This window comes from Scyliorhinus torazame, chromosome 7, assembly GCF_047496885.1.
Source record: "Scyliorhinus torazame isolate Kashiwa2021f chromosome 7, sScyTor2.1, whole genome shotgun sequence".
NCBI lineage: Eukaryota > Metazoa > Chordata > Chondrichthyes > Carcharhiniformes > Scyliorhinidae > Scyliorhinus > Scyliorhinus torazame.
Genome location: NC_092713.1, coordinates 119,958,295 through 120,246,652, shown reverse-complemented (window position 1 = coordinate 120,246,652; position 288,358 = coordinate 119,958,295). Strand labels below are relative to the sequence as shown.

Sequence of the window (288,358 nt, the reverse complement as noted above, 5' to 3'; positions counted from 1 at the left end):
ATGAGGTTGAGGCAGGGTCATTGACAACATTTAAAAGGCATTTGGACAGATACATGGCTAGGAAAGGTTTAGAGGATATGGGCCAAATGCACGCAAATGAGGTTAGCTTAGATGCGTTTTTTGGTTGGCATGGACCAGATTGGGCCAAAGGGCCTGAGTCCGTGCCGTAGATTCTATGACTACAGGAGTTCCTCTAGGTAGGTTCGTAGGCACAACAATCTTCAGCTGCTTCATCAATTACATTTCTTCCACCAGGAGATTATTAGTGGGGATGTTTGCTGATGGATGTTCACTGATGATTGCACATTGCACAATGTTCAGACATTCAGAACCATTCATGACTCCTCAGATATTGAAGTAATCCATGTCCAAATGCAGCAAGACCTGGCTGACAAGTGGCAAGCAACATTTATGCTGTACAAGTGCCACGCAATACCATCTCCATCAAGAGAGAATCTAACCATTATCCCTTGAAATTCAATCACATTACTATCAATGATCTGGTTTTTTTTTAAAATATATTTTATTCAAAATTTTTGGCCAACCATAACAGTACATTGTGTATCTTTTACACAGTAATATAACAATATAGATAGCAATGGCCAGTTTTTTAAACAAGAAATAAATAATATATAAACAACATCAAAATTAAAAAACAAAACTAAATGGCAACTGCCTTGTCCCAAATAAATACTCTCCAAAAATACAATTCAGCAGTCCAGTATACAATTACCTATAACAACAACCTATACATATTATACTTATACACTAACATCCCTGAGAGTCCTTCTGGTTCCTCCCCCCCCTGGGTTGCTGCTGCTGTCTTCTTCTTTTCCATTCCCTCTATCTTTCTGTGAGGTATTCGACGAACGGTTGCCACCGCCTGGTGAACCCTTGAGCCGATCCCCTTAGGACGAACTTAATCCGTTCCAGCTTTATAAACCCTGCCATGTCATTTATCCAGGTCTCCACACCCGGGGGCTTGGCTTCCTTCCACGTCAACAGTATCCTGCGCCAGGCTACTAGGGACGCAAAGGCCAAAACATCAGCCTCTTTCGCCTCCTGCACTCCCGGCTCTTCTGCAACCCCAAATATAGCCAACCCCCAGCTTGGTTCGACCTGGACCCCCACCACCTTCGAAAGCACCTTTGTCACCCCCACCCAAAACCCCTGTAGTGCCGGACATGACCAGAACATGTGGGTGTGATTCGCTGGGCTTCTCGAGCATCTCGCACACCTATCCTCTACTCCAAAAAATTTACTGAGCCGTGCTCCAGTCATATGCGCCCTGTGTAACACCTTAAATTGTATCAGGCTTAGCCTGGCACACGAGGACGATGAGTTTACCCTACTTATGGCATCAGCCCACAGCCCCTCCTCAATCTCCTCCCCCAGTTCTTCTTCCCATTTCCCTTTCAGCTCATCTACCATAATCTCCCCCTCGTCCCTCATTTCCCTATATATGTCTGGTACCTTACCGTCCCCCACCCATGTCTTTGAGATCACTCTGTCCTGCACCTCCTGCGTCGGGAGCTGCGGGAATTCCTTCACCTGTTGCCTCGCAAAAGCCCTCAGTTGCATATACCTGAATGCATTCCCTTGGGGCAACCCATATTTTTCGATCAGCGCTCCCAGACTTGCAAACGTCCCATCTACAAACAGATCTCTCAATTGTGTTACTCCTGCTCTTTGCCATGTTCCAAATCCCCCATCCATTCTCCCCGGAGCAAACCTATGGTTATTTCTTATCGGGGACCACACCGAGGCTCCCGTCTTTCCCCTATGCCGTCTCCACTGCCCCCAAATTTTCAGAGTAGCCACCACCACCGGGCTTGTGGTGTATTTCTTCGGTGAGAACGGCAACGGCGCCGTCACCATAGCTTGTAGGCTAGTCCCCCTGCAGGACGCCCTCTCCAATCTCTTCCACGCCGCTCCCTCCTCTTCTCCCATCCACTTACATACCATTGAGATATTGGCGGCCCAGTAGTACTCACTTAGGCTCGGTAGTGCCAGCCCCCCCCTATCCCTACTACACTGCAAAAATCCCCTCCTCACTCTCGGGGTCTTCCCGGCCCACACAAAACTCATGATATTCTTCTCAATCCTTTTGAAAAAAGCCTTCGTGATCACCACCAGGAGGCACTGAAACACAAAGAGGAATCTCGGGAGGACCACCATTTTAACCGCCTGCACCCTCCCTGCCAGTGACAGGGATACCATGTCCCATCTCTTGAAGTCCTCCTCCATCTGTTCCACCAACCGCGTTAAATTTAACCTATGCAATGTACCCCAATTCTTGGCTATCTGGATCCCCAAGTAGCGAAAGTCCCTTGTTACCTTCCTCAGCGGTAAGTCCTCTATTTCTCTGCTCTGCTCCCCTGGATGCACCACAAACAACTCACTTTTCCCCATGTTCAGTTTATATCCTGAAAATTCTCCAAACTCCCCAAGTATCCGCATTATCTCTGGCATCCCCTCCGCCGGGTCCGCCACATACAACAACACATCTTCCGCATACAGAGATACCCGGTGTTCTTCTCCTCCCCTGAGTACTCCCCTCCACTTCCTGGAACTCCTCAATGCTATTGCCAGGAGCTCAATCGCCAGTGCAAACAATAATGGGGACAGAGGACATCCCTGCCTCTTCCCTCTAGGGAGCCGAAAATACGCAGACCCCTGTCCATTCGTGACCACGCTCGCCATCGGGGCCCTATACAGCAGCTGTACCCATCTAATATACTCATCTCCAAAGCCAAATCTCCTCAACACTTCCCACAAATAATCCCACTCCACTCTATCAAATGCTTTCTCGGCATCCATCGCCACCACTATCTCCGCTTCCCCCTCTGGTGGGAGCATCATCATTACCCCTAGCAGCCTCCGTATATTCGTATTCAGCTGTCTCCCCTTCACAAACCCAGTTTGGTCCTCATGGACCACCCCCGGGACACAATCCTCTATCCTCATTGCCATTACCTTGGCCAGAATCTTAGCGTCTACGTTCAGGAGGGAAATAGGCCTATAGGACCCGCATTGCAGCGGGTCTTTTTCCTTCTTTAGGAGAAGCGATATCGTTGTCTCTGACATAGTCGGGGGCAGCTGTCCCCTTTCCCTTGCCTCATTAAAGGTTCTCATCAGTAGCGGGGCGAGCAAGTCCACATATTTCCTGTAAAATTCAACTGGGAATCCATCCGGTCCCGGGGCCTTCCCCGCCTGCATGCTCCTAATTCCTTTCACTACTTCCTCCATTTCGATCTGTGCTCCCAGTCCCACCCTCTCCTGCTCCTCCACCTTAGGAAATTCCAGCTGGTCCAGAAAACACATCATTCTCTCCTTCCCATCCGGGGGCTGAGCTTCATATAATCTTTCATAGAATGCCTTGAACACTCCATTCACTCTTTCCGCTCCCCGCTCCATCTCTCCCTCCTCATCCCTCACTCCCCCTATTTCCCTCGCTGCTCCCCTTTTCCTCAATTGGTGGGCCAGCAACCTGCTCGCCTTCTCCCCATATTCGTACTGTACACCCTGTGCCTTCCTCCACTGTGCCTCTGCAGTACCCATTGTCAGCAAATCAAATTCTACATGTAGCCTTTGCCTTTCCCTGTACAGTCCCTCCTCCGGTGCCTCCGCATATTGCCTGTCCACCCTCAGAAGTTCTTGCAGCAACCGCTCCCGTTCCCTACACTCCTGCTTTCCTTTATGTGCCCTGATTGATATCAGCTCCCCTCTAACCACTGCCTTCAGCGCCTCCCAGACCACTCCAACCTGGACCTCCCCATTATCATTGAGTTCCAAGTACTTTTCAATACACCCCCTCACCCTTAGACACCCCCCCTCATCCGCCATTAGTCCCATGTCCATTCTCCAGGGTGGACGCCGTTCTTTTTCCTCCCCTATCTCCAAGTCCACCCAGTGTGGAGCGTGATCCAAAATAGCTATAGCCGTATACTCCGTCCCCCTCACCTTCGGGATCAACGCCCTTCCCAAAACAAAAAAGTCTATTCGCGAATAAACTTTGTGGACATAGGAGAAAAACGAAAACTCCTTACTCCTAGGTCTGCTAAATCTCCATGGGTCTACTCCTCCCATCTGCTCCATAAAGTCTTTAAGCACCTTGGCTGCTGCCGGCCTCCTTCCAGTCCTGGACCTCGATCTGTCCAGCCCTGGTTCCAGCACCGTGTTAAAATCTCCACCCATTACCAACTTCCCCACCTCTAGGTCCGGGATACGTCCTAACATGCGCCTCATAAAGTTGGCATCATCCCAGTTCGGGGCATATACGTTCACTAAGACCACCGCCTCCCCCTGTAATTTGCCACTCATCATCACGTATCTGCCCCCACTATCCGCCACTATGGTCTTTGCCTCAAACATTACCCGCTTCCCCACTAGTATAGCCACCCCCTGTTTTTCGCATCTAGCCCCGAATGAAACACCTGCCCCACCCATCCTTTGCGTAGTCTAACCTGGTCTATCAGTTTCAAATGCGTCTCCTGTAACATAACCACATCTGCCTTAAGTTTCTTAAGGTGTGCGAGTACCCGTGCCCTCTTTATCGGCCCGTTCAGCCCTCTCACATTCCACGTGATCAGCCGGGTTGGGGGGCTCTTTACCCCCCCCCCCTTGTCGATTAGCCATCCCTTTATCCAGCTCCTCACCCGGTTCCCACGCAGCTGTGTCCCCCCCAGGTGGTGCCCTCCCGCCCCGCCCACCCCACCCCATACCAGCTCCCCCTTCTCCCCAGCAGCAGCAACCCAGTAAATCCCCCCTCCCATCCCCCCCGCTAGATCCCCCACTAGCGTAGTTACACCCCCATGTTGCTCCCAGAAGTCAGCAAACTCTGGCCGACCTCGGCTTCCCCCCGTGACCTCGGCTCGCACCGTGCGACGCCCCCTCCTTCCTGCTTCCCTATTCCCGCCATAATTATCATAACACGGGAACAAAGCCCGCGCTTCCCTTTTGGCCCCGCCCCCAATGGCCAACGCCCCCAGCTCCTCCACCTCCCTTCCTCCCTCCCCCACAACCTGTGGAAGAGAGAAAAGTTACCGGGTCGCAGGATTAACAACATAAAAATCATCTCTCCCTCCTTTTTCCCCCCTCTTCGCCCCCCATATTCGCCCCACCACTTTGTCTCAAACGTTCTTTTTTAATAACCCGCTTATTCCAATTTCTCTTCAACAATAAATGTCCACGCCTCATCCGCCATTTCAAAGTAGTGGTGCTTCCCTTGATATGTGACCCACAGTCTTGCCGGCTGCAGCATTCCAAATTTAATCTTCTTTTTATGAAGCACCGCCTTGGCCCGATTAAAGCTCACCCTCCTTCTCGCCACCTCCGCACTCCAGTCTTGATATACGCGGATCACCGCGTTTTCCCACCTACTGCTCCGAGTTTTCTTTGCCCATCTGAGGACCACCTCTCTGTCCTTAAAACGGAGGAATCTCACCACTATGGCTCTGGGAATTTCTCCTGCTCTCGGTCTTCGCGCCATAACTCGATAGGCTCCCTCCACCTCCAACGGACCCGTCGGGGCCTCCGCTCCCATTAACGAGTGCAGCATCGTGCTCACATATGCCCCGACGTCCGCCCGTTCTGCACCTTCAGGAAGACCAAGAATCCTTAATTTCTTCCTCCTCGCATTATTCTCCAGTACCTCCAGCCTTTCCACACATCGTTTATGGTGTGCCTTGTGCATCTCCGTCTTCACCACCAGGCCCTGTATATCGTCCTCGTTCTCGGCAGCCTTTGCCTTCACGACCCGAATCTCCCGCTCCTGGGTCTTTTGCTCATCTTTTAGCCCTTCAATCGCCTGTAATATCGGGGCCAACAGCTCCTTCATCTCCTTTTTAAGCTCTTCCACGCAGCGTTTCAAAAACTCGTGTTGTTCAGGGCCCCATATTAAACTGCCACCTTCCGACGCCATCTTGGTTTTTGCTTGCCTTCCTTGCCGCTGCTCTAAAGGATCCACCGCAATCCTGCCACTTTCCTCTCCTTTTTCCATCCGTATCCAGGGGGGATTCCCTTCTGGTTTACCGCACAGTACTTTTAGCCGTTAAAATTGCCGTTGGGGCTCTTATTAAGAGCCCAAAAGTCAGTTCCACCGGGAGCTGCCGAAACGTGCGACTTAGCTGGTCATCGCCGCACCCGGAAGTCCCTATCAATGATCTGTTAAGATTTTATGCAGATTTTCATCTATCACCATGCTTTTCCTTTCAGAGTCCATTGCTAAAACGAGACACTGAGATGTGAATCCCGGCCATTATGGGTGCGATAACGTTTTGGCAAATCTGCATATTAGAGCGAGGCCTCACATGTGTAGATCCACGAGGTACATGAAACTTTGGGATTCACCCCCTTTGCCTCAGAGACCTTGGGCGAGCGCTGTTCGGCACTAGTCCCCACAAACAGGGACTAGACGGAACGGCACTCGTGGGGGTCTCCCAGGGGATCTGAGGCCCCCAGGTGCCAGCTTGGCACTGCCAAGATGCTGGAGATGCACTGCCAGGGTGCCAGGTTAGCACTGCCAACTGCCAAGCTGGAATTTTTTTCATGCGTGTGATTGGGCAAGGGGTGCTGAGGGTGTTGGTCAGGTGGGTGTGGGACCCTCCCATAGTTCGTTTGGGCTTTGGGGAGGGTGGGGATCATTTCAGGGGCCTCGGAGATTGGGATGCCATTTAAAAATGGGCAGCACGGTGGGACAATGGTTAGCACAGCTGTCTCACAGCGCCAGGAATCTGGTTGAATTCCAACCTTGGCTCACTGTCTGTATGGAGTACATGATGTGGAGAAGCCGGCGTTGGACTGGGGTGAGCACAGTAAGAAGTCTTACAACACCAGGTTAAAGTCCAACAGGTTTGTTTCAAATCACTAGCTTTCGGAACACTGCTCCTTCCTCAGGTGCATGGAGAGGTATGTTCCAGAAACGTGTGGAGTACGTTCTCTTTGTGTCTGCGTGTGTTTCCGTCAGGTGATTTGGTTTCCTCCCACAGTCCAAAGATGTATTGGGTAGGTGGATTGGCCATGATAAATTGCCCCTCAGTGGTCAGGCATGTGCAGGTTAGGACATGGGTGGAGTGCTCATTTGAAGGATTGGTGCAGACTCGATGCACTGAATGGCCTCCTGCTCTGTAGATTCTACGATTTCTGATCTCTCGCTACACTGGGGAGTTCCGGCGAGCGGAACTTTATACAATGCGAGTTGCATTGAATAGCCATGTTTTTCTTGGCACTGCGAGCGTCGGGAACTATGCGGCTAATCGTGCTCACTAGGGGACTTTGTTCCCTTTTGGGAGAATCGTGCCCTTTATCTACAGTCTGTTCAGACTTGGTAAGCGGGGCTGAATGGCTCCCCTCTTTTCCATCTTCTCATTTTTACAGCAGCAAATCTTTTTGTTTGGAAAAGGATAGACTTGCCAATTTAATGAGTATTTAACTATTTATACGCTCTTTATAGCACGGTAGCATAGCAGTTGCTTCACAGCGCCAGGGTCCCAGGTTCCTGGCTTGGGTCACTGTCTGTGCCGAGTCTGCACTTTCTCCCTGTGTCTGCGTGGGTTTCCTCCCACAGACCAAAGCTGTGCAGGTTAGATGGATTGACCATGATAAATTGCCCTTAGTGTCCAAAAGGATGGGTGGAGTTACTGGGTTATGGGGATAGGGTGGAGGCGTGGGCTGGGGTGCTCCTTCCAAGAGCTGGTGCAGACTCGATGGGCAAAATGGCCAACTTCTGCACTGTAAATTCTATGATTCTAATCATAAAATAACCAATTGGACAGATTTTCTTGAGTTTAACGGAAAGAGGTTAGCTTTATTACGCTTAAACTGATCTAAGTAAAATAATGAAATACTTTCGCTCACACGCACATCAAGTTCACAGTCACACAAATACAGATTACAGAGTGAGGAAAGATAGGTTGACGAAGTTAGAGTCCATTAAAAATAAAAACAATATTTAGCCTGTAGTTTGCTGACTTAGCTGGTGGTCTCAATACTTCTAATTTAAAGATGTAGATGACTAAGTTAGTGGCATGTTCTTCACAGAGTCCCAGGTTCGATTCCCGGCTGGATCACTGTCTGTGCGGAGTCTGCACGTTCTCCCCGTGTCTGCGTGGGTTTCCTCTGGGTGCTCCGGTTTCCTCCCACAGTCCAAAGATGTGCAGGTTAGGTGGATTGACCATGATAAATTGCCCTTAGTGTCCAAAAAGGTTAGGAGGGGTTATTGGGTTACAGAGATAGAACATAGAACATAGAAAATACAGCACAGAACAGGCCCTTCGGCCCAGGGCTTAAGTGGGTCAGTGCAGACTCGATGGGCTGAATGGCCTTCTGCACTGTATGTTCTATGTAACTTGAATAGCTCAAGTCAGGAAAGCTATTTTAGACAGAGTTCCGTAGAGTTAATGGTCTGTCTCCAAGTTAAATACCTCAGGTGAATGCCTTAATGCCTTATAATAGGACAGTAGATGTGGGGTATTTTCACATCCCAGGGGTTCATTGTCTTTGATTGGTTTTGCAGCCTTACCTGCGCTGCGTAGTTCGCGCACGAAAGACTCCCGAGCAATTCTCCGGGAACAGGGGGCCCATTTTCCACCCCCACGCCGATCGCGATTTCAGTGCGGAGGTTCGGAGAATCCAGCCCAGAGATTTTGAATATTTGCAACTTACTTCCCTGAATAGTCAGCAAGGAAATGGTAAACAGAAAAATCCTAGTCTAACTCCTGGGTAACTATACAAGTGATCCCCCGACTTTCCCCTCGACCTCCTGACTAGGCCCCTGACTCGCCCCAGCTGGACCTGATAACCCACCGCCACCAAACTCATCCCCGGCCCTCAACTCGCTCCTCAATCCTGAGGCCCTCTGACGCAACCTGGCCCTCAACAACCACATTTGTGTGTGATAGTTTGCTTAATTACTTTTGCCTGTTGAAGGTTATACGTGGTGCATTGGTAGTGACAAAGATTTCTTCTCAATTCCTGGATCTAGCAATTGAGTCGAGGTATTAAGCGGGTTTCCGTGTGCTGAATCCAAGTAGAATACCTAACATAACAGTATAAAATATAAGAGGGCAGTCTGCCCTGGTCTTGACATTGGTGCTGGTACAATTTTTCTGACTTGACATTCTTCTAAGCACTGAATTATATTAAATATAAAACATGCTGTTGAAATACTTTTTTCTGGATAGTGTTTGATAAATTACATCTACAAATCAAATTTGGAACATCCTTGTGATAGCAACACTCTAAGTTTTCTGCATGTAACTCATGTAAAAATAAACAAAAGACAAAATAGATTGCAAAATAATGTTTTGATTAAATTGTCATATCACATGATGTCAGAGCTGGAGAATAGAATACCTTTTTTCCCCCCCCATGCCGACCCCACCCCCCCTCTCTCCGACCCCACCCCCTCATTCCGACCCCACCCCCTCTCCGACCCCACCCCCTCTTTCGCCGACCCCACCCCCTCTCGCTGACCCCACCCCCTCTCTCACCGACCCCACCCTCTCTGACCCCACCGCCTCTCGCCGACCCCACCGCCTCTCTGACCCTCTTTCACCGACCCCACACCCCCCCTCTCGCCGACCCTACACCCCCTCTCGCCGACCCCACCCACCCTCTCGCCGACCCCACCCTCCCTCTCGCCGACCCCACCCCCCCTCTCGCCGACCCCACCCCCCCTCTCTGACCTGAGCCCCTCTGTCGCCGACCCCACACCCCCCTCTCGCCGACCCGGCCCCTCCCCTCGCCGACCCGACCCCCCTCGCCGACCCAACCACCCCCCACCGCCTCCATCGTGGGCCCTCCCCTCCCTCGTGGGCCCTCCCCTCCCTCGTGGGCCCTCCCCCTCCCACATGGGCCCTCCCCCTCCCACGTGGGCCCTCCCCCTCCCACGTGGTTCTGCCCCCCCCCCTCGTGGGCCCGCCCCCTCCCCCTCCCTTGTGGGCCCGCCCCTCTCGTGGGCCCTGACCTCACCCCCCCTCATGGGCTCTGCCCTCGCCGCCCCCCCGCTCGTGGGCCCTGCCCTCACCACCCCCCCCTCGTGGGCCCTGCCCTCGCCACCCCCCCCCTCGTGGGCCCTGCCCTCGCCCCCCCTCGTGTGGCCCCCCCCTCGTGGGGCATGCCCTCTGCCCTCCTCGAGGGCCCTGCCCTCTGCCCCCCCTCCTCGTGGGCCCTGCCCTCTGCCCCCCCTCCTCGTGGGCCCTGCCCTCTGCCCCCCCTCCCCCGTGGGCCCTGCCCTCTGCCCCCCCTCCCCCGTGGGCCCTGCCCTCGCCCCCCCCTCGTGGGCCCTGCCCTCTGCCCCCCCCCTTCGTGGGCCCTGCCCTCTGCCCCCCCTTTGTGGGCCCTGCCCCCTGCCCGCCCCCCTCCTCGTGGGCCCTGCCCTCCCCCTCCTCGTGGGCCCTGCCCTCCCCCCTCCTCGTGGGCCCTGCCCTCCCCCCACCTCGTGGGCCCTGCCCTCCCCCCTCCTCGTGGGCCCTGCCCTCTGCCCTCCCCCCTCCTCGTGGGCCCTGCCCTCCGCCCTCCTCGTGGGTCCTGCCCTCTGCCCTCCCCCCTCCTCGTGGGCCCTGCCCCCTGCTCCTCCTTGTGGGACTGGCCCACCTTCCCCTCGCGGGGTCCGTCCTTGCTCCGCCTTATGGGACTCGCCTTCGCGGGACTCGCCCTTCCCTTCCTTCCCAGGCCACGTGTGCCCCCTCCCCTCAGGCGCCTTCGCACCCTCTTGCCTCGCCCGCTACGTTCTCATTTTTGCTCCATTGTCCACACTTGAATTTTGTGCTGCTTCCAGCTTGTCCAATCAGCAGATGGATTCTGCAGAAGCCAACCTCTGATTGGATGAGTTGAGAACAGCACAAAACCCAAATGATATCGATCTGCCTGAAGTGGAACCTGTAAGGCTCCTGCAGAACTCCGGAGTTCTGCTGGACACTGCTGTAATCTATTGAAACAGATTGCAGCATAGTTTATGGTATGATTATTATTAATATTTTGTTTTAATAAAGCAATCTAGCTAAATTTTTGTATCAACAGATTTATACTCATCAACAAATGGACTGAATTTGCATGCACGGAGAATGAATAGTTGTGTTTTGTGCAGCAAGGACGCATCTCACAGTGAGTATAAGAATAATCTTTCTAATATGTGTACTAAGTATAATTTGAGGTGTTGCAACTCTGTGGTTATTTAGTAACAAAAGTGGGTATATTGCTTTTTAACAAAATAACCTGAATTTGAGGAGGACTGGTGTGATCAGATTTTCGAAACATTTGTTTCAGGGATGGCACAGTAGTTAGCACTGCTCCTCACAGCGCTAGGGACTCGAGTTCAATTCCGGCCTTGGGTGACTGTGGAGTTTGCACTTTTGCGCTGTGTCTGTGTGGCTTTCCTCCCACAGGTTAAGTGCAGGTTAAGTGGATTGACCATGCTAAATTGCCCCTTAGTGTGTCCAAAGGTTGGGTGAAAATAAAAATGAAATGAAAAATGAAAATCGCTTATTGTCACAAGTAGGCTTCAAATGAAGTTACTGTGAAAAGCCCCTAGTCGCCACATTCCGGCACCTGTTCGGGGAGGCTGGTACGGGAATTGAACCGTGCTGCTGGCCTGCCTTAGTCTGCTTTAAAAGCCAGCACTTTAGCCCTGTGCTAAACCAGCCCCTATTGCAGGGGGGTGGGATTGCAGGGATGGAGTAGGGTAGTGGGCCTGGGAAGGGAGCTCTTTTGGAGGGTCGGTGCAGACTCGAATGGTCAAATGACCTCCTTCTGCATTGTAGAGGTTCTATTAAATACACAACTAGGATATTTATTAATTCTTTAAATTTGTAACTACCTTTGTTCTAGATGATTTATCGCATACCCTTGCTACTCTACTCTATGCTTGCTTGAAATATGTCACTTGCAATGTTTTAGCCCCTCTCGGGGAAAAAAACAAAGGCGAGTAGATGTGGAATTTTGTGCTGCCAGCCTGCATACTGGTCCCCCATAGTCATTCCAGGCCATTTTCCTGGAGACCTTGTTAAGGCCAGTTATCCGAGGCCAGCTGGATTTTACAGTCAGTCTCTAAGTCCCAACAGGGAGTACCGCTGCTTGGAGGCAGCTTCTTGATAGCAGACTAAATGGACCATCTCTCCAGGCTTGCAGGTCTCCTGCCATGCCTGAGTGCAGTGACAGCTGCAAGCCACCATATGGATGGGCGGCTTCTTCAGAGTGGTGCCCTGGCTGCAAAGGCCTTTTTTTTTAAATTGAGATTTATAAATGTTGGAGAGAGGATGCCTTCTCCCTCACTTACCAGTAATGGTATCCTGCTACTGCCATAAGGCTCTGCTATGGATTATGGAGCAGAGGGCAGTGACCTTATCTTTTTCTAATTCCAATTAACTGTTACCTTCCATTTATTCAACATAATGAACAGATTTTTGGGGTTGATGGTGGTGATAATGGTGTGTGTGTGTAGGGACTGGACTACAACAGAAGTGCAAAGTGAGCGATAATGAATGAACAGCTTCTTTTTTTTCAGTCCACCATTCCACCTTTATTTTCTATTGAAATCAATGGAAAACAGACAGGCCGCCAATTTACCAGTCTGTTTTACATTACTACTCAAGACCAATTTCACTTCACCAGTCACACGACACAATCTTAGTGTTAAGGAAATATACCTTAGTGTGCAGTAGAAGGTGTTGGGACACGAAAGAGAAAATGCTGGAAAATCTCAGCAGGTCTGGCAGCATCTGTAGGGAGAAAAAAGAGCTAATGTTTTGTGTCCAGATGACCCTTTATCAAAGCTCAGGTGTTGGGGCACAGTGGGTAGGTTCCCTGACTCTGAATCAGAAACCCTGAATTCAGGACCCAGTACAGGGCTGAATTTCACACCTTCTGTCGGGGGCCTTTTAGGTAGGATAGAAGGAGCATGAAATAGAAGGAGCTGGGTTTTCGCCTGCCTCTGAAGGGCCCTTTCCTGCCCAGCCTGGTGAGAGGATTTCCCGGGCATGGGGGAAGCTCTAAAATGATCGGGCTTAGGCCTCAGATGGGAATTAGGGGGTCGGAGTACTTCTGTTAGAAGCCCCCTTCTAACTTCAGGCACCCCCCCTCCCCCAAGTTAAAGTTAATTGGCCGCTGAGCCTCCACCCCCTGCCCCCGCCCCTTCCCCCTGGCCTCTTCCTCTCTTTTTTCACCCCCCCCCCTTCCCCCACCCCCTCTTACCCCCTCAGGCCTTCCATACACTACCCGCCCTGGTACTGTAAAACCCTACGTTTTAGCACAGTGGGCTAAACAGCAAAGTTCCACAAACAGTAATTTAGTAAATAACCTGATCAACTGTTTTAGGTGATAGCTGAGAGATAAATGTTCCCAGTCTACCAAGAAAACACCCCTGCTTTTCTTCAATTAGTGCTTGTGATCATTTACAATCATCTGAGAGGCAACATAGAGCCTCTGTTTAACATCTGTTTAACATCTCATCTGAAACATGACAATTCCACTATCACTCCCTTAGCACTGTACTGAAATGTCAGCTTACATTATGTACTACAATCTCTGGAATAGAACTGTCTTTTAAAATTCATTTATGGGATGTGGGTGTCGCAGGCTTTGCCAGCATTTATTGCCCATCCCGAATTACCCTTAAGAGCAACCACATTTCTGGGGTCTGGAATCACATATAGGCCAGACCAGGCAAGGACGGTAGATTTCCTTCCCTAAAGGACATAGTGAACCAGATGCGTTTTTACAACAATCAACAATGGTTTCATGGTCATCATTAGACTTTTAATTCCAGGTTTTTATTGAGTTCAAATTTCACCATCTGCAGTGGCAGGATTTGAACCTGGGACCCCAGAGCAGTACTCCGGGTCTCTGGATTACTAGTCCAGTGACAATACCACTTTGCCACTGTCTCCCCAATTGGAACCAAAGTGGAACCATCAATTTAAAATTCTAATTGTGAGATGAGCGGCTAGAAGACACTTTTTTATCATTAGAATCTGGAACGACTTGCCACAGGGAATATAGTTAATGCAGAGACCAGTGCATCTTTAAAGAGGAGAAGAGGAAAATATAGCACTATGGGAAAATCAAGAAGTTTTGGATTACTCTAGTAAAGAGGTGGCATAGGCACAATTGGCCATGCAGCTTTCTTCTCGACCACTAATATCTATGGTTCTTCCACTGATTGCCATGGCTTCAGGTATTTCATAGAATCCCTACGATGCAGAAGGAGGACATTCGGCCAACCCAGTCTGCACCGACCCAGCACCGGGTTCATTGTACATGGACAGCCTGCTGTTGTTTGTGTCTCACCCTCTGGGGAGTATGGGTAGGTTCATGGGAATATTAGAGATTTGGGGCCTTCTCTGGGTATAAGTTAAATGTCGGGAACAGTGAGGTATTTCCGGTGAATGCGGCAGACGGGCGACCAACTTGGGGTGTTGACATTCAAGGTAGCTAGGGAAAGGTTCAGGTATTTGGGGGTTCAGGTGATGAGGGAATGGGCTACGATGCACAGGTGGAATTTGACAAAGCTGGTGGAGGAGATTAGGGAGGATTTTAAGAGATGGGATACATTGCACCTGGCACTGGCAGGGAGGGTGCAGGTGGTAAAGATGAATGTGCTGCCAAGGATCCTGTTTGTTTTCCAGACCATCTCGATCTTTCTTCCTAATGCCTTCTTCTGGAAATTGGAAATTGGATACAGTATTTTTGGAGTTTATATGGGCAGGGAAGGTGCTGAGGGTAAAGGAGGCCCTGCTACAGAGGCTTAAAGGGGAATTGGTGCTCCCGACCCTGTTGTACTATTACTGGCGGCGTATGTGGAGAAGGTGAAGCGTTGGTTGGGGGAGGGGTGTGTGAGTCAAGATGGAGGAGGAGTCCTGTAGGGCTTCCATTCTGAGGGCTATGGTGCCACGTATTCCAGGGAAGTGTATGGGGAGCCCAGTGGCACAGTCGACAGTCAGGGCGTGAAATCAGCTGCAGAGACACTTTTAAGTTGGAGGGGATGCCGATGTTGACACTGCTGTGTGGGAACCATGGGCAGTATTCTCCTAACCCTCGCAAGGTCGAAGAATCGGTGTTGATGCCGAAAATTCCCGCCACGCCGCTCCAACGGCAGGAAACGATTCTCCGGTGACTGGAGAATCGGCACCAGTCGCGTGCATGAGTCGACGCGGTGCCGGTCGGGGGCCGTTGAAAGAGGCCCCCGCAGCGATTCTCCGTGGTCGACCGGCCGAGTTCCACCGGCGTGGTTCACATATGGTATCATCCGGCAGGAGCTTGGAGCTGCAGTAGCCGTCCTGGTGGGGGGACGGGGGGATCAGACTTCGGGGGGCCTCCACGACGGCCTAGCCCACGATCGAGGGCTACCCATCGGCGGGTGCACGTGATCTATGGGAGGCCTACCTTCTTCTGTGCCGGCCCCCTGTGTCGCTACACCATGTTGCGCGGTGCGGGCGCGGAATCAGCCACCATGTGCTGGCCCGGAAACGGCCGACCGTGCTGCAGTGCAGGGCCGCGTATCAGCGGCAGAGCTGTGTGGAGCACTCTGGCATCATGCTGGCCCCCTGTGGGCCACTGAATCGCTGGGCCAAGGGGCTCGTTGATGCCAACGTGAAACACTCTGGGGTTTACGCCGACGTCAACACTTAGCTGGGATTTTGGAGAATCCCAGCCCATATGTTTAAGCTGGGGGAGATGGATGGGATGTATGGGAAGTGGAGAGAGACAGGGCTGGTGAGGGTGAGGGCCTTGTACTTGGAAGCGAAGTTTGCAGGTGTGGATGAGTTGCCGAGGGGGAGTGAATGTAGATGTACACATGTGAGGGACTTGCGCGAAAGGAGTGGCGGACGTTTCCCAGGTTGCCAGAGTACACCTTATTGGAGCAACTGCTGCTCCCGGATGAGTTGGGAGAGGGTAGAATTCGGGAAAAATGCAGGGAGTGAGGATCAAGGACAAATGGGAGAAGTTGGGGGGGTGATAGGCTGGGGACTGTGGTGCGAGGCGATGCGTAGGGTAAATTCTACCTCCTCCTGCGCGAGGATGAGCTTGATTCAGTTCAAGGTGGTGCACAAGGTACGTATGACCCGGGCGAGGATGAGTGGGTTCTTTCAAGAGGTGGCCAATGAGTGTGAGAAGTATAGATGAGGTCCGGCGAATCATGTGCATATGTTTGGGCTTGCAAGAAACTGGAGAGATACTGGGAAGCGGTGTTTGGAACGTTATCTAAAATTGTGGGGGTGGAGGTCAGGTCGGACCCAATGGTGGCGATCATTGGGGTATCGTTAGTGCTGGGGCTGCTGGAGGGCAAGTTGGCCGATGTTGTGGCCTTCGCCGCTCTAATTGCCCGGCAAAGCATCTTGCTAAATTGGAGGTCGGATATGCTACTGGAGTGGCGGCCTGGCTGGGCGACTTATATAATTTTCTCCAGCTGGAAAAGATTAAATTTGAGTTGAGGGATCAGTGAAACAGGCTTCGAAACATGGCACAAGTTGTTCATGATGAAGTTTGAGGAACTGTTCGTCGCAACGGAGAGGGGGTAAAAAGGGGAAAAATTGTACAAACTGTGGACTGAGAGTTTGTGGAGTGTGTTTATGTATTGCTGCTGTTTTTTTATACATGTTTGGAATAAAATACATTTAATTAAAAAAAAGAGCCTGTACTGACCCTCTGAAAGTGCAGCTTATCTAGGCCTACTCCTCTGCCCTATTCCCACAACGCAGTAACTCCATCTAACCATTGGACACAATGGGGCAATTTAGGATGGCCAATCCACCTAACCTGCATATGTTTGGACTGTGGGAGGAAACCTGAGCACCCGGAAGAAACCCACGTAGACACGGGGAGAATGTGCAAACTCCACACAGTCACCTAATATCGGAATCGAACCTGGGTCCCTGGTGCTGTGAGGCAGCAATACTAACCACTGTGGCACTGTGCAGCCCTTTCAGAAATAATACTCAGATTAAAAAATAATTGGTTGTCATACATGTTACTGAACAAAATAAGTTTGTGTTTACCTGAAAGTAGCTTTGTTCTTCCTTTAAGCCCATAATTTAAACAACCTTGCCATGCTGCATTGAATTCAGTTGTGACCACGATGTTTTTAAAACTGCAGCTCTTTTAAATCCCAGTGTATTGTGACTGGACTTAAATTGACCTTCACCAACTCAAACATGTACTAGATAGATATTGCACATTTAACACATTGGCACCCACAGAAGCATTTAGGTGGGGTTACAGGGATAGGGTGGAGGTGTGGACTTAGGTAGGGTGCACTTTCTAAGGGCCGGTGCAGACACGATGGGCCGAATGGCCTGCTTCTGCACTATATATTCCATGATTTAAAAAATAGACCAGTTTTGAAAATGATTTTCCCCATGAAGGTGCATTTCTCTGGACTTGATTAAATCAATTATCTAATTACAAAAAATTAAATTAAAACAGAAATAACTAAAAATACCCTTCATGGCTGCCATCAACCTTCCCAATATAGTACGCTTCAGGGGCATTTGTCTCTCTTTAGGAGCTTAAAATGTTTTAGTTCTAAACAAGGGATTTTCTGTTTATGGATGCTGTGTAAGTCCAGTATTTTCAAATTCCATCATTGACAATGAAGCCTTATATATTCAGTTATGTTCAAAAAGTTTTCTATATCAAAATATTAATTCGCAATTGTGAAAATTTTCACATCAACATAACGAAGAAACAAACCAAATGTCAGATATAAATATAATTGGACGATAATGCTGCAGTCTGATGGGTTCAATTAAATGATGGCTCAGATAAATATATAACCCAACATGTTCTTAAATGTAACAATTTTGATACTTACAATATTTGCACTGCAGTGGGAATGATGATTACAAATCCACAAACCGACATGGCCATGAAATTAAGTAAATTTTGAAAGTTGATTTACATTAATGTTTGTCCAGTTCCCTGTGTTTGTGCTACCAAAGCCATTCTGTAGAACCATGAATAATGTGGTGTACAATTCAGTCCGTGAGAAACAATAAATATAAGGGATCAGATTTTCCCAACCCAAATTGGGATGGAACACATGCATTGGAAAAAAATGGCTCCAGTGGTGTGCCATCTTTGTCCCCAACTCTGAAGATTTTCTCAAGAACAGGAGGAAAGCGGAAAGGTGTTAGTTGGATAGCTTGAAATCATTAGGGAACTCATTAACAGTTCACCTTCTGACCTCCTGAGATTTTTATGGAGACAGGAGCCATTAGGGGTTCTCTGTAGCTGCCAGACTGGAACCGAGTGGGAGCAAGGGTAGCAATATTGCAACAATTGTATTTAGTGCAAAAAAGTGGAAGATTCTGAACTAAGCAGTAATAAAATTTACTAACCAACTTTTTCCTACTCTGTCCCATGTTCCAGCTCTCCATTTGGCCTAGCCAATTTAAGGATGAAGATTCTCTCATATTTTAACTCCACGCACAAAACGTGGCCAACCCCACTGTTGTCCCACCTCCATTTCCATACCCCCTCAGCCATCAATTGGGCAGCAGGCCCGTCTCTAAAACCATTAGGGCTCTAACCCTGTGAAAATCATGTTTCAGGGCATGTTGGAGATGGAACCTGCCTCCCGATTCCCAACAGGACAATCCGCTCAATGAATTAATGAATAATCAGCAGTTAATTTATGTTCAGACAAATTCAAGTTAGAGCTATTTTATTCTACTGGAATATTCTATTGAATAATACGAGGATTATTCAAAAAGATAACCTGGAGATACCAACTATTCATTCTATTAAATTTATTCTTCACTACACAGAAATCTCTGAAAGATCACCAGGACGTAGACATGGACTCACTTCCAACAATGGAATTTCAGCTGCTGCAGTAAATAAATGTACTGAAATGTTAGCATCCATTTCACCATTAAGGTGAGTGTTATTGGATGGTGCACAAACAATATGATATTTTCATAAATGCATTCCTAATTGAAAAGTCAAATGTAAATGGCAGAAGTAACAAAATTTGCATTTTGATTGGTCAATTATATTCCTTCATCTCATTTCAAAATTTATTTTCCTCCGTGAGCAAACCATTCTCCCCGACTTTTATAAACCTTACAACTGGAATCTTTGTTTTTTATAGGTATGATGCCATTGAGTATCCACTAATATCTAGTGCCTCCAGGATTTACTATTCACCTACATATGAAATGGACAAAATAGGATCACCGTGTCTACCAAACCAATTCTATAGTACAAAGTCGTTCCTAAGAAGCAAGGTTAATAAAAGCACCTGTAATCCACAGGTAAGCACCCTACTGAACTAGAATGGAATACAAGATATGAATGTGCCGTCGTTGTAATGTATTGCTTCCACCTATTATTTGCTTGGAGACTCCGTGTTGAATTAGGAGTGGGGCAGGAAGACTGACTTAGTTGGCAGTATGCATTTGCGAAAGGCCTGTGGTTCCTGTGAAACACCGTTTCCCATCTTTCATCAGTTTGACAAATTCAAATTGGATTATGAACATACCCAATAATCAGTTTGTGATTTCACATGTGCAGTGTGGCTACAGTCATTGACATTCCCTGATGTAGTTGCTGATCCAGTTTACCCATACCTCTGACAATGCTACCACTAATGCTGGGGTCAAAAATCGTAGGAATGACAAACCAGTGAAAGGATTGGTTCAAAAGTATATAAACGGGTAGGATAATGAGGAGCGGGCAATATGGGTAACAACCCCTTATCAAATTTAATCTTTACACCTTTACTCCCCCTATAGGAAGAATCTTGCGAAGGCGAAGAGGTCTCAGCCATTGGCTGCAGATCCAGCAAGAGATCCATGTCACCTCTTTTCAGAAAGGCCCACATCTGTGTCACTCAGGCACTTGGCAGGTCAGCCGCAGATCTTTCCCCAGGATCAACAACGCCAGGGGCAATGCCCTGCCCACCGAGAGCCGATGGCCAATTAGCAGCTGTCAGCTGTTCTGTACTCAGCAGCGCTACTGGGTAGGCAGTAGCTTCTGATGGCATGGCACCCGCCAAAGGCCTTGGATCAAAGAGGCACCCAGGGCAGATGAGTGGTGATGGAAAGGGTCATGGGAAGGCAAGGCAGGGTGGAAGAGGGTTGGTTGCAAGCACTGGGGTTCGCTCACAGTGAACACCCTTTCCCAATGCTGGGTCCCTCGGTCAGACACTATGTACCTTTAAATGAGGGGCCCCCTTCTCCCAGAGAGTCCAAATGCAAACCTTGTTATGCGCCCCACATGGTGAGACCCTTACCTGCCAATCCAGGTAACTAATGAGGAAGTAGGCTACTTATCTTCATTCTTCAAAATATCTATCATATACCAAATAAACTTCTACATTTTTGTTATATTTAAGGAAACATGGGACGAAATTCTCCTACCCGCCCCGCCACATTTCTGCCCCGACCGGCCGGCGGGAGTCTCCGTAACACCGGCCGATCAATGGGGTTTCCCATTGTGGGGCAGCCCCACGCCGTCGGGAAACCCCCGGGCGCCGGCAAAACGGAGACTCCCGCTGGCGGAGAATGACACCCATGATTTGTGCTGCTATTGCAAAGGACCAAATATATATATGTGTATAAAACCAGTGCCACCTTGATGTCAAAGATGTCTTAAAAGGGATTATACCTTCACCGGTCTATTTTGATGACTTGAAGAATGAAGATGACTCTAAAAGAGAAGTTATATTTTAAAGTATGATAATTAATTTTCAAAAATAGCTGGTGATATCATGCAGAAGGTTTTTCAAAGTATGTGGACAGAATCAGGAACTAGAGAAACCATTTATTGAGTACTGATTTGTGAATGTGTAACTAAATTTTGAAATATGATTATTTCAAACTATTTATTTGTGTTTCTGCCTCTTAACTGGGAATATTTTCTAAACACAGATTTCACATTTAAGTGCAAGTCTGGACAAAGCAATTGAGGCTGCAAACAGCATGAAGAAAACCACCAGAAGGATGATCAAGATCTTGTCTGCTGGCTTGACCAAAGCTGAGTACTATAAATATTTGTATGATTTCTAATATTTTTCTAATACTGTAGATGAACCTAGTTTGATGGTGTGCAATATTAAACATAATCTTGTAAATTCTAGAAGAAGAATATGGTGCTTTGTATTAACTGATGCACTGATTTGTAATATTAAAGGCTATAATTAGACAATTGTTTCGGACATTTTCATCACTGTTCAAGTACTTCCCAATAATATATTGGGCCTTAGTACAAAACGTCTCAACTTGTGTATGCGATTTTATTAGCACTACCTGCCTCATCTAGATTTTCAGTGAGGAAGTTTTGCTTGTGTCTAAGGTATGACTGATTGTTTTCCATTTTGATGATTGAGTGACTTCTGACACATTTTTTTAGAGTTTCATCACAAACCTGGTTGAAAATGACAAGATTGTGACACAGACGTATATGCAAAATACCCATTCCTATGGCAACAAATTGATGTGATTGCATATTCACAGATTATGACTCACCTGTCAAGTCAAAAAAAGTCACCAGCCACCTTTCCAGTAATGAAGAAGACAATGCTTAATCATACCCATGCCAATGATTATTATTACCTTACCTGGCAGTAGGACTCCCCAGTTACCTCTTCAACTAATGCCTCATCTTTTAAACTCATTCCCTCGCAAAGATCCTCAGATACATGATTGCCACCTGGCTCTGTGCCCACCTCTTCAGCACTCTTGACCAAATGCACAGTCAGATTTCTGCCATGGTTGACTACCCTCTGTAATTGTAATTGGAGAATATATCCCTTCTTGTCCTTTTCAGCCTCTCTGCTTAACACGGTCGACCGTTTATCCTTCTCCACCATCGCTTTACATTGCATCTCTATTGTATCCCCTCACTTGATTCTACTCCTCCTTGCCTGAACATCTCCTTCAATGGCTCCTCACATAGACTCTTTGAGAGTATATTCAGCTCAGTCTTAGGTGTTTTCTTATTCCTCTTCTGCATCACACCATCTCTGACTCCAAGATCACGAGTACTGAAGCACCAGTGTAAAATAGATGAAAAGATTTTTCAGGAAGAAGGAAATCATGGACGTTTGTGCAAAAGCTGTACTGGGCTTCCTTATTTTAATCTGTACTGCACTCGCATTCAGTAATACTCTACATTTGGTTTTCAGTGAGGCAAAATATATTGAAGCACTGTTACAAAACTTCGATGTGCATATTTCCCATCTCCCTTGATAAAAACAAAAGATTAGGTGTATTTGCTGTAAAACAATTGGCTTGGCATTTTCATTCATGAATGTTATATATTACTTTTCAGGATTTCAAATTTGTTGTGGAATAAACAAATTGATATTTAAACAATATCTCCAGTCTGTTTCTTTTTTCTGTGTCATCTTGTAAAAACTGTGGATAGAACTATTAAGCTTAAAATGGATGACAACATTAAAATGGAGAGAATAGGTGAGGTGTGATGACTATCCTTGACATCAAAGCAGCATTTCACTGAGTGTGGCATTGAGGAGCCCTAGCAACTTTTTTCTAAAAAGAGGAGAATAAATAGTTCTCTTAACGTTAAATTTAACATGCTCCGGAGGGCCTCCACCTCGTGTGCGAGGTTGGGGCTGAGACAGCTGAAGGTGGTGTAAAGAGCGCACCTTACAAGGGCGAGGATGAGTCGGCTCTTTGAGGGGGTAGAACATGTGTGTGAACATTGCGGGGGAGGCCCCGCAAACCACGTTCATATGTTTTGGTCCTGCCCAAAGCTGGAGGATTACTGGAAGGAGGTGTTTAGGGTAATCTCTAAAGTGGTGCACATGAAACTGGACCCGGGCGCTCGGGAGGCCATATTCAGGGTGTCGGACCAGCCGGGGCTGGAAACGGGCGCGGAGGCAGATGTTGTAGCCTTCGCCTCGTTGATCACCCGAAGGCGGATCCTGTTAGGGTAGAGATCAACCTCTCTACCTTGTGCCCTGGCGTGGCGGGGGGAATTCTTAACGCTTGAAAAGGTCAAATTTGAACTAAGGGGAAGGTTGGAGGGGTTCTACAATTCATGGGTGTTATTCATTATGCACTTTCGAGAATTGGATCACATCGAACATTAGGGGGGTTGGGGGACTGTATGTATTAATGGTGATTGTAGTGATCTCTGTATGTGCATGTACATAAGGGGTTAATGTGTAATCAGTAGCACCAGATGATCACTAGAGGGCCGGACCAACAGGGGTACAAAAGCAACCACATTGTGTGTGTCTCTCTCTCTTTTGGATGTACTGTGACCAGCACAGTATTAGATTAACTCAGATGGTTAGCGTAGTTAAGCATAGTTACTGTAGTTAGATCTTTTAACCTTATCACTAGTATCAATGTTAAAGTAAAGAACTCACGCAATTATTGTTATAGTCACTCAATAAACCTTTTGTTACTACTGGACGAGTTCGAGTTTTCTTCATCGAGATTCAGAAGACCTCATCAGTAACCAAGGTTTGAGTAACACATATTACACTCCGTAGTATATCAAAATACACGAAGAAGTGTAATAAAAGATAATACAGGAGCGTAATAAAAGAGTGACTTTGGGTGATTCCTGATTCCTTTTTGTCATTTGTTTATGTTAACATGCGGGCCAATGTCTGGGGTTTGTTGGGAGGATGGGATCGTTGTTATTAATATGGGGATTGACATTACATTCGTTACTGATTATTGTTTATTGTTGGGGATAAATTTGGGAGAAAATGTGAAAAAGGAGAATAAAAAATATTTTAAAAACATAAGCGCCTGGTAAGGATAGTAACATGGAACGTGGGAGGGTTGAATGATCCGGTTAAACGGTCATGAGTGTTTACGCACCTAAAACGTTTAGGGGCAGATATGGTTATCCTTCAGGATACACATCTACGGATAAAAGACCAGACACGGTTAAGGGATGGGTGGGGCAAACGTTCCATTGGGGTTTGACTTCAAGTCAAGGGGGGTTGAGATACTGTTTAGTAAAAAGATGCCATTTGTGGTTGCCAGGGAGGTGCGGGACCCAGAGGCAGGGGGGGAGGGGGGGGGGGGGGGGGCAGGCAGGCTCATGATGGTGAGTGGCATCCTGGCGGGGATGTCAGTTTTCTTAGTTAATGTATACGTGCCCAATTCGGACAATGTGGACTTTGTTAAGAAGCTGTTAGCATCCATCCTGTACTTGGATTCACATCCGCTGATAATGGGGGGGGGATTTTAATTGTGTGTTGGACCCTAGGGTGGATAGATCAAGCCCCAAATCAATGGCCAGGTCAGGGGTGGCAAAGCAGCTGGGGGTATTTATGGATCAGATGGGGGGGGGGGGGGTGGATTCGTGGACATTTACGCATCCGGAAGGGAGGGAGTATTCCTTCTTTTTCTCCCATGTACATCGGATGTGCTCCCTTATTGATTTTATTTTGGGGTGGGGAAGTCAGTGCTGTCGGGTGTCATGGGCGGGAATACGCAAGGATAGTAATTTCAGACCATGCGCCACATTATGTGGACCTGATGTTCAAAATGGGCCGAACACAGAGACCAGGGTGGAAGTTTGATTAAGTGCTCCTGGCAGATATAAATTCTGTGAGAAGGTGGCATTGGCAAGAAAGAACAATGTGGAACTTAATCAGAACGGGCAGATTTCCTCCTCCACGTTATGCGAGACATTGAAGGCAACGGTCCGGGGGGAGGTTTTTGTATATAAAGCCCACAGAGATAAAGTTGGGATGGAAGAGACGCAGAGGTTGGTGGATGCTATTATAGAGGTGAATCGGCAGTACTCGGTGGTCCCGACTAGGGAGCTGTTGGCTGAAAGGAAGAAACTTTTGACAACAAGGAAGGCGGTGGGTCAACTTTGCCGCTCAGGGGATTTTGTGTGAGTGGGGAGAAGGCTAGCCAGCTGTTAGCCCATAATTTGAGGCGGCAGGCGGCTGCAGGGGTGATCGCGCAGGAAGTGAGAGAGGAGGAGGGTTGGTGACGACGCTGGAAAAATCAATGAGGCATTTGAGACCTATCGGGAGATGTATAGGTCTGAGCCTGGGGTGAGGACGTGAATAAGGGGTGTTGGATGGGTTGGTGTTTCCAGAGGTGGAAATTGGGAAGAGACAGCGATTGGAGGCACCACTGGGGTTTCAGAAGATAATAGGGTGTGTGGGGTTGATGCAATCAGGGAAGGCACTGGGGCCGGATGGCTTTCCGATAAAATTTCATAAACAGTTTTTTGACCGAGTTAGTGCCCCATCTCCTGGATATGTAAAATGAATCATTGGCGAGGGGGGAGTTGCCGGCCACACTTGCGCAAGCTTCCATTTTGTTAATCCCAAAGAAAGATAAGGACCAGACAGAGCGTGGGACCCTTCTGAATTGAGATGTGATGGTATTGGCTACAGTGTTGGCTAGGCGGTTGGAAGGGTGTGTGCTAGATGCGGTCTTGAAAGACCAGATGGATTTAAGGGCCGGCAGTTTTCAAGCAACCCCAGGAGGCTGTTGAATGTGATAATGACCCTTTCAAGGGGTAGAGCGCAGAAAGTTATCATACCAAAGGATGCGGAGAAGGCCTTTAACCGGGTAGAATGGAGGTACCTGTTTGAGATCCTGCGGGGGTTTGGGTTTGGACCCACGTTCGTTTCATGCGTGCAGTTGCTGTATACATTCCCCACAGCGAGTGTGAGGATGAAAGTGACGAATTTGGGATATTTTAGGGTGCATAGGGGAACAAGGCAGGGATGGCCAATGTCTCCGTTGTTGTTTGCATTGGCTATCCAGCCCTTGGCGATTGCACTTCAGGCTTCAAGAGAGTGTAAGGGCATTGTGAAGGGAGGTAGGGAGAAGAGGGTGTCATTGTATGCAAATGATTTATTGTCATATGTTTCAAAATTGTGGAGTGCATGGGGAAAATAATGGACCTACCAGAGAATTTCAGAGCATTTTCTGGGTATGAACTGAGCAGTGGCGAAAAGAGAGGTGAATGCCCAGTCGAGTGCAAATCTGGGAGCTCTGCCATTCTTGGGCCACAATCCAAAAAAGGAACCTGGTCAGTCTGGTAGAGGGAGTCAAAGGGGATATGAAGAGGTGGGATTCCCTACCGCTGTCTCTAGCAGGGTCGGTACAGACCGTGAAGATGAACGTTTTGCTGAGGTTTTTATTTATTTTTCAGTCCCTTCCAATATTCCTTCCTAAGGTGTTTTTCCAGAGAGTGGATAAATTCATTTTGGAATTTGTTTGGACACGCAAGATGCCTGGATTCAATGGACCTTTTTGCAGAGAGGGCGGTTGGTGCACCCAAACCTGTTGTACTATTATTGGGTGGCAAACGTGGAGAAGATGAGACGCTGGTGGGGAGGGGTTCAGAATGGGTGCAGTTGGAGAAGGCCTCATGTGGGGGGGGCTTGAGGGCCCCGTCAATGGCCTCGCTCCCGTTTTCTCCAGGTATGCACACTAGCAGTCCTTGTGTCACCTCTCAAAATGTGGAATCAGTTGAGGCGGCACTTTGATATTGGAACTATGTTGGTCTTGGCCTCAGTATGTGGAACCAAGGTTTATATCAGGAGGGATGGATGCAATGTACAGGAGTTGGTATAGGGAAGGGGGAGAGTGGGTTAGGGACCTGTTCGTCGATGGAAGGATCGCAGGGCTAGAGGATTTGCAGGAGAAGTTTGAGTTGCCAAGGGGGAGTGAATTCAGATGCTTCAAGTCTGGGATTTTGCACATAAGGAGCTGCCCTCATTCCCTCAGCTGCCAAAGCATACACTGTTCAATAAGGTGTTAACTCAGGATGAGCTTGGGGGGGGGGGGGGGGGGGGGGGTGCAAGATTGGGGATGTTTACAGGTGGTTTGTGGAGACAGAGAAGGTGCCAGTCGAGGGGACTTTGGGAGCAACTCCCTTAAAGAATTATCCCCTTGGCTCACCGCGTCAGGGGTACATTTGTCAGGACCAGTAGTGAATCTCGCCCACATGATTCTGAGCCCAGAGTACTGGAGAATCACGCAGACCCAGAGAATATGGTGCCCTGCCCATTAAATGGATACAAATTGGTCTTTTTTGTGGAAATGTTTTACTAAATTTTTAACAAAACACCAACCCCATACAAATCCTCCCCACAATCTTCCAAAACAACAAAAAGCTACTCCAGCTACTCACCCCCCCAAACCTTGTGCTCTTCAACCCCCTCCCAAACACCCAACCCCCCGCCCAACTCTCCCCAACAGTTAAAAGTGACCAATTCTCTGAAATATAATCTATATGACTGCCATCTCCGGTAGAAACCTTCAATCAATCCCCTCACATTGTATTTAACCTTCTTGAGGTGCAAAGACGCCATCAAATCCCCTAGCCACACCAAAGCACTTGGTGATGTCGCCAAGCTCCAGCTCAACGGGATATGCCTCCGCGCCACCAACAAGGTGAAGGCAAGGGCCCGGCCCCCGTGCAAAGCTCCAGCACATCTGAAACCCCCAAAATAGCTACCGGAAGCAGGGCTCTAACTCAATATTTAGGATCACTGACCTGGTGTCAAAAGAAGGACCTCTAGAAACCCACCAGCTTAGACCAGGACCAAAATGTGTGTGTGTTGTGCGGGGCCCCCCTGAGGAGCGTCACATCCATTTTCCACCCCCTCAAAAAAACAACTCATCCTCGCCTTAGTGAGGCACTTGGAACACTACCTTTAGCTGGATAAGGCCCATTCTCGCACACAATGATGTAGCATTCACCCTCTGCAGTGCCTCACTCCACACCCCCTCCTTCAGTATTGACCCCAACTCCTCCACCCATTTCATATTCACCCCTTCCACCAAACTCAACTCATCCCCAGCTATACAAAAGTGTCTTAATAACCCTGCTGGCGTGGGGCATGGACCTCAATCCCACTGCCAGTGGTGGGCTGGAGCATTGGGAATGGGCACCGATCCCGTTTTCCTTAATGATGCTGGACTCTCCGCCTCATCGGTAACTCCGCTACCAGCGGCTCGAAGCAGCGAATTTCTCCCATTATGTCCAACTCTAGCCAGCAGACTTTTGGAAGGGTGCAAAGGTTTTGGTGAGATACAAAAGAGATTCACTAGTGTGGTCCAAGGTATAAAGGATTATGGTTACATGTTTAAACTAGAGAAGTTGGATTTGTTCTCCCTAGAGCAGAGAAGATGAAGAGGAGATTTGATGGAGGTGTTTAAAATTATGAAACTGTTCCCAATAGCTGAAGGGTCAACAAATAGAGGGAATAGATTTAACGTGAAGAAACAGAGCCAACTTGAAAAAACCTTTTTCAGACAATGAGTGGTTAGGATTTGGAATGTACTGTTTGATGAGGTGGTGGATATATATTCAATTGTAGTTTTAGAAGGGGAATTGGATAAATACTTGGAGAAAACAATTGCAGGGATTCGGGGATAGAGGGGGAAGTGGGACAAACTGGACTGCTCTGTAAGAGAGCTGGTGAAGACTCGATGGGCCAAATGGCTTCCTTATGCACAAGATGTGAATCACCACTCATACTTGCTTGAAAAATGTACTGCAGTTACTAAGACTGAACAGTGGATGGTGCAGCAATTCTTCTTAAGACCCATAAAACATCAGGGGCGGGATTCTCCCTCCAGCGACACCGGAATCGAGGAATTAGATGGAGAATCATCCGTGAGCCGAAAATCGTGGCCAGCGCCGGGCGCCTGACAACAGCATCAATGCATTCTACTCCCCATGTTCAAAAAACGCCATTGGCATATCATTAATGGGCCTGACCCCGGTATTCTCCAGGGTTCTCGCGATGCTCCGGCTCCACCAGGAGGAATTACTAACGGTGGAGTGGTTCACATGTGGTTTTAAAAATTGGGAAACAAGTGTCGTGGCTGCTGACGGAGAGAAAATTTAGGGCAGGTTCCCAGAGGCGTGACCGTGGGCTGCTGGTCCTGCTGCTGGCAGGGCGTGGGGTCTGCCAGTGCCTAGGGGTGGGGGGAGTAGCGGGGGCTGACCAGGGAATGGGCCATGGGGTTGGGGTGAACCCCCCGGATCGGTGTCCAGGCATGGATCGCAATTTCCGCAACCTGCAAGGCAACCCACTGACCGCCCACCGTAGCTATGGTTGAGCAGAGTGACTGCAGTCGTATGGGTGCCTCTACCACACCACCCACGCACTTCACAACCCCCTCCACCCCACCACCCGCTGGCAGGGCATCACACGGCCCACCCAATGACAATGCCCACAGTAGCCCCTGCAGAATGGTGCTGGACGGAAGCTGCAGAGTGTACTTCTGGTACGCCAGCCACTGGTACCCCTGCCGGCAGGGATGGGTGCTGGGGCCCGACGGGGCCAGGAGTGCGGTGCGGAGGGTTGAGTGCCGGGCGAACGGCCAGGTGTGTATGAGGGGATGGGGGAGGAGGACATGCGGGAGCAGAGACTGAAGTGCAGGCCAGAGCCACCGTGTAATCCGTTGGACCTGCTTGGACACGGGAATGCGTACCATGCTAACATGTCTGCCTTTCACCCCTGCAGGCAATGGATGTAGGAATTCAACAGGAATGGTGGCCTTCATCCTAACCGCTATAGCCCTGGGGGATGCATTGAGGCTGTGTGAGTAGGAGCTGCTTCGGGAGAACTCTGTGGTAACGGGGACCTGCCCCAGAGGAACAAGAGCCAGTCAGTGAGATGGAGAGCTGTCTGCCCAACAGGTTGAGGAGGAGGTGGGAAGGAGGCACCGCATCAGGCCACGTGTGTACCGGCAGTGCCTGTCATTCGAGGACCTGCCGGACCGGGCATGCCGTCGATGATTCTGACTGAGCAGGAGGACTGTGCGACATATCTGCCGGATCATGGTGCCCCTGACTTGGTGGAGGTATGGGGGAGGACACCCGCTCCCGGTGGTCGTCAAGGTGACGGTCGTCCTGAACTTCTTCGCCACAGGGTCTTTCAAGTGCCAATCTCGACTCCAGCGAATCGAAGACCAGTTTTCATTAGAACGAGTTCCACGTGGTGCCGGTGTGAGTCCATTAACGGATCCTGAATTGCTCTAGGACCAGCGCAATTTAGTTGTCATAGAAGTCCACTTGTTCAGTCCTGGCATTAACACTTGTTTCTGAAATGGAGAACCCCCGCTGATATGTAATAAGTCCTGCTGAAAACATCTTCCAATTTACAACACAACCCTTAGAGTGGGCCAATGGTATAAAATGAGAAAAAAGTTTTGTTACTTTTTAAAAAGGCGTACAAATCATTCTTAAAGGTTTCAAAATTATCCTTAGCTAAACCGAACCTATTATTTTAAACAAGGAAAGTATCAGAATTCAGACGAATTAAGTTACAGATCATCTCAACCCAAAAAGCCCTGAGGAACTTTAGTAACCAAGTCTTCTTGATTTCCAACAATAGTGGATGAAAATAATAGTACCTGTAATTACATTACATTTAAGTACTTCAGTCAAATCAAGACAATAATTTTTTGTGCTCTAATATGTCTCAATACTTATCAGATTACTGTAAATTTTAAGATTTCTATCATTAAATGAATACATTTATTCATGGGACTAATAATTCTGTTGTCAATTGTTGCAATACTGATCTAGGCAATCTGCTCAATGGATTTTGTGACAATTAGGTCAGCAGTTGAGTTCCGGTTATCGTTCCTGAATTCTGATATTTCATCTCCAAGTGAACAAGACCTGTGGAGCAGGATTTGTAATGTTCTTGTCGGACGGCCTGATTTAAATGACAAGACACTTGTAGCTAAAGCTATTAACGATTCACCAACATTAACTGTGGGCCAAATATATATAAACAACAGATGAATAACAGTATGAACATGCACAAGCAACCTCTCTCTCAACTCCCTCGTCAGTCTGAGGTCACCTGACTCTAACATTCACTTTTATACTAATGAGACTCCTATTGGTCAGTCGGTGAATTGCAACACAATCATGATATCACTATTTCCCTTTCCTTTGAAGGAATAAATTAATACATTATCATCAGTATATTTACATGTGATATAATATCATTAGCCTGTGAGTCTAACAGTATTATTTTTTTTCTTTCAAATTTTTAAATCTGGTTTAACAAATATATATATATATATACACACACACACACAAGTACAGCAAGCATAGTATGTAGAAATAGTCCAAATTGAGTCGGTCAGGTTTTCTTCTGACTCTGGTTGATCTTCTCAAAGTTTCGCTTCAGCAGTCAAGGGCATTCAGCCTCTGATCTCCGGGGAAGCGTTCTCCAAGGCGGCCTTCAGGACGCGCGACAACGCAGAATCGCCGAGCAGAAGCTTATAGCCAAGTTCCGCACACATGAGTGCGGCCTCAACCGGGACCTGGGATTCATGTCGCATTACATTCATCCCCCACCATCTGGCCTGCGAAATCCTACCAACTGTCCTGGCTTGACACAATTCACACCTCTTTAACCTGGGGTTACCCCATCTCTGGATCTGTAAAGATATAATCACCAGCTAATGCTCGCATTCCAAGCATTGTTTGGCATCTTTGAATCTGTCTATATATATGTTTCTGGAACATACCTCTTCATTCACCTGAGGAAGGAGCAGCGCTCCGAAAGCTAGTGACATTGAAACAAACCTGTTGGACTTTAACCTGGTGTTGTAAGACTTCTTACTGTTCTCAAAGTTTGACCTTGCTGCTCAGAACTTGTAGATTCAATGTTCTCCAAGACATTCTCATGCTCAGGAACTGCTGAACTATCTCATACTGCAGCTGACTTTGATTCTGACATAGATTCATCATCCACCATGTTGTTGTGAATGTCTTCTCTGGTTTTCAAGAACACTCGACAATTTCTTCTTAAACAAGGTGCTACTTCTTCAAGTACAATAGCTTTTCTCGACCAATTGCCTGAATCTTCTATTCTCACAATGTCATCACTGATCAGAGGTGGTAAAGTTCTCAACACTCTATCATAGAACTGTTTTTATTTTGCATTTCCTGCAGCATGCTGTATTCTCCTGCTTTTCCAAGTGTGGAACTTTGGAACGCAACTTTCTATTCATAAGTAACTGTGGTGGCGATCTACCATGTGACAATGGTGACGCTCTGTAACTCAATAGTGTGAGATATGGATCAGATTGGCTGCCATTGCCTTCTTCAACAATTGCTTGACAATATGTACACCTTTTTCGGCTTTGCCACTGGCTTATGGGTACAACGCACTTGACCTGACGTGATTGAAATCATACGTGATTGCAAAGTGCTGCCACACTTTACAGCAAAAACAAGGACCATTGTCACTCACGACGACTTGAGGAATTCCGTGTCAAGCAAAAGTTGACCTGGTATGCAGTATTACACTGCTTGCCATTATGCTTGACAGTAGAGCTATCTCGGGATGGTTTGAAAAATAGTCTATAATAATTAAATAATCTTTCCCTCGTAGGTGAAAGAGATCCATAGGTACCGTAGGTAAATCAGATATTTGCATAGGTTCTCTCGTTTACTTGCAACGATGCGTCAGGCATGTATCACAACAACTGACCATCCTGTCAATATCCTGGTTTATACCTGGCCTGTAAACAGAGTCACGAGCTCTCCGTTTACACTTCTCAACCCCGAGATGTCCTTCATGTATCCTCTTAAGTACATCCTTGCGAAGAGATTGAGGTATAACTATAGTGTTCAAATGAAGTACCACTCCATTAATGATACTGAAGAGATTGATGCTTCCTGGTCTCTTCTTGGATCTCAAGTAGTGTCATATCTGATACTGGTAGTCATGTGGAAATAAGATTGACATGCAGATGTACATCTTCAGCAATTTCACTACTAATATTTTATATCAATGCTCTCGATAATGCATCTGCTAAAAACAAATGATTGCCTGGTGCGTAGATAAGATTGAAGTCATAGCATTGTAACTTCATCATCAACCTCTGAATGCGCGGAGGCATTTGGTTGAGATTCTTAATGAAAGGACGATGATCTGTCTCAAGTGTGAAAGTTGGAAGCCCATACACGTAGGTATGGAATTTCTCCAAGCCTACAACTAAATCTAGGCATTCTTTTTCAATTTGAGCGTACCTCTGTTCTATTGTCAGTATGGTTCGCAATTCCTACGCGACTGGTTTCCAATCATTGCAGAAGAACTGCTCTGAGACCATTTTTCGATGCATCTGTTGACACTTTAATCTTAGATGGATCAAAAAATGTGAGAACTGGCGTGGTGGTTAGTGAAGTCTTGAGCTTCTTCCACTCTTGCTCATGTTGCTCAGTCCAAGTGAAATCCATTGTCTTGTGCAGGAGATCACGTAGATGTGTTGTTATTGCTGACAGGTTTGGAATGAATTTCCTTCGTGGTTTTGGCTTGTTGAAAATTGCTTGGAATTTGTCCTCATCAGGTTCAATGCCATGCGATGAGAGCATGTCACCTAGGAATGTGACCTCAAGTTACTCCAAATTGGCACTTTTGCTTGTCGAGCGTCAGCCCATTTCTCCTGACGCTCGTTAGAACTTTAAGCAACCTCGTATTGTGCTCTTCTATGGTTGAGCCCCAAACGATGATATCATCCACGTACACACATACACCTTTGATGCCTTTGATTATGTGCACAGTAAGAATCTTACTACACCAGGTTAAAGGCCAACAGGTTTGTTTCGAATCACTAGCTTTCGGAACGCAACTCCTTCATCACCTCCTTTAACCTGGTGTTGTAAGACTTTTTACTGTACCCACCCCAGTCCAACACCGGCATCTCCACATCATTTTGATTAAGTGCTCCATGGCACAGTGACAAATTTCTGATGCTGAAATTATGCCAAACGGCATTCTCAGAAATCAATACCATCCAAATGGCTTATTAAAAATGCAGTACTTTATACTTTGTTCCTCTAGCTTTGGCTGCCAGAAACCTTGTGATGCTTCAAGTTTCACAAAATAATTGTGCACCACCCATCTCAGATGTGATTTCCTCACTCTTTGGTATTTGATGGTGATCTCTTTTGATATTCTTGTTAAGATCTTTGAGATCAATACATATGCAAATATGCCATTCTTTTTCTTTACACATATCATGGAATTTACCCAATCGGCAGACTCTTCTAACTTTCTGATTACTTTTAATTTTGTCATTCTGCCTAACTCCTTTTTGAGGCGATCCCGAAGAGGTTCAGGTACTCTTCTTGGTGCACGTATCTCAGGTTTAGCATCCTCTTTGAGTTGTATCTTGTAATGGTAGTGCACCAAAACCTGTGAACACATCACTGTAATTGTAGACAATTTGCTCAAAATCATTTGAGTACTGCTCCAATCCTGTGTGAATGCTGTATACGAACTGCACTGGACCTAATTCTTCATAGGACTGACTACCTAATAATGAATCCAAGTCCTAGGATACAATACAGAATGGGACGGAATAAACTGTGTTCTTCACCACCACACTCAGGTCACAAGCACCATAACATTTAATGTTTGAACTATTATAATCTCTCAGAGATATTTTGTGAGTTCTTATAATTGGCTGAATTTAAAAAATTTTGGTGGCAGGATCGGGACTCATGCCTGCACGCCAGCGGGAGGATGCTAATGGATGCAAATAGGTCCTAATGATTCTCCACATTCTCCGGACCCCTGTTATTCTCCGGTCCTCTGGGCCAGAAAGTACGTGGGTGGAGATTACTACAGGTATCACCAAACATGAACCTGATGTGGTGGACCTCGTGGTGGGCCAAGGGAGTAACCCTGTACTCCAAAATCCATCCCGTGGGCTCTCCCTCACACAATGCATGACCTCTACCAGACTCTCATTGCCCCCCTTAGAGACCCCCTAAATAGGGAGACCACCCACAGGAACCCACTAACTGAAGGGATCCACCCCATAGGGACCACCTAACCAAAGGGACACCCGACAAGGACCCCCCAAACTAAAGGGACCCTCCAAAGATCTCCCCAGAAAGGACACCCCTATCTGGCAGCCAAAGAGCAATCCAGATAGTGACAGCGAAAGAAAATACAGTTGTGACACTTCCCTGGACGCACCATGTGTCCATTCCTGGACCCGTGTTTGAACCCCTCAGGTCCTTTAGCTGCAGGCTAGTCATTCATTTCTCCATGTGGGCTGTGATTGACAGCTTCCACAAAAAACTTTGAGCTTGCTTCATTCATCTTCTTCATAGATATGTAACCTTAAGTGATGTAACCACAATGTTTACAAACAGAATAATCAACCACATCAAAGAGAGTTAAGTGCTATCAATTTCCAGCTCAGCACTTCAAAATCATTCAAGCATGAAAGGGCATGATTGGAATACACTTAACTGTCTTTGATGTGATTGATATTTGTAAACATTGTGGTTACAGCACTTAGCGTTATTTATCCATGAAAAAGATGTATGAAGCAAGGCTCACAGTTGTTTTGTCTGTCAATCACAGCCCACCAGGAGAAATTAATGAATGGCTTGCAGCTAAAGGACCTGAGTGGTTTAAACACAGGTCACAGCTGTTCTCTTTCCAGGAATGGACATGCTATGCTTCCAGGTGAGTGTTACAACTGTAATTTCTTTCCCCTGCCCCTGTCTGGATTGCTCTCTAGCTTCCAGGCAGGGGTCACATTTCTGCGGGGCAGTCATTGGGGGAGGGGTCCCTTTAGTTAGAGAATCCCCGTGGGGTTCCCTTTAGTTGGGGAGGATCTGGAGATGTCCCTTTGGTTAGGGGGTCCCTGTGGGGTCGGCCTCCCTGTTTAGGGGGTCTCTGTTGGGGGTTCCTTTAGTTCGGGTAACCCTCTGGGGGCCTCCGTACTTAGGGGGTCCCTGTGGGGTGGGTCTCCCTTTTTCGGGCTCCGGGGGGGGTGATTTGTGGTGCGGAGGGGAGGGGTGGACTTCACTATCAGGCCGCCCGCTCAAAATGGAGGCTCAATAGCAGGATTCTCTTGGGAATCCCTTGTATTTCTCGCCATGCATAAATCTGCTTGGTGATTATCAATTCTCCTCCGGCGGGAGAAAATAGTCTCCCAAACGGAGAATCCCGGCCGCTGTTTCATTCAATTTTTTAAAATATAAAAATGAATGAAATTCATCTAACTGTTTTATTGCAACATTTCAGTGTATTACACATAATTAATTGAACAGAATAATTAATTATTTTTAAAAAAAATAATTTTTATTAAAGTTTTCACAAAACATCAACAACAAAATGTCAAAGGAACCCAATAGAATTAAATACCAAACAAAACAAAACAACCCTGTGCCCCCCTCCCCTATACATAAATAATAAATTAACACCCACCGAAACACATAGCAAATATAGCAAATATATGCACCCCCTCAGATCCCCCAGTATAGACAAACAAAAATAAAATAGAACCCCCCCCGCCCCCCGCTACCCTGGCTTCTGCTGACCATTGTCTACTGTTCTGCCAGGAAGTCTAAGAACGGTTGCCACCGCCTGAAAAACCCTTTCACCGATCCCCTTAAGGCAAATTTCACCCTCTCCAATTTTATAAACCCCGCCATATCGTTGATCCAGGATTCCACGCTTGGGGGCCTCGCATCGTTCCACTGAAGAAGAATCCTTCGCCGGGCTACCAGGGACGCAAAGGCCAAAATACTGGCCTCTTTCGCCTCCTGCACTCCCGGCTCCTCTGCACCCCCAAATATTGCGAGCCCCCAGCCCGGTTTGACCCTGGATCCTACCACCCTCGACACCGTCATCGCTATGCCCTTCCAAAATTCCTCCAGTGCTGGGCATGCCCAGAAGATATGGGTGTGGTTTGCTGGGCTCCCTGAGCACCTAACACACCTGTCCTCACCCACCAAAAAACGGCTCATCCTTGTCCCAGTCATGTGTGCCCTGTGCAGCACCTTAAACTGTATGAGGCTGAGCCTCGCGCACGAAGAGGAAGAGTTCACCTTTCCTAGGGCATCTGCCCACGTCCCCTCCTCGACCTCCTCCCCCAACTCCTCCTCCCACTTACCTTTCAGCTCCTCCACCAAGGCCTCCTCCTCCTCCTACATCACCTGGTATGTTGCCGAGATCTTGCCCTCTCCAACCCACACCCCCGAGAGCACCCTGTCCTGTGCCGTGCGTGGCGGCAGCAGCGGGAATTTCACCACTTGCCGCCTGGCAAGCGCCCTTACCTGTAGATACCTAAAGGTGTTTCCAGGGGGAGCCCGTACTTCTCCAGCTCACCCAGGCTCGCAAACTTCCCGTTCACAAACAGATCCCCCAACCTTCTTATCCCTGCCCTGTGCCACCCCAAAAACCCTCCATCTATTCGCCCTGGGAAAACCGGTGGTTGCCCCGTATTGGGGTCCACACCGAGGCCCCCACTTCCCCCCTGTGCCCCCTCCATTGCCCCCAAATTCTGAGGGTAGCCGCCACCACCGGGCTCGTGGTATACCTCATTGGAGGGAGCGGCAGCGGCGCCGTTGCCAGCGCCTCCAGACTCGTTCCTTCACAAGACGCCGTCACCAGCCTCTTCCATGCCGCCCCCTCCCCCTCCATCACCCACTTGCGCACTATCGCCGCATTAGCGGCCCAGTAGTACCCGCAGAGGTTGGGCAGCGCCAGCCCCCCCCCCATCCCTACTCCGCTCCAGGAACACCCTTCTCACCCTCGGAGTCCCTCGCGCCCACACAAACCCCGTTATGCTCCTGTTGACCCGCCTAAAGAAGGCCTTCGGGATAAGAATGGGGAGGCACTGGAACAGGAACAAAAACCTAGGGAGCACCGTCATCTTGACTGACTGCACCCTACCTGCCAGGGACAACGGCGACGCGTCCCACCTCTTGAACTCCTCCTCCATTTGTTCCACCAGCCTCGTGAAATTAAGCCTATGCAGGGCCCCCTAGCTCCTTGCCACCTGGACCCGCAAATACCTGAAGCACCTCCCCACCCTTTTTAGTGGGAGCTCGCCAATCCCCCTCTCCTGGTCCCCTGGGTGAACCACGAACAACTCGCTCTTCCCCATGTTGAGCTTGTACCCTGAGAAATCCCCGAACTCCCTGAGGATCCTCATTACCTCCGGCATTCCCCCCACCAGGTCAGAATAGTTAATTATTATAATATAAATTGTTCCTCCTTGACCTTCTTTTTAAAAAAAATATATTTATTAAAGTTTTTTAACACAATTTTTCTCCCTTACAAACAATAACCCCCCCCCCCTCCCCGTAACAAAAAAAATGAGAAATCGCGCAGAGCAAGATATATACATGGCAAAATGATATATTTACACGGCTTTGTACACTGGCCCTCACCCGTACGTGCCAGTTTCCCCAACCCTTCATGTTATCTCTTGCTCATCCACCCTCCCAGGCAGTCCCCCCTTTCCCACCCCCCTCCCACGACGCCCCCCCCCCCCTCAAGGTTGCTGCTGCTGCTGACCGACCTTAGAGATAGTCTAGGAACGTTTGCCACCGCCTGTAGAACCCCTGCGCAGACCCTCTCAAGGCGAACTTAATCCTCTCCAACTTTATGAACCCAGCCATATCATTTATCCAGGCCTCCAGGCTGGGGGGCTTCGCCTCCTTCCACATTAGCAAGATCCTTCGCCGGGCTACTAGGGACGCAAAGGCCAGAATGCCGGCCTCTTTCGCCTCCTGCGCTCCCGGTTCATCCACTACTCCAAATATTGCTAGCCCCCAGCTTGGCTTGACCCGGACTTTCACCACCTGAGATATTGCTCCCGCCACTCCTCTCCAGAACCCCTCCAGTGCCGAGCATGACCAAAACATATGGACATGGTTCGCCGGGCTCCCTGAGCACCTTCCACATCTGTCCTCTACCCCAAAGAACCTACTCAACCTCGCCCCCGTCAAGTGCGCTCTGTGGACCACCTTAAATTGTATCAGGCTGAGCCTGGCACACGAGGAGGAGGAATTAACCCTACCTAGGGCATCAGCCCACGGACCTTCCTCGATCTCCACCCCCAGCTCCTCCTCCCATTTACGCTTCAACTCTTCTACCAGCGCTTCCCCCTCTTCTTTCAACTCCTGGTGTATTTCCGACACCTTGCCCTCCCTGACCCATACACCCGAGATCACCCTATCTTGAACTTCTTGTGCCGGGAGCAACGGGAATTCCCTCACCTGTCGCCTCACAAAAGCCCTCACCTGCATATATCTAAAGGCATTTCCTGGGGGTAACTCGAACTTCTCCTCCTGTGCCCCTAGGCTCGCAAACGTCCCGTCAATGAACAGGTCCCCCATTCTTCCAATCCCCGCCCAATGCCAGCTCTGGAACCCCCCGTCCATCTTCCCCGGGACAAACCGGTGGTCACCCCTGATCGGGGACCACACCGATGCTCCCATTGCACCCCGATGCCGTCTCCACTGGCCCCAGATCCTTAGCGTTGCCGCCACCACCGGGCTCGTGGTATACTTTGTCGGCGAGAGCGGCAGTGGTGCCGTCACCAACGCCCCCAGGCTCATTCCTTTACAGGACGCCATCTCCATCCTCTTCCATGCCGCCCCCTCTCCCTCCATAACACACTTGCGGATCATCGCCACATTTGCTGCCCAGTAGTAGCTACCCAGGTTTGGCAGCGCCAACCCTCCTCGGTCCCTACTGCGTTCCAGGAACCCTCTCCTTACTCTCGGGGTCTTATTCGCCCACACAAACCCCATAATACTCCTGCCTACTCTCTTAAAAAAGGCTTTAGTGATCACGATGGGAAGGCACTGAAACACAAACAGAAACCTCGGAAGGACCACCATTTTGACCGACTGCACTCTACCCGCCAGCGAGAGCGGTAACATGTCCCATCTTTTGAAATCCTCCTCCATTTGCTCCACCAACCTCGTCAGATTCAGTTTATGTAGGGTCCCCCAACTCCTGGCTATCTGGATCCCCAGATACCGAAAGCTCCCCTCCGCCCTCCTCAGCGGTAGGTCCCCTATCCCTCTTTCTTGGTCCCCCGCCTGTAATACAAAGAGCTCACTCTTCCCTACATTGAGCTTATAGCCCAAAAACTCCCCAAACTCCCTTAGAGTCTGCATGACCTCCACCATCCCCTCCATTGGATCCGTCACGTACAGCAACAGGTTATCCGCATAGAGCGACACCCGATGCTCTTCTCCCCCTCAGACCACCCCCCTCCATTTATTAGACTCCCTCAATGACATGGCCAATGGTTCGATCGCCAATGCGAAAAACAGTGGGGACAGGGGGCACCCCTGCCTCGTCCCTCGGTACAGCCGAAAGTACTCCGACCTCCGCCGGTTCATCACTACACTCGCCACCGCGGCTCTGTAAAGGAGCTTAACCCAATTGATAAACCCTACCCCGAACCCAAACCTACGCAGCACCTCCCAGAGGTACTCCCACTCTACTCGGTCAAAGGCCTTCTCCGCGTCCATAGCTGCCACTATCTCCGCCTCTCCCTCCTCCGATGGCATCATTATCACATTTAAAAGCCGCCGCACATTGGTGTTTAGTTGCCTGCCCTTTACAAATCCCGCCTGGTCCTCGTGGATTACCCCCGGGACACAGTCCTCGATCCTCGTGGCAGCACTTTTGCCAGCAACTTTGCATCCACATTGAGGAGCGAGATCGGCCTGTACGATCCACATTGCAGTGGGTCCTTGTCCCGCTTTAGGATCAAAGAAATTGTCACTTCCGACATTGTCGGGGGCAGGGTCCCCTCCTCTCTTGCCTCATTAAAGGTCCTCACCAGTAGCGGGGCCAACAGGTCTGCGTACTTCCTGTAGAACTCCACCGGGAATCCGTCCGGTCCCGGGGCCTTCCCCGCCTGCATGTTCCCCAAACCCTTGCTCAGCTCCTCCAACCCAATTGGTGCCCCCAAACCAGCCACCTCTTGCTCCTCCACCCTCGGGAATCTCAGCTGATCTAGGAATCGTCTCATCCCCTCTTCCCCCGCTGGGGGCTGGGATCTGTACAGCTCTTCATAAAAGGCCTTGAATACCTCGTTTATTTTTGTCGCACTCCGAACCGTGGCTCCCCTTCCATCTTTGACTCCCCCTATTTCCCTCGCTGCCATCCTCTTACGGAGCTGGTGTGCCAGCATCCGACTAGCCTTTTCCCCATACTCGTAGGTCGCCCCCTGCGCTTTCCTCCACTGTGCCACCGCCTTCCCTGTGGTCAACAGGTCAAACTCCGTCTGGAGCAATCGTCTTTCCCCAAGTAATCTTTCCTCCAGGGCCTCTGCGTATCTCCTGTCCACTCTCAAAATCTCCCCCACTAACCTCTCCCTTTCCATACCCTCTGTCTTCTCCCTATGAGCCCTAATGGAAATTAGCTCTCCCCGATCACCGCCTTCAACGCCTCTCATACCACCCCCACCCGCACCTCCCCGTTGTCGTTGGCCTCCAAGTACCTTTCGATTCACCCCCTCACCTTCCCACACACCACCTCGTCCGCCAGCAGTCCCACATCCAGCCGCCACAACGGGCGTTGGTCCCTCTCCTCTCCCAGCTCCAGTTCCACCCAGTGCGGGGCATGGTCCGAAACGGCTATAGCCGAATACTCCGTCCCCTCCACCCTCGGGATGAGCGCCCTATCCAGAACAAAGAAATCTATCCGGGAGTAGGCTTTGTGTACATGGGAGAAGAAAGAAAATTCCCTGGCCTGCGGCCTTGCAAACTGCCATGGGTCCACTCCCCCCATCTGATCCATAAACCCCCTAAGTACCTTGGCCGCCGCCGGCCTCTTTCCAGTCCTTGATTTGGAGCGGTCCAGTGCTGGATCCAACACTGTATTGAAGTCCCCTCCCATTATCAGGCCTCCTATCTCCAGGTCCGGAATGCGCCCCAACATGCGCTTCATGAATCCCGCATCATCCCAGTTCGGGGCGTATACGTTTACCAACACCACCCACGTCCCTTGCAGCCTACCGCTCACCATTACATATCGCCCTCCATTGTCCGCTACAATAGTCTTGGCCTCAAATGACACCCGCTTTCCCACCAATATTGCCACCCCTCTATTCTTTACATCCAGTCCCGAGTGGAATACCTGTCCTACCCATCCCTTTCTTAGCCTGACCTGGTCCGCCACCTTCAGGTGTGTCTCTTGGAGCATGACCACGTCCGCCTTCAGTCCCTTTAAGTGCGCGAACACTCAAGCCCTCTTCACCGGCCCATTCAGGCCCCTCACATTCCACGTTATCAGCCGAATTGGAGGGGCTCTCACCCCCCGCCGACTAGCCATCTCCTTTTCTGGGCCAGTCTCGTGTCCACCCTTCAGTCCCCCAGAGGGGGGACCCCCGTCCCGACCACCTCTTCTGTGTCCCATTCCCTTTCGGCCAGTGCAGCAGCAAACCTTTTCTCCCCCCCCTCACCCCCTCCCCTCCCCCTGCTAGACCCCTGTCTAGCTTTTTTGCTCCCCCCATGTCACTCCCGCAAGTCAGCTGACGCCTGCTGACCGCGGATTCCCCGCCGTCCCATTGACCTCCCGCGTGGGAGTGTCCCAATCCATATGCATTCCTTCGTTCCCCTTCCCGCCTTTCTTCCCGCGCGCGGGAAAACACCCCGCGCTTTCCAAAGCTCGCTCCGCCCCCTCTGGCGCAGCTCCTGTCGCGGCCTTGTCTCTCTCCCCCAGCCCATGTAACATTTCCTGCGCGTGATTGACCCCCTATATACAACAACCATCACACATCAAGCCCCAAAACATCCCCCCCACCCTCACAAACCCTCAGTTAGAGTCCAACTTTTCGGCTTGTACAAAGGTCCACGCCTCTTCAGACGTTTCAAAGTAATAGTGTTGGCCCTTGTATGTGACCCACAGTCGCGCTGGCTGCAGCATTCCGAATTTCACTTCTTTCCGGTACAACGCCGCTTTGGCCCGGTTGAAACCCGCTCTCCGCTTTGCAACCTCCGTGCTCCAGTCCGGGTATATTCGGATCTCTGCATTGTCCCACTTACTGCTCCGCTCCTTCTTGGCCCAAGTCAGGACCCACTCTCTGTCCGTGAACCGGTGGAACCTCACCACCATCGCCCTTGGCGGCTCATTTGCCTGGGGCTTCTTCACCAGCACCCGATGTGCCCTGTCCAACTCCAGCGGCCTCGAAGGGGCCTTCGTGCCCATCATCGCCTCAAGCATCGTGCTCGCGTATGCCCTGGCATCAGCCCCCTCCACTCCCTCATGGAGACCCAGGATTCGCAGATTCTTTCTCCTCGACCTGTTCTCCAGGTCTTCGAGCCTTCCCGCCCACCTCTTGTGTAGTGCCTCGTTCTGCTCCACTCTCACCGCCAGGCCCACGAGCTCGTCCTCGTTCTGACTGACTCCTTTCTGTACCTCCTGGATCTTAGCTTCGTGGGCCTACTGGGTGATCCCGAGTCCTTCAATTGCCGAAAGCATAGGCGCCAACATCTCCTTGCGCATCTCCTCGCGCTACTCCTCGAAGCAGCGCTTGATGAACTCCTGCAGCTCCCCTTTGTCCTTGGCCACCGCCATTTTGTTTTCTTTCCCTCGCTTCTCCCGTTGCTCCAGTGCCGCTCCTTTGGCCGTTACACTTCTGGTCCGTTTCATAGAAGTTGGAGGGGGACCTCTCTCTTCCCTTCCCCATGGGTTGTGTCAAAAAAAAAAAGAGAAGCCCGAAAGTCCGTGGTAGCGGGAGCTGCCAAATCGTGCGGCTTAGCTCCGCATAGCCTCAACTGGAAGTCGAGAGGGAATCCTTTTGGCAGTGTTCGCTTCACCAGTCTGCCCCAAAAAGTCTATGGAAACTCCTGAAAAAGGTCTGAGAGTCGGTTCCAGACGGGAGCTGCCGAATGCGGGACCTACTCCTCCATGGCCGCCACCGGAAGCCTCGTCCCTGCTTCTTCAATGGCCTTGGTAGATCTTTTCACAGTTGTTCCCTCTGCTGCTAGTATTCACCTTTGATAGAGTCAAGTCAGATTGCAGCTCTACGCTTGCCCTTCCCCCGCCGGCATGCTGGAAGAGGCTTTTGTCTATTCCTGCAGCTCAAGCCAAATCTTTTACTGTTTCTGCCGGGTCTGGTAGCCAAAAGACGTAACATTCCTTGGGGACACTGTCAGGGGAATGTTGCAGTCTTCTTGCCACACCGGGAAATGTCAAACAAATGCCGTGGGGGCCCTGTAAAAGAGCCCAAAAGTCCGTTCCAAGCGGGAGCTACCGAATATGCGACCTAGCTCTGCATAGCCACACCCGGAAGTTCTCCTTGACCTTCTTAACTTGCTTTGATATGGTTAACCATTTTCCTCCAGCATCTCTACACTGTCAACCATCTAGGTGGGACTGCTCTTGCCTGGCTGCATTCTTATTCTATCTAATTGTTGCTAGATTATCACATTCAACAGCTTCTCTTCCCTCTCCTACACCATTACCTCAAGTGTCCCCCAAAGATCTATTCTTGGTCCCCTCCTATTTCTCATCTACATTCTACCCCTTGGCAGCATCATCCAAGTGTTTTTCAGACACATCTGATTTCCAACTCTTTCTAACCTCAAACCTATATTTGACACACTCCGTACAGAAGGAAAATATGAAAATAAGATTCATTCTTTGTTGACAGCTTCTACAAAGTCCTGGGGGTATATTGTATGCGTGGATTCCTTGACTGGATTAGTTACTGTATTTACCCAATATGTCATACACTAACATTGATTCAATTATTGATTTATTTGATATTTTATATGCTGAACCAATGGGTATATTTGCTCAATTTCAAACAATGATCTGGAGTTCAATTCCTGTATTGTGATATATTGCGTACAGTAAATCATATTCTTACCATATATTTAATTTGGTAACCTAGTGAATTAATGACTATATTCAACAGTTCTATACAGTACTAAGGAAATGCTGCATTGTAAGAGATGAAGTCAAATATTAATGATAGGACCTGTCAGACCTGTGCTATTAGAATAAGAACAGAAAGGTTCTCTCAGTGTCCCAGCCAATATTTATACCTCAACCAATACCAACAAAGCAGACTGGCCTAGAGTTTCTTGGAATTTTGACAGAACAATGGAACAAAAATGTTTTTTATTGTGTTTTCCCCAGGAAATTTGCATGTTATCATTTACACCAGTTTTATACTGAAACATTATTAGGAATGATTTCCTTAATCATTTGTGCTGCTTCTGAGACACATCCATTGACACTATCTAATACTCTCTTGCACCATCCATACAAGGTGAGTTTCTAGTGTTTATGTCAGTAATATGTTAGCATAGATTTGGGCCCAAAGGTGAAATGCTGCCTGGAGTTACTGACAATGGTGCAACTGAGGTTTCATGTTAGATGTTTAGCTGCTGTTGTATAAAGAGCCAAAGGTTCTGCTTTTCCACAAACACCTTTAATTTACTTCAACAGACTTTGCACAAAACTCTAACATCACATCACCTGACACAAAGGCCACCTGAAGTCCCTTTACATATCAGTGTCAATTATTGGATACTTAACATAAATGAGACAACTAATTGGATGAACTAGAACAGGCCATTTTTCCGAAAGGACAACTGCAAAAGTTGGTACAATTTGCGCATCCGGCTCCTCGGAGGCTGAAAAATGTATTAAAGGATGCAGGGGTAAGGGATGAAGACTATACTAAACTGATAGAACAGGTTAGTGATCGCTGTGAAGTTTGTAGGAAGTACAGAAGGGCACCAGCATGACCGATAGTAACCCTATCTTTGGCCAAGGATTTTAATGACATTGTGGTCATGGACCTTAAGATCTGTGATAAAGCCAACAATATATTTATTTTGCATTTTGTAGATTTAGCAACCAGATTTAGTCAATCAATGATTGTACGAAGTAAAGAAAAGAGAGTAATTCTGGATCTAATCGTGGAAAAATGGATAGGGACAGGAATGGGCCCACCGGCAAAATTCCTTACAGACAAGGGGGAGAATTTGCTAATAATGAGTTTAGGGATATGTGTGAAAACGTGAATATCACAGTTATGAATATGGCTGCGGAAAGCCCATTTAGTAATAAGAACAAAGGACAAAGAAATGTACAGCAGAGGAACAGGCCCTTCGGCCCTCCAAGCCCGTGCCAACCATGCTGCCCGACTAAACTACAATCTTCTACACTTCCTGGGTCCGTATCCGTCTATTCCCATCCTATTCATGTATTTGTCAAGATGCCCCTTAAATGTCACTATCGTCCCTGCTTCCACCACCTCCTCCGGCAGCGAGTTCCAGGCACCCATTACCCTCTGTGTAAAAAACTTGCCTCGTACATCTACTCTAAACCTTGCCCCTCTCACCTTAAATCTATGCCCCCTAGTAATTGACCCCTCTACCCCGGGGAAAAGCCTCTGACTATCCACTCTGTCTATGCCCCTCATCATTTTGTAGACCTCTATCAGGTCGCCCCTCAACCTCCTTCGTTCCAGTGAGAACAAACCGAGTTTATTCAACAGCTCCTCACAGCTAATGCCCTCCATACCAGGCAATATTCTGGTAAATCTCTTCTGCACCCTCTCTAAAGCCTCCACATCCTTCTGGTAGTGTGGCGACCAGAATTGAACACTATACTCCAAGTGTGGCCTAACTAAGGTTCTAATGATGTGTGTGAAATAAACCATGCGGTAATAGACGACATGCTCCGGAAAATTTTGGCAGATAGACCAAACTGCAAGTTAAATTCAGCTTTAGCATGGGCAGTACATGTAAAGAATTCATTGCAGATGGTTGGGGGCTATAGTCCCTATCAATTAGTGTTTGGTAGAAATCCTAAAATTCCGTCCATCTTAGATGACCAGCCTCCAGCTTGGGAGGGGACTACAATTAGCTCTGCTTTTGCTGAGCATTTAAATGCATTACATAGCAGTAGAAAAGCTTTTTTGGAAGCAGACGTCTCTGAAAGAATTCGCAGAGCTTCAAGACATAACGTACAGTCATCAGATGCCGTTTTTCAGCAAGGAGACATAATATACTATAAGAGAGACCATTCTAATGAATGGAAAGGCCCAGGGAAGATCATAGGCATAGGTGGCAAAACAATTATTTTGCAACATGGCAATCAAACTGTGAGGGTACATTTATCAAGGATAATGGGTACAGATTACAAATTTTCAAATTAGACAGAGCAGACAGACATGACGAGGAACCAGAGTCATCTGGTACGCACGTGTTACAGAACTATGAGGACCAGTTAACTGATATAGACAGGGTTTCTGTAGAGGAACACAACACTTCTGATGAATTAGAACAGCCATTTTTCCGAAAGGACAACTGCCAAAAGTTGGTACAAAAGTGACATACTTGCCTGAAGGGTCTAGTCAATGGAAGGATGCAACTGTTATTAGTAGCGCAGGGAAGGCCACTGGAAAGTATAAACATTGGTTGAATGTACAGCATTCGGGGAGGGAGTTAACATAAATGAGACAACTAATTGGAATGTCTCTTAACCCATTACTTAACAGTCTCCCCTTCCTGGGAGGAAAAAAATAATTAGGTGAAAACAAAATTACAAGAAACTCAAAAACACACACATGCAATTTCCCCCCCCCTTTTTTTTTCATTTTTGGAAGAAAAAAAACAGTCACAGAAACAGGTGCCCTTCATTAATAATATCCAAAAGTTTCTGTGAGCTAGCCCCTCTTTTTGTAAAACAGTCTGACAATTGACAGCTATTGTCAACCCATTTAATTTTTGCTATCTCCCCTCTGTCCAACATCTGCTTCAAACTTGCGATGTCTATCATTAACATTTTTTCATTGACACTTTTTGTAGAGTGCACACTTTTCCCACAGGAATTTATTGTCAATGTGACATTCAATAGGTATATTACCCAAATCGCCTAATCCCAAAATTTCTGTCAATATCTGAGATATATAAACGGCCATATTGTAGCCACCTGGGTTGGCCACTTCCCGACTTAAAATGGAGAACCGCAAAGACTAAAGGGAAATTCAGCCAACACAGGCAAAAATGAGCAAGTGCAGAAATCCTGTGTATTGGACCTTGCAAAAAACCAGACAGCACTGAAACCAGCAGTCATCTGCATAGTAATGAGCGATTCCAAGGCACAATTGAAACACTTAAGGTGAATAAAGCCAAGCCAGACACCTCGGCGCCAGCATGAGCCAAGAAAAAGGAAGGCCAACGGACATTTAGGGACCGCCCAGCGATCAGGGAACAACTCCAGTATTGGAGAAATCAATCCAAGTGATCGGAACGCAGTCCAATCATTTGGAACCAGGTACGGGGTCTGCCCAAAGGGGCGGGAAGCCCCTGGGGACTATAAAATAGAGTCCCCAAGTTCAATTCGTCCTTCTTGGCAGGGTCACTCAACAACGTGAATCAACCCCTGAGAGTGAACTGCCCAGCTGCCGCACCAACCAAGTAAGTCTCCAGTCAATGCTCGCTACAAGATAGGCGCTCCTAGCTACAAGTCCATACCAGCTTTTGAATCCTGCAGACTCAGGACCTGAACGAAAGGCCATTTTTTCCCCTGACCTGGTGGGCCAATTCCGAAGTTAAGTATAGGCCTTTTAGTGATAGAAATAGTCTAGAAAGTAGAGTTATATGCATAAGTAGTGACTTACTGTATATAATAAATGTGTTTTGATTTGAATCTTACTAATTGGTGTGTTGAGTTATTGATCATTACTTGAACTTGAACCTCATGGCGGTATCATAAAGATACCTGGCGACTCTAGAGCAAAGGTTAAACAAACAGAGCAAATTACGAATTAAGAGCCAACCAAAAGTTAGCAACATATTACTGGCGACTCCGCCGGGACCTGACTTAGAAGTGGCTTAACCACTCCGGGAGAACCCAAAATTTGAATTAGAAATCCAATTGGGAACAGGAAAACCACAAGTGTTCAAGCAGTTCTGATCAATCCTCATAATTCGGAAGTGTGTTAATGCATGCGTAACTAACAGGGCTATAAGGTAAAACTGATAGATTTTTGTCGGGAGTTTGTATTCCGGAAAATAGCGAAAGCCGTACCCGTAATTACAGCACCGCCTTAGTACCCCTCGTTCCAAATTTTAAGAGAGTATTTAGAGAGGAAAGATGGCAATGCAGGCAATGCAACGCCTCATGAACCCTGAAGAATTTGTGGTCGCAGCGACCAGCAGTAGAGAAGGACAGTGTCCTGTTTGGGAAGAGGAAATCAGGAAGTACCTCAAAGGGAAAGGATGGCCCCTTTGGAATGAATTCTGAGAGAATAAGGAAACAGGATCCGGGAGTATAGGACATACTTGGTGGGAGAACCTGTCAGAGATTCATAAGAAAAGCTTGGGAAAAGCTCGCAAGCCGATGGCAATCGTGTCCCGTTTGGCACAATTGCGAGGCACAGAGGAGGTGGTTCAGACGCTCCATAAAGAGATAGAAGGAGTACATCGAATGAGCAAGGGGCTGTTTACTAGGGGCTGTTTAGCACAGGGCTAAATCGCTGGCTTTGAAAGCAGACAGAGGCAGGCCAGTAGTACGGTTCAATTCCCGTAACAGCCTCCCCGAACAGGCGCTGGAATGTGGCGACTAGGGGCTTTTCACAGTAACTTCATTTGAAGCCTACTTGTGACAATAAGTGATTTTCATTTCATTTCATTTCAAGGTCGATGTAAGTGAGGTTGAGAAAGAGAACATAGAGTTGAGAAGGAAGTTAGCAGCAAAGGACGGAGAGGTGGATGATGCCAAGTGGGCACACCAGTCTTGTCTGGCGCACCTAAGCAGCTTCCAGACACAGTACGAAAAGGCCTATCAGGACACGCAACGTGCAGTCCTGGTAAGAGAGGAAACAGAGAAACAGGTAGAGGCATTGCAAAGGCAGTGTAGCGACCTGAAAGCAGAATTACGAGCACTCCATGATACCACCACGGAGCACAGACAGAGCTCATTAGATCATGCGAAGTGCCGGAAGCAGATTGCAGAACTGCAGTCTTTGCTTTCAGTTCAGAATGGATTCCAGAGCACCTTTGGATCCCAGTTAGATGCAGAAGACGGATTGGGAAGAATTAAATGAGACCGTGCATAGATATGTTCAGGGAACATGTGCGCAAGGAAAGCCCCAGAAAAGAAAAGCGCCCCAACCCCCCACAGAGCACATAGTTCAGGCACCAATTAACCCAGTAACCACCCACCGCACAGTCACCTTGGAAGGAGACACGGAATTCCTGTACACGACCCCCTTAACCGTGACCCAATTACGGGACGCGTGCGAAAAGATCACACCGTTCCTCCCCACCTCAGACCCCCACCACTTCTTTGCCAGAGTAAAGCAGCAGGCGACCATGTACGGCCTGGACGAGCGTGAGCACGTGAAGCTCACAGTTTTGAATTTAGACCCTTCGGTCGTAGCAGCCCTTCCCGACCCACAGAATGTAGGAGGAGGCACCCTTGCAGAAATTAATGAGAAATGGGCTTTAAAGAGATTGTCCCGCTTCCTGGGAGCAATCTGTCCAAAACAAACCCGCAGTTAGGAAACCCGAGGAACAGCAGGCAGAAGCAGACATCCAAGCGGTGAAAACGCACCAGAACCCCGCATGGGTAAACGAAGGCAGGAACAGCCCCCCACAAAAGCCACAGGAGTGTTACAACTGTGGACAGTTAGGACACTTTGCACGAGAATGCAATGCCCCACGAAAGCCACAGAGAGCCCAGCAGGCAGGCACTCTGAATAAGAATAGGACAGAGCCCATACATAGTGTGAGCACCCGTTCAGACCAGACGGACCTGAACGGAACTGACTGACGGTGTTCGGGCTCCCCCAGTTGACTCTGCGACACCCTTTGGGATAGGTCCGGCCGACCAGTAGTTGCAGCAAAGATACGGGGACAGCCCATCAAATTTCTCTGGGGCACAGGAGGGAATACGCAAACAAGATTAGCGCAGTCGGCGATTTCTGGTTTGACCCGACCACAATTAGCACCGACAAGCAGGTTAGGGCAGTTCTGCAGAAGCACAGGACAGCATTCGCGACCCACAAACACGACTGTGGCTGGATGACTGGTTCCGTTCAAATCACAGGACCTGACCCTAGACCCAAAAGCAATACGGAGTTCCCCAAGAGGCAGAGGGAGAAATCGCAAAAGTTATCGACAGCTTATTAGAGCAGGGCGTACTCAGATCAGTAGCCTCCACTAATAATGCCCCGATTTGGCCAGTGAGAAAGCCCGATGGATCATGGCGACTGACCATCGATTACCGGGAACTCAACAAAGTCACCCCCGCAGCAGCCCCAACGGTAGCCACAAGTCCCAAGACCATGCTCAAACAGGGACTCAACTCACAATACTTTACGGTTTTGGACATCAGTAACGGTTTCTGGTCCATTCCATTGGCAAAAGCGTGCCAGTACAAATTTGCCTTCACTTTTAAAGGTCAGCAGTACACGTGGACATGCCTTCCATAAAGATTCCACAACTCCCCCTCCATTTTCCACCGACAGCTGGCAAATGGTTTGTCAACATTTTCTCGCCCCGAATGTCTGGTCCAGTATGTGGACGACCTATTACTGCAGACAGACACCAAGGCAGAGCACATCGAGCTTCTGTCCGAACTCCTGGAACTCCTACAGCAGATTGGTTGTAAAGTAAACCCCAAAAAGGCCCAAATTTTGGAAAACAAAGTGATATATTTGGGTACGATTATCACGCACGGTAAACGCGAGATCGAGCACAAAAGAATTGACTCGATTGCCAAATTGCCCCTTCCTCAGAATGTTTCAGCCCTCCGGTCGTTTTTAGGACTGGTTGGCTACTGCCAGAACCATACTGACGGTTTCACCAGCAAGGCAGCGCCCCTCTCAGACCTCCTAAAGAAAGGAGCCCCTTGGGAATGGCTTCCGCAGCATACGGATGCTGTGGATGCTTTGAAAAGAGCCCTCATTGCAGCCCCCGCACTACAAGTTCCAGCCCCACTTTCCCCCTACGCTATAGAGATAGCTAGCACAGACCGCACCCTTTCGGCCGTGCTCCTCCAGGAACGGCACGAACAGTTAAGGCCCGTAGCTTACGCCTCCAGAATTTTAGATCCTGTGGAGCAGGGATTTTCGGCCTGTGAAAGGCACCTGCTCGCAGTTTTCTGGGCGGTTCAGTATTTTTCCTACATAACCGGACTAAACCCCATCACAATCCTCACGGAACACCCCCCCACCCAACTTTACTTGACGGATGACATAAGGACGGTACAGTTAGCCAAATTAGAGCAGCAAGATGGACCCTTCTTTTGCAGGGATGGGACATCACCGTTAAACGGACCAAGACCCACAATTTCTTAGCCGATAACCTTCAGTACCCAGGCACCCCCCATGAATGTGAAATCATCTCACCGCACCACAACACAGGCCCCTTTAATGCGAAAACACCCCCCAGAAAGATAGGTAGTTCAACCCAGAGCCCCAAGCACACAGACACGTGCAAACCTTTAAGGATATATGTGGATGGTTCTTCCACAGTATTAGAAGGGAAGCACATTACAGGATGCGGCATTTAGGTCCAGGACGCGCAGGGACGCGCCCTAGAAGAAATCTTACTAAAACTACCAGGACACTTAGGCGCGCAGGCGGCAGAACTAGCAGCCGTGGCGTACATTGTTGATCACCCAGATTCCTTCCCCAGCCCAGCAGACATATACTCGGACAGCCTCTATGTCTGCAACAGCCTTACAGAATTCCTACCCCTGTGGAAAGCAAGAGGATTTGTTTCCGCAGACGGAAAACCCCTCCCTTCAACCCCATTGCTCCGCCACATTTTAGAGAAAGCACAGGACAGGATCTTTGGTATTGTTAAAGTTCGAAGTCACCACCGTTCCTCTCCCCCTGGAAATGTAAAAGCCGACGCACTGGCTAAGGCAGGCTCCAGGCACGGATATTTTTGGACACCCCCCGAAAGCACACCAGTGAATGCAGTTCAGGTCTCGCAGACTAATATCGAGGATTTAGTACAGGCCCAGAAGCAGGATAGCAATTTCAGGGAGATTTTAAAAGGACAATTTACAGCACCCTATGATAGATTTAAAATTGCACTGACCATACATGATGGTGTGGTGTTAAAAGACACCCTTTATGTGGTTCCTGAACAGGACAGGAATCAACTTATTTGTTTATTCCGTGACAGTCATGGACATCAGGGAATTGATCCCACTACAGCCCACCTCAGGCAGCTCTGTTGGTGGCCAAGTTTAAAAGAAGGCGTAACGCACTATGTTGAGAATTGCCTTATCTGTGCCCAGAACAATCCAGACAGGTACGCAAAGAAGGCTCAGCTTAGTCACACCCGCCCCGGACTAACCTCCAGATCGATTTTATAGGACCATTGCCCCCTTGCAGGAATGGCTACAAGTACGTATTAGCTGTCATAGACACTTTTACGAAATGGGTAGAGGCATTCCCATCCAGAACGAACACGGCAAATACCGCCGCAAAGATCTTAATCCACCACATCTTTACGAGATGGGGACTCCCCCGCAGCATTGAATCCGACCAAGGTTCCCATTTTACGGGACGTGTCATGAAGAACGTCCTCACGATATTTGGCATTACCCAAAAATTCCACATCGCATACCACCCCCAGTCAAGTGGTATCGTGGAGCGCATGAATCGGACCCTAAAATCAACCCTCAGGAAAATGGTCCAACAAAACAACACCACTTGGGATTCAGTCCTCCTCTTTGCGCTGATGTTTTTGAGAAATACTATTTCAACATCCACAGGTTACACCCCACACACTCTCATGACCGGACGCCCCATGAAAGGCACAGAATTTTTATTAGGGTTGGGCTTGACCAGCCCTGAAGTGAAGGCCCTCACACACGAGAACGCAGTCAAACAGTTAGTTGAAAATGTGAAAACGGCTCAGCTAGCAGCCGCAGTAAGATTAGGCACAAGGAAGAAACAGAGCAAGGCCTGTTTCGACAAGGCAGTGCATGCGACTGAGTTTGAGGTAGGACAGCAGGTCATGCTCTCAATTTACAACCCCAGCACATTCCTGTCACCAAAGTATTCGGGTCCGTACTCCATTGCGGACAAAGTAAGCCCCTCCGTCTATAAAATTAAGTACCCCAACAGAAAGACTGCGTGGTTCCATATTAACCAGCTTAAGACATATGGCCCACAGTCCAATCACGCACAACACGTCATGCTCGACGCAGCAGACCACACCCCGCCCACACCCAACGTATCCCGACCCTCCCACCAACACACCCACCACATCCAAGGACTCACCCTCGACTCCACCCCCGAACTCTAGACTCCGCCCCGGAATGCCCACAGACAGCAGCAGCAGAGACAGCGACTGTGACTCGGACAATAGCCACAGCACGCCTCCCTACTATCCCCATGCAACAGGCCCCACACCCAGCGAATCTGAACACGATTTGAGTGATCCCTTCCTGATCACATTCCTCAACAAACCCCACCAAAGCCCACCACCCTACGATGATGACCCAACTCCGTCCCCACAGAACTAGACACCACCTTTTGGCACCGCGATAATTCATACAGGCTCGTCCGGAACGATGAGTTGAACCCCAAATCGCACCATGCAGCCCTATCAGCCCTGATACATTCGAGAGTATGGCATCCGGGAGAAGATGACGACTTTGAGTCTGACTCCCAAAGCGAGAACTCCTTTGCGACCCTGTTAGTGACTGATAACTGAGGTGTCCAGATGATGTTTTAAAAAGGAACCGCTTGGGAGAAACAATGTCCTTTCTGATGGAACCTGCAGCATGTTGTTCAATGTTTGTTTGTTACTGTTATTGTTATGTGTTGTACGTAAGATCGGAAAAAAATTTCCACGGCCCCACGCCATATTTGTCGGCCGAAACCTGTGAAAACTTGCCAGCACGCTCATCGGCAGAAACCGCTGAGAGCTTGCCAGACCCCCGTTCATAACTGCTCTTCTGGATCGAATGAAGAACCAATACGGCAACCCCCCCACGATGACTACATTTTTGCCCGTTCTTGTCGGTTGCTCAGGCAGTGGAGAAACGGCATTGCTCTCTGCCCTGCCTGAGAACCCCCCCTCTGGTCAGCTACGCTCGGGTAGAGCACACACTGTATTGGTCGCCGTCCTACCCGGGGATTCCATCCAATTCTTACCCGTCGCGACCCATACGCACCTCATTTCGGCACTTTTGGTTCAAAAAGTTTTGTTTTGTTTTCCGGCAACCCTTAGGTTGCCATCCCTATGCTATTTACATCCTAAAACATTTGGATGGTAAATCGCACAGCCTGCGAGACGGCTCGCACTGTTTCAGGATTTTTAAGTGTGTCTTGTCCTGAATATTTGGTTTTTTTAAAAATGAGGGAGTCACATATGGTGACAAATTATAAAGGAAAATTGGCACCACAGACAGACATACTAACAGATGAGATATTAACCAAAATAGTAACAGAAACTATGCTTGATCCCACAGAACTCCAGAAGCCCCAAGGAAAGAAAAGAAGAGAAGAGAAAGAAGAAGAACAATGAGGACATCCTCCGTGTTGATCACCACCATTATAATGTGTATTCGGGTGCGCGCGAACATGAACCCCCTGACCCCAATCCCCCCCGGCCGTTAATGATTCACTTCCCCATAGCACCCAGAGCCCAGTAACAGGCAACACCCCTCCATCATGGTGTGATAAGCTCATAACGTGGAACTCCCTTTCCTACGTAGTCGAATCCCTATTAGTGTTGGCGATACTCTGCAGCATCGTGCACACTATCCGCATGAGGATATGGAGAAGGAGAGCCTACCGCTCTCGCACCCCGGTATACAGGATAAGATCCCCTATTTTTGGTGTAGAGGCCGTGGAAGAGTGCTTGCTGGGTCAGGGAATGAAGACAACGCAGTTACGTGATCCTTCACGCTTCGCGTTAGGGATCACAAGGAGGATCTGTCGCCACCTGGGTTGGCCACTTCCCGACTTAAAATGGAGAACCGCAAAGACTAAAGGGAAATTCAGCCAACACAGGCAAAAACCAGCAAGTGCAGAAATCCTGTGTATTGGAACTTGCAAAAACCAGACAGCGCTGAAACCAGCAGCCATCTGCATAGTAATGAGCGATTCCAAGGCACAATTGAAACACTTAAGGTGAATAAAGCCAAGCCAGACTCCTCGGCGCCAGCATGAGCCAAGACAAAGGAAGGCCAACGGACATTTAAGGACCGCCCAGCGATCAGGGAACAACTCCAGTATTGGAGAAATCAATCCAAGTGATCGGAAGGCAGTCCAATCATTTGGAACCAGGTATGGGGTCCGCCCAAAGGTGCGGGAAGCCCCTGGGGACTATAAAATAGAGTCCCCAAGTTCAATTCGTCCCTCTTGGCAGGGTCCACTCAACAACGCGAATCAACCCTTGAGAGTGAACTGCCCAGCTGCCGCACCAACCAAGTAAGTCTCCAGTCAATGCTCGCTACGAGATAGGCGCTCCTAGCTACCAGTCCATACCAGCTTTTGAATCCTGCAGACTCAGGACCTGAACGAAAGGCCATTTTTCCCCCTGACCTGGTGGGCCAATTCCGAAGCTAAGTATAGGCCTTTTAGTGATAGAAATAGTCTAGAAAGTAGAGTTATATCCATAAGTAGTGACTTGCTGTATATAATAAATGTGTTTTGCTTTGAATCTTACTAATTGGTGTGTTGAGTTATTGATCAGTACTTGAACTTGAACCTCGTGACGGTACCATAAAGATACCTGGCGACTCTAGAGCAAAGGTTAAACAAACAGAGCAATTTTCGAATTAAGAGCCACCCAAAAGTTAGCAACAATATCCACCGCCTCTACAAGTCTTAACATCTCAGCAGCCAAAGTGCTTTTGACCGCTCTCCTTGTTTTCTTTGTTTTCCACTCAAGAGGGCAACATTTACCATTCTTCCCCAAAGGGAAAATTATAAAACCTCCTGCGCTTGAAACCCCATCGCATAAATTTGCATAGGACTATAAATGCATAAATTTGCATAGGGCAGCACGGTAGCATTGTGGATAGCACAATTGCTTCACAGCTCCAGGGTCCCAGGTTCGATTCCAGCTTGGGTCACTGTCTGTGCGGAGTCTGCACATCCTCCCCGTATGTGCGTGGGTTTCCTCCGGGTGCTCCGGTTTCCTCCCACAGTCCAAAGATGTGCAGGTTAGGTGGATTGGCCATGATAAATTGCCCTTAGTGTCCAATATTGCCCTTAGTGTTGGGTGGGGTTACTGGGTTATGGGGATAGGGTGGAGGTATGGACCTTGGGTTGGGTGCTCTTTCCAAGAGCCGGTGCAGACTCGATGGGTCGAATGGCCTCCTTCTGCACTGTAAATTCTATGAAAATAAACTATGAGTTTCAAGTGCCTAAGGTCACCTAAAACCGGGAACCTCAAAACACACTCCTGCATTTTTAGGTTGACCAACGCTTTATTTGCTCTTATTATGTCTTCCACTTTGGGATCATTCATTTTTGTACTCAACTCTAAGACATCAAAACTCACGTCCGGTCTAGTCTGTCTATCTAACCAATTCAGTTGCCCAATTAAACTTCGCAGTTGCTCTTTTTCCATCTTTGAAACCATTGCGTCTTTTTGTGAAACCCGGCCACGGCTAATTGCTATTGGGCTGATGCTTTTCAAATAAGATTGCTGATGTAAAGTTGCCCCTAACTTAGTCTGTCTGATTTCCAGTCCAATATATTTAAATGCACCGGAAGCCTGACTTCCAACCCTGAATTCTTTCCTCAAACCAGAGATTACAATAGCTTCGAAATCACTAGTCCCACCACACAAAAATCATCGACATGCATCATAAAGATGCCAGAAAGATTTCCTTTATAGTGCCAGTAAAACATTGCCGGATCTGCTTTCAACTGGCAACAGCCTAACTTTAACAAAACTGACCTTACCAAAAAGTACCAGACTCTAGACACATCATTCAATCCATATACACATTTGTTCAACTTCCAAAGTACCCCTTCTGTGTTAGCTGCCTCTCTAGGAGGACAGAGGAAAATGTCTCTCTGGAGCTGATGCCCCTGCAAGAAGACAGCTTTTATATCTATAGATTTGCATTCCCATGCCTTTGTGGCTAATAGAGCCAAGAAGATCTTTAAAATAATCTTTCCTGCCGTAGGTGAATCTACCCTTAAATCCAGATCTTCTAAGTTTTCTTCAAATCCTCTTGCCACAAGCCTGGCCTTGCCTTATAAGTTCCATCCGGAAGAACATTTTCCATGCAAATCCATCTGTGTGGTAGAGCTCTTTGTCCCCTATCCGGTACTTCCGTGTATACCCCAAATTCACTCCAACTATGCAGTTCTTGCTGTTTGGCATCTTTGATAACTTTTTCATCTAATTTATTGGAAGCCACCAAAATCTCATGTGCATGTGGGCTTCTACTCCTATTAGTATTAGTAGTCTTACTCATGTTCCGAGATCTTGATAAACTATGTCCCCTCTCCTGCCTGGTATCTCGTTCTGTACTGCTACTGCTTGATCTTTCCCTTCTGCTGTGGGATGTTCTTTCAATAGTTCTCAACCTTTTCCTGCGGACCTGTTCACTATCCGATGTACTATCTGAACTGGCATTGCGTTTCTGTGCCCTCCATTTTTGAACTTCGTGTTCCCAATCCATTGTCTTGACTCCCTTCCCTGAATGCTGTACATTCAATCAATGTTTATACTTTCCAGTGGTCTTTCCTGCTCTACTAATAACAGTTGCATCCTTCCATTGACTAGACCCTTCAGGCAAGTATGTCACTTTTGTACCAACTTTTGGCAGTTGTCCTTTCGGAAAAATGGCTGTTCTAATTCATCAGAAGTGTTGTGTTCCTCTACAGAAACCCTGTCTATATCAGTTAACTGGTCCTCATAGTTCTGTAACGCGTGCGTACCAGATGACTCTGGTTCCTCGTCATGTCTGTCTGCTCTGTCTAATTTGAAAATTTGCAATCTGTACCCATTATCCTTGATAAATGTACCCTCACAGTTTGATTGCCATGTTGCAAAATAATTGTTTTGCCACCTATGCCTATGATCTTCCCTGGGCCTTTCCATTCATTAGAATGGTCCCTCTTGTAGTATATTATGTCTCCTTGCTGAAAAACAGCATCTGATGACCGTACATTATGTCTTAAAGCTCTGCGAATTCTTTCAGAGATGTCTGCTTCCAACAAAGCTTTTCTACTGCTATGTAATGCATTTAAATGCTCAGCAAAAGCAGAGCTAATTGTAGTCCCCTCCCAAGCTGAAGGCTGGTCATCTAAGATGGACGGAATTTTAGGATTTCTACCAAACACTAATTGATAGGGACTATAGCCCCAACCATCTGCAATGAATTCTTTGCATGTACCGCCCATGCTAAAGCTGAATTTAACTTGCAGTTTGGTCTATCTGCCAAAATTTTCCAGAGCATGTCATCTATTACCGCATGGTTTCTTTCACACACACCATTAGAACCTTAGTTAGGCCACACTTGGAGTATAGTGTTCAATTCTGGTCGCCACACTACCAGAAGGATGTGGAGGCTTTAGAGAGGGTGCAGAAGAGATTTACCAGAATGTTGCCTGGTATGGAGGGCATTAGCTATGAGGAGCGGTTGAATAAACTCGGTCTGTTCTCACTGGAACGAAGAAGGTTGAGGGGCGACCTGATAGAGGTCTACAAAATGATGAGGGGCATAGACAGAGTGGATAGTCAGAGGCTTTTCCCCGGGGTAGAGGGGTCAATTACTAGGGGGCATAGGTTTAAGGTGAGAGGGGCAAGGTTTAGAGTAGATGTACGAGGCAATTTTTTTACACAGAGGGTAGTGGGTGCCTGGAACTCGCTGCCAGAGGAGGTGGTGGAAGCAGGGACGATAGTGACATTTAAGGGGCATCTTGACAAATACATGAATAGGATGGGAATAGACGGATACGGACCCAGGAAGTGTAGAAGATTGTAGTTTAGTCGGGCAGCATGGTCGGCACGGGCTTGGAGGGCCGAAGGGCCTGTTCCTGTGCTGTACTTTTCTTTGTTCTTTGTTCTTTGTTTCATGGTTCATTTACACTTTTCTTTTCATTCTTTTCTTTCCAAGTATATACTTTATTTATAACATTTGTAGAAGTACATTACATAACTGTTCAAATTTGACATTACATAAAGTCCCATTTCTTCCAGTACAATATGTGGCACTCTCACTACATTTGCAATTAAGGGTTGTATTTACAATATACATTTCATATCAAACTTGCAGCCTGAGAGGTTTTACACAGGTTTCAGCCCCTCGATGTACTATGGTGGGAGGGCCATAGACTGTGGCCTTTGAGACTTTGTGACGGCTGCCCCAGCTTCAGTATCCACCTCAGCAGATAATCCTGGACCTTGGAATGTGCTAATCTGCATCACTTGGCTGAGGACAGCTCTGTGTGGAGGAAGATGGTCAACTATATTGAAGGTTTCAGGCAGATCAAGAAGGACAAGGAGGGACAGTTTATATCAGTGACCTAATTAATTATTCTGTTCAATTAACTATTTATAATACACTGAAATGTTGCAATAAAATATTTAGATGAAGTTCATTCATTTTTCATATTAAAAAAATTGTGAGAAAACTTACAGGTTTCGAGCAGACCAAAGAGCACCTTTCACCAAGTTGATGTTCTTCGAACAACAGTTGATGTTTGTTTCTGGGAACAGGTAGAACATCGCTCGGAACAGTTCACAGAGTGCAGAGTTCTCAGTTAGGGTGCTGTTCAGGATGAACCTCAGCTAAAACCACATCATCTACGGCCAGGACTTCTTTGCAAAAGCACATCCTGGAAGGAGGTGGGGGACAGCATCTTCCCCATTGCAACTGCCTCAAGGACAGCATCAGGTGGCACTAAGATTCCTGGTATGCAGGAAGGATCTGACGAGGTGTACCTTTAATTCTTACTACCAGCTAAGCTACATTTTGATGCTTGTTTGAAAGTTCTAGTGATGAGGCATTCTGCCAAATGATGTTGACAGTCTGCTCAGGAAACCATCTGACGAATCTACCGTCTCTTTTACCCACAGAGCCCTGAGATATTTATGTACAGACCACTGCCTGATGAGCTTCTGGTCAAAGGTATTTTCCTGCACAAACTTTTTCACAAAAGACGAGTGGTATGACACAAACAACTGAATAATGCATTCTGCACCAATGTGGCCAGAACCATCCTTCATAACATTGGAGGCAGATCGAACTTCAGCACCTAAAAATACTGGTGTTTGCATCGGCAGATCTATACAGAGCTTGATGCAGCCACACACAAATGTGCCCATCAGGTTGAGGCTAATTTTGGATAAATTTCCCCCCTTTATCCGTGCTGCAAAATAATAGAAGTGGGAGAGGTGCAGCAGAGACAAGAGATTTAGAGAGTAATGAACCATAACAGATGACAGCAGCCCATTCATTATTCAACTTTAGAATCTAGGAGAGAGACTGTGCAGGGAATTTTGTGTGTTACTGTTAATAAAATGGGCATGGAAAATGTCAGACATTTGGCATCATTTCTATTAAGTGAGTTCCATACATGTATCCTCAATGTTGGGTGAAAATATTTACAAATAGATCTTAACGTGAGCAAAAGAAGCAATTTATTGTTGCAGAACTCTGGGAAAAGGCTTAGACCCCGCAGTCTTGCCAGCACACTTTCTCTCTGAGCTGAGGCTTAAATTGGCTTAATATACACTTTCAAAGCAGAATTAGTTTGCGTTCTCATTTACATACAGCAAATCAATTCTCTTAGTATTACAGGTCATACCGTATTTAGTTATCAATCCTTATTCTCTTAGTATCTCAGTTCATGCCATATATGGCTATCAATTCTTTACACAGAAGCTTATTTTTTGTCCAATCTATATGTTGTGCGCGTGATTACATAAGGTCATAAGGTTATGGGTTGCCAGTCCTAAGGCCATGAGTTGCCAGTCCTGGATGTGGTTACAGCTGTTTTGACAGCTTAGAATAACCGGTCATCATTGACCCATTGTTTTTGGAAGGTATCTCTGTTAGAGTCACTCTTAGTCCAAAGTTCACTGTCTCAGCAGGAAAACACCATGTAGCAAAAAGCAATCATTAATTCATATTCCATCAGAAAGTTTACACCAACATCATCCTCTGGCTTCACCCACAGATTGCCCCTTGGTCCGTACTCTTTCTCTGGTTCCACTCTTCTCATTGATATACTTTAGAATATCTTGGGATATTCCCTACTTTTAGCAGCCAGATATTTCTCATATTGCCTCTTACCCTCCCCCCCTCCCCCACCCCCACTGCACTTCTGTCGGTTTCCCCACAAGTAACTCTTCCCAGTCTACTATGGCCAGATCTTGCCTTATTTTACTAAAATCCGCTCTCCCCCAATCCAAAGCCTTTTTTTGCAACTTGTCTATTTCCTTGTCCATAACAAGCTTAAATTGTAACCATGTCGCTATCACTAAATGTTCCTCCGCCAACGCCTCACCCACTTGTCTAGCATCATTCCCCAGTACTAGATCCAGCACTGTGCTGTCTCTTGTTGGATTGTGGTAGTCACTACTGATGTATTACACCGTATATATATGGGTTTTTACGGTAAGGCCCCTGTACTACAGGTACGGGGGTAGATCCCTGCCTGCTGGCTCCGCCCAGTAGGCGGAGTATAAATATGTGTGCTCTCCGTACAGCAGCCATTTCGTCAACTGCTGTAGGAGGCCACACATCTCTGTGTAATAAAGCCTCGATTACATTCTACACTCGTCTCGTCGTAATTTATAGTACATCATGGATCCTCTACATATTGTCCTAAAAAAGCTCTCCTGTATACATTTTAAGATCCACTCCATCTAAGCCTATGACTATCCCAATTAATGTTGGGAAAGTTGAAATCACCAAATATTATTACCCTATTGTTATTATCTTAGAATACCTCTGCAAATTGCGCATATATTTGCTCCTCAATTTCCTGCTGGCTACCTGGGGGTCTATAATAAACACCTAGCAATGTGGCTGTCCCTTTTGTATTCCTAAACTCTACCTACAAAGCTTCATTTGATGCCCCCTCCAAGAAATCATCTCTCCTTACTGCAGGAAGTGACTCCTTAACTAATAGCACAATTCCTCCTCCTCTTTTACAGCCTCCCATGTTCGTCCTGAAGATTTTGTATCCCGGGATGTAAAGCTGTCAATCCTGTCCCTCCCTCAACTACATCTCCATGATGGCTACGATATCATTATTCCACGTGTCAATCCTCACCCTTAACTCATCCGTTTTACCTGTAATATTTCTGGCAATAACGAAGATACTAGCCATCCTTGCCTTACTCCCTTGAAACTTAATGTTGCTCTATTCCCTCTGACTTGATTGCTTTTCTGTATTATGATGTGTCCCTATTCTGCTAACAGTCTGCACCCCCTTCCCCTGACAAATTAGTTTAAACTCCTCCCAACAGCACTGGCAAGATTGTTAGTCCCGCTCTGGTTCAGATGTAGACCGTCCTATTTGTCGAGGTCCCACCTTTCCCAGAAACAGTCCCAGTCATCCAGGAATCTAAAAACTCTTCTCCTGCACCAACTCTTAAGCCATGCATTCACCTGCATTTTGAGAGTTGGCTGCCGTGCTTTGTAGGCTGGCTTTTTAGTTTTGACAATGAATCCGGGGCAGGATTCTCCGATCCTGAGGCTAAGTGTTGACGGCGTTGTAAACGCCGGAGCGTTTTACGACGGTGTCAGCGGGCCACTGGGAGCAGCGATTCTGCGCCGCACAAAGGGCCAACACGGGTGCCGCGAGAAGCGCGGGTGGAGCGGCCCCAGGCCGGCGTCGGCTAAGCGGGCCTCGTCATTTGCGGTACACACGGTGCCTCATCGGGCGCCTCTTGCGCCGTGGCACCACCTCCTCATCCTCATCGATATCATCCTGTGCCTCACCCTCGCTCCCTCGTCGTTGTCCTCCTCCTCCTCCTCCTGTGCCTGTCGGGTGGGCCGCCCTCCAGCCTGAGCGGGTGCCACCTGGCCCTCTGCAGCCCTTCCCTTGCTGCAGCCTCCGCCGCCTCTCTGAGCTGCCTGCACTGACGCTGCCACAGAGCTGCATGCAGGGCTACAGCCCCCGCCATGGTGGCCAACATTGCTGGTTGGTGCCCAAACATTATGATCTGCAGGGGATGTGGGGTTAGACAACAGGTTTAACCATGCCGCATGACCCCCTCAACAACCAGATGCCATGGGCTACATGGCTGCCTTGGTTGGCTGCTTGCGCCCCAGCCACACATGCCCACATGGGGGGGCAGGCAGGGGCTGGCAGGCACACCCCTGCCTGCCCCCCCACCCCTGCCCTGCCCGCCCTGACTCCTGTTGCCCGTACCTCCTGCTAGCACCACCGTTGAATGGCACTGCCCACACTGGGGGCTGCCGTGGGTGCGGTCCTGGACCTATCCACTGGTGGGTGCTGCCGGCTGGGACGACCGCCCCCTGGGGGGTCCGGCAGCCATCCGCACGGCCGTGAGGCTTGTGCTCAGCCAGCGCCCGGTGTCGGTGCCCATCAGCCTGGCTGCCGTATTGGTGCCCGTGGCTTTGGCACTGCCCTGCCATGGCGGGCCGTCCCCGATCGACGGGGCTATCCTCCCGACACCCCCCACCCCCCGAACCTGGAGGGCTGTGGTAGTATGTATTGGGGGTCATGTGGGACTGGAAGCCCTAATGTCATTGGCTGACAGATCCCGGGTCCTGGTTGGCCGTTGACCTCAAGCTCCGCCCTGAAGGCGAAGTATAAGAAGCCGGTGTCTTCCCCTGCAGGCCAGTTTACTATCGAGCTGCTGGGGAACAGACACGCTTAATAAAGCCTCATCGACTTCACTATATTCGTCTCATGGAGTCTTTGTGCGCTACAAGGGCCTCCCCCCCTCTCCCCCCCACCCACCATTCACAGCCGTGCCCGTCCCGCCAGCCCTAGGTCCCACTCACGCCGACCCCTACCTCCTGCTGCCGCATCATCAGCCAGCACGACTGGCCCATCCGGACCGCAATATCACCGGGAGCCGGAGAATTGCTCAGCGGACCCCCTCAGGCGATTCTCCGGGCCGCGCGGCGCCGTTCACGACCACGCCATTTCTGCTTCGTCGGAGAATTGCAAAAAAGCATCGGACCGGCGTCGCGCGACTTTCCGTCCTGAACAGTGATTCTCCGGACCGGCGTGGGGGCGGTGAATCCCGCCCATGATCTTTAAGGCCTTGATTGGGGCCCTCAACTACTGGTCTTATGTTGTCTTGGCATCGGTGCTCGCCGTGAGGGGTTGGAGGCGGCTCAATGTGTCAAGCTGTCCCTTCCTGCCTGGCCCTAGGTTCCTTGCTGCCTTGGTGACGACGTGGCGGAGGTGTAGGCGCTTTATTCTGTGGAACTTTGGAGGGATCCTGAATGTTGCTCGGTGATCTTATCATAGCTTTGGCTATGATAAAATCACCGAGATGGTGTTATTATGCTGCAGTTCATTAATAATCCTGAATTTTATTCCCTTGTGATTGTGCTGTTGATTTCACGTCATTGTTTTTTTGTGTGACTAGGCTGTGCGATATATGGGCACGGGGCAAGGGTCATCTGTTATCCTGTTTTGACAAAAGCCATACTGAGTTGGTAATGTGACATGTGGGCGGAATTCTCCAGCCATTCGCTGACGGTGGGATTCTCTGGTTCCATACACCCAGCGTGGGGTAACTCCAATGGGAATTTCCATTGATGCGGCAGGAGTACAGAAACATGTGGCTGGGAGGCTAGAGAATCCCGCCCATGGTCTGTGCGTAGTCTTGCATTTTTCAAATGTGCTGTCATCCTTGCGTTTACAAAGAGAGAGTGCATTTAGACACCCCTCATCTTGTTTATAGTAAAGATGAGTAGAGCTATGCCAGGATGGTGGGTTAAGTAAGTCCTCACTTGGATTGAGGAAAGCCCCCAGTCAAAACTATCTGTATCGGGTTTTTATTTTGTATTGTTGTTACTTTGAGTCTTGAGAATCCATGCTTATTTTACAATAGCCCGGACAGATCATGTATCCGAGGAAGGACTGGGTTCCTTGAGATTCCTCTTTATGGCTGGCATCTCTGGAGTTGTGGGAGGTGGTACGTGCCTGGGTGTGGTTGGCTATCCCTTGCTCGATTTATTAGAGTCTGTATGCTGTGGATCTAAGTTGCTGGAGCCCTTCCTCGGTTTGAAGTTAGGCTTGGTGGGGGAGATAGGTGCCCTCCTCCAAGTGGTCTTATATGGTGGCTTCCTGAGTGCCCTCCTCGTTGTACTTGGGTTTTCCATGGGGAGGCAGTGTTTTTGGCTCTGTTGAGGTAGCGCTGCTCTGTCCCCTAGAATCCTCTTTGCAATTACGTACAGTGGTGGTCTGCGTTTGATGTTCCTTGGTTAACCTGGGCGTTCCTCCCTTATGGTGGTTTCTTCTCCTTATCTAGGTGGGCAGCGTGCTGTTGCGGATCCTGATTTGGTCTGTAGGGAGTTTCCCTTGTTATGTCAGGGGGAGAGGGGGATGGGAAGAGGATTAGACTCCTCCCTAGACACCCAAATGACAGGTGCCTTGAAAATTCTTCTTCTCAGTTGCCTTGGTTGAAGATGATGTGACTTTTCTAGTGTCGATGGGCTGGTGCGCTGTATTGGGTGCGGTTAGTGAGGAATGAGACCAGTTCAGTGATGAGTCTTGGCATATGCTGGGTAGCTTGGGGGCTCTGACGCCTATGTCTTGAGAGCGTGCCAGACTAGGGGAGGTCCGGTACAGTGGCTTGTATCCTGCTGCCCCTTTATGCTTGGGATTTCTTTCTCCAAGGCACTTAGTAGGAATATCCTGAAAGGCTGAGTCTTGATATCCTTCGTTTAATGACTCCAAAGAACGTGAGGGTGTGGGACTGGTCCTGTACTATGGTTGGTATCCTGTTGCCCCCTTATGGCCGGGATGTTTTGTCTTAGCCGGGATGTTATGAGGCAGAGTGAGGCTTGAACGAGAAGCCTTTTCTCTTCTTTTGTCTTCTGATGAGGATCATGGGCTTAGGGCTGTATCCTGGTCCTTTTTATCCTGAGAGCCTCGACTCCTGGTAGTTTTGCTTGTCTATGCTGTCTTACTTAGTTCGTTGGGAGGCGCTGACTACACTGACAATTCAAACCTATTATGTGAATTTTTGCTGGTCCTCTCTGTATAAATGTGAAATGACGGTTGTTCTGTACTGTGTATGAGTTGGAGGTCTATTGCATCCTGCGGTGTATGTAAAATATCCTTTTAGAACTTGTGCTCTCGCAAACTTTTATTTTTCTGTAATTCTTTTGTTCTGTACTGTGGGTTAAAGAATCTGTGATTGGTTCCTGCAAGAGTACAGACAGGTCTGATATCCGAGAGGAGGATGTCACAGTGTGTAATGTAAGAATCCTTCCTGTGTATATCCTATGTTCCCTGTTCTATTATGTTATTAATTTAAAGTGCCTAATTATTATTTTTTTCCAAAGGGCAATTTACCGTGGCAATCCACCTACGCTGCACATCATTGGGTTGTGGGAGTGAGACCCACGCAGGCATGGGGAAAATGTGCAAACTCCACATGTACAGTGACCCAGGGCTGGGATCGAACCTGGGTCCTCGACCCCCGTGAGGCAGCAGTGCTAACCACTGTGTTTTATTATTTTGGTTTGTGGACCCATAGTCAGAGTGTGCCTTTCAGCAGAAGATTCAAAAGTTAAAACAGCCTGCTTGTCAGGACAACGTGTAACAGATTGTGTGTTTTGAAGAGAAGCCAGATTCCTCGGCCCCAGATGGATCTTAGGAACTGGTTGTGAAGGGTGTCGGTTCAATTGGTTAACTGGCAACTGGTGGGTTCTGCCTGACAACGATCCGTGATTTGTCTTGCTTGATGTTTTTGAGAGAACTGGGCAGAAGTGTTTCGACCTGGGTAGTGAAAGGAAGAGTCTCCTTTTCTCTCTCCTGGGGCGAAATTCTCCGGAAACGGCGCGATGTCCGCCGACTGGCGCCCAAAACGGCACCAATCAGACAGGCATTGCGCCGCCCCAAAGGTGCGGAATGCTCCGCATCTTTGGGGGCCGAGCCCCAACATTGAGGGGCTAGGCCGACGCTGGAGGAATTTCCGCCCCGCCAGCTGGCGGAAACGGCCTTTAGTGCCCCGCCAGCTGGCGCAGAAATGACATCCCCGGGCGGCGCATACGCGGGAGCGTCAGCGGCCGATGAGTTTCCCACGCATGCGCAGTGGAGGGAGTCTCTTCCGCCTCCGCCATGGTGGAGACCGTGACGGAGGCGGAAGGGAAAGAGTGCCCCCACGGCACAGGCCCGCCCGCGGATCGGTGGGCCCCGATCGCGGGCCAGGCCACCGTGGGGGCACCCCCCGGGGCCAGATCGCCCCGCGCCCCCCCCAGGACCCCGCCTTGTCCCGCCGTTCAAAAGGTGGTTTAATCCACGCCGGCGGGACAGGCAATTTATCGGCGGGACTTCGGCCCATCCGGGCCGGAGAATCCAGCGGGAGGGTACCGCCAACCAGCGCGGCTCGATTCCCGCCCCCGCCGAATATCCGGTACCGGAGACTTCGGCAACCGGCGGGGGCGGGATTCACGCCAGCCCCCGCCGATTCTCCAACCCGGTGGGGGGTCGGAGAATGACGCCCCTGTTTGCTGAAGTGAAAGAACTACTCTACTGTTCTGAAAGCAGTGTGCCCAGCAAATCCTTTGCGATGAAACTGAAGTGATGCTGAGTCTGCAGAGAAGGTAGACAACTTTGCCAGAGAAAACCATCTCAAGCCTAGAAAGACTACTAAAACGAATACCTGAATCCAGAAAGACATTGACTGGAAGTCATCCCAGCTCATCAAAGATCCTTGTCCTTTTATTTAATATTTTCTTTTCCTTTCCACCACCCATTGCCCTCAGTGTTGTTCGTCTCTGTGTATATATATATATATATATATATATATATAGGTGAGAGAGGAAGAAGGGTTGGGAAAAGTGTAATAGTCAGTTACATTATCTGTCTGGTTAATTGTAACACTGTGCAATAGAAAGTTACTTGTGTTTAAAGTTACAAACCTGGGGCGAAATTCTCTGGAAACGGCGCGATGTCCGCCGACTGGCACCCAAAACGGCGCAAATCAGTCGGGCATCGCGCCGCCCCAAAGGTGCGGAATGCTCCGCATCTTTGGGGGCCGAGCCCCAACCTTAAGGGGCTAGGCCCGCGCCGGACTAATTTCCGCCCCACCAGCTGGCGGAAAAGGCCTTTGGTGCCCCACCAGCTGGCGCTGAAATGACATCCCCGGGCGGCGCATGCGCGGGAGTGTCAGCGGCCGCTGACAGTTTCCCGCGCATGCGCAGTGGAGGGAGTCTCTTCCGCCTCCGCCATGGTGGAGACCGTGGCGAAGGCGGAAGGAAAAGAGTGCCCCCACGGCACAGGCCCACCCGCGGATCGGTGGGCCCTGATCGCGGGCCAGGCCACCGTGGGGGCACTCCCCGGAGCCAGATCGCCCCGTACCGCCCCCCAGGACCGTGGAGCCCGCCCGCGCTGCCTTGTCCCGCCGGTAAGGTAGGTGGTTTAATCTACGCCGGCGGGACAGGCATTTTAGCGGAGGGACTTCGGCCCATCTGGGCCGGAGAATCGCTGGGGTGGGGGGGGGGGGAAGATTCACACCAGCCCCCGGCGATTCTCCAACCCGACGGGGGGGGGGGGGTCGGAGAATCTCGCCCCTGGTGACTGTAGTTTATTGGGCTAGACCAGGGACCTTGGGTATTTACAGAAAATCTAATTTCACCCGGGTTGTGACTCTGGGTCAAGTGGGGCTGGAATTGGCTGCACACTAGCCCAGGGTATTGTGACAGTTGCTGGAGGCGAGGGAGATATGCTCTGGTGCCCACCAGAACATGCCACAAAGATCTGATCCTGCATTCTCGTGGTCATTGCAAGCAATTGCCACTTGGGAAGATGTACACCATTTCACCATGTCTTCATGGCGTTAACCTCCTCTCCCTGGTTCTCTTATACAAACCAGAAAGGTGCAAAGTAAAGATTAGTGACTGTATTGGGCCAACTGTATTACTGTTCTCCTGTCCTCCTCTATTGGACCAACTATATTGCTATGCTCCTGCCCTCCTCTGTACCTATATGTTGGGACATTTTTACTATGCTGTACCATTCCTATGGTATTGTTGCATTGTTTGATAAAATTGAAAAAAGTCAATAAAAATACTTTTTAAAAAAAGGGATTTCCCATTTAAGATAGAGATGAGAATTATTTTCTCTTACCACCCAGGATAAAGCAGCCCGTTTGATTGACAACCCACCCACAAAAATATTCACTCTCTCCATCACCGATGCAGAGAAGCAGCCGTGTGTACCATCGACAAGTTGCCCTGCAGGAACTCACCAATGTCCCTTAGTCAGCAGGTTCCAAACCCCTGATCTCTACCATCTGGAAGGACAAGGGCAGCAGACACAGGGGAGCACTATCTCTGCAAGTTCCCCATCAAGTCACTCAGCATCCTGACGTGGAAACGTATTGCGGTTCCTTCATTGTCACTGGGTCAAATTCCTGGAACTCCATCCCCAACAGCACTGTGGGTACACCTACACCATGTGGACTACAGTAGTTCAAGGTGGCAGCTCATCAAAGCACCTTCTCGGGAGAAATTAGGATGGGCCATAAATCCTGAGCCAGCGATGCTCATGGCTCATAAATGAATAAAATATGACCACCAGATATCTCAAACTCTTTACAGACAATGAAATTCTTTTGCTGCCTCATAATACAGGAAAACGGTGACTAGTTTGCAAATAATAAACCTCTACAAACAGCAATGTGATAACAACCAAATAATTTCTTCTTCAAAATAGCCCACTTGAAAGGTAGCACATCCAATCGCGCAGCACTCCCACAGTACTGCACTGGAGTGTCAATTAAAACTTGGCTGGCAGGTTATGCTGCTAAAATACAGGTCTAACATTAAAAACGGGCCTCACAGTACATGCAATAGTTTTCAATGAAACAAATAATGCTTTTTCCCCCTCAAACTAAGAGAAAACAGATGCGTCCTTTTAAAGAGCCTGCGTTGATCTGTCTTTAAACTTCTCCATCTTTGAAACGATTCATCCATTTCGCAACTTTCCCAAACCTTAGATAAAGAACTCTAGTGCGCAGGGATTAAAATTATAAACCCATGTCACATCACTCTTTGAACAGTGGGCTCGATTTTACAGTCCTCCGGCCACGTGTCTCTCGGCCGTGGGCCATTCACTGCCAGTGGAATTCAAGCTTCCCATCGCTTGTCAATGGGATTTCCCATTGTAACCACCCCGCGTTGCCAGGAAACCTGCAGGCACGGCTGGTGGGAAAAGTGAATCTCAACGACTGGAGAATTCTGGCTAGCATGTGAGTTCACTGGTTTGCTCAGTTGAATTATTCCAATAAGATTCCCAGTCAACAGAAATGTACCCTTCCTAAACATCTCATTAGTTAGTTGAAAGTGGACAAAACAGATTCTATTTGTTTGAAAAAAGGTGTTCATGCCATAACAATAACACACTTCTTTATAGTTTTTAGTTTATTAACAAATCAGAAGACATGCTGAATTCAAAACATTTTATTACTTTGCTCGGCATTCAGTATTTGCATAACAAATGTCGATACTCTTTCCCCTGCCTAACATTTAATTGTTAAACAAAAAAAAAAAGCAGTTGGAATAGGACAATGCAAATAGTTTCAAGACTTGCATGAATAATCCACACCACCCACCCTTCACCTTTACTTTGTATGTACAATAAAGTCAAATTGGCACAGCTGAGAAAGAAAACAACTGCATTTTCTGGGTAGAACATAATTGTATTAATGCCTAAAGGAGGAGATACGCTTTGTATTTTGCCTATACATGTGGGGATAACTGTATAGTTTCCAGGAACATTTGTAGCTGATGGGTATTCCCATTGTTCTGGTGCAGTGCTGAAATAGCATTTTGGATTGCAACTGAGCCTAAAATTGTTTACTTGGCAGGGTTGCACACTTTAAACTGTTTTAGAAAAAATGCGATCTATTCCAAAAAAAAGTCATTGTTTGACAAAGCTTCAGGGCATATGCAAAAGCATTTACATTGCAACAAACAATACACAGAATATGTTTTCTTTTACAACTGGAAGTTGCAAATTTAACAATTTTATTTAAGATCCATATTAGACATAAATATATACTTTAGACAATATTTTCAAAACATTGCTATAAAATGTACAAGAGCTATAATTAACACAAATCTCTGAAAATACTCCCATATAGTTATCACGTTAAAAATACACATGCATTATGAGTGATACCAAAGTTATCCTTTTGTGTACAATCCAGTAGATCTAAAGTAGAAATACTTTGTCAGTATTGACTCGTCCAGAGTCTTAATTTACAGTATTTGAATTACATTGTTAGGAACTGTGCCCTGGTCATTAATATGCGTGTTCCACCTATCAAAATATCTTCGTAAAGCAAGATTAATCCCACAGATTCTCATGTTAAATCTTTGTCTTTCATATTAACTGAAATCTATACATGTGGCTAGTTTTAATTCAAACGTGGCACTTTCATTGGTTCAGTTTCTTCAGATCATCTAGTAGTCTTCTGGGGGTAAGAATATGAGTTGACCCTAAGAGACAAATATACAAGTCAATTTGCATGTGGTAGGATGTAATTTGGCTTAAAACTTGATTTTTTTCCCCTCCCCAGATAGAGAGAGAGAGTAAACCCCGGATAGAGAGAGAGAGAAAACCCCGGATAGAGAGAGAGAAAACACCGGATAGAGAGAGAGAGAGAGAGAGAGAGAAAACCCCGGATAGAGAGAGAGAGAAAAATCCCCGGATAGAGAGAGAGTAAACCCGGATAGAGAGAGAGAGAAAATCCCGGATAGAGAGAGAGAGAAAACCCCGGATAGAGAGAGAGAGAAAACCCCGGATAGAGAGAGGGAGAAAACCCCGGATAGAGAGAGAGAAAACCCCGGATAGAGAGAGAGAGAAAGAGAGAGAGAAAACCCCAGAGAGAGAGAGAGAGAGAGAGAAAACCCCGGATAGAGAGAGAGAGAAAACTCCGGAGAGAGAGAGAAATCCCCGGATAGAGAGAGAGAGAAAACCCCGGATAGAGAGAGAGAACCCCGGATAGAGAGAGAGAGAAAAAACTTGATTATTTTTTACCCATTCCCAGATTAGCTTCCTACTCTTGCATAATACTCACCAGGTACCTTCTTTATGTTTAAATTAAATCACAATGGATCAAACATAAGAGCCAAAATCTTACTATTAATACTAGAATATAAGCCAAAGGTCATGATTTTAAAAGTACTTACCAACAATCACTTCACAAGACTTACTGGTCCGAGAAACTTCATATGCACAACGAATCTCCGAGTAAGTTAGACCTCCTATTATGAATACAATTAGTTTAACACTTCTGCGGTCGTCTTGAAGATTGCTTTTGTTCCCCTGACGAGCACTAAGTTGGAAGAATATATTTAGTTACCATCAGACACATGGTTACATGATTTATTTTGTCGAAAACCGAACAGTTTGAAGAAATTAGCAAGTTCATATATAAACAAGAGAAAACAGAAATGGGGTTCAATACTGGATGGAGAAAAATTGCATAGATATGGGAAAGGAGTGGAGGAGTGGAATTAATTGGATTGCTCTTTGAAGCAGCACATGCAAACTGGATGGACCATATAGCTTTTTTTTCTGCTGTACTATTCTATGACTATGGAGTATAGCATTCTGAATGCAAAATACTTGAAGGTATTCATTATTAAATATCGGTTGACCTATGGAGGTCACGCAAGTCCAGAATACACATTTCTCCTTTTAACAGGAAAAAATTCATAGAACATAGAAAAATACAGCACAGAACAGGCCCTTCGGCCCACGATGTTGTGCCGAACCTTTGTCCTAGATTAAACATAGATTATCATTGAATTTACAGTGCAGAAGGAGGCCATTCGGCCCTTTGAGTCTGCACCGGCTCTTGGAAAGAGCACCCTACCCAAAGTCAACACCTCCACCCAACACTAAGGGCAATTTTGGACACTAAGGGCAATTTATCATGGCCAATCCACCTAACCTGCACATCTTTGGACTGTGGGAAGAAACCGGAGCACCCGGAGTAAACCCACGCAGACACGGGGAGGATGTGCAGACTCCGCACAGACAGTGATCCAAGCCGGAATCGAACCTGGGACCCTGGAGCTGTGAAGCAATTGTGCTATCCACAATGCTACCGGCTGCCCTTAAGAACAAATAAATCTACACTATATCATTTTACCGTAATCCATGTACCTATCCAATAGCTGCTTGAAGGTCCCTAATGTTTCCGACTCAACTACTTCCACAGGCAGTGCATTCCATGCCCCCACTACTCTCTGGGTAAAGAACCTACCTCTGACATCCCCCCTATATCTTCCACCATTCACCTTAAATTTATGTCCCCTTGTAATGGTTTGTTCCACCCGGGGGAAAAGTCTCTGACTGTCTACTCTATCTATTCCCCTGATCATCTTATAAACCTCTATCAAGTCGCCCCTCATCCTTCTCCGTTCTAATGAGAAAAGGCCTAGCACCCTCAACCTTTCCTCGTAAGACCTACTCTCCATTCCAGGCAACATCCTGGTAAATCTTCTTTGCACCTTTTCCAAAGCTTCCACATCCTTCCTAAAATGAGGCGACCAGAACTGTACACAGTACTCCAAATGTGGCCTTACCAAAGTTTTGTACAGCTGCATCATCCCCTCACGGCTCTTAAATTCAATCCCTCTGTTAATGAACGGTAGCAAACCATAGGCCTTCTTCACAGCTCTATCCACTTGAGTGGCAACTTTCAAAGATGTATGAACATAGACCCCAAGATCTCTCTGCTCCTCCACATTGCCAAGAACTCTACCGTTAACCCTGTATTCCGCATTCATATTTGTCCTTCCAAAATGGACAACCTCGCACTTTTCAGGGTTAAACTCCATCTGCCACTTCTCAGCCCAGCTCTGCATCCTATCTATGTCTCTTTGCAGCCGACAACAGCCCTCCTCACTATCCACAACTCCACCAATCTTCGTATCGTCTGCAAATTTACTGACCCACCCTTCCAACTCCCTCATCCAAGTCATTAATGAAAATCACAAACAGCAGAGGACCCAGAACTGATCCCTGCGGTACGCCACTGGTAACTGGGATCCAGGCTGAATATTTGCCATCCACCACCACTCTGACTTCTATCGGTTAGCCAGTTCGTTATCCAACTAGCCAAATTTCCCACTATCCCATGCCTCCTTACTTTCTTCAGAAGCCTACCATGGGGAACCTTATCAAATGCCTTACTAAAATCCATGTACACTACATCCACTGCTTTACCTTTATCCACATGCTTGGTCACCTCCTCAAAGAATTCAATAAGACTTGTAAGGCAAGACCTACCCCTCACAAATCTGTGCTGACTATCCCTAATCAAGCAGTGTCTTTCCAGATGCTCAGAAATCCTATCCTTCAGTACCCTTTCCATTACTTTGCCTACCACCGAAGTAAGACTAACTGGCCTGTAATTCCCAGGGTTATCCCTAGTCCCTTTTTTGAACAGGGGCACGACATTCGCCACTCTCCAATCCCCTGGTACCACCCCTGTTGACAGTGAGGACGAAAAGATCATTGCCAACGGCTCTGCAATTTCATCTCTTGCTTCCCATAGAATCCTTGGATATATCCCGTCAGGCCCGGGGGACTTGTCTATCCTCAAGTTTTTCAAAATGCCCAACACATCTTCCTTCCTAACAAGTATTTCCTCGAGCTTACCAGTCTGTTTCACACTGTCCTCTCCAACAATATGGCCCCTCTCATTTGTAAATACAGAAGAAAAGTACTCGTTCAAGACCTCTCCTATCTCTTCAGACTCAATACACAATATCTCGATACTGTCCTTGATCGGACCTACCCTCGCTCTAGTCATTCTCATATTTCTCATCTATCTGAATTTTTCTTTGTCAAGTACAACATAAGATGGAGGGCATTACAAACAGCAAAGTAGATAAAAGATGTCCAACTTCACTAAGAAGAGGCCATGCAACCAATTCTTTACCAATGAGCTCAACACTATACTTTTAGAACATTTCTACCCCAGCCCATTACAGCACATGGAGACATTCTGTCAATAAGAACCATATAAGTTTCACTTGCATGCGACACTCCATCTAAAATATTGAGAGTTTTATTTTACCTACATATTACTGTTTCATTAGATATATTGCATTGCTGAATTACAAACTTTCACCTTTTAATCCAAATATTTTTTTATAAATCTGTCCGAGGTTCTATGGCAAAAGTTTGAATTCATCTTTTATTCAAAAGATGTCTAACTGAATCACCATAACTATTTTAAAACAGCACAGCTATTGAATTCCTATAGGTACATCTGAAACAATAACATCATCTAATGAAATAGGTCAGACACAAAACATTTTAGGACATTTTATTTGTACTAAAGTTAGTCACTAAAAGGTAAAAACTGACATTAAAGGAATATTTGATAAATGATCAACAATTGTCCTTTTCAGATTTTCTGCTGAAAAAGATTCATAACAACTTCATTGTCAAAGAAAATGCATACCTTACAGCTCCTGAGCCATTCCAAGCAGCACTACATCCTGAGCAATGAGGCCATTCCTGGGAATCAAGCTTGTTTGCAATGGTATCCTGTACAAAAGACAACAATTCAAATGCACGAATTATAAAATAGTCTTCAATGCGCTTACATTCCAAACAGACAGCAAAATGTGCACTTCAAGCAATGGGAAAGGCTATAGTAACAATTAGGACTGCTATTAATAGGTCAGCCGAAATAGCTCAGTTGGGAGAGTGTTAGACTGAAAATCTAAAGGTCCCTGGTTCAATCCTGGGTTTTGACATCAGGCCGAGTGCTGCTGGCCTTCCTCACTATCTGTCAAGTTGCCCCCCTTTAGGGCAGCATGGTAGACAGTGGTTAGCACTACTGCCTCACAGCACCAGGGTCCCAGGTTCGATTCCTGGCTTGGATCACTGTCTGTGTTGGGTCTGCGTGGGTTTCCTCCGGGTGCTCCGGTTTCCTCCCACAAGTCCTGAAAGGCGTGCTGTTAGGTAATTTGGACATTCCGAATTCTCCCTCGGTGTACCCAAGCTGGCGCCGGAATGTGGTGACTAGGGGCTTTTCACCGTAACTTCATTGTTAATGTAAGCCTACTTGTGACAATAAAGATTATTAATTATTTGAAATACACATACGCTGAGTTACTAACTGAAAACTAGCAAAGGACCAGGGGTAGTCTATTTTACCTGAAATGCCTTTTCGTTATCTCATTTCTTTGCCGTTCTCCATACCCTTTAAAACCCTCACTTCCCAAAGAATCCCTTTCAAATCCAATGTGTATTCTGCACCTATGATCTTTTGGTTAGTGTTGGTCTGATTTTCTTTCAATCTGGATTTGCTTTGTTTTCTGTATCAGAAGTTAGAGTAGTTTCCCATCTGGTTATTCAATTCTCCTTCAGGATTTTAAACAACCTAATAGGATCACTATGTAATCTCCTCTTTTCCAGATAGTTTAACACAAGTTCATCCAGATCCCATTGAATGCAAATCCTCTGATCTTGGTGAATTGATACTGGATTCCCTCCAGGCCAGTACAAAAAATATCAATTGAAAGAAACACTGTTTACAAGAAAAACTTGGACATTTATGTATCTATTTCTGTTGCTATCTCCCTTGGACCGAGGTGACATTCTTGCAGCTGAGCAAAAAAAATCAAAACTATTACAAATTCCGTCTAGCACCATGTTACAATTAATAGTATTACTGTACTGGTCGTTTGGAAAATTTCAAGTCTACATGAAACTGATTTGTGGTAACTGAAATATCTCGATTCCAGACAGACTAAAAACTGATGTGCAATTTCACCCCTCAGACATTAACTCTCTGTGATCGGGGCGAGATTCTCCGACCCTCCGCCGGGTCGGAGAATCGCCGGGGGCTGGCGTGAATCCCGCCCCCGCTGGTTGCCGAATTCTCCACCACCGGAGATTCGGCGGGGGCGGGAATCGCGCCATGCCAATTGGCGGGCCCCCCCCTGCGATTCTCCGGCCCGGATGGGCCGAAGTCCCGCCGCTAAAATACCTGTCCCGCCGGCGTAGATTAAACCACCTACCTTACCGGCGGGACAAGGCGGCGCGGGCTCCGGGGTCCTGGGGGGGGGGGGGGGGGGCACGGGGCGATCTGGCCCCGGGGGGTGCCCCCACGGTGGCCTGGCCCGCGATCGGGGCCCACCGATCCGCGGGCGGGCCTGTGCCATGGGGGCACTCTTTCCCTTCCGCCTTCGCCACGGTCTCCACCATGGCGGAGGCGGAAGAGACTCCCCCCACTGCTCATGCGCGGGAATGCAGTCAGCGGCCGCTGACGCTCCCGCGCCGCCCGGAGAGGTCATTTCCGCGCCAGCTGGCGGGGCACCAAAGGTCTTTTCCGCCAGCTGGCGGGGCGGAAATTCGTCCGGCGCGGGCCTAGCCCCTTAAGGTTGGGACTCGGCCCCCAAAGATACGGAGCATTCCGCACCTTTGGGGCGGCGCGATGCCCGACTGATTTGCGCCGTTTTGGGCGCCAGTCGCCGGACATCGTGCCGTTTCCGGAGAATTTCGCCCCTGATCACTATTTTTGGCTGCTTGGCTTGCAGATACATTACAAAGCCTCACCCTTGATGTCCATCCCACTTCTTTATTTTTTATAAACATTATATTGAGGTATTTTTTGGTATTATAACAACACAATGAACAAGATACATGAAACTATAAACATAGTGCAAAAGCCGTCGCCCTCCCTTACAGGTCCCACCTTTATTAACCCCCTACTCTAAGCTAAACTAACCCCCCACCCCCTTCTGCTGACAATTAATTTTCCCCAAAGAAGTCGACGAACTGTTGCCACCTCCGGGCGAACCCTAACATTGACCCTCTCAAGGCGAACTTGATTTTCTCCACACAAAGAAAGCTAGCCATGTCCGATAGCCAGGTCTCCAACTTCGGGGGCTTTGAGTCCCTCCAAGCTAATAGTATCCGTCTCCAGGCTACCAGGGAAGCAAAGACCAGAACGTCTGCTTCTTTCTCCTCCTGGATTCCCGGGTCTTCCGATGCCCCGAAAATCGCCACCTCTGGACTCAGCGCCACCCTTGTTTTTAACACTGTGGACGTGACATCTGCAAACCCCTGCCAAAATCCCCTAACCTTCGGACATGCCCAGAACATGTGGACATGGTTCGCTGGTCCTCCCGCACATTTTGCACACCCGTCTTCCACCCCAAAGAATCTGCTCATCCGGGCCACTGTCACGTGAGCCCAGTGAACAACCTTAAATTGTATCAGGCTGAGCCTGGCACATATTGTGGACACGTTGGCTCTACTCAATGCGTCCGCCCATAGACCATCCTCTATCTCTCCCAGCTCCTCCTCCTGCTTGCGCTTCAGCTCCTCGGTCTGCGTCTCCTCTGACCCCATAAGTGCCTTTTAAATGTCCGAGACGCTCCCTTCTCCTACCCACCCTCTGGAAACTACCCTGTCCTGAATCCCCCTTAGCGGTAGGAGCAGGAAGGTTGACACCTGTTTACGTAGGAAGTCCCGCACCTGCAGATACCTGAATTTGACTCCCCTCGCCAACCCAAACTTCTCCTCCAGCGCCCTCATACTCGGAATGCTCCCCTCTGTAAACATATCTCCCATCCTCTCAATCCCTGCTCGCCGCCATATCCGGAGGCCCCCATCCACACTTCCCGGGGCAAACCGGTGATTATTACAGATTGGAGACCAGACCGATGCTCCCTCCACTCCCATATGTCTCCTCCATTGCCCCCAGACTCTCAGGGCCGCCACCACCACGGGGCTGGTGGAGTACCGTGCCGGTGGGAACGGCAGAGGCGCAGTTACCAACGCTCCCGCCTCCATACTCTCCCATGCCGACCCCTCCCTCACCACCCACTTCCTGATCATGGCTATATTCGCCGCCCAGTAATAGTTACTAAAATTTGGCAGCGCCAGCCTGCCCTCTCCCCGACTCCGCTCAATCATTACCTTCCTTACCCGTGGGGTCTTGCCCGCCCAAACAAAGCCAGCGATCACTTTGTTGACCCATTTAAAAAAGGACCACGGAATAAAGATGGGGAGACATTGAAACACGAGCAGGAATCTCGGGAAGACCGTCATCTTCACCGTCTGCACCCTCCCAGCTAATGACAACAGGAGCGCGTCCCATCTCCGAAAATCGGCCTTAATTTGATCTACTAGTCGGGCCAGATTTAATTTACGCAGCCGGCCCTATTCCCGCGCCACTTGAATGCCTAAGTACCTAAAGCTTCCCCCTACTAATCTAAATGGCAGCTCCCCCAATCGCCTCTCCTGTCCCCTCGCCTGGATCGCAAACATCACTTTTCCCCATATTTAGCTTATACCCCGAAAACCGGCAAATTCCCCTAGAATCCTCATTATTTCTTCCATCCCCTCTAATGGGTCCGATACATACATAAGCAGGCTGTCTGCATAGAGCGAGACTCTGTACTCCAGCCCCCCCTGGACCAGCCCCTTGAGGCTCTCAGAGCAATTGCCAATGGCTCTATAGCTAGCACGAACAGTGGGGAGAGGGGGCATCCCTGTCTCGACCCCAGTGCAGTCTAAAATATTCCGATCTTGTCCTATTCATCCGTTCGCTTGCCACAGGAGCCTGATACAGCAACCTGACCCAGTCAATAAAGCCCCGCCCAAATCTGAACCGTCCCAGTATCTCCCACAGATAATCCCATTCTACCTGATCAAAAGCCTTTTCTGCATCCATTGTGATCAGTACCTCCACCTCCCTACCTTCCGGGGGCATCATGATCACATTTGACAGCCTTCTTACATTGGCCACCAACTGCCTACCCTTATCAAACCCCATCTGGTCCTCCCCAATAACGTCTGGAACACCATCCTCAATCCTGGAGGACAAAGTTTTGGCCAGCCGTTTGGCATCCACATTCAACAGGGATATCGGCCTGTAGGACCCACATAGCTCTGGGTCCTTGTTCCGCTTCAGAATCAGTGAAATCGTGGCCTGTGACATCGTCGGGGGCAGCACCCCTCTTTCCCTTGCCTCACTGAACATCCTCACACCTGCCCCAATATCCCAGAGAACTTTTTATAAAACTGCACTGGGTACCGGTCTGGCCCCGGGGCTTTACCCGCCCGCATGGCCTTCAGACCCTCCACTATGTCCATCCCACTTCTGAGAAAGGTAGGAAATCTACACCAAAACTGGACTGTCCAGTTCAAAATCCAGAAGGCAACTCTAAGTATTCTACACATAGATACAGTCCGATTTAAATTATGGATTACATCGAAGTTTAAGCAGGGACTTCTTGGATATAATCAATAAATTGTTGATGACACTGACCATTAACAGAGTTAACTGATTAAATCTACTTTCAAGATTTGAATCACATCCACTTGGCTACACATGGTGGTTCTGCCACACCCCATCCACAGCTCAAAGAAATCGGGGGCAAACCGGTCTCTGCATGGCCTGGATGCCCAAAACTAATTTTAGCGTTGTTAAATTTACTCTCCATCTGGGGGGGAAAGTCCCACCGAGAGTTGCTGGCTACTTCACTGGCTGGCAGCGCTCCAGTCTCAGCAGCACCACTGGGAGAAGTGACCACTGATGGAACTGCAGTCAATCCACAACAAAGAGCATCAATGAACTGGATAACAGGTTGAGTTGGGAAGAGGGGGGGGGGGGCACAAGTAGCTTCGCCAGGACCAGTGTGGCAGATTCTGGCAAGGGAGGAAGTCAGGGAGCACCATAAGGAGGGTGGGGTGATAAGCAAAAGCAGGGAGCATCGTGGAGTGTGCCGACCAGGAGGGAACATTCCCGGAATCCATAACAAAGAAACCAGGGCTCATTTGGCAATCTTGCCACGTACCAACAGTAGTGGGAGAAGGCCCTTGAATGACCACTAAAGGGCCTCTTGGGTATCAAATTCTGACCCTCATTTCTGTGTACTTACTCACTGCCTCTGTTAAAAATATATATATTTTAGATTGTCCTAATAACTCAAGTGGGTAAAAGTACACACAGGAAGAATGGAGTCTTTCAGATCAGAAAGCTCCCACTTCCGGTCTTCAGTCTGGACCGACTTAGCCAATCTCTAATGGGAAGTATTACTGATGTTAAAGTTGGGCTCATGGTTTTCTGTCCAAGAAGAGAAGCAACAGCATTTATCACAGTTCCCATTTCTTAATACCTGTCCAGTGAACACAACTGGCAAATGGTGGCCTGGTGAGGATCAGTCTGAGCTGTGAAGACCCTACCTTGTCTTACACTTAGTTCACTCCTTAGCTTTTTATAGTACCTGATCATACTTCTCAGAACATCTTAAAAGTGTTTAATATGCTTCAAACAGTAGTTCACTGAAAGTAGGTCAACATAACAGCCTTTTAGCCCATTAACAATAGGCAAACAACAAATTAGTAGAAAGACTGGTTCAACAGTCTTGGTTATGTCGATTTAGGAAGAGAAAAAAAAAAACTTAGGTCAGAGTCAGCTCCCTGCTCTTCCTCGTACATTGGAACAGGATTAACAGCCATTCAGACCATGGTTTAATTGATGGATAGCACCTATTTTTAAGGCGCTATTTCTTCAGTATTGCACAGGGGCACTGATCTAGGCCAGGAGTGAAGCTCAAACCCCAACTAACCTAATCCATATGAAAGAAAATAGCAATCTAAAAACCTCCAGCAATGAAATCTAATTGCATGCATAAATAAATAATATACCCAACAAATGACACGGTATATACTCAAAATATTCAGTACTTTTTTCATAGATTACTGCTCTCAAAAGCTATTGCTCAAGCATGTTAAGTTGACAAAACTATTGGCTGCAGTTCTAAAGATACAAATCCATGATAATGTATAAATGTCATCCGAAGCACTTCAGAGAAAGAGTTTCAATTAGCTCTATTTGAGTGCGTGTGCCAGCCCAATGCTTAATGACATTAATCCGAGAATTAAGTCAAAACCCTTTTAGAAACTGCATTCAACTGTGTCATGACATAAGCTGAAAGATAATCACCTATCAAGGATCATCAATTTTATTTCCTGTAAGTATTTTCCCAAATTGCAACTGCACAGATTAAATTGACGTAAGTGACAGATTGAGTCTACAGTAAACATTACTGCAGGATTATGTGCCTTAAATTTCAAGGTATAATATTGCATAAGGTCATGTTTTTACCACCAATATTTTGAAAGGACTTGAGCAGAATGGTAACTTTGAATTGTCAAGCTAACTGTAACATTAATTATATGAAATTCCTTGATTTCTAAAGGAAAACTTCATGCTAAAGGGCGTAGAGCCAAATACTTGCTCCGAAAGACAGAATTGCAGATCACCTCATGTCCAGTTACAAGGCACCACAGAAATAAGACACCTACCTATTTCCTTGGCAGAGGAATTGTGTGTGATACAAATGGAGAAGCAGATTTAAAAAAGCAAATATTTGAGAAAAGGTAATATTACCTCCATGATATCTTTAATGAATGGAGTCCACCTGGAAAGCTGATAGCTCTCGTCATCACTGCGATCTTTCCGGAAAGGTTTACGGTGCTGGACATTTGACTGGAAATATGTATGCATTAGCAGTACAACATTTTAAGCAAATTTTAATAGCATCATAATGCAGTTTTTATTGTAAACCATTTTTAAGCATGCTAATAGTAAACGTTTCTGTTATTTTAGGGCAGCAAGGTAGCACAAGTGGACAGCATGGTGCCGTCTCAGCACCAGGGTCCCAGGTTTGATTCCCCGCTGGGTCACTGTCTGTGCGGAGTCTGCACGTTCTCCCAGTGTCTGCGTGGGTTTCCTCCGGGTGTCCGCTTTCCTCCCACAGTCCAAAGACGTGCAGGTTAGGTGGTTTGGCCATGATAAATTGCCCTTAGTGACCAAAAAGGTTAGGAGGGGTTATTGGGTTACGGGAATAGGGTGGAAGTGTCAGCTTAAGTGGGTCGGTGCAGACTCGATGGGCCGAATGGCCTCCTTCTGCACTGTATATTCTATTAAAGTAGTTATTGGCACATCTGTGTAAAGGGAAAATATTTAAAAGGTTCAAGAATATTAATGGCAGCAAAATGCATCTATTAATTTAAAGTTGTCAAACAAAACACAAGAAAACAGTTCTATAGTTTTAAAAAAAAATTACAGTAGTGACAGGACCCGTGAGTTCAAGACTGAAGACCAGCTAAAACAAAATATAGAAATATGAAGCAATTTAAAAACTGTACTGATAGTTTAACTTACAGACAGGATAGGAACATCAAGATATTTCCAATTTTCAATGATGTCACGGTCATCTGTAATCTTGCCATGCTGGATAAGCTTGCTAAGATTTTCTTCTGTAGTACCTTTAGCAAAACAAAAATATAAAAAGGAAAAGCACCGTGGATACGGTGGACTTCTTCTGTGATTTTTGAAATATTATCAGTGGTGTCAATTTTAAAAATATATTACCCAGTACCAGTGATCATCTCATATTGGAATCCCATCAATTTTATTTTCCAAACACATGACATATATCACACTTGCATGCACTATTTTCTCCAACTTCCTGTAAGCTTGAATGTGCACGATATACCATTAAAAAGGTTTTAGTATGCTCCTAGCCAAGCTGCTGGATGAATAGAAGCACATAAGCTGCCGTTGGAAGTTCCGAGGAGGGGGTCAAGTTAAGAGTAAGAATGGATCTACAACATTAATAACAATAGCCTTCACCTTAATTCAGGCTTACAGTTAACTGATCAAAAATATCACTTTGTTTAACTCAATAGGGTAAAGGGGATAGGGTATGGTACACAATTTACTTGGCATTCCAGACATGTAAAAAGGGGAAAATCTATTGAAATTTGGAACTTCAATGACCCAAGACTCGAATCACAAGGGCAGAGCATGAAAACTGAAGATCTTTGGAGAGCAATATTCAACAAACATTGCAAGATCACACTATTATTGTATTAAGTTATACGTTCAGGTCAGGTTCAAACCCGTTTACAAATATTGTTTCAGTAAATGAGCTACATGTGACTACACATATTTAAAAAAACATAAAGGACTACGGTCAATAATAATCTTACAATTTCTTTGTGTCTGGCTATAGACTACAACGAAGCACAATCACCTTATTCTACTAGATCAGTTGAATTTTTTTAAACTCAGCAGTGAAAAATCTACAGGAAATCTTGTGTTTTTACAGTGGAAATTGCCTCTAAAAATGGCACAGGAAAACAAAGCTCAAGAAAGCTGTTAGAAACTTTAGGTTTGTCTCAATTCAAAATGCAGAACACTTGAGAAGTCCAAACTTTCCGACTTTCCCATCCCTACTTAACTTTATTTGTAATGATTCCAGTTATGTCCCTTAAACCGGGAGCTCTCGGGAAGGTTTTCTTGCAAAACCAAGAAACGTTCAGGCAGCACGGTAAATGTGTGTTTTATTCCACTAATATTGCAGTTTTAAATAAACTCACATTTGAAAATTATTGTAGCACCAGCTGCCAGGAACAATAAATTAAATTACTGCAAGACAAATCATATAATTGTATTTTGCTTCGCGGCAAACAAAGGCAAATTTTTCCCTTTGAATAAGGCTCATTACTTGGTACCATTGATACAAAACCATTTGTGAAAGTATTTTAACTTGTAAAACCATTAATTTTTCACATCACTGGATTCATATGAAAGAAACAAAATGAGCACCAGATGCTGAACAAATGTCTTTTACTGTACCATTTACATGGAAGATATAGAGTAAGATGATCCTTAATTTGTCGTAATTGTTGATTGATTTATCCAGCATAATAGGCAGAATGATTCTCATGGGATCCTTAATTTTTTGCCTTTGTGCATCAGCTCCAATAGCTAGGTCCTGAAGAAAACAGAAATTTTCCTTACGAATAGCAGAAGTCAAGGCACAATAAATCCTTGAGCCAGTCGCTTATTTTGATCATTCATGCCAAAAACATGTCTCAATCTTTTAATTGACAAAAAAAACATTTTTGCTAAACTATAATTTACTTTACAATATTGTAACATCTAGCGTATGGAAGCTCAAAAATACTGTTTACCTGTTCAGCCTTGCATAGTTTTTCTACGGTCCCATTGAAAAGCTTCAAACAGTCTTCAGCTAAACTCAGGTGGACTGTTTGCTATGGAATTGGAGGGAAGAGACAAGTTAAAGAAAACACCTTCAATCTAAATCCCAGTAACTCACACTCCAAACTTCATGCTCAGATGTATGTAGGCCTGTCCCTTTCACTGTAGGCTAGCGCACTGTACAAAAGACCCAGCTACTACTTTTTTTCTCCTTTGTGCCATTAAATTAATAGGACAATAGTTTTTTTTTTTAAATTTTATTTTATTCAAGTTTTTTGGCCAAACATAACAATACGTAGTGTTTCTTTTACACTACAATATAGCAATATAAATAACCGTGGCCAGTTTTAAACAAATAAATAATATATAAACAAAAACAAAAAACAAAACTAAATGGCAACTGCCTTGTCCAAAATAAATGCTCTCCAAGAATACAATCCAACAAACCAATGTACAACTACCTATACCAAATACCTATACATATACAATAACGTCCCTGAGAGTCCGTCCGATTCCTCCTCCTCCCCCCCCCCCCCCCCGGGTTGCTGCTGTTATCTACTTCTTTTCCATTCCCTCTATCTTTCTGTGAGGTAGTCGACGAACGGTTGCCACCGCCTGGTGAACCCCTGAGCCGAACCCCTTAACACGAACTTAATCCGTTCTAACTTTATCAACCCTGCCATATCGTTTATCCAGGTCTCCACACCCGGGGGTTTGGCTTCCTTCCACATTAACAATATCCTGCGCCGGGCTACAAGGGACGCAAAGGCCAACACGTCAGCCTCTCTCGCCTCCTGCACTCCCGGCTCTTCTGCAACCCCAAATATAGCCAACCCCCAGCTTGGTTCGACCCGGACCCCCACCACCTTCGAAAGCACCTTTGCCACCCCCACCCAGAACCCCTGTAGTGTGGGCATGACCAGAACATGTGGGTGTGATTCGCTGGGCCTCTCGAGCATCTCGCACACCTATCCTCTACCCCCCAAAATTTACTAAGCCGTGCTCCAGTCATATGCGCCCTATGTAGCACCTTAAATTGTATCAGGCTTAGCCTGGCACACGAGGACGATGAGTTTACCCTACGTAGGGCATCAGCCCACAGCCCCTCCTCAATCTCCTCCCCCAGTTCTTCTTCCCATTTCCCTTTCAGCTCATCTACCATGATCTCCCCCTCGTCCCTCATCTCCCTGTATATGTCCGCCACCTTACCGTCCCCCACCCATGTTTCTGAGATCACTCTATCCTGCACTTCCTGTGTCGGGAGCTGCGGGAATTCCCTCACCTGTTGCCTCGCAAAAGCCCTCAATTGCATATACCGAAATGCATTCCCTTGGTGCAACCCATATTTCTCCGTCAGCGCTCCCAGACTCGCAAACGTTCCATTTACAAATAGATCTCTTAATTGTACTACCCCAGCTCTTTGCCATGCTACAAATCCCCCATCCATTCTCCCCGGAACGAACCTATGATTGTTTCTTATCGGGGACCGCACCGAAGCTCCCGTCCCTCCCCTATGCCGTCTCCACTGCCCCCAAATTTTCAATGTAGCCACCACCACCGGGCTTGTGGTGTATTTCTTTGGTGAGAACGGCAACGTCACCATTGCTTGCAGGCTAGTCCCCCTGCAGGACGCCCTCTCCAATCTCTTCCACGCCTTCTCCCATCCACTTACACACCATTGAAACATTGGCGGCCCAGTAGTACTCACTTAGGCTCGGTAGTGCCAGCCCCCCCCCGTCCCTACTACGCTGCAAGAATCCCCGCCTCACTCTCGGGGTCTTCCCAGCCCACACAAAACTCATAATGCTCTTCTCAATTCTTTAAAAAAAAGCCTTTGTGATCACCACCGGGAGGCACTGGAACACAAAAAGGAATCTCGGGAGGACCACCATTTTAACCGCCTGCACCCTACCTGCCAATGACAGGGACACCATGTCCCATCTCTTGAAATCCTCCTCCATCTCTTCCACCAACCGTGTTAAATTAAGCCTATGTAATGTACCCCAATTGGATCCCCAGGTACCGGAAGTCCCTTGTTACCGTCCTCAACGGTAAATCCTCTATCTCTCTGCTCTGCTCCCCCGGATGCACCACAAATAACTCACTTTTCCCCATGTTCAGTTTATACCCTGAAAAATCCCCAAACTCCCCAAGTATCCGCATTATCTCTGGCATCCCCTCCGCCGGGTCCGCCACATATCATCCGCATACAGAGATACCCGGTGTTCTTTCCCCCCCCCCCCCCAGTACTCCCCTCCACTTCCTGGAATCCCTCAGTGCCATGGCCAGGGGTTCAATCGCCAATGCAAACAATAACGGGGACAGAGGACATCCCTGCCTCGTCCCTCTATGGAGCCGAAAATAGTCAGACCCCCGTCCATTTGTGACCACGCTCGCCATCGGGGCCCTATACAGCAACTGTACCCACCTGATATACCCGTCCCCAAAGCCAAATCTCCTCAACACCTCCCACAAATAATCCCACTCCATTCTATCAAATGCTTTCTCGGCATCCATCGCCACCACTATCTCCGCTTCCCCCTCTGGTGGGGGCATCATCATTACCCCTAGCAGCCTCCGTATATTTGTATTTAGCTGTCTCCCCTTCACAAACCCAGTTTGGTCCTCATGGACCACCCCCGGGACACAATCCTCTATCCTCATTGCCATTACCTTGGCCAGAATCTTAGCATCCACATTCAGGAGGGAAATGGGCCTGTATGACCCGCATTGCAGCGGGTCTTTTTCCTTCTTTAGGAGGAGCGATATCGTTGCCTCTGACATAGTCGAGGGCAGCTGCCCCCTTTCCCTCGCCTCATTAAAGGTTCTCATCAGTAGCGGGGCCAGCAAGTCCAAATATTTCTTATAGAATTCAACTGGGAATCCGTCTGGTCCCGGGGCCTTCCCCGCCTGCATGCTTCCAATCCCTTTCACTACTTCCTCCGTCTCAATCTGTGCTCCCAGCCCCACTCTCTCCTGTTCCTCCACCTTAGGAAATTCCAGCTGATCCAGAAAGCACATCATTCGCTCCTTCCCATCCGGGGGCTGCGCTTCATATAATCTTTCATAAAATGCCTTGAACACTCCATTCACTCTCTCCGCTCCCCGCTCCATCTCTCCCTCCTCATCTCTCACCCCCCCATCTCCCTCGCTGCTCCCCTTTTCCTCAGTTGGTGGGCCAACAACCTACTTGCCTTCTCCCCATATTCGTACTGTACACCCTGTGCCTTCCTCCATTGTGCCTCTGCCGTACCCGTAGTCAACAAGTCAAATTCTACATTTAGCCTTTGCCTTTCCCTGTATAGTCCCTCCTCCGGTGCCTCCGCGTATTGTCTGTCCACCCTCAGAAGTTCTTTCAACAACCGCTCCCTTTCCCTACCCCCCTGCTTTCCTTTATGTGCCCTAATAGATATCAGCTCCCCTCTAACCACTGCCTTCAGTGCCTCCCAGACCACTCCCACCTGTACCTCCCCATTATCATTAAATTCCAAGTACCTTTCAATACACCCCCTCACCCTTAAACACACCCCCTCATCTGCCAATAATCCCATGTCCATTCTCCAGGGTGGAAGCTGTTGTTTTTCTTCCCCTATCTCCAGGTCCACCCAGTGTGGAGCATGATCCGAGATGGCTATAGCCGTGTACTCCGTCCCCTTTGGGATCAGTGCCCTTCCCAAAACAAAAAAAATCCATTCGTGAAAATACTTTATGTACATAGGAGAAAAATGAAAACTCCTTACTCCTAGGTCTACTAAATCTCCAGGGATCTACTCCTCCCATCTGCACCATAAAATCCTTAAGCACCCTAGCTGCAGCCGGCCTCCTTCCGGTCCTGGACCTCAATCTGTCCAGCCCTGGGTCCAGCACAGTATTAAAGTCTCCACCCATTACCAACTTCCCCACTTCTCGGTCCGGGATTCATCCTAACATTCGCCTCATAAAATTGGCATCATCCCAGTTCGGGGCATACACGTTCACTAATACCACCGCCTCCCCTTGCAGTTTGCCACTCACCATCACGTATCTGCCCCCACTATCCGCCACTATAGTCTTTGCCTCAAACATTACCTGCTTCCCTGCTAGTATGGCCACCCCCCTGTTTTTTGCATCTAGCCCCGAATGAAACACCTGCCCCACCCATCCTTTGCGAAGTCTAACCTGGGGCGTCATTCTCCGCCGGCGGGAGTCTCCGTTCTGCTGGCGCCCAGGGGTTTCCCGACGGCGTGGGGCTGCCCCACAATGGGAAACCCCATTGACCGGCCGGTGTTACGGAGACTCCCGCCGGCCGGTCGGCGCAGAAATGTGGCGGGGCGGGTAGGAGAATTTCGCCCCAGGTCTGTCAGCTTCAGATGCGTCTCCTGAAGCATAACCACATCTTCCTTAAGTTTCTTTAGGTGTGCGAGTACCCGTGCCCTCTTACCCGTGCCCTCTTAATCGGCCCGTTCAGCCCTCTCACATTCCACGTGATCAACCGGGTTGGGGGGCTCTTTACCCCTACCCCCCCCCCTGACGACTAGCCATTTCCTTTTTCAATCCAGCTCCTCACCCGGTTCCCACGTAGCTGTATCCCCCCCAGGCGGCGCCCCCCGCCCCGATCCCCCCCCTCCCATACCAGCTCCCTCTTCTCCCCAGCAGCAGCAACCCAGTTAACCCCCCCCCCCCCACGCTAGATCCCAAGCTAGCGTAATTGCACCCCCCATGTTGCTCCCAGAAGTCAGCAAACTCTGGCCGACCTCGGCTTCCCCCCGTGACCTCGGCTCACACTGAGCGAGGCCCCCTCCTTCCTGCTTCCCTGTTCCCGCCATGATTACCATAGCGCAGGAACAAAGCCCCCGCTTCCCCTTTTGGCCCCGCCCCCAATGGCCGGCGCCCACAGCTCCTCATCCTCCCTCACCCCCTCCCCCACGACATGGGGAAGAGAGAGAAGTTACAGGGTCGCAGGTTAACAACCTGGGAAGTCCTCTCTTCCCCCTTTTCCCTCCTTCATCCCACAAATTCACCCCCCCACTTTTGTCCCAAACGTTCTTTTTCTGGCCCGCTCACTCCAGCTTCTCCTCGACAATAAATGTCCACGCCTCGTCTGCCGGTTCGAAATAGTGGTGTTTCCCTAGATGTGTGACCCACAGTCTTGCCGGTTGCAACATTCCGAATTTGACCTTCCTTTTATGCAACACCGCCTTGGCCCGATTGAAGCTTGCCCTCCTTCTCGCCACCTCCGCACTCCAATCTTGATACACGCGGATCACCGCATTCTCCCACCTACTGCTCCGAGTTTTCTTGGCCCATCTGAGGACCATCTCTCTGTCCTTGTATCGGAGAAATCTCACAACTATTGCTCGAGGAATTTCTCCAGCCCTCGGTCTTCGCGCCATAAACCGATAGGCTCCCTCCACCTCCAGCGGACCCGTCGGAGCCTCCGATCCCATTAACGAATGCAGCACCGTGCTCACATATGCCCCAACGTCCGCCCCTTCTGGAAGACCAAGAATCCTTAAGTTCTTACTCCTCGCATTGTTCTCCAGCACCTCCAGCCTTTCCACACATCTTTTGTGTTGTGCCTCGTGGATCTCCGTTTTCACCACCAGGCCCTGTACGTCATCCTCATTCTCAGCAGCCTTTGCCTTCACGACCCGAAGCTCCTGTTCCTGGGTCTTTTGCTCCTCCTTTAGCCCCTCAATCGCTTGTAATATCGGGGCCAACAGCTCCTTCTTCATCTCCTTTTTGAGTTCATCTACGCAACGCCGCAGGAACTCTTGTTGGTCAGGGCCCCATATTAAACTGCCTCCTTCCGACGCCATCTTGCTTTGTGCCTGCCTTCCTGGCCGCTGCTCTTGAGGATCCACCGCAATCCGGCTACATTCCTCTCTTTTTTCCATCCGTGTCCAGGGGGGATTCCCTTCTGGATTTCCGCACAGTGTTATTTGCCGTTAAAATTGCCGATGGGGCTCCTATTAAGAGCCCAAAAGTCCGTTCCACCGGGAGCTGCCGAAACGTGCGACTTAGCTGGTCATCGCCGCACCCGGAAGTGATAGGACAATAGTTAATACACAGTGTATTTAGACATTTGTATGCAATAGGAATGCCAAAACTGCTAACATGTACACATGACAACTGTAGACAGCTTGCTAGGATTTACATTCCTATTATAACAGCATGACCTCATTGCGCTACCGTAATTTCATTGAATTTACAGTGTAGAAGGAGGCAATTCAGCCCATCGAGTCTGCACCGGCCCTTGGAAAGAGCACCCCACTTAAGCCCCACGCCTCCACCCCATCCTCTTTATCCCCATAACCCAACCCAACCTTTTTGGACACTAAGGGCAATTTATCATGGCCAATCCACCTAACCTGCACATCTTTGGACTGTGGGAGGAAACCAGAGCACCTGGAGGAAATCCACGCACACACGGGGAGAACGTGCAGACTCCACAGACAGCGACCCAAGCCGGGAATCGAACCTGGGACCTGGAGCTGTGAAGCAACTGTGCTAACCACTATGCAACCATGCTGCCCTCCCACCATTACCCTCTCACCTCCCACCATTACCCTCCCCTAACCGCATCCCTCCTGGAACCCAGAATCCTGGAAAATCACCACTTTAACCGTTGCTATCAGCTCCCAATCACTGGTAGCTGACCTTTGGTTGTAAAACATTTGGGATATTTCAGTGGAAACAATTCAAAATGTCCCCCTAAACATCAACATATAGAATTTATCACACAGGGAAAGATTACTTATTTTCAGTCCCCTGCTATTTTTAGGTAACGTTATTCTACATATACTGTATACTTGCTGCAAATAAAATTAAAGCATGAATTAAAAACATCACACACATTATAATGAATTAAAAACAGATAACAGCTACAAACATTGAGGAAACATTCCATGCAAATAGATATCTCTCTGAAGCATTGGGCGGGATTCTCCGGCCTCCCAGCCATGTGTTTCGCGGTGGCGTGGCGTTCGCTGGTGGTGGGGTTCCCTGGTCCCGCCGCTTTCAATGGGATTTCCCATTGAAGCCACCTCACCCTGCCGGCAGGATCAGAGAATCCCGCCAGCCTGAACGGCCAGAGGATTCTGGCGTTTATCTCACCATAATATATTGTACAAGACATGGAATTCAAAGCAGCTTTCTTTTACAAATACCTTGGTCTTTTGCTTTCGAAAGTTAGGCAACTTTTTCATCAATTGAGATAAAGCGCTTAGGGTAGGCTGGAAGATAAAAACAGTTCGAGAAAAAATCAAAAGCAAGAATTATGTAAGGAGGTTCAATTCGAGGACCAGAAACTATAGCCACCTACATTCAGTTTGGCTGCAGTTTTGGGGGGTTTTATGATGAGAATAAAATTAAGCAGTTGAATAAAAGCATCATTATTTCAAAAGAGAATTATCGATGAGGACAGTGATTTAGCAATCTTAGTTAATCCATTTATATTAATTTTTTTCTTGATATATTCCAGGATTTTCACTTGTATTTCCACACCTGTAAAACTATCAAATACTTCAGATCCAATTTTCCATTCCCTTAGCTATCTTATATATCACAAAGATCATCTTTCAAATGCCTCCTTTCCAGGCTGAAAGGTTTTTCTGGTCTTTCATTCAGTTTAAGATGCAAACAATGAATAATCAGCTTTGCGGTTCTTCAATGTGTTATTTCCAGTCCTTCCAATTTCTGCTTCATGTCTTGGCAACCAGGAACTTGGCATGTTACTCAAGATGTATTCTGATTAGACACAAATGTCCAAACCTTTCATTAGCTTGCATTCTACAGTTTGATTGACTGTTACTTTGCTTTAATTGGATTTGTTGAGTGTAGAGTCACCCAAGATTCTTGGGACTCTTTCATACTCAGCTTTATTTCTTTCGCATTTCACTAACCTATTACTGGTCGACCCGAGTTACTTATTTTATCTAGATCATACTGAAATTCTTCCATCAACCCTCACACTTGCAAATTTGCCTGTTTTTGCTGGCTATCTAGATTGTAGTTACTTATTGTCCATATCCACATCTCACTAAGAACTAGTGCACAGGTAACAAACAGTAATCAAAAGGCAAATGGAATGGTAGTCTTTATCTGAGGGGGCTACGGGAATGCAAAAATAAGGAAGTGACGCCTCAATTGTATAGAACCTTGATCAGACCCAATCAGGTGTACTTTTTCATTTTGGGCCCCAGGTCTCCAGAAAGACATAGTGGCTTTGAACAGGTTCAGCACAGATTCACCAGAATGACACTAGTGATTAAGGGCTAAAGTACGGCAGCAGGCTGCAGAAACTTGGCTTGTACACCTTTGAGTTTGGAAGATTAAGTGACCAAATCGAGGCATTTGAAATGATAAAGTGAAACAAAAGGTTAAATATGGAGAAACTATTTTTTATTGGTTGAAGGAAATCCAGAACAAGAGGTGATAATTTTAAGCAATGATGGAATCTATAAAAGGTGTTGAGGTATTTCCTTCCCTCTTCTTTGCTCAGAAAGCAGCTGAGCCTTTGCTCAGAAAGTGGAGGGATAATGGTTTGGAAATAGATGCAGAAATTGTCAGATGGTATTGTAAACTTCAAACTTCTAACCTTGATTGAGGGATAGCAGACCTGATCGCACACTTGCCCGAATTACCACGGCTCGAACTGCTTTGCCAGTCAAGTTGGCAATAGTGGAGCAATTAGAGTGGCAGCCCGTGACCGGCCCTGGATACCGCTTCTCCTGTCGGTCAAACTCTCTTGGGAGTCTTCTTGTAAAACTTAGAGAATGCTCATTATAGAAACCATGCAGAAATACTTACCTTTCCTTCTGTTGTCTGCTGGCTTTTGGAAAGCTCCTTTACCAACTTGGGTATTTTTCTATTTCAAAAAAAGTTAAAATAATTGATGTCTTTAGCATTTGCCCCGGCTACACCTAGAATTAATGTAATCAAACTACAGGCTAATCTTACAGAGATCAGAGAGAGCATTTTCAGATTTAAATGGTAATAACTTGATTGCCAATTAATAAATAACTGCTAAAGGAAGCACCATCTTCATCCAACACTGTGAACAACTGTGATACACTTTTTTCTCACAAACCATAAAAGGTCTTCACTGCTTTAGCTTGAAATTTTTAATCAAGTGGTTTGTTGCGATGGTTACTGTATTTCATATTATTAGCTGTGATTGTGAAATATTGATTGATATCTTTAATAAATACCTAATCACCTCAATCTTTCTTTCCATGTTCTAGTATAACTTCAGCATGAAGTTCAACAGTTCTAGTCAAATCCCTGCACACCTCAGGTCAGCAGTTGTCAGGAATCTGTGCCACAACAACAATGGTAGCTGCTTCAACATTTTGGCAGCGAACAGTGATTACAGTAACGAACCAGAACAAACTTACTGCAGCTAACTGTGCTGTATGTTAACTCATTAATCAGTGAACTAAATACCCTCAATTAAAGTGATCTTGAATGTGCACTAACTGCAACATTACATTAGCAGTTGTAGACTTTACAATTTTACAAAAGATATTAAAGCAGATTTCTTCTCCACTTGGACCATTTATGGTGGAGAGATACCCAGTGAAAACAAGCTCCGTGGATTCTCTTCTCCCAGAGAGACAATCACGCTCTTGTGGCCAAGACCAAGAGGTCAGAAATGGAGGGCAAAGAGAGGACGAAATTAAACTTGTGTTTCTCTCTCTCCCTCCCTGACAACTGCTGACCTGAGGTGTGCAGAGATTTTGACTTGAACTGTTGAATTTCATGCTGAAGTTATATTAGAACATGGAAAGAAAAATTGAGGTGATTAGGTATTTATTAAAGGTATCAATCAATATTTCACAATCACAGCTAATAATATGCTGTACTGCATCATTTCGCAGTTTTCAACTGCAAAAGTAGTCTTTGTGTTACTAAACCATTCAGGATAATATTTACAATCCACTTCCGTCCACAAAGGCAACCTGCTGCAGGTCCTTCACCAATTGCAGGTTTAATTTACCCTTATACACAGCTTTTTTTTAATATCTCTTGGGAAAGTGTCTACTTTCCACCTGGTTAACAACAGTAATTGGGAAGTCACAATGTGACCAACCCAGGCAGAAAACCAGCCGAACAGTGTTGGTGCTCCAGCACCTTTGTATGGGGTGTGGGTCTCGAAGGAACATTGGAGTTCCTGTGGTACTGCTCATAGTGAGTCAGGTGATATACTATTTAAAAACAGAATACTACAGATGCTGAAAATTGGAAATAAATACAGAAAATACCGGAAGCGTGCAGATAATCAGGTAGCATCTGTAGAGAGAGAGAAGCAGTCAACAGACAGCACTGTCACAGACCCGGGGCTCCGGGGACCTTTAAAAATAGCGGATAGGACCGGATCCGGAGGTCCTGCCCCTATTTCCAGCACGTACATTTTACAAATAGGGGAGAGGTGAAGGCTAGAGGTCTGGATATTGAAAGCAACTGGGACAAAGACCCAGAGAACTTGGAAAAAAAAGTTATTGCAAATTTTCATTTATAACAAACAGGACATCAATAACATAGCCAATGTTACACAGTATAACGTAACAACAAAAGCACACAGAAAAAAACAAGACTAACACAATCCATCGTATAATCTTTTCACGACAATACTAACTATCCTCAGCCACCCCCCCCTAACAGCTGATGATGACTAATTATTTAAAGTAGGAAATGAATGGCTGCCACCTCAGGTAGAACGCCTCCACCGATCCACTAACAGTGTACTTGACTTTTTCCAGATACAGAAACTCCACAAGGTCACCCAACCAGGCCAAAGCACTGGGCAGAGTAGAGGGTCTCCATCCCAGCAAAACTCACCTCCAAGCTATTAGTGAGGCAAAGGACAGAACGTCCACCTTCTCCCTGGTCTGCAGTCCTGCCGAGTCCATCACCCAGAACATGGCCCTCAAAGGACAAGGCTCTACATCCATATTGAGAGTCGCTGACAGGTTATTAAAGAAGGAGACCAAAAAGGTTACCATCAAAGGGCACAACCTAAAAGGTGGGTGCGGTGAGCAGGCCCCCAAGAGCACCGGCCACATGTGTCCTCCACTCCCACGAAGAACCCACTCATCCTTGCCTTGGTTAGGTGAGCTCTATGCACCACCTTGAGCTGAATCAGGCTAAGCCACGCATAGGAGGAAGTGGAGTTCATCCTGCAAAGGGCCTCACATCACACCTCTTCATCCAGAATTTGACCTAGCACACCCCCCCCCCCCCCTCCCCCCTCAGACCCCACCAGCAATAAGATTTGCCTGAGCAGGGTGGGTTGTGGGGTTAAAGGAAAGGTACAGCAGGCCTTCTGGATTAAATTGCATAGCTGGAAGTAGTGTGTCCCTGATAGTTGAAATTTCATAGAGAGCTCATCCAAACTGGCAAATTGTCCATCCATGAACAGATCCCCAAAGCTTTTAAAGGCCCTTTCCCCTCCATGACTCAAACACCACATCCAGACTGGGCGACACAAACAAATGATTGCCACAGATGGGGGCCAATAATGACATAGAGTTCAGTTTGTAGGCTGTCTAGACTGCCTCCATATCCTTAAAGTAGAGATCACTATTAGGTTCGAGGAATACTTCACCAGGGAGAACGGGAGCCAGGCCACCTTCAAAGCCCACAAACTCGAGCCCCCACATGAACCTCCTCCTTCTGACCTCATATTGAATTTGGCTGCCTCAACCATCCCAGCCCCTTTTCAACATTGACCGTCCAATAATAAAAGAGCAAGTTGGGTAATGCCAGGCCCCCCGACTGCTGGTCCTTCTGAAGGAATACCCTACGGATTCTTGGTGTCTTACCCACCCAAATAAAAGAGGTCTAAAACCTGCTAATCCTGGGAAAAAAATATATAGGGAAGAAAACAGAGAGACATTGAAACAAAAACAAAAACCTTTGGAGAATGTTCGTCTAAACGGTCTGGTCTCGGTCTGCTAGGGACTGCGAAAGGTTATTCCACTTTTGCAGATCTGTCTTCACTCTACTCACCAGACTTGTATAATTTAACACATGAAGCGTAGGCCAATCATGGGACACCCGGACACCCAGATAACAAAAGCTACCTCTGGCAAGACGAAAAGGCAACACCCCAAAATTGGTTCCCCTCCCCAGGGGGATTAACTTGCCTTGGGTGATCTATACCCATGAAATAAAGTTCTGCTCAAATCCAAATCTCATAAGCACCTCAATGAGGTACTCCCATTCTACACTGTCAAAGCCTTCTCCACATCCAATAAGATAATCATCTGGTTCACAAGCTGAGGAGGAGGGGATAACATTCAAAACCCACTGTATATTAGCAGATAATTGTCACCCCTTGATAAAACCAGCCTGGTTCTCTGCAATTACCTCCAATCTCAGCGCCAGTATCTTGGCCAGTAGCTTGGCGTCCAAATTCAAAAGGGAAATGGACCTATATGATCCACATTGTGTTGGCTCTTTATCCTTTTTCAAATGGGGGAGATAGAGGCTGGCATAGCAATGGCCCCCAAGTCAAAGAAGCATTGAACATGACTACTTTTAGTGGAACCAGTTGACCCACAAACGTCTTTTAAAATTCAGCAGGAAACCAGTCAGGACCGAGGGCTTTGCCCGACTGCATCAGCCCAATGCTCCTCAACACCTCCTCAAGGCTGAACGGCCTCTCCAATTCCTCCCTTCTCTCTCTCCACCGCCGGGGTGGACAACCCATCTAGGAACTCAGACATGCTCGACCCATTCCCTGGGGGCTCTGACCTGTAAAGATCCCTACAAAATATCTCAAATGCTGCATTAATCTCTCTCAGGACAGAGACCAAACTGCCACTCGAGTCTCTGATCTGAATAATATCCCTGGAAGCTGCCTACCGCCTCAGCTGATGAGCCAAAAGACAACCTACCTTCTCCTTGTCCTCATAAACCACTCACCTCGCGTGCCACAGCTGGCCCACCACCTTCCCCGTGGACACCAGATCGAACTGTGTTTGCAGCTGCTCCCCAGTTGCTAGCAACTCAGGGTCAGGGTTATCCGAATACCGGCGATCCACCTCCAAAATCGCACTCACCAGTCACTGCTGCTCTGTCTTCACAGCTCTATCTAGATGAGCCTTATAGATTATGTCCCCGCGTACCACTGGCTTAAGGGCTTCCCATAGTGTTGGGGGAGAGACGGAGTTGTTCCTACTAATCTTGATATACTCATCATTGGTCAAAGCGGTGATTACAAAATCCCTTCTCTGCTAATTGCGCCACATCTAACCCCCACGGCAGGCGCTGAATGGGATCCATCTCCAAGGCCAAATCCACAAAAGTGTGGAGCATGGTCAGAAAATATTATTGCCAAGTATTCTACTCTTTTTACCCAAGAGAGCAAGGACCTACCAATTAGAAATCAATCAATCCTGGAGTACACTCCATGTACATGTGAAAAGAATGAGAACACCTTATTCCTTGGGTTCAGAAATCTCCATGATCTGCCCCTCCATTTGCTCTATAAAGGCCCAAAGTACCTTCGCCACCCCCAACAGAGCCAACGATTTAGGTCTGAACCAGGCTATTATAGGATCCAGCACACTTTTGAAGTCTCCTCCAAGAATCAGTTGTTGCGTATCCAGGTCAGAGATGGATCCCAACAGATTTCTTACAGATCCACATCATCCCAGTTAGGGGGCATAGACATTCACCAGCACCACATTATCTCCGCCAATGGCCCACCTTTTAAAAAATTCGTTCATGGGCATCACAGGCTCTTGCCAGCATTTATTACCCACCCTTAATTGCCCTTAAGGGGGCAGTTAAGAGTCAACCACATTGCCGTGGGTCTGGAGTCACATGTAGGCCAGACCAGGTAAGGATGGCAGATTTCCTTCCCTAAAGGACATTAGTGAACCGGGTGGGTTTTTACGGCAATATGTGTCGTTTCATGGTCATCATAAGTCTTTTTATTCCAGATTGTTAATGAATACAAATGTCATCATCTGCAGTGGTGGGATTTGAACCCGGGTCTCCAGAGCATTTCTGGTTTACTAATCCAGCGATAATACCACTATGCCACCGCCTCGCTGACTGACCACCATGCATCTCCCTTTAGTGTCCGATCCTAGTGACCTACAGCGGGACCCGTTTATTGATCAGAATTGTAGCTCCTCAAGCCCTTCCATCAAAGCCCGAGTGAAACACCTGGTTCACCCATTCCCTCCGCAGTCTGGTCTGATCTCGAACCTGCAAGTGAGCCTCCTGCAAGAACACCACATCAGCATTTAGATTCTTCAGGTGAGCGAAAACGCTCGACCTCTTCACCCGGCCACCCAATCCCCTTACGTTCCAGGTGACCGACCGAATCTGGGGTATCCCCCCACCCCCCCCTTACAGAATCGGACACTTCCACCGCAAGGGACTACCCAGTAAATATTTTTTTTAAACATAGCTCAAGGACCTACCCAAGATGGCCTCCATGCATCCCCTCAGAGTAAAACAAAAACAGTTCTATAGTCATCATCAGCAAGCTGATCCCTCCTCCTTCATTGCCACCAACTCCCCACCTAGACACACAAATTGAAACCAAATCCAAGATCCAAACCCCCTCCCACCAGGCTCCGATCCAGGCGCTAAGCACATCGAACCAGCCAAAACTGGTTCAACATCTGGAGTTTTACCCCCCCCCCCCCCCCCCCCCCCCAGGACCTTCGCTACTCCCTCAATCACCCCACCATGTTTCCTTACTACTTCTGCGGTTTGTCAAGTTTCTTCCGAGTGGGGCCTAGTGCCTCCTCAATCAACTGCAGCAGCCTCTGACATCAACTCTCAATGACTTTCAAAGTGCTTCTCAAACTCCTTTCAAACACCCCAGAAAGCCGTCGTCGAAAAAATCTCACTCCCATTTACCAGCTTTCTTTATTGATGGTGGGGCAGTCCTTCTCAGGACAAAAAGAAAAGAAAAAAGGGACGATATCCCCCAGCTCGAGGATAAAGCATTTTTCTCAATACAGTCCCTTACCAGACTAGATTTTCAACGAGGACCATATTCCCGCCCGCGCACACACACGCGCGCACACACACACACACACAAAGAAAAACAGTAAACTGGACCAGAGTCCATGCTTTCCAATAAAGACTTCTGCCTCCTCCAATATCTCCACATGAAAGTCTTTGGACTCATACTTTACTGGGTATATCACCCCGAATCAAACTCTATTCTCTTTATGGCAGCCTTCACCTCATTAAAGGCCGCTCGCTTCCTCGCCAGCTCAGTTCCCACATCTTGATAAATCCTCCTGCGGTTACCCCCCCATTTCAACTCACGGTTTTCTTTAGCCCACTCCAAGACCCTCTCCTTCTTCCGAAAGCTGTGAAAACCAAGAATAAGTGTTTGAGGTGGCTCGTTTGGTCGAGGCTTCTGTCGTAGTGTTCGTTGGGCCATGTCCAGCTCCAATAGGGACACAGATCCAACCTCATCCATCATCTTCTGAAATGTCTGCGACAGGTATTCAGTGGACTTCGGGCCCTTCATTCCCTCTGGCAATCCCACGATTCAGAGATACTGCCTACTTGACTGATTTTTTGATCGTCGACCTTAGCCTTCAATCGTTTTGTTTAGATTGACCACTACCGCCATCTCAGCCTCCAACAACGCAAGGTACTCAACTTGCGTGGTCGGGTCCTTCGCTACTCCCTCAATCACCCCACCATGTTTCCTTACTACTTCTGCGGTTTGTCAAGTTTCTTCCGAATGGGGCCTAGTGCCTCCTCAATCAACTGCAGCAGCCTCTGACATCAACTCTCAATGCCTTTCAAATTGCTTCTCAAACACCCAGAAAGCCGTCGTCGACAAAGCTGCCTCCGCCATTTTGTTTGTCGAAAGACTGCATGAGGCCTCAGAGTCCATCGAAGAATTGTATTTTGCATCTTTTTCCCCTCCTTTTTTCCCCATTTAATCATTGTTGGAATCCAATGCCAATGATCCGAAGCGTTGTTCTGTAAGAGAAATCGGGCAAAAGGGCCTAGAAAAGGTTGGGTCCTGACCAGAGCTGCCGGGTGTGTGACCTCCTCTCACATGCTGCCACCGAGAGTTCAAAGTCCCAGAGAACTGGGGCCACCTCACAACAGCTTCTGGAGTCATTGGCTCTGGCTCCAGTATACACCCAGCCACCCAGAATGAAAACTGCACCTTTCAAGGCACTTCCTCCACATCCACCCCATACCTAACCTCCCAAGGCAGGCATCCGAGCCGGGAACTAACAAAAATCTAGCCCGACATTTCAGGTCGATAATCTTTCATCAGAATTGGGAAAGGTTGAGACTTTTGGTAGCGGCTATGTCCGAATAGGTCGCATACACGGCAGCTCCCGCCGGGATCGGGGTTTCCAAGAAGCATGGGCCCAGTGGTCGAGAGAGCAGCAAGACTTTCTGAGGAGCTGCTTTGCAGAGCTGAAGACGGAGATGCAGGCCCCTATTAAGGCTCCATGGAAAAGATGGTGGAGGTTCAGAAGGTACAGGAGAAGGCGATCAAAGAGGTGGAGAGGATAGTATTTGAGAATGAGGACGAGATCCTGGGCCTGGCGGTCAGGGTGGAGGCGCACGAGGCCCTACACAAGAGATGGCAGGAGAGGCTCGATGATCTCGAATATAGGTCTCGGAGTCACAACCTGCGGATCCTGTGCTTCCCTGAAGGTGCGGAGGGGGCAGACGCGAGCACGTATGTGACTACAATGCTGGGGACGCTGATGGGCGCGGGGGCCTTCCCGCGGCCCTTGGAACTCGACGGGGCGCATAGAGTCCTCGCGAGGAAGCCGAGGGCGAACGAACCACCGAGGTTCCACCGCTTTACAGACGGGGAGCGTGTCCTGTGTTGGGCAAAGAAGGAGCAGAGCAGTAAGGGGGAGAATGACGAGATTCGCATATACCAGGACTTGGGAGCTGAACTGGCGAGGAGGCTGGCAGGTTTCAACCGGGCTAAGGTGGTCCTTCACAGCAAAGGGGTGAAGTTCGGGCTCCTGCACCCGGCGAGACTTTGGGTAATGCACCAGGGCAAGGCACCATTATTTTGATACGCCGGATGAGACATTCATTAAGCACGAAAAGCTGGACTTGAACTAAGGGGCAGCTGCACGTGGGTGAAACGCGCTGGCGGAGATGTGTAACCGGGTGTCGGCCTGGTGTAAGATTGTTAGTAGAATTTAAGCTTGTTTGCTTTTCTTTTCCTGTTTTTTTGTTTCAGGGGGCGGGGTAACGCCCGGGTTATGGTGTCCGGAGCACGGGATGGATCCGGATGGCACTTGCCCTCTTACCCTGTAGGGGAGAGGGGGGTTGGGGGCCCGAAGGAGGAGACAATAGTAAGTTTGGAGATAGAGGTGGGGGTGGCCGGGGTCAGCATGGGTCAGCTGACGTACGGAAGCGCAATGGAGGGGAAATCAGTGCTAAGCAGGTGCTTGGCAGCGGGGGGTGGGAGCGGGGCCTGGGGAGGGGGAGCGGTGCTGCTCTGCTGACTGAAGGGGAGCCAACTGTTGGGGATAGATGGAGAGTCGGGTTGGTGGGTCTCCGGCGGGAAGGCTGGAGCGAGGGGGGGGGGGGGTGAGGGGGCGCGGGCACTTGGCTGGCCAAAAAAGGGAGATGGCTAGTCGGCGGGGGGGGGGGGGTCCGGCGCTAGACCGGTCTAAGTCCAGGTCGGGAAAGAGACCGGTGGTGGCCAGGGCCCTGTGGGAGTTCATGGATCAGATGTGGGCGTGGACCCGTGGAGATTCACGCGGCAAAGGGCGAAGGAGTTCTCCTTTTCCTCCCACGTCCATAAAGTCTACTCGCGGATTGACTTTTTTGTGTTGAGCAGGGCGTTAATCCAGAGGGTGGAGGGGGTTGAGTATTCGGCCATTGCGGTCTCGGACCATGCCCCGCACTGGGTGGACCTGCGACTGGGGGCGGAGCGAGGCAGCGCCCTCTCTGGAGACTGGATGTGGGGCTGCTGGCAGATGAAGAGGTGTGTGGGCGGATAAGGAGGAGCATTCAGAACTATGTGATAACGAATGACACAGGGGAGGAAACATCAGCAGCGGTTTGGGAGGTTATGAAGGCGGTCATCAGAGGGGAGTTAATCTCTATTATGTCCCACAGAGAGAAGAGGGAGAGGGCGGAGAGGGAGAGGCTGGTGGGAGAGATGCTTCGGGTAGACAGGAAGTACGCGGAGGTCCCCCGAGGGGGGGCTGCTAAAGGAGTGCTGGAGATTACAGGCAGAGTTCGATTTGCTGACCACAGGGAAGGCGAGGCACAGTTGAGGAAAGTGAAAGGGGCAGTCTACGAGTATGGGGAGAAAGCAAGTAGTTTGCTGGCGCACCAACTTCGCAGGAGAGAGGCGGCCAGGGAGATCGGGGGAGTGAGGGATAAGGAAGGTAATATGGTGTTGAGCCCAGAGAGGATCAATGAAGTCTTCAAGGAGCTTTATGGGAAGCTGTACGAGTCAGAACCCCCGAGGGGTGGGGAAGGGATGAAGCAATTTATGGGTAGATTGAGGTTCCCAAGGGTGGACGAGGATCGGGTGGAGGGACTGGGGGCCCCGATGGAGTTGGAGGAGATAGTTAAGGGACTGGCAAGTATGCAGTCGGGCAAGGCCCCGGGTCCGGACGGCTTCCCTGTAGAATTTTATAAGAAGTTCTCGGAGCTACTGAGCCCGCTCCTGCTAAGAACCTTTAATGAGGCAAAGGAGAGAGGAACCCTCCCCCCGACGATATCGCAGGCATTGATCTCGCTCATTTTGAAGAGGGAGAAGGATCCGCTCCAATGTGGATCCGACAGGCCGATATCGCTCCCGAATGTAGATGCCAAATTGCTGGCAATAATTCTGGCTACCAGAATAGAGGACTGCGTCCCGGGAGTGATCGAGGAGGACCAGACGGGTTTCGTCAAGGGCAGGCAACTGAACACAAATGTGAGGAGGCTCCTGAATATTATTATGATGCGGAGGCGGGGGATGCAGAAGTAGTGGCTACAATGGATGCGGAGAAGGCCTTTGACAGGGTGGAGTGGGAGTACCTGTGGGAAGTGTTAGGTAGGTTTGGATTTGGGGAGGGATTCATAGAGTGGGTCAAGTTCCTGTATCAGGCCCCCGTAGCGAGTGTGTCCACCGGGGAGGGGGGGGAGCACCGGGTTTCCCTCTATGCGGATGACCTGGTATTGTTTATTTCGGACCCGCTAGAGGGGATGGGAGAGGTCATGCGGATACTGGGGGACTTTGGGAGCTTCTCGGGATGCAAGTTGAACGTGGGGAAAAGTGAGCCGTTTGAAATCCACGCTAGGGGTCAGGAGGAGAGACTGGGGGAGCTCCCGCTCAAGATGGTCGTTATTTAGGTATACAGGCGGCTAGGAACTGGGATGCCCTACACAGGCTCAATTTATCTAGGCTTGTAGAGCAGATGGAGGGAGACTTTAAAAGGTGGGACATGCTCCCGCTTTCCCTGGCGGAAAGAATGCAGACTGTGAAAATGACGTTTCTTCCCAGATTCCTGTTTGTTTTTCGGTGCCTCCCCATTTTCATCCCCAAATCCTTCTTCAAGCGGGTGAACAGGATTATCACAGGATTTGTGTGGGCAAACAAGACCTCGCGAGTCCAAAGACTGTTCGTGACGGTGGCACTGAGGGTCTGGTGTCAGTGGAAGAGGCATATGAAGGAGGAGGGGGGTCTCAGTTTGGACCCCGATACGGAACAACCATAGATTTGCTCTGGGTAGGATAGACGGGGGGTTTCAAGGCTGGTATAGGGCAGGCATTAGAAGGATGGGAGACCTATTTATAGAGGGGACTTTCCCTAGCTTGAAGGCGCTGGAGGAGAAGTTCGGCCTGCCCCCGGGAAATGCTTTCAGATACCTCCAGGACTTTCTCAAAAAACAGGTGGGGACATTTCCGCTGCTACCCCCTCGAAGGATACAGGAGAGGGTCGTGTCTGGCATCTGGGTAGAAGAGGGGAAGGTGTCGGACATATATCAGGAGTTGCAGGAGGCGGAGGAAGCCTCAGTGGAGGAGCTGAAGGGCAAGTGGGAGGAGGAGCTAGGTGAGGTGCTAGAGGAGGGCCTGTGGGCTGATGCCCTGGGCAGGGTGAATTCGTCTGCATCATGTGCCAGGTTCAGTTTAATTCAGTTTAAGATGGTGCACCGGGCTCACATGATGACGGCGAGAATGAGCAAGTTCTTTGGGGTGGAGGACAGGTGCGCGAGATGTGCAGGGAGTCCGGCGAACCATGTCCATATGTTTTGGGCATGCCTGGCGCTTAAAGAATTCTGGCAGGGCTTTGCGAGGTCTATGTCCAGGATTTTGGACACGCGGGTGAAGTAGAGTCCAACAATAGCGATACTTGGGGTGTCGGAGGATCCGGGAGTGCAGGAAGCGAAAGAGGCCGAGGTGTTGGCCTTTGCCTCCCTGGTAGCCCGGAGATGGATCTTGCTAATGTGGAGGGACTCGAAACCACCAAGCGTGGAGACCTGGGTTAGTGATATGGCTGGGTTCCTCAGCCTGGAGCGAATAAAATTTGCCTTGAGAGGGTCCTTGATGGGGTTCTCCAGGCAGTGGCAACCTTTCCTTGACTTTCTAGGGAAGTGGTAAAATGTCAGCAGCAGCAGCAACTTGAAGGGGGGGGGGGTGGAATTGTCTATTTAATGTATATTTGCGTTTTGTATAATGATAACAGCCAACCAGTTTTGTTAAATATTTTTCGTTTATTTTTCTGTTATGTAAAAATTCTGGTTGAAAAAAGCTTTAATAAAAACAATTTAAAAAAAAGATTTGGAAAAAGTTGAGAGATATAATTGGATTTGAGCAAGGGATGGAAAAAAAATGCAAGTCTCTGATGGGGTGGAAGACAGGAGAGATACGGGTTCGATTCTCCGGCCCTGTGCGCTCATATGCAGATCGCACCGCGGTGGGAGAATCGCGTTTAGTCCTTGTAGAATATGAAGAGCACACCAAAGAAAGTGATCTCCTTACAAAAGAGGTTACCTGGCACTGAGGAAATGCCAACAATGGGAAAGGCCAGATATTGTGGTGCACTAAACTGCAATTGGGTGAGTCACACCAGAACACTATTTGTATTACACAAGCAGCCCAAACTGCAACATAGGGAATCACTGCTGGATGCAGTTTATTTAACTTGCATCCTGTAACTATCAAGTATCTTTTACCCAAAACCACATTTGTGAATAATGTTTTGATATATGTACTTCTTTCACAAATTATAAACAGCACGGGAAGAAGAGCTCTGTTTAAATTGTACCTGGGGCTTGGTGGCCCACAGCTTCAACACATCAATGGTGACAAATAGCTGCCAATAGGTACTGATATTCATACTATCTTTGCGTTTTGCAGGCCGTGTACAGAGAAGACACGTTTAAGGTTAAAAATTCAAAACAGGAGGAGCTTATACATACTCGACAACTTCGGCAATATGCAAATGTCGCAGTTTTATCCAGAGTTCGTCATCCTCACCCAAAAGAGCCTCTTTGGATGCAGGGTCATCCTTCGTTTGATACCTATTAAAAACATTTTTAAAATGCAGGATTTAATGTAATGTAAATAATTGCATTGTCATTCAGAGAACATTTTCCCCCACAGATCAAACAGCAAGTTTACCCCCCACTCTGTAGTTGCAGGTGAGGAGAAAATCAGTTTCCGTTCCAGACCCACATGATCACTTAACTACCAACCCTCATGACCAAGGATAGCACACAAATACACCTTGTGACTTTATGCCTTAAACCTTTTAATTACTGTCCACATTACCCCACAAAATTCAGATTAAAACCAGAAAAATATCAATATTGACACTCTGCAACTTTTCACAGATGCAAGAAACACCTCATCTCTCTGAGCCAACAGGCAATACAGCACTGGCTTTTAACCTGGTTTTATTGCACGTGTTATCATATCATAGAATTTACAGTGCCGAAGGAGGCCATTCGGCCCATCGAGTCTGCACCGGCTCTTGGAAAAAGCACCCTACCCAAGGTCAACACCGCCACCCTATCCCCATAACCCAGTAACCCCATAACCCAACCCAACACTAAGGGCAATTTTGGACACGAAGGGCAATTTATCATGGCCAATCCACCTAACCTGTACATCTTTGGACTGTGGGAGGAAACCGGAGCACCCGGAGGAAACCCACGCACACACGGGGAGGATGTGCAGACTCCGCACAGACAGTGACCCAAGCTGGAATCGAACCTGGGATCCTGGAGCTGTGAAGCAATTGTGCTATCCACAAGGCTACCGTGTTACATTCTGACATGAAACAATATTTTACGGAAGAGGAGATGCGAAGAGACCAGTGCCAGTTCCTTTCAGCATTGTTCTCAGTGAGGATGGTTTATTTACTTTAAAATGTTGCATTTGTTTTCATATTTTTCCTTGAATAAATCCGAGTCTAACAACAAAAACATGCAATCAGGCAGATTATGAATTGAAATGATGATATAATCAAATATAAAACCATGTGCAACATTTGGACAAAAGCACAAAAGAGATGTAACTATCCTAGAGATCATGGTTCTGCAAGAGTCAACACAGGGCTGTTTAGCACAGGGCTAAATTGCTGGCTTTGAAAGCAGACCAAGGCAGGCCAGCAGCACGGTTCAATTCCCGTAACAGCCTCCCTGAACAGGTGCCAGAATGTGGCGACTAGGGGCTTTTCACAGTAACTTCATTGAAGCCTACTTGTGACAATAAGCGATTTTCATTTCATTTCATTTAGCAGAAAATTTGTTGGTTTGGAATTTCTGCAAGTTTTCTGCCAAGATGCCATCCAATCTGTTGAATTGACTGAACTAGAACCATAGAATTTCTACCGTGCAGAAGGACCCTACCTAGGCCCCTTCCCCTGCCACATCCCCGTAGCCCAACCTAACCTCCACATTTTTGGACACCAAGGGGCAATTTAGCATGCCAATCCATGTAACCTAAACATCTTTGGTCCAAGGGAGGAAACCGGAGCACCCGGAGGTAACCCACGCAGACACGGGGAGAAAGTGCAAACTCCACAGTCACCCAAGGCCAGAATTGAACCTGAATCCTGGCGCTGTTAGGCAGCAGTGCTAACCACTAGACCAAACGTTTGTGAAAATCTAAAACATGATTTATGCCCATAATCACTGCGAGTAGTTTTTGTGACCTTTTACGTTGCTTCAAAAGTCAATTTGCCTAAAACAGTCTTTTATGTACAAAACTGGCTGCGCCCCAGATCAGCAATGCATGTTTCCATACATTGCATCTGTTCATGGGTGTTCAATACATTGCTCCAAATTGTGAACACGCAGACATCTGTGGTTACATCAGGTCATTGGTAATAGCATGCAACTGCAGTGAGCGGCAGTCAATTGAAACCCGTTAAAGGCTTGGTTTGCATTTTTATATCACAATCATTTTAAATTCAGTTTAAACAAATTCAATTTCAGTTCATTTATCTTCCTTTTTTCCCCCAGAAGACCTATGCAAAGTCATGGTAAACAGACTGATATGTTTCTTCAGCTGCAGCAATAATCTGAGCAAACCTTCAGTGAAAAATCCTTAAGCTCAGTAATCTTAATGCCATGATTCAATCAATAAAGGGTGAATTTTCCCAATTGCGGCTCATGCGGAAACTCCATAATATTTTCCAAACAGTTGTGTGGTTCCCCCATCCCCACCCCATCAAGATGTTGGCATCAGAGCAGTACTAATTTAAAATGCTTCTCCAATTCTTACCTATAAATATCATTCTCAATTGAAACTAGGTCGTGTGCCATGGACTGAAAAGTTAGCTCATGTAATATCGTCGACACTGGATCAAAGCCACGGTCAACTATCAAAAGTTGAGATGGTGTTTTTCCCTGGAATGTTACACACCACAAATTAGTTATCAACATACAATATAAATGCACAGACAGGAAATTATCACCACCCTCCCTCACACACTTGAAATCAAATCACCGTTGTACAGGATTCATTGTGCCATCCAGTCTAATGTCATGGTCAGCTTTTTACATTGTGTCCTGTATCACAGCAGCATAATAACATTTGACAAAGAACAAATGGCACCTAGAGAGCACAGCAACTTGCATTCACATTTTCCAGATAATTTTGAATACGGCAAGCCAAAATACAATGGGAGTGTAACTTTTGATAAGGTGCGAAACAAGCAGACACGGTTACACTTATAACATTTGTGGTTCTGTTGGGACGAGACCTGAACGATGGGAGGCATCAGGGCTCATCTACAAAACAAAATAGAGTTTCTTTCGGCAATAGTTATGGAGCGAAGCCACAATGAAGCGGTGATAGCCCCCAAGTGGTGAGCTCAGCCCACATACCATCAAATGCTCATCTGACCCCAATCTGCTGTAGTGACACCACGCTGCACAACTGCATGCTGGGGAGCTGATGGGTTGCAAGAGATAATCATGAAACAAGCTTGCTTGTCTTACGCCAATCCGGGCATTGAAAATGTTTAAACTGAATCAGAATTTATTAAGTTCTACATATTTCCTACCTTTATAATTTGTTGTTCATCCATTTTGTAATGTACTGCCAGCTTTTCTTCTACCATATTTGCAAGACACTCTGCATTATTTTCAGTTGCCCTGGATACAATGATAAAAACATCAGAATGGAGGAAAAAGAAAATTCTGATCCAATTCATCATCCTACCGGAGAGAAATTAAAAGTCAGGAATTAAAAGTCACCAACGAAGCTTTTGCATCGTTAAAACAAATTAATAAACTTTTTTATTTTTTAAACAAACTTTTATTGAGGTATTGTTTGGCATTGTAAACAGTTACAGATTACAGAAATATGCAAACATCAACAGAAAACCAACATTTCAACCAAACCATACCCGCTCCTCTCCCACCTACACTCCCCGCCTGTTTATCCCTCCTACTCTACCCTAATCCCCCCCCCCCCCCGCTGACGCTCACTCTCCTGCGAAGAAGTCGATGAATTGTTGCCACCTTCGGGTGAACCCCAATACAGATCCCCTCAAGGCGAACTCGATTTTTTCCATATCCAGAAAACTTGACATGTCCGAAAGCCATAGTCCGGTCTTTGGGGGTTTTGAGTTCCTCCATGCCAGCAGTATTCGCCGCCGGGCTACCAGGGAAGCAAAGGCCAGAACATCGGCCTCTTTCTCCCCCTGGACTCCCGGGTCCTCAGAAACCCCGAAAATTGCCACCTCTGGACTCATCACCACCCTTGTTCTCAGCACCCAGGACATGACATCCGCAAAACCCTCCCAGTACCACCTAAGCCTAGGGCATGCCCAAAACATGTGGACGTGGTTCGCTGGTCCTCCCGCGCATCTAGCGCACTTGTCCTCTACCCCAAAGAATTTGCTCATCCGAGCCACCGTCATGTGAACCCGGTGAACGATCTTAAACCGAATCAGGCCGAGCCTGGCACACGTTGCGGTTGAGTTTACCCTACTCAGGGCTTCCGCCCATACCCCATCCTCCATCTCCCCGCCAAGTTCCTCCTCCCATTTGAGTTCCAGCTCCTCCGTCTGGGACTCTTCCCCCTTCATGAGCACCTTGTAAATATCTGGGACTCTATCCTCTCCTCCTTCTCCTCCAGAGACTATTCTGTCCTGAATCCCTATTGGTGGGTGGCATGGGAAGGATGGAACCTGTCTGCGTACAAAGTCCCGCACCTGTAAGTACCTAAAGTGATTTCCTCTTTCCAGCCCAGTTTTCTCCTCCAAATCCCTCAAACTCGCAAAGTTCCCCTCCAGGAACATATCGCCCACCCTCCTCACGCCCGCCCGCCGCCATGCTTGAAACCCTCCATCCATGTTCCCGGGGCGAATCGATAGTTATCACAAATTGGAGCCCAGACCGAAGCCATTCATCCCCTGCATGCTTTCTCACACTGGCCCCAAATCCGCAGGGCCGCCCCCACTACCGGGCTGGTGGAGTACCTGGCCGGCGCAAGCGGTAGATAAGAGCCGTGACCAGGGCTGCCAAACTGGTGCCCCTGCACGAAGCCGCCTCCGCTCGCTCCCAGATAGACCCCGTACCCACCATCCACTTCCTTATCATGGCTATGTTCGCCGCCCAGTAGTAGTTGATCAGGCTCGGCAATGCCAGTCCCCCCTCGCTGCAGCTCCTTTCAAGCATCGCCTTCCTCACCCGCGGGGATTTTCCCGCCCAGACAAAGCTCATGATGATTTTGCCGGTCCTTTTGAAGAAGGACCATGGGATAAAGATCGGGAGTGTTATAACCTGCCTACTTACCATTGGCTGGGGACTAATGACTATCCCACAATCCTGTGGGAGTATGAGCTTCCCCAATGAGGGGGACGGAGAAACCACTAGTAAACTCCTAGTATAAATAAAGCTGGCCAGTTCAGGAACCAGCAGGAAGGAGTATGTAGCAAGGAAAGTTACTGCTACTATTATGTATACATGTTATAGTAAATAAATGTTATTACTTTGTTTCCTTAAAACTCATGCTGGATTCTTCGTGGCGACGAAGGTTAAAGTGAATAGCTGTCTACACTGCTGTAGCCACCTCCCTGGATTTTTGTTGGATACAGGTTGGAAGTTGTTTTCTATTGTACCATGCCTCTGTACGGACGTTTGGATGTTTTTGATGCTGCGCTGGAAAGCTGGAACCAGTACACACAACGGATGCGTTACTATTTCCGGGCAAACAATATCACCGAAAACGAGCGCCAGGTGGTCATATTGCTCACCGCCTGCGGCCCGCATACGTTTGGGGTGATTAGGAGCCTTACGTACCCAGCTGCGCCGGACACCAAAACGTTTGATGAACTTGTGAATATAGTGGGGCAACATTTTAACCCAACCCCGTCCACGATAGTCCAGCGTTACCGGTTTAATACCGCTGAGAGGACTCCTGGAGAATCCCTTGCCGATTTTCTATCCAGGCTACGCAGGATTGCGGAGTACTGTGACTATGGTGAGACCTTGTCAGAAATGTTACGCGACCGTTTGGTTTGCGGTATTAACAATGCGGCCACATAGAGAAAGTGGTTAGCGGAGCCAACATTGACTTTTCAACAGGCCATTCAAATAGTATTGTCCCGAGAGAGCGCAGAGCGAGGAGTACAGGAGCTACAGGGAATGGAAGTGCATGCCTTGGGGCGCAACCCCTTCCGTCCGAAAACGTCCCCCCGCACTCCTGCGGTACCTTGGGCGAGGCAACGTCCGGACCGACGCCAGTGGCCGTCGGACATTCCTCCCCGAAGGGAGCCTTCTCCAGAGCCAATGGATGAGGAGCCATGTCCGTGTCAGACTTGTAGGCGCCGACCCCGTCGCGGACGGCGGTCCTGGGGGCGCCAGAGGCGCCGTCGTTCCGACCGAAACTGGGACCAGCCCAGGGGCCTTAACTGGGACCAGCCCAGAGGCTGTACCTTCCATGTGGATGAACCTGCGGCGACTACTCCTGAGGACGTGGAGACGGAAGACGACTGCCTGCAGCTGCATTGAGTGGCAGCTCTCCGTGTGGCCCCCATTAAGGTGACAGTACGGGTCAATGGCCACCCGCTTGAGATGGAGTTGGATACTGGCGCAGCGGTCTCCGTGATCGCCCAGAGGACATTCGACCGCATCAAGCAGGGTATACAGGCCCTTACATTAACTGACTCACAGGCCAGGTTGGCCACCTACACGGGGGAACCACTGGACATTTCAGGAACTACAATGACCCCTGTTGTCTATGGACGCCAGGAGGGGCGTTTCCCACTTATCGTGGTGCGCGGCCATGGGCCCAGCCTGTTGGGTCGGGACTGGTTGCGCCATTTGCGGTTGCAATGGCAGCACATCCTCCAAACAGTTTCTGAAGGGTTGACTGAGGTGTTAGGACGATACCCAGATGTATTCCAGCCTGGTTTGGGGAAAATAAAAGGGGCCGTAGCCTGTATCCAAGTTGAACCAGGAGCCACGCCGCGCTATTTCTGGGCGCGCCCAGTGCCTTACGCTTTGCTCGAGAAGGTAGAAGGGGAGCTCACTCGTTTGGAGAGTTTGGGTATTATCAGGCCCGTCCGTTTTGCTGACTGGGCAGCACCAATTGTACATAGAACATAGAAAATACAGCACAGAACAGGCCCTTCGGCCCACGATGTTGTGCCGAACCTTTGTCCTAGATTAATCATAGATTATCATTGAATTTACAGTGCAGAAGGAGGCCATTCGGCCCTTTGAGTCTGCACCGGCTCCTGGAAAGAGCACCCTACCCAAACGCAACACCTCCACCCAACACCAAGGGCAATTTTGGACATTAAGGGCAATTTATCATGGCCAATCCACCTAACCTGCACATCTTTGGACTGTGGGAGGAAACCGGAGCACCCGGGGGAAACCCACGCAGACACGGGGAGGACGTGCAGACTCCGCACAGACAGTGACCCAAGCCGGAATCGAACCTGGGACCCTGGAGCTGTGAAGCAATTGTGCTATCCACAATGCTACTGTGCTGCCCTTAAGAACAAATAAATCTACACTATGTAATTTTACCGTAATCCATGTACCTATCCAATAGCTGCTTGAAGGTCCCTAATGTTTCCGACTCAACTACTTCCACAGGCAGTGCGTTCCATGCCCCCACTACTCTCTGGGTAAAGAACCTACCTCTGATATCCCTCCTATATCTTCCACCTTTCACCTTAAATTTATGTCCCCTTGTAATAGTTTGTTCCGCCTGGGGAAAAAGTCTCTGACTGTCTACTCTATCTATTCCCCTGATCATCTTATAAACCTCTATCAAGTCTCCCCTCATCCTTCTCCGTTCTAATGAGAAAAGGCCTAGCACCCTCAACCTTTCCTCGTAAGACCTACTCTCCATTCCAGGCAACATCCTGGTAAATCTTCTTTGCACCTTTTCCAAAGCTTCCACATCCTTCCTAAAATGAGGCGACCAGAACTGTACACAGTACTCCAAATGTGGCCTTACCAAAGTTTTGTACAGCTGCATCATCCCCTCACGGCTCTTAAATTCAATCCCTCTGTTAATGAACGCGAGCACACCATAGGCCTTCTTCACAGCTCTATCCACTTGAGTGGCAACTTTCAAAGATGTATGAACATAGACCCCAAGACCTCTCTGCTCCTCCACATTGCCAAGAACTCTACCGTTAACCCTGTATTCCGCATTCATATTTGTCCTTCCAAAATGGACAAACTCACACTTTTCAGGGTTAAACTCCATCTGCCACTTCTCAGCCCAGCTCTGCATCCTATCTATGTCTCTTTGCAGCCGACTACAGCCCTCCTTACTATCCACAACTCCACCAATCTTCGTATCGTCTGCAAATTTACTGACCCACCCTTCAACTCCCTCATCCAAGTCATTAATGAAAATCACAAACAGCAGAGGACCCAGAACTGATCCCTGCGGTACGCCACTGGTAACTGGGATCCAGGCTGAATATTTGCCATCCACCACCACTCTCTGACTTCTATCGGTTAGCCAGTTCGTTATCCAACTGGCCAAATTTCCCACTATCCCATGCCTCCTTACTTTCTGCAGAAGCCTACCATGGGGAACCTTATCAAATGCCTTACTAAAATCCATGTACACTACATCCACTGCTTTACCTTCATCCACATGCTTGGGCACCTCCTCAAATAATTCAATAAGACTTTTAAGGCAAGACCTGCCCCTCACAAATCCGCCCTGACTATCCCTCATCAAGCAGTGTCTTTCCAGATGCTCAGAAATCCTATCCTTCAGTACCCTTTCCATTACTTTGCCTACCACCGAAGTAAGACTAACTGGCCTGTAATTCCCAGGGTTATCCCTAGTCCCTTTTTTGAACAGGGGCACGACGTTTGCCACTCTCCAATCCCCTGGTACCACCCCTGTTGACAGTGATGACGAAAAGATCATTGCCAACGGCGCTGCAATTTCATCTCTTGCTTCCCATAGAATCCTTGGATATATCCCGTCAGGCCCGGGGGACTTGTCTATCCTCAAGTTTTTCAAAATGCCCAACACATCTTCCTTCCTAACAAGTATTTCCTCGAGCTTAACAATCCGTTTCACACTGTCCTCTCCAACAATATCACCCCTCTCATTTGTAAATACAGAAGAAAAGTACTCGTTCAAGACCTCTCCTATCGCTTCAGACTCAATACACAATCTCCCGCTACTGTCCTTGATCAGACCTACCCTCGCTCTAGTCATTCTCATATTTCTCACATATGTGTAAAAGGCCTTGGGGTTTTCCTTGATCCTACCCGCCAAAGACGGTTCATGCCCTCTCTTAGCTCTCCTAATCCCTTTCTTCAATTCCCTCCTGGCTATCTTGTATCCCTCAAATGCCCTGTCTGAACCTTGTTTCCTCAGCCTTACATAAGTCTCCATTTTCCTCTTAACAAGACATTCAACCTCTCTTGTCAACCATGGTTCCCTCACTCGACCATCTCTTCCCTGCCTGACAGGGACATACATATCAAGGACACGTAGTACCTGTTCTTTGAACAAGTTCCACATTTCACTTGTGTCCTTCCCTGACAGCCTATGTTCCCAACTTATGCACTTCAATTCTTGTCTGTACCTGTAATGAAGCCAGATGCCACAGTTCGCTTGTGTGGCGACTATAAACTTACAGTGAATACGGTTTCCCGACTCGACCGATATCCAATGCCTCGCATAGAGGATCTCTACGCGAAATTTGCAGGTGGACTCTCGTTCACAAAATTAGATATGAGTCACGCCTACCTGCAGTTGGAGCTGGACCCTGCCTCCCGACCATATGTAACGATTAATACACACCGGGGCCTGTATGAATATACACGGTTGCCCTTTGGAGTATCCTCTGCCTGCGCAATTTTTCAACGTGTTATGGAGGGCATTTTGAGGGGTTTACCACGTGTGGCTGTCTACCTAGATGACGTTTTGATTACAGGGACGTCGGAGCAGGAACATTTGGACAATCTGGAGGCTGTCCTTAGACGCCTTTCGGAGGCTGGAGTCCGTTTACGTCGCACAACGTGCGTATTTCAGGCAAAGGAGGTAGTCTACCTAGGTTATCGGGTGGACCGCGAAGGTCTGCACCCCGTCGCAGAGAAGGTGCGTGCAATTCAACATGCCCCCGCCCCGACTGACACTTCGCATCTTCGTTCTTTTCTCGGTCTCGTAAACTATTATGGGAAGTTCCTCCCCAATCTGGCAACTACGCTGGCCCCTTTGCACCTTCTGCTAAAGAAAAATCACACCTGGGTTTGGGGTCAGCCGCAAGAAACCGCTTCCCGGAGGGTAGAGCAACAATTGTCGTCGTCTGGGTTACTAACCCACTGTGATCCTGGAAAGCGTTTGCTCGTCACATGTGATGCATCCCCGTATGGTATTGGGGCCGTCCTGTCCCACAAGATGGAGAACGGGGCCGAACGACCGATAGTTTTCGCCTCCCGCACATTGACTGCAGCGGAGAAAAAGTACACGCAGATCGAGAAGGAGGGCCTGGCAGTGGTTTTTGCGGTGAAACGCTTCCACCAGTATGTGTACGGCCGCCATTTCACTATCGTGACTGATCAGAAGCCCCTGCTGGGACTTTTCAGAGAGGATAAGCCAATACCGCCCATTGCTTCTGCACGGATCCAGCGCTGGGCTTTGTTGCTTGCTGCATACGAGTATTCTCTGGAGCACAAACCAGGTACGCAGATAGCAAATGCCGACGCACTGAGCCGATTGCCTTTAATCGACCGGCCCCATGTCGACCCCCACGACCGGTGAGGTGGTTGCAACCCTAAGTTTTATGGACACCTTGCCTGTCACGGCATCACAGATCCGTGAGTGGACCTAGACGGAGTCAGTCCTGTCAAAGGCTCGGCACATAGTCCTGGATGGTGGGCAGGCAGCTCCCAGGCGAGTTGCGGGCATTTTCCTCCAAGCTGTCAGAATTCAGCGTGGAAGACGGCATCCTCTTGTGGGGGACGTGTGTGATTGTCCCGGAAAAAGGCCAGGAGCTGATACTAACAGACTTGCACAATGGGCATCCAGGCGTGACCAAAATGAAAATGTTGGCCCGGAGTTATGTCTGGTGGCCAGGCCTCGACACCGACATTGAGAAGGTGGCCCAAAACTGCTCCATTTGCCAGGAGCATCAGAAGCTTCCGCCGGCCGCGCCCCTACATCACTGGGAATGGCCAGGGCGGCCTTGGGCACGCTAGCATGCAGATTTCGCAGGCCCTTTTCAAGGATCCATGTTCCTTCTACTAATTGACACCCAGTCCAAATGGCGAGAGGTGCATAAGATGCAGGGGACAATGTCCTGCGCAACAATAGAAAAGATGCGTTTATCGTTTAGTACGCATGGCCTCCCCGAGGTGCTGGTCACGGATAACGGCACTCCATTCACGAGTGAGGAGTTTCACGAAGATGAACGGCATCCGCCATATCCGCACTGCCCCTTACCACCCGGCTTCAAATGGGTTGGCAGAGCGCGCAGTGCAGACATTCAAAAGAGGCCTAAAGAAGCAGTCTTCCGGATCAATGGACACGAGACTGGCTCGCTTTTTGTTTACGTACAGGACCACCCCCCATGCAGTGACTGGGGTAGCTCCCGCAGAACTCCTAATGGGCCGGAGACTTTGCATCTGCCTTAGTATGGTTTTCCCGGACATTGGCGCAAAAGTACGCTGCACACAAGAACGGCAGGGACAGGGATTTTCTCGGCATCGGCCGATTCGGCAGTTTGCGCCCGGTGACCCAGTGTTCGTTCGGAATTTTGCTGGTGGTGCCCAATGGATTCCTGGTGTAATCTTTCGCCAAACGGGCCCTATATCTTACCAAGTGCAAGCCCAAGGTCGTCTCCAGCAGAAACATGTAGCCCACGTTCGGTCCAGAAGACCATCCCCTCAAAAGATTCCCCGCCCCCGGAGCTCATTTCAACAGCCGCAGAGACCAGAGACAAGGGAAGGTAGTCCTCACAATCTTCCACTGGTGCCTCACTCGAAGCCTGCGCAGGTCGTTACGGGACCGAATGGAGATAGAGACGCTGACATGACGGAGGCAGCAGACTCTGACTCCGAGATGGAGACACAGGATGCATCAGAGGGGGAATCCTCGGGTCCACGATCCGTGGATGTACAACCGTTGCGCCGTTCATCACGGAAGAGCCGGTCTCCATCTCGTTACACGCCGCCTGATCCAGCGTGCAAATGGTGTCCGGCCTGCGGCCAAACGAGTCCGATGCCCTCCTTCGCCAGGGCCTACGGTGGATTCCTTAGACTTTGGGGGGGGAGGGATGTTATAACCTGCCTACTTACCATTGGCTGGGTACTAATGACTATCCCACAATCCTGTGGGAGTATGAGCTTCCCCACTGAGGGGGGGGGGGGGGGGGGGGGGGGCGGAGAAACCACTAGTAAACTCTTAGTATAAATAAAGCTGGCCAGTTCAGGAACCAGCAGGAAGGAGTATGTAGTAAGGGAAGTTACTGCTACGGTTATGTATATATGTTATAGTAAATAAATGTTATTACTTTGTATCCTTAAAACTCGTGCTGGATTCTTCGTGGCCCTTACAAAAGGGAGGCACTGGAAGATGAACAGGAATCTAGGGAGAATTGTCATCTTTACCGTCTGCACCCTCCCCGCAAGTGACAGCGGGAGTGCATCCCATCTCCGAAACTCCCTCTTCATTTGTTCCACCACTCTAGTCAAATTTATCTTATATAACCTGCCCCAGTCTCGTGCCACCTGTATCCCCAAGTACCAAAAGCTTTCCCCAACCAGCCTAAATGGCAGCTCCTTCAGTCTATTCTCCTGGCCCCTTGCCTGCACCACAAACATCTCACTCTTGGCCATATTTAATTTGTACCCTGAGAACGGGCCGAACTTCCTCAATGTTTCCAGTATATTTTCCATCCCGGCCAGTGGGTCCGACATGTACAGGAGCAGGTCATCCGCATAGAGAGAGACCCTGTGCTCCACCACCCCCCCCTAGTCATTCCCTTCCACCCTTTTGCAGCTCTCAGCGCAATCGCTAACGGTTCTATGGCCAGCACGAACAGCAACGGGGAGAGTGGGCATCCCTGTCTGGTCCCGCGATGTAGCCCGAAAAAATCTGACATTATCCTGTTCGTCCTTACGCTAGCTTTTGGGGCCTGGTTCAATAGTCTGACTCAATTAACCAATCCCTCCCCGAACCCGAACCGTCTGAGTACCTCCCACAAATAGCCCCACTCCACCCGGTCGAAGGCCTTCTCAGCGTCCATTGCCACCACCACCTCCAGCTCCTTGCCCGTTGGGGGCATCATGATCACATTAAGCAATCTTCTCAAGTTAGCTGTCAGCTGCCTGCCTTTCACAAACCCTGTCTGATCGTCCCCAATCACCTCCGGTACGCAGTCCTCAATTCTAATCGCCAGGACCTTGGCCAGGAGCTTGGCATCTACATTGATCAGGGAGATTGGCCTTGTTGACCCACAGGATATGAACTTTTATATTTCATTAATCAGTTTTCGCTAGGCAAACAACTACAAACTACATCTTGTTCCAATGGCCTGCAACATCTTAATAACAAAATAACACCAACACATATCACAAAACCGCAGAACAAAACATTTGTAGATGAAACAACAAACGAAGGAGTGAAACAATGCTGAAAATTTAAATTAAAATAGAATTGACCTAGCGATGGACAAATCAGTCAGCATCAGAAAGAGAATGAGAAGGACAATATTTTGGGTGTGAGTCTTCATAAGTAATGTTTCTGCCCATTATAACTAAGCTATAATTTAAATGAACCAGCACCCACTTCCCCCCACTACAAACCAACCTGCATTGTGATTTTAATTCCTTTTTCCAGTATCGCTGGGGCCAATTTTCATTTTCAATGATGGCAGAAGCCAACCTCTAACAGACTTGCTGCCCGTGCTATTTCCTGCCTGATTCTCGCTTCCACTAAAGTCAACTGGAAGGAAAATCAGACTGGGTGTGTAATGTAATGTAATGGATGGCACATCCACAACCACCTCTTCTCATCACTGCTGAAACCCATTTTGCAGTTACACAGCATCTGGGAGAAGAAGCTCATTAACGATTAGTGATCAACAACTGAGGGACTATCATTTAAAAACCAACAGGACATTTTGATAAAAGCAAATTACAGCGGATGCTGGAATCTGAAACGAAAGAGAAAATGCTGGAAAATCTCATCAAGTCTGGCAGCATCTGTAGGGAGAGAAAAGAGCTAACCTGAATGCGCATCTTCGGTCTGTGTGCATTCGGGACCCTGACCTTCCTGTTGCCTGCCATTTTAACAAAAGACCCTGCTCCCATGCCCACATGTCTGTTCTTGGCCTGCTGCAATGTTCCAGTGAAGCGCAACACAAACTGGATGAACAACATCTCATCTTCCGGTTAGGCACACTACAACCTTCCAGTCTCAACTTCGAATTCAACAACTTCAGGTGATCAGCTCTACCCCAACTCGACCCATTTGTTTTCATTTCATTTTAACTGTCTTTTACCATTTCTTTCTTTCTTAATATACATTTAATTCCTTCCCCCCCCCCCCAATCTTATCCGCCTTTCCTTCACCTTTCTCCTCTTTGCTTCCCCCCCCCGCCCCCCCACATCTACAGTTCATCCTCTGATGTCAGTTTCTCTGCTTTTGACCTTTCACACCTTTTGTTCTCCCTGGGGGCTGCCATTAGCACTATTTCCCCTTGGTTTCTGTGGCCATTAGCACCCGGTTTCCCTGGGTTTCTGTGGCTATGACTCATCTTTCATTCTCACTCCACAGTATAAATATGTCCCACTTTCTCTGTCTGTTAGCTTTGACAAAGGGTCATCTGGACTCGAAACGTTAGCTCTTTTCTCTCTCTACAGATGCTGCCAGACCTGCTGAGATTTTCCAGCATTTTCTCAGGACATTCTGATAGGAACATTTCCAGTTATTTTTAATGGATGAATGTGGGTTCCCAGTCTGAAATTCTCTTGTGAAATAACAACCTGCCATCACCAAATAGGAACCAAGTCAAACAGATTAAAATCGGTGTTTGATTAAACTGCAAAAGCAATATGTACAAAATATGTTTTCATATTCAATAATTTATTAAGAAAGTTATTAACGGCTTTTAATGAAACTGTTAAACGAAACTAAGTTAAATCTGCAATCCTGGGGGGACAATCTGCAATCCTGGGGACAAACATGCAAATTAACAGCTACATTAGATCTGTGAACAATGATAAACCACAAGCAAAATGCCATACCCAAACGTATTCTGTGGAAAGTAGGCATCCAATTTATTGGAATTGATGTATCTCCTAATTAGCTATCGACTTGAAAAATAATTTTTTTTCTAGCTCCTCTACATGGTTAAATGGCAGTTTGGTTCCCAATGGCTGCTCGCAAATTTGTTGCCCTATGTGCAGTTGTGCCATATACACCAAGGTGGACCAAGGTCCAGTTTGTACAGGTCACAAAGCAGTATGTGTACTTAACAACAGAGCTATACATTATTTCAGTAGCGGGGAATATGGAGTTTGCTCTTTTTAATGAAAGAATTGCATTTATTATAGCACTGTTCAGAACCTTAGGATGTCCCAAAGCACTTTTCAGCTAATGAACCATTTTGAAGTGTAGTCATTGTTCTTATGTAGGAAATGTCAATTTGCACACAGCACACAAACAGCATAGAACATAGAACAATACAGCGCAGTACAGGCCCTTCGGCCCACGATGTTGCACCGAAACAAAAGCCATCTAACCTACACTATGCCATTATCATCCATATGTTTATCCAATAAACTTTTAAATGCCCTCAATGTTGGCGAGTTCACTACTGTAGCAGGTAGGGCATTCCACGGCCTCACTACTCTTTGCGTAAAGAACCTACCTCTGACCTCTGTGCTATATCAATGCAGTGACAAGATAATTTGATATTGTAATGTTGACTGAGGGACCAAACATCTGGCAATAGCTTCTCTGCTCTTCTTTAAGGGTGCCATGGGATCTTTAATGTCCATCTTAGAGGACAAATGGAGCCATGATTTAGTGCCAATGCAGCATATCCTCAGTACTATAGTGGGTGTGTCAGCCACGATTTTGCATTTGAGTCTCTGGTCTGAGACTTGAACCCACAACCTTCTGGTTCAGTGTTAAGACTGGTACCAGCTAAGTCACGGCTAACACCTTTTAGTAGTTATCTTCACCAGGAAATTCCGACTGACAACATTAGAAATCTGCTGCCAAGTCCCTGTGGTGCTAGTCATAAGCCATCTGCCTGTGTTATACAAGCAGCGTTTGTGTGTGTGTGTGTGGGGGGGGGGGGGGGGGGTAATTTGTCCTCCAATTTTCCCCCTTTCGAAAGGGTAGGTATCAACAGGAGAGAGAGAAATTTTTTGTTCAGTGCATTATAAGGACACGCCCACATCCAGTACCCAGCAACGCTTCTGAAGATGGTTTTTGGATGCCAATATGATGAAAGGATTAAATAATCTCCTCCCTTACCACCCACATATCTTCGCGCCTGAAGGTGCAGGCTCGTTTTGGGATGTTGGGCAAGCTTCTACTGAACCAGGACATATACTGTATCTGGCACAAGTAGCTATTCTTCATGTGAACCTAGACAGTGAGTGACTGTTGGCAGACCGTTCATTCATGTGAGGGAGCATCCATAGGGAACCTGATCCTGGTCTTTATCCACACATGCAAACTTCCCAACACGAAAACAATTCGGAGCAGGTACTCCTGCTGATTTCTCCCTCCTACACCAGGGATTCTGAAGCCAATACAGCAATTGCCCTATTTGAGGAGAACATCTTTGTATGACCCAGCTGCTCTCAGTCCAGACAAATCTATTATAATCAGAGATTACGTGGCACCCAATTAAATAAAACATAATTTGAATCAAATTGTTGCTATTGGACCCTGTTGGATTTAGGTCTTCCAAATTAAATATGTAGCTCTAGAAATATTATGGAAAACTAAACATTGATGATGCAATTCATTCACTGACTATTCAATCAAGAAAATCAAAGAGCAGATCTACACTCTAAAAATAGCAAAATGGACCTGTATTCATTTCCACGCTCATTTCTGTATCGCACTCCAGGATTTTCATCCAAAGTTGCACACAGTGTCACAATTTTTTCAGCCACCATCTCCATTGTAGTCATTTTATCCGTTGATACTGGACTATAAATAGATTGGAATGCATCAGGAATATCAAAGGTGAACACCTGGTTGAGGAGAGAAGGAAATTTTAACAGGCAAGCCTAATGATTTTGATGTCGCATGCATGGATGACTAAGAGCAAGAATGCAAAAAAATCAATGCATATCCAAAGTTGGGTGTTATATACCAGGGCTGCAACATGTGACTAGATAAGAATCCAGTGAAATGCTAACAGTCAGCATGAAGGACTCGGTAAATACGTATTGGAGATGTCCCATTTGTTTGGAATCTCGGCAATCTGGAACTTATTTTCAAGAAAGACAAAAAAGTCCAAAACAGTAATTACAGACCAATTAAGCTATCATCAATAAATGGCAGAATCAGTAACTGGAAACATAACTGAACTGATCACTAGAAATAAATGTAGTGAATAAACACATAGACATAGCACATAAGTGGCAATCAGCAGTTTCAGAAGTGGCTAATCTGGATTTATTTGACGTCCGTCTTTTTGATTTTTTTCAACGGTGAGTCCCAACTCCCAATGACGTGAATGTAGTTTCACTAATCCCAATATCCAGGGATTATTAGACAATATGCCTAGGACAATGTACAGGGTCTTTATTATTTCAGTTACTGGAGTTGACCTATGCCCCTAAAGGATCTTTCTCTCATCTGCAAAAGTAGCAGAGCAGGACATCAGACCTTATTTCGACCTCTTGTCTAAACACAAAAGATCACAAGAAATAGGAGCAGGAGAAGACCACATAGCACATCGAGCCTGCACAGCCATTCATGGCTAATCTTGGGCTTCAACTCCACATTCCTGCGCGCTTCTAATATCCTTTATTCCCTGAGAAACCAAATATCTGTCTAAATATATTCAATGATGTTATATCCACAACCCTCTGGGGTAGAATGAAAGAAATTTCTTCTCATTTCACTCTAAACAGCGGTCCCTTATCCTGATACTGTCCTGCCAGTTCTAGATCTCCAAACCAGGGGGAAGAGTGTGTCCGTATCTACCCTGTCAAACCCATTCATAATCTTGAAGGTTTCAATGAGATCACCTCTTATTCTTCTAAACTCCAGAGAATATAAACCCCCAACTCTACACGGGCTACTGATTCCCCTTTATCTACTTTACTAGGTACTTCCTCAAAAAATACTAATAAATTTGCCAAGCATGATTTTCCTTTTGTAAAATCATGTCGGCACATTCTAATCAATCATACTATCTTTTTCTAAGTTCATTGTTAAGACTGCCTTAAAGATAGATTTGCCAATGGATAAATGAATAAATAAATAACAATTATCCAGCATATTTAGAAATGATGTCAGCTCTTGTAGCAACATAGAAGTCAAGGAATATGGGGCGGGATTCTCCACTCCCGCGCCGGTTGGGAGAATCGCCTGGGTCGCCGAATTTTCCCGCGACGCCGGTACGACACCCGCCCGCGATTCTCCCAAGTGGCGAGAACGGCCCCATCGAGTTCCGCACTGTGCAGGCCGGAGAATCGCCCGAGACACCCAAAATGGCGATTCTCCGGCACCCCTGCTATTCTCAGGCCCGGATGGGCCGAGCGGCCAGGCCAAAAAGGCGGGTTCCCCCCGGCGCCGTCCACACCTGGTCGCTGCCGGCGGGAACAGCGCGGGAACGCTGGGGGGGGGGGGATCCCGCACCGGGGTGGGGGGGGGGGCTCAAATGGGGTCTGGCCCGCGATCGGTGCCCACCGATCGTCGGGCCGTCCTCTCTGAAGGAGGACCTCCTTTCTTCCGCAGCCCCACAAGATCCGTCTGACATCTTCTTGCGGGGCGGACTCAGAGAGGACGGCAACCACGCATGCGAGGGTTGGCGCCGGCCAACCCGCGCATGCGCGAGTGACGCCAGTTATGCGGCGCCTGCCGCATCATGTATGCAGCGCCCGCCGCGTCATGTATGCGGCGCCGCCTTTATGTGGCGACAAGGCTTGGCGCGTGTAAATGACGCGGCCCTGCTCCTAGCCCATTATCGGGCCCTGAATCGGTCGGGATAGGGGCCGTTTCGCGCCGTCGTGAACCTCGACGGCGTGGGCACTTCGGCGCGGGAGTGGAGAATCCCGCCCATGATGCAGTGGCAAGCTTTCCAACAGGAAAACAATCAGGAGCAGGTACCCTTGCTGAATTCCCCCCTCCGAGACCAGGGATTTTGAAGCCAATTACAGCCATTGTCCACAGCATAAAGGCTAACTGAACCTTGGACCTTCTTTGTAGGACCCAGCAGTTCACAGTCCAAAGAAATCTATTAAGAATCTTTGGGAATTGGAGAGAATGGACTCTTAACGGACAAGGTTCAGATGCTTAATATTCAGGGAAGATGAGGAAAGAGAAAAAGGAGGTGGGGTAGCAGTTTTGATAATGGAAAATATTACAGTCTTAGAAAGAGAAAATGTCCTTTTGGGGTAAAATGAAGAATCTATTTGGTTAGAGTTTAGGAGCAATAAAGGAGCTACTACCCTACTTGTATTTTATAGGCAGCAAAATGTGGAAAGGAGTTAGTTGGTGACTGTATAAACTACAGAGTAATGATAGTAGAAGACATCAACTGTCCCAATATTGAATGGAACATTTATTGTACTAAGGGCAGAGAAGGGAGGAATTTCTGAAGAATGCTCAGGAGAATTTATTCTTACTCAGTTTGTTTCCTGCCAAATTTGGGAGGAGACATTGCTGGATCTAGTCCTGGAAAATAAAATCACAGTCTGAGAGCATCTTGGGAATAGCGATCGTACTATCCGAAGGGTTGCATTAGGAATGGAGAAGGCCAAGCAACCTAGAACAAAACTAGGTAACTACAGTCAAAAGCTAGGAAATGTCATCCAGCAAAAGGCAGCCTTTGAAGAGGAGATGATTTAAGTACATCCCAAGTACATTCTCACAAGCGAGTAAGTAATGACAGCTAAGCCGGAGCTCCCTGGATGTTGAAGAACTTAAGAGAATGCAATCAAGCAGAAAAAGGGGCACTTGACAGATAATACTGTGGAAAAATAGGCTGAACGCAAGCATAGAAAAGTGAAAGAGGAAATGGGGAAAGGGCGGGAAAGAGCCAATCAAAAATAGATTGATGGTGAACATAAAAGGGAACTCATAGGTCTTCTATACACATAGCAATTGTAAAAGGGTTGACAGAAGAATGGCGGAACTGACTAAAAATCAAACTGGAGATATATTAATGGAGGCACAATGCATTGCTCAAGTAATAAATGAGTACCCTGCAACAGTGGCATTCCCAAGGCAATGAGGAAGTTAGGATACAGGAGGAGACAAAAATAGATCAAGAGGAGGTACTGGAAAGGTTAACACTACATATGGTAGATAAGTCACCTGATCCAGATGGAATGTATCCTAGGTTGTTGAGGGAAGAGCAAAAATTGCAGAGATGCTAGCCACAATCATCCAGTCCTCCTTAGATACAAGGGCAGTGCTAAAGGGCTGGGAAATTGCAAATGGCAATTACAGGCCGGTAATTGTGATGGGGACACATTCAGAGACAATGGCCAGGATTTTCCAGTCCCAAAATTCATGCCCTCAAATTTCTGGTCTTGCTATTATTGTTTCCCGCTCTGGGCGGGAATGGAAAATCTGCCAAATAATCAAGGAAATTAACAGCCACCTGGATAAGCAAGGACTAATAAAAGAAAATCAGCATAAATTTCTTAATGGCAGATTATGTTTGTTGAACTTGGGCTAAATTGTTTGGTGAGGTAACAGCAAGGGTGGATAAAGCAGTGCAGTTAACACGGTGTGCATGGACTTTCTAAAGACATTTGATAAAGTATGAAATCTTGGTTTATCAGCAAAACTGAAGCCTATGGGTTAAAAGGGGTTGCAGGAGTCTGGATATAAAACTGGCTACGGATAAGAAACAATGTGGTGACTGGCTTGCTGTTTTTTAGATTGGAGCGAGGTATACTGTGGAGTTTTCCCCAAGGTTTTTACGTATGTCAATAACGATGTGTCCGAATACAGGAGGGAGATAGAGAACCTAGTGGAGTGGTGTAGCGACAACAATCTCTCCCTCAATGCCAGCAAAACTAAAGAGCTGGTAATTGACTTCAGGAAGCAAAGTACTGTACACACCCCTGCCAGCATCAACGGGGCCGAGATGGAGATGGTTAGCAGTTTCAAATTCCATGGGGTGCACATCTCCAAAAATCTGTCCTGGTCCACTCACGTCGACGCTACCACCAAGAAAGCACAACAGCACCAATACTTCCTCAGGAAACTAAGGAAATTCGGCATGTCCACATTAACCCATACCAACTTTTACAGATGCACCATAAAAAGCATCCTATCGGGCTGCATCACAGCCTGGTATGGCAACTGCTCGGCCCAGGACCGCAAGAAATTTCAGAGAGTCGTGAACACCGCCCAGTCCATCACACGAACCTGCCTCCCATCCATTGACTCCATCTACACCTCCCGCTGCCTGGGGAAAGCGGGCAGTATAATCAAAGATCCCTCCCACCCGGCTTACTCACTCTTCCAACTTCTTCCATCGGGCAGGAGATACAGAAGTTTGAGAACACGCACGAACAGACTCAAAAACAGCTTCTTCCCCACTGTCACCAGACTCCTAAATTACCCTCTTATGGACTGACCTCATTAACGCTACACCCTGTATGCTTCATCCGATGCCAGTGCTTATGTAGTTACATTGTATATGTTGTGTTGCCCTATTATGTATTTTCTTTTATTCCCTTTTCTTCTCATGTACTTAATGATCTGTTGAGCTGCTTGCAGAAAAATACTTTTCACTGTACCTCGGTACACGTGACAATAAACAAATCCAATCCAATTCAATGTTAATGATATGGACATGGGAGGCAGGGACAGGGCCCAATCTTAAAACTTCTAGATGGCACAAACCTCGCAACGTGTAATAAACAGTGAGGAATACAGTAGCAGCCTTCAAGAGGACATTAACAGGCTGGTGGAATGGGCAGGTACAATGCAGATGAAATTTAATCAAGAGAAGTGCAAAGTGATACATTTTGGGAGGAAGATGGGGAGAGGCAATACAAGCTAAATTATATAATTTTAAAGGGGGCATAAAGGAGAGGGAGAGAGAGAGACCTGGTTGTGCTTGAGCACAAATCTTTGAATGTGGCAAATTAACAAAGCTGTTAATAAAGGATATGGGAGCCTAGGCTTGATAAATAGAGACATGGGGCCAGATTTCCGCTACCAAGGCTAGTTCGAGTTGGGAAATTAAAACTTAGCAGACCCGCCTCAGTTTATAATAATAATAATCTTTATTGTCACAAGTCTTACATTAACACTGCAATGAAGTTACTGTGATAAAAGAACTCCATTAGACTCAGTTTTCACGCCGCAGGGGTGGAGACAGGATAGAGTCTGGCACGTCAACCACAAAAGCAGATCCTAGGTACATATGGGGACAGGCGAGTGCCAAGGCCCGCCTTGGTACTCTGGCATTTTAGACACTGTTTAGGTACTCAAGCCCTCATTCCCCAGACTCCCTGACCCTTCTACGCACCCACTACGTCCCCTATTAATCGCAAGGCCACCTTCATTACAACTCATGACCCCACTCACCTCCCATGCCCCCTCATATCTCCATGCCAAAGTCAGGCCCCCACCCAACCCCCATTCATAGCTACTCACCCAGTATCTACCATGGGCAGACCTCAGGAGCCATGCAGAGATGACCAAAATAAACTTTTAACATTCTAATACAGTTCTCACATACATATACTTGATAGTGAAAAAAATCTCCCATTCAGAAGCCAATTCAAAACACTTAAATTTCCTTAAGTGGTTAATCTGAGATGAAAACAAACTTCAACTGAGACCAGACATCAAAGATGGCTAATTCTTTAGTAGCCTCTTTAAACTGACATTCAAACCTTGAACTCAGAAACCTATCTGCTAAGATAATGAAAATCAGCCACCCAATCAAAATAACAGAATAAAAGCCCTTGGAGAAATGTCAACAAAGACCTCTACTGAAACTACTACATGTCCAGATGGTAATTTTTCTCTAATTTACACAAGATGTATCCTGTTAACCAAACCAGTAGACCGTTTTCTTTTTAAATTCTCACTGACAGCTTTAGCCTGTTTTTTTCTGTTTAAAGAGGAGTATAACACTTAAATAGATGTTATCCACCCTTCTAGAATGTTCACATCTACTCCATTAATTTGTGACTACCACACTGCAGATTAACGCCCTTTCAACAGCCAAAATGGGATCTGTTTACACTCAACACCAAGATCAAATGGCCCTGCTGTGGGAGTCATCCCTTTCCCACCACCGGTAACAATTGGAGCTGTTGGAAATGGAGGCAGGACATCCTGATGCCACAAAAATCTAGCCCATAGAGTAAATACTTTGGGAAATAATGCTAGATCCTATATGAATCAGCCCCTGCTGGAGAGTTGTAGCCAATTTGCAAGACCACACTTTAGGCAAGGCGTGAATTCCTCGGAAAGGGTGCAGACGAGATTCACTAGAATGATTCCAGGAATGAAGGGTTACAGTTTTGTGGATATACTGCAGAAGTTGAAGTTGCTCTCCTTAGAACAGAAAGGACCAAGAGGAGACTTGATGGAGGTGTTTAAAAGTATGAAGGATTAAGATAGTCACTACTCAACCATTCTTTAGGTTTTATAATTTAGTAGAATTTTCTTTCAGGAATCATACATTTGGGCAAAAGAGCAGTTGGTTACTCACGCCTGTCCATTTTTAGTAGCGCCCACATCCTACCTTTTGAGTTTTGATGGTTAATAATAATAATCTTCATTGTCACAAGTAGGCTTACATTAAACAGTGCAATGATGTTACTGTGAAAAGCCCATAGTCGCCACGCTCTGGCGCCTGTTCGGGAGGGAGAATTCAGAATGCCCAAATTACCTAACAGCACGTCTTTCAGGATTTGTGGGGAGGTTCGCATTGGGGGTAGGTGGAGGGCATAAGTTGATGGGGAGTATGAGGAAGCATGAGATAGCATTGGGGTGCTGTGGGTGGGATAGTGAGGGAGTATGATGGGTGAGGACTAGAAGGCCTAACTTCCAATTGTGAAGCAACTCATGTATTAAAAAATATTGTTTTTACTCACCCCATTATGTGCCATAGAGTCACAGTTTTTACAGCACAGAAAGAGGCCTTTTTGGCCCATTGTGTCCGTTCCAGCCATCAAGCACCAATTTACTCTCCTATTTTACAGCATTGGTCTGTAGCCTTGTATGCTATGGTGTTTAAAGTGGTCATTTAAATGCTTAACTATTGTGAGGGTTGCTGCCTCTAACACCTTTTCAGGCAGTGAGTTCCAGATTCCCACCACCGTCTGGGTGAAAACGTTTTTCCTCACAGCTCCTGTAAACCACCTGATCATTACCATAAGTCTATGCCCCCTGGTTAGATTTATTGTCACGTGTACTGAGGTACAGTGAAATGTATTGTTCTGCGTACAGATCGATCATTCCATACATGAGAATACACAATACAAGGGTTTCCGGTGGCGGCTATAGAGTGAGCGGTCGCACTTTTGGTGGCGGTATGTTTTTGATCTTTTCCCCCAAACTGTGGGAAAGGCGAAGTATCCCCTCCCCCGGGCCGAGGAGGAGAGAATGTGGCAGTTTCTGGACGGGCTGCAGTCTCCCCAAGGTAGAGGAGGAGTTAGTACAGGGATTGGGGGCCCCAACTGGGTTGGTTGTGTGAAATGGAAGCAGCTGTCGGCAAATATGAGGAGGCTACTCAATGTAATTATGATGCCTTTGGAAGGGTAAGAAGTGGAGGTGGTGGTGCGATGGACGCGGAGAAGGCGTTTGGACGGGTGGAGTGGGAATATCTGTGGGAGATGCTGGGGCGGTTTGGGTTCAGGCAGGGGTTTGTGAATTGAGTCCGGTTGCTATACAAGTTACCGGTTGCAAGCGTGCGGAAGAACCGAGTGAGCTCGGGATATTTTGGGTTGCACCGGAGGACAAGGCAGGGATGCCCGCTCTCCCCATTGCTCTTTGCTTTGGCGATAGAGCCACTGGCAATGGCGATTAGGGCGTCGGGGAACTGGAGAAGGATTGTGCGTGGGGCCGCCGAGCATAGGGTCTTGCTGTATGCGGACGACCTGCTGATATACATTTCAGACCAATTGGGCAATTCAGGGATTTTGGAGGGATTTGGCCCGTTCTCTGAGTACAAGTTGAATATGGGAAAGGGCGCGGTGTTTCCAATTGAGACTAGAGGGCAGGAGAGGAGATATGGGGAGCTGTTATTCAAGGTAGTGGGGGCGAGTTTTAGATACTTGGGCACTCAGGTGACACGGCTTTGGGCGCAGCTGCACAAGCTGAACTTGACTCAGTTGGTGAAGCAGATGAAGGGGGACTTTAAGAGGTGGGATGTGCTGCCATTGTCGCTGGCAGAACAGGTGCAGACAGTAAAGATGATGGTGCTGCCAAGGTTTCTGTTCGTGCTTCAGAACCTTCCAATCTTCGTCCCGAAGGCGTTCTTCAAAATGATCAATGCGCTGATCACTGGGTTTGTGTGGGCGGGAAAGACCCCGCAGGCTTTCTAGAGGGGAGTGGGGGACTATTACTGGGTGGGAAACATTGTCATGGTCAGAAAATGGGTCGTGGGGGAGGGATTATCGTGGGGGAGCTGGAGGCGGCATCGTGTAGGGGAACGGGCTTAAGGGTTATGCTGTCAACGCCTCTACCATTCTCGCCAGTCAAGCGCTCCATGAGCTCAGTGGTGGTTCGGCCTTATGGTGTGGGGGCAGTGAAGGCAGCATTTGGGACTGGAGGGTGTCTCGGTGTTGGCACCGATCTGTGACAATCATAGGTTTGCATTGGGGGTGGGGGGGCTGGAGGTTTCGGGGGTGGCGGCAGGCAGGGATTGAGCAGTTTGGGGCGATTCGTTTATGTGGGGGGGTAGATTTGCTTAGCTGGAGGACGAGTACAAGTTGCCCAGGGGGAATGGTTTCAGATACCTGCAAGTCCGGAATTTTGTAAAGCGAGAGGTGCCATCCTTCCCTGGGCTGCTGCACATGTGGTTGCAAGATAACGTACTGTAGAAGGAGGAGATACGAGAAGGGAAGTTGCCCGAGGTCTACAAGGAATTGATGGACTGGATGGGTGCTCTGGTGGGGGACATAAAGCGCAAGTGGGAGGAGGAGCTGGGAGGGGAGGTGGAAGCTGGAACGTGGGCTAAGGCCTGCAGAGGGTGAATGCGTCCTGATCGTGTGCGAGGCTAAGTTGAAGTAGGTCACAAGGCACACATGATGGTTACATGGATGAGTAGGTTTTTCGGGGGGTAGAGGATAGGTGTGGGTGGTGTGGGCGGAGGCCCAGGGAATCACGTCCACATGTTTTAGGCATGTCCGAAGCTGAAGGGGTTCTGGCAGAGGTTTGCGGACGTAATGTCCGAGGTGCTGGAGGTGAAGGTGGCCCGGAGTACAGAGGGAGCGGTACTCGGGGTATCGGAAGACCCGAGAGTCCAGGGGGTGAGAGAGACCGATGTTTTGGCCTTTGCCTCTCTGATAGTCTGGAGACGGAGGGACCCGGAGTTGCCGAAAGCAGGGGTGTGGGTGAGGGACCTGGCGTCATTCCGGAGGCTGGAGAAGGTCAAGTTCATCCTGAGGGGGTCGGTCGATGGGTTCATTCGAAGGTGGAAGTTGTTTATTGATTTCTTTAAGTATGATTGAGGGGTCAGAAAAAAAAAAAGGAAGGGTGTGTAAGAGGGTTATAAGAGGGTTGAAATGGGGCAGGCAGGAAAAGAGAAGGGGGTGATATTGGGGGAGCTGGGTGGGAGTGGGTGTTGATTATAATGTATGACTTTTCTTCTGCTTTTGTTTGTTTAACACACAAATACATGGACATCGGGTGAAGCATATGGAGTGTAGTGTTACTCAGCAGAGAAGATGCTTGGGGAGATCAGTTCTGTCCATAAAGGGGTAATTGAGGAGTCTGGTAACAGCGGGGAAGAAGCTGTTTTTGAATCTGTTAGTGTGTGTTCTCAGACTTTTGTATCTTCTGCCTGATGGAAAAGGTTGGAAGGGAGAATAACCCTAGTGGGAGAGGTCTTTGATTAATGCTGCCCACTTTCCCAAGGCAGCAGGAGGTGTAGTCAAGGTCAATGGATGGGAGGCAGGTTTGCGTGATGGACTGGGCAGTGTTCGCGACTCTCTGTAGTTTCTGACTATTATTTATTGACCCCTCCACTAAGAGGAAATGTTCCTTCCTATCTATGACCCTCATAATTTTGTACACCTCCATCAAGTCCCCCCTCAGCCTCCTCTTCTCCAAGGAAAACAACCCCAGCCTATCCAGCCTCTCTCCATAGCTGAAGCACTCCAGCCCAGGCATCATCCATTGCACCCTTTCTTGTGCAATCACTTCCTTCCTATATTGTGGCGACCACAATTGCAATTTGTCTTTGCAGATATAATTATCCTGCTCAACAGCCCTCAAGAATACTGCTGAACAGAAACTTAGAAGAGAAAAATAATAGGTCACTTCCTTTTCTCAAGCTGAGGATGGTCTGTGGCAAAGTACGTCTTGAAAATCCATTGAATGTTTCATTTGAGGAAACAAGTTGACAGACAGATGGATGAGACAACAAAGATCTGCCTGCCCCCATCTAAATGTCTCATGAGGTTAAAGTCAAAAGAGCATTTATTGGATTAATGTAACTGAGATCCCTGTGAAACATGGGACTCCCACCCACCACTTCTTCACAATCTGATTGTGTAATGTTCAACTTCTGCCAGCATTTCAGTTCACTGGCAGTGTAAAGAATCCACAGCACAACAGGAAATATTTTTTAAAATCATGAATAAACAGCAAAAGTATTAAAGTTGATATAAATGCAGATTTGCGGCTGGCATTTCACAACAAAGAAGATACCGTTAATGATGAGATTTATGTTCCTACTAAACCAGAGGTCTAGAAAGGAGGAAACAATTTATACTGTGGAGTGTCATTCCTGCAGATAACAAATTGATTCTGAAATTTTTTTTCATTCAAATTTTAAACTTTTTTTTTTTTTAAACTCTTCTTCCCTATTGTTCCATCATTCTTTCTTTTCCGTTATTTCTCTTTCTGTGTCAAATTTGGCTCTAATCCACCCTATTTCTTTCTCTTCCTTTGCTTGTTTTTTTTTTCTTAAATTGACTTTAAGAAGGCAGATTACTAGTATTTTACCATATCCTTTACGGAGGTGCCAAATTCACCATTATTAAACCGCATTTCCAGCCATTTATGGACTGAAATTAATTGGCACTGACCAGCACCACCCCAGCACATTCTGGGTCATTAACTGCAGCTTATCATAAAAGAATGGCTCCAGTATGACCTCAATGTGAAAAATACACTGCTCTATTGTTGAATTTAGAAAGGATATTGTCGTCCACCCTGCCATATTCCTTTCACAATTTAGACTGTCAATACTTCTAAACATCTGCACTTCTTACATCGCATCCCAGCACTGTCATTGCCCCAAGGGAACAGCTGCTTCCTCACTCCAATACTTCCACTTAAATCACCACTTCCTTCCCATCCAAATCAACTTGGTGCCAATCAGACATATACTTTATAGCTCTGGATCCCAAATGCCAGAAACTCGCCTTTTCATCTAGAACGCACACCTAGCCTGAATGGCTAAGGTACATACTTCTGCCTCTTGCACTAAGCAACTTTGCCAGACCGTACCAGCTTGGCTATAGAAGGGAAAAATGAAGTCACCTCCTCAGTGATATCCTCCGTGACCTGAGATGAGAATATTGTGCTATGATGAGAGATTACATAGAATGAGCCTATACTCTCTGGGGTCTAGAAGATGGAGGGAAGATATCATTAAAATGGGAGATTATGGGAGGGCTTGACAGGGTAGAGTCTGCTTCCCAGAGCTAGGGAAAATATTCTCAGGATAACAGTTCGGCCATTTAGGACTGAGATGAGGAGAAATATATTCATCTTGAGGGCAGTTGTTATTTAGTCATTGAGTATATTACAGCAGAAATCAATAGATTTTTGAATGCAAAGGAACACAAAGGTGGAAAGGTGATGTTCAGGTCAATGATCTTATTTAATAGCAGAGAACCTGGAGGGGTCTTATGGCCGACTCCTGCCCAGATTTTTAACGTAATATTCTGTTTGGCAAATGTTTGGAAAATTAGGTGATCATGGAATATCAAAAGGAAAACTGATTCTTCGGAAAATCAACCAATGGGTTTGGGGTATTTTTTGGTTTAATTGATCACTTCTGAAGAGACTGGAGAGGAATTTCAAACAGAGAATTCCTGTATTAATTAGGAGTCTCGTGTTTTTTCTTATCCCTCCTAAGGAGTACCAGGACGGGAAAGTTCTTGGGCATAAGATACAACAAAAACAATGGGGCCTATATACCGATACCTGACCACTGGCATCATGGACACACAAAGAAGCAAGAGTCAGATCTATCCTACTCGACGGTAGCTGGAGCGGTTCATAGATTTGAATACACTTTATGTGCACAGGAAGCAAATAGCATGGCAAAATGACATAGCCTTATAAAGCAGAAATGTTTGTGGAATTATCTTAACAAGGTTCAAGGACTTAAATGATAAATGAATGATGCACAAAGTCTTGCTTGCAACATTGTTCAAATTAGAGCTCAAATGATTCTCTGCATAACTACAGCTAATTAATGATTTGCTGAATATGGTTGTGCTTCTAAGTGCATGCTCAATATCAATAATCAGCTACACATAAACAAATATTCAATAAGTCTGAAAGGTGTTAATTGAAGGAAAAACATGCAAATTAATGTAAGGGAAGTTTATTTTACAGTGCACGACTAAAGTATGAAATGTTGCTATCTGCCTTGGGTAAAAAGTGAAAGGTTATTAAAACTGCCCCCATCATTCAGCAACAACAGATTTATTTAGTGATCTGCAATAAGTGCCACAACATTTGAGTACTTAAGCTATTTAGCAGAGAAATTATTTTTAACAGTAAAATACTTGTAAAAGTACCTTAGATTCATATGAAAGAAAGGAAATGTTAACTTCTTTGCAACGTTTTATGACTTTTGAGCACGTCGTCTTTAACTGACTAAAGAGGTTATCAGGACAATCTAGAATTTCAAAAAAAAGGTTATTTCAACAAAACTGTAAATCTGCCATTCTGCACTTCAAAGTTCAATAAATGTATTCCTTAATACAAACATGATTAAACTGGGAATGTCAATATATTGAGGAAGTGACATATGCATTTATTCCCATAATTATAGAGCTTTCAGAGGAAAATTCAGATAGTCTTCAAGCATCCTGCATCAACATATTTTGATCCATTGATATCCAGGAGAAAAAAATATATATTCAAGGTACGGTGCAGTGCAAACTCTGGGATTGACTATCAACCTGCAGCTAAGTGGCCGACTCATCTTTTTGCTAAGCTGTTGTTACAAAACACTTGATAGATATGCTCATCCTTCAAATAACTGCCTCGATTGATGATGGCACCCTGAAGCGTAGATTAAATGTGTTTCAGACCAAACCATGGTGCCTTGATCACCGTCTGACATTAGCACCCACATCAACAATGTCCTGCAGGCTAGTCAGAAGACAGGCATTCCTGGCTCTTAAGTTGATCCAGTGTAGAGACCTTCTGCACAAGCTGTCAGTGGTCCTACTGCAGTGGGTTATTTGCTGATGGGACTTTGGTTTCAGGTTTCACGCAAACAAAAAAAAAAACGTCCATTGTTTGGAGTCCCAAAATAACAGGCTACCTCCAGGCTCTGTGCTAGCACTGACACTTTTCAACATTGTAACATATATTCATCCCAACACCACCTACAAGCAATTTATTTATAGAATTTACAGTGCAGAAGCAGGCCATTCAGCCCATCAAGTCAGCACCTGCCCTTGGAAAGAGCACCCCACTTAAGCCCAACCCCCCACCCCATCCCCGTAAGTCAGTAACCCCACCTAACCTTTTTGGACACCAAGGGCAATTTATCATGGACAATCCACCTAACCTACACATCTTTGGACTGTGGGAGGAAACCGGAGCACCCGGAGGAAACCCACGTACACACGGGAAGAACGTGCAGACTTCGCATAGAGAGTGACCCAAGCTGGAAATCGAATCTGGGACCATGGAGCTGTGAAGCAATTGTGCTAACCACTGTGCTACCGTGCTGCCTGTGTTATGGAGGCAACATCTGTCTGGCAGTACATGGCCAAGGTTTCCATCACCCACAATCAAGTCCTAACTGCTGACCTGTTACAGATAGCCCGTTACCACAAATGGTGGTGTATTATAAACAAGTGCCAGAAGACAGTTTCCAGCTGTTTGCACATAGACCACACAAAGACCAACAAACAGCTCAACATGTTCTTGAATGGACAAGGCTGGATTTTGACTTGTGTATCTGACTGAAACATTGGACCATAGCTTTATTTTTGAGGAACGCTTTACCAAGTCTTCACCAGAGGTAAAGACAAGAATAACTTGAGCAGCTAACTAGTTGTCTCGTCTGTAGAAACAAACGTGCAGTCACTAAGAAATTCTGACAACCCAAAGATGTGCAGGGTAGGTGGAATGGCCATGCTAAATTGCCCTTTAATTGGAGGCAGTAACATAAAGAGCGGCCCTTTCCACGCTTCCAGACCCACAAAATTCAACCAATAAACTGCAACTGACTTGCACAAGCATTGAAGGCCATGCTGTTTCTGTGTGGTGGGTTTGGGCACGCCTGGGCTAAATCACAGACAATACAGTGTAGTGCTGCAATTATTTTCGAAGAGAAGCACAGTGGACAACAATAAAGCTACTTACAATCAGTGAAGTAAACGTAGGCTGCCTTATACTTGTAGGACTGCTTTTTTTTGAAGTCATTTATCAGTGCACTCACTGACTGAAAAGTAAAAGAATAAATGGTGTAGCAAACATTGCCTTTCGAGTACAAATAGTTTCTTAAATACATTTTCCCTTCATTGTTAATTGAATGTCTCAGGGGACTATTTTTTTTTTTTCATTTTTGGGGTTGGAACAAGCTTTTAGAAAGTTACACATTTTTCTCATGTGTTCAAGCAATTAGGATGGTCTCCACATAAATAAATGTTACATCAGGCATACATCCACAGTGAATCACACCACAAATATGTCACATGAATGTAGGACAGAAAACCAACACTACTCATTTGAACTAATCTGTTAATCGATATTAATGGCCTAGATGAAAAGACATAGAGTAATGTAACTAGATTTGCTGACAATACAAAGCTAGATGAGAATGCAAGCTCCGAGGAGGACATACACAAGTTGCAAAGAGATACAGCCAGATTATTTAAGTGGACAACAAATTGGCAGATGGAGCATAATACTTAACTGTGTGAGATTATTCATATTAGTTGTAAGAATAGAAAAACAGAATATTCTTTAAAAAGAAATGAAACTTGTAAATGTCAATGTGTAGAGAGACTTGGATGCACGCGCAAAGGAACACAAAGAGCCAGCAAGAAATTAGGATAGTAAATGGCAGGTCGGCCTGAGTACAGTCATAAAGAAGTCTTGCTACAATTGATCTGGATTTTGGTGCGAATCCCGCCCCATACCTAGAACACAGTGTGCAGTTTTGGTTTCCATATTTAAGGAAGGGTATACTTACACTGGAGGAAGAACAGTAAACGTTCATTAGATTAGTCCCTGGGATTGGTGGGCTATCCGATGATGACAGGCTGAGTAAATTGGGTCTATAGTATCTCGAGTTTGAGAATCAGAGGTGCTCTCAAGATTATGAAAGGACTTCACAGAGTAAACTCAGAGGTTGGTCAGGATCTTCTAGGATTTCTGCTGTGAGGATGCAAGGTGGCTGACCTTACATGATCTACTGCTGTTCAGCTCATTAAATATGCATTGATGAGGAGCTTGTCAAAACTTGTAGTGGAGGCAACAGGAAGTCAGCGTCCCCGCCATTACTGCTGGGGGTCAACGGTCCGGGTGCCATATTGTTCCTCCTCCCTCTCCCGCTAACCCTTCCCTGGTCATCCTCCATGTAACTTGCACTGTCAGCACCCAGTCTGCAGCATAGGCTGGCATTTAGACATTCCTCAACGAGGACAATGCAGCAGCAACTCACCATTAATCATGGAAGAAATTTACCTCACCAGGTTGCAGTCGTAAAAGTGAACATTCTAATTTCTCACTGTGGAGAAACTTAATTTGGAGGGGGAAATTAATTCTGGCAAGCTGGCCTTTTAGCAAGCACACAAGACATTCTAATGCATGCAAAGGGCTTCTCAACATTGTTCATCGGGAAGCAGGAACCATCTTCAAAGTCCTGAAACATAAATGCTAAATTTCATCCCAAAGTTGGCTTCACACTAAATGAAGTTCCCTACTGCTGGCGGGACAAGAAGATTCCACCCATTATTTCCTCTGGCTGGGGAATCTAGAACAAGGGTAAAGGGCTAATCATCTGGGACTGGGATGAGGAGAAATGTGTTTTCAAAAAGGGTTGTGAATCTGCAATTCTGAATCCCAGAGAGTTGTGGACGCTCCATCATTGAATATATTTAACATTGATAGACAGATTTTTGGTCCCAATGGCAATCAAAGGTCACATTTAATAAGTAAGATATTTGAATCTGTTCAAAAATGGTTCTATAAAGTAGACAGTTCAAAAAAAACCATTAATCGACCACCAAGGTCTGCCACAAAATAAACCAATTAATCACTGAAATAAACGTAAAAAATACCCAGCTGGTTCATTAATGCACTTCAGGGAAGAAAATCTGCCGTCCTTACCCGGTCTGGCCTATATGTGACTCCAGACCCACAACAACATTGTTGACTCTCAACTGCCCTCTGAAATGTTCTAGCAAGCTACTCAATTCAAGGGCAATTTAAAAAAAAAATTTAGAGTACCCAATTAATTTTTTCCAATTTAAGGGACAATTTAGCATGACCAATCCACCTACCCTGTACATCTTTGGGTTGTGGGGGCAAAACCCACGCAAACACGGAGAGAATGTGCAAACTCCACACGGACAGTGACCCAGAGCCGGGATCGAACCTGGGACCTCAGCGCCGTGAGGCAGCAGGGCGAACCCACTGCGCCACCATGCTGCCCAAGGGCAATTTGAGATGGGCAACAAGTGCTGCCCTTGCCAGTGATGCCCACATCCCATGAAAGAATAAAGAAAAATAAACACTGCAGAAGCTGGAAATCTAAAATGAAAACAGAAAGAGTTGGAAGTACTTAGCAGATCTGGCATCATCATCTTGGAGCGGAAAACAAAGCTAACAGTTCAAGTCAAATAATGACCATTCTCCAGAACCTATTTATCACGGAATTCTGTTTCAAAGTCATCATTAAAGAACCAGTCTGTGCCACATAATCAACCAAATAATTCCCTTATGAGCAAACCTGCTCAACTCCTTCCCGTGGCTCCATCAAAAGCAATCACGAAAATTACCAACTTAGAAAACAATCAATAACTGGATGTACATATATAATGGCAAAGTATCCTGTATTTGAAAAACAATCTTAGCTATAATCAAGACCAAAGAAAGAGTGGTAGAAATGATCATTTTAAATAATTTTGGTAACTTCATAAAACCCAAAGAGGCCCAGAAAAAATGCTTCTCAAGAAAGAGCTGGTTTTGTGCAACTGTTCTCAAAATTCACCATGTTGCAAGTCCTCTATTCTATCAAGGAGAGGTGCTGAACTCAACGAAGGGTTGTCAGGTAATGAAAACCATAATATCCACCACACCCTGAAGTCTCCTTTCCCTACCTCCAAGCAGCTTGTTATAGGTTAGCAGAAGCAAGGACATAGGAGAAGACCATCAGCCATTGATAGTGAAAGGCATAAACAGAAGATTTACATGATAATGGTATAATTTGACCAGTGATTGCATTTGCATTGCCATCATCTTCCACTTGTAAATCAACAACTTTGTTGGCTGATAAAAGATACATTAGAAATATTCAAAATGTTAACAATTAGGATGTCATCAAATATAGGATGCCAACTTGGAGAAAGTCAATGTTAACTTCCAGTTAGAACTGTAGAAACTGTAGGTATAGCACCATGAAAATGAGGAGGACTGGTACTTATAAATAGGAATAGGACAAGTCACAAAACTACGGGCAGCCAATGGACATGTTTCATCTGGCCTTCCTTTTTAATGTAGGCATTGCACAACTCTTCCAAATAAGAGAAGAGATTCTAGATGACACAGCTAGATGCTGCTCAAAACTTGTTCTGCATTCAGTATCAAACACTGAACAGTATTAAACAACAGAACAGGAGATTGTCCTAATTTATCCTGAAAACTATACCTTTTCTGTTGGAGTAATGAAGTAGACTGCCTTGGCGTTTGGAACAGGCTCACGGATCTTGTGTAGGTCTTCAACAACTGTGAACAGAAATGTTTCAGATCGTGGTTCGAGAAAAATCAAAAGCAACATTTATGTCATGAGCAGATTTACAATCGCGTCAAAGCAACTCTTGAATCTCTATTCCTATTATCCAGTTAGTACTAATGAGGACAGGGCAGGAGGAAATGACAGGATTGGCAGTCTCCCACAGTACATTGCCTTCTTGACATTTACTGTGGAAGTTCACACGTGAGAAATGATAACTTGGAAGAACTGTCCATTGACTGCCAGTGCCCCAAGGGTCACACCCCAGCATACATCATCACCTTCAGGAGAGTGAGGGAGAAAGACTGGAAGAAATTAATATGCAGCTGTAATATTAACAGCACATACAAAAGTAAACTAAAAGGTTCCAAAGAGAATTTTATGTTTGTATTCCCACAGAGACAGTGGGCGGGATTCTCCGACCCCACGCCGGATCGGAGAATCGCCGGGGGCTGGCGTGAATCCCACCCCTGCCGTGTCCTGAAGTCACCGCCACAGAGATTCGGCGGGGACGGGAATCGCGCCGCGTCGGTCGGCGGGGGCAGGAATCGCGCCGTGCCGGTTGGCGGGCCCACCCCCGCTGATTCTCCGGCCTGCGATGGGCCAAAGTCCCGCTGCTGGAATGCCTGTCCCACCAGCGTCGATTAAACCACATTTTGAATGCTGGGACAAGGCGGCGCGGGCAGGCTCCGGGGTCCTGGGGGGGGCAATCTGGCCCCGGGGGGGTACCCCTACGGTGGCCTGGCCCGCGATCGGGGCTCACCGATCCGCGGGCGGGCCTGATCTGTTGGAGTAATGAAGTAGACTGCCTTGGCGTTTGGAACAGGCTCACGGATCTTGTGTAGGTCTTCAACAACTGTGAACAGAAATGTTTCAGATCGTGGTTCGAGAAAAATCAAAAGCAACATTTGGTCTTCACTGTGGCAGAGGCGGAAGAGACCCCCTCCCCTGCGCATGCGCAGGGATGACGTCAGCAGCCGCTGACGCTCCCGCGCATGCGTCGCCCGGCGAAGACCTTTCGGCCCTGGCTGGCTTGGCGCCAAAGGCCTTTCCCGCCAGCCGGCGGAGCGCAAACCACTCCAGCGCGGGCCTAGTCCCTCAAGGTGAGGGCTTGGCCCCTCCGCACCTTTGGGGCGGCCCGATGCTGGAGTGGTTCCCGCCACTCCATTACGCCGGAACCCCCCGCCCCGCCGGGTAGGGGAGAATCACGACCAGTGTAAACATAACATAAGCTCGAAACAATGTATTGCATTCGCAAGTATAGACTAACTCAACATTTAACGATTAAAAATATTTAAATTTTATTTATAACCACTGACATCAACTAGATGACTGCTTGGAAAAAGCAACATTCACACAACAGGGAGAGAAAGGCAGAAGGATATTTTTATTGCATCAGTAACATCTCAAAGAAATTTGTATACCGTTTATTACTATGAAGATCAGTGGCTTGCTACATGGACGAATGTTGCAGCTAGTTTGCACACAGCAAAGTTCCACAAACAGCATGGAGATCAATGACAAATTAATTTATTTTCATTGATGCTGATTGAGGGAGGAACATTGACCAACAGACTGGGTGAAATTTCTGCTCTTCTTTGAATACTGTCATTACTAATAGGTAGATTGAGCTGAAATCCCATGTAAACGACAGCTTGGATTATTTTTTTTAAATGTGACTTCTTAAATTTAAGCAGACATACTTCTGGCATAAAACAGATTACATCACCTGCAATTTAGACCCATGTATGCCACTTGCAAATGACACAATCAGAATCATCGGTTGGATAGAAACAGCGCCAAAATGCTTCAACATGCAATCTGTAGTCAGCAAGACATATAATATATTTGTATGGCTACTCTAATTCACCGTTCATTTTTTCAATCTTTTAAAATTTAGAGCAGTTTTGAAAAGAAAAATTGGTGCTCACTGATTAAGATTTTCCTTATGGCTAGATGGATCACTTCATAATATCAGAAAAACAACATTCTCACTTCAAGCACCAGTCGTCCTGATCCACAAAATGAGGAATTGATGTACTTTGACAATGGGTCTCAATTATTTTGTGTATAATCTTGGACTTTTTTAAAAAAAAATAATTCTTAATGTAAACAGCCTACTGAAAATTCAAGTCATTTCCCCCTTCCCACTCCTTGTGGGAGTGAGATGTGAATTGAATGTAGAAGATCAACTATAAGGCTGAAATGAAAACGGAAGAAACACTCAGCAGATACAGCAGCATCTACATAGAGAGGAACAGAGTTAATGTTTCAGGTCGATGGTCCTTCGTCAGAACTGAAAATTAGAAAAGTAACCATTTTCAAGCACTTACTGGGGCAAGAAAAGGTTGGTCGTTGTAATTGATAATATGGAAAGATGTGTCATTTGAAACATGGAAGTCTGGCAATATCTGGTCTGAGAGAAACATGAGAGGATACAGGGAAAGATCCCACAAAGGGTTAACAGCAGCTGCAAAGAGCAGGATTGTAAAATGCAGATTGCCTTGGTCAAGCAGGCTTAGCAAACAAGACAAACAGGATTTTGAATGAAGCCAAAAACAATGGCTCACACCTTCATTGAAAGTAACTATCTTAGTCAGCATCTGGAAAGGAAACGATAAGGTTCAGTTGAATTTGGGCCAATTCTAGGTGTCAAATTTTGCTAATAACAGGTAAAATAAAGAAAACTGCCGACTATCAGTCTACGATAAAAACATAATTCAAAGCCAAAATCAAAGTCAAAATTATGAGCTGAGGACACAATTGGAAAATAAAACTATAGAAATGACAGGAATTAAAAGTAACACCTCTTGAAGTCAAAGCATTTTGAACATCACAAAGGAAACAATGTAATCAGATCTATGTTGTATTAGAATGTTTAGATCAAAGATACTTTCTACAATCAAAGAAAATCAAGAGTTACTTTACAATAAAGTCATAAAAACTAGATAACTGTTAGCAAAATATATAAACCCAAAGAAAGGGGATAGCAGCCAGAACCAGAACCAGAACTCAGAGGGAGAGAGAGAGAGAGAAGCAGAGTCAGATTACAGTCAGCTCGGTCATGGGAAAGATAAGACATAGCAGCCGAGCTAAAATAGCTAATACATCTAAGGAAGACTAGAATTTAAAGAGTAGGCAGTCAGCTCAGAGTCAGTTCAGAGATAGCCAGCAGAGCCAGCTCTCACAGCTCGGTACCTGGGAAAGATAGGACACAGCAACCGAGCTCATCAGCGAATACATCTAAAGAAGACCAGATTTTAAAAAGAAGATTGATTGTCAAGCTGGGCCTGAAGGTCCCTTCAACCAACCAGAAGAATCCAGAAGCAAGATCTCTTTCCTTTCTGTAAAGAAAGTAATTTCAGCTTTTAAGAAAAAATATAATAATAAAATAACTTAATTTAACCTGAAGTAGTGGTTATTCCAAAGTCTACTTTACTTACTTAGCAATGCAGGACCCAGGATCGATGCTACTTAGTGGCAAGTAGATGAAATCGTCGGTGAAGGTATGGGTTATACCGGGGAATAACTTGAAAACATAGTTTGACCTGAATAGCACCCACTGAAGCCTGCATCAGAGTCGGGGAGTGAAAATCCCTGTTTCACCATTTAGAACGTGGGCCCTTTTTGGTATATGATGTGGAGATGCCGGCATTGTACTGGGGTGAGCACAGTAAGAAATCTTACAACACCAGGTTAAAGTCCAACAGGTTTGTTTCGATGCCGAAAGCTAGTGACATCGAAACAAACCTGTTGGACTTTAACCTGGTGTGTAAGACTTCTTTTTGGTATAGGGGGACTTCTAAGAATAGTGGTGCGTTTTCAACAACAGAGTGCAGATGGACAAACAAAGGGAAAGGCCTGCGATAGGATGGAAGGCAGAAGAATACAAATTACAAAAGCGATAATATTGCAAGGCAAGAGGCTATGGTAATGAGACAAGTAAAGAAAGAAAAGGGCCATAAATTAGAACTGAAAATAATTGGTAACAGCGTGAACCAGCAGGTTTATTAAAAAATGGCAACTAAGAGTGAAAATACAAGGTTATCCGTTAATCATAAAATAACGAGTGTTCTTAAACAAGTACGTACCACTGATCCCTTCAGTCATAAGATTTGACATGTTGCAGCAAGAGGAAAGAAGCTTTGTGGTATAATGGTCCAAAATAAGTATCTGCAAGTGAAAAGTGACAGCTTAACTATCTCCCAATGCAGTTTCCTGAACTTTCAATTGATTAAGTCTTTGGAAGAACTCTGTCTTCAGACTGCGCTAGTCTTTTATGGCTATTTATTTTTCTCCTGTTCTTCAGATATCAACTCACACTTGTGTGTGGCTCCACAGAATCATGGCACATTGAAATGGCTATTACTAATGCGTACACCTCACTAATCAGGACTGGCAACTGTTGGATGAGGATTACAGCTGTCCTTATCCCATCATCGTACAACATCCCTCACACATGTTCCAACAGGAATTCCTGGGAAGGGCTCAGGAGTTGGAGTCTTGCCTGATTTTCTTCCCATGCTCCCACAGAGTTGGTTGACAAAGTCTCGACTGTCACACCAAGTTAAAATCAGCTAATTTACAACAGACCAAGGAGCAAACCTGAAATCCCCCAGTGCATGTCAGTATATGCTTGTGGGGAAATGGTACCGAAAACAGATAAATAGCATCCACTTCCACTAACCATCAACACAAGTGATAGGTCAGAAATGTCAGGTACCATAGTGATGATAAATAGACCCTTGTCAGAAATGATACCATATTAAAAAATTAAAGAAAGCCAACCATCAAGGTGGACTTGATCAAACTGATCACGTGTGATCACTAACATTTCACCTTTCAAAAGTACAATTATAATGTTAACCATCCTACTTTGAATTGCTTACAAAATCTGGATCATTAATATAGCACTCACACAAAATAAGGTACCAATAAAAGCAAAATACTACAGATGCTGCTGATCTGAAATTGAAAATAGAAAATGCTGGAAATAGACAGCATGTCAGGCAGCATCTGTGGAGAGGCCAAAAATGACAGTCATTGTCCTGAAACACAAACTCTGGGCTGAATGTTATGTACCCCTGTCAGATGTGTGCCCAACAGCAGGACCAGATAAACTGGGAAGGATCGTAAAATGGGGTGGTAACCCATCTAACCAACTTTCTGTACCCCCAAGTTCACCCCCATAGTCCAGGTGGCCATGCACCAAAATTGGAAGTCTGCCCGTCATATTTAAATGAATATCAAGGGTCACTTTGGAATTTTATCATGCCTCTTGACCTTGATAACAGCAGGTTGGGAGCAGGAAGCCTAATTGTTCACCTCAAGGAGGGGTGGGGGGTTGCTCTTCAGGGGTTGCTCTTTGCCAATTGCAGGGTGACCCCCACTTTAGATTGGAGCCCCTTCCTTCCTATCCAACCCTTCCCCTCAAACCGACTGCCCCTCTCCTTAACCTACTCAAACCCTTCCAGCCCAAGCTCCCAGAGATCCAAGGCCTTGAGGTCCTATCTACACCAGCAGCCATTGATGTCTTCCTAGTGCTGCTTGGACTGATAGCTTCCGGGGTTATATGCCATCCACACCTGGTATTATGCAGCCCCCTGTTTCGCTCCCCACAGCTGCTGCCTGGCTTAGTGAATATTTCCAGCATCCTCTGTTTTATATTATAAATGGTAGTGCATTTTGAACAGAGAAAAAAAAAGATATCTAAAGGAAGAAATTTAAAGCTGACAGTGATAAGAAACAACCTCATCAGCAGGTGCAGGACAATAATTGTTGTGAGTTGAGTAATTAGACCATAGTACCATCAAATTTACGAAGTTAAAAAAAATTTTTATAGAGTACCCAATTCTTTTTTTTCCAATTAAAGTGCAATTTAGCATGGCCAATCCACCTACCCTGCACATCTTTTTGGGTTGTGGATGAGACCCACGCAGACATGGGGGGAATGTGCAAACTCCACACGGACAGTGACCCGGGGCCGGAATCGAACCTGGGTCTTCGGCATCGTGACAAATTTATGAAGTTTAATCTACTGCAGGATATATGTTCTTGAACCGGGGAGGTGGTGGCATTGTGGTATTGTCGCTGGACTAGTAATTCAGAGACCCAGGATAATGATCTGGGGACCCTGATTTGAATCCCACAACGGCAGGTGATGGAATTTAAACTGAATAAAATATCTGAAATTAAGAAATGTCTAATGATGACCATTAAAGCCATTGCTGATTGATGTAAAAACCCCATCTGGTCCTTTCGGGAAGGGAATCTACTGTCTGGCCTACATTTTAACACTTAACTGCCCCCTCAAGGGGATCGGCAATAAATGCTGGCACAGCCTGCGACGCCACGTCCCATGAACGAATAAAAAAACTGTGATCTGTTAACCTGCCAGAAACTATTTGTTTAAAAAAAAGTATGTTGAATTTAAGTTGTTTTCAATTTCTTTACACAAATCTTTTCAATTGGTATAAAATTAATCCAAATATTTGCAAGTTCTCCATAGCAAATTTGGGCATTGCAAATGGATAAACCAAGACTGAATGTGTACGCTGCTGGGGTTGGATAAATCGGTCATGATTCCTAATCTCTCACACATGAATAGTTCCTCCTTCAATATCACATTTGATAAGGGCATCAACAGTCTCTTTTGATGTGCTGTTGGTACACACAGTGGAATAAGTGTACTGTAGATGCCTCAGTTCATTCAAAATATATAATGTCTTGCATTTATTACTTCATTTTAAAAAAAATATACAAGCCTTCCTTTGAGAACAAAGTTTCCAAACTTTTGTTTTGTCTCCGTCTTAAACTCATTTTAACCACACATCTGCCACCTCCAAAAAGGGAGGAACGGACAGTCTTTTATCCACTGCTGCTCTCAGCTAGCCATTTGCGTTGTGTACAAGGGTGGCCGACTGGAAATCATTTTCCCGTCTTCATTCAACACAACAGATATTTTAAATGCAGCTAAGCGAGGGAAATGGAATCCAAATTTCATCAATCCATGCTGCCATGGCGCATAGCTGGCATACCAGAATGAGCATGCATTAATTGTTGAAGCCCTCAATTATCTTTTCTTTTAAAAAGTGCTAAATTATTCATCAAATATGTTCAAACTTGAAATCAATTAAAATATGCAGTAATCAAGTACTTGCCAGACCTTCCATTCTCCTTCTCTCATACAGTCATCTATCACAAGTTTCTTGAACTCTGCAAGAAAAAAAATGCAACTCAAACTTTCTTCATCAAATAGAAACGTAATTCACAAACTGAGCTTTGAATGGGACGGAGAGCCCTCTGGTGATTCTAAATGCATTTTCAAAGCATCGCATTTCAGCACAAGAGTTATAAAGCAATATTTTCAGGAATCATAGTCTGGCTTGGTCTTGATCTCTATAAATCACTTTTAAACCAAGTCTATCAGATGCCACCTATTTACCTGCAATGTTCAATATATGGTTAATCACATTTGAAGTGACTAGTTCCCATGCAGTTCAGAAGATTATTTTGGATATCAGTTTATTAATCTGGCCTTGGATGACCATGTCGACTACTTAGTGAAAAATGTTAGGTCAATAAAAACACAAAAATGGTGCAATTTATCGTAGTGTTTACCTAATTCATCTTCAATACAGAAGATCCTCTCTTGTCTCAAAGGATTAAAATCCCAACCGTTGAAATTAATAACTTGACATTAAACAAGGTGGATGTTAAACAGGAGGAAATTCAGTGTAAGGGGTAAAATGAAAATTATTCACAAGAAAGTTAGAGCGAGTCACTAAGTGGCATGTAACATTTGATATTTGCCTTGTGCAACTATTGGGTGAAAGTTGATACTTGCCCTTAAATAAAATCGATACGGTTGGTTATAAGACAGTGCAATTGTTTTCATAATTATTAATTTAAAAATAAAATAATTTTAAATTAAGGTAAATTACCATGGTTGATCCACCTACCCTACACATCTATTTTGGGCTGTGGGGGTGACACCCACGCAGACATGGGCAGAATGTTCAAACTCCATAAGACCATAAGACATAGGAGCAGAATTAGGCCACTTGGCCCATTCAAGCATGGCTGATATTTTCTCATCCCCATTCTCATGCCTTCTCCCCATAACCCCTGGTCCCCTTATTAATCAAGTAATTCCCCTTAGTAATCAAAAAATTAATCAACTCCATACAGGCTGGGATCGAACCCGGGTCCTCAGTGCCATGAGGCAGCAGTGCTAACCACTGCACCACCACGCCGTCCCATAATTCTTAATTACAATTAATCATGCAAAGAAGTCAATGTAATGTCTTAAATGATAACATAATTGCTATGAATCCCAGTATTTAGTGACCATATTCTCTTCTGTGTTGTCTTTTAACACCTCTGCATCTGCTCTTTTCTGAAATATTTACTGTTGCTGAGTGAAAATTTCACAACAATGCAAAGACTTCCTATGAACTGCATTAAACTTACATTAGAACAGCCTAATTTATTTAAGGTAAATTCCATATAAGGGTCTCAATCTGACAGATAGTGAACCTGGAAAAGAACTGAGAAAAGTAATTTCTAACCACTTCTGCATGAACATAAATCACCATTTTATTTTGCCAATGTAATTCACAAAATGCACGTGATAGACGAGCACATTTTGCTACCTATATAATTTACTTGCCGGCGAGGCACTGATGCTTTAACAGGTATATGTTTAATCATTTGACGAGTGCATTACCATATCACAGGAAGGATGTGATCGCTCTAGAGGGTACAGTGGGGATTTATGAACATGTTGTCAGAACAGGAAAACATTAAGACTGGATAGGCTGGTGCTGTTTTCTCTGGAGCGGAGAAGACAAGAGAGATTTAATTGAAGTGTGTAAAATTGAAGGGCTGAGATATAACATGTAGGAAGGACCCATCTTAGAAGAGGTCAATAACCTGGGAAGGGGGGTGGGGTTCACCCAGGGAGTAATGAAGATCTGGAACTCACTACCCGAGGGTGATAGAAGCAGAAACAGGTATCGGAGTTAAAAATTACTTATGTCCTGCTCGACTATATCGGGTAAAGTTGTTCATAGAGGCATTATGGCACAGAAGAAGACTATTCAACCCATCAAGTCCATGGCAGACAATGTTCATTAAACTTACACCTTTCAGAAAAATTTGGAGAATTAGAATGAAGAACCGTAGACTCAGAATATGTGAATACGTTTTGTTTTTATTTATGAAGATCAGTTTAGATGAGATATTCATAGTGTATATTGAAAGCAAGCCTGGAAAGTACGACTAGAGTAGATTGGCAAAAACGTCAGACTAAGAAGTGCTATTTTCCCTTTTCCGTTGATGTTTGCATAATTCTGTAAGCTGTAACTATTTACAATGCCAAAAAATACCTCAATAAAATTGTTTGTTAAAAAAAGTGTTATTTTCCCACGGGTTGTTACCCCGTGGAACAGAAAGTATTAACTACAGTGCATTTCAATTTCCTAAGCAAATAGACTTGATAGGAAGGCAATATTATTTTATGAGGAAAGGTTGAGCCTACATCCATTGGAGTTTAGACGAATGAGGGGTGATCATACAAGGTCCTTAAAGGGCGTGACAGAGTGGATGTTGTGACAGTGTTTCCCCTTCTGGGAGGGTCTAGAACGAGGGTCACAGTTTAAAAATAAGGGATCACCCATTTAAAAAGGGCACGAGGAGAAACCTTTCTCTCAGAGGATAGTCTGTGGAATTCTCTTCTGCAGAGTGCAGTGGAGGCAGGGTCGTCGAATAATTTTAAGGCTGAATTGGAAATATTTCTGATTGACAAGAGAGTTAAAGGTTATATAGGGTAGTCAGGAAAGTGGAGTTGAGGCCACAATCAGATCAACCATGACGTTATCCAAAATGGCTTGCAGGCCGAATGTCCTACTCTTACTCCCAATTTGTATGTTTGTACCATGTCAGGGTGTGAGGCTAGGTTAGGTACAGCCAAACATGCATTTTCTGGAATATGCTCAACTGTCTCATGGACTGTCGTGAAGCATTTTATCAGGCCTTTCCTCAAAATGGCCACACACCAGAGCTAATGTAATCAGCTTTTGAAGGTGTTGCATGTGATCACTGACTGATGTCCAGTAGTCCCTACTTTCAGTGTATCTCAAAAGAAGATCAGCTGTTAAGCCAGAGTCCAAATTTCAATTATCATCCCATTCTTCCAAAACCTGTGCTCAACTGCATTACACAAGTCATCACATTCTACACAACAAAGTTAAATATCCTTTTGATTTTTAAAAAAATGTTAGCTTGGTTTATAAAATGCCACAAAAAATCCCCAGTTAACTAATCAACTGGACAGCCTTAAAAGGATAAGTGACACATAATCAATGTACAGTAGATTAGTTACATTTTCTGACCAAGATTTGTAGCATCTATTATTATATTGTCACCTCAACCTATTAATATCATATACATAACTGACTTCAGTCTCTACAAATGAATGGTATACTGCATCTCTTGATACAGAATCAAGTTATCAGAATTAATTTACTGCAGTCACTGTGTACAGATACATTTGGTTTCCAATGCCAGTAGAAATATTTCTGTAACAAAATTGTGCTGAACAGAACAGTGGATTTTACAAGGTATAATGGATCACAATCATTTCAAAAATATTCAACCAGATGTTAAATACAATACTGCACTGCACAAACATCATGCAGTAACTTGTCAGTCACGTATGCCTAACAGTTTAAGTGTCTGCCAAGATGGAAAGAGTGCCTCTTAAAAATGTTCAATATGTATCCTAGTGTTTTAACACTGGGGTTATACAGGATATTTCTAGATTAATTCACATGACAGAAAGAAGTGGCTGACTGCTTTAGATACAGTGAAGGCTATGGATCCTGACAACATGCTGGCTGCAGTGCTACAATCTGCCCGCCAGAACTAGACATTCCTTTGCCGCTCTCCCAGTTTAGATACACGCTGGCATCTACCTGATAATGTGGAAGATTGCCCAGGTATGTCCTGTCCACAAAAATCAGGATAAATATAATGTGATTACTATCACAGTCTCTTCCCAATTATAATCAGTGATGGGAGATTATATCCATCAAATAACATCTATTCATCAATAACCTGTTCCCCAATGCTCATTTCATCTTCTGTCAGAACTAGTTGTCTCTAGACATTGGCCCAAAGCCATCCAGTCACAAACGCAAGAGCTGAATTCCCTTAACATCAAATCAGCATTTGACTCAGCACAGCATCAAGGAGCTCTGGCAAAGCGGAAGTTAATAAGGAGCCCAAGGGTAATAATAGTAAGAGTAATTGGTAACTAAAAGGAAGATGCTGTATAGAGGTTGTTGGAGGGCAATCACCACAAGCCCAGGGGGTCATTGCAAGAGTTCATCAGGACAACATGTTATCTCAACCACCTTTGCCTGCTTCAAAAATAATTTCCTCCATTTATAAGGGTGGAGTGGGGATGCTCACTGATGATTTTGCAATGCTCACTTCCACTTGCAACTGCTTTAGTAATCATGCAACCATGTCAGATTTGGAGAACATCCATAAGGCACACAACTATTGTGCAACTCACAGCCAAGTAATGACTGTCTTCCACAAGATCCCTTTGATCTTCAAAAGCACCACAAATCCCTCATGTCAACATGCTTACGGTTACCATCACCAGAAATGTAACTGAAACAGGCATGTCATTGCTATATCAGCAAAATGCTCTCCAACAGGTTTCTCCTAGCCCTGACCACTCAAATTCCCTTCAGTATCTGCAATACACAAGTCAGGAGTATGACTGAATACTGAACACTTGTCCGGATGGTACAGCTGCATCAATGCACAAGAAGCTCAACAATGTCCAAACACACCAATCCACTTCATCGACACTCCACCACTGAATTAGATGTACACACCCCACAGCCACTTGCACATTAGCTACTTTTGTACTCTAAATGGGATGCATCGCAACAACTCACCAGATTATATTACTAGCACCTCCCAGCCCTGCAACCTGGCCAAGAGCAGCATGATCATGGGAATACCGTCACTTCCAAAGTGTATGCCACAAGTTACACACGCTAATTTGAACATGCATCATTACTCCCCTGTCACTGATCAGAACCTAAAGCTATTGTGGGGCCACATTCACCCAGAAGTCTCAACCTCCCCAACACCTAAATATGGCCAATAAACAGGGCTTTTGCCAGTGTTATATACAGTCTGAGAATTGTTTTCCATGAACTAGACCCTTGAGAAATTAAGACTTTTATTTCCTGAAGCATAAGTAAAAATTGCCACATGGTCCCTCAAGCATGCATCGCCATTCAATAAAATTATGGCCAATCTTCAACCTCAGCTCCACCTTTCCCAACTGGTCCAATATCCTTTGACTTCCCCAGAGTACAAAACTCAAAATCAAATTAGTTCTGAAAATACTCAACATCCACAGCCTTATTGAGTAAAAAATTCCAAAGACTCACAACCCTCTTGATGAAGAAGTTTCTCCTCAACTCAGTCCTACATGGCTGACCTGTTATTGTAAGACTATATCCCAATATTTCTAGATTTCACAGCCAGAGGACACAACATCTCATCATCTTTATTTTCCTGTCAATTTTTTCCCCGATCGAATCCTTTTAGAGCATAATTTCACTGATATAAAATGCCTTCCAGAACCTCGCCCCAGTTGTAATTATTGGATAGGAAAAGTCTAAACAGTGGGTGTCTTCATATTATTCAGACTAAGGGAACATCAAAACCTAGCTGGAAGTTGCAGGCATCACAACCAAACATGGGGAGTGGGGGCATCATAACTTAGCATGGGGGGGCATCAAAATCTAGCATGGGCTTGGGGGGGGGGGGGGCCATCACGGCCTAGAATGGAGCTCGGGAGGGGGGGGGCCATCACGGCCTAGCATGGAGCTTGGGGGAGGCCATCACGCCAAACATGAGGGCTTGGGGGGGGGGGGCATCACAGCCAAGAATGGGGGCTTGGGGGCCTTTACAGCCAAGCATTGGGAGTTAGGGGGGCCATCATGGCCAAGCCTGGGGCTTGGGGGGGGGGGGGCATCACAGCCAAGCAAGGGGGCTTGGGGTGTCATCATGGTCAAGCATGGGGGCTTAGGGGGCAATCATGGCCAAGCATGGGAGGTTGGGGGCCATCACGGCCAAGCATGGGGGTTTGGGGGGCATCAAGGCCAAGCATGGTCGGGGGTTGGGAGAGTGGAGGCTTCACCAGCAAACATGGTACAGTATCACCCGGGCCTGACTGTGTGAGATTAGAGTTACGAAACAGAAATTCCAGCCCAAAATGCCCAGTCTCTTAATTCAGGTCCGACCCCCTTTCCATTCAGCACAGGCCCGTACAGCAGCGGCTTGGCCTTGACTAAACTTTGGGACAGTTTGAAGTGAGTGAGTGAAGGGGTTTGCGGTCTATCTGCACACGGCACGGTGCTGGGGGACACTGCTGTCACTCAAGGACACTCCACAAAGCCGCCAACTTCACTCAGCCGAGCAGACAGCAGTGTCCCAACTTGTGGCAAGAGGGTTTTCATTAAAAGCACACACATGAAATGGTGCCTGAAGAAAAAAAGTGATGGTATCGGGGAACATTGTGCAGAAACCTCCGTGTTAGCCCCTCCCCCTCCCTACTAAATGTGACCCTTTTCTATCTTCAGTTACAGGAAAACATGTTTTCAATTCAACTCGTCCGGACTGCAGCCTCGAGCCGGCAGACAGGGAGTGACCGAAATGTCGGCTCTGGGACCGGGAGTGCCTCCCACAACCTGTTACCTCTGATCGGCCACTTCCGCGTTAGTTGGCGGGTTCCGGGCGGAGGCTCAGGGGAGGCGGAGGACGGAGAGTCACCGCCGCCCGGCTCCAGCCCCGGGCAGGAGGGGGGTCCGCAGCTCCCCGCCCCGCTTGCCGCACTATAACTTACTCTGCCACACCACTCTCTTCAGGCTGTGCTCCGCAGTTGCCATCTTTACTCTCCCGGGCAAGCCCTCCAATGACGCGATGCTCAGAGCGAGTCGCAAACTTCAACCAAGGAAGCTCCAGCCCTTCACAGAATAGCAGTGAGGCAGTACAGACAGACAGGCAAATAAACACTCAACCCAGAGACAGGCAAACTCCAAACTAGGAGCTTTATAGACTCTGAACCCACTGTGAACAGGCAAACACCAAACCAGGAGCTTTATAGACTCTGAACCCACTGTGAATAAGCAAACTCCAAACCAGGAGCTTTATAGACCCCGAACCCACTGTGAATAAGCAAACTCCAAACGAGGAGCTTTATCGACACTGAACACAACAGCAAACTCCAAACCAGGAGCTTTATAGACTCTGAACCCACTGTGAACAGGCAAACTCCAAACCAGGAGCTTTATAGACTCTGAACCCACTGTGAACAAGCAAACTCCAAACTAGGAGCTTATAGACCCTCAACCCACTGTGAACAGGCAAACTCCAAACCAGGAGCTTTATAGACTCTGAACCCACTGTGAACAGGAAAACTCCAAACCTGGAGCTTTATAGACCCTGAACCCACCGTGAACAGCAAACTCCAAACCTGGAGCTTTATAGACCCTGAACCCACTGTGAACAGGCAAAACTCCAAACTAGGAGCTTATAGACCCTCAACCTTCTGTGAACAGGCAAACTCCAAACCAGCAGCTTTATAGACTCTGAACCCACTGTGAACAGGCAAACTCCAAACCTGGAGCTTTATAGACCTTGAACCCACCGTGAACAGCAAACTCCAAACCTGGAGCTTTATAGACCCTGAACCCACTGTGAACAGGCAAACTCCAAACCTGGAGCTTTATAGACCCTGAACCCACTGTGAACAGGCAAACTCTGAACCAGGAGCTTTATAGACTCTGAACCCACTATGAACAAGCTAACTCCTACCAGGAGCTTTGTAGACTCTGAACCCACTGTGACAAGCAAACTCCAAACCAAACGATTTGAAGACTCTCAACCCACTGTGAACAGGCAAACTCCAAACCAGGAGCTTTGTAGGCTCTGAACCCACTATGAATAGGCAAACTCCAAACAGGAGCTTTGTAGACTCTGAACCCACAGTGAACAGGTAAACTCCAAACCAGTAGCTTTATCGACACTGAACACAACAGGCAAACTCCAAACCAGGACCTTTATAGACTCTGAACCCACTGTGAACAGGCAAACTCCAAACCAGGAACTTTATACACTCTGAACCCACTGTGACCAAGCAAACTCCAAACCAGCAGCTTTATAGACTGTGAACCCACTGTAAACAGGCAAACTCCAAACCAGGAGCTTTATAGACTCTGAACCCACTGTGAACAAGCAAACTCCAAACTAGGAGCTTATAGACCCTCAACCCACTGTGAACAGGCAAACTCCAAACCAGGAGCTTTATAGACTCTGAACCCACTGTAAACAGACAAACTCCAAACCAGGAGATTTATAGACTCTGAACCCACTGTGAACAGCAAACTCCAAACCTGCAGCTTTATAGACTCTGAACCCACTGTGAACAAGCAAACTCCAAACTAGGAGCTTATAGATCCTCAACCCACTGTGAACAGGCAAACTCCGAACCAGGAGCTTTATAGACTCTGAACCCACTGTGAACAAGCAAATTCCAAACCAGGAGCTTTATAGATCTTGAACCTACTATGAACAGGCAAACTCCAAACCCGGAGCTTTGTAGACTCTGGACACACTGTGAAAAGGTAAACTTCAAACTAGGAGCTTACAGACGCTCAACCCACTGTAAACAGGCAAACTCCAAACCAGGAGCTTTATAGACTCTGAACCTACTGTGAACAGACAAACTCCAAACCCGGAGCTTTGTAGACTCTGAACCTACTGTGAACAGGCAGCCTCCAAACCTGGAGCTTTGTAGACTCTGGACCCACTGTGAACAGGCAACCTCCAAACCCGGAGCTTTGTAGACTCTGGACCCACTGTGAACAGGTAAACTCCAAACCAGGAGCTTTATAGACCCTGAACCCAATAGGCAAACTCCAAGCCAGGAGTTTTATACACTCTGAACCCACTGTGAACAGGCAAACTCCAAACCAGGAGCTTTATACACTCTGAACCCACTGTGAACAGGCAAACTCCAAACCAGGAGCTTTATAAACTCTGAACCCAATGTGAACAGACAAACTCAAAACCTGCAGCTTTATAGACTCTGAACCCACTGTGAACAAACAAACTCCAAACTAGGAGCTTATAGATTCTCAACCCACTGTGAACAGGCAAACTCCAAACCAGGAGTTTTATAGACTCTGAACCCACTGTGAACAAGCAAATTCCAAACCAGGAGCTTTATAGATCTTGAACCTACTATGAACAGGCAAACTCCAAACCCGGAGCTTTGTAGACTCTGGACACACTGTGAAAAGGTAAACTTCAAACTAGGAGCTTACAGACCCTCAACCCACTGTAAACAGGCAAACTCCAAACCAGGAGCTTTATAGACCCTGAACCCAACAGGCAAACTCAAAGCCAGGAGCTTTATAGACTCTGAACCTACTGTGAACAGACAAACTCCAAACCCGGAGCTTTGTAGACTCTGAACCTACTGTGAACAGGCAGCCTCCAAACCCGGAGCTTTGTAGACTCTGGACCCACTGTGAACAGGTAAACTCCAAACCAGGAGCTTTATAGACCCTGAACCCAACAGGCAAACTCCAAGCCAGGAGCTTTATACACTCTGAACCCACTGTGAACAGGCAAACTCCAAACCAGGAGCTTTATAAACTCTGAACCCAATGTGAACAGACAAACTCAAAACCAGGAGCTTTATAGACTCTGAACCCACTGTGAACAGACAAACTCCAAACTAGGAGCTTATAGATCCTCAACCCACTGTGAACAGGCAAACTCCAAACCAGGAGCTTTATAAACTCTGAACCCAATGTGAACAGACAAACTCAAAACCAGGAGCTTTATAGACTCTGAACCCACTGTGAACAGACAAACTCCAAACTAGGAGCTTATAGATCCTCAACCCACTGTGAACAGGCAAACTCCAAACCAGGAGCTTTATAAACTCTGAACCCAATGTGAACAGACAAACTCCAAACCAGGAGCTTTATAGACTCTGAACCCACTGTGAACAAGCAAACTCCAAACCAGGAGCTTTACACACTTTAAAAGCAGTTGCAAAAAGACAAACTCCAAGCCAGAATGGCACTGAACCCATAGACATTCCAACAACTCAGATCTTTTACAGTCACTGAACCCACATGTATTGTTGAATTATTTTGGAGTAGTACTTGAAAACAAGGAAAAAGGGAATGGAGTTTCTGTGATACCCTCAGCTGAAGACGATTATTTTATTTTGCAATTTCCGTGCCAAGTGTTCTTTGTGCAGTTTCTTTATAAGCATGCTCTTGTTTAATCAGGTCAGATTGGTAGAAGGAATTTCTGTAAGAAATGTACCTGAAATATTACTTCAAAAACCCAGCTCTGTTAATAGATTTTATGACCATCCTTGGACATTATTTTCCTTTTTTCCCTATTGTTCTTTCCTTCCTACCTGAAGATAGGATCCAGTTCCATGAGCACCTGGAACCCACTGCTAACCTTGCCCAGGTTGCTATTTTCCATATTTGAGCCTGGGCAGTGAGTTCTGGTAAATTATTCACAATAGAGCAGACAGTGCCTCATCTATACCTAGAATGTCATCAGGGATTCTCCTGATCGGTTGTCATAACACGTGCATGTGGAAAATCAACAGAAATCTTGGATGGACACAAAAACAGGCCTGTTTCCATCAAGCCTGCAGCAGTTCTCAATATTGCCTGCAGACCCTATGACATTAAGTCAAAGATGGGTAAACAAACTTCCTGCCAATTACCACATACCACCTCCCTTTCTCCCCCGCACCCCCAGCTGGTGAGTTTTTACTGCACTGTGTTGAACAAGAATTGGAAGCAGCACAGAGTGTACCCTGGATGGGGGACTTCAATGCCCAGCACCAAGAGTGACTCAGTAGCACCACTATTAACTGAGCTGGCTGAGTACAAGCTGCTAGACGGGATCTGTAGCAGGTGGTGAGGGAACCAAAAAGAGGAAAAACTTACTTTACCTCATCCTCACCAATCTACCTGGTTCAGATGCACCTGTCCATGATAGTATTGGCACAACTGCACAGTCTTTGTGGAGACAAAGTCCCGTCTTCACGTTGATAAAACCCTCCAATGCATTGTGTGGCAATACCGCCATGTTAACTGGGAAAACTTTTAACAGATTTATCAAATCAAAACTACAATCTGTAACCTCATGACTTTGCATATCTCCCACTTTACCATTACCACCTTTGATTAACCTTTGATTATGCCTTCTATGTATTCGGCTTCTGCCCCCAATAACGTCCTTGACTATACATTAACATATGTACATCTCATGGACCTTCCCAATCGTCTATAATCTGTATCTCCTCCACACACTATTCATACTTGATTATTATCTAAAATGCCATTCTAAATTCGTTACCAGGAGACGCATACCAATGGAGGCCTCTTTGAATATTGTCTACTGCTGTCTCCAGGCAGGTTCATAACAACACCAAACAGCAGATGCAGCATGACAAAACTAAGCGATCCCACAATTGATGGATCAGAACTAAGCTCTGTAGTTCTGCCTCATCCAGTCATGAATGGTAGTAGACAATTAAACAACTTATTGGAGGAGGAGGCTCTACAAATCCTCCATGATGAGACTGCCCAGCTCATCATCACAAAAGGAATGGCTGAAGCATTTGCAACAATCTTCGGCCAGAGGTGCAGGGTGGATGATCCATCTTGACTTCCTCCTGAGGTCCCCAGCATCACAGATACCAGTCTTCAGCAAATTTGATTCACTCCATGTGATATCAAGAAATTGCTAAAGGGACTGGTTACTAAAAAGTGAATGGTCCTTGACAACATTTTTGCAATAGCACTTAAGACTTGTACGCCAAAACTAGCAGCATCCCTAGACAAACTTTTCCAGTGCAGCTCAAACACTGGAATCTACCAGGCAATGTGAAAACTTTGTCCTGTCCACAAAAAGCAGGACAAATCCAATTCGACCACTTACCGTCCTATCAATCTGTTCTCGATTATAGCAATAACCTGCTCACTGACGCTTAGTATGTGTTCCGCCAGGTCCAATCAGCCTCTGACCATATTACAGGCTTAGTTCAATCATGGAAAAATGAGCTGAACTCAAGAGGTGAGATGAGAGTGACCGCCCTTGACATCAAGGCAACATTTAACCAAGTGTGGCATCAAGTAGCCCTAGCAAAACTTAAGTCAGTGGGAATCAGGGTGAGAACTCTGCAATGGATAGACTCACACTTGTGTTATGAACCCTGCTGATGATAAATGCGAGGGTATTCCAAAACCCAGAAGGGTACTTAGATCACCAGTTTGTAGTGTTGTATGTGGGGTTTTTTGGGTAGAATATGAGGAACAATGTACAACCCAGTGAGGAACAGTTTAGTCGTTGTGTGAACAATTAATAAAGAATATTTATTAACTTAAAAGAAAGACAAAAAGACATGTGACAAGAAGGACCATGAATACATTATGATACTTAAGTATATTGATGACAATTCACGCATACTTTTACGTGAATCTATCCCTCGGTTCCCAGTTACCTAATTTACCTGAACTCTGAGACATCCTTTTTCCCAAATAACATCCAATATTAAGTAACTTTATGAGCTAAATCCAAAAAATAACTACCACACCCAGGTGACCACATCTGGGAAATAGTTTTCAGGTACAGTGATGGCGGAAGGTGGCTTCTTTCTTTCAGGAGACTATGGGATAGATTCTTTGCCACCAGCCACTGGTAGCAGAGTTCCCAATGTGGTGGCGAATCCCATGTGGGGGGAAAAAAATGGGATCGTGATAATCTGGTCCCCTGCTGGTAGTGGCATGTAGGTTGATGCCCTGTGCCAGCGGGAGGATGCAAATGGGCCAAAATTACCCATTTGATCCTATCAATGGGATGGACATCGGATTCTCCACCCCTCCATGATGCTCTGGGCCGGGATTCACACGGGCATGGATTGGTGCAAGGATTTGCCAGCGTGGCCCTGAAGCAGTTGACATTGCGGTAGGCCAAGGGAGTATATATTTAGGATAGGTGTCCCCAAAGCCACCGGAGGACCCCCCTCCCGCATACAATGCATGTCCTGCACCCCCCAAAGCCCCCCCCCACCAGAGGCCCCCGCCAAAAACCCTCACCAGAGACCCCCACCAGAGACCCCCATCAGAGACTCCCATCAGACCCCCACCAGAGACCCCCTCCAGACACACCCACACCAGAGACCCCCATATCAGAGAACCCCCTATAACAGGGAACCCTCCTTAACAGAAAACTCCCCATAACACAAAACCCCTCTATCGCAGAGTAGCCCCCATAGCAGGGAAGCCCCCTATATTAGAGAACCATCCCACAGCAGAGAGCACCCCCATAATAGAGAACCCCCCACCCCATAAATCATGCCTGCTGCAACTAATGAGCAGATGAGACAGAATTAGTGCCTGATGAGTGCTTCACAACTACTGCCTTAGACAGATGTCTAGAAAGTAGCAGCCAAAACGTAATGGAAAGCCAAAACCACATCACAGGGCATTCTTTAGACCCCCTTGGTTCCTTTGATCTGCCAGACTTCTACTCATTTTAAAGAGTAATAGCTATTAATTGACAGTCACCAGACAGCCAGATGTCTATCGTTTTTTTTTTAAATTCCCCTCATGCTTAAATGCATCTCAAGTAGACTGCTTTGAACCTAACCTCATTGTTTATAAACATCCAGGAGTTAAGTGCTTTCACTTCCTATTTTTTTCTCAGCAGAAAGCACTTAACTGCTTTTGATGTGGTGATGACCTATCAATCATAGCTAGATGTTTATGAACATTGCGTTTAGGTTCAAAGCAGACTATAGAGGGTTCTCTGTTATGGGAGTTTTCTGTTATCAGAGGGTTCCCTGCTTTTGGGGGAGGGGAGGTCCATGTTATTCGGGTTCTCTGATATGGGGACTTTCTGTTATAGGGGTTCTCTGATATGAGGGTCTCTGGTGGGGGGTCTTTGGTAGGGATCAGTGGGGGGTCAGGTCATTCTGATCTGTACATTCTGTGGTGGGGGGGGGGTGGGACCCAGCAATTCCCATGGTGGAGAGGGAAGGGGGACCAGCCATCGGATCTCGCTATCGGACCGTCCGCTCAAAATTGTAGCCCAATAACATGATTCACAACAGAATCCCTTGGAAGCCCTGCCATGCGTAAATTTGCATGGTTGGGGAGAGTGAATCACTTCTGGGCGCCACTTCCAGCACCAGCGCAAACCAGAAGCGATGTTGCTCCAGCGGAAAAACATAGGCTCCTGAACAGAGAATCCAGCCCTATATCTGCCATCTCCTGCAGTTCTCATGTTAGCTCTCTCTCTCACTCTTCTTCGTTAGTGTTCTACAGTTGTACTGTTTCTTTCCTTTTGATGTTATTCACCCTGTGGTGTCGGCTTTTGGCAGGTACATTTCCTTATCTCTCAATCTTAATTACCTCCAATTCTTAACACCTAGCACAAGGGAAGAAGGCTGTGGTTGTTGGAGTTCAATCAGTCCCAGGACATCACTGCAGGAGTTCCTCAGGATAGTGTCCTAGGCCCAACCACCTTCAACTGCTTCATTAATAAACTACCCTCCATCATAAGGTCAGAAGTAGGGATATTTGCCGATGATTGCACAATGTTCAAGACTCCTCAGATACGCAAGAAGTTCATGCCCAAATGCAACACGACCTGGACAACATTTAGGCTTGTGCAGGTAAGAGTCAAGTAACATTTCCACCACACATGTGCCAGGTAATGAGCATCTCCAACAAGAGAGAATATAACCATCTCTCCTTGACATTCAATGGCAGTACCATCACTGAATCCCCCATTAAACAACCCTGGGGATTGCCATTGACCAAAAATGAACAGGGCAAGCCAGAAAAGTACTGTGGCTACAAGAAAAGGTTACAGGCTAGGAATCCTGCAGCACAGAACTCACCTTCTCACCCCCCCAAAGCCTGTCTACCATCTATGAGGCACAAATCAGAGTGTGATGAAATACTCTCCACTTGCCTGAATGGGTGTAACTCCAACAATACACAAGATCAACACGAATCAGGACAAAGCAACCTGGTTGATGGGCATTCCAACCGCCACCACCACTTTCCCCCCCCCCCGGAGCACCACCACCTGCAAGTTCCTCTCTGAGTCACACGTCATCCTGACTTGGAACTCTATTTCACCGTTCTTTCACTACCGCAGGGTTAAAACCTAGAACTCCCTCCCTAATAGCACAATGGGTGTATCTACACCACTTAGACTGCAGCAGTTCAAGAAGTCGGCTCACCACCACCTTCTCAGGGCAGGTAGGGATGGGCAATAAATTTGGGCCGAGCCAGTGATACCCGCATCCTTGAACCAATCAAGTGCCAGAAGACAATTGGAATAAAGAGTGAAATTATGTTAAACCTGCACAAAGACTGTTGTCAGACCAAACAAAGAACAAAGAACAAGAACAAAGAAATGTACAGCACAGGAACAGGCCCTTCGGCCCTCCAAGCCCGTGCCGACCATGCTGCCCGACTAAACTACAATCTTCTACACTTCCTGGGTCTGTATCCCTCTATTCCCATCCTATTCATGCATTTGTCAAGATGCCCCTTAAATGTCACTATCGCCCCTGCTTCCACCACCTCCTCCGGTAGCGAGTTCCAGGCACCCACTACCCTCTGCGTAAAAAACTTGCCTCGTACATCTACTCTAAACCTTGCCCCTCTCACCTTAAACCTATGCCCCCTAGTAATTGACCCCTCTACCCTGGGGAAAAGCCTCTGACTATCCACTCTGTCTATGCCCCTCATAATTTTGTAGACCTCTATCAGGTAGCCCCTCAACCTCCGTCGTTCCAGTGAGAACAAACCGAGTTTATTCAACCGCTCCTCATAGCTAATGCCCTCCATACCAGGCAACATTCTGGTAAATCTCTTCTGCACCCTCTCTAAAGCCTCCACATCCTTCTGGTAGTGTGGCGACCAGAATTGAACACTATAGTCCAAGTGTAGCCTAACTAAGGTTCTATACAGCTGCAACATGACTTGCCAATTCGTATACTCAATACCCCGGCCAATGAAGGCAAGCATGCCGTATGCCTTCTTGACTACCTTCTCCACCTGTGTTGCCCCTTTCAGTGACCTGTGGACCTGTACTCCTAGATCTCTCTGACTTTCAATACTCTTGAGGGTTCTACCATTCACTGTATATTCCCTACCTGCATTAGACCTTCCAAAATGCATTACCTCACATTTGTCCAGATTAAACTCCATCTGCCATCTCTCCGTCCAAGTCTCCAAACAATCTAAATCCTGCTGTATCCTCTGACAGTCCTCATCGCTATCCGCAATTCCACCAACCTTTGTGTCGTCTGCAAACTTACTAATCAGACCAGTTACATTTTCCTCCAAATCATTTATATATACTACAAACAGCAAAGGTCCCAGCACTGATCCCTGCGGAACACCACTGGTCACAGCCCTCCAATTAGAAAAGCATCCTTCCATTGCTACTCTCTGCCTTCTATGACCTAGCCAGTTCTGTATCCACCTTGCCAGCTCACCCCTGATCCCGTGTGACTTCACCTTTTGTACTAGTCTACCATGAGGGACCTTGTCAAAGGCCTTACTGAAGCTAACTACATGCCCGGGTGGGCCACCGACTATCTTCCATGATCGAGAAAGCTACGACGTACGAAACGGCGGTCGAAATCCTACAGAAGTGCTTCGTAAAGCCGATAAACGAGGTACACGCCAGACATTTGCTCTCGATCTGCCGCCAGCGCTGCGGAGAAACGCTAGATGAATACTTGGAGAGACTCACCGCGCTCGCCAGGAACTGCGACCATAAAGAGGTGACGGCAGAAGTCCACATGAACTTACATATTCGTGATGCTTTCGTGTCCGGTATCCGATCCACGTACATCCGGCAGCGGCTCCTGGAAGACGGAGCGAAGGACCTCCAAGGCACGGTAACGCTCGCCTCTTCCCTGGAAGCGGCCCACCATAATCTCCGCACGTACTCCGCGGACCTTGCGAACCCCTCTCGATCCCCTCCAGACTCGGCCACGCTTCAGGCCTGCGCTGCGCGGCGACCCGCTCACACCGGGGGCCCCCCAATGCTATTTCTGTGGGCAAGGCCAGCACTCACTCCAGCATTGCCCGGCCCGCTCCGCTATCTGCGGCGAATGTGGAAAGAAGGGGCACTTCGCGAAGGTCTGCCTGGCTGGGCCCAAAGGCCAGAAACAAAAGTCTCATTGGGCCCAGAAATCCAACTCCCGGGACTACAGGCCCCGCAACGCGGCCGCATGGCGGCCGGACACGCCTACTTCCGACGCGTCATTGGCCTCGTGCGAGTCATGGGGGCGGCCATCTTCAAAACTCAACACGTGCGACTGACGGCGGCGGTCATTTTGCGAGTCCGATTCAACCGAGGACTCTGACTGTCCGCAACTAGGAGTGAACACGCTCGATCAATCTCGGCCGAAGCACCTGCGAAACTCAATGATGCAGGTTCAAATCAACGGCCGCGACACCCCCTGCCTTTATGACTCCGGGAGCACGGAGAGTTTTATCCATCCAGACACGGTAAGACGCTGCTCCCTGCGCACCTATCCCACCTCCCAAACTACCGCCCTCGCATCTGGGTCTCATTCGGTCCAAATCACAGGGTATTGTGTCGCGAACCTTGCTATCCAAGGCGCCAAATACACCCGTTTTAAACTTTATGTCCTCCCTCACCTCTGCGGTCTGGACTTTCAGTGCAGCCACCGAAGCCTGACCCTGAAGTTCGGCGGACCCCTGCCCCCGCTCACGGTATGTAGCCTGGCGACACTCAAAGTTGCACCACCCCCCCTCTTCGCGAACCTCACTCCCGACTTGTAAGCCCGTCGCCACCAGGAGTCGGCGGTACAGTGCCCAAGACATGACTTTCATCAAGTCAGAGGTTCAGCGGCTACTAAAGGAAGGGGTCATAGAGGCTAGCAACAGCCCTTGGAGGGCACAAGTATTGGTAGTCCGCTCCGGAGAAAAACAACATATGGTGGTGGATTATAACCAGACCATAAACCGCTTTACGCAACTCGATGCGTACCCACTTCCCCGCATGGCAGAAATGGTGAACCAAATCGCCCAGTATCGGGTATTCTCCATGGTCGACCTAAAATCGGCCTATCATCAACTCCCTATCCGCCCAGTGAACCGCCCCTAGACAGCCTTCGAAGCAGCCGGTCGGCTCTTCCACCTCCTCAGGGTCCCTTTCAGTGTCACAAACGGAGTCTCCGTTTTCCAAAGGGCAATGGATCAAATGGTGGACCAGTACGGCTTATGGGCTTAATACCCGTACTTGGACAACGTCACCATCTGCGGCTATGACCAGCAGGACCATGACGAAAACCTGAGGAAGTTCCTCCAGACTGCCCGGGACCTCAATCTGACACACAATAAAGAGAAATGCGTGTTCCACACAACCCGGCTAGCCATCCTCGGCTACGTCATGGAAAACGGGGTCCTAGGGCCAGACCCTGACCGCATGCGCCCCCTTAGGGAGTTTCCCCTCCCCCGTAGCCTCAAGGCACTCAAACGGTGCCTGGGGCTCTTTTCCTATTATGCCCAGTGGGTCCCCAGATATGCAGACAAAGCCTGTCCACTCATTAAGACCACGGTTTTTCCCCTGACGGCTGAGGCTCAGTCGGCCTTCAGTTGTATCAAGGCCAATATCATCAAGGCCGCCATGCAGGCGGTGGACGAAACCATTCCCTTCCAGGTAGAAAGCGACGCGTCAGACGTCGCCCTGGCTGCTACCCTCAACCAGGCAGGTAGACCAGTAGCGTTCTTCTCCCGAACCCTCACCGCCTCGGAAATTCGACACTCTGCAGTCGAGAAGGAGGCACAAGCCATAGTGGAGGCTGTGCGGCACTGGAGGCACTACCTAGCCGGTAGGAGGTTCGCCCTTGTCACCGACCAACGGTCGGTCGTCTTTATGTTCGATAACGCACAACGGGGCAAAATAAAGAATGATAAAATTCTTAGGTGAAGGATCGAACTCTCCACCTACACGTACGATATTACATATCGTCCGGGGAAGCTCAACGAGTCCCCAGATGCCCTGTCCCGCGGCACGTGCGCCAATGCGCAGAAAGACCATCTGCGGGCCATCCACGATGGCCTCTGCCACCCAGGGGTCACTCGGCTTGCCCATTTCATCAAGTCCCGCAACCTACCTTACTCCACCGAGGAGGTCAAGGCCATGACCAAGGCTTGCCAGATCTGTGCGGAGTGCAAACCGCACTTCTATCGACCAGACAAGGCTCGCCTGGTAAAGGCCTCTGGGCCCTTTGAGCGACTAAGCGTGGACTTCAAAGGGCCCTCCCGTCCACAAACTGGAACAGTTATTTCCTCACTGTCATCGATGAATTCTCCCGCTTCCCCTTCGCTGTCCCCTGCCCCGATTGACCTCGGCCCCCGTGATAAAGGCACTGCACAGCATCTTCACGCTGTTTGGTTTCCCCGCTAATATCCACAATGACCGGGGTACATCGTTCATGAGCGATGAGCTGCGTCAATATCTGCTCAACAAGGTCATCGCCTCGAGCAGAACGAGCAGCTATAACCCGCGGGGAAACGGGCAGGTGGAGAGGGAGAACGCAACAGTTTGGAAGGCTGTTCTTCTAGCCCTACGGTCAAGAAGTCTCCCAATCGCCTGCTAGCAGAAGGTCCTACCCGATGCCCTACACTCCATTAGGTCGCTCCTCTGTACGGCCATGAACGAGACCCCTCACAACCATTTATTTGTCTTCCCCAGGAAGTCCACCACAAGGGTCGCGCTTCCACGTTGGCTGACGACTCCAGGACCAGTTCTACTCCGGAGGCATGTCATAGATTATCTTAGAATTTACAGTGCAGAAGGAGGCCATTCGGCCCATCAAGTCTGCACTGGCTCTTGGAAAGAGCACCCTACCCAAGGTCAACACCGCAACCCTATCCCCATAACCCAGTAACCCCACCCAACACTAAGTGCAATTTTGGACACTAAGGGCAATTTATCATGGCCAATCCACCTAACCTGCACATCGTTGGACTGTGGGAGGAAACCGGAGTACCCGGAGGAAACCCACGCACACACGGGGAGGATGTGCAGACTCCGCACAGACAGTGACCCAAGCTGGAATCGAACCTGGGACCCTGGAGCTGTGAAGCAATTGTGCTATCCACAAGGCTACCGTGCTGCCCGTGAGGAGCCATAAGACAGATCCACTGGTCGAGAGGGTCCAACTATTACACGCAAACCCTCAATACGCCTACGTCGAGCACCCCGACCTCAGGCAGGACACCGTTTCCCTGCGAGACCTGGCACCCGCTGGCTCGCCCACCGACACCCCCCCTTCCACCGACGCTCCCCTCCCCGCACCGGCTGTCGACTCTGACAGCGTCCCCCCCCATAGCGCCCCCCCCTCCCCTCCAGGCGGCGACGGCACCAATCACCCTAGTCACCCCGGATACCCCCCTTGCTCCAACGCGGGCAAAGGCTCAGACAACCATGCTCCCGGATATACCACCACCGAGGACGACCGTATCCGCCGCACCACCGCCGGAGCTGAGAAGGTCGACACGGGCAATCAGACCGCCCAAAAGACTTGTAATTCCACTTCACCCCCGACGGACTATGCGTTTTGTTAAACAGGGGATGAATGTGATGAATGATATCTGTATACATATGTACCTTTAATGTGTAGGCCCCTTTAAGACCAGGCTTGGAACCCTGGGGGACACTGCCTCCGGCTCCGCCCCCAGGAAGCTGTATATAAGGTTACGTTCAGTAGGCAGCGTGCAGTGAGCACACTTCTCGGCAGCTGTCTGGTTCTCTGGTTATTAAAGCCTTTGTATTATCAAACTCCTCTCCTGAGTCGTAATTGAGGGTATCTCACCATCTAAACACGTTTATTTTAAAGTCAAAATAGTTGTCCCATGAAGCACATTCAGAAGCACTAAGCATAGCACTTTTCAGATGGTTAGTTCAACATCACATCAGAAAGCAATGATTATTTTCAACCTAGGGTTTGTCAAGAGCAGCAGATGCTTCCGCCCGCTGCCCCGCTTCACCCTTGGGAGTGGCCGGAGTGGCCTTGGATGTGGCTCATGCCGACTTTGCCGGTCCTTCAGCACACATGATATCCCAGAGGTGTTGGTCACTGACAATGGGATGCCCTTTATCAGCGAGGAGTTCACGGGATTTATGAAGGTGATCGGGGTACTCCATATCCGTACGGCCCCGTATCACCCGGCTTCGAATGGACTATTGGGAAGGCTTGTGCAAACATTTAAATGGGAGCTGAGAAAGCAAACTTCAAGATCAATGGACACAGGGTTAGGACACAGAGATGTAAGAGGTCGTTGATCCGGATTCCAGCATGGAGATTCAGGCGTCAGAAATTTCTGATGGGGAACAAGCCGTTCAGCCTCCAATAGTACCTCCACCGCGGCATTTGGTGCGGAAACGAGGTTGACCATGCAGGTATATGCTACCTGATCCAGCCCAGTGGACACCAGAGGCACAGCTATGAGTGAGGAGGCACAGACATCCGCCTACTCCATCATCGTGGGAACAGTCTTCGGACTTGGGTGGGGGGGAGGGGGAAATGTTATAACCCGCAGGAGACCTACAGGTGAGTCTTCCAGTGAGCCTCTTTCAGTACAAGCTCCCCTACTGAGGGACGGGGAGTGCATGGGGCTCTAAGAATCTGTATTATAAAGGTTGGCCAAGTTTGGAACTGACACCTCAGACCCGGCAGGGAGCTGTAGAGTATTGTACATATCATTACTTTGTGATAAAACTAGTTTCTCTTATCCACTCGCCTCAGACTTGCCTGTGGCCATTAAAATCACCGAGTCTCCCTCCTCTCTCCCTGCACCTTTCCAATTTCAAAAACAAACTTCCTTAACAAAGCTTTTTATTATTACTCCGAATCTCACACTCCTGTCAAACCTTGGGCTTAAAGGCGCTGCATTAATTCACCTTGTGGTTTGTTCACCCCAGGGAGAAGGAAAGCAAATTAAAATAGCAAAGTTAACCTTTTTTTCCAAAACAAATGGAGAGAAAAGAGAATTCTTGAAGATCTGTAAATAGTAATACTGTTTTTTTAAAAGAAACTAGCAATTTGTTATGTTTAGACTATTTGCAAATTCAATATCCCTGAGTCACTTCCCTTCTTTTGTCATAGAGTAACATAAAATTACATTGTTTTTCTTTTCTAAGCGGTTATCACCCACTCTGATCTTTCTAAAAATTATACTCGCAGCGCCAACACAATAAAAACAAGAACATTTCCACATGATGCATTTATCGATGACTTGATGCCAAAATTCTTGTTGTCCATCTGCATCCTTAAAGGACCCTAAATTAGTTTAACTAAAGATTAATATATTAAATGCTGCCCGGGGGCTATTTTTAAGTTAATTGAATGAGGAACAATGAAACCTATGAAAGTAAAGGCTTTACAAAATAATCAAATAGACCTTGAAGATGATTTGCTCCACCCTTGCGATTGTGAAACATTATCTTCAGGGGCTAATAGATCATTTTCCAAAAAGAAGATATTCAATGGAAATATGTTACTACAATGTAATAGAAATATTATCTGTATAATTATGCTTTTTCAGAGACTGAACCTGGCAACCACTTCTGCATAGAAAGATTGGGACAGGAAACGACCATTCAGTCTTGAGCCTGTTCCGCCATTCAGAACTAAATTATACCTTAGCTTCAATTAGTGCCTTATGTTCATATTCCTTAATGCTTTTATCCAACAAAAATCGACTGATATCAGTCGAAAATTACAATTTAACCAGCTTTTTGAGTAAGTAAAAAGCGTGTCTGATTCCCCTTTGAATCCCTCTATCACTTTAACTGGGTCATCTTCAGTCTTTTGAGCTTAAAGAAATACAACCCAAGTTTATAAGACCATAAGAAATAGGACCAGGTAGATCACATGGCCTCTTGAGCCTGCTCTACCATTCAAATAACCATGGCAGAACTTTGTATTTAGTTATTTAGTCATTCAGTCAGTCATGCCACCTGTCCACATGATTTAACTCTTTAAACAATGGTATATTTCTGCAGTGTATTCCACTTGGGCCAATATATGACTAAATGGGCAGCACAGAAGCACAGTGGTTAGCACTGTGGCTTCACAGTGCAAGGTCCCAAGTTCAATTCCCAGCTGGGTCACTGTCTGTGCGGAGTCTGCACATTCCCCCTGTGTCTGCATGGGTTTCCTCTGGGTGCTCCGCTTTCCTCCCACTAGTCCCGAAAGACGTGCTGTTATTGGTAATTTGAGCATTCTGAGTTCTCCCTCTGTGTACCCGAACAGGTGCCGGAATGTGGCGACTAGGGACTTTTCACAGTAACTTCATTGCAATGCAAGCCTACTTGTGACAATAAAGATTATTATTATATATTCTTCCTGAGCTTCTGTGCCCAAAACTAGTTCCAAATTAGATCTGACCAAGGTTCCATGGAACTAAAACAGTACTTCCTCAGTTTCCTTCTATTCCAACTCCATTAAGATAAAAGCCACCATTTTAGTGATCTGTATCCCTTTAATCCTCCATAGTGCCTTAAAAAATACCCTGAATTGTCTTATTTGGCTCCAAAGTGGATGACCTCACACTTCCCCACTTTGAACTCCATCTGCCATAGCTACGTCCACTCACTTAATCAAACTCTATTTGTGAACTATTTAGTCATCTTTTTACTCATATGTTTTAATTTATTTGGCTTATCAGTTAAGTAATCTGTGTGAGAACAATTGGGAAGGCAGTGGAAATGCTTAGATATTATTCCTTTAATCTAAATTTCTGCTAAGAGTTTACCACACAAAACTAACTTTGCTGACACTACATTAGGTTTCATTGTTCTCTCAGTGTTTTCTTTGGTAAAGCTCAACTGAGCTGACCTGTCAATATTTGATTTACAGCTAGGTCCCAGCCACATGCTACCTATCTGTGTTTAAGAACATTAGAATATTAGAAATAGGGGTACAAGTGGAGCTTTCCTACTGCAACATACAATAAAAAATCACTGCCCGAATCTTATAACCTTTGATTCCCTTATAGCCCAAAAATCTATCATCCTCAGTTCTGAACATACTTAACAAATGAGCATCCACGGCCCTCTGGGGTAGAGAATTCCAAAGATTCATGAATCTCTGAGTGAAGAAATTTCTTCTCACCTCAGTCCTAAATGGCTGACCCCTTGTCCTGAGATTATGACCCTCAGTTCTAGGTTCTTTCGGCAGGAGGAACAACCTGTCAGCATCTATCCTGTCAAGTTCTCTAAGTTTTCTATATTTAAATATGATCGTCATTCTTTTACACGCCAGAGGACTCAGGCCTATTCTACTGAATATTTCTTCATCAGATAGCATTCTTTTCCCAGAAATCAATCTAGTTAACCTTTATTGCAATGCCACTAAGTTACATATTTCCTCCCTGGGGTGAGAAGGCCAGAACTGTACACAGTATTCCAAATGTGGACTCACCAAAGCCCTATATAATTGCAGCAAGGCTTCCTTATCCTTCTACCGTAAACCTCTTGCAATAAATATACAATTTGCCTTCCTAATTGCTTTCTGTATCTACATGTTAACTTTTAGTGAGTCATGTACAAGGACTAGAAAAACTCTCTGAATCTCAATATTTATTCTTTGCCATTTAAAGAATATTCTATTTTGCCATTCATATTTAGGAGCCTAGTACTGTGCCAGTACTGGACTGGGTATGCTCATTGTGACGTATTCCAATTGCTTGTTTAGGAAATTTTGGAGTCAGTTAGCAGCAGTGATGTTGGCACACATGACCACAAAATTAACAGCATCCATCACCAACATCACTGTTGCAGGAGATTCTGGAACATGGCCTGGAATGTGAAGAGGTGAAATTTATACTTCAGTTGTTTAGAGCCTTGTTAAAACTCCATCTAGGGTACTGCATTCAACCACAGACACTGCACCTCAGAACTGATTATATCTATATAGGTGTTCGAGGAGTCACACTGCAGTGTCACCAAAATCAAAGCTCGGAGGTTAAAGGGTTAAGTTATGAGGCTGCACAAATTTGACTTTGCTTCTTTCAATTTAGATGGTGTAGAAGGACGGAACTGAAGAATTTAAGACAATAAAGGAATTTGATGGGATAAATAGAGAAAACTATATTTTTCCAATGGGAGAATTAATATATGAAATGAAAATGAAAATCGCTTATTGTCACAAGTAGGCTTCAAATGAAGTTACTGTGAAAAGCCCCTAGTCGCCACATTCCGGCGCCTGTTCGGGGAGGTTGTTATGGGAATCGAACCGTGCTGCTGGCCTGCCTTGGTCTGCTTTCAAAGCTAGCGATTTATATTTAAATATATTTTAAATATATTTTAAATATATCTAAATATATTTAAAATAAGAGCAAGGAAATCAGGAAGCATTTCTTTTTCAAAAAGCTTGAACTCTCGTCCCCAAATGACTGTGGTCAGCTGAAGCTGAGATCTATGGATTTTTGTTCAGAATTTAAGGGATGTTAGGCAAAGGTGTGGCAATGGGTGAATCAAAGGTTCTAATGGAGTTGAGGAATCAGTTTGAGGGCTGAAATGCCTACCTCTTAAAATATTCAGTTACTGACTATTCCTTGAACTGAGTGGCTAGCTAGGCCATTTAAAAGGCAACTACATTGCTGTGGATCTGGAATCACATGTAGGCAAGACTGGGTAAGTATGGCAGATTTTCTTCTCTAACGGGCAGATGTAGGGCGGCACGGTAGCGCAGTGGTTAGCACTGGTGCCTCATGGCACCGAGGATCTGGGTTCAATCCTGGGCCACTGTCCATGTGGAGTTTGCACATTCTCTCATGTCTGTGTGAGTCTCATCCACACAACCCAAAGATGTGCAGGATAGGTGGGTTGGCCACGCTAGAATTGTCCCTTAGTTGGAAATTTAAAAAAAAAATAAAAGACAGAAATGAACCAGATGGGTTTTTACCCGATAATAGTTTCATGGTCATCATTTGACTTTTAAGTCAAAGTTTTTATTGAATTTAAATTTCACCATCAGCCGTGGGATTTGAACTCGGATCCTCAGAGCATTAACGTGGGCTTCTGGAGTATTAGTCCAGTGACAATACCAATATCAATAGATGGAAATAATTACAGAAGGAATTCTGGAAAAACTCAGCAGATGAATAATAATCTTTATTGTCGCAAGTAGGTTTACATTAACATTGCAATGAAGTTACTATGAAAATCCCCCAGTCGCCACATTCCAGCGCCTGTTCGGGTACACGGAGGGAGAATTCAGAATGTCGAAATTACCTAACAGCACATCTTTCGGGACTTATGGGAGGAACACGGAGCACCCGGAGGAAACCCACGCAGACACGGGGAGAATGTGCAGACTCAGCAGACAGTGACCCAAGCTGGGAATCGCACCTGGGACCCTCGCACTGTGAAGCAACAGTGCTAACCACTGTGCTACCGTGCCACCTACTGGTCACATTTGTGAATAGAGAAACAGAGTTAACGTTTTGAATCCAATTTGACTCTTCCTTGAAACTGTTGCTCTTTCTAGCTTTAGTCTATTTGCTCTGTATAGGTCACCTTTGCTCATTAGTCGCCAGGTATCTTTATGATACCGCCACGTGGTTCAAGTTTAGGTTATGATTAATAACACATCACACCGCTTAGTAAGGATTAAAACAACGGTCATTTATTATATACAACAAGCAATATTAATACCCTAATACTACTTTCTATATAACAAACCTATCACTACTGGCCAATACTTAACTTAGGAAGAGCCCACCAGGTCAGGGAAACTAATGGCTTGTCCAATCAAATCTGGCCCGCGGGATTCAAAAGGCTGCTACAGGTCGGTGGCTAGGTCTCTCTACCGGATAGCGATCGTTGGATTCAAACTTACGATACACGGTGGCTGGTCTTGCGAAGGTCTCTAGCAGGCGAAGAGGAGAGAGAGAGAGATCTGAACTTGGACCTTCACTTTTATAGGGCCCAGGGGCTTCCCGCCTCCCGGGGTGGCCCTTGACCCTGAGTCCCAAGTGATTGGATTCTGTCCCCAGTCTCTGGGGTCGATGTGTCCAATGGTGAGGCGATTCCTCGATCGGGGGGTGGTCGCTCACCTGTCTTTGTTTCGGCCACTGCAGGCGCCGACAGGTCTGGCCCGGTATTCAATTGCTAATATGTTACAATTGTTCCCGGGGATAGCCGATTTAACTGTGGATGTCTGAGTAGATTAGGTGTAAACAGTCCTGAATGCAACTGCGGATACCTGGGTTGATGGGCTGTTGATAGCCCTGAGTATCGATCTGGGCTACGTTCCCAGAGCTGACTATGCAAACCCGTCTGCAGCTGCCTGCTTGTGTCTTCTTGGCTGCTTTTCCCAGCAGTCTTTCGGGTTAGCCATTTTAAACTGGGTTTTGGCCAGATTAATCGGAACGCAGCCATTTTACATGGCTACAAAACCCAAAGTTATATTGGACTCAAAACATTAACTTTGTTTCTCTCTCCACAGATGCTGCCTGTCCTGCCTTTCCTACACTTGTTTTTATCTCAGATCTCCAGCATCAATAGGTATTTTGCTTTTATTTCAGGAGGCTTGAGGTTGTTTATCTGCTGCCAATTTAATAAAATGGGCCATTTGATTGCAGTTATGAAGTTGTCCAAATGTATACCAACTGTTGGCCATAGGGGGTTCAGAATGGTAAGTAAGTAAAGACGCCAAAGTCCCAGATGACCATAGGCTGCTTTCCCCTTTAAGGGGACTGGTGGTGATTTAGCATGAGGATCACCACACCTCAGGCGAGGGGCAAGATTGAGAAGGCGAAGCCTTCATGAATAGCCTCAGCTGGAATGGCACAGTGGTTAGCACTGCTGCCTCATGGCGCTGAGGACCCAGGTTCAATCCTGGCCCCGGGTCACTGTCCGTGTGGAGTTTGCACATTCTCCCTGTGTCTGCGTGGGTCGCACCTCCACAACTCTAAGATGTGCAGGGTAGGTGGATTGGCCACGCTAAATTGCCCCTTAATTTGAATTTTTTTAAAAAAGTGATAGCCTGAGCTGGTGCAGGAATTGAACCCACGCTGCTGACCTCACGAACCAGCTGGCCAACCAACTGAGCTAAATTGAAGCTGGGGTATAACAGAAGTGGAGAAAGGGGGAACAGAATTAGAGAGCTGATAGTGATGGGGGGGGGGGGGGGGGGGAGAGATCAAATGGAGTGAGGGCAGCTAAAAATGAAGTCGGAGGAAATGGTGCAAAAACGAGTGAATGAGAGCAAGCGAAACAGCCCTTGCCACCATCCTTAACCAGAGAGGCAGACTTGGGGGGGGGGGGGGGGGGGTTGGTGGAGCTCAGCACCCGAACGGTGGTAGCTGCTGAATCAGTTAGTTTGACGTTCAATTTATCGCCACGAATGACAATTGGCTTGGGTGAGCCTGGAGAAAGAGAGACCTTAAACCATCAACTACAAACATCACTTCGCTCCAGAGCTTCCAGATTTGACTCCCACCAGAATTCCAGGTGTGTCCATGGGAGAAGGTTGTCGGATTGAAATCAGGCAAGCAGCTCGCGAACACAAACACGGGCCTGCAATCTCCTATTGGACAGTGTGGAATGAAAGAGGCGGCGTCTGAGAGCAGGATTTATAGGCTGCTGGAAGTGAGCTCCATAGAAAGTGACATCTCGAATCTGTTTATCTTCACTGAAACTGCATGCTGCCTTTGCCCAGATTTGCTCACAGCCTGTTGGTGGAGAAAGCGCTCAAACAATGGCTATCAGAGGATTGACTTATGTGCTGTTAGCCTGCATTGCGAACGTGAGTTACAAGTGCGTTTCAAAAAGATACATTTCAAGTTTCCATTAATATAGTTACTTTGCCAACTGTCGCGTTTATTCAGCCTCCCACATTACTGCCTTCAAATGCGATCAAATTGAATTAACTCCGTTATTAAGTTGTATTTATGTATAAATATTATATACGTACATAAATAGTTAATCATTTTTAAATAGGAATGCATTAGCGCTGATGTACTTGCATGTCTAATACACTCCACTATCACAAAAGAGCTTAATGTTCTGCAGTGGGGGAGATGCTGAACATTAGAACACTGCTTCTTTCAAAAGCTGTCAGCGTCTCCCAACTTTGCGCTCTGAATCAATAGAGAGATTCAAAAAGGGAAATGGCAAATAGAAATGTGATATTTGTGCCCTACACTCAAACCGGTGACAAGATGAAAACTCGTGCCTTCCTCGGGTCACATTTCTACACAGTTGCTGATCTATCTGAGTGACGGGAAAGTGTCGGAATGAAACTATTAGAGGGGAAATGAAGGGGAAACATTGCGGTTAATCCTGCCCTCGCCCTTACCGCTCTTGTTACTACTTTAAACATCCCCTGGCGTGCAGGTGAAAATTGAATTCAACATACAATGGACCCGGCGCCTTTATTTTATTCAAACGTTATTTTTGTTCCCCCTTCCCCCAGATCTCCTCGGCCAGCACGGGTAAGACAATTCTTCCTTTGGAGGATAAATGTGGCGATTGAACGAGATGACTTACTACTTGTTGTGACTGCAGTTGTGATCACGTATCGATCAGGCCTCAAGCGGGAATATGTCCCTTTGGTTGTGAAGAGCAACACTTCAGACGCCGAAAAAAGGATACGGGAATATATATGGTCATAAAAAGTTCTACCCAATACATATACAGAGACTATATAATGATATGCACACATACTGTATCTATATACACATAGATGCACAATCATATACTGTACGCGGCCATACAAGCTCGCACCCACACTGTGTAAACACAATGAACCTGCCCTCTTTTCCTTTTTAGATTTCTCCATGACCATTTACACTGTGACCTCCAGGAGTATTTCAGCCCGCTGGAGCAGCTATGTGGGTGCACATTCCTACAGGTTTTCTGCAACCTCCAATGCAGCTACGGGACAACCAGCCTTCGTTGTTTTCAACAACCGGTTCATTCTCGGTTCGGTCTCCCCCTTGTTACCTGCAACTCTGTACAATGTCAAAGTCGAGGTTCTGGACGGGAACGGCAACGTACTGGCCGAAGCTCAAACGCAACAAGCAACGGGTGAGTTTTGCAAATCTCCATTTGACAGCTCCTAATCCGGCGGGGCAACAATAACTTCCTCTCAAAGTAACTGCGAGGCGATTGGCACCCGCCAGTGTTTGTACACGGGTTGCCATGAAAGCTCGGGATGTAACATGAGGTTAAACCGTGAAAATCCAAAAATTGCTGCCTGATATGCGCTGTAATTAGACTTTGCGAAAACAACATCTCACTGTCTGTTTCACCATGGAAATGGGTCGAACAGTGTGACGTTTCTGTACTTGCACAGTAAATACGAAGTAAGATCACTGAAGAAAGATAACTCCTGCCCATTTCAGTCTAAGTAACCTTTTAAAGACATGCTAAGTACTGAGTGTTGCCAATCTGGCATTGAAAATTAACCATCAGAAGTACAGAGTCTCATTCCATCAGCTGTTAATTGTTAATGGAGATTTTTTAAATGGGCAAATGTCAATTTTTTTGCCTTTACTTTCTATCTCTTTTTCTTCGTTTCCTTAATCCCCCCACCCCACCCCCTCTTTTCCTTCCTTCTGGGCTGAATTTTAATTCCACAGTCCCGATCCTGATAATGGGCCGAATTCCAGGTTGTGAACCGGAAGTGGCGGTGGCAGGACCCTAAAGGATATCTTTGGAGCGGGACAATTAAGAGGCTGTCCTGGGTTCCCCATCCAATTAATCACAGAATCACAGAATACTACTGTACAGAAGAGGCCCTTCAGCCTATCGAGTCTGCACCAACGCATGAAAGGCCCTGACCTGCCCAAGTAATCCCACTTGCCAGCACTTGGCCCACAGCCTTGAATGTTATGGCATGCCAAGTACTCATCCAGGTACTTTTGTTTTATAAATTTAGAGTATCCAATTAATTTTTTCCAATTAAGGGCAATTTAGCGTGGCCAATCCACCTACCTGCACATCTTTGGGTTGTGGGGGCGAAACCCACGCCAACACGGGTAGAATGTGCAAACTCCACATGGACAGTGACCCAGAGCCAGGATCGAACCTGGGATCTCAGCACCATGAGGCAGCAATGTTAACCACTGCGCCACCGTGCTGCCCCCAAGTACTTTTTAAAGGATGTGAGACATCCCGCCTCTACCACCCTCCCAGGCAGTGCATTCCAGACCATCGCCACCCTCTGGTTAAAAACATTTTTCCTCAAATCCCCCCTAAACCTCTCGCCCCTCATTTTGAACTTGTGTCCCCTCGTAACTGACCCTTCAATTAAGGGGAACAGCTGCTCACTATCCACCCTGTCCCTGCCCCTCATAATCTTGTGCACCTCAATCAGTTGTCCCTCTGTCTTCTCTGCTCCAGAGAAAACAACCCAAGCCTATCCAACCTCTATAACTTAAAATGTTCCACCCCAGGCACCATTCTGGTGAATCTTCTCTACACCCCCTCCAGTGCAATTATATCCTTCCTTCAATGTGGCGATGAAAATTGCACACAGTACTCCATCTGTGGCCTCACCAAAGTTCTATACAGCTCCATGATGACACCCCTGCTTAAGTTGGGCTCCACAGCCAAGAGGAGCAGAGAACACATGGGGAACCAATGGAAGAGGTGGGTGATGCCTGAGGTAAGTTGTCCAAATTTCTAATTCGGCCACAACTGCCAGGCAAGGCCATCATTGCAGAGGGGAATCCCTCCACAGGATGCCCTGAGGCTAGCAGTAGCTGTGGTCCTCACAGCCTACTGGATCCATGCAGGGCTGGTTTACAGGATACACCTCTTCCCGCCCTTCCTCCACTCTCCCCATTGTAAGGTTGCCCTATCTACATGCCCTCGATTGGAAGGCACCTTCCACCACCTCTCTGAAAATAAACAACTGCGCCAATAATGAGAAATTACCAACATGCTTTTGAATCATTTGTTGCCCTTGCCCATGAACTGAATGGCTTGCTGGGTCATTTCAGAGGGCTTCTAAGAGTCAACCACATTGTCTGTAGACACTTGTAGGCCAGACCAGGCATTGGTGAACCAGATGGATTTTTGAGACTGGATTTTTAAATCCAGATTTATTGACTCAATTCAAATTCCAGCAACTGCAGTGGTAGGGTTTGAACCCTTGCCCCAAGATTACTAGTCTAGTGACATTACCACAACGCCACCATCTATGTACCTGAATGTTTTGGGCCCAGGAGAGTTTCTTACAGGGTTAGCCCACACTTAGGGCTGTATTCCCCTGCTCCGCCCACTGCAAGAAGCCATGGGCAAGCCACGTACAATGGAGAACTCCATTGAGCTCGGACGGGTTTCTCCGATCGCCGGGCGAACGCGGCCGGAGAATTTCACCCTTAGAATTTCTTTTAGCACTGGGGAGCTGAAAGGGTGGCTCGATTTCTAAGTGAGCTTGTGGGTCCCCCCCCCACCCATGGGCAATGTCACCCCCAACACATATGAACACTACCCTACACTCCCCAAGTGAGGGCACCCCGCTATGGGGTCCCTGAGGGTCCCCTCTCTTCAGGCCCCCATGCCCCCTTCCAGTACCCCCTCCCTCTGGGACCCCCACCCATCACCCCTCCAACCTCCCGGAGGCCCCTACTTACCTGTCCTGCACTCTCCCACCCTTCAAACCCCCCTCCACCCTCATTTCATGGGCATGGGTCCCCCTCGCCCCCTGACTCTTGGCAATGCCACCCTGGCACTCGGGTACCCTTGTACTGCTACCCTGACACCCAGGAAGTGCTTCTCCTGGCTTGGCAGTATCATCTGGGCACCTTGGCAATGTCAGGGTGGCAGTGCCAAGCTGCCATCCTGGCAGTGCCAACGTGCCCATGTTTCAGGGCGAGGGCCAGGGGGCCACCCTGCACCTACCCCGACTACCCGGGGGTCTCCGATGGCCCAGGAGACATCCTGGGTGCCGTACTGCCTGGTCCACGTTTGTGTGGACCAGCACTGATCGATGCCCGGCCGTTGAATCAAAGGAGGCCGTTGGATCCCGGGCAAGTAGGTCGTAAGTAGGTTTACAACCTACTTCCGCGAAAGACATTCGGTCCGCCCATTTGGGGCAGGGCTCCGACCCCAATGTCTCGTGGGACTCCGGAGAATCTCGTGAGGCGCGGAGGCTATCAGGAGGCTCACTGGAGGCCTTTCCTTAGATTCTCCGGCTGCGTTGCGCGTGAAGAATCGCGCCCTAGGTGTTGCGATGTTTATGTAGAAGACAATAATGTGTTGGTGTGAAATTCCTCTGTTCCCTTTATTTAATAAAGGTATCAATCTGATTATTTTAAACAAATTAGTAACTTTGCTAGAATTGCAGAAAGGTGAATGCAATTAAAATATATTAATATTTTTCCTATTTATATAGCAAATAGTAATTTCTAGACCATGACTTTATACCGTAAGATACTGATGATTAAATCCTTAATTGATTTTGTTGAATTCCCCTCTCTTTAAATTTAATTTTAGATGACACGTTACATTATTCATTTTAAAAGGGCTAATGTACACGCTCGAATAGACCATTTGGAATTTTTAAACTTGCAATTATGTATAATTGCTACTATGCTTTCTTCATACCAGCTGCAATTGTGCCGTGAGCCCTGTCTCAGCTGGTACCTCTCTAGCTCAGGAGTCAGAAAGCCAAGGAATCAAATCCCACTCCTGATGCTTGAACATACAATCCAGGCTGACACCAATGCAGTACTGAGGGGATGCTGCACTCTTGGACGTGCTGCCTTCAGATGAGATGCAGCACCAAGGTCTTGTCTTCCCTCTAAAGTGAAAGTATAAGATCCAAGTGACACATGTCAAAGAAGAACGAGGGCATCGTCTAGGTGCTCTGCAAATATTTAACAATTAGTTAAAATTTCATGACCAATATCACATAGATAACATCTTCCCCTCAAGCACACCCCTCTCTCCATGACTGCCCTCTTGTTTGCTGTTCCTGGAATCATAGAATCACACAGCACCGAAGCACATTTGGCCCATCATGCTGGTCTCGAAGCTTTCAAAGAAATAGCCAATTAGTTTAACTACCCAGCCTTTTCCTACAGTCCTATAACTGTTTCCTTTCAAAGTAAAAATCTAATTGCCTGCTGAAAGCTTCCATGAATCTGCTACGACCACCCTTTCAGGAAATGCTTCCCAGATCACAGCAAACACTATGCATAAAATAAACTTCTCCTCATCTCCCTCATTTCCTTTTGCCTACTATTTTAAACTTGTGTCCTCTAGTTACTCACTCTCCTGCAAGTGGAAATGGTTTCCTCTTACCTACCCTATCAAAAAACCCATAATTTTGAACACCTCTATTAAATCCCCATTTAGCCTTCTCTGCTCTAAGGCGAGCAATAAAATGAAAAGAAAATTAAGGTGAACACTCCCAGCTTCTCTATTCTCTTCACATAACTGCAACCCCGCGTGCCATATCAGTTTAACTTGACAACCTGAATTATCTGAGTTTTTCCAACTTTAAACGTCTGAATGACGTGCCCTCTAATGCAATCAGAAAAACTAACATGTACTGTGCAAGGCTTTCAGACCAAATAGTCAGAAAATAGTGAGCAGTGAATGGCTACATTTCAATGTGTAATTTCAATGGGTGAGACTTGCTGCTGGGAGCACAATGTCAGAAAATCACTGATTATGTATAGTCTAATATTAACTGTTGTTTCAGCATTAAGATGGGTGAACTGCAAGCAGTTCAATGGTAATCACTGGTAGCGTACAACAGTCAGTCAATATTAAAATGATGCAAACAGATTATTGCAAAAATAGTCTCAATTAAATTGAGGCAAGCTTATTATTAAAAATGAAATAATATTTACTATTTATATTGCCGATTATTTTGGAGAAGACACATTGTGAGTTAATTGTGATTTTGTTTTATAGCTCCTGATGTCCCTTTAAATATAAATGCTTATTCAAAGACTAGCAGTAGCATTACCGTGAATTGGTCAGCAGTTCCCAAAGCCACTCACTATGTCTTGAAAGCAAAAGCAGGTGGTTCAATCATTGAAACCACTGTCAACGATTCATCTGGGACTCTGACAGGGTTGCAGCCGTATACTTTATATACCATCTCTGTACAATCTTCTAACGTTGGAGGAAACAGTCAACAATCACAACCTATAGAAACGAGAACAGGTATGTTCGAAGGACCTCAAGTATGATGAAATGAGAAAGTGTCAACTCAAAGGGACTCTGGACAAAAGCAAGTATACAAGCTTCCACACAATGTAAACTGAGGTCATCTTTATAACAACATGAAAACTTAACACGGACTTGATTTTAAACTATTCATAAATCCATTCATATACACAGAGTTTAAATGTGGCCCATTTGACAGTTAAATTTCAAATAATTTTAGTGGAAGTTGACTTTTTTGTAAGGAGCTTATTTTGTAAAAATGGAACAAAATTAGTTTGAATTTGAAACTCCAACAGACATTTATAAGAATACAGGTTCATAGTAATCAATTTATTTACTATATATACATAAAGTAATTTAATTATGCAAGCATGTATCTCATAAGTTCAATGCATCTTAATTTTTAAAATGATCATTTAACTGTAAACGTGTATAATAGGGAAGTGGAGTGAGATTCTTAGAACAAAGTATTGGAAATGGAAAGACCTCATGACAGCTTAAAATTAATTTCTTCATTAATTGAAGAGTACTTTTCAAGTTACTATTTAATCAGTTGCCCCTAATGCCAGGTTTTTATTCTGTAGTGGTACATGATTAGAATTGTCTGTTAATTCAAATTCTAAGAGCAATGTTATGTGTTACAGTTTTAGCTGCCCCCGTCATCCATTCATCTTCACCAGATTTCAAGACGATATTGGTCAGTTTGGAGCCTGTGCCCCAAGCAGTAAAATACAGCTTCATTATCATCAGGTCAGATGCTGTAGGCAACAAGATTAAAAAGACCATAACCTCGACCAATACATCATTCACTAACCTGGACCCAGGTGTTTGGTATACTATAAAAGCACATGCTTTGGATGCCAATGGTATACCTGGAGATGACAAGATAAAAGAACAAATAACAAGTAAGAGGCAAACAGTTTTATTTAAAAAAGATTTATCAGTAATTGATTGTCCAGAGACCAAGTTCTTGGCCCGCTCTGATTTCTCATCTACATGTTGCCCCTGGGTGACATCATCCAAAAGCACAACATTAGTTTTCACTTCACCATCACCTCTCTTGACTCCTCCACTGTTGCTAAATTATCAGATTGCTTATCTCATGTCCAGTGCTGGTTGAGAACATGTTTCCTTCAATTCAATATTGGGAAGACTGAAGCTATTTTCTTCAGTTCCTGCTTCAAACTTTGTTGCATAGCTACCAACTCCATCCCCCTCCTTTGCTACTGTCTGAGACTAAACCAGGCTCTTCACAGTCTTGGGGCAGAATCTCACCGTCAGCCAGAACGGCGAAGTGGGCGGAAAATACGGCAAGAATGGGGAAACGTGATTCTCGCCAGTGAGATCGCGTTTTCCAATTTTCCAGGCCTCTCGCTGGAGGCATAACAAGAAATCCACCACGGAAGGTCAGGAACCTCATTTAAATGCATTAGCATATCATTAGCGAGCCCTCCCGCCGGGACTTCACCCATCGCTGAATATTCATTGTTCACGCCGGCGTGATTTTAGACAGCTGTATAAAAATGAGAACCTGGCAACTTCACTTATCGGAGGTGAGTGCTCAAGTTGGCATCATCCTGCAGGGTGCCAGTTGTAGAGGGGGCAGTAGAGATGACATGGGGAACCGAGATAAGTTAGACTTGCGGCCGGGGGATTGGTTCTGTCTTGGGGGGGGGCGGGGGGGTCACTCGCAAGCCTTAGCGGCTCTTCATGGCTGTGAGCCTCGAGATTTAAAGGGACCTGGCAGCTAATATTCAGGAGGTGCTTCCCCGTGTCCTCCTTGCTGGGTTGTGTGATATAACTGCTGAGGGATTGCCTTTCCAGAGTGGCAGCTGGAAAGTGGATGGAAGGTGGTGAATCAGCACAGGGGCGACTGTGAGGCCCCAAGCAGGGTCCCGTTGGATACCAGGCTGCATGGGCAGAGTGGGGGACTCTGACAAGTGGTGTCTATGAGGTCTGAGGATGGAGGACCCGCAAACTCAGGCAGCACTCCGAAGCCAGAGGACGTGAACTTTTTGGAAGTTCAAGGCCACTAGTTATGGAGGCCAGGCAGTCAGGAATTAGTGTGTGGGTGACTTGCTGTTCAATTTGGATCTGCAACCCTTGAGAGCTTGGGGAATGAGAGTGCGCTCTAAGGGTAAAGTTGACTCCCTTGGGGGTGGAGGGGAGGGGGGCACATGGATTGCTGTGGGTCTCAAGGGTCAAAGTGCTTCATTCAGGTGGAGTTGAGAGGGGCAACTGTGGGTAATTGCGTGACAGGAGAGGGAGTGAAGCTCAGTGGAAAGGCGCTCACATAGGGGCATGCAAATGGGCGGATATCCCAGATCCTGAGAGGGCTGAGGGCCAGGGCGTTGTCAGGACTCCTCATCGCTCACTTTGATGTTCTCTTACTTTCAGTTTTTGATTCTGGAGAATCATGGAGCCAGTCGAGCTGGCAATTCCTTTGACCTGCAATCGACCAGCAGCACTAACATCGATGTGCTGCTGCATGGGGCCAGGAACAGCACCCTGCAGCAGAAGGGGAGACAGGGCCTATTGATCTTCCGGGAGCAGGGCAACAGATGGCAGAACCGCGAAGGAGACACTGCCGGCCACAGGTCTTCCATCGTAGAACTTCCCACCTCCAGAAGTCAGAGGTCCAGTGCTGGAAAAGATTGCACCTGTCCCGGGGGACAGAGGACGACCTGTGCTAGGTGATGCAAGAGTTGGCACCGCATGGACTGGGAGGTCACCCATTTTCTGTGGCCCTGAAAGTTACTCCCGCTCTGCGTTTCTATGTCAAGGCTCGTTTCAGGACTGCAAGGGTGACCTGTGCGGCATATAGTCAGCAGTGCACAAGCGCATTAGGGAGGTCACAGATGCACTATTTGTGAGGACCCACATGTACATCAACTTGGACTGCGACCAGGCATGCCAGGACGTCAGTGCCATGGGCTTCACCTGCATAGCATGCATTCCCCAGGTGCAGGGTCTCATAAACTGCACCCACATGACTCAGCATTCCCCAGGGCGGCATGGGGCACCATTTTTGAACCGCAAGGGGTATCAACACCCTCAATGTCCAGCTCGTCTGTGACCACGCAACGTGCAGCATACAGGTGTGTACCCGTTTGCTGGGAAGCATCCATGACAGTTACATCTTGGGTCGCTTGCAAATTCCAGCCGTTTTTGAGGAAGGGCAGCAGCTGAAGGAATGGATCCTCGGGGACAACGGGTACCCACTCAGGAGGTGGCTGATGACACCAGTGCGGAGGCCACAAACACCTGCAGAGACTCGCTACAAGGTTCATGTGTAAACATGTGCACTGGTCGAGCAGGCAATTGGACTGCTCAAGGTGCTGTTCCACTCCCTGGACCAGACAGGACGGCCCTCCAATACAGCCACCAGAGGAATCCTGCATGATAGTGGTTTGCTGTGCTCTGCACAACCTAGCACTGCAGTGAAATGAAATGAAAATCGCTTATTGTCACAAGTAGGCTTCAAATGAAGTTACTGTGAAAAGCCCCTAGTCGCCACATTCCGGTGTCTGTTCGGGGAGGCTGGTATGAGAGTGAACAAAGTGGGGAGAGTGGGGAGAGCAGCTGGAGCAAGAGTAGATGGAGGAGTGCCACATCTCCTCGGATGAGGAGGATGTTGAGTAGGGTGGTGATGGGCAACCCACGGAGATGGAGGAAGGGCCTCAGGTGGTGGCCAGGGCCTGAATGGGGCACAGGGCTAGGGACGCTCCCATTGACAACCAGGACTAGGGTGTGAAGACCTCGCCCAAAGGTGTGGTCTCACACCTTCTCACTACGCTTGGGCCTGCAGGAGGTCACCAACATGGTCGCTCCATTCATGGGCAGGGTGCTGAATCGAAGACCGGACACTGCAAAAGAATCATGATGACTTGCATTGAGGACAGAGCTATGCTCATTTACCCTGACTCCTGCCTGACAGAGAGCTGAACTGAACGGGGTGATCTACAGGCCCATAGATGCAGAATGACACATCTATGAGGTCAGGGGTCCCGGTGTGTTTCGCCACCTCTTGTCAAAGTGGACAGACTCTTGTATGTTTTCAGTTGATAGCATCCTCATAGCTAGTGAGTGCTGCCACACATGAGAGGCCTGAGTGTTGGCGTCGGAGGGGGATAATGGGACTTGAATGTCCTGGCCTGCTTTTGTACAGCACAGGTGTTGCAGTGCTGCCCTCCTCGGTGTGCGGGGCCGGAAGTGTGTCACTGACAGGGAGGAAGGTGTCAGATGGGCTGGACACCCCCCATCGTCTCCGGGGTGGAAGGCACCGGGCTGCCCTCCTGCCAATCATCTTCTCTTTGGATGCCCGGGGGTCCCTGGGATAGAGGGGCAGCTGGAGTAAGATTCAGAAGCCCCGCCATCCTCTGACACTGACGCTCATGGATTCTCACTAGTGCCTGCACCATGCAGCTGAAGCCCAGAACCAGGAGGCTTATGGCCCCAGTCATGAAGGTCATGAGCTGAACCATGGAGTGGACATCCCCCGCAATGGACTGCACCAAGATCACCACAGCAGACCCCACCATCGCAGTGTTAGTCTCATTGCGTCGGACTGGCAGCACCATCTCCTCGGACAGAGGACGATGGGACTCCTTCAGTCGGCCTTGCAGTCTGAGGAGAGATGCTGTTACCTCTTCCTGATTCTCACGACTCTGCCTTTGCAGTTCCAGAAGCTCTGGGCTGACTGCACCCAGGTGCATGTCATTGTCCTGGAGCTCAGCAAAGTCCTGGGCTCCGGTATCCCACCAAGTGCTAGATCCCTAGGACATCCCTGCCTCCTCCTGCTGTGGATTACCGCATGAGATGCCTACTGCTTAATCCCACCGAGGTATGAGCACCTGCACTGGTGGAGGCTGTGAGTGACATGCGTGACAGGTGTGACACCTCTTCAATACTTGTCTCCGAGGAGTCTGCCTCAGAGCTGCTCAGGTCCATGGGGGCCATGAGGATGTTCCAGGCGACTCTGTTCATTGACCTGCAATTATTGGAGGACAGGGGAACACTGATCGGCAAAATGCCATTCATGTGAGGTTTACGCCATGGTTAGATGTGTTGCGGGTTCTCACTTGTGCGTTTGACCCCGACCTCACCCTCTATACAGGAACGGGGTCTTGCTCCTCACCAGCAAGCTCAAGGACTCATTCCTCAAATGGGGTTAGAGCCGAGCTCCGGCATCACTCTGGCTGTGCCTGCTCGCATCTGCTGTGCTCGAGTTGTCCTGCAATAAGACACAGGGGGAGAGTGTAGGTGGGCGTCGTGCCATGACAGATGGGGATGAAGTGTGGCATACATGGGAGGTTTGTGGAAGCGGCCATTTGAGGGTAATGGAGTTACTGGGGGACTATGGGGGAGGGGCAGCATATGACAAGTGCTGTGACCCCCACGAGGTGGGTGGGAGTGAGATCACCATGGAGGTGTCAGGGCTGTGTTAAGGTGTGCTGGGGGAGACATGAGGAGCCGGACTTACCTTGGCTGCATGAAGAAGATCATTACTCTTCTTACTGCACTGTAGCCCAATCGAATTATGGAGTGAGTTGATGTTTATAATCATGTCCACAGCCTCCCAGGTGGGGTTGGTCTCTTCGCTTGCTGGACGTCTGTCTAATCGTGGGTAGATGGGATCTCAACCCCATTGTGAAGTATGCTGAGGGCTCCCTCTGGAAAGCATGAAAATCGCGCTTGGCGCGGGGATGGATAATTACCCCAAATAGGCTCCCACGCCGGCACACGATTCTCCGGCGACCGGAGAATCACTGCCAGTTGCGCGTGCACGATCGACGTGGCACCAGTCGAGGGCCGTTGAAAGCGGCCTCCACGGCAATTCTCCGCGCTCGACGGGCCGAGTGCTCGCTGAGTTCTTCCGAGTCCCGCCGGCGTTGTTCACATGTGGTCCCACCCAGCGGGACCTCGGTGTTCTGGCTGCGGAGGCCGTCCTAGTGATGGAGGAGGGGGGGGGGAGATCGACTCCCGGGGGGGCCTCCACGGTGGCTAGGCCCGCGATCGGTGGCTACCGATTGGCAGGCGCGCTCATTCCGGGGGGGGGGGGTGGGGGGTGGGGGGGGGGGGGGGTGTCCGGGTGGGGGGGGCGGGGGCTATGTTCCTCCGCGCCGGGCGCCTGTAGGGCGCCGCTATGTTGCGCGGGGGCCGGCGCGAAGATGGCCGCCGCACGCATGTGTGAACGCGCAGTCAGCCGCAGTGTGCATGCGTGGCCGTGCGGGTGTAACTGCAGGACTCCGCCGGCAGCCGGAGCTGCCTGCCTCTGCAACTTGAGGTCATCTAAAACTTTGCTGCCCATATCCTTATTCACACTAAGTCCTGTATCCCTCTCACTCCTGTGCTTGTTGACTTACATCGGCTCCCGGTCAAGTAACACCTCAATTTTTAAATTCTTGGGCACGATTCTAAGTTCCTTTGTGGCGGGTTTTCCAGGGAGTTTCCCGCCAGTCCTGCCGGCGAGGTCCCGGCCGCTATCCAATAACATTTAGGGCGCGATTCTACGACCTTGTTGCACTCTCGCTCAAGCGAAACGAGGACAGTGAATAGTGGGAGAGGCCACAAAGACTGTGCCAGGCGGCAAACAGTTTGTGATGCAACCGGCCTGCTCCCGCAGGCAAATTTTCGCCATAGCGAGGCGAGAAACCAATTATCACCATTTGAGCCACCCCATATCCAACGGCCTCCTGTCATTCAGCAGCCTCCCCAGCAAGTGGTCACGCTGGCGCCGATTCGTACTCCTTTTGAAAAACATAAGCCTGGCGGAAGGCTTCTGTGGGGAGCCGAGGAGGAAAGTAGCCATCTTTGCTCACAGGCAATGAGCCCGGGGATGCTGGGCTTGCCACCCCACTGCTTGTGGGGGGGGGGGGTGAGGGACCCTCGGTTGGGGGTGGGGTACCTTCTGCCGGGATGGGCCGTCATTGGAGGATGCGCTGGGGTGAGCAACTGGGGGCCAACTGCTCACGGCACCACCATGCCAACACCTGGATTGTGTATACCCGTTCCTGGAGCAATCCTTGTCCCTGCCTGTCTGCCCCACCGACTACCCATAACCCTTACCAACTGTCGACGCTTCTGGCCGCGTGCTGAAGGCTATCGCTAATAGGGAAATGGCAATCATGGTTAAGTGAGCACTTACTTCACACAATCCAAGTGGATTCCTGGGGGTGGGTGGGCCATGTAACATGATGGGAGTCATTGCCTAGCATCCCAATCACACCTTGATGCCTGGACACTGTGCCTGAACACTGCGGGAGGCAACACCACACACGCAACAGCCAACATCCAAACACCCAGGGGATGGGACATAGCTCCGGGGGCATGTCCACAGCCGAAGTGTGGGTGGGTGCCACGGGAAGAGGAGATGCCTGGAGAGATAGGCCATGGGTTCAGAGCTCGGCCCACATTGCGGAAGAAGGTCACAGAGGCAGCATAGGGATTTTGGATTTTGTTTATTGTCACGTGTATCAAGGTACAATGAAAAGTATTTTTCTGCGAGCAGCTGAACAGATCATTAAGTACATGAAAAGAAGAGGAAATAAAAGAAAATGCATAATATGGCAACACAAGGTAAGTCTTAGAATTAAATTTGAAAAGATTAGAACGATTGTAAGATAAGTAAAAATGGGATCTGTTCGGGAGAGCTCGCAGAGAGTCGCCAAGCTCTGGCGCCATCTTGTGCTAGATACTGGTTGTGCACAAAGGTGTTTATTGTGTTTGATAATTCCCCACCCTCCCGATGGAGCCCCCGCATCACCTGGCTCTGCCAGCTCTGGCGGTTCCCCATGATCCGCACCATTGTGTTGACACCCTCGGCAATGCTCCTCAGTGACTGGGACATGCTCTGCAGTGCCTTGGCAATGCCCACCTGCGACTGGGACAAGCTCCATCTGAGAGCGGGACATGTCCCGCAGAACCCCATCAAGGTTGGCCTGGTACTGGGTGACATACCCCAGAGAGGCAGACATACTGCCGAGACCCTCAGCTATGGCCGTCACCGACTGCACGACGCCTTGGACACCTTCACTCACAGTGCCCACGTTGTGCACCAGGCTCTCCACTGAAGTTGCCACCCTAGCAGTGTTGGCCTCGGTGCCACTCATTGCCGGCGCCATCGCCTGCGCCTGTAGCCTCTTGGACTCCTCCAATCGGCTATGGATTTGCTGGAGCAACGCTGACATCTCCCTCTGAACGTTCAGGTTGGTCCCTACCATCCCCATCAGCCTCGGGTAATCCTGTACCAGAGGCTCAACATCAGGCTGGGACCCAGCTGGACCCAGGGATCTAGCAGCCCTCCGACTGCTGTCTTGCCTGGGGAATCCTGCCTCCACCAGATGTACATCAGCGGCAGTGTGGTGCTCACCAGACTGTGCCCCAGAAGCCGGACCACTAAAATTTCCCACCGAGGTGTGTGTATCTGCGCTGGTGGAGAGTGGGGATGACAGCTGTGGCGCGACTATAACAGTTGCATCCTCAGAGCTCTCCTCCGAGGTGTTCTCCCCGGAGTCAGGAGAGAGTGCCGCCCGGGATTGGCCGGTGCCGTCGGCTGCAGGAACTGTGGGAGAATGGACATGTGGTCAGTGGGAGGGATGGGTCAGTCAGTAAGACAATCACTGCTCACATTTAACAGGTGCTCCGGGTGGAGCCTGGTGGTCCCTCACCTCTGCCAGCCTCCGTGTTGGCGACCGCCTGATCCTCAGCCACACCAGTCACCTCCAGGGACCGCTCCTCGAAGGAGGTGAGGATTCTCAAGTCCAGCACCCCACCGTTAGTCTGGGCCCTCTCCTGCTACTTATGGGACAGCTTTTCCTGTGGGGACAGAGAGGTCATTATTAGCTACACACATGGTTCCCAGTTGTGGGAGGGGGTGTGAAGGGAGGTTTGGAGTGGAGGGAGGGGTGAAGGGGTGGGTGGAGGGAGGGTTGAAGGGGTGGGTGGAGGGAGAGAGTGTTGGGGGTCGCCTGGGGGGATGCTCCCTTGGGGGTGGTGGTGGGGTTTGGTACGTTGGTGTCTACTCACTCTGGCTGCCTGGTGCAGGTCGTTCACCTTCTTCCGATACTGGAGGCCAGTCCTCCTGGTCACACTGCCCGAACTGACTGCTGCCGCCACCTCGTCCCAGGCAGCACTGGCTGCCTTGTGGCTCACCCTCTGGGAGCCTCGGGGGAACAGGACATCCCTCCTGATCTCCACCGCGTCGAGGTGGCTCCCCAGGTTAGCACCCGAATCTTGGGGCTGGTCTCCTTGGCGCCATTGTTGCGAGCTGGCTGGGGTTGGCTGAGCAAGTGCAGCATAAGTGCAGCTCAACATTGTTAGCCGGGGGCTGGCAATCACGGTCCCGGCAAATCAGCTGGCAAGACGGCATTCGGGGCGGGAAGCCCGTGGACCAATTAACATTGAATAGTGTTGCCAACCTCGCCGGGAAACTCGTGGAAAATCCCGCTTGATACAGCACTTGTAAATTTTTCTGGAATATCGCGTCCCATGTCTTCAGCTGCCTAGTCGTTAAAGTTCTGGAATTCCCTTCCTACACTTCTCTAAGTCTCTGGGCGGGATCCTCCCGCAACCGGCGGGCAGGCTGTACCGGCGCCAAAGAGCGGCGCGAACCACTCCGGTGTCGGGCCGCCCGGAAGGTGCGGAATCCTCCGCACTTTCGGGGGCTAGGCCGGTGTTTGGGTGGTTTGCGCCACGCCAACCAGCGCCGAAGGGCATCTGCCGGCCGGCACGAGTTGGCGCATGCGCAGGAGCGCCAGCACGTTCTGGCGCATGCGCTGAATCACAGGCGTCTTTCCTGCGCATGTGCAGGGGATTTCTTCTCCGCGCCGGCCATCGCGGAGTCTTACACAGGCCGGAGCAGAGGGAAAGAGTGCCCCCACCCGCAGAACGGTGGGCCCGGGGCCGGATCCCCCCACACCACCCCGAGGACCCCGCTAACCGCCCTCCAAGCCAGGTCCCGCCGGTATGGACCTTGTCCATTTCAAGCCGGCGGGACTGGCCGAAAACAGGTGGCCGCTTGGCCCACCGGGGCCCGGAGAATCACCGGGGGAGCCACTTCCACAGCCCCCGACGGGCGCGGCACGATCCCAGCCCCCGCCCAAAAACCGGCGGCGGAGAACTCGGCAGCCGGAGCGGCGGGGCGGGATTCAGCCCCCAAGAGATTCTCCGACCCGGCGGGGGGGTTGGAGAATCCCACCCTCTTTCTCCCTCTCTTCCTTCAGAATTCTCCTTAAGTCCCACCTTTTTGACCAAGATTTTGGTAATCTGCCCTAATTTTACCTGTATGACTGCTGCTTAATTTTGTATTGAAACCCTCCTGTGAATCACCTTGGGGCCCTTTGTTACGTTGAATGTGCTATACTGTATGAATATAAGTTGTTGTTGTAATGTAATATGTATGCTCACTTTAATTCCCGGCAATTTTACAATGACAGCTTTTTTTTTGTAATTATGCTTGTGTTTGGATGTGGAAGCTCAATACATTCTTGCAGCATAATCATTCTTACAAGGAAAAAGCTACAAAATTGTATTGATGTCCTTTGTCAGCGATCAGGTTGATGACATTATAATAAATGTTATGTATGCTAATCTAATTCAATTCAAAAATACAAACGATTTCACAATAGACACCAATCCAGATAGAGAAGCTAAAAAGACAGTCAGACTTTTCACTGAAATTCAGAAATTGCGATGTAATTTGAGTGATTTCTTGATTTTAGGACCCCATGCGCCACAATCTGTGCAAGCATCTCTTACCAGTGATTCCATGAGTACATCTCTAGGTGTTGTTGTTTCATGGAATGCCTCAGAAGGCTCAACAAATTACATTGCTGTACCCATTGGAAAGTTTCGGATTCTACTCCAGAATTGCACATCACGCTCCACATCCTGTGTCATCTCGCCAATCGCATGTGGTACACAGTACAATGTCACTGTCGTTGCCTTTAATGAAGCAGGTGCATCTGATGCTGCAAATGCTACAGAATTTACGAGTGGTAAGTACCAGAATTAAGTAAAAGCAATTGTTTGATTCCACTGACATTCAATATTTTTCTTTCTTTTCAATTTTTTTAAGCGACTCTGCATTTTGACTTTTAACACATTAGTTTGCACTGCTGCCTTACAGTGCTAGGGACCCGGGTTCAATTCCGACCTTGGATGGCTGTGTGGAGTTTTCATGATCTCCCCATGTCTGCGTGGGTTTCCCTCAGGTGCTCTAATTTCCTCCCAGAGTCCAAATATGTGGAGGTAGGTGGATTGGCCATGTTAAATTACCCCTCAGTGTACAGGGATGTGTAGGCTAGGTGGGGTTACAGGGAAATGGCGGGGGGTGGGCCTAGGTAAGGTGCTCTTTCAGAGGGTCGGTGCAGACTTGATGGGCCAAATGGCCTCCTTCTGCACTGCAGGAATTCTGTGGTTCTAACATCTTGGCATTTATTTTATAAGCTATTCATAAAATAATCTAATTTATGCTACTCTAAATTGTAGTCATAAGGAAGCAAATGTTAATAAATCAAATAATCATAGAATTTACAGTGCAGATGGAGGCCACTCAGCCCATCAGGTCTGCACTGGCCCTTGGAAAGAGCACCCTACGTAAGCTCATGCCTCCAACCTATCCCCATAACCTAGTAACCCCACCTAACCTTTTGGAAACTAAGGGGCAATTTAGCATGGCCAATCCATCTAACCTGCACATCTTTGGACTGTGGGAGGAAACCGGAGCACCCGGAGGAAACCCACGCAGACACGGGGAGAAAGGGCAAACTCCAGACAGACAATCCGGAATTGAACCTAGGTCCCTGTAGCTGTGAGGCAGCAGTGCTAACCACTGTGCCACCGTGTCGCCCATAATATAGCAAAGAATTTAACCTGTTTTCATTTCAATGCTCCCTGTTTCTCCCCTGCTCAGTTAGTCTCCTGCATCAACAGGACTGGAATATCACCACCATGGACATGCCCACAAATGTACTGACAAACCTCTGGGGATGAATGACCCACTGAAACTACCATAAAGTCAGATTCTATCTTAAAGTAGTCCCTTCATTACAACTGCTGTTCTCAAAGAGATAGCAATTGAGATGATGGCGAGAGGCACCTCTTGAAAGTAGAGTCCTGATCCTTGGATGCAGATATGTCCCTTTAAAATGATTCAGAAGCCTTGGGAGCATTTATTGGGATTAACAAAAACTTGGGCTTATCATTGAGCAGTCGCAATCCTTCTGCACTTTCAGAATTAAGGATACTTTCCCCCTTGTTACATTCACCTCCAATTGAACCTATTGCTATGTCACCATATAGACAAAAATGAGCACAATGATGTCCAGAATAGTTCAGTTTAAAAAGAGCTTGTTGAATTCTTCCCCTCCCCAAATCACTTGATAAATATCTGACGTCAATGGTACTTTTGGTTGACTCATTGGCAAGCATCTTACACTGGAAGTGTCAAGGCTTATCTCAGCCAAATGCAGCAAAAGGTTAAACAAGCCAGAAAGTAGGAATATTGTCTTTTACCTACGTTACCTTCATTTAAAAAATCTAAAGTTAGTGAAGACAAGAAATTCACCCCCCAAGTATGTGAAGAAATTGGGTGTGCAGTTTTCACTTCCTTCCACGAATAATCTCAGTCGGATCAGGCAAGTGTGGTTTTGTTATAAACCAAATGATAGTTCAGGTTGGTGTCATTGCAATATCAAGAGTGCTTCCACAAGGAAGATGCACTAAGCAATTCTGCATTGTTAAAATTGTATCAGGGTTCAACTGATGACTTAGGATTCCAATTAGAATTTCTGCATGAGGTTCCTGCTTGGGGCTGGTGAGCATCTTATCTGCTACCAAATCATAAATCAGCAACAATGGAGAAAGAATTTGAGTCATTCCATTTTAATTGTTCACATGCGTTTTTCCTGGCCAGTAGGTACAGCAGAATTTCCCATTTTGCCATTTGGATGAAATGTATTATCATCTGCAAGAAGTGCAACGCCTTGAATTATGAAAATAGTATGCATGCCTTGCCTATTGAAACAATTTGTTTATTTTTAAATTCACTTGTAATTATGTTTTTTTTTATAGTTCCTTGCAGTCCAAATTATATTAGAATTCAGGAGATCCGCTCTGGTAATCTGACAGTGTCGTGGTCCCCATCCCCGTTGACTGATTACTACACTACGTTTGTGAAAAGAGACGATGGCCTCGAGGTTATGTGCAACACTTCATTAACAAGCTGTTATTTCCGGTCAAAATGCGGATTTATTTACTTTATTAGTGTTTTCTCATACAACAAAGCTGGGCAGTGTCCTCCAGGCAATGTCTTAAATTATACAACAGGCAAGTATTCCATGAGCAGTCAATTTTAACTGGACAATCTCATCAATTTCTCCAAACCTTACCATTCCAACTGTTACAATCTCTGCAGAAACTGATCACTTTTAAACAGAAATAGAAACTTTCAGTTAAAGGCAGAAAGGATGGTACAAGATTTCACTTTTTTATTGTATTTTATTCCAAACATATTCAAAAGTACAAAGTATACATAATTGAAAAACATTCCCCACGTCTCACAGTTCACAGTTTGTACAGGGATTTCCCCTTTTTTATCCCTTCACTCTCCCGCGACAAACAATTCCTCGAACATGGCCATGAACAGTCCGCACCGTGTCTCAATTCCCTCCGCTGATCCCCTCAATTCGAACTTAACCTTCTCCAGCCAGAGAAAGTCGTACAGGTCTGCCAGCCAGGCTGCCGTCCCTGGCGGCGTTCTCAACCGCCATTCCAACAGAATCCTTCGCCGAGCAACTAGAGAGGCGAAGGCCACAACATCGGCCTTCCTCCCCTCCATCAGCTCTGGCATTTCCAGTAGCCCAAAAATCCCCATCATAAGGTCCGGCCCGGCCCCTACCTCCACAATCTTTGATAACATCTCAAAACCCCCTCCCAGTATCTCTCCAACTTCTCATAGCCCCAGAACCTATATGCGTGTGGTTTGCTAGTCCTCACCTGCACTTCTCACGCTCGTCTGCCACCCCCTGGAAGAACCCACTCATCTTCGCCCTCGTCATATGTGCCCTATGCACCACCTTAAACTGAATCAAACTCTTCGAGAGGTCGAATTCACCCTGCGCATCACCTCGCTCCACACACCCCATCCGATCTATCCCCCCAACTCCTCCTCCCATTTCTCCTTAACCCTCATCATCTGTGCTTCCCCCCTGTTCCCCCCCAGCCACCTGTGTATATACCCAATCCCACCCTCCCCTCCCACGTCTGGGAGCAGCAACTGCTCCAATAAGGTATACTCCGGCAGCTTGGGAAATCCTCTCCATTCCTTCCGTGCAAAGTTCCTCACTTCCATATACCTGAATTTGCTTCCCTTTGGAAGCGCTACCCTCTCCCGCAACTCTTCTAGACTTACAAACCTCTCCTCCAGGTATAGATCCCTTGCCCTCACCAGCTCCACCTCTCTCCACTTCCTATACATGCCCTCTGCTTCCCACCACTGCCTCACCTTCTCCGCATTCGCCGCCCAGTAATAATGCAGCAGATTCGGTAGCGCCAACCGGCCTTTCTGCCTCTGTAGCAGGGCCCTCTTCATTCTAGGTACCTTCCCCGCCCATATAAACTCCAAAATCGCTGCATCCAGTTTCTAGGATTTCACATTTTAAGGCTTTTATTGAAGCAAAAGACTAAAAGCACTGTTGGTTAAACACTATCGTTGTAGGTCACTTATACTTTAAATTACAAAACAGAACATCCCCCTTTTCAGCACAATCAAATACACACGTCACGGATATACGTTACACTGTCCTTTAAGTAAACATTCAATTCTCCCTGAACCAGTCCAAGGTGATTCTTAGCTTCTGGGGGTTTGCTTTTGTTCCTTCCCTTTCTCAGTCTGTGAAATTTTAATCTCAGAATTCTCTTTCATATTACAATTTTACTCCCTGGAGGTTCTTCTTCTTGCACAAGCTAGGCGAATGTTCCAGTTTCACTTTATCTCCTCATGAATTCAGTCCTTTCAATCTGAGCATGAGCTCCCACCTGCATTGCTGTGTGGAGAACCATCGCGTCTTGATGCCTTTGGCTGCTTTCCCTCTCCTGGGCCCTGGCAGACTAACTTGTCTGTGAGTTTTCACGGATATCTTCGACCCTTTCCTCTCAAAGTCCATATCCATAGCAATATGAAACATATGAGCCTTATATCTAGGAAGAAATGTTGATTACTTGAAACATCTTTTACCTTGAAAGTAAATGGACAGTTTAAAACACGCCTGTTTATAACCCAACATTCTTGATACCTTTCTGGGACTTTTGAGACTCACTGAGCTAGATTCTCCGGTCACGCAAGATTCCTGGCTCAGCACGCCGGCGGGATGCTCCGTTTTTCCGGCTGGTCAATGGGGTTTCCCATTGTGGGGCAGCCCCCCACCGTCAGGAAACCCCCGGGCTGCTGGCAAAACGGAGCATCCCGCCGGCGGAGAATCCAGCCCACTGTCTGTCCATTATTGTAACACAGGCCAAGTGAAAACACCTTGCATCTTCTTCCCAGTAAAACAATTGGGGCTCAGTCTAATAATCAAATCACCCAAGCTTGCTAACAGGCAGATTACAGAACAAGTCACAAGATTCCCTTCATTTGCCTTAAATTAAAAACACAGTCCCAAAACATAGCAATTTGCCCACCTCAGCTATTAATATTAGTAGCATATCAAAAAACAAATAATTGTAATCCATCATGTCACATATTTTTGCAGACCGTTTTGTTGCTTCATTGGCCAATTTTTAATGGACTGAGATATAACATTTAAGTTGACTCAAAATAAAGGATCTCAATGACCCATCATATTGTGAAATCACAATGAGATCCCGTTAGTGAAGAAAGGCACTTCCATTCTGTGCTGTCTTTAACAGGGACTATTCATTTTAACATATGATCTGCCTGACAGAGTAACACAATAGTTGAAATCACTGTGCACTGCTTATTGCCCTATTACCACTCTACTGCCCTATTTACTGGCACCTCACCCAGGGGGCTACCTAAATATTAGAGCCCTATGAAGTACATCGGACCGCAGTGCAATTTATCGGAACAATTGCGTGAAGTTAAAAAGAAGCGGCACCAATAATGTAAGCATGGAACTATTCCTTTGAGGAAGAGCTGGCATGCTTATCTGGGCTCTGTAAAAATACTGTGGGCCGCTGCTACCTTGCACTGCCCCCTAAACCAACTTACCTCCTAGCTATGTCAGCTGCTGCGACATTATGCTGGCCCGGAGCTGGTGAGCTGGAAGAAAACAATGTTCAGTGCCTGCAGCTTGATGGGGCCATGGTAATAGCTCACCCCTTGAAATGGAGCAGATGTCCTTCCAGTAGGAATAGTGGGCTTTTCTCCTGCCCCCACCTCATTCTGTGCTGCAATTCACATCCACTCCTTCTCTATCTATAGATGACCTTGCTATTCTTATCTCATGTGGTTTTTACTGCAATTACTGCGCGTATCAAATATTTTCATCATGGAAGCATTGAATTTACAATGCAGAAGGAGGCCATGCGGCCTATCGGATCTGCACCGGCGCTTGGAAAGAGCACCCCACTTAAGCCCCACGCCTCCACCCCATCCTCTTTATCCCCGTAACCCAACCTAACCTTTTTGGACACTAAGGGCATTTTATCATGGCCAATCCACCTAACCTGCACATCCTTGGACTGTGGGAGGAAACCGGAGCACCCGGAGGAAACCCACCCAGACAAGGGGAAAACATGCAGACTCCACAAAGACAGTGACCCAAGCCGGGAATCAAACTTGGGACCCTGAAGCAACAGTGCTAACCACTGTGCTACCATGTTGCTCACAACATAAGACATTACAATATATTATCAATATAAGACACTGTCATAAGCAGAGGGGCTCATGAATAGGAAGGTATGTTAATAAGTGAGATTATATAATCTGGGAGGAGGTTTTTGTGGAGCATAAACACCGGTAGAGATATGTTTAGCCAAATGACCAGTTTTGGTGCTGTAAATACAATGTAATACCACAATCTACACAATCTACCAATTAGTACTCTGCACCTGTAAACATTACTTTTGCAAAAGTTGTTGCCGTTACTTGTTTGAAAATGTCCATTCTTTGTGTCCTAGCACCTTGTTGTCCAACACACGTTAAAGCCTTGTTTGTCTCAAGTGACACTATTGAGGTAAAATGGAATCCAGCTCGTGGAGCCGAGATGTATGAAACCAAAGCCCAAGATGCGAGCTCAGTGGTGTTCTGTAATGATACTTCCACAATCTGTACACTGTCTGGATTGAAATGCAACACCATCTATAATATGACTGTATATTCCTACAGTGATATCAGGGGCTTCAACTATTCATGCCAGAAAAAGTCAATCACCACAGGTAAAATGACAAATGGGTTGTGTGCACTTAATTTTTATCAAACATTTCGTTGAGCTCTAATAAACCAATCAATTGTACCAAATAGAATCAAAGCTGTAATAAATAGAATCTAATTCCTATCATTTATTTCACACAGTGCTTTATAATATGGATAATGTAAAATCAAGTAGTGAATTGGAATGGATTATAGTTTTTTCGTTGGATTATACTGATATTAAAAACAATTTATTACATTATTCATTTAATTATTAATCATTGAAGCAAAAAAATAGAAAAAATTACCTGAATAGCTGAGAGTTTGAAATATCTATTTTTCCCCCCCACAGGACCATGCAGTCCCAGCATTCTAAATATTACAAAAGTGAATCCATCAACCATTAATGTATTATGGCACCAAAATAATCGTAATGCCATGTACAAGGTGTTTGCTTTCGGAAAGGCAGGGGTCCGATCCTGCAATAGCTCAGGACATTCTTGCGAAATCGCTGACCTCCCCTGTGGAGCTACATTCTCTGTCAGTGCAGTGGCCACAACTCCAGAAGGGAAGAGTTTACCCAGCTACAGTCTGCCTTTAGAAACTGGTAAAGAGATAACAACTTGTTTAGAAAATTTCATTTAGCGCAAAACATGTTTCATTGAAATGATCTTAGACATTGTGCAAAATGATTGCTGAATATTTCATCTATTCTGTGATGGTTCAATTGATTTACACAATTACGTCACCACTTGGACCAGGCAATTCTCAGATTCATAATCCTCATCTGTTCTGAGTTGCTCCCAGTTAATCTTAGGCATTAGTTGACTGTGGTTCCCCTCAGCAGTCCTGTGTTAGGACAGAGAAAATCAACCAAAATTGTTACCACTGATAAGAAAGTTGTGGATTTGTGCATGAAACATCCCAGGTACCACCCGAAGAAGAGCAAGGAAGTTCTTCCAATGTCATTCCGATCATTAATCCCGCAACCAGATTCACTAACACCATTTAATTGGTCATTTATTGTAGGACCATGCTGTAGAGAAATAGCTTGCTGAATACCCTACAATACAGCAATGCAAAAGTACTTAATTGGCTGCGAAGCGTTTTGGGACTTCCGGAGATTTTTTAAAGCGCCTCATAACTCCAAGTTTTTTCTGTCTAACAGGCCCTATTTAAAAAGTAATATATGGATATTGTTTGAGGACAAGGGTGTACAATATAATAATAATCGCTTATTCACACAAGTAGGCATCAATGAAGTTACTGTGAAAAGCCACATTCCGGCGCCTGTTCAGGGAGGCCGGTACGGGAATTGAACCCGCGCTGCTGCCTTGTTCTGCATTACAAGCCCGCAGTTTAGCCCACTGTGCTTTAATGCTCTTGGGCTCAATTTAAATATCCTATTGAAGCTGACATAGGCATAATGGCTACATAGAGCGGATTAGAGATTAACTGGCACTGGTGTCTGTGGAACAATACCTTCACAAAGTATCAACTCTTGCAGGAGGGAAGAGATGGAGAGAGGTGAAAATTGGTATCTGTGAGAGGGAAACATTGCTTTTAAATTAGTTAAAATCAAAGTTTCATGCCAAGCGGGCCGGATAAACTTGGAACCACAGCCTATCCAAGCATTTCTCAAATGTTTAAAGTGTCCACTTGCTTTAATCTGAGCAGCACCATGAACAATTGCAATTCCTCCAAATAATTTTCATGTGTTTATACTTACTCTTTAAAACTTTTGTCACTAGTGCGATTTTGTTACTTTAATAATGCCTTAGTAGGCCTCTACTTACATTTTCATTTTTATGATTATTCAAAGTAGGCCAATCTGCATCCAAATATGTAAGAGAGAGAAACAGTAGCCTCAGTCTTTTAATTGTCCATTTTATCACGACGTTTTTCCGATAACCTCAGAATTTCAGCATTTTTTAAGGATCACTGCAAAGGAATTTCTTGGAGGTGAATATTGTATAGCAGGGATAAAGCTGAAGAAATGGAAAATTACATATTTAACGGTAAACTCTCCATTTTCCTCCAAAGCACCCTGCTGCCCAAATAACTTCTCAGTGGCGCAGATTACACAGTCAATGACCAACGTTAGTTGGACTGCTGCAATTGGAGCACAGTCATATACTACAGTCTTGGAATCATCCAAAGGACAGGCTAAATGCCACACTGGAGAAACTCATTGCCTTCTTGGATGTATAACTTGTAGCACCAACTATACAGTGTCATTAAGCGCCGTTAGTGAAACTGGATTGATGTCAGTGTGCAACTACCATGGATATTCATCAAGTAAGTACAGAGTAGAGAGGTTCCATTTATATGAATTACATTATTCTGTTATTATTAAACATAATTCCGGATATAAATGTACGTCATTTATCCAGTAGTGAAACCCAAACTTCAGATTTGATCAGGTGAGCACATTGAGTTTGAACATGAAGATGCTCAATTTGCAGTCATTTGTATTGCAATTCTATCTCATTAGCTAAATTTTCCATATTTCATCTGGCATAAAATGCAACAGTTGCATCCCAAAGGCGGTGGCAGTGACCTACAGGCCCCCCAGTTGCTGTGTCCACCACAGCACTGATCATCAGGTACTGCTGAGTGGCCCCTGAAGTCATGTGGCGGATCCAATTAAAATGGAAATTGAGGAATGGTTGAGGACTCTGGGTCTGTATTCGTTGAAGATTAGAAGGATATGGGGGGGGATCTTATTGAAACTTACAGGCTACTGAGAGGCCTGGATAGAGTGGACGTGGAGAGGATGTTTCCACTAGTAGGAAAAACCAGAACCAGAGGACACCATCTCAGGCTGAAGGGACAATCCTTTAAAACTGAGATGAGGAGGAATTTCTTCAGCCAGAGGGTGGTGAATCTGTGGAACTCTTTGCCGCAGAAGGCTGTGGAGACCAAATCACTGAGTGTCTTTAAGACAGAGATAGATAGGTTCTTGATTAATAAGGGGATCGGGAGTTGTGGGGAGAAGGCAGGAGAATGGGGATAAAAAACATATCAACCATGATTGAATGGCGGAACAGACTCGATGGACCAAGTGGCCTAATTCTGCTCCTATGTCTTATGGTCTTATGAACTCCTAGGATGGGAGAAACCATAAAACAACGCCGGGGGGGGGGGGGGGGGGGGGGGGGGGGGACGCGGCGCAGGAGAGCAGTGAGACACCATTAGCCATCATTGAAGGGAGAGAGAGTGCAGCAGAGGTCAGTTTGTGACCCCAGAGCAGACTGACCATATTCTGAGAAAACCAAAGTGTGCCATCACAGGGCAATTAGGGATAGGCATTAACTGCTGGTGTGGAAAGTGAAACCCACATTCCTTGAATGAATACAAAAAATGATAAGGTCTGATTTGGTTGGTGGTCTGGGGCAGGAAACTGTGACTAAAGTGAGATGATTAAAGAGATCAAGAAGGTAGAAGTGGCGGTCCTCAGTTCTTGCAATTGTCCAATTGTTTCCAGGTTCTTGCGACTTGTATGGATGAGAGCAGAGCAGTGATTGTGAGTACTTGAAGCCTAAATTAAGAAAACAGAAGCTCAACAGTAATAACCTATAATAATAATGAGTAGACCTTACATTAACACTGCAATGAAATTACTGTGAAAATAGTCGCCACACTCTGGCATCTGTTCTGGTTCACAGAGGGGGAATTCAGAATGTCCAAATTACCTAACAGCATGTCTTTCGGGACTCGTGGGAGGAAAGCGGAGCACCCGGAGGAAACACACACAGACACGAGGAGAACATGCAGACTCCACGCAGACAGTGATCCAAGCCGGGAATCGAACCGGGGTCCCTGGCACTGTGAAGTAACAGTGCTAGCCACTGTGCTACCGTGCCGCTCCTCTGGATTATCACCAGAGACACAAGCTTAGTTTAAATAAGATTAGGGATTTGAATGTGTGGCTCAAAGATTGGAATGGGAGAAATGAGTTTTGATTCATGGGGCACTGGCACCAGTGCTGGAGAAACCAAGGAGCTGTACATTGGGAGGGTCTACATCTGAACTGTCTGGGACCAGTTTCAGTGAGTCACGTAACTAGGGCGGTAGCGAGAATGTTATACAAAATAGTTTGGGAGGAGGATGTGGTTTTAGCAGATTGTAAAAATTGTCAAAAGAGAGTTACAGGTTCTGTATTTGAATGCGTGCAGCATTCATAACAAAAGTAATGTATTTTTAGTGCAATAGAAATAAAAATGTAAGATCAGATAGCTTTTACAGAGACATGGCTGCAAGGTGACCAAGGTTCAGGTCTTAATATTGAAGGGATTTGACACTTTGAAAAGACAGGAAGCTAAATAAAGATGGTGGAGGAGCCCTGCTAATTAAAGGTGGCATTAGTACATTAATAAGAGGTGACTTTAGCTCAAGAGAGCCAGATGTAGAATTAATCTGGGTAGAGATAAGAAATAGAAGGGGTCAGGGGTCAATTGTGGGAGTAATTTATAGGCCTCCTGACAGTAATTACATTGTAGATTAGAGCATACAGGAAGAAATAAATGAAGTGTGTAAGAAAGGTACTGCAATAATCATGGGTGACTTGAATTTACATATGGAACTGAGAAGCTAGGTTAAAAGGTAAAACAATAGGGCTGCACTGTGGCGCAGTGCTTAGCACTGCTGTCTCATGGCGCCGAGGACCCAGGTTCGATCCCAGCTCCAGGTCACTGTCCGTGTCTGCGTGGGTCTCACTCCCACAACCCAAAGATGTGCAGGGTAGGTGGATTGGTCACACTAAATTGACCCTTAACTGGACACAAAACCCAACAAAATCCACCCCATCCTTACCCCCAACTAACAACCAATCAAAGAATTGCCATTGAATGAGCCACAGAGCCGAAAGACTAGGAGAGGAGAACCCCAACCTCAGAGCGAGGGAGACATGTGTAGCGAAGCATGGTGGACCGAACCGGGTCACCAAGACAAACACCGACCCACCCATCGATGGAGCAGTTGATGGAGCTTCCTTCAATCGAGCTCCAGGGGGACCTCAAGTTGGCGATGAGGCCGGCTATAGAAAACCCATTAAAGGGGGATTGGGCAGAACAGAACAGAGACTAGAGACTTTGAAGCACGGTCAATTGCACAAAGACTTGAGTTGGGTACAACTGAGGCTTTATTGCTCTAAGATGTGTGGCCACCCACAGCAGCTGGTGAAATGGCTGCAGCATTGAGGGCACACATATTTATACTCCGCTTACTGGGTGGAGCCAGCAGGCAGGGACTACCAATGCATCTGTAGTACAGGTCCTACCGTACATCACCTAATCGAGGTGCAACAGTGGTTTACCACATTCACCCCCTGTTAAAATTGAGTCCGGCTGGGGTGGTGAAGAACAATATACAACAAATGGTTTCCTTTTTACATTTACATTGACATTTGATAGAGGGAAAATAAAAGTCTTTTGAAGTCCAGTGGACCAGTTAGAGGTCTAACCTGTCCGGGGCCTTGATGTGCCGCTGGGAGCGGCGTAGCGGTGGCAGCGATGTCGATGCTGGTCTGATGTCCGGAGCCTCCGGGAGCGTGCCAAAATCCTCTTCATCCTCGGGCATGGGCAGGGGGAGGACGGATGGTCCCGGGGGGGTGTTGCTGCTGGGAGCACCGGGGGAGGGGAGGGTGGTGCCAGGCCGGGGTGTGTGTGTGTGTGACTTGCTGGTGCCAGGTCCCTGAGGGAGACAGTATCCTGGCGGCCGTCGGGGTACGCCACGTAGGCATACTGGGGGTTTGCATGGAGCAATTGCACCCTCTCCACCAACGGGTCTGCCTTGTGGAGTCGGACGTGCCTACGGAGCAGGACGGGTCCTGGAGCTGCGAGCCAAGTTGGGAGCGACACCCCGGATGTGAACTTCCTGGGGAAGGAAAAGAGACGTTCATGGGGTGTGTTAGTGGCGGTGCACAGTAGTGACCGAATGGAGTGTAGTGCATCAGGGAGGACCTCCTGCCAGCGGGAGGCCGGGAGGTCCCTGGACTGTAGGGCCAGTTGGATGGCCCTCCATACCGTCCCATTCTCCCTCTCTACCTGCCCGTTTCCCCAGGGGTTGTCGTTCTGCTGGAGGCGATACCCCTGCTGAGCAGGAACTGACGCAGCTCATCACTCATGCAGGAGGATCCCCTGTCACTGTGGATGTAGGCAGAGAAAGCGAACAGAGCAAAGATTGTGTTGAGGGCTTTGATGACGGTGGCAGACGTCATATCGGGGCATGGGATGGCAAGGGGAATCTGGAGTACTCATCGACCACACTGAGAAAATACGTGTTACGGTCGGTGGAGGGGAGGGGCTCTTTGAAATCCACGCTGAGGCGTTCAAAGGGGCCTTCACCAGGCGCGCACGGTCTGGCCGGTGGAAGTGTAGCTTGCACTCCGCACAGACCTGGCAATCCCTGGTGATTGTCCGTACTTCCTCGACGGAGTAGGGCAGATTGTGGGCCTTTATGAAATGGTACAACCGTGTGACTCCTGGGTGACAAAGATTGTCGTGCAGGGTCCGGAGTCGGTCTACCTGTGCGCTGGCACATGTACCTCGGGATAAGGCATCTGGGGGCTCGTTGAGCTTACCGGGGCGCTACAAAATCTCGTAATTGTAGGTGGAGAGCTCGATCCTCCACCTCAAGATCTTATCATTCTTGATCTTGCCCGTTGTGTGTTATTGAACATGAAGGCTACCGACCGTTGGTCAGCGAGGAGAGTGAATCTCCTGCCGGCCAGGTAATGCCTCCAATGCCGCACAGCTTCAACGATAGCTAGGGCCTCTTTTTCGACGGATGAGTGCCGAATTTCTGAGGCATGAAGGGTGCGGGAAAAGAATGCCACGGGTCTGCCTGCCTGATTGAGCATGGCGGCTAGGGCGATGTCTGATGCGTCGCTCTCTACTTGAAAGGGCAGCATCTCGTCTACTGTGTGCATCCTGGCCTTGCCGATATCAGCTCTGATACGGGCGAAGGCCTGTTGTGCCTCGGCCGTCAGAGGAAAATGGGTTGACTGTATGAGTGGGCGGACCTTGTCCGCATAGTTTGGGACCCACTGAGCGTAGTACGAAAAGAACTCCAGGCAGCGTTTGAGGGCCTTGGGGCAGTGGGGGAAGGGGAGCTCCATGAGGGGGCGCATGCGGTCGGGATCGGGCCCCAGATCTCCGTTCTGGACCACATAGCCGAGGATGGCTAAGAGGGTCATGCACTTCACCTTGTTATAGGTGAGGTTGAGGAGAGTGGCGGTGTGGAGAAATTTGGCAAGGTTAGAGTCGTGGTCCTGCTGATCATGGCCGCCGATGGTGACGTTGTCTAGGTACGGAAAGGTGGCCCGCAAACCGTACCAGTCGACCATTCGGTCCATCTCCCTTTGGAAGAACGAGTCCCCATTGGTGACGCCGAAGGGAACCCTGAGGAGGTGTTAGAGGTGGCCGTCTGCCTCGAAGGCAATGTATGGACGGTCCGATTTACGAATGGGGAGCTGGTGGTAGGCAGATTTGAGGTCTACCATTGAGAAGACCTGGTACTGTGCAATCTGATTGACCATATCAGATATGCGTGGGAGGGGGTATGCGTCAAGCTGCGTGTACCGATTGACTGTAGTCCACGACCATTCTGTGTTTCTCCCCAGTTTTAACTACTACCACTTGGGCTTTCCAGAGGCTGTTGCTGGCCTCGATGATGCCTTCCCGAAGCAGCCGCTGGACCTCGGACCTGATGAAAGTCCTGTCCTGGGTGTTGTATCGTCTGCTCCTGCTGGCGACAGGTTTGCAATCTGAGGTTAGATTTGCAAAGAGGGAAGGCGGATCGACCTTTAGGGTCGTGAGGCCGCCCACAGTGAGGGGTGTAGGGGCCCGCCGAATTTCAGGGTTAGGCTCTGGAGGTTGCACTGGAAGTCCAGGCTGAGTAGCAGGGCAGCGCAGAGGTTAGGGAGGACTTAGAGGCGGAAGCCGCTGAATTCTACGCCATGGACCATAAGTGTGACTGTACAGTACCCCCGGATCGCCACGGAATGGGATCCGGAGGCCAGGGAGATTTTTTTGGTTGGCAGGGTGTACCGCTAGGGAGCAGCGCCTTACCGTATGCAGGTGGATGAAGCTTTCGGTGCTCTCGGAGTCCAGCAGATAAGAGGTCACGTGTCCGTTGATTTTAACTCTGGTCGATGCGGTGGCCAGGTTGTGTGGACGAGACTGGTCGATGGTCACTGAGGCGAGTCGTGGTCAGTCGTCGCTGGTGTCGGATGATGGAGAGACCGGGGGGCACAGGTCCTGGCACGCTAGCGGTGCCCATGTGCCGTGGGGCAGACAAGATGGCGGAGTCTGAAGATCTTGAGGAGGACAAATTGGCGACGCCCATGGACTGCATATATTGCTCGGAGGGGAAGATGGCGGCACCCACTAGCCATGCTTGGTCTGAGGAGGAGAAGATGGCGGTGCCCACTGGCTGCGCGTGGTCTGAGGGGGAGAAGATGGCAGCGCCCACTGGCCGCGCGTGGTCCAGGGAGGTGAAGATGGCAGCGCCCATTGTCCGTAAACGAGGAGGACGGGGGACATAGCGGCGACTGCGCGGGCATGGCACACCATGGCGAAGTGGCCCTTCTTGTCACAAGCCTTACAAAGGGCAGCACGGGCCGGGCAGGTTTGGCAGGTGTGTTTTTGCTATCCGCAAAAGTAACTTCGGGGACCCCCGGGGTTCGCTGGCGCGTGGCGCAGGCGTATTGGCTGGGTAAGGCCCCCGCTGGGGCGACCGTCTGTGGGGTCCAAGATGCATAGGAGGGGTGGGCCGCGCGGCTGGGGGTGTAGGCCTGAACGTTGCGCGAGGTGACCGTCATAGAGAGCGCTAGTTTCTTTGTCTCTGCTAGGTCGAACGTGGCCCCTTCTAACAGTCGCTGACGTATGAGATCCGACCCAATCCCCGTAACAAACGCGTCCCGCATGAGGAGGTTTGAATGTTCAGTGGCTGTAACGGCCTGACAGTCCCAGTCCCGGATGAGTGGGATTAGGGCCCGCCAGAAGTCTTCTATGGACTCACCAGGGAGTTGAGAGCGAGTGGCGAGTACGTGCCTGGCGAAGAGCGACTTCGTCTTCTGAGCGTAATTATCTTTGGGAAGCGTCATGGCTTCGGCGTAGTTCGGCGCATCCTAGATTAGCGGAAAGACGCTGGAGCTCAACCTTGGTACAGGATCTGTATGTTCTGAGCCTCCGAGACAGGGGTGGACGCCGAGTTGAATACACGCCTCGAAACAAGCTAGCCAGTGTTGAAAGTCCTTTTTGGCGTTGCTTGAATGTGGATCCAGCTGCAGGCGATCCGGTTTGATACGGAGGTCCATCTTTTGTAAATCTTAGAGCAATAAATTGATGCACGATCAATTGCACAAAGACTTGAGTTGGGTACAACTGAGGCTTTATTGCTCTAAGGTGTGTGGCCTCCCACAGCAGCTGGGGAAATGGCTGCAGCATGGAGGAAACGCATATTTATACTCCGCCTACTGGGCGGAGCCAGCAGGCAGGGACTACCGCCATACCTGTATTACCATACATCACCTAATAGAGCTGCAACAGTGGTTTACCATAGACTTAAAGGGCTATTCGTCTGTATAAATGCCTTTCCCGGAGAATAGTGGAGGCTGGGTCATTTAATTTATTCAAGGCTGGGTTAGATAGGTTTTTGAAAGTCAAGGGAGTCAAGGGTTACTGGGAGTCAGGCAGAAAGGTGCAGCTATTGCCACATTTAGATTAGCCATGATCTTATTAAATGATGGAGCAGGCTCAAAAGATCGAATGACCTACTCGTGCTCCCCAATCCTATGTTCTTATGTCAGTAATGGGGGAGAAGGCCGTGGTGTATTGATAGTTGCAATGCCACTGAACTCTGAATCCAGAGGCCCTGACTAATGCTCCAGAGACACAAGTTCATGTTCCACCATGGCACCTGATGGAATTTAAATTTAACCAATTAGTGTAGAATATGAAGCTTGTCTCAGCATCAGTGCCCATTAAACTATCATCAATTGTTGTAAAAGCCCATCTAGTTCACAAATGCCCTTTAGGGTTGGAGATTTGCCACCCTGAATTAGTCTGACCCACATGTGACTCCAGACCCACAGCAATGTGGTTGGCTCTTAACCGCCCCCTGATATGGCCTAGCAAGCCACTTGGCTCAAGGGCACTTAATGATGGGCAACAAATATTGGCCTTGCCAACAGTGACCACATCCCGTGAAAGAATAAATCATTTTTAAAAAGGACTCTGATTGTGGGGGCAGAATGATAAGTGTTCTGCCTGGCTCACAAGGCCTGCTTGGCTGGTGACCACTGAGACGCCCCTCAATCCTCCCAGGGACCAGGGGCTGGATTCTCCATTATTGAGACAATGTCCCCACGCCAGCGTCAAAACGGTGGAGTTTTACTCCTGACATTCCTGCAAAAAAGTGAAACAAATTCCCAGCCCTGCAAGGGGCTATCAGGTACCCGGAGTGAATCTTACAGCTTTTGCTGCAGATACGGGCCCCTGCACATCCGGTTCAGAGGCCGCGCGTGCGCACGGTGGCGGCCTCCAGCGGCAGCGCCGTGCTCCATGGTGGACTCGGATCGCGGAACCAGACCAAAGAAAGAGACCCCCGATCGGCTGCGTGCCCGACCCTTAAACCCCGCACATTTATTCCCCGGCCGCCTATAAGGCACCCCCTAGTCTCCAATCCCCCCGCCCCCGACCAGGGTGGCCAAGGACTGAGTCCGCAGCGAGCATTCCGACCGGCAATAGCAGGTCAGTTCCATGTCGCCGGGAACTCAGCCGGTCGAGGGTGGAGGATTGCTGAGTAGGTCTCTGGCAATGGCCCCCCGGCGGCGCGGCGCACTCCCCGGTGTCGTTGCTTTTCGGTGCCTGGAGAATCGCCGGCCCCGATTACAGTGTCAAACTGGATTCTCCACCCCGGTGCCAGCCGCGATTTCAGCGTCGGGGTGCAGAGAATCCAGTCCCAGATCTCACCTCCAAAAACCTACCTTACCCCCACTTTGGAAGCTATCAGGGCAACCTGCTAGTGCAGCAGTCCTGAGGCTGTGGCTTGCACACCCTCCCCTCCCCCTCCTACCCCTAACCCTGGAGCTCAGTTTTTAGTCACTGGCTCAATACAAATATGACATAAGACTGGGTTATCAAAATCAACCTGACCTCCTGGCATGATGACCACCTTGCTGCAACATCACCAGCAAGTGGCCTGGATAGCTATCTGAGGTCAAATTAATCTTCATTATTTTTATCTCAAGATCAAGATACGCTTCAGGAATTGTTCCTGCAGTCAGTTTTGTTATTCTTTACAAAGAAGCACAAGTTTACACTTAACACAAAAATATGATGCCTGCACAGTTGCAGGCATGGAATTGTTTTTCATAATTAGCGCAAAGTGTTTTATAGTGGAAGTCTTTATCTGCAGTTACCAATTCACAGACTGTCAATTTAGAGTTTAAGTAATTTTTTTAAAATTTAAACTTAAGAGTACCCAATTCATTTTTTCCAATTAAGGGGCAATTTAGTGTGGCCAATCCACCTAGCCTGCACATCTTTGGGTTGTGGGACGAAACCCACGCAAACACGGGGAGAATGTGCAAACTCCACACAGACAGGGACCCAGAATCGAACCTGGGACCTCGGCGCTGTGAGGCAGCAGGGCTAACCCACTGCACCACCGTGCTGCCCCTGAATTTAAGTATTTATTCTGCATCTTTTAAGTTAGTTAGCCAATTGATTAAAAATGGACATGTAACCCCATGCTGTATTTTTAAGGTTTTTAAAAAAAAATTCAGAATTGACAGCCCCTCCCTCATTATAACATTTGTCTGTTTATCAATGGGCACTGCACTCCAAAAGTGTTCTTTTTATCAAGTGCTTTGAGGGGTTTCAATGTGTAAAAACAGTGCAAATATTGGGCGCTATTGTCCCGTCCCCCCACAACGGGTGAGCGAATCGCCGGGGCGCCGCGTGAATCGCGCCATGCCGCCCCGAACCCCGCACGCGATTCTCCCCCCCCCCCCCCCCCCCCCCCCCAGAAACCAGCGGTGTGCGATTTGCACCGGGCCACTCGGAGAACCGGCCAGCAGCGATTCTCCGGCCCGGATGGGCTGAGCGGCCACTACAACACGACAGGTTCCCTCCGGCGCCGTCCACCCCTGGTCGCTGCTGGCGGGAACTCTGCAGGAATGCTGGGGGGGGGGGCTGTGGGGGTGTGAGGGGGGCTCCTTCACCGGGGTGGCCGTCGATGGGGTCTGGCCGCGATCGGGGCCCACCGATCGGCGGGCCAGCCTCTCCACTCCCCCCCCCCCAGGCCTACCTCCTTTCGCGCGCGGCCCCAGAACACCGGCGCCATGTTGGTGAGGGTTTGGCGTGCATGAGACGTTCCCCGCACATGCGCAGGATGGCGCGGCCCAACTGCGCATGCGCAGGATTGTGCTGCCCCAACTGCGCATGCGCGGGTTGGCGTGGCGCCAATGCTGGAGCGGCGTGAACCGCTCCAGCGCCATGCTGGCCACCTGTGGGGGCCAGAATAGGTCGTGCCCAGGCCCTGTTCGCGCCGTCGTGAAACGCGACGGCGTTTACAACGGCGCGAACATTTGGCCTCCATATCGGAGAATCGCCCCCATTATTCATTATTTATTCAATAGACATTGGTTAGACCGGCAAACCAGGTGAGTGTGGATTAATCTGTGAAAAGAAGTTTGCATGTATCATAAGACAAGAGATGATTCATTTTAGAAATCTTTTGCAGAGTAAAAATTTTGGTCCAATGGTAAAGCAAACATTGAACTTTAGGGATTTTTAATAATTAAGCTTGAAGCAATCTATGAATATGTCCAATTATTATTGAGCTCATTGCCCCAATTCTATATCGGTTTGGTAGATTATTGGGTCCTTTGTTTCAATATGATCATAAAACCCGCCAAACTAATGTCAAATGTAAGGGACTGTTATGTACAGTTAATTATTCATCAGGTCAATGTGCTTAACATGCTTTTGTTTATATTTTATATCAGGTGGTTGCTGCCCATCTGCAGTTAAACTTTACAGATTAAGAAGCAATGCATTAAGAGTTTACTGGCATGCCATTGCTGGTTCTGTGAACTACATTGTCAATGTTACCAGCAACAATGCAAACTTCACCTGCTCCCCGATGTCCGGTTACACTTATTGTGACATAAGTGAAATTTACTGTGGGGACATTTATACTGTCACCGTCTCTCCGGTTTCCATAGATGGATCAATAGTCACGTTTTGTCCGATGAAAATGTATTCAGGTAATGTGATCTTATGATTTCAACTCAAAAGTCAGTTAAATCAAGTTCAGTTACTATATCATTTATTCAAAATTCTCAGAAATCTTGCACAATGTCTTATTAGGAAGATTAATGCAAACAAAACTTCAATTTTAACACAATTATTTTTTCCCCCTAGTCTCCTGTTCTATGAATTCAGGTGCAATGGGTAAGAATATCTTCTATAATTAACTATATTATACTGAATCTAGTTTATATTTATAAATTAACTAACAAATTTTATTCAATAATTTGTGTCTAACCGTATACATTTATTATTACTATTAACAATCAGTTTCTTTGTTTATTTAGTGATTTATCGAGGAAAGAGAAGCTTATTTTATAACGAAGCTTAGGAGGGGCAAGTTGAAAGTTCTTTTGCATGTGCAGAGAATTATTTGGCATTTAACCTGTTTTACTGTATTACACAATGTTGCAACACTTTCCAATACATGTTTCTTTTACCCGGATTACAGATCAATAACATCAATTTATCCCAACCAAAATCAATGCAAAATAATGTTCCTCACTTACATTTGCATTCGAGAACACTGTGAAAGAACTGTCTGTTAATTATTCTGAAAGTCACTTTGTTTCACATACTGGAAACTAATGTGTTGATTTGATAAAGAGTCAATTCCTTACTCTTAATCAAGAAAAAGATAACATTATATAATTAATATTAACAAAAAGCATTCATTACATTAACTATAGATCTCGCAAAATTAACAGTGAATCTGATTAAAATAGCGAAAACGAGTTGAGGACAAAGAAATAAACATTTTTCTGTATCTTGTTTAAACTTACTGCTTTTTACACTCTTTGTATAAATGAAGAAAAACTGAAGGCAACACAAAGAAGGAACCATGAGCAGTGATCACTGGAAAACATTGACTTTTCTTGTTGTGCATGTGATATTAAAATAAATGCAAATCTAAATGTTTGTCTCTATTGTGTGCAGTTATAATTTCTGTATTGTTCGTACCGATGAAACTTGATTATATCTGTGCTTCACAAACGTGGATCTATCAACTACTTCCGAAGCCATTTTTGCATAATGTCTAATATTATTAAACATTCATTATACATGTATATAAATATCATATCATAATTACTAAGGGCTATTTAGCACAGGGCTAAATCGCTGGCTTTGAAAGCAGACCAAGGCAGGCCAGCAGCACGGTTTGATTCCCGTAACAGCCTCCCCGAACAGGTACTGGAATGTGGTGACTAGGGGCCTTTCACAGTAACTTCATTTGAAGCCTACTTGTGACAATAAACGATTTTCATTTCACTGAATGGAATATGATCTGCCATTTTTCCTGGTATAAATAATATAGTGGGGACGTGGAAACCTTGCCAATCCAAATACAAAACAAGGACACAAAAGGGCCAACTCATCCGAAGCCAGTAACTTTTCAAGTTTGGCAAGTTAGGAAAGAGAAATTGCCCAAGCTAAAGTTTGTTTAGCCCCCCACTCACTTGGGCCTGCCAGTCAGGCACCCATACCCTGGACTTGCCTTCAGTCTGGCTTCCATAACAGTGGCCACCACTCAAACCTGGCATTGCTGGGACTACAGCAGCTCTCTGAGATGGGACCTCTTCCCCAAAGGGGGGTGGGAGTCTCATCCTGAGCCAATTAATGCCTTGCTGTGGAGAACTTGGCGCCCCGTAAAACCCAGCCCACCATGTTATTTAAAACTGAATAAATGTAACAATGTATAGATTGTGGGCGGGATTCTCCGTCGGCCAACGGCAAAATCGCGAAAGACAATTAGGCGGAGAATCGGCCTTGACACCTAAATTGTGGCCGGTGCCGGGTTCGCACCAAATCACAATTCTCCAGCGCCTCGACAGCGGCGTCAATGTGTTCCACTCTGCATGTACAGTAAACGCCCTTTGCATCTCATTAGGGCCTGACCCGGTATTCTCCAGGGCCTCTGCGATCCTCCGCCTCCGCTGGGGGTACTCCCGACGGTGAGGTTCACTTGTGCTTTTAGAAATCGGGAAACAGGCACTGTGGCTGATGAGGGGGAGGGAGGAGGTAGGACATGCAGAGGTGCCATCGTGGGCTGCCGGTCCTGACACTGACCGGGCTGGCTGGGTGGGGGGCTGCCAGGGTCGGGGGGGCGGGGCAGTGTATTAAAGAGCAACTAGGAATAGTTGGCCCACGTGGAGTGGGGGGAGTGGGAACAATGATGAGGGGAAAACAGATTAATGGAAGAAATGAAAATAAATTCAGCACGGCAGCATTGTGGTTAGCACAATTGCTTCACAGCTCCAGGGTCCCAGGTTCGATTCCGGCTTGGGTCACTGTCTGTGCGGAGTCTGCACATCCTCCCCGTGTGTGCGTGGGTTTCCTCCGGGTGCTCCGGTTTCCTCCCACAGTCCAAAGATGTGCAGGTTAGGTGGATTGGCCATGATAAATTGCCCTTAGTCCAAAATTGCCCTTAGTGTTGGGCGGGGTTACTGTGTTATAGGGTGGAGGTGTTGACGTTGGGTAGGGTGCTCTTTCCAAGAGCCGGTGCAGACTCGATGGGCCGAATGGCCTCCTTCTGCACTGTAAATTCTATGATGAAATTGATAGAAATAACAATGGAGTGAAGGTGGAGGAGAGAGTTGTCTGAAGTTGTTGAAGTCAATGTTAAGTCTAGAAGGTTGTAATCAGAAGATGAGATGCTATTACTCCAGTTTGCGCCGTGCTTCACTGGAACATTGCAGCAGGACAAGGACGGACATGTGGATGTGAGAGCTTGACGGTAAGTTGAAGTGGCAAGTGACAGGAAGATCTGGGTCTTGCTTGTGGACGGACGAGCTGTTCTGCAAATTGGCCACCCAGTCTGCATTTAGTCTCTCTAATGGCCCTAGCGGTCTACTCTGTATTGGAGAGACTAAATGCAGATACGCTGCTCACCTTTGTTCTGCCAGTCGCACATTCTAATCTCTTCATGTGCCACTATCAGCACCCTTTTTTATGGGCAGTACGGTAGCACAAGTGGCTAGCACTGTGGCTTCACAGCCACAGGGTCCCAGGTTCGATTCCCCGCTGGGTCACTGTCTGTGCGGAGTCTGCACGTTCTCCCCGTGACTGCGTGGGTTTCCCCCGGGTGCTCCGGTTTCCTCCCACAGTCCAAAGACGTGCAGGTTAGGTGGATTGGCCATGATAAATTGCCCATAGTGACCAAAAAGGTTAGGAGGGGTTATTGGGTTACGGGGATAGGCTGGAAGTGAGGGCTTAAGTGGGTCTGTGCAGACTCGATGGGCCGAATGGCCTCCATCTGCACTGTATGTTCATGTTCTATGTTCCCATTTCCAGTTCCCTCTAGCACTGACAAAGAGTCATCCAGACTCGAAACGTTAGCTCCCATTTCTCTCCACAGATGCTGTCAGACCTGCTGAGATTGTCTAGATATATGTCTACTCTTCTGGGCAAGAAAGACAGTGGAAAAAAAAACCCAATCTACTCTAGGAACTGCCAGCAAGAGATAGAGGAACAGATAGGTAGAGAGATTTTGGATAGTTGCAAAAGTAACAGGGTTGCTGTGGTAGGGGATTTTAATTTCTCCTATATTAACTGGGACTCAGTGCTAGGGGTTTGGATGGGGCAGAGTTTGTAAGGTGTATCGAGGAAGCCTTCTTGATGTAATATGTATATAGTCCAACTAGGGAAGGGGCAGTACTGGACCTGGTATTGGGGAATGAGTCTGGACAGGTGGTTGAGGTTTCAGTAGGGGAACATTTTGGGAGTAGTGACCACAATCCCGCAAGTTTTAGGGTACTTTTGGACAGGGATGAGGGTAACCCTCGAATTAAGGTGTTAAACTGGGGAACGGCAAATTACGATAACATTAGAATTGAAGAATTTGGATTGGGTGCGGCTGTTGGAGGGTAAATCAACATCGGACATGTGGGAGTCTTTCAAGCGACAGTTGATTAAGATTCAGGAAAGTCACGTTCCTGAGAGAATGAAGGATAAGTATGGGAAGTTTAAGGAGCCTTGGATAAAGAGGAATATTGTGAACTGTGTCAAAAAGAAAAAGGAGACTTTTGTACGGTCTAGTAGGGTGGGAATCAGTCAAAACCCTTGATGAGTATAAAGAAAGTAGGAAGGTGCTGAAGCGGGAAATTAGGAAGGCTAGGAGGGGTCATGAAAAGTCCTTGGCAAGTAGGGTTAAGGTGAATCCCAAAGCTTTTTGTTCATATGTAAAAAGCAAAAGGGTGGCCAGGGGAAGGATTGAACCACTTAAGGACAGTGGGGGGAAACTATGTGTTGAGCCAGATGAAATAGGTGAGGTACTGAATGAATACTTTGCATCAATGTTCACCAAAGAAAGGGATTTTGTGGAAGATAATTCTTGGGTAGGGTGTGCGGATAGTCTGGATCATGTTAACATCGAAAAGGAGGGGGTATTGTGGGCGGGATTCTCCAATAAAGGGGCTATGTCCCCATGCCCGCGAAAAAACACGTGCAAATCACTCTGGACTTACCTGGAGAAAGTCCAGGGTGATTCTCCGATTTGCAGGGGGCTAGCAGGGCCCTGGAGTAGTCTCGCAGCTCCGGCTGTCGATACGGGGCCCTGCATTTCCGGTCGGGAGTCCGACTTGGCCGACCCACACCGCGGACTGGCACCAAAAACATAGGCCACCCCAGATTGTGTGCGTCCACGGATTGGTGGTCCCCGATCAGTAGCCCGGCCATCCTGGAGGCCCCTCCCTTGAATGATCCCCCCACTCCTCACCAGGGCAGCCGCAGACAGTGTCCGCAGCCGCCACGCCGAGTTACCGACAGGTGGAACCATGAGAAAACCATGCCATTGTTAACTCGGCCAGCTGCACTCAGTGAATCGCAGAGGGGGCTTCTTTCAATGGCTCCCGACCGCATGCACGATTGGCGCCGATTCTCCAGGACCTCTTCTGAGGAGGTCGGTGCGGATTTTTGTAAACAGACATCTACAGACGCTGAAAGATGCCCTTGTATGTACGGGATATGGCGTTCGATTCATCGATCGACAGTTCCAACGCGCCACAGCAAAAAAACGCACCAACCTCCTCAGAAGATAAACATGGGACACAACCGACAGAGTGCCCTTTGTCGTCCAGTACTTCCCCCAGAGCGGAGAAACTACAATATCTTCTTTGCAGCCTTCAACATGTCATCGATGAAAACTAACATCTTGCCAAGGTCATCACCAGATCCCCACTACTTGCCTTCAAACAACCGTGCAACCTCAAACAAACCATTGTTTGCAGCAAACTACCCAGCCTTCAGAACAGCGACCACGACACCACACAACCCTGCCATGGCAATCTCTGCAAGACGTGCCAGATCATTGACATCGGTACCACCATTACACGTGAGAACACCACCCACCAGGTACGTGATGCATACTCGTGCGACTCAGCCAATGTTGTCTACCTCATATACTGAAGGAAAGGATGTCCCAAAGCGTGGTACATTGGCAAGACCATGCAGACGCTGCGACAACGGATGAATGGACATCGCGCGACAATTGCCAGGCAGGGTGGCAAAGTGGTTAGCATTGCTGCCTCACGGTGCCGAGGTCCCAGGTTTGATCCCTGCTCTGGGTCACTGTCCATGTGGAGTTTGCACATTCTCCCCGTGTTTGCGTGGGTTTCGCCCCCACAACCCAAAGATGTGCAGGGTAGGTGGATTGGCCACGCTTAATTGCCCCTTAATTGGAAAAATAAAATTGGATACTCTAAATTTATTTAAAAAAAGGAATGTTCCCTTCCAGTCGGGGAACATTTCAGCAGTCAAGGGCATCCAGCCTCTGATCTTCGGGTAAGCGTTCTCCAAGGCGGCCTTCAGGATGCGCGACAATGCAGAATCGCCGAACAGAAACTTATAGCCAAGTTCCGCACACATGAGTATGGCCTCAACCGGGATCTTAGATTCATGTTGCATTACATTCAACCCCCCACTATCTGGCTTGGGCTTGCAAAATCCTACCAATTGTCCTGGCTTGAGACAATTCACACCTCTTTAACCTGTGATTATCCCTCTCACCAGTTGCTCCGTCTGGACCAGTAGACTTAATTACCTGCAAAGACTTGCATTCAAAGTATCCTCTTGCATCTTTGACTTTGTCTATATATATGGTTCTGGAACCTACCTCTTCATTCACCTGAGGAAGGAGCAGCGCTCCGAAAGCTAGTGATTCGAAACAAACCTGTTGGACTTTAACCTGGTGAAGTAAGACTTCTTACTCTGCTCACCCCAGTCCAACGCCGGCATCTCTACATTATGTATTGTTCTTTGTTCTTTGAAACTACACACTCATTAGTCTTACATCTAAAATTGGAAAACTAATAGAAAGAATTAACAAAAACATACCTGATATTAACAATGATCATGTAAGTATTAGTCAATATGACTTGGGAAAGGAAACGTTCTACTTGACCAAAAACCAAACCCATTGACGTTTTTTGAAGAAATGACTTCCATGAGGACTGTGAAAAAACTGATGGCAAGATAAAGCTGGATATCCAGAAAGGGTTTGACAAAGTCCTGCATCAAAAAGCAAAAATTTTCTTTTTTTGTTTTCTAAACGCATTTTATACAAACTTGTATCAAAGTAGGTTACAGCAAATAAACACCCCGGGAAACATTCCTCCCAACAACAACTATACAGTTTGTACAGATTTTTCTCCTTTTTCACCCCCCCCCTCCCCCCATCATCCACCACCCCACCCCCCTGCGACGAACAGCTCCTCAAACACAGTCACAAACATCCCCCACCTTTTCTCAAACTCCCCTGCTGAGCCCCTTAACTCATACTTTATCTTCTCTATCCGCAGGAAGTCATACAGGTCACCCAACCAAGCTGCTACCCCCGGTGGCGATGCCGACCGCCACTCCAGCAAAATCCGTCGCCGTGCAATCAGAGAGGCGAAGGCCAAGAAATCAGCCTTCCACCTCTCCATGAGCTCCGGCTTCTCTGAAACCCCAAATATCGCCACCAAAGGGTCCGGGTCCACTCCCTCCTCCACTATCCTGGCTAAGACCGTGAACACTCCCGCCTAGAATCTTCCCAATTTTTCACAACCCCAAAACATGTGCGCATGATTCGCTGGCCCCCGCCCACACCTCTCACACTCATCTGCTACCCCCTGAAAGAACCCACTCATTCTCGCCCGAGTCATATGCACCCTGTGCACCACCTTGAACTGTATCAGGCTCATCCTTGCACAAGAGGAGGTCCCGTTTACCCTTCACAGTGCCTCACTCCATACTCCCCAATTGATCTCCATTCCCAACTCCGCCTCCCATTTCTCCTTGATCTTCACCACCCGCTCGCCTCCCTGCTCCCCCAGCCATTAATATATATCCCCAATTCTTCCCTCCCCTTCCACATCCGGAAGCAGCAGTCGCTCCAGCAGGGTGTATCCCGGCAGTCTAGGGAACCACTTCCAGACCTTTCGTGCAAAGTCCCTAACCTGTAGATACCTGAACTCACTACCCTTGGCAGCTCTACCCTCTCCCTTAGCTCCTCCAGACTGGTGAACCCTTCCTCCAAATACAAATCCCTCACCTCCCTCCACCTCCTGTATACACTATCCATTCCCCCCCCCCGGCTCAAACCCATGATTCTCGCACAGCGGCGTTAGCACCGACATCCCTTCCACCCTAAAATGCCTCCTCAGCTGATTCCATATCTTCACCATGGACTGCACCACTGGGCTCCCTGAATACCTACTCGGAGCCATTGGCAATGCTGCTGTCACCATAGCCCTCAAACTAGACCCCTTACAAGATTCCTCCTCCATCCTAATCCACTCTACCCCTTCTCCTTCCCACCACCGCCGCACCTTGTCCGCATTCGCCGCCCAATAATAATGAAGCAAGTTTGGCAATGCCAACCCCCCCTGCTGCCTCTGCCTCTGTAGCAGGGTCCTCCCCACCATCGGCACATTCCCCGCCCATACAAAGTCAGAGATGATTGTGTCCACTTTCCAAAAAAAAGCGATTGGTATCAAGATCGGGAGAGCCTGAAAGATAAACAAGCACCTCGACAGAATATTCATTTTCACCACTTGGACCCTCCCCGCCAACGTTAAGTGCAGTGTATCCCACCTCTTAAGATCCTCCCTGGCCTCCTCCACCAGCTTTGTTTTTTAAAAAAATAATTTTATTGAAAATTTTTTCTAAACAACATTTTTCCCTCTTACAAAACAAACGGAACGATAACAAAATAGAAAATTTTAACAATACACAAGTAACAAAACCCCATTATCTATTGACCTATACTAAACTAAACCCCCCCCCTCCCCCCTCTCCCCCTCTTCCCCCTGGGTTGCTGCTGCTGGTCATCTGTCTTCCCTCTAACGTTCCCTTAGGTAGTCGAGAAATGGCTGCCACCGCCTGGTGAACCCTTGAGCCGATCCTCTCAGGGCAAACTTTATCTGCTCCAGTTTAATGAACCCCGCCATATCATTTACCCAGGCCTCCAGTCCGGGGGGTTTCGCCTCCTTCCACATAAGTAGGATCCTGCGCCGGGCTACTAGGGACGCAAAGGCCACGACATCGGCCTCTTTCGCCTCCTGCACTCCCGGCTCTTCCGCAACTCCAAATAGAGCTAACCCCCAGCCTGGTTTGACCCGGGCCTTCACCACCTGCGAGATCACTCCCGTCACTCCCTTCCAATACCCTTCCAGTGCCGGGCACGCCCAAACCATATGTGCGTGGCTTGCCGGGCTCCCGCCACACCTCCCACATCTGTTCTCCACTCCAAAGAACCTGCTCAATCTTGCCCCCGTTATGTGTGCTCTATGTAGCACCTTAAATTGAATCAGGCTAAGCCTGGCGCATGAGGAGGAGGAGTTTACCCTGCTTCGGGCATCAGCCCACATACCCTCTTCTATCTCCTCCCCTAATTCTTCTTCCCACTTTCCCTTTAGTTCTCCCACCGACTCCTCCCCCTCTTCCCTCATCTCTCTGTAAATCTCTGACACCTTGCCCTCTCCGACCCACACCCCTGAAAGCACCCTGTCCTGTATCCCCTGTGTCGGGAGCAACGGAAATTCCCTCACCTGTTGTCTAGTAAACGCCCTCACCTGCATATATCTCAAGAAATTTCCCCGGGGTAACTTATACTTTTCCTCCAATGCTCCCAAGCTCGCAAAAGTCCCATCTATGAATAAATCTCCCACCTTCCTAATTCCCAACTGGTACCAGCTCTGAAATCCTCCATCCATTCTTCCTGGGGCGAACCTATGGTTGTTCCTGATAGGGGACCCCACCAGGGCTCCCTGCACCCCTCGCTGTCGCCTCCACTGTCCCCATATGTTCAGTGTTGCCGCCACCACCGGGTTCGTGGTATACTTTTTAGGTGAGAGCGGTAGCGGTGCCGTCACCAGCGCCTCTAAACTCGTCCCTTTACAGGACTTTCTCTCCAGTCTTTTCCACGCCGCTCCCTCACCCTCCATCATCCATCTACGTATGATTGCCACATTGGCGGCCCAATAATAATCTCCCAAGTTCGGTAGTGCCAGTCCTCCTCTATCCCTACTACGCTGAAGGAACCCCCTCCTTACTCTCGGAACTTTCCCTGCCCACACAAAGCTCGTGATGCTCCTATCTATTTTATTAAAAAAGGTCCTGGTGATTAATATAGGGAGACATTGAAATACAAATAAGAACCTCGGGAGGACCATCATCTTAATTGCTTGCACCCTGCCCGCCAGCGATAAAGGCTGCATGTCCCACCTCTTGAAGTCCTCCTCCATTTGTTCTACCAGCCGTGTCAAATTAAGTCTGTGCAAGGTTCCCCAGCTCCTAGCGATCTGAATCCCCAGGTATCGGAAGTTTCCCTCCACCTTCCTTAGCGGTAAGCCTTCTATCTCTCTACTCTGGTCCCCTGGATGTATCACAAATAATTCACTCTTCCCCATGTTTAGCCTATACCCCGAGAATTCCCCGAACCTCCTCAAAATTCGCATAACCTCTATCATCCCCCCCGCTGGGTCCGACACGTATAACAATAGGTCATCCGCGTATAACGAGACTCGATGTTCTTCTCCCCCTCTAATCACCCCTCTCCATTTCCTGGAGTCTCTAAGCGCCATGGCCAGAGGTTCAATTGCCAACGCAAACAACAATGGAGACAGCGGGCATCCCTGTCTTGTTCCCCTATATAATCGGAAATACTCCGATCTATGTCGTCCTGTAACTACGCTTGCCGTTGGTGCCCCATAAAGAAGTCTAACCCAGCTAATAAACCCGTTCCCAAACCCAAACCTCCTTAACACTTCCCATAGATACTCCCACTCCACCCTATCAAATGCCTTCTCTGCGTCCATTGCCGCCACTATCTCTGCCTCCCCCTCCACTGGGGGCATCATTATCACCCCTAATAGTCGTCGCACGTTAACATTCAGTTGTCTCCCTTTTACGAACCCTGTCTGGTCTTCGTGCACCACCCCCGGGACACAGTCCTCTATCCTCGATGCCAGTACCTTTGCCAGCAACTTGGCGTCCACGTTCAATAGTGAAATAGGTCTATAGGACCCGCACTGCAACGGATCTTTGTCTCTCTTCAAAATTAGCGATATCGTCGCCTCCGACATCGTCGGGGGTAGAGTCCCCCCTTCCCTGGCCTCATTGAACGTCCTCGCCATCAACGGGGCCAACAAGTCCACATATTTTCTGTAGTATTCCACCGGGAACCCGTCCGGCCCCGGAGCCTTCCCTGCTTGCATGCTTCCCAGTCCCTTAATAACCTCGTCCACCTCAATCGGCGCCCCCAGGCCTGCCACCTCCTGCTCCTCTACTTTCGGGAACCTCAATTGGTCCAGGAACTGCCGCATCCCCTCCTCTCCCTCTGGGGGTTGAGACCTATACAGTTCCTCATAAAAGGTCTTAAACACCTCATTTATCTTTCCTGGCCTTCGCACAGTGTCTCCCCTTTCATCCCTAATTCCTCCTATCTCCCTCACTGCTGCCCTCTTTCGCAGTTGGTGCGCCAAGAGGCACCTAGCCTTTTCCCCATATTCGTACCTCCTCCCCTGTGCCTTCCTCCACAGTACCTCTGCCTTTCTGGTGGTCAGAAGGTCAAACTCGGTCTGGAGTCGTCTCCTCTCCCTGTACAGCTCCTCCTCCGGGGTCTCTGCAAATTCCCTGTCCACCCTTAAAATTTCCTCTAGTAATCTATCCCTTTCCTTGGCCTCTGTTTTCCTTTTGTGGGCCCCAATAGAGATCAGCTCTCCTCTGACCACCGCTTTTAGTGCTTCCCAGACCACTCCCACAGGGACCTCGCCGTCGTCATTGACCTCCAGGTATCTCTCAATACACCCCCTCACTCTTGCACACACTCCCTCATCCGCCATCAGTCCCAAATCTAATCGCCAGAGTGTTCTCTGCTCCCTGTCCTCTCCTACTTCCAGGTCCACCCAATGTGGGGCATGATCCGAAACCGCTATGGCTGAGTATTCAGCTTCTTCCACCCTAGAGATCAACGACCTTCCTAAAACAAAAAAATCTATCCGGGAGTACACTTTATGGACATGGGAGAAGAAGGAATACTCCCTAGCCCTAGGTCTAAGAAATCGCCATGGATCCACTCCCCCCATTTGGTCCATAAACCCCTTAAGTACCTTGGCCGCTGCCGGCCTTCTTCTGGTCCTTGAGCTGGATCTATCTAGCCCCGGGTCCAGCACCGTATTGAAGTCCCCTCCTAAAATCAAATTTCCTGCCTCCAGGTCCAGTATACGCCCCAGCATCCGTCTCATGAATCCCGCATCGTCCCAATTTGGGGCATACACATTAACCAACACGACCTCCATTCCCTCCAGCCTACCACTCACCATTATATATCTACCTCCGCTATCTGCTACGATGTTCTTTGCTTCAAATGCTACCCGTTTCCCCACCAAAATGGCCACCCCTCTGTTCTTTGCGTCCAGTCCTGAGTGGAACACCTGTCCCACCCATCCTTTCTTTAGCCTAACTTGGTCTGCCACCGTTAGGTGCGTCTCTTGGAGCATAGCCACATCTGCCCTTAGTCCTTTCAAATGCGCGAGCGCTCGGTCCCTTTTTATCGGTCCATTCAGGCCTCTCACGTTCCACGTGATCAGCCTCACTAGGGGGCTACCTGCCCCCCTCCCGTGTCGACTAGCCATTACCTTCTCTAGGCCAGTCCCATATCCCGCCTCCGCGCTCCCGCTCGCTCCCCCAGCGTCGCACACCGTCCCCGACCACCCACTCTTTAGCCATTCCCTTTTGGATTTCTGCAGCAGCAACCCAGTTGTTCCCCCCCCCTCCCCCCCCCCTCCCCCCCCCCCCCCCGCTAGATCCCTATCTAGTTTGATTGCTCCCCCCATATCACTTCCGTAAGTCAGCTGACTTCAACTGACCCCGGCTACTCCTGCTCACTCCTCGACCCCCCCGGTGTGAGGGAACTCCCATCCGCCTTGCGCCTGTCTTCCCGCCTTATTCTTTCTGGCGCGGGAATATCCCTTTACCTGACCCGCCTCTTATGGCGCAGCTCCCTTTCCCCTCCCCCTCCCCTTCCCCATTCTCCGACTATGTCCCGTCTTTCCCCCCTCACCGGCGCCCACATTTCCCCAGTGTCTCCCCCTTCCCTGTTTACTTCTCGATTAACTTTCACCATAACATTAACAAAAACAATAACAATGACAATTCCCTGCAGCATCAGTCCCTCAGTTCCGGTCCAGTTTCTCTTCTTTAATAAAGGTCCATGCTTCCTCCGCCGTCTCGAAGTAATAGTGTCTCTCCTGATACGTGACCCATAGTCTTGCCGGCTGCAGCATCCCAAACTTCACCTTCTTTTTGTGCAAAACCTCTTTGGCTCGGTTGAAGCTCGCCCTCCTTCTCGCCACCTCCGCACTCCAATCCTGGTATATCCGTATCAGCGCATTCTCCCATCTGCTACTCCGCACCTTTTTAGCCCATCTCAGGACCTCTTCTCTGTCCTCAAGGCGGTAGAATCGCACGATTATCGCCCTTGGTGGTTCTCCCGATTTTGGTCTTCTCGCCGGGATCCGACCTGCCCACTCCATCTCCATGGGGCCCGCAGGGGCCTCCGCACCCATCAGTGAGCTCAGCATCATACTTGCGTACGCTCCACAGTCCACTCCTTCCACACCCTCAGGGAGACCTAGTATCCTAAGGTTCTTCCTTCGCGCTCCGTTTTCAAGGGCCTCGATCCTTTCAGTACACTTTTTATGAAGTGCCTCGTGCGTCTGAGTCTGAACCGCCAGGCCCAGGATCTCGTCCTCAATATCTGTCTGCTCCACCACGCGGAGCTCAGTCTCCTGGGTCTTTAAAGTCTCCTTAAGCCACTCAATTGCCTGTAGCATCGGGGTCAGTACCTCCTTCTTCAGCAGGTCCACGCACCGTCTCACGACCTCGTCCTGCTCAGGCCCCCATGCCGCCTGCGATTTCTCCGCCGCCATTTTGTTTTCCTCTTCCTCTGACCTTATAGTCGAAGATTCTTCGGGCTGCAGCCGCCGCCGCCGGTTTTTTCTTCCGTCGTTCGGGGGGGACTCCCTTCCCACACACCGGGTTACTTGGCTGAAAAAATCCCCGTTGGGCCTCTTAAAAGAGCCCGAAGGTCCGTCGGAGCTGGAGCCGCCGAAACGTGCGGCTAGCTCATCCTCACCGCAACCGGAAGTCTCCTCCACCAGCTTTGTTTCGTTCCACGTATGGAGCCCCGTCCATTCCCTCGCTACCTGAATCCCCAAGTACCTAAACCTATCCCTCACTACCGTAAATGGCATCCCCCCTAAATTAGCCCGCTGTGCCAGCTCATTCACCGGAAATACCTGGCTTTTCCCTTCATTCAGCTTGTATCCCGAGAACCCTCCAAACCTCCCCAACAGGCCCATAATCCTTCCCATACTCTCCAACGGATCCGAAACATACAGCAAGAGGTCATCGACATAGAGTGACACCCGATGCTCCCTCTGTCCCCTCATTATCCCCCGCCACTCTGCCGACCCCCTGAGAGCCATCGCCAATGGCCCTATGGCCAGCGCAAACAGCAGCCGCGACAGTGGGCACCACTGCCTCGTACCCCTGTGGAATTCAAAGTTTTGTGAGCTCATATCATTCGTCCTCACCCTCGCTCTTGGCGCCACATGCAGCAACCGCACCCATGCCACAAATATCGGCCCAAACCCAAACCTTCCCCAAACTTCGAACAAGTACCGCCACTCCATCCAATCAAATGCTTTCTCCGCGTCCATGGACACCACCACTTCCGGTACCAGAGCTCTCGACGGATTCATCACCACATTCAACAGCCATCTTATATTACTCGCGAACTGCCTGCCCTTCACGAAGCCTGTTTGATCTTCTGCAACAACCCCCGGGACACAATCCTCCATCCTCCCCGCCAACAACTTAGCCAATACTTTCACATCCGTGTTCAATAGTGATATGGGTCTACACGACCCACATTCCACCGGATTCTTCCCTTTTTGGGGAATTAGTGTGATTACTGCCTGCTTCATCGTCTCCGGCAACTCCCCCTTCTCCAGTGCTTCATTAGGCGCCCCTAACAGATGTGGTGCCAGGTCCGCCGCAAATTCCTTATAAAATTCTGCCGGGTACCCATCCGGCCCAGGGGCCTTCCTGACTTCATACCCCTGATACTATCCAGCACCTCCTTCAGCCCCAGGGGCTCCTCCAATGCCTGCCTCTTTGCTTGCTCCACCATGTCCCCCTCCTCTCCTCCTGGGTCTGCCTCATAAAGTCCCTGGTAATACTCTCTAAATGCCTCATTTATCTTCCCTGGCTCTGACACCACATCCCCAGCCCAAGTCCCAGTCCAGATCTTCAACATTTCCCTGGACGCAGCCTGCCTCCGCAGCTGGTGTGCCAGCATGCAGCTCACCTTCTCCCCATACTCGTATTGCACCCCTCTTGCCCTATGCAATTGCCCTACCGCCCATCAAAAAGCAAAAATATAGTAATCATAGATTAACATAGAATTTACAGTGCAGAAGGAGGCCATTCAGCCCATCGAGTCTGCACCGGCTCTTGGAAAGAGCACCCCACCCAAGGTCAACACCTCCACCCTATCCCCATAACCCAGTAGCCCCACCCAACACTAAGGGCAATTTTGGACACTAAGAGCAATTTATCATGGGCAATCCACCTAACCTGCACATCTTTGGACTGTGGGAGGAAACCGGACCACCCGGAGGAAATCCACGCACACACGGGGAGGATGTGCAGACTCCGCACAGACAGTGACCCAAGCTGGAATCGAACCTGGGACCCTGGAGCTGTGAAGCAATTGTGCTATCCACAATGCTACCGTGATGCCTCATAAATGAAATAGTAAGAACTCAGAGTAAAATGTGGATTAAAAATAAAGGATAAACTTCAGCAACATGTCTCTCTCATCAGCAATATTCAAGTTCTGCACTACGTAGCAACTGGATTTTAAAAATGGGCTGAATAGTAGGCAGCCGTGAGTTATTGTTAGGGGACTGTAGCATCCACGCAGAGTGAATACACATGGAACGATAGCTGAGTGCAACAATACTGGTTTATTCTCTATACACAATAACTCTCCACTCCCCGAGGGGTCTCCCTCGACTATGAGGCCTTATACTTGTATACTATGAGGGTGAGGCACAATCAATTTGGCTGGAGACGAAGTTGAATTCAAACTGAGGCTTTATTAGTATCTGAAGTGTGGCCTCCTACAGCAGCTGACGAAATGGCTGCTAGCTGAAGGCCACGCATATTTATAACCTGGCTCCTGGGCGGAGCTAGCATGCAGGGGCCCAGATGAACCTGTAGTGCAGGTTCTACCGTACAACCCTTAATATAGGAACACAGTGGTTTACCACATTCACCCCCTGTTAAAATTGAGTCCAGCGGGGGTGGTGGGTAACGATATACAATTCGCAATCTTTAATATTTGCAGAACAGTGAAAAAAAATGTCTCTGGTCATCCGGTGGGCCGGTCAGAGGTTCAGCCGGTCTGGCGCTTTGATCGTCCTCTGAGATCGACGAAGTGGAGCCGGCGATGTTGGTGCTGTCGTGGTCGAAGTTGACTCTGGGAGCGTGCCGAAATCCTCTTCATCAACGGGGGTGGGCAGGGGAGGACTGACGGTCCTAGGGGGGGCGATGGGGGCGGCGGGGGAGGGGAGGGTGGCGCCGGGGGCGATGGGGGTGGTGTGGGGGTGGAACCTGCTGGTGCCAGGTCCCTGAGGGAGACGGTATCCTGGCGGCCATCGGGGAACGCCACGTAGGCATACTGTGGGTTTGCGTGGAGCAGGTGCACCCTTTCCACCAACGGATCCGCGTTGTGGAGCCGCACATGTTTACGGAGAAGCTCGGTTCCCGGAGCTTTGAGCCAAGTTGGGAGCGATACCCCGGATGTGGACTTCCTGGGGAAGGCAAAAAGGCGTTCATGCGGTGTACTGTTAGTAGCAGTGCAGAGTAATGAGCGAATGGAATGTAGTGCATCAGGGAGGACCTCTTGCCAGCGGGAGGCAGGGAGATTTTTGGACCGTAGGGCCAGCTGGATGGCCCTCCATACCGTCCCATTCTCCCTTTCTACCTGTCCGTTTCCCCGGGGGTTGTAGCTCGTCGTTCTGCTGGAGGCGATACCCCTGCTGAGCAGGAACTGACGTAGCTCAGCACTCATAAATGAGGATCCCCTGTCACTGTGGATGTAGGCGGGGAAGGCGAACAGAGTGCAGATAGAATTAAGGGCTTTAATGATGGTGGCAGACGTCATGTCGGGGCATGGGATGGCGAAGGGAAAAGGGGAGTATTCATCGATCACACTGAGGAAATACGTGTGTCGGTCGGAGGAGGGGAGGGGGCCTTTGAAATCCACGCTGAGGCGTTCAAAGGGGCGGGAGGCCTTCACCAGGTGCGCGCGGTCCGGCCGGTAGAAGTGTGGTTTGCACTCCGCACAGACCTGGCAGTCCTTGGTGATCGTCCTTACTTCCTCGATGGAGTAGGGCAAATTTTGTGCCTTAATGAAGTGGTACAACCGTGTGCCTCCCGGGTGACAAAGGCTGTCGGGCAGGGCCCGGAGTCGGTCTACTTGTGCGCTGGCACATGTACCTCGGGATAGGGCATCTGGGGGCTCGTTGAGTTTGCCAGGGCGATACTTAATCTCGTAGTTATAGGTGGAGAGCTCGATTCTCCACCGCAAGATTTTGTCATTTTTGATCTTGCCCCGCTGTGTGTTGTTGAACATGAAGGCTACCGACCGTTGGTCAGTGAGGAGAGTGAATCTCCTGCCGGCCAGGTAATGCCTCCAATGTTGCACAGCCTCAACGATAGCCTGGACCTCCTTTTCGACGGATGAGTGCCGAATTTCGGAGGCATGGAGGGTGCAGGAAAAGAATGCCATGGGCCTGCCTGCCTGGTTGAGGGTGGCGGCAAGGGCGACGTCCGATGCGTTGCTTTCAACTTGGAAAGGAAGTGTTTCGTCTACAGCGTGCATTCCAGCTTTGGCAATATCAGCTCTGATCCGGGCGAAGACCTGTTTGGCCTCTGCCGTCAGGGGGAAATGAGTAGACTGTATGAGTGGGCGGGCCTTGTCCGCATAGTTTAGGACCCACTGAGCGTAATACGAGAAGAACCCCAGGCAGCGTTTGAGGGCCTTGGGGCAGTGGGGGAGGGGAAGCTCCATGAGGGGGTGCATGCGGTCGGGATCGGGCCCCAGAACTCTGTTCTGGACCACGTAGCCAAGGATGGCTAAGCGGTTTGTACGGAACACACACTTCTTCTTGTTATACGTGAGGTTGAGGAGAGTGGCGGTGCGGAGAAAGTTAGCGAGGTTGGCGTGTGGTCCTGCTGATCATGGCCGCAGATGGTCACATTGTCCAGGTAAGGAAACGTGGCCCGCAAGCCGTACCGGTCGACCATTCGGTCCATCTCCCTTTGGAAGACCGAACCCCCATTGGTGACGGCGAAGGGGACCCTAAGGAAGTGATATAGCCGGTTGTCTGCCTCGAACGCGGTGTATGGCCGGTCAGATTTACGGATGGGGAGCTGGTGGTAAGCGGATTTCAGGTCCACCATTGAGAAGACCCGGTACTGTGCAATCTGGTTAACCATGCCAGATATGCGTGGGAGGGGGTACGCGTCGAGCTGCGTGTACATACTGATGGTCTGGCTGTAGTCCACGACCATTCGATTTATCTCCCCAGACTTAACCACTACCCTTTGAGCTCTCCAGGGGCTGTTGCTGGCCTCGATGACTCCCTCCTGAAGCAACCGCTGGACCTTGGACCTGATGAAGGCCTTATCCTGGGTGCTGTACCCTCTGCTCCTGGTGTCGACGGGTTTTCAATCTGGAGTTAGATTGGCAAAGAGGGAAGGAGGATCGACCTTTAGGGTCACAAGGCCACACACAGTGAGGGGTTGTAAGGGTCCGCCGAATTTAAGGGTCAGGCTCTGGAGGTTGCACTGAAAATCCAAGGCCAAGGATAAGTGCAGCGCAGAGGTTAGGGAGGACGTAGAGGCGAAAACCGTGGAACTCTACGCCTTGGACTGTGAGCGTGAACGTGCAGCACCCCCGGATTGCTACGCAATGGGATCCGGAGGCCAGGGAGATACTTTGATTGGTAGGGTGTACCTTAAGGGAGCAGTGCCTTACCGTATTTGGATGTACAAAGTTCTCGGTGCTCCTGGAGTCCAGTAGGCAGGAGGTCACGTGGTCGTTGACTTTCACGCTGGTGGATGCGTTGGTCAGAGTGTGTGGTCTGGACTGGTCGATTACCATGGATGCGAGTCGTGGTTGATCGTCGGGTAGTGAGGCGGCCGCTGCGTCGGGGTCTTGAAACGCCGTTGGTATCCGTGTGCTGCGGGGTGGACAAGATGGCGGCACCCGGAGGTCCTGGGGGTCACAAAATGGCGGCGCCCATGGAACGCACGTTGCGGGGTAGAGCAAGATGGAGGTGCCCATGAAACGCACGTGTTGTGCGGAGGAGAAGATGGCGGCGCCCATTGCTCGCACATGGCCTGGGGAGGAGGGGAGGATAGCGGCGCCCATTGTCCGTGACCTGGGGGGGGGTGGGGGCGACCGCTGCCGCTGAGTGGGCCTGGCACACCGCTGCGTAGTGGCCCTTCTTCCCGCAGGCCATACAAAGGGCAGTGCGGGCCTGGCAGCGTTGGCGGGGGTGTCTTTGTTGGCCGCAAAACTAGCATCGGGGCCCCCCGGAGATCACAGCCAGTAGTAGGCGCGTAGCGCAGGCGTACTGGGTGGGTAGCGCCCCCGCTGGGGCAGCTGCCTGTGGGACCCATGAAGCATAGGAGGAGTGGGTCACGCGGTTGGGGGCGTAGAACTGTACATTGCGCAGGGCGACTGCCATGGCCCCTTCTAGGAGCCGCTGCCTAATAACATCGGACCCAATCCCAGTTACAAAAGCGTCCCTCATAAGGAGATCTGAGTGCTCCTTAGCTGTAACGTCCTGGCAGTCATAGTCCCGAACTAGTGGGATCAGGGCCCTCCAGAAGTCCTCGATTGACTCACCAGGTAGTTGAGTACGCGTTGCGAGTGCGTGTCTGGCGAAGAGCGTGTTCGTCTTCTGCTCATAACTCTCTTTGAGTCAAGTCACAGCGTCAGCTTAATTGGGCGCATCCTGGATCAGCGGGAAGATTTTAGAGTTGAGTCTGGAGTACAAGATTTGAATCTTCTGAGCCTCTGGAACAGGGGTCGGCGCCGCGTTGATATACGCTTCAAAACAAGCTAGCCAGTGCTGAAAGTCCTTTCTGGCGTCGCTTGCGTGTGGATCCAGCTGCAGTTGATCTGGTTTAATCCGGAGGTCCATCTTCTGAATCAGATACTAATAAATTGAGGCACGATCAATTTGGCTGGAGACGAAGTTGAATTCAAACTGAGGCTTTATTAGTATCTGAAGTGTGGCCTCCTACAGCAGCTGACAAAATGGCTGCTAGCTGAAGGCCACACATATTTACAACCCGGCTCCTGGGCGGATCATGTACCACAGACCTGGTAAGCAACAGGCTGACATAGTCATAATCACAGAATCATACCTTACAGACAATGTCCCAGAAACCACTATCACCATTCCTGGGTATATCCTGTCTCACCGGCAGGACAGACCCAGCAGAGGTGGTGGCACAGTGGTACATGATCCGCCCAGGAGCCGGATTATAAATATGCATGAAGGGGCCCAGGTGAACCTGTAGTGCAGGTTCTACCGTACAACCCTTAATATAGGAACACAGTGGTTTACCACAGAGGGCTTCCCTCCTTAAAGGGGAAGCCCCGCCCCATTACCGGGGAGGTTCCTATTCCATGGAGGTCACGGGGAACCAGATTGTCCACACCCCGTGACCTCTGTGGAGGTTGTCACACTCCACCCCCCTCCCCCAAGTCTGGAGTGGCACCGAATCGGCGGACTGGCGTGGGCGACCCCTCATTCTCTTTGCCCGGGGCATTGTCTGTGTGGGGTTCTGTGGCGTATACCGGCGTTTGCACATGGAACATTGAGGTGGGATCAAAATGGTTGGCATGGCGTGTGGAATCAGTGTGGTAGTCTCTGCCAGCGGCTAAATGTCCATGTCACAGTTGGGTTTGGAGTCGGGTGGGTCCATGCCTGGCATCTCCACATCCTGGATCTCGATGGCTGCAGCGGAGGCAGTGGCGTAGTGGTATTGTCGCTAGACTAGTTATCCAGAGACCCAGGAGAATGGTCTGGGGACCCGGGTTTGAATCCCACCAAGGCAGGTGATGGAATTTAAACTCAATAAAATGTCTGGAATTAAACGTCTAACGATGACCATTGTCAATTGTTGTAAAAACCCATCTGGTTCACTAATGTCCTGTAGGGAAAGAAATCTGCCAAATTTACCTGGTCTGGCCTACATGTGACTCCAGGCCCACAGCAATGTGGTTGACTCTAAATGACCGAGCAAGCCACTCAGTTGTGTTCAACCGTTACGAAAAAACAAATAAGGAATGAAACTGGACGAACCACCCGGCATCGAACCAGGCACCGGAAACGACCACAGCAAAGTCCTGCCGACCCTGCAAAGTCCTCCTTATTAACTGGGGGCTTGTGCCAATGTTGGGAGAGCTGTCTCACAGACCTGGTAAGCAACAGGCTGACATAGTCATAATCACAGAATCATACCTTACAGACAATGTCCCAGAAACCACTATCACCATTCCTGGGTATATCCTGTCTCACCGGCAGGACAGACCCAGCAGAGGTGGTGGCACAGTGGTACACAGTAGGGAGGGAGTTGCCCTGGGGGTCCTCAACATCGAGTCTGGACCCTATGAAGTCTCATGGGGCAGTGCAGTCCGCAGGGAGATGGGGAAATGCAGTCCCGCAGCTTTGGGTTAAACATGGGCAAGGAAACCTCCTGCTGATTATCACGTACGGCCACCATCAGCTGATGAATCAGCACTCCTCCATGTTGAACACCACATGGAGGAAGCACTGAGGGTGGCAAGGGCACAGAATATGGTCTGAATGGGGGTTTTCAATGTCCATCACCAAGAGGTGCTCAGTAGTACCACCACAGACCAAGCTGGCCAGGTCCTAAAGGACATAGTTGCTAGACTGGGACTGCAGCAGATGGTGAGGGAACCAACAAGAGGGGGAAAAAAAACTTGACCTCATCCTTACCAATCTGCCTGCTGCAGAGGCATCTGCCGTGACAGTATTAGTAGAAGTAACAACCGCACAGTCCTCGTGGAAACAAAGTCCTGTCTTCACATTGAGCATACCCTCCATCGTGTCGTGCGGCACTACCACCATGCTAATTGGGATGGATTTTGAACAGATCGAGCAACTCAACATTGGGCATCCGTGCAGCACTGAGGACCATCAGCAGTAGCAGAATTGTATTCTTTTTTTTAAATAAATTTAGAGTACCCAATTTTTTTTCTAATTAAGGGGCAATTTAGCGTGGCCAATCCACCTACACTGCACATTTTTGGGTTGTGGGGGTGAGACCCACGCAGACACAGGGAGAATGTGCAAACTCCACATAGAACTATAATCTGCAACCTCATGGCCCGGCACATCCTCCACTCTACCATTACCACCAAACCAGGGGATAAACCTTGGTTCAATGAAGAGTGCAGGAGGGCATGCCAGGAGCAACAGCAGACATACCGAAAAATGAGGTGTCGACCTGGTGAAGCTACAACACAGGACTACTTGTGAGTCAAACAGCAAGTAAAAGAAGAGCTAAGCAATTCCACAACAAACACATCAGATCTAAGCTCTGTAGTCCTGTCACATTCAGCCGTGAATGGCGGTGGACAATTAAACAAATCACTGGAGGAGGAGGCTCCACCAATATCCCCATCCTCAATGATGGAGGAATCCAGCACGTATATGCAAAAGACAAGGCTGAACTTTTTGCAACAATCTTCAGCCAGAAGTGCCGAGTGATGATCCATCTCGGTCCCCTCTGGAGGTCCCCAGCATTACAGATGTCAGTCTTTAGCCAATACGATTCACTCCACATGATACCAAGAAACGGCTGAAGGCACTATGGGCCCTGACAATATCCCAGCAATAGTACTGAAGACGTGCTCCAGAATGTGCCACACCCCTAGCCAAGCTGTTCCAGTACAGCTACAACACTGGCAACTACCCAGGAATGTGGAAATAGCCCAGGTGTGTCCTGTACACAAAAAACAGGGTAAATCCAACCCAGCCAATTACTGCTCTATCAGTCTACTCTCCATCATCAGCAAAGTGATTGAAGGAGTCATCAACAGTGCTATCAAGTGGCTCTTACTCAGCATTAACCTGTGCACAGATGCTCAGTTTGGGTTCCGCCAGGGTCACTCAGCTCCTGATCTCATTCCAGTCTTGGTTCAAACATGGACAAAAGGGCTGAATGCCAGAGATGAGGTGAGAGTGACTGCCCTTGACATCAAGGCAGCATTTGACCAAGTGGCATCAAGGAACCCTAGCTAAACTGGAGTCAATGGGAATCAGGGGGAAAACTCTCCGCTGATTGAAGTCAGACCTGGCACAAAGGAAGATGGTTGTGGTGGTTGGAGGTCAATCATCTCAACTCCAGGACTTCACTGCAGGAGTTCCTCAGGGTAGTGTCCCAGGCCCAACCATCTTCAGCTGCTTCATCAATGACCTCCCTTCCATTATAAGGTCAGAAGTGGGGATGTTTGCTGATGACTGCACAATGTTCAACACCATTCATGACTCCTCAGATAATGAAGCAGTCCATGTCCAAATGCAGCAAGACCTGGACAATCTCCAAGCTTGGGCTGACAAGTGGCAAGTTACATTCACGCCACACAAGTGCCAGGCATTGACCATCTTTTACAAGAGAGGATCTAACCATCGCCCCTTGACATTCAATGGCATTACCATCGCTGAATCCCCCACAGTCAACAGCCTGGAGGTTACCAGTGATCAGAAATTCAACTGGATGAGCCATATTAATACTGTGGCTACCAAGGCAGGTCAAAGGTCAGGATCCTACTGCGAGCAACTCACCACCTGATACCCAAAAGCCTGTCCACCATCTACAAGGGACAAGCCAGGAGTGTAATGGAACACTCTCCACTTGCCTGGATCAGTGCAGCTCCAACAACACTCAAGAAGCTCATCCAGGACAAAGCAGCCCGCTTGATTGATCCCCCATCCACAAACATTCAAACCCTCCACCACCAACGAACAGTGGCAGCCCTGTGCATCATCTACAAGATATAGAACATAGAACATAGAACGATACAGCACAGTACAGGCCCTTCGGCCCACGATATTGCACCGAAACAAAAGCCATCTAACCTACACTATGCCATTATTACATAGAATTACATAGAACATACAGTGCAGAAGGAGGCCATTCGGCCCATCGAGTCTGCACCGACCCACATTAATCCCTCACTTCCACCTTATCCCCGCAACCCAATAACCCCTCCCAACCCTTATGGACACTACGGGTAATTTATCATGGCCAATCCACCTAACCTGCACGTCTTTGGACTGTGGGAGGAAACCGGAGCACCCGGAGGAAACCCACGCAGACACGGGGAGAACGTGCAAACTCCGCACAGACAGTGCCCCAGCGGGGAATTGAACCTGGGACCCTGGCGCTGTGAAGCCACAGTGCTAATCACTTGTGCTACCGTGCTGCCATCCATATCATCCATATGTTTATCCAATAAACTTTTAAATGCCCTCAATGTTGGCGAGTTCACTACTGTTGCAGGTAGGGCATTCCACGGCCTCACTACTCTTTGCGTAAAGAACCTACCTCTGACCTCTGTCCTATATCTATTACCCCTCAGTTTAAAGCTATGTCCCCTCGTGCCAGCCATTTCCATCCGCGGGAGAAGGCTCTCACTGTCCACCCTATCTAACCCCCTGATCATTTTGTATGCCTCTATTAAGTCTCCTCTTAACCTTCTTCTCTCCAACGAAAACAACCTCAAGTCCATCAGCCTTTCCTCATAAGATTTTCCCTCCATAACAGGCAACATCCTGGTAAATCTCCTCTGCACCCGCTCCAAAGCCTCCACGTCCTTCCTATAATGCGGTGACCAGAACTGTACGCAATACTCCAAATGCGGCCGTACCAGAGCTTTGTACAGCTGCAACATGACCTCCTGACTCCGGAACTCAATCCCTCTACCAATAAAGGCCAACACTCCATAGGCCTTCTTCACAACCCTATCAACCTGGGTAGCAACTTTCAGGGATCTATGTACATGGACACCTATATCCCTCTGCTCATCCACACTTCCAAGAACTTTACCATTAGCCAAATATTCCGCATTCCTGTTATTCCTTCCAAAGTGAATCACCTCACACTTCTCTACATTAAACTCCATTTGCCACCTCTCAGCCCAGCTCTGCAGCTTATCTATATCCCTCTGTAACCTGCTACATCCTTCCACACTGTCGACAACACCACCGACTTTAGTATCGTCTGCAAATTTACTCACCCACCCTTCTGCGCCCTCCTCTAGGTCATTGATAAAAATGACAAACAGGAACGGCCCCAGAACAGATCCTTGTGGTACGCCACTTGTAACTGAACTCCATTCTGAACATTTCCCATCAACCACCACCCTCTGTCTTCTTTCAGCTAGCCAATTTCTTATCCACATCTCTAAATATACAGCAGTATATTTAGTATATTATCACATCTCTAAATATACAGCAGTAACTCACCAAGGTTCCTCAGACAACACCTTGCAAACCCACGACCACACGATCTAGAAGGACAAGAGCAGCAGATACCTGGGAACCCCACCACCTGGAGGTTCCCCTCCAAGTTACTCACCACCAAGGATTCCATGAAATGGAGGGTGGCGATGACTTGGAAATATATTGGCATTCCTTCACTGTCGCTGGGGCAAAATCTTGGAACTCCCTCCCTAATAGCACAGTGGGTGTATCTACACTTCAAGAACTGCAGCGGTTCAAGAAAGCAACTCACCACCACCTTCTGAAGGGCAACTAGGGATGGGCAATAAATGCTGGCCTAACCAGTGATGCCCACATCCCATAAATGAATTTTTAAAAAACATGTGGGACCAGGGTATCTTGAATCAGATCCGGCACTTTGGGAATGCGGCTACGGAGGTGGTCCACCTGTTGGTTGGACTGTTGGCCTTGTACCCGCACTTTGTAGGAGACCAGCTGGACTGCGACAGCACGACGCCTGGCACACATGTGGCACCGCCGCCAAAATTGTGGACTGAATCTCCTGGGGTGAAACCACGCAAGGACTTGTGTCGAACTGTGTCTGCCTCGGTCCTGTCCTGTCCACAGTGGACCTTCTGTTGCTAACTTTTGGTTGGTTCAATTGGCTCTGTTTTATAACCGTTGCTCTCGAGTCGCCAGGTATCTTTATGATACCACCACGAGGTTCAAGTTCAAGTAATGATCAATAACTCATACACCGATTAGTAAGATTCAAATCAAAGCACATTTATTATACACAGTAATCGCTACTCATGCACAAATTCTACGTCTAAGCTACTTCTACAACTAACAGGTCTATACTTCGGACTGGCCCACCAGGTCAGGGGAACAAATGGCCTTTTGTTCGGCTTCTGAGTCTGCGAGATTCGAAGTTGGTACGGATTGGTAGCTAGGAGCGCCTATCTCGTAGTGATCATTGACTTAAGACTTACTGGATTTCGGCGGCAGTTGCACCGGTCAAGGGTTGGTTCGCGTTGCTGAGTGACCCGGTCAAGAAGAACAATTTGAACTTGGGGGCTTAACTTTATAGTCCCCAGGGACTTCTCACCTTTCGGGGCGGACCCTGTACCTGGTTCCAAGTGATTGGACTTCGTTCCAATCGCTTGGTTCGATTTCTCCAATACTGGAGCGGTTCCCTGATCGATGGGCGGTCTTGAGGTGTCCGTTAACCTCTTTTGTGTTGGCTCCTGCTGGCGCCGGGAAGTCTGACTTGGCTTTGTTTATCCCAAATGTTGCGATTGTTCCCAGGGATCACTCATTAGTATGTAGATGGCTGCTACATTATTATGCAGATGGCTGCTTGTATTGATGCTTTCTGGGCTTTTGCAGAGTTTAATACACAGTAACTTGCACCTGCTAGTTTCTGTCTGTGTTGGCTGAATTTCCCTTCAGCCTTTGCTGTTCTCCATTTTAAATCGGGACTTGGCCAACCCAGGTGGCTACACTCCCTCCTTGTGATCTTAACGCGAAGCGTGAAGGATCACATAACTGCGTTGTTTTTCATTTCCTGACCCGGTGCACACTCTTCTATGGCCTCTACACTGACCATAACTATGCAAAAAATGTTTAACTGACAATTCTGAGGGGCGCTATGTCAAACAGGGACATGCATTATAAAACAAGAAAATCGGAACCTCTAACTATCCTTAATAAACTACACTCACTCAAACAGTTCATCACACTAACTTCCTAAACCATACAAACAAAATCATAGCAGTTTTATACACATTTTCTGGCTTGGCAGTCAAGCTCAGGATTGTACAATTGCTCATGAACATTTCTTTATTTACAACAAATCACAAACGAATGCTCTTTAATATAGATCGTGGGGGTCGGGGGTCTGGTCATATCCGAAAATAGGGGATCTTATCCTACATATCGGGGAGCGAGCACGGTAGGCTCTCCTTCTCCATTTTCTCAGACGAATAGTCTGCACGATGCAGCAGAGTATCGCCAATACTAATAGGGATTCTATCACGTAGGACAGGGAGTACCAGGTTATAAACCTGTCACACCAAGATGGTGTGGTGTCGCTTGTGACTGGGCTCTGGGTACTGTGGGGAAGTGAATCATTAACGGCTGGGGGGGTTGAGGTCAGCGGGTTCGCGTTTGTGCGCAACCAAATGTCCATTAGGGTTATGAGCCATGCGGAGGATGTCCTCATGGTCCTTCTTCTTCCACTCTTTTCTTCTCTTCTCTTCTCTGGTTCTGGAGCTTCTGGAGTTCTGTGGGATCAAGCATAGTGTCTGTTACTATCTTGGTTTAATACCTCGTACGATAGCCTGTCTGTCCTTTAGTGCCAATTACTCCCTTTATAATTGGTCACTATGTGTGACTCCCTCATTTTTTTTTCTCCAAAAACCGAATTTCAGGACAAGACACACTTACAAATAATGAACCAGTGCGAGCCGTCTCGCAGGCTGTGCGATTTACCATCCAAATGTTTGAGGATGTAAATAGCGTAAGGTTGGCAACCTAAGGGTCACCTGAAAACAAAAGAAAACTTTTTGAACAAAACTTGCCGAAATGAGGTGCGTATGGGCCGCGACGGGTACAATTTGGATGGAGTCCCCGGGTAGGACGGCAACCAATGTCGTGTGTCCTCTACCCGAGCGTAGCTGACCAGAGGGGAGTTCCCAGGCAGGGCGGGTCCCAATGCCGTTTCTCCACTGCCCGAGCAACCAACAAGAACGGGCAAGAAATGTAGTCATCGTGGGGGGTTGCCGTAGTGGTTTTTCCCTCGAACCAGAAGGGCAGTTATGAACGGGGGTCTGTGTATCTGTCGACAGACGAGTTCCGCTGAACTGGTGTCTGGGACATTAACAAGTCTCTGTGGACAAATTCTCAGAGGTTTCGGCCGAAAAGGCGTGGGGCCGTGGAAAAAAAAAATTTCCGGTCTGACATACAACATTTAACAGTACAAGTACAAACAACATCAAACATGCTGTAGGTTCCATCAGAAAGGACACCGTTTTCTCCCAAGCAGTTCCTTTTAAAACATCATCTGGACACCTCAGTTATCGGTTGCGAACAGGGTCGCAAAGGGGTTCTCGTTTTGGGAGTCAGACTCAAGTTCGTCATCTTCTCCCGGATGCCAAACTCTCGAGTGTGTCAGGGCTGATAGGGCTGCATGGTGTGATTTTGGATCGCTCTCGTCATTCCGGACGAGTCTGTATGAATTATCTCGGTGCCAAAAGGTGGTGTCTAGTTCTGTGAGGACGGAATCGGGGTCGTCATTGTAGGTCGGTGGTCGGTGGTGGGGTTTGTTTAGGAAAGTGATCATGAAGGGATCACTCAAATCGTGATCAGATTCGCTGGGTGTTGGTCCTGTTGCATGGGTATAGTAGGGAGGCGTGCTGTGGCTATTGTCCGAGTCACAGTTGCTGTCACTGCTGCTGCAGTCTGTGGGCGTTCCGGGGCGGAGTGTATATTTCGGGGGTGGAGTCGAGGTCGAGTCCGTGGCTGGGCTGGGCGTGTTGGGGGAGGGTAGGGTTACGTTGGCTGTGGGTGGGGCGTGGTCTGCTGTGTCGAGCATGATGTGGTGTGCGTGGTTAGACTGTGTTCCATATGCCTTCATCTGGTTGATATGGAACCACGCAGTCTTTCCATTGGGGTACTTTATTTTGTAGACGGAAGGGCTTACTTTGTCCGCAATGGAGTACGGACCCGAATACTTCGGTGACAGGAATGTGCTGGGGTTGTAAATTGAGAGCATGACCAGCTGTCCTACCTCAAACTCAGTCGCATGCACTGTCTTGTCGAAACAGGCCTTGCTCTGTTTCTTTCTTGTGCCCAATTTCACTGCGGCTGCTAGCTGAGCCATTTTAACATTCTCTACTAATTGTTTGACTGCGTTCTCGTGTGTGAGGACCGTCACTTCGGGGCTGGTCAAATCTAATCCTAATAAAAATTCTGTGCCTTTCATGGGGCGTCCGGTCATGAGGGCGTGTGGGATGTAACCTGTGGATGTTGAAACTGTATTTCGCAAAAACATCAGCGAAAAAGGGAGGACTGAGTCCCAAGTGGTGTTGTTTTGCTGGACCATTTTTCTGAGGGTTGATTTTAGGGTCCGATTCATGCACTCCACGATACCACTCGACTGGGGGTGGTATGCGATGTGGAATTTTTTGGTAATGCCAAATATCGTGAGGGCGTTCTTCATGACACGTCCCGTAAAATGGGAACCTTGGTCGGATTCAAAGCTGCGGGGGAGTCCCCATCTCGTAAAGATGTGGTGGGTTAAAATCTTGGCTGTGGTCTTTGCCGTGTTTGTTCTGGATGGGAATGCTTCCACCCATTTTGTAAACGTGTCTATCACCACGAGTACATATTTATAACCTTTCCTGCAAGGGGGCAATGGTCCTATATAATCAATCTGGAGGTTAGTCCAGGTGCCATTAATGGGTCGGGTGTGACTGAGCTGAGCCTTTTTGGCGTATCTGTCCGGGTTGTTCTGGGCACAGATAAGGCAATTCTCGATGTAGTGATTTACATCATCCTTTAAACTCGGCCACCAGCAGAGCTGCCTGAGGTGGGCTGTAGTGGGATCGATTCCTTGATGTCCATAACCGTCATGGAATAAACAAATCAGTTGATTCCTGTCCTGTTCAGGAACCACATAAAGGGTGTCCTTTAACACCACACCGTCATGTGTGGTCAGAGCCTTTTTAAACCTCTCATAGGGGGCTAGATAGTTTCCTTTCAAAATCTCCCTGAGATTGCTGTCCTGCTTCTGGGCCTGCACTAAATCCTCGATATTAGTCTGCGAGACCTGAACTGCATTCACTGGTGCGCTTTTGGGGGGTGTCCAAAAATATCCATGTCTAGAACCTGCTTTGGCCAGTGCGTCGGCTTTTACATTTCCAGGGGGGAGGAATGATAGTGACTTCGAACTTTGACTATCGCAAAAGTCCTGTTATCATTGAATTTACAGTGCAGAAGGAGGCCATTAGGCCCATCGAGTCTGCACCGGCTCTTGGAAAGAGCACCCTACCCAAGGTCAACACCGCCACCCTATCCCCATAACCCAGGAACCCCACCCAACACTAAGGGCAATTTTGGACACTAAGGGCAATTTTGAACACTAAGAGCAATTTATCATGGCCAATCCACCTAACCTGCACATCTTTGGACTGTGGGAGGAAACCGGAGCACCCGGAGGAAACCCACCCACACACGGGGAGGATGTGCAGACTCCGCACAGACAGCGACCCAAGCCGGAATCAAACCTGGGACCCTGGAACTGTGAAGCAATTGTGCTATCCACAATGCTACCGTGCTGCCCATGTTCTGTGCTCTTTCTAAAATGTGGCGGAGTAATGGGGCTGAGGGGAGGGGTTTTCCGTCTGCGGAAACAAATCCTCTTACTTTCCAGAGGGGGAGGAATTCCGTAAAGCTGTTGCAGACATAGAGGCTGTCCGAGTATATGTCTGCTGGGCTGGGGAAGGAATCTGGGTGTTCCACTATGTATGCGATGGCCGCACGTTCTGCTGCCTGCGCGCCTAAGTGTCCTGGAAGTTTTATTGCTATTTCTTCTAGGGCGCGTCCTCGACATAAATACCGCATCCTGTTATGCGCTTCCCTTCTAATATTGTGGAAGATCCATCCACATATATCTTTATGGGTTCGCACGTGTCTGTGTGCTTGGGGCTCTGGGTTGAACTACCTATCTTTCTGGGGGGGTGGTTTAGCAATAAAGGAGCCTGTGTTGTGGTGTGGAGATATAATTTCACATTCATGGGGGTTTCCGGGGTACTGTAGGTTGTCGGTTAAAAAAGTGTGGGTCTTTGTCCTTTTAACAGTGATGTCCCATCCCTGCAAAAGAAGGGTCCATCTAGCTGCTCTTATCTGACTTACTGTACCGTCCTTGAGTCGTCCGTCCAGTAAAGGTTGGGTGGGGGTGTGATGGGGTTTAGTCCGGTAATGTACGAAAAGTACTGTACTGCCCAGAATACTGCGAGCAGGTGCCTTTCCCAGGCTGAAAATCCCTACTCCACAGCATCTAAAACTCTGGAAGCGTAAGCCACAGGCCTTAACTGTTCGTGCCGTTCCTGAAGGAGCACGGCCGAAAGGGTGCGGTCTGTGGTCGCTACTTCTATCGCATACGGGGAAAGCGGGTCTGGAACTTGTAGTGCAGGGGCTGAAAATGGAGGGGGAGTTGTGGAATCCTTGTGGAAGGCATGTCCACGTGTACTGCTGTGCTTTAAAGGTGAAGGCAAATTTGTACTGGCACGCCTTTGCCAATGGAATGGACCAGAATCCATTACTGATATCCAAAACCGTAAAGTATCGGGAATTGAGTCCCTGCTTGAGCATGGTCTCGGGACTTGTGGCTACCGTGGGGGCTGCTGCGGGGGTGATTTTGTTGAGTTCCCGGTAATCGATGGTCAGTCGCCATGATCCATCGGGCTTTCTCACTGGCCAAATCGGGGCATTATTAGTGGAGGCTACTGATCTAAGTACGCCCTGCTCTAATAAGCTGTCGATTACCTTTGAGATTTCTCCCGCTGCCTCTTGGGGAAATCCATACTGCTTTTGGGGTCTAGGGTCAGGTCCTGTTATTTGTACGGAGCCAGTCATCCGTCCACAGTCGTGTTTGTGGGTCGTGAAGGCTGTCTTGTTCTTTTGTAACACTGCCCTAACCTGCTTGTCCATGCTAATTGTCGTCGGGTTAAACCAAAATTCGCCTACTGCGCTAATTTTGGTGGCGTATTCTCCTATTGTGAGCGTTGCGGGGGCTCTTGCAGATTTTGCCATTCTCCAGACACACTGGTTGACTGGGTCAAATGATAGGTTGTGGGAATTCATAAAATCGATTCCCAGAATGTGTTCTGCTGTGTGGGGCAGGTCAACTAAAACTACATGGTGCCGATTTGAATGGGTACAGGGGCTGTGATGTGTCCCAACTGTGAGTGGCCTGTAAAGCCGCTGAGGGTGATAGTGGCTGTAGTGGGCCACGTGTCCTTTTGGAACATGGTGGAGGAATATATTGTGGTGCGGGACCCTCCTGTGACCCAGAGAAACTCGATGGGCTGACCCCGTATCTTTGCTGCGACTACCGGTCGTCCGGACCTATCCCAAAGGGTGTCGCAGACCCAACTGGGGGAGCCCGAACACCGTCAGTCCGTTCCGTTCAGGTCCGTCTGATCTGAACGGGTGCTCACACTATGTATGGGCTCTGTCTTATTCCTACTTAGAGTGCCCGTCTGCTGGGCTCTCTGTGGCTTTCGTGGGGCATTGCATTCCCTTGCAAAGTGTCCCAACTGTCCAAAGTTGTAACATTCCTGTGACTTTGGTGGGGGGCTGTTCTTGCTTTCGTTTACCCATGCGGGGTTCTGGTGTGTTTTAACTGCTTGTATGTCTGCTTCTGCCTGCTTTACTTCGGGATTGTTAACTGCGGGTTTGTTTTGTACAGACTGCTCCCAGGTGTGGGACAATCTTTTTACGACCCATTTCTCGTTATGAGCCTCCTCTGATGAATCATAATTGGCGCAAGCTTTTTGTTCTGTTTCTGTGGCATGGGAGATAAGGGTGCGGGTCCATTTGGCCATGTTGTCTGGGGACAAATGGGCACGGTCTAAGTCTCCAAAAACTGCTGCAAAGTGGATCCACAGTCGTCTGGCAAACGCTGTGGGGTGCTCGGTTTTCTTTTGCCTGCATTTATTGAGGCCATCTATGGGGTCACCCCGGTTATACCCGATCGCATCTAGGACCGCGGTATGCATTTCTGCAAGGGTGCCTCCTCCTACATTCTGTGGGTCGGGAAGGGCTGCTACGACCAAAGGGTCTAGACTCAAAACTGTGAGCTTTACATGCTCTCGCTCATCCAGGCCGTACATGGTTGCCTGCTGCTTTACTCTGGCAAAGCAGTGGTGGGGGTCTGAGGTGGGGAGGAACGGTGTGATTTTCTCGCACGCGTCCCATAATTGGGTCACTGTTAAGGGGGTGGTATACAGAAATTCCGTATCGTCCGATGTGGCTATGCGGTGGGCGGTGACTGGGTTCATTGGAGCCTGAACTATCTGCTCTATGGGGAGTTGGGGCGCTTTCCTCTTTTGGGGCTTTCCCTGCGCACATGTTCCCTGAACATATCTCTGCGCTGTCTCATTTAACTCTTCCCAATCAGGGCCGTCTTCCTCATCTAATTTTGCTCCAAAGGTGTTCTGGAATCCTTTTTGAACTGAAAGCAGAGATTGCAGCTCTGCAATCTGCTGCCGGCACTTTGCATGGTCTAACGAGCTTTGTCTTTGCTCCGTGGTGGCAGCATGGAGTGCTCTTAACGCTGCCTTCAGGTCACTACACTGCCTCTTCAATGCTTCTACCTGCTTCTCAGTTTCTTCTCGTACCAGGACTGCCCGTTGCGTGTCCTGATAGGCCTTTTCATACTGGGACTGGGAGCTGCTTAAGTGCGCCAGACAAAGAAGGGTGTTCCTGGAGCGGAGTAGAGATAGGGGGGGGCTGGCGCTGCCCAACGCCTGTGGGTACTACTGGGCCACCAATGCGACAATGGTGCGCAAGTGGGTGATGGAGGGGGAGGGGGCTGCATGGAAGAGGCTGGAGACGGCGTCCTGTGTGGGTACGAGTCTGGGGGCGCTGGCAACAGCGCCGCTGCCGCTCCCTCCAAGGAGGTATACCACGAGCCCGGTGGTGGTGGCGGCCCTCAAAATTTGGGGGCAGTGGAAACGGCATAGGGGGGAAGTTGGGGCGTCGGCGTAGACCCCATTAGGGGGGAACCACCAGTTCGCCCCAGGAAGAACAGGTGGAGGGTTTTAGGGGTGGCACAGGGCAGGGATACGAAAGTTGGGGGACCTGTTTGTGGACAGGAAGTTTGCGAGCTTGGGTGAGCTGGAGGAGAAGTACGGGGAACACCTTCAGGTACTTACAGGTAAGGGCATTTGCCAGACGGCAGGTGGTGGAATTCCCGCGGCTACTGCCACACACAGTACAGGACAGGGTGCTCTCGGGGGGGGTGGGTGGGAGTGGGGAACATCTTGGAAACTTACCAGGTGATGCAGGAGGAGGAGGAGGCCTTGGTGGTGGAGTTGAAAGGTAAGTGGGAGGAAGAGTTGGGAGATGAGATCGAAGAGGGGACGTGGGCAGATGCCCTTGGGAGGGTGAACTCTTCCTCTTCGTGCGCGAGGCTCAGCCTCATACAGTTTAAGGTGCTGCACATGGCACACATGACCGGGACAAGGTGAGCCGGTTCTTTGGGGGTGAGAACAGGTGTGTTAGGTGCTCAGGGAGCCCAGCAAATCACACCCATATGTTCTGGGCATGCCCAGCGCCGGAGGAATTTTGGAAGGGCGTAGCGAGGATGGTGTCGAGGATGGTAGGATCCAGGGTCAAACCGGGCTGGGGGCTCGCAATATTTGGGGTGGCAGAGGAGCCGGGAGTGCAGGAGGTGAAAGAGGCCGGAATTCTGGCCTTTGCATCCCTAGTAGCCCGGTGAAGGATTCTCCTTCAGTGGAAAGACGCGAGGCCCCCAAGCGTGGAATCCTGGATCAGCGATATGGCAGGGTTCATTAAATTGGAGAGGGTGAAATTCGCCTTGAGAGGGTCGGTACAAGGGTTCTTTAGGTGGTGGCAACCGTTCTTAGACTTTCTGGCAGAATGATAGACATTGGTCGATGGCAGCAGCAGCTCGGGGGGGGGGGGGGGGGGGGGGGGTTTATTTTATTTTTGTTTATGTTATTTACACTGGAGGGTCTGAGGGGGTGTATACACCTGTTGTGTTAAGTCGGGGTGTTAATGTTAATTTATTATTTATATACATGGGGGGAGGGGTTCGGGGGGTTGCTTTTTTAGATTGTGTTTTGTACTTAACCCTGTTGGGTTCTTTTTTCTTTCTCATTTTGTTATTGATATTTTATGAAAACCTTTAATAAAAATTATTTTAAAACATGTTTTAAAAGTGCGCCAGACAAGGCTGGTGTGCCCCCTTGGCATCATCCACCTCGCCGTCTTTTGCTGCCAACTTCCTCCTTAACTCTAAGTTCTCTCTTTCTACTTCACTGACATCGACCTTGCTCATTCGATGTATGCCTTCTATCTCTTTTCAGAGCGTCCTAACGACCTCCTCTGTGCCTCGCAATTGTGTCAAGCAGGACACGATTGCCGTAGGCTTGCGCGCTTTCCCTAAGCTCTTCTTGTGAATCTCGCTCAGGTTCTCCCACCAAGTATGTCCTATATTCCCGGGACCTGTTTCTTCATTGCTACAGAATTCGCTCCAAAGGGGCCGTCCTTTCCCTTTGAGGTACATCCTGATTTCTTCCTCCCATACTGTCCTACTCTACTGCTGCTGGTCGCTGCGACCGCAAATTCTTCTGGGTTCATGAGGCGTTGCATTGCCTGCATTGCCATCTTTCCTATCTGAATGCTTCTTTTAAATTTGGAACAGGGGGACTAAGGCAGTGCTGTAGTTACGGGTACGGCTTTTGCTAATTTCCGAAATACAAACTCCCGACACTTTTGTCGCAACAAAAAAGATCTATCAGTTTTACCTTATAGCCCTGTTAGTTACGCATGCATTTAACACACTTGTGGTTTTCTGTTCCCACTTGGATCTCTAATTCAATTTTGTTTTGGGTTCTCCCGGAGTGGTTAGGCCACTTCTAGTTCGGGTCCCGTCAGATGTCGCCAGTAATATGTTGCTAACTTTTGGTTGGTTCAATTGGCTCTGTTTTATAACCGTTGCTCTTGAGTCGCCTGGTATCTTTATGATACCGCCACGAGGTTCAAGTTCAAGTAATGATCAATAACTCAATACACCGATTAGTAAGATTCAAATCAAAGCACATTTAATATACATAGTAATCGCTACTCATGCACAAATTCTACGTCTAAGCTACTTCTACAACTAACAGGCCTATTCTTAGCTTCGGACTGGCCCTCCAGGTCAAGGGAACAAATGGCCTTTCGTTCGGGTTCTGAGTCTGCGGGATTCGAAGTTGGTACGGATTGGTAGCTAGGAGCGCCTATCTCGTAGCGAGCGTTGACTTAAGACTTGCTGCACCGGTCACGGTCAAGGGTTGGTTCGCGTTGCTGAGTGACCCGGTCAAGAAGAACAATTTGAACTTGGGGGCTTAACTTTATAGTCCCCAGGGGCTTCCCGTCTTTCGGGGCGGACCCTGTACCTGGTTCCAAGTGATTGGACTTCGTTCCGATCGCTTGGTTCGATTTCTCCAATACTGGAGCGGTTCCTTGATCGATTGGCGGTCTTGAGGTGTCCGTTAACCTCTTTTGTGTTGAAATGGAGGGTGGCGATGACTTAACCGGCTGATGCTGGCGTCAGTAGCCTGGTAGAGAGGGGGATGTAGCTCAATTCATCCGCGTGGGGAATCTTTGCCCCTGAACGGTGTTCCAATGTGTACTAGTATGCGGCCAGCAATATGGCCCAACGCTGTGAGGGAAATCGCCCAATTCTCCTTGAACAGGCCCAACTAGGGCTTATGGTCCATGAATACTGTAAACATATGCCCGTAGACATTTTGGTGAAATTTGTTTACTCCAAAGACAACAGCCAAACCCTCCTTCGCGATCTGTGTGTAGTCCCCCTCCGTGTCAGCAAGTATCCTGGATGTGAACGTGATGGGAGGCTCTGAACCATCGCCCATGCGGTGGGAGACGATGGCTCCAGCCCATAAGGAGATGCATCGCACGTCATAATGAGTGGCTTTTATGGGTCAAAATGGTCCAACAGCTTGGAGGACGAAAGTGACCATTTCATTTCAGAGAAAGCTGTCTGCTGTGGCAGGGCCAATTCCCATAGTGATCCTTTCAGCAGTTGGTAGAGGTTGACTAACATTGCAGCCAGTTCAGGATGAACTTCCCGTAATAGTTCACAAGGCCCAGGAAGGAAATCCTCCTAGCATGGGGTTTGACGGATGACCTGCACCTTGTCCTCAATGGGGTGTACACCATGGCGGTCCACTCGGAACCCAGGTATGCGACCTCGGCTGCATTGATGACGCATTTCTCCCATCGGAGGCGGACGCCGGCTCCCTCAAATTACTGCAGTACTTGGGCCACATTCTGTAAATTCTCCTGGTCGGAGGAACCTGTAATCAGGACACCATCCAGGTATACTGCCAATCGGGGCAAGCCCCGCAGTATGTTCTCCATTACTCTCTGGAAGGTTACACATGCCGAGGAGACTCCGAAAGGCAACCGGGTACATTCGTATAATCCTTGGTGTGTATTTATTGTCACAAAATGTCGTGAGCTGGGGTGCAAGACCTGCTAGAGGTATGCGTATCTTATGTCCAGCTTTGTCACGGTGCGACCACCGCTGACCTTCGCATATAAATCCTTGATGCAAAGGACTGGGTAATGATCCTGATGAGAGACACGGTTCATCATCATCATCTTGTAATTGTCAAGCATGCATACGGACGGAGTCATCAAGTTTCATCGCGGGGCTGCCCAGTAGGAGAACTAAATGGCGCATAAAATGTCCAAACATTCCAATCGACCCAATTCGTCATCCACCTTAATCTCAGAGCTTATGAAACCGGTCGAGTGCCGAAATAGGGTGACTGCGTCAATTGGCCAATTGGCTGTTGCCGGGGAAATTTGCATACGTCCGTGTGCTCACCCTAACTTGAGGGTGGTTTGTGGAGGAGCTGTTGTCAAGTGACACTTAAACCCGAAACACTTCTTCAGTTTCCCTCCCTACCCCCTCCTCTAACCAAAAAAAAAACAACCGCTGTAAAGATCAAGAGGAAGGCTCGAGGGCAGGTAGAAGTCGAAAGAAGTTGAACTGTGACGTCACAGCCTGCAGGTAAGGGACTGGCTGGTGACTGGTAAGTAGTTTTTCTTTTATTTTCCCTCAGGTGTTATCGTGCGGGGCGCAGAGGTTGCTGAGTGAGTGCTTGCTGAGAAGGGGAGTAAATAACAGGTAAGCTCTTTATTTCTTTTTCTTTTTTTATCTAGAGGGGATGGCAGGGAAGGTAGTGCAATGTTCCTCCTGCAGAATGTTTGAGGTGAGGGATGCCGTCAGTGTCCCTGCTGATTTCATCTGTGGGAAGTGCACCCATCTCCAGCTCCTCAGAAACCGCGTTAGGGAACTGAAGCTGGAGCTGGATGAACTTCGGATCATTCGGGAGGCAGAGGTGGTCATAGATAGAAGCTTCAGGGATGTAGTTACTCCGAAGAATAAAGATAGATGGGTGACGGTGAGAGGGGCTGGGAGGAAGCAGTCAGTACAGGGATCCCCTGTGGTTGTTCCCCTTAGTAACAAGTATACCGCTTTGGATACTGTAGGGGGGGGGGGGACTTACCAGGGGTAAGCCATGGGGTACAGGTCTCTGGCACAGAGTCTGTCCCTGTTGCTCAGAAGGGAAGGGGGGAGAGGAGTAGAGAATTAGTCATTGGAGACTCCATAGTTAGGGGGATAGATAGGAGATTCTGTGGGAACGAGAGAGACTCGCGGTTGGTGTGTTGCCTCCCAGGTGCCAGGGTGCGTGATGTCTCGGATCGTGTTTTCGGGATCCTTAAGGGGGAGGGGGAGCAGCCCCAAGTCGTGGTCCACATTGGTACCAACGACATAGGTAGGAAAAGGGATAGGGATGTAAGGCAGGAATTCAGGGAGCTAAGGTGGAAACTTAGATCTAGGACAAACAGAGTTATTATCTCTGGGTTGTTACCCGTGCCACGTGATAGCGAGATGAGGAATAGGTATAGAGAGGAGTTGAACACGTGGCTACAGTGATGGTGCAGGAGGGTTTCAGATTTCTAGATAATTGGGGCTCATTCTGGGGTCGGTGGGACCTCTACAAACGGGATGGTCTACACCTGCACTAGAGGGGTACCAATATCCTGGGGGGGAAATTTGCTGATGCTCTTTGGGAGGGTTTAAACTAGTTCAGCAGGGGCTCGGGAACCTGAATTGTAGCTCCAGAATACAGGAGGTTGAGAGTAGTGAGATCATGAGTAAGGTTTCAAAGTTGCAGGAGTGTACCGGCAGACAGGAAGGTGGTTTAAAGTGTGTCTTCTTCAATGCCAGGAGCATCCGGAATAAGGTGGGTGAACTTGCGGCATGGGTTGGTACCGGGGACTTCGATATTGTGGCCATTTCGGAGACATGGATAGAGCTGGGACAGGAATGGTTGTTGCAGGTGCCGGGGTTTAGATATTTCAGTTAAGCTCAGGGAAGGTGGTAAAAGAGGGGGAGGGGTGGCATTGTTAGTCAAGGACAGTATTACGGTGGTAGAAAGGACGTTTGATGTGGACTCGTCTACTGAGGTAGTATGGGCTGAGGTTAGAAACAGGAAAGGAGAGGTCACCCTGTTAGGGGTTTTCTATAGGCCTCCAAAAAGTTCCAGAGATGTAGAGGAAAGGATTGCAAAGATGATTCTGGATAGGAGCGGAAGCAACAGGGTAGTTGTTATGGGGGGCTTTAACTTTCCAAATATTGACAGGAAACGCTATAGTTCGAGTACTTTAGAACGGTCTGTTTTTGTCCAATGTGTGCAGGAGGGATTCCTGACTCAGTATGTAGATAGGCCAACGAGAGGCAAGGCCATATTATATTTGGTACTGGGTAATGAACCAGGACAGGTGTTAGATTTGGAGGTAGGTGAGCACTTTGGTGATAGTGACCACAATTCGATTAAGTTTACTTTAGTGATGGAAAGGGTTAGGTATATACCGCAGGGCAAGAGTTATATCTGGGGGAAAGGCAATTATGATGCGATGAGGCAAGACTTAGGATGCATCGGATGGAGAGGAAAACTGCAGGGGATGGGCACACTGGAAATGTGGAGCTTGTTCAAGGAACAGCTACTGCATGTCCTTGATAAGTATGTACCTGTCAGGCAGGGAGGAAGTGGTTGAGCAAGGGAACCGTGGTTTACTAAAGCAGTCGAAGCACTTGCCAAGAGGAAGAAGGAGGCTTATGTAAAGATGAGACATGAAGGTTCAGTTAGGGCGCTCGAGAGTTACAAGTTAGCTCGGAAGGACCTAAAGAGAGAGCTAAGAAGAGCCAGGAGGGGACATGAGAAGTCTTTGGCAGGTAGGATCAAGGATAACCCTAAAGCTTTCTATAGATATGTCAGGAATAAACGAATGACTAGGGTAAGAGTAGGGCCAGTCAAGGACAGTAGTGGGAAGTTGTGCTTGGAGTCCGAGGAGATAGGAGAGGTGCTAAATTAATATTTTTTGTCAGTATTGACACAGGAAAAAGACAATGTTGTCGAGGAGAATACTGAGATTCAGGCTACTCGACCAGAAGGGCTTGAGGTTCATAAGGAGGTGGTGTTAGCAATTCTGGAAAGTGTGAAAATAGATAAGTCTCCTGGGCCAGATGGGATTTATCCTAGGATTCTCTGGGAAGCTAGGGAGGAGATTGCTGAGCCTTTGGCTTTGATCTTTAAGTCATCCTTGTCTACAGGAATAGTGCCAGAAGACTGGAGGATAGCAAATGTTGTCCCCTTGTTCAAGAAGGGGAGTAGAGACAACCCCAGTAACTATAGACCAGTGAGCCTTACTTCTGTTGTGGGCAAAATCTTGGAAAGGTTTATAAGAGATAGGATGTATAATCACCTGGAAAGGAATAATTTGATTAGAGATAATCAACACGATTTTGTGAAGGGTAGGTCGTGCCTCACAAACCTTATTGAGTTCTTTGAGAAGGTGACCAAACAGGTGGATGAGGGTAAAGCAGTTGATGTGGTGTATATGGATTTCAGTAAAGCGTTTGATAAGGTTCCCCACGGTAGGCTACTACAGAAAATACGGAGGCATGGGATTCAGGGTGATTTAGCAGTTTGGCTCAGAAATTGGCTAGCTGGAAGAAGACAAAGGGTGGTGGTTGATGGGAAATGTTCAGACTGGAGTCCAGTTACTAGTGGTGTACCACAAGGATCTGTTTTGGGGCCATTGCTGTTTGTCATTTTTATAAATGACCTGGAGGAGGGTGTAGAAGGATGGGTGAGTAAATTTGCAGATGACACTAAAGTCAGTGGAGTTGTGGACAGTGCGGAAGGATGTTACAAGTTACAAAGGGACATAGATAAGCTGCAGCGCTGGGCTGAGAGGTGGCAACTGGAGTTTAATGCAGAAAAGTGTGAGGTGATTAATTTTGGAAGGAATAACAGGAAGACAGAGTACTGGGCTAATGGTAAGATTCTTGGCAGTGTGGATGAGCAGAGAGATCTCGGTGTCCATGTACATAGATCCCTGAAAGTTGCCACCCAGGTTGAGATGGTTGTTAAGAAGGTGTACGGTCTGTTAGCTTTTATTGGTAGAGGGATTGAGTTTCGGAGCCATGAGGTCATGTTGCAGCTGTACAAAACTCTGGTGCGGCCGCATTTGGAGTATTGCGTGCAATTCTGGTCACCGCATTATAGGAAGGATGTGGAAGCATTGGAAAGGGTGCAGAGGAGATTTACCAGAATGTTGCCTGGTATGGAGGGAAGATCTTATGAGGAAAGGCTGAGGGACTTGAGGCTGTTTTCGTTAGAGAGAAGAAGGTTAAGAGGTGACTTAATTGAGGCATACAAGATGATCAGAGGATTGGATAGGGTGGACAGTGAGAGCCTTTTTCCTTGGATTGTGATGTCTAGCACGAGGGGACATAGCTTTAAATTGAGGGGAGATAGATATAGGAAGGATCTCAGAGGTGGGTTCTTTACTCAGAGAGTAGTAAGGGCGTGGAATGTCCTGCCTGCGACAGTAGTGGACTCGCCAACACTAAGGGCATTCAAATGGTCATTGGATAGACATATGGATGATAAGGGAATAGTGTAGATGGGCTTTAGAGTGGTTTCACAGGTCGGCACAACATCGGGGGCCGAAGGGCCTGTACTGTGCTGTAATGTTCTATGTTCTATGTTCTAATCCGGCGGTTTCCCCCTGTATGGTACCCAGGCCCTCCTGGAAAACGTTGGGGAATCTCGCTAAGACCCCTTCTGGTCCATGCAGGTGCATGTGGCAGACCTGCTGCCAATCCAGATGGAGTTGCCAAAGCCATCATGGCCCAGCAAACTCAGCCCACTTCGATGCACCACTACCAGTGGTAGACTTGCTGACTGCTGCCCATACATAACCGGGACCAGAGATGTGCATGCAATCAGCAATGGTACCCCGGTATATGTAGTAAGCCGGGTGCCTGTGTCCCACAGAGCCAAGGTCTGGAAGCCCGACAGAATTTTATCAAGAGTGCTGCAGCTAACCACGGAGACTGCCGCTCCAGTATTGAGTTCCATCTGGATGGAGTGCCCATTCACCTGCAGGGCAACTTGGATCAGAGCATCCCGGGGTGCCACTACACTAGCATTTTAACAGGATGTGTCTTTGTCTTCACAGTAAGTCCGGTCACGTGTGGGGGCGGTTGTGCCTGACATAACGGCGGGGGTGGGGGGGTCATGGGGCTGTCTGCCAGCTCGGTCTCAGCGGCCTACTCATGCGAGCCCTTACCTGACCTTCGGGTCATCCTGGTCAGGGGAGACGGCATGGCAGTTCTCCGGGCTTCTGCAGTGGTGGCCCATTTCTTCGGTCGCTGGAAAACCGGTCAGGCAGCCTAGATTCACGACCGCCATGCCTTAGAGTTCCTGCTTGTCCTGCTCAGTGCTCTCGTGGGAGATGGTATCTCGACCGCCCACTGGAGATATAGAAGGATTTCTGCTAAAAGATTTTGTTGTGTTGCCTTGTCGCAGATGCCACAGACCAATCAATCTCTTAGGGTTTCATTCAATGTGGTGTCAAACTCGCAGGTTTCAGCCAGTTTGTGCCAAGAGGTCATTATTCAATTTGCCCTGGGCCTGGGTGACTGTATGAAAAATAGGGGAAGAATTGAGGGCAGTGCCTAAGGATTGGTATTGGGTGTAACATTTCCAGGAGTCCTGAGAAGGTTGCACCAATGAAGGTTTATTTGGGGACAAAAAGTAAAGGCCGCAATGTACCATACAGCACATAAGTTCCAACTGGGACTACTGATCCTGGCTGGCTTTTAAGTACTAGATTCACGAGCCCCAGCTGCTAGACCTCCGCCGCTCAGGGGGGGAGCTCGCATTCCACAAGCACTATGGGGAGATCAATTGGGTCATCCCTGTAGGTCCCGTGAGGGTTATTACGTTGGGATTCTTACTATATTTTGCAGAAGGACAGAAGATTGAATAGCATAGTAAAATGAATTCCAGAGCGCTACTTCAACGTGATGGCTGTAGGACAATGGAGGATAGGATCAAAGTGGCAGAAAGGTGGAATTTTGTTGATGCCAGAAAGAGTATGTTCACAGTATGAATAGTCAATGCATGGAAATTGTTCTGGCTGCAGTAGTGAGGACAAACATCTTACAGACAACTAAGATGCAGTAGGATGCGGCAATCTAAGATTGAAGATCCTTCTTCCTGAATGGATGAGGTAAGATGGCCAACACGGTTTTCCTTCTGTGTATTTATTTTCTTGTGATCACTGAGAGAATCATATTTCCCTTGAGATCATGCAGAACAGAACAATATAGATAATTCCAGATTTCGGAAAATTAAGTTATGAGGAAAAGTTGATCATGTTGGGTTTGTTTTCTATGGAAAAGAATAGACTTCAAGGTCATTTGACTGAAGCTTTCCGGATAATGAGGGGAATTGATAAAATTGGTTGAAAATAAAATGTTAATTGTGGTAATAAAGGTTCAGGAAACACAAATTTTATATTGAGTAAGTTCGGTATAATGTGGAGAATCACACGTGACATGTTTACCCAAAGCATTAGACTTGTGGAGTTAAGCACAGTGAACAGACAGCAAAAATAAGTTCAAATTACATTTCTGGAACGACTGAGAGATATGGGAAGAAGGCAGGTAGCTGTGATTGTTCACAGAAATAGGGAGGGGTTGGCTGGGACGTTTAGCATTTTCCTGTATAAAAGAACTCATATTGCTTTGAAGGGATCAGTTCCATTTAAAGGACAAAGGAGAAGGTGGCTCATTGCCCTAGATTTTGAGGATGTGAACAACGTTTTTAAAGTTAATTAGGCCAGATCATGTATCTTATTTTCTGTAAATTGTAATGATCCCTGTTATTTTTATCAATGCCAGTGGGACTCAAAGCCTGAAGTATTGTTGTCATTGGCCTAAATTAAATTATCTCCTCCCACAGGATATTGTTATATTAATATAATAAATCCCTTTTATAAAAAAATGAATATTCCAGAATGAGTTTCTATTGGCTTTCTCAAGTTACATTCTTAAAATAATAGCGTTGAATGCATGATAGGTTCGCTGGATTCTAAAATGTACAGAAAAGAAGTGTTGAAAGCAAGGTTTTTGTATAAGATGGCAGAGTGGTAAATATGTTGGACAAGCACATAGCATTATTTGTAAGGACATAAAACATAGACCATTACAGCGCAGTACAGGCCCTTCGGCCCTCGATGTTGCGTCGATCTTAATTCTCAACAGAAAGGGCTGGGTGAGCCAGGTGTTCTACTTGGGCTTTGATAGCAAGGCCCGAGGGGTGGCAATTATGATTAATATAAGGGTCAGTTTACTAGCGGGAAGAGTTGTGACGGATCAGGGAGGGAGGCATGCGATAGTCACTGGGGTTTATTTATGGAAAATCATGGAGGAAAAATGTTCCTTGATAAAGTGATATTGGAGTAAGTTACAAAAGTGAGTTGTGGAAATTCAACCTGAGTAGTCTTAGATTTTGGTAAAGATCAGGAAAAAGTGGGGAAGGCAAAGGATAGAAGAATTATTTGTGGCATGGACGTTTAAGGTTTTGAGGAGTTGGTAAAGAACAAAGAACAAAGAAATGTACAGCACAGGAACAGGCCCTTCGGCCCTCCAAGCCCGTGCCGACCATGCTGCCCGACTAAACTACAATCTTCTACACTTCCTGGGTCCATATCCCTCTATTCCCATCCTATTCATGTATTTGTCAAGATGCCCCTTAAATGTCACTATCGTCCCTGCTTCCACCACCTCCTCCGGTAGCGAGTTCCAGGCACCCACTACCCTCTGCGTAAAAAACTTGCCTCGTACATCTACTCTAAACCTTGCCCCTCTCACCTTAAACCTATGCCCCCTAGTAATTGACCCCTCTACCCTGGGGAAAAGCCTCTGACTATCCACTCTGTCTATGCCCCTCATAATTTTGTAGACCTCTATCAGGTAGCCCCTCAACCTCCGTCGTTCCAGTGAGAACAAACCGAGTTTATTCAACCGCTCCTCATAGCTAATGCCCTCCATACCAGGCAACATTCTGGTAAATCTCTTCTGCACCCTCTCTAAAGCCTCCACATCCTTCTGGTAGTGTGGCGACCAGAATTGAACACTATACTCCAAGTGTGGCCTAACTAAGGTTTTATACAGCTGCAACATGACTTGCCAATTCTTATACTCAATGCCCCGGCCAATGAAGGCAAGCATGCCGTATGCCTTCTTGACTACCTTCTCCACCTGTGTTGCCCCTTTCAGTGACCTGTGGACCTGTACTCCTAGATCTCTTTGACTTTCAATACTCTTGAGGGTTCTACCATTCACTGTATATTCCCTACCTGCATTAGACCTTCCAAAATGCATTACCTCACATTTGTCCGGATTAAACTCCATCTGCCATCTCTCCGCCCAAGTCTCCAAACAATCTAAATCCTGCTGTATCCTCTGACAGTCCTCATCGCTATCCGCAATTCCACCAACCTTTGTGTCGTCTGCAAACTTACTAATCAGACCAGTTACATTTTCCTCCAAATCATTTATATATACTACAAACAGCAAAGGTCCCAGCACTGATCCCTGTGGAACACCACTGGTCACAGCCCTCCAATTAGAAAAGCATCCTTCCATTGCTACTCTCTGCCTTCTATGACCTAGCCAGTTCTGTATCCACCTTGCCAGCTCACCCCTGATCCCGTGTGACTTCACCTTTTGTACTAGTCTACCATGAGGGGCCTTGTCAAAGGTCTTACTGAAGTCCATATAGATAACATCCACTGCCCTACCTGCATCAATCATCTTAGTGACCTCCTCGAAAAACTCTATCAAGTTAGTGAGACATGACCTCCCCTTCACAAAACCATGCTGCCTCTCACTAATACGTCCATTTGCTTCCAAATGGGAGTAGATCCTGTCTCGAAGAATTCGCTCCAGTAATTTCCCTACCACTGAAGTAAGGCTCACCGGCCTGTAGTTCCCTGGATTATCCTTGCTACCCTTCTTAAACAGAGGAACAACATTGGCTATTCTCCAGTCCTCCGGGACATCACCTGAAGACAGTGAGGATCCAAAGATTTCTGTCAAGGCCTCAGCAATTTCAGTATTCTGGGGTAGATCCCATCAGGCCTCCTTCAGTATTCTGGGGTAGATCCCATCAGGCCCCGGGGACTTATCTACCTTAATATTTTTTAAGACACCCAACACCTCGTCTTTTTGGATCACAATGTGACCCAGGCTATCTACACACCCTTCTCCAGACTCAACATCTACCAATTTCTTCTCTTTGGTGAATACTGATGCAAAGTATTCACTTAGTACCTCGTCCATTTCCTCTGGCTCCACACATAGATTCCCTTGCCTATCCTTCAGTGGGCCAACCCTTTCCCTGGCTACCCTCTTGCTTTTTATGTACGTGTAAAAAGCCTTGGGATTTTCCTTAACCCTATTTGCCAATGACTTTTCGTGACCCCTTCTAGCCCTCCTGACTCCTTGCTTAAGTTCCTTCCTACTTTCCTTATATTCCACACAGGCTTCGTCTGTTCCCAGCCTTTTAGCCCTGACAAATGCCTCCTTTTTCTTTTTGACGAGGCCTACAATATCTCTCGTTATCCAAGGTTCCAAGGTATCCAAAGACAGGGAATGTTAAGTGTGAGGCTGATAGGAAGGATGCTGTCATTAAAACTGCTGACAAACTGTTCCTTTACAATGGAAAATAACTGTTGTGAATGATTCAATTCTGAAAGACATCGATAGAAAATTATGGTACAGGATAGGTTTAGCTGCAGGAACGGCCCAAGGGGAAACACTGCCATTTTAAAGAAAGGGAAAATCTGAGAGGTCATCAAAGAAACTGGCTGCATCTGATCATGAGATGTCAAGAATTACGTTTATGAATCCTTGGGAATTAGATTAATATGTTATTCAATCACTGAGTGAAAATGAAGAAACGGTGGCACTGCAGCCTCACAGATCCACAGCCGGGCTCAATTCCGACCTCGGGTGACTGTTTGTGTGGAGTTTATACTTTCTCCCTGTGTCTGCGTGGGTTTCCTGGTTGCTCCAGTTTCCTCCCACAGTCCAATGGTGTGCATGTCAGTTGGATTAGCCATGACAAATTGCTCTTAGTGTCCAGGGGTGGGTGCAGGTTAGGTTATGCGGTTGCGGGGATAGGGTGGGGTGGACGGGGGAGTGGCTGACCCTTTATCTCAATGCCCTACTCCCCGCCCGGGGCTTCCAATCAGAAACGAGAGCCCCTCAGAGCTCGCCCCATCGCCTCACTGAATAAGTGAAAACTCTGTCCTGTCTTCAGCAGGAGTCCCTACCAGACACAAGCCTGATTTTCGTATCATAATCACCCCAAGGTTTGATGTACAGCCATCGTCAGTGGCGCACCTTCATGGCAAACTCTGCCTCAATCGAATCCCTACTCCCCAGATATGTACTTCAGCCGAGGGGAGGTGGAAAGCTTAGACTGATAATTCTTCTCTCCATTCTTTATTGGAACAACAAATCCCCAGCTTAGGGGTGATACAAAAACACTATTATTGGCTGAACAAAGTGACTGGAAAAGATAATTGTAGAGAAACCTATAATGATCAGATTTGATTGCATATTGTGCACAGCTGTAACCACTCATCTACCAAAGGCAATAATTTGTGTTGTATTGGAGAAAAACAGGGGAAGTACTAGTTACGGGATTCTGGCCAGTCTTGGAAAAAGGGTTTCATTCAAAAGAAAAGACACTGCAGACAATTTTAACAATAAGGCTGCATAAGTGTCATGCATATTATAGCCATACACTATTGAAATGTGGAAACAGGAAGAATGTGAGATAACATCATTATAATGGAAACTTGATATAACTCACATTCATCACAGCATTGTCTTTGGGAATCAAATATGTTCTGGGTTCTAATGACGGTGCATATCCCATAACATAGCAAAACACGCAAATGGAACAATGAATAAACAGAATCCATCTTCCTGATGTAAAAATTGAGAACCATTTAATGAAGGTGGTGCGTATTTGTACACATTATGAGCATAACTATAGTTTAAAGAATATTTTGGTGACATTTCACTGATAAAGTCACATTGTACTGAAAATCATATGATTACCACCCATGTTGTAATAATTTGTTTTGCAATATTTCAAGATTGTAATAAGGAATAAGGATAAGGAAGTTATTTATATTCAACAAGGTGAGACATGGCATTGGAGATTACTGATTACTTTTCAGTTTAGGATTCAAGTCTCGCTGAACCCAGTGAAATATCATGGTATCAAGTCAGACATGAACAGGAAAACCTCCTGCTGATCACCATGTACCGTTCCTCCCCCCTCCCCAAAAAAAATCAGTACTCCTCCATAGCGTGTACCACTCAGGGTGGCAAGGGTGCACAATGTAACACCACCAAAGACCTAGCTGGCCGAGTCCTGAGGGACACACCTGCTAGACTGGGTCTGTGACAGGTGGTGAGGGAACCAAAAAAGAGGGAAAAACATACTTGACCTCATCCTCATCAACCTGCTTGCCACAGATGCATCTATCCGTGACAGTATGCATAGGAATGACCACTGCACAGTACTTGTGGAGATGAAGTCTCGTCTTCACATTGATGATGTCCTCCATTGTGCTGTGTAGCACTACCACTGTGCTTAATGTGATAGACTTAGAACAGATCGCGCATTCAAGACTGGGCAGCCATAAGGTGCTGTGAGCCATCAGCAGCAGCAGAATTGTACTCAACCACAATCTGTAACTTCATGCACCGTCATATCCCCCACTCTACCATCACCACCAAGCCAGGGGATCGACCCTGGTTCAATGAAAAGTGCAGGAGGGCATGCCAGGAGCAACAGCAGGCATACCGAAAAATGAGGTGTCAACTTGGTGAAGCTACAACACAGGACTACTTGTGTGCCAAACAGCATAAGCAGCAAGTAATAGAACTAAGCAATACCACTACCAATGGATCAGATCTAAGCTGAGCAGTCTTGCCACATCCAGCCTTGAATGTTGGTGGACAATTAAACAACTCACTGGAGGCTCCACAAATATCCCCATCCTCAATGATGGTGGAAACCCGCACATCATTGCAAAAGACAAGGCTGAAGCATTTGCTACAATCATCAACCAGAAGTGCTGAATGGATGATCCATCTTGGCCTCGTCCTGAGGTCCCCAGCATCACAGATGTCATTCTTCAACCAGTTCGAATCACTCCGTGTGATACCAATAAATGGCTGAAGGCACTGGATCCTGCAAAGACTATGGGGGGCCCTGACAATATTTCAACATTAGTACTGAAGACTTGTTCTCCAGAACTTGCTGTGTCCCTCGCCAAGCTGTTTCAGTACAGCTACAACACTGACACCTACCCGGCAATGTGGAAAATTGCCCAGGTATGTCCTGTACACAAAACGCAGGACAAATCAGTTAAGTGATAGATAAGGTCAGCAGAAGTGCTCTCAATCTGCATTTGCTTCGCAATAACCTGCTCATTGACGCTCAACTTGGGTTCTGCCAGGGTCACTCAGCTCCTGACCTCATTATAGCCTTGGTTCAAACATGGACAAAAGATTTGAATTCCAGAGGTGAGGTGGACAAGCTGAGTGAGTGGGCAAATGCATGGTAGATGCAGTATAATGTGGATAACTGTGAGGTTATCCATTTTGGTAGCAAAACGATAAAAGCAGATTATATAAATTAAGAGAAAGGAATGTGCAACGAGACCTGGGCGTCCTCGTGCACTAGTCGCTGAAGGTAAGCGTGCAGGTGCAGCAGGTGGTAAAGAAGGCAAATGGCATGTTGGCTTTCATAGAGAGAGGATTCGAGTACAGGAGCAGGGAAGTTATAATTGTGCAGGGCCTTGGAGAGGCCGCCCCTGGAATATTGTGTGCAATTCTGGTCTCCTTATCTGAGGAAAGACGTTATTGCTACAGTGTGAGTGCAGAGAAGGTTTACCAAACTGATTGCTGGGATGGTGGGACTGACGTATGAGGAGAGATTGAATTGGTTAGGATCATATTCACTGGAGTTCACAAGAATGAGGGTGATCTCATGGAAACCTATAAAATTCTAACAAGACTAGACAGGATAAATGCAAGAGGGATGTTCCCAATGGTGGGGGTGTCCAGAACCAGGGGTGATAGTCTAAGGTTATGGGGTAAACCTTTTAGAACTGAGATGAAGAGAAATTTATTCACCCAGAGAACTTGTAGAATTCGCTACCACAGGAAGCAGTTGAGGCCAATGTTTGCAAGAAGCAGTTAAATATAGCTCTTGCGCAAAGGGGATCAAAGGATATGGGGGGGAAGGTGAGATTAGGCTATTGAGTTGGATGATCAGCCATGATCATGATGAATGGTAGAACAGGCTCGATGCGCCGAAAAGCCTCCTGCTCCTATGTATAGATATATAAAACATACAGTGCAGAAGGAGGCCATTCGGCCCATCGAGTCTGCACCAACCCACTTAAGCCCTCACTTCCACCCAATCCCCATAACCCAACAACCCGTCCTAACCTTTTTTTGGACATTAAGTGCAATTTAGCATGGCCAATCCGCCTAACCTGCACGTCTTTGGATGTGGGAGGAAACAGGAGCATCCGGAGCAAACTCACGCAGACACGGGGAGAACATGCAGACTCCGCACAGACAGTGACCCAATGGGGAATCAAACCTTGGACCCTGGCGCTGTGAAGCCACAGTGCTAGCCACATGTGCTACCGTGCTGCCCTAATATCTATGTTTTTTTTGGTTCTATGAGAATGACTGCCTTTGATATCAAGGCATCATTTGACCCATGTGGGATCAAAGAGCCCTGGCAAAACTGGAGTCAATGGGAATCAGGGGGAAACCTCTCCGATGGTTGGCGTCATACCTGGCACAAAGAAAAATGGATGTGGTGATTGGAGGTCAATCATATAGCTCCAGGAGATCACTGTAGTAGTTCCTCAGGGTAGTGTCCTAGGCCCAGCCACCTTCACCTGCTTCATCAATGACCTTCCATCAAAAAGTGGGGATGTTCACTGGATGAAATTGAACTGGATGAGCCATGTAAATACTGTGGCTATAAGAGCAGACCAGAGGCTAGGAATCCTGCAACGAATAACTCACCTCGTGACTCCCCAAAGTCTGTCCACCATTTACAGGGCACAAGTCAGGAGTGTGATGGAATCATCAGTCACATGGGAACACCATCACCTGGAAATTCCCCTCAAAGTCATTCACCATTCTGACTTGGAAATATATTGCCGTTCCTTCACTGTTGCTGGGTCAGGTTAGGAACTCTCTCCCTAACAGCACTCTGGGTGTACCTTCACATGGAATGTAGCGTTCAAGATGGCAGCTCACCACCACATTCTAACCCAGGGGTATTAGGGATGGGCAATAAATGTTGGTCTAGCCAAAGACGCCGACATCCCGTAAATCAATCTTTTAAAAATCAGGTTTGGCACTGAATTTACAATTCATGGACTTTCAGAGCGAGGAGATATGAGATATAAATCCTCTGCACGAACACTCAGGGAGTCTCAATTAGAAACAGGTCAAGTCCTATCTTCAGGTTAACATCTCCACTTTAGCATCAGCAGCTAACTATCAGCATAATTGTTGACATTTTAAGGTCATAAAAATAAATTAGATTGTTAGATAGATAACTTAGATTGTATTTCAGGAACATTTATCATAAATGGTCAAATGGGATGTGGTTGCCAATATCTTAACACTTCTCTCTTCTGTTTTAACAGCCTACAGGTGGAAGGATCCGATAGTTTCAAACAAACAGATCAGTGTTTCACTGAATTAGCTGCAAGAATGGAGTTTCCTCATGCTGATCTTTAATTTTGAAAGCAATATGTAGTATTAAGGGACTTATTAAGAAACTGGGTCAGGTTAACAAAGCAACATTTTCTTTATTGAATTTTCTATAATGCAATTAGAAAACAAAATGGTGTTTGGATTGATTAGACCTGAGAAGTAATGACAATGTTATTGATTAGTTAAATTCTGAAAATCTCCTACAATAGTGGTTCCCATTCTACAAAATGTACAAATTATAATAGACAGATAAACAATTCTAACAATGGCTGAACAGTGCTACTTGCCATTAATGTGATGAAGGAGCTTGCTTGTTTAACCATATGTACATTACATTTGGAAAGCAGTTTGAGTTATAAATTGTTTTCTATACAAAGGTGCTGGTGATACTTTGATAGCATTTCAGTGCTATCGCACAGTTAGTTGTAGAAAATGGTATTAAAACCTTGGCAGTCCTGTCTGACAATTTGCTGATATCTGTCCGCACTTGGTCGCAAAACTCAGCCAATTGCTGCAGCTGGGATTCAATCTTGGGACAATATTTTTTTTAATGTATTTTATTACAAACATGTATCAAAACAGATTACAGCAAATAAACACCCTGGGAAACATACTTCCCAGCAATTAATTACACAGTCTGTACAAATATTTCCCCTTTTTCACCCCCCATCCCCCGCGACGAACAGTTCCTCAAGCACGGTCACAAACATCCCCCACCCTTTCTCAAACACCCTCTACTGAGCCCCTTAACTCATATTTTATCTTCTCCAACTGCAGGAAGTCGTACAGGTCACCGAACCATGCTGCTACCCCCGGTGGCGATGCCGACCGCCGCTCCAGTAAAATTCGCTGCCGTGCAATCAGAGAGGCGAAGGCCATGACATCGGCCTTCTCTGAAACCCCAAATCGCCACCAGAGGGTCGGGATCTACCTCCTCCTCCATTATCCTGGCTAAGACCATGAACACCCCCGCCCAGAACCTTCCCAATTTTTCACAACCCCAAAACATGTGCGTGTGATTCGCTGATCCCCGCCCACACCTCGCACACTCATCTACTACCCCCTGAAAGAACCCACTCATTCTCGTCTGAGTCATATGCACCCTGTGCACCACCTTAAACTATATCAGGCTCATACTTGTACACAAGGAGGCCATGTTTACCCTAGGCAGTCCCTCACTCCATACTCCCCAATTGATCTCCATTCCCAACTCTGCTTCCCATTTCTCTTTGATCGTCACCACCCACTCGCCTCTCTGCCCCCACTCAGCAACTTATATATATCCCCAATTCTTCCCTCCCCTTCCACATCCGGAAGCAGCAGTCTCTCCAGCAGGATATATCCCGGCAACGTAGGGAACCCCCTCCAGACCTTTCGCGCAAAGTCCCTAACCTACAGATACCTGAACTCACTCCCCCTCGGCAGCTCTACCCTCTCCCTTAGCTCTTCCAGACTGGAGAACCCTTCCTCCAAATACAGATTGCTCACCTTGACCAGCTCCATTTCCCGCCACCTCCTGTATACACTATCCACCACTCCACCCCCCCCCCCCACCCCCCTCCGCCTCAAACCCATGATTCTCGCACAGCTGCGTTAGCACCGACATCCCTTCCACCCTAAAATGCCTCCTCAACTGATTCCAAATCTTCACCGTGGACTGCACCACTGGGCTCCCTGAACACCTACTTGGAGCCATTGGCAACGCTGCCGTCACCATAGTCCTCAAACTGGACCCTTTACAAGATTCCTCCTCCATCCTAACCCACTCTACTCCTTCTCCTTCCCACCGCAGCTGCACTATGTCCACAATCGCTGCCCAATAATAATGAAGCAAGTTTGGCAACGCCAATCCCCCCTGTTGTCTCTACCTCTGTAGCAAGGCCCTCCCCATCCTTGGCACCTTCTCCGCCTATACAAAGTCCGAAATTATCGTGTCCAATTTCCAAAAAAGGCCTTTGGTATAAAAATCGGGAGAACCTGAAAAATAAACAAGAACCTCTGCAGAATATTCATTTTCACCACTTGGACCCTCTCCGCCAACATCAACTGAAGTGTATCCTATCTCTTAAGATCCTCCCTGGCTTCCTCCACCAGCTTCGTTAAGTTCCACTTATGGAGCCCCGTCCATTCCATCGCTACCTAAATCCCAAAATAACAAACCTATCCTTCGCCACATTCAATGGCATCCTCCTTAAATTTGCCCGCCGTTCCAGCTCATTCACTTGGAAAACCTCCCTTTTCCTTACATTCAGTTGATACCCCGAGAACCCTCCATACCTCCCCAGCAGGCCCATAAACCTTCCCATACTCTCCAGTGGATCCGAACCATACAGCAACAGGTCAATGGCATAGATGGTCCCTCTGTTCCCTCATAAGTCACTGCCACTCCGCCGACTGCCTGAGAGCCATCACCAATGGCTCTATGGCCAGTGCAAACAGCAGCGGTGACAGCGGGCACCCCTGTCTCGTACCCCTGTGTAAGTCAAAGCATCGTGAGCTCATATCATTCGTCCTCACACTCGCCTTTGGTGCCACAGACAGCAACCTCACCTATGTCACAAATCTCGGCCCAAAGCCAAACCTTCCCAGGAACCTCAAACAAGTACCGCCACTCCACCCAATCAAATGCGTTTTCCGCGTCCATGGACACCACCACCTCCGGTACCAGAGCCCCTGATGGATTCATCACTACATTCAACAGCCGTCTTATATTACTCGCGAGCTGCCTGTCCTTCACGAAACCTGATTGATCTTCTGCAACCACCCCCTAGGACACAATCCTCCATCCTCCCCGCTGTTGCTCTCTTTGGTTGGCTCTGAATATGGCGGTCAATATGGTCACCTTCTTTAATCCTAATTATGTTTGCTCTAGAGTCGCCAGGTATCTTTTGATTGCGCCACAAGGTTCAAACCCGAATACTGATCAAAGAGCCAATACACCAGTTAATCAGTTCAAAGTCAATACTATTTATTTATACACACAGCAATATCTACTCATGCACGAAATACTACAGACTAAACTATCACTGCTGCTAAAGCCTATACTTAGCTTCGGGCGCCCACTCAGTCAGAGGAACAATGGTCGTTGTTCGGATCTGAGGCTGCTGGGGTCGAAGTGGTGAAGGGGAACAGCTAAGGTCGTCCATCTGGTAGCGAGCGTTGACCTTGGACTTACTTGCTTCTGGTGTAGCTGGTGGAAGGATCTCTCCGCCTGAGAGCCAATTCCAAGAGAGTGATTCTCTCTCGGGGGTTTCTTCTAATACCCGGAGGGGCTTTGCGAGCTTTTGGGCGGGCCTTGAACTTGGCCCCAATCAATTGGGCCGTATCTTGATCACCCGCATTGATCCTGACCAATAAAGGGGTGGGTGCCCTGATGGCTGGGCGTGTCCTATTGGCCGTTGGCCTGCTTTGTCGTCTGCTTTCGGTTTGGGCAACTGGCGCCGCGAGGTCTGGAGCCAGATCGGTTACTTAAGTATCTTCCTTTGTTCCCGGAGATGGGCCATCCATATGCTAATGGGCATACAGTTTCAGTCTTGTCTGGGAGCTGTTTCTCCAATATGCAGACAGGCTCTGTGCCTGCTTGCTTTCTTAACATTGTCCATTTTTCCCTGCAATCTTTGCAAATGTCCATTTTGTGTTCTGGAAGTGGCCATCCCAGATGGCTACACCGCCAACAACTTAGCCAATACTTTCACATCCGTGTTCAATAGTGATATGGGTCTATACGACCTGCATTCCACCAGGTCCTTCCCTTTTTTGGGGATTAGTGTGATTACTGCCTGCGTCATCGCCTCCGGCAACTCCTCCTTCTCCAGCGCTTCATTAAACGCCCCCAACAGATGTGGTGTCAGGTGCGTCGCAAATTCCTTATAAAATTCTACCGGGTACCCATCCGGCCCTGGGTCCTTCCCCGACTTCATACCCCTGATACTATACAGCACCTCCCTCAGTCCCAGGGGCTCCTCCAATGCCTCGCCACTTTGCTTCCTCCACCTGGGGAAATTCCAGGTCATCCAGAAACCGGCCCACGTCCCCCTCCTCTCCTCCTCAGATCTGCCTCGTAAAGTCCCTGGTGGTACTCCCTAAATGCCTCGTTTATCTTCGCCGGCTCCGACACCACATCTCCAACCTCAGTCCGTATCTTCAATAGTTCCCTGGATGCAGCAGGCCTCTGCATCTGGTGCGCCAGCATGCGGCTCGCCTTCTCCCCATACTCATATCCTCTTGCCCTACGTAGTTGCCCTTCTGCCCTCCCCATTGTCAACCTGTCAAACTGCCCTTGCAACCATTTCCTCCTCGCCAATCCATCCGCGTTGGGCACCCTCGAATACTCCCTGTCCACCTCCACTATCTCACTAGACGGTCATGTTCCTCCCCCCTTTCCCTATCTACACGAGCCTTTATCAAAATAATTTATCCCCGGACCACTGCCTTCAGTGCTTCCCAAAAATGGCCGCTGACACCTCCCCATTCTGATTCAACTCCATATACTCCTTAATTGCTGCCCGCACTTTATCACAAAAACCTCCATCCGCCAACAACCCTGAATCAAACCTCCACCCCGGCCTCTGCTCTCTTCCTGTACTGAACTGAATATCCAGCCAGTGGGGTGCATGTTCCAAGATAACTATCCCCACATACTCTACCCTCTCCACCCCAACCAAAATTCTCCGACTCACTACAAAGTAATCAAGCCTCGAATACACCTTATAGATGTGTGAAAAGAAGGAATGCTCCCTTCCCTCTGGGTTCTGAAAGCGCCATGGATCCACCATACCCATCCTCTCCGTAAACCCCAGCTCCCTTGCCATTCGTACTCTACCCATCGCCCTGGGGCTCAACCTAACCACTATCGGCTCTAGGATAAGTTTAAATCTCCACCCATGATCAATTGGTGCGTGGCCAAATCCGGGATTGCTGCCAGCAACCCCCTCATAAAACCCACATCATCCCAATTTGGGGCATACACATTTACCAACACCACCTGCTCCCCTTCCAATGCCCCACTCACAATCACACATCTCCCACCCGGATCCCTCACCTCATTCGCACTCACAAATCCCATTTTATTGCTCATTAAAATCGAACTCCCCTCGATTTCAAATCAAACCCGAGTGAAAAATCTGCCTGACCCACACCTTCCTTAACCTAACCTGGTCCTTCACATGGAGGCGCGGCTCCTGCAGAAAGACCACTCCCGCTTTCAAGCTCCTGAGGTGCACCAACACCCGCGACCTTTTAACCGGCCCATTCAGTCCCTGGACGTTCCACGTTACCAGCCTTACTGGAGGCTTGGGCCTCCAATCCCCTCTACCGTCCGTCATCTTCCCCACTTAACTTCCATCCCCTTAATTCCACCCTATACCTAGCCCATCCCAGATGGCCCCGTTCTCCGCCCCTGACCATGTCATCTCTCACCGCCTGCCACATCGCAACAACCCCCGCCACCGCCCGTGTTCAATCTTCAGTCAATGCCATCAGTTGAGATGTCCAGCATGTTCCCCTGTTCTTTTATTGACAAATCTTGTAGCATGGAGACGGTAGAAAAATCTTTGAAATGGTAATGGAACCAGCTGTATGAATTTCCCACTGAGAGAAAATAATCACTAATTGTCTCGTCAGTTCTGGAAGGTGTTAACTAATGTTACCTTTAGCATACTTCTGCAATTAGGTTCCCAAGAGGAGCCATATTGGACCTAAACATTAACTCCATATCTTTCTCCACTGATACTTTCTTTTATTCAGCATCCATAGTTTTTAGCCTTTATTATTCTGCAGCTTTGATAATTTATTGTCAGGAAGTCATTTATGCGTTTGGAAAAATTCCATTGTCCTTTTCCTGCAAAACAACAGTCCCTAATTTAACCTTGTGTTCAACTTTGCTTTCTTGCCTGTTCCCCATAACATTTAACCCCCCTATAATTCAAAGATTCAGCCTTGAATACCAATCAGTGACTCAACCACCATAGATCTCTGAGGGTAGAGAATTCCAAAGATCCACAGCCACATGAGGGGAGACATTCCTGTTCATCTCCATCTTGAATGGAAGAGCCCTAATTCTGAAACTACGCGCCCCCCTCCCCCCATCCCCAACAACAACAATTTAGAATTACTATCTCTGATTCTGGTAGCTTGGGGCACAGAGCTCCCAAATTGCCAGACAATTCAGTTGAAGTGTTATTGGGAAAGCATTGACAAAGGAGGCAGCAATAATGTGACTCAGAGAGAAGGAGGCACAGGGAGGGCAAGTTGAAAGGCACCAGGTCACCATCTCCTGCAACCTCTTCATGCCCACTCAATGATGAGAAATCTTAGTGATCTCACCAGGTTAACCAAGGAAAAGGCAATTATGTGAACCATTAGAATGCCTAATGTTAGGAGTTGGTTTAACATTTCCATTTACCTTGTCCTCCATGTTTTACACCATTTGGAGCTGCCTATAAATATCCGCTAGTAAGCATGAGGCTCTTCATAGCCACTTCCTTACCCTGTTGATGTTCCTTCTCTCTCAGCATACCTTAAGTGGAATTTGTGAAGATTCACCTAATATTTATTTATTTCTTGCACCTGTTTTCACCCTAATTGAGTAGTAATCAAGGGGCAGCACGGTAGCATAGTGGTTAGCACAGTTGCTCCACAGCTCCAGGGTCCCAGGTTCGATTCCCGGCTTGGGTCACTGTCTGTGCGGAGTCTGCACTTTCTACCCGTGTCTGTGTGGGTTTCCTCCGGGTGCTCTGGTTTCCTCCCACAGTCCAAAGATGTGCGGGTTAGGTGGATTGGCCATGCTAAATTGCCCTTAGTGTCCAAAAAGGTTAAGTGGGGGTTACTGGGTTACGGTTACGGGTTACGGGGATAGGGTAGATACTTGGGCTTGAGTAGGGTGCTCTTTGTAAGGGCCAGTGCAGACTCGATGGTCCGAATGGCCTCCTTCTGTAAATTCTATGATTCTATGATTCGAAGCCTTGCTTGGAGTCCATATGATCACAAACAGTGGGTCTTCACATGCTCTTCCATATTTTTAAAGAAGAAAATAGCCTATAATCTAAGTCAACCCTCGTGGAAGAACTGAACTTTTCAACCTCTCAATTTATGAGGAAGAAGCTCCAGATTGCACGGGTCTGCCTATGTTCGGGAGGGTGGGCAGGGGATTGGGGTGTAAAGCAGTGAGTAACAGATGAGGCCAGCTGAAGATTAGACAAGAAACTCTGCACATCTGTCTCACTTCTAAAATGCAAATGCATAATCTCACAATTTCTTCTGAAGTGCAATGGCTATCCATCCCTGCCCATTTCTCCTTTTCTGATTTCTAACATGTGTCACATCAACAAACAGAAGAAGAACGACAACAGAGACCCGGTCCATCTAATTCAGCAACACCCTGATCACCATTCCCATCGTTCCATCTGTCCCTCATAACCCATCGTTCCATCTGTCCCTGATGAATGGCAGATGGAGTTTAATTTAAATAAATGTGAGGTGGTGCATTTTGAATTGGGGCAAGACCTACTCAGTTAATGGTAAGGTGTTGGGAAGAGTTAAGGAACAAAGAGATCAAGGAGTACAGATTCATAGCTCCTTGAAGGTTGAGTCACAGATGGATAGGGTGGTAAAGAAGGCATTCAGCATGCTTGATTTCATTGACCAGAACATTGAATACAGGGGTTGGGACGTCTTGTAAGGCCACACTTGGAATACTGTGTACAGTTCTGATCAACTAATTATAGAAAGGATATTATTAAACTAGAAAGAGTGCAGAAAAGATTTACTAAGATGCTACCAGGATTTGATTGTTTGAGTTATAAGGAAAGGCTGGATAGACTGCAACTTTTTTCCCTAGAGCGTATGAGGCTTAGGGATGATGCTATAGAGGTCTATAAAATAATGAGGGGCATTGATTAGGTAGGTAGTCAACATCTTTTCCCAAAGTAGGGGAGTCTAAAACTAGAGGGCATAGGTATAAGGTGAGAGGGGGAAATACGAAAGGGTCCAGAGGGGCAATTTTTTCACACAGTGATGTGTGTCTGGAACGAGCTGCCAGAGGCAGTAGTAGAGGCGTGTACAATTTTGTCTTTTAAAAAGCATTTAGACAGTTATATCAGAAGGATGGGTATAGAGAGTTATGGACCAAATGCGGGCAATTGGGACTAGCTTAGTAGTAAAAACTGGGCAGCTTGAACAGGTTCGGCCGAAGGGCCTGTTTTCATTCCGTAAACCTCTATAACTCCATGACTATGACTCCAGGGGTGAAAGGTTGTTGCTCTCTTTGGTGTTATCTCTTAATTTGGCTCTGTTTAATTATGTTTGCTCAAGAGTCGCCAGGTATCTTTTGACATCGCCACAAGGTTCAGAACCGAATACTGATCACAGACTCGATACACCAGTTAGTAAGTTCAACTTTAATCCATCCCAATGTGTTCGGGGGTCTGGTGAAATCCGAAAATGGGGGACCTAAACCTGTATACCGGGGTGCGAGAGCGATATGCTCTCTTTCACCATTTCCTAACTCTAAACGTTTGCACAACACTGCAAAGTATCGCCAGCACTAAGAGTGCTTCGACTACATATGAGAGTGAGTACCAGGTGATAAACTTCCGACCACACAAGGTCGGGGTATTGCTAGCTGTTGCGGGGCTAGTTATCTCGGGGCTCCATGTATTGCAGGGGTGGGAATCATTCACAGCTTGTGTGGTAGGGGTCAGGGGGGTAGCGTCCGCGCGCAACTGAAGGGATCCCGCTGAGATCCATGTGAACACGAAGGCTGTCTTCATCTTTGTCGGTCTTCTTCTTTGTCTTCCTCTGGGGTTCCTGAGGTTCCGGAGTTCTGTGAACGCAAGCATAATTTCTGTTATTATCTTGCTTAAGATCTCGTATGTCTGTCTGTCTGTCCTTTGTTGCCAATTTCCCTTTATAATTGGTCACCATCTGTGACTCCCTCATTTATTTATTTTTAAACCAAATATTTGGACAAGACATCCGAGAAAAATTACTGACATACTGCGAGCCGTTTTGCAGCCTGTGTGATCTACCATCCTCGTATTGTAGGATGTAAATAGCATACGGAAGCAACCTAAGGTTTGCCAAAACCAAACAAAAGAATTTTGAACGAAATGAGCCAAAATGGGGTGCGTATGGGCCGCGGCGGGTAAGAAATGGGTGGAATCCCCGGGTAGGATCAATGCCATGTGTGCTCTACCCGAGCGTAGCTGACCAGAGGGAGGGTTCTCAGGCAGGGCGGGGACCAATGCCATTTCTCCACTGCCTGAGCAACCGGCAAGAATGGGCAAGAGTGTAGTCGTCGTGGGGGGCTGCCTCTCAAATTAATTGTTCCATTAACAAGTTTCTGGGGACAAACTAGTTCATCTAACAGCCATTGGGCATCAAAGGGGTGGTGACGTGGGGCCGTGAAAACTTTCGGGTTTACGAACAACATTTAACGTTAACACTAACAAACAAACATTCAACAAACATGGTGCAGGTTCCATCAGAAAGGACACCGTATCTCTCCATCGGTTCCTTTTTGCTCCATCATCTGGACACCTTACTACTCAATAGCGAACAGGGTCGCAAGGGGATTTGTTTGGTGGGAGTCAGACTCTGTGTCATCTCCTTCTCCCGCTGCCAAACTCTTGACTGTAGTAACCATGCTAAAGCTGCTTGGGGCGAATTGGGGTCCATCTCATCATTCCAGATGAGCCTGAACGAATTGACTTGGTGCCAGAATAGTGTGTCGAGGTTGGAGCTACTAGTTTTCAATCCGTAATCGTCGGGCGGTGGGTCTGGGTCAAGGGCTTTGATATATATAATCTCAAAGGGGTCAGTGGAATCATGCTCAGATTCGCTGGGGGTGGGGCTTGGTACAGGGGTATAGTCATAACGTGGTGTGCTGTGGCTATCGTCATCGTGATCGCTATCACTGTCGCTGTCGCTGCTGGTTGAGGGAAGGGAGAGACGGAGTTGTGCCTCTGGGGGTGGAGTTGAAGTCGTGTCTGAGGGCGGGCTGGACTGGTTGGGGGAGGGTAGGAAAACGTCATCTGTGGGCAGGGCGTGATCATCTGCTGCTGCGAGCAGGATGTGGTGTGTGTGGTTATTCTGTGAGCCGTAAGCCTTGAGCTGGTTTATATGAAATCACGCAGACTTACCATTGGGATAGGTTATTTTATATACTGAGGGGCTGACTTTGTCCGAAATGGAGTACGGTCCGGAAAATTTGGGATAAGGAATGAACTGGGGTTGTAAAGGGAAAGCATAACTTGTTGCCCTACTGTAAACTCAGTGTCGAAACAAGCCTTGCTCTGTTTCTCCCTGGTCCCAAGTCTCACAGCGGTTGCGAGTTGGGCTGCCTTTATGTTCTCTAGCAATTGTTTAACCGCATTTTCATGCGTGAGGGCAGTGACTGCCCTCTATATAAATGCCATCCTTTAAAATCACACCGTCATGTGTGGTTATTGCATTCTTGTATTTATCATACGGGCTGGGAAGGTATCCTTTAAAACTTCCCTGAGTTTCTCATCCTCTTTCTGTGACTTCGCTAAATCCTGAATGTTGGCCTGTGAGACCTGAACTGCGTGTACTGGGGTGCTTTCGGGGGGGTTCCAAAAATAACCATGCCTGGTGCCTGCCTTCGCTAGGGTGTCTGCTTTAACGTTACCGGGGGGGAAGAACGGTGATGGCTGCAAACCTTAATTATTCCATATTCTCGATCCTTCGCTGTCTCTAAAATATGGCGGAGTAATGGGGCTGAGGGTAGGGGTTTACCGTCCGCGGAAACAAATCCTCTTGTTTCCCACAGGTGTAGGAATTCCGTCAAACTATTACAGACATACAAGCTGTCCGAATAGGTGTCTGCTGGGGTCGGGAACGAGTTGGGGTGGCCCACAATGTATGCAACCGCTGCCAGTTCTGCTGCCTGCGAGCCTAAGTGTCCTGGCAACTTTAATGCAATCTCATCTAGGGCGCGTCCCTGTGCGTCCTCTACATAAATTCCGCAACCGGTAATTCTCTTTCCATTTCACAATGTGGAGGAGCCATCCACATAAATCTTCAGGGGTGCGCATGTGACTGTGGGCTGGGGTCTCTGGGGTGTACTACCTGTTTTCCTGGGAGGTGTTTTGGGAATAAATGGGCCAGTGTTCTGTTTCGTGGTGATGATCTCACATTCATGAGCGGTGCCTACATACTGCAAATTATCGGCAAGGAAGGTGTGGATCTTGGTTTGTTTTACTGTGATGTCCCGTCCCTGTAAAAGAAGGGTCCAATGGGCTGTTCGGATTTGACTGACTGTGCCACCCTTAAGTCGGCCGTCTAACAATAGCTGTGTCGGGGTGTGTTCTGTGAGGATGGTGATGGGGTTGAGTCCTGTAATGTAGGCGAAGTATTGTACTGCCCAAAAAACTGCGAGCAGGTGCCTTTCACAGGCAGAAAATCCTTGCTCTACGGGGTCTAACACTCGTGAGGCGTATGCTACGGGGCGTAATTGGTCATGGCGTTCCTGGAGGAGCACGGCCGAAAGGGTTCGGTCGGTGCTTGCAACCTCGATTGCGTATGGGGAAAGTGGATCTGGGACCTGTAGTGCGGAGGCTGTGCTGAGGGCTCTTTTTAAAGCATCCACAGCATCCATACGCTGTGGAAGCCATTCCCAAGGTGCTTGCTTCTTGAGAAGGTCGGATAGGGGCGCTGCTTTAGTGGCGAAACCATTAATATGGTTTAGGCAGTAGCCAACCAGTCCTAAAAATGACCGGAAGGCTGAGATATTATGGGGAAGCGGCAATTTGACGATCGAGTCAATTCTCTTTTGCTCGATCTCGTGCTTACCATGAGTGATCACTGTTCCCAAGTAAATCACTTTCTCTTTCAAAATCTGGGCCTTCTTGGGGTTGACTTTACAACCAATTTCGTTTAGGTGTGCTTGGAGTTCGGCGAGAAGCGAAATGTGCTCTCCCTTTGTGTCTGTCTGTAATAACAAGTCATCTACATACTGGACCAGACAATCGGGGCGGGAAAAGTTTGCTAAACCATTTGCCAGCTGTCGGTGGAAAATGGAGGGGGAGTTGTGGAATCCTTGTGGAAGGCACGTCCACGTGTACTGTTGCCCTTGGAAGGTAAAGGCAAATTTGTACTGGCACGCTTTAGCTAATGGAATGGACCAAAAGCCGTAACTAATGTCCAAAACCGAAAAGATATTTGACTGGAGTCCCTATTTGAGCATGGTCTCGGGACTCGTGGCTATGGTGGGGGCTGCTGCTGGGGTTACTTTGTTCAGTTCCCGGTAATCAATGGTCAGTCGCCATGATCCATCCGGTTTCCTGACGGGCCAAATTGGTGCGTTGTTTGTGGAGGCTACTGATCTGAGTATGCCTTGATCCAACAAACTCTCTATGACTTTGGAGATTGCTCCCTCTGCTTCCTGGGGAAATCCGTACTGCTTCTGGGGTTTAGGGCCGGGACCTGTAATGTTCACAAAGCCAGCCAAACTGCCACAGTCGTGCTTGTGCTGTGCAAATGTTGCTTTATGTTCCTGCAGGACTGCCCTAATCTATTTGTCTGCACTAATGGTTCGAGGGTCAAACCAGAAGTCTCCGACTGAGCTAATCCTGTTTACGTACTCTCCTACTGTGAGCTAGGCGGGGGCTCATGCTGCCTTTGCCATTTTCCAAACACACTTGTTAACTGGGTCAAAAGAAAGGTTAGGGGAGCTCATGAAATCGATCCCAAGGATATGTTCTGCTGTCTGGGGCAGATCAACCAAAACTACGGGGTGCTTAGTCGTGATGTTACCTATTTGTATTGCTATAGGGGCTGTGGGATGTGTCCCTGTTGTAAATGGCCTGTAAAGCCGCTGAGTGTGATGGTGTCTGTTGTGGGCCATGTGTCTCACTGAAACATCGTGGAGGAATTGAGTGTGGTGCGAGACCCTCCTGAGTCCCAAAGAAATTCTACGGGTTGTCCCCGAACTTTGCCTGCCACTACTCGTCTACCGGACTTGTCCCAAAGGGTGTCGCAAACCCAAGTTGGGGAGCCCGAACACGGTCAGTCGGTACCGTTCATATCTGCATTCTCTGAACAGGCGCTAACGCTATGGATCGGCTTTGCCCTATTCCTGTTTAGGGTGCCTGTCTGTTGGTTTCTCTGCTGCTTCTGGGGCACGTTGCACTCTCGTGCAAAGTGTCCTAGCTGTCCACAATTGTAACATTCCTGAACTTTGGGCTGGGGTGGGCTGTTCCTGCCCTCATTTACCCATGCGGGGTTCTGGTGCGCTTTAACTGGGTTCATCCCTGCCTGCTCTTCATCAGATGCTATAAATGTGGTTTTGCCTGCAATTGATTGCTTCCAAGCGCGGGACAATCTCTTCAAAACCCATTTTTCATTGTGGGCCTCATCTGAGGGGTCATAATTTGCGCAAGCTTTTCGTCCTGCTTCTGTGGCGTGGGAGACTAGAATTTGGGTCCATTTGGCCATATTATCTGGGGACAAATGGGCGCGGGCTAACTCTCCAAAAACACAAATGATGGGTGCCTTATATGCATTTGTTAATGGCCAAGCTATTTTAACCTCCGAGCTTCACCTCGATGTGCCTTTGACTCCCCCTCCATGTGCTTCGAAGATTCTCTCCTGATCTCCCGATGTATGTCCCTTGCACATCCATCTGCTCTTCTTTCCATCACATCTACAACAAAAGAGAACCAGGAAATGCTACTGGGAGTCAAAGTTACCCAATTTGCCTCATATTGTGAAACTGTCCAGCTCTTTATAGTGTGTGTAAGTTATCTACACACATTATGACTGGGCGGCTGGGTAGCACAGTGTTTAACACTGCTGCCTCACAGCGCCAGGGACCAAGGTTCAATTCCGGCCATGGGTGACTGGCTGTGTGGAGTCTGCACGTTCTCCCCGTGTCGGCGTGGGTTTCCTCCAGGTGCTCCGGTTTTCTCCCACAGTCCAAAGATGTGCAGGTTAGGTGGATTGGCCATGCTAAATTGCCCCTCAGTGTCCAGGGATGTGCAGGTTAGGTGGGTATGGGGGGGGTGAGTGGTTGGGTGCTCTTTCAGAGGATCGGTGCATACCTGATGGGCTGAATGGCCTCCTTCTGCACTGTAGGGATTCTATGAAAAACAATTCTATGAACTCTATGAACTACAAAATATCAGAGACACTGAAATAGTCCCAATTGATTAATTGGCCCTCTACCTGCAGAGAAGGGTACAGCACTTTACAGAATGCATACTGAGAGAATAAGGAAGACTGCATAAAATTCCATAAGACTCTGAGTGAAATGCAAAGGTTGCGATACTTGCATATAGGCAAAATCTATAATATTAAATTGTCCAGATGTGCATCATACAAGTAATCAATTTCGTTATTGTGGGAAAATTCAGCAGCCATTCTGCACTAATGTTTTTTAATAAAATGACTTAACAGCTGTGATAGGTATTAGTTGAGGAAAAAATTTTCTCCAGGATCAACTACTCTACTTCAGTGCGTTATGACCATTATTTCTCAGAGCTTAAATTACCTTTCATCCTCCCATGAGCAGCATTCCCCCAGAAGAGTACTAGAATATCAGCCTAGATTGTACAGTCAGGATCTAAGGCAGTCCTTGAGTGCTTCCAACAATGTTCGACTAGAGGCAATCTGACACAGGCAGCTGAACTGAGCACTAGAAAGTGTAAGACATCTATGTAGAGGGGTGAGGACGTTAAAATGTCTTGTGGATTAGATATGAAAGTTGTTAACCATGAGGGCCACCAGTGGAATGAAGATCAATGACAAATGTGGAAAGAAAAATTAAAGATAGAAAAAATATGCAATGTAAAAGGCGTAGCAAGAGAAAATCAGGATCGTTCATTGCCATGTTTTGTTTAGCTCCTATTTTTGCTTTGGACAGTTGCTGTTCATTATTCTTCCATTCACGTCTCCTCTGGACACATCTTTTGTTTTGCTACCTGTTCCATTACCACTCCCTTTGATGCTGCACAAACAGCTCTTTTGTTATTTAACGTCTCCCGCCTTCCACCCTATCATGGACCCACCCTATATTCTTCTTCCACATTTCCCATCTCACCTACTTAAAACCTATTACAATTCTCCAGTTCTGATGAAAGGTGATTGACCTGAAATGTGTTTCTCGCCACCAGTGTTGCCTGACTTTCTGAATATTACCACATTTCCTCATTATATCTGAATTGTTGTTGTTGTCCCTAATTAACTAATTATTTGTGTTTGAATGATACTTCCTGCTGCATTATTATCTAAAGGTACATACATACAAAGATACATTGACATTGAACTGCAGGGCGGTATGCGGTGCAGTGGTTAGCACTGGGACTGCAGCGCTGAGGACCCGGGTTCGAATCCTGGCCCTGGGTCACTGTCCGTATGGAGTTTGCACATTCTCCCCATGTCTGTGTGGGTTTCATCCCCACAACCCAAAGATGTGCAGGTTAGGTGGATTGACCACGCTAAATTGCCCCTTAAAAATTTTTTTTTAAAGAGATTGAGCAACAAAAGGCTGTTTTTTAGAGTCTTGTCATTTAAATAATTGGGAAAAAAATTATCCAGTTGCATCCATCAATATAGAATGTTACAACTCAGAAACCGATGATTTGATCCATCAACTCCACACCCATAATTTCTCTACTCCCTAATTAGTCATCTCCTGTTTGTTCTTTTACCTTTCAATAATAATCTTTTGCAAACAACTCACTAATTCCCTTCAAACAAAATCAGGATTCTGGTTCAGCAACTTGTGGCGGAGAAGTTTGGGGGCTTTTGATAACATCAAATGTTGCCCTCTTTCATTAATGTTGTCCTGCCCGGTGGAAACAATAGGAACAGAGTAACAGAAGATGGCCATTCAGCCCATCGAACCTCAGTTCATCCATTAAATCAGATCATTTATGCTCTTCACCTTAACTCCATTTACCCACTTTGGTTTTATAATCTTTAATACATTTGGCTGAGAAAGAAAATCTCTCAGTCTGAGCTTTGAAAGTATCAATTGACCTAATCTCCACAGCATTTTAGGGGAGAAAGTTCCATGGGGAGAAATATGTTTGCAGAATCAGCAGGGATACATGTTTTTTTCTCAGCCACCAAATCCATAGAGAGTGCAGCCTGGGCGTTTCAGAGTGTAAACCACATCCATGGCAGTAACCGTCTTGCGCTTGGCGAGTTCAGTGTAGGTGACTGCATCCCTGATCACATTCTCCAGGAAAACCTTCAACACCCCACGAGTTTCCTCATAGATCAAACCTGAGGTCTGCTTGACCCCTCCACGGTGAGCCAGGTGGCGGATTGCTGGTTTGGCGGTACCCTGGATCTTATCATGAAGCACTTTGCGGTGTCGCTTTGCTCCGCCTTTTCCCAGTCCTTTGCTTCCTTTTCCTCTGCCAGACATGATGCCTCTTCAGTGAAACCGCTGTTGAATGATAAAAATGCTCGAGGCTGCCGCAATTTGCCAAATATGATGTTGTTATGTTTCTTCCACTTTGGGAACTTCCGGTGACGGCGGGCGGGAGGCAGCTGCACATTGGAAGGCTCCCGTTCGGGAACGGCATTTTCGGGGTTTAATGCCCGGTCCCAGGGGCAACAGAGGTGGCAATTGCAGGGAGAAGGCACAGTGAAGGGAAATGTCAAAAATAAGTAAAACAACGGCCATGAAAAAAATGGCTGAAAGTCCGTCGGGGGGTGGAAAGGTCACTGAGGGGACAGCAAGAAAAGCGGAGGCTGGAGCACCAGGGGAGGCCGCATTTCCCACGGCTGAAGAAATGACTACGGTGATGGCCGAGGAACTCATAAGGCAGTTCACAAAACACATGGAGGCGATGAGGAAGGAGATGGGGGCAGTATTGAAAGTGCTGGTGGAGGAGGCGATTGCCCCAGTGAGGGCTGCGGTATTGAGTGTAGTGGCGGAGGTGTGGGAGCAAAGTGAGACACTGAAGGAAGTGGAAAAGACATTATTGCAGTGAAGAAGGCACTGTACATCAGTAAGGTGTGGTGCGGCATAGTATATCCAGCTAAGTTGAGGGTGACCTACAAATCCAAGGACTTTTATTTTGGGATGGCGGAAGCAGCGGAGGAGTTTGCGAAGGCAGAAGGGCTGTGGCTGAATTGAGAAATGGTCATGTACCGATGTAGCCTCATGTAACTGTATTTTTTCACTGCGTGCTGGTGTATATGCTAAATGAGCCAATGTTGTATATATTTGGACAAGGGAAGAGATGGGACTTTCACTTGCAATGATAGTTCTTTGGGGCTTGGGTGTGTATGCGGGGTTTGTGTGCTAAAGGGGATTTCTTGGTTTTCCTGGGACCGGGCAAGGGGGAAAGAGACCCGGGCGGGGGCCTCCACGCTGGCCGGTTTAAGCCGGCCAGTGAACGGGAGTGAGGTGGGGGGAGGGGCTGCGGCCATCGGAGCCTGGCAGAACAGGGTCCGAGTGGTCTAGCCGGGGTGGAAAGTTGGGGGGAAGGAACAGAGGTTGGGGGGAGGAGTTTTGTAAGAGGAAGTGGAGGGGAGGAGTCGGGGAGGGGGGGTGTTTACAATTCATGGGTGTTATTTATAATACTCTTTCAGGGATTGGATGGCATTGAATGTTAGGGGGAGGGGGGGGTGGTCTCTATAGGTCAATGGTGACCATAGGCGATTCCTGATTCTTTTTTCTTTTTTTTCCTTTGTTTTTCCCACCGTGGGAGGGTTTGTTTTATTTGATGCTTATATTGTCAGGTGGGGCGTTGTTGGGGTGGTGGGAGGATGGGATCGTTGTTGTTGATAAGGGGATTGACTTTGTATTTGTTACTGTTTACTACTTGTTGGTGGGGTGTAAATTCTGAAGAAAATGTGAAAATGGAGAATAAAAATATTTTACCAAAAAAAATGTTTCTTCCACTTTCTCTGACACATCCATAACTCTTTACTCATTTCCCTTTCGTTTGCTGGGAAGCAAACACCTTCAGCCAAAAGCAGTACCCGGACAGGGACTTGGTCCTTGGACCCTCAGATTAAAAGTCTGATGCTGTACCGACTGAGCTACCAAAGCCCGTGGGACACCACCAATATGCTGCTCTTCATTTATTGGATCCAATTATGGAGAAAAAAGGATTGTGTCCTGCAGTCAGAATTTAGGGAGTGAGGGAGGAAATTGGCAAGCAGGACTTCAAATGTTGTAATCTCCGTTTGCTCCTGGTACCAAGGAAGTGTAGGATAAGAAGGAGGATAAAGGAAATTAATATGTGACTGGAAAGATGGTATGGGAGGGTGGGTTTTTGATTTTTGGGACAATGAGACCCACTGTGGGGGAAATGGGACCAATACAGGCCAATGGATTGCACTGAAACAGAGCTGAGATCAATTTCCTTGCAAGGTAATTTCCTAGTCCTATTTAGGAAGGGTTTAAACTAAATTGGCAGGTTTGTGGGATCCAAGAGGCAATACTGATGGGGAATACCAAGATGCACATAATAAGGGGAGAGATAGATAGCACTAGAGTATGAAATAATAAGTTATTACAAAGGAAGGGGGAAAGTAATAAAGTCTAAATTAGGGTTGCTTTGTATACATGTGATTGTGCAGAGCATGGTAAAAAAGATTGGTCAGTTTCAGGTGCACACAGCCACATGGAAATATGATGCTGTAACTCTCACAGAGTTTTGGCTCAAACAAGGGCAGGACTGGGTATCAAATATTCTGGATACTAGGTGTTTAGGAAAGATAGGAAAGGAAGGAAAGGGAGAGGGGTGGCTGTATCAATTAAGGAAAACACTGGACAGAATTTACCAGCTGTTCATGCCGGCGGGATATTCCGGTCATACCGATGGTGCATGAGTTTCCCGGCAACAAGGGGTGCAGTCAACGGGAAATCCCATTGACAATGGTGGGACCAGAATATCCCGCTGGCGGGAATGCCAAAAAACATGTGCGGGTTAGTCGGTAAATCCCGCCCACTGTGGTCAAGGACAGAATTGATTTGGTTTGAGCTAAGGAACAAAAATGTACGATTACAATGTTCAGTGTAGTTTATAGGCTACCAACAACTGGGGAAGATGTAGGGCAATAAATTTGCAAGGAAATTACAGCGAGGTGCAAGAATTATAAAGTGATTATAATGGGGGACTTTAATTATCTGAATATATGCTGGGATAATGTTAATGTAAAGCGCAGAGAGGGACAAGTGTTCCTAGAGTGTATTCAGGAGAATTCTCTACAGCAATATGTTTCCAGTCCAATGTGGAAAGAGGCACTGCTAGACCTGATTCTTGGGAATGATGTGGGCAAATTGGATCAAGTGTTAGTAAGGGAACATTTAGGTGGCAGTGAATATTGTACCATAAGGTTTAGGTTGGCAATGGGAAAGGATAAGGGACAATCCAGAGGCAGGGGGGATGGTGGAATGGATCTGACCCAGATAAATTGGAATCAAATGCCAGGCAAAACTGTAACTGAAAATAGGTTGCCTTTAGAGAAGAGAAAGTTTGGGCACAATCGAGGTATATTCCCATGAAGGGAAAAGGCAGGGCAAATAAATCCTGAGCTCCCTGGATGACAAAAGAGATAGAGATTATGATGGAGAAGAAAATGAGTGCTTAAAACAGATGTCAGGTGGATAATGCAACTGAGAACCTGGCTGAATTTAGAAGGTTCAGAAGGGAATTGAGAAAGTAAATAAGAGAAGCAAAGAGAGAGTATGAGACGAGGATGGAAAGTAACGTAAAAGCGAACCCAAAAGTCTTCTACAGGCAAATAAATAGCAAAAAGGGTGGTAAAAGGAGGAATGAGACCAATTAGGAACTAAAAAGGGATTTATTGGGTGGCACAATGGCGCAGTGGTTAGCAAAAAGGGGATTTACACGTAAAGTCAGAGGGCAGGGCTGAGGTATTAAATTAATACTTTGCATCTATCTTTACCAAGGAAGAAGATGCTGCACAGTTCATGGTGATAAAGAAGATAGTTCAGACACTTGAATGATTTGAAATTGGAGACGAGGAGGTATTGGATAACCTGCCTTTACTTAAAGTTCATAAAGCACAGGTAAGATGAGATGCATTCAAGGATACTGAGGGAAGTGAAATTGGAAATTGTAGAGGCACTGGCTATAATTTCCCAATCATCCTTAGGCTTTGCGTGATGCCAGAGGACTGACAAATTGCAAATGTTACACTCTTGTTCAAAACCAAAAGGCCAGTCAGTTTAACCTCAGTGTAGGGAAGCGTCAAACAGTGATATTTCAAGACATAATTAGCCTCAACTATAGCATTCAGTTCTGGGCACCATACTTTAGGAAGGCATTGGAGAGAGTGCAGAGAAGGTTCACAAAACCCAGGATGATGAATTTTAGTTATGTAATATAATAATAATAATCTTTATTGTCACAAGTAGGCTTACATTAATACTGCAATGAAGTTACTGTGAAAAGCCCCTAGTCGCCACATTCCGGCGCCTGTTCGGGTACACCGAGGGAGAATTCAGAATGTCCAAATTACCTAACAGCACATCTTTCGGGACATGTAGGAGGAAACCGGAGCACCCGGAGGAAACCCACGCAGACACAGGGACAACATGCAGACTCCGCACAGACAGTGACCCAAGCCAGGAATCAAATCTGGAACCCTGGAGCTGTGAAACAACAGTGCTAACCACTGTGCTATCGTTCCAAAAGTTGGTACTGTTTTCCTTGGAGAAAAGAAGGTTGCGAGCAGATATGATAGAGTTATTCAAAATCATGAGGGGTCTGGACAGAGTAGCTCGGGAGAAAATGTCACCATTGG

At 47.7% G+C, this 288,358-nt stretch overlaps 4 protein-coding genes and 1 non-coding gene across 7 annotated transcripts in view; 3 read left to right on the top strand and 2 right to left on the bottom strand.

The window, feature by feature from the left end:
- The window catches only part of LOC140427357 (uncharacterized), a 164,300-nt gene extending 141,984 nt beyond the window's left edge, over nt 1–22,316 (top strand). The window contains exons 18-21 of the mRNA XM_072512907.1: nt 11,023–11,106; nt 18,765–18,876; nt 19,091–19,253; nt 20,871–22,316. Coding sequence (XP_072369008.1) covers nt 11,023–11,106; nt 18,765–18,876; nt 19,091–19,253; nt 20,871–21,008 — 497 coding nt within the window. The 3' untranslated portion in view covers nt 21,009–22,316. The remainder of the gene's footprint in view (nt 1–11,022; nt 11,107–18,764; nt 18,877–19,090; nt 19,254–20,870) is intronic.
- Nucleotides 22,317–71,311: 48,995 nt separating this feature from the next.
- On the bottom strand, nt 71,312–156,544 carry stxbp3 (syntaxin binding protein 3). 3 transcript variants are annotated; one of them, XM_072511405.1, is made up of 19 exons: nt 156,354–156,544; nt 149,580–149,629; nt 146,506–146,587; nt 142,331–142,407; nt 138,820–138,898; nt 137,013–137,113; nt 123,901–124,067; nt 110,408–110,498; nt 109,624–109,748; nt 107,313–107,414; nt 94,720–94,777; nt 93,078–93,143; nt 85,902–85,982; nt 85,564–85,702; nt 84,085–84,188; nt 83,308–83,406; nt 76,354–76,439; nt 73,061–73,206; nt 71,312–72,367 (listed from the first exon to the last, which is right to left on the bottom strand). In XM_072511405.1, exons 1-19 carry the CDS (start codon nt 156,394–156,396, stop codon nt 72,306–72,308), a joined length of 1,758 nt encoding a protein of 585 aa, XP_072367506.1. In that variant the 5' UTR covers nt 156,397–156,544; the 3' UTR covers nt 71,312–72,305. The 3 variants fall into 3 exon arrangements, with proteins under 3 accessions (XP_072367506.1, XP_072367507.1, XP_072367508.1); XM_072511406.1 differs by lacking the exon at nt 156,354–156,544 and adding an exon at nt 156,206–156,329; XM_072511407.1 differs by lacking the exon at nt 156,354–156,544 and having other exon boundaries at nt 149,575–149,601.
- On the top strand, nt 76,579–76,651 carry trnaf-gaa (transfer RNA phenylalanine (anticodon GAA)). The gene has a single exon. It is a non-coding gene; the product is annotated as a tRNA-Phe (tRNA).
- Nucleotides 156,545–178,139: 21,595 nt separating the features above from the next.
- LOC140426524 (fibronectin type III domain-containing protein 7-like) lies at nt 178,140–216,379 on the top strand. Its single transcript, XM_072511404.1, has 13 exons — nt 178,140–178,379; nt 179,049–179,067; nt 179,405–179,662; nt 184,508–184,762; nt 185,410–185,670; nt 195,487–195,762; nt 197,840–198,094; nt 201,908–202,165; nt 202,492–202,746; nt 204,183–204,437; nt 215,158–215,418; nt 215,576–215,605; nt 215,749–216,379. The coding sequence occupies exons 1-13, from the start codon at nt 178,332–178,334 to the stop codon at nt 215,790–215,792; spliced, it is 2,475 nt and encodes an 824-aa protein (XP_072367505.1). The 5' UTR covers nt 178,140–178,331; the 3' UTR covers nt 215,793–216,379.
- Nucleotides 216,380–283,682: 67,303 nt separating this feature from the next.
- Nucleotides 283,683–283,994, bottom strand: LOC140427317 (histone H4-like). Its single transcript, XM_072512879.1, has one exon. The coding sequence runs from the start codon at nt 283,992–283,994 to the stop codon at nt 283,683–283,685; it is 312 nt and encodes a 103-aa protein (XP_072368980.1).
- Between the last annotated feature and the right edge of the window lie 4,364 nt (nt 283,995–288,358).

Bases quoted from the DNA above. Each gene is read 5' to 3' on its own strand.
- stxbp3 (XM_072511405.1), bottom strand. From the start codon at position 156,396: ATGGCAACTGCGGAGCACAGCCTGAAGAGAGTGGTGTGGCAGA. The intron at 149,630-156,353 runs GTAAGTTATAGT...TTTTTCTTGCAG, and splicing joins GAAGAGAGTGGTGTGGCAGA to AGTTCAAGAAACTTGTGATA. The intron at 137,114-138,819 runs GTAAGTAGCTTT...TTGAAATTCTAG, and splicing joins CTACGTTTACTTCACTGATT to ATTGTCCTGATAACCTCTTT.
- LOC140427317 (XM_072512879.1), bottom strand. From the start codon at position 283,994: ATGTCTGGCAGAGGAAAAGGAAGCAAAGGACTGGGAAAAGGCGGAGCA.
- LOC140426524 (XM_072511404.1), top strand. From the start codon at position 178,332: ATGGCTATCAGAGGATTGACTTATGTGCTGTTAGCCTGCATTGCGAAC. The intron at 185,671-195,486 runs GTAAGAGGCAAA...TCTTGATTTTAG, and splicing joins GATAAAAGAACAAATAACAA to GACCCCATGCGCCACAATCT. The intron at 204,438-215,157 runs GTAAGTACAGAG...ATTTTATATCAG, and splicing joins CTACCATGGATATTCATCAA to GTGGTTGCTGCCCATCTGCA.